We start from the raw sequence: 288,358 nt of genomic DNA on the forward strand, positions 1-288,358 counted from the left end.
ATTTATTTATTTTTCCCCCAAAGCCCCAGGAGATAGTTGTATGTCACAGTTGCACATCCTTCTAGTTGCTGTATGTGCGACGCGGCCTCACCATGGCCGGAGAAGCGGTGAGTCGGTGCGCGCCCGGGATCCGAACCTGGGCCGCCAGCAGCGGAGCGCGAGTACTTAACCGCTAAGCCACGGGGCCGGCCCCCTCTGTCTAAATTTAAAATAACATCCACCATCATTCTCTATCTCCTTCCTCTGCCTTTTTTTCCCTTCGTAACAGTTATCACTAGATTTGTCATATTTGCTTCAGATCTTTCTAAAATAAAGAATCGAGTTGAAGGCTCCCATTTCCATCTTCCGCAATATCATGCGCCTTTTCTTCCTTTACCAGAGAAAACTACTGTCATGGTTTTCATCTCTCTGACTTTATGCATTCTACTCATGTTTTTATACTTCTACTACCTATATGTAGGTGTAAACAATATGCAACAATTGCTTTTCTGTTTTAAATATTTTTACATAGTTATCTATTATACTCTCTACAACACATGTATCTCTCTACAACACACACACACACACACACACACACACATGCTTATACATATCCAGTTTGTTCACTTTAATGGCTACGCTGTATTCTAATAAATGAATATAACGCAATTTATGCAGTCTCTTATTGATGAACCTTCAGGTTTACCCCCAATTTATGGCTACTATGAACAAGGCTAGAAGACAATATTTGTACACGTCCTTTTGCACACATGTGGAAGAGTTTCTATAGGGTGTAAACCTGGAAGTAGAATCGTGGGTCACGTGGTATGCCACATGTTTTCCATTTGCCCCTCAGATCCACTCTTTCTACTCTGCTCTGTGCTGCAGGAAGCTGAACTCTGTGGACCGCATCAATGAATTCCCTTTCCCTCTGGCTTCTTGTTGGATTTGGCCAGTGGGAGGTGCCAGCGGGAAAGCGGGGGCTAGGGGAGCAGAGTGAGATCAGGGCATTTATTCTCCTGGCTCCCATCCTGCTGGGTCTCTCTCTACCCTACTGCATTCCTCTCCCTAAGCCTACTGCTCCTTGGGCTCTGGGGATCTGGTGACCACTCCCTCTCTTTACTCCTTCAGCCCTAGGGGAGCAGCGAAGTTCCCCAAGCTCCCCTGCTTTCGTGACCTTTGTTGCTTTTTAAAGTTTTCATTAACGCTACCTGTGTTTTTGTAAATAGTCTGTTTATTAAACTGTCCTCAATGACCCCATGTGACAGTGCATTCTGTTTCCTTCAAGATGCTGACCAGTACATATATGTGCATTTTCAACTTTACTGGACACTGATCAATCAAACTAACCTTCCAAACTTATTTCTTCCAGGGAACTTGTTGATGAAATCTTACATATTTCTAACTCTGCTCAAATATGGCTTCCTCACTTTTCACCATCTGAAATCTCTGCTTCAGTCAGCATGGCCTATTCACTGGTACCTGAACATGCTTTTGCTCTTAGGTCTTCCCTGAATAGAATATTCTCCTCCCTTCTATTTTCCTCCTTTTTCATACTGTGATCATTAGAGCCCTTCCACTTCTCTTTCTCTCCAAAGTTCCTAGGAGGGAATCTTACGTGCTTCATGAAATCAAACTGCTGAGAGAGCTAATGCCTCTGAATTCCTAGCACTTATTGTCCCCCAACTCAGTTGGCATTCTGCTCCTCAAAATCTCTTGTGTGGTTGTTTCCCATTATTAATTAGCTTTTCATATGCATATGTCTCATGTCTTCAACTGCACTACACTTCTATTAAATGTAACTGACTCTGAGCTGTTTTTTTTAGTATTTACCCATATTACCTAGGTGCTGTGTACAGACACGTACTCAGTTACAATTTTAATGAATTTATTTGTGCTAAAATCAGTAATCAAGAATTGGTAATAATATGCAATCTGATGACCTGAAATCCTCTCTGCAGTTCTAGATAGATATAATTTTCATTTTTTGTGACGATTTAATTTATTCTTACATCAAATGTGTCCTGTTAAATGGCCTGTGTGTCTGAGTTCTGAGAAGCATTCACTTTGGTAGTGAATGAATTAATGCCTATGAGTTTACTGTAGATATAAAACTGCATTAAAATAAAAATATTCATATTCTCATTAGCAAAAAATTTCTTAACAGTGAAAACAATGATGATGATACCCAACCAAGTTAGTTCATAGTGATCAAGGGCCTTTCATTCTCCACCCACTCCAATGTGAAAATCTGAGAGTCCTTTATTGACTTTGAAGTATCTGTTAACATCTGCCGACATCCTAAGGGAAATTGGCACAAAATAAATAGATCCATGCTATTTTTAACTCCCCTGGGGAAAAAAAAAGTGAGAAGAAATTAGGTTTCTCTATGTGAAAACAGAAGGAGAAATGTTTTTCAGGAGTCTACCAAAGGAAAAAGAAAAAAAATTAGTCCCCCAACCACCTTCATGGCCACCCCAAATGCAACAATAACAACAATCACCTATCTCTATCTAACATACACCCAGTACAAAATATCCTGGGTATTATGGTTTTCAAAATAATTTTTTCTCTCCTTTTACATTGGTTTTAAGCTTTTGTTTTTTTTAATGATTCTGTGAGAAGCACTTCAATTGCATTTGTAAGCAGATACTCAGAGTAGTATGTAGATGCTAGAGGTGTGTTATCAGTCAGGATGCATTAGGCTGCAAGTAACAGAATGCCTGACTAAAATAGCTTAGATCCTTGCTACTCAAACTGTGGTCCTTGGATCAACAACATGAGCATCACTTGGGAGTTTGATAGAAATGCAGAATCTAGGCCCCACCCCAGGCCTACTAAATCAGAATGTGCATTTTAACAAGATGCCCAGGTATCTTAAAGTTTGAGAAGCACTAGCTCAGACTAAATAGGGGTTTATCATTTCACATAGCGATGTCAGGAGATAGATTATTCTGGAGTTAGTTAATTCAGTTGCAAAACGATGTGGTTGATAACCCAGGTGCTTTCCAGCTTTCTGCTTTGGCATCTTTAATGTGTTGGCTTTTGTCCTCAGACGTAACCTCTCTTTGCAATAAAATGATTGTTGCAGCTCCAAGTATCACATCCTCATGCAAACTATATTCAAAGGCAGGGGAAGCAGTCTCTCCTTGTGCTTCCTCTTTTCTAAAGGAGAAAAAATATTTCCCAGGAGTTCCCCCATCATCCTTATGTCTCATTGGCCAGAACAGAGTCATAGACTTGTCTTCGAATTGATCACTGGTAGCAGGCAAAAGGATTACTATGTTGGCTTAAAATAGAAATCATAAATCATAGTTCATCCCCCGGAGGAAGGGGCCTAGCTATCTACCCTGGACACCTGAGCCAAATTGGGGTTCTGTTGGCAAGGGGCATTTACCTCTGTTGGGTAAGTACTAACCGAGTATATTACAGGGAGAAAGTAGCAGCAGTAAGGAGAAGCGAAAAAGAGTTCATGAAGGGATGGAGACATGGAATATGTTCTAAACATAGAGCTTTTTCTTATAAATACTGAGAATGGGTGGTCAACAATATCAAATCTGTATAACACAATAAGTTTGACAAACAACCACTGGATCTGGTGGTCACATAGTTACAAATAATCTTTACGAACAGTAAAGTGGTGGACAGGGGGTAGAAGAAAGATTACAGGACGACAAAGAGAGAATGAATGGTGAGGGAATGAAAGTAGTCAATACAAACAATTTAAAAAGTTTGCAAGAAAAAGAGAGAAATAGTGATGGCTATGGAGTACTCTATCAAGGGCAGAGGTTTTTGTCCTCCTCTTGACAATTTCTCTGCCCCCTCCCCCACCACAGCACAGATCTCAGAATGTCAAGGGGAGAATGAGTCACTGAAAAGAGAAGGAGGGATATTGTTAGCAAGGAAAGAGGTAAATCTTGGATCACGGGGGGCCTTGCTTGCCTCGGTAAAAGGACAGGCAGGATTATCTACTAAGGAGAGAGATGTGGAGTGGGTGCTAAGGTGGTGGTCCTCAAAGTGTTATCCCCAGACCAGCAGACCACCTGGGAACTTGTCAGAAATGCAAATTCTCAGGCCACACCTCAGACCTACAATCATCAGGATCTCTGGGGATGGGACTCAGCAATCTGCATGTTAACAAGCCCTGCAGGGGATTCTGATGCACCCTCAAGCTTGAGAACCACGGGGCCAGGGAATTGTGTATACAGTATCTATCTGTGTGCGTGCCTCTGCAGTTCAACTCTTTGAATTTTTTCTGTCAGGAAATGTTTCCCACTTTGTTCTTCATTGCTGGCTCCGGCCTTCATTGCTCGCTCCGGCCACGTATCCCTGTGGGCTCAGGTAGACTCACCCCTAGGCACTTCTGGCCTTGAGGAGGGTGGATAGAACTCTCAGTAGACTAGGAGATCTTTCGTGTAGCATCTTTGTTTCTATTCTGGCTGGGCTGGTTACCTGCATTTCTTTTTTTCCTGCCCAGACTCTTTTTGAGTTCATAGAAAAAGGGCCACTGATAATGTTATTTTTCTGTTTCTGTTGTATTAATGACTCTCCATTGCTAAACCAGGAAAGTCTGTACCCTTTAGCATGGAAGCCCCCTATGACCTTACCTCTGCCTACTCCTTGAGCCTTCTACCTGTTGTCCCAAAGGGAAACCTCTTCTCTTTAGCAAGAAGCCTGTGGAAGGGAATTGAGAAAACTTCTTACAGATTGTTAGCACCATTTGATCTGTTCACAGATCTTTATTACTGGCCTACTATATGCCAGGAACTCTACCAGGGACTGGGCTAAAAAGGTGCTTTACAAAGGAGCAGAACATATTCTGGAAGAGACAAGCAAAGAAACAAATGGTTTAAATACAGTGAAGTTCAATGCTGTGACAAAGGTCTATGTGGGGTGACATGGAAGCACAAAGAAAGGACATTTAAGTCAGGAGAAATCAGTACCTGCACTTCAGAACATAGTCTTGAAGAAAAACTGGGAAGCAGCTGAGAGAAAAAGGTAGGGGTACATGTTTGCAACAAAAGGAACAGCAAAATCAAAGACAGGGAGTTGAAACAGCAAACACTAGGACATAGATTCTCAGAAGTCGGCATTGGAGAGCAGCGGATTAGGCAGCTGGAGAGGGAGATATAGGGTGACCGTCCGGCTTTCCCCAGAACTGTCCCATTTTTAGCACTGCAAGTCCCCTGTCCCTCAGTTCTGGGAAAACCGGGAAGGTTGGTCACACTAGGATAGAAGCCAGAATGCAGAAGGTCATATGGGCCATAAAAAGAAGCACTCACATGATCCATTGGGAGGTAAGAGTCACTAGGGGTGACAGGATATATGGATATATTTGGGAAAATCTTACAGGGCTGCGTTAACAAGCATGGGGGCCCAAGTGGGCTAACCCTCCGCAAGAGAAGGGAAGCAAACTCAAACCTCCCGGCTTTAGCTGTCCCACACAAGTGGGAAGATTAATACACATATAAAGAGACATTGTTACAGAGGGAGGAAGGAAAGGCAGGCAGGCAGGCAGGCAAGGAGGGAGGATAAGACCTGAAGTCTGGAGTTCTGCGATCATTGTTTCCACTCACACACGCTCTGAACTTCAGCTTCCACATCTGTGAAATGGGTTAATACCTACCTCCTTGGTTTGTTTTGATGATCAAACAACAGAGTGCCTGTGAAAAAGCTTGGTACACTATAAAGCACTATATGAGTATTACTAAGAGGACTACTATCATACTTACAACGTATCCGACCACATCAGTCTGGGGAAGTGTTGTTTTGGCTGTAATTGCATCACATTGCTTGCTGCTTTTCCCCAGCACCATCAGCATTAACGACTCCTGCCTGTCAGCTGGCTTAAGTGGGGTTGAGAGCTGCTGGGGAGAATTGCTAGGGGAGAGGCAGTCCAGATCTTTCCTCTTCTTCTCCCACACCATAAACATTCAAACCGAGTGAAGTGGGATTAAAAAGAACAAGAGGAGGGCATGGGGACAGAAAAGAATGGAAGAGATTTGTTCTAGATCCCCAAATACCGTTCTAAGGGTTGCTATCAAGTCAGACAATGCCCTGCTTATGGCCCTGTCATAATTCCCTTTTGCCTGTAGGACAAAGCTCACACTTCTTGATCTGGCCCCTATTTTCCTCTCCAGGTTGTCTTTAGTCCTCTGCCACACACCCCCAATACATTCCAGCGACAACAAACTGCTGACCATGGTGGAATCTGTCCTGGTCTCTTCTTGCCTGTGCTATCTGTCTGTTTCCCTGACTTTCCTCCTTGGACTTCAAATAAGGGCTCAGGGGCTACCTCCTATGTGAAGCCTACTTTGGCTTCTCCAGGCAAAGTCAGGCGTCAGTGAGCCTGCTGCACTGTGGGTACTTCTCTAGTATAGGGGAGAGTATATAAAGCTGTGTGGCGGTCAAGAGCATTGGGTTTTCAGTCACTCGGGCTTTTACGCCCAGATGGGCCATTACTCCTTTGGGCAAGGCAAAAGAGAAACACTGGAGTGGATTATGAAGAGCACACATTCTGGAGCCAGAGGACCTGGCTCTGGGACCTTGGACCAAACTCTTGATCCCTCAGTATCCACATATGTAAAATGAGGATGATGATATTAGTACCCACCTCACAGGGTAGTAGTGAGGATAAGATGAGTTAATACATAAAAAACACTGAGAACAGTGCCTGACGCATACTTGTTATCTCTTGTTATCAATCTCCCAGTTTCTTCTTTCGTGAAATGGGAATAGTACTTGCTGGAGAGAACCAATGTGAGAATTACTTGAGCTAAGTAGACGTGCTTGGCTTAGAGAAGGTCCACGATATCTTCTATTTGCCCTTGTAGCTCTTGCCCTCTGTATTATAATTCTTTATTTGAAGATATTTCCAACACTAAAAACTCTTCACTCCTCCAGGGAAGAGAGATTCATCCATCTTGGTGTCCTCAGCATCTGACACACACTAGGTGCTCAAGAAACGCTTGGCGAATTATTTGATAAAAATATTGTCATGGGAAACCTCAAAATGGCCTTCATTGCCTCTCAGCAATATCCTAAAAGGCCACAAAATAGGAATTTAATTCCTAAAAATCTGTATCTTTATAAATCTGTGTGAAATTCATAGTTTGATTATTAGTTTTTTTTTTTTTTTTCACTTTTGTGTTTTGTGTTCATGTTTCTTGGTATCTTTTTTCCTCCCTAGTCTTCTTTTCTCTGTATTCACCTTGGGCAGGGTTTCTCAATCCTGGCACTAACAATTCTTTGTTGTGAGGACTGTCCTGTGATTGTAGGATGTTAGCACCATCCCTGGCCTCTACCCACGAGATGCCAGGAGCATCTTCCACCCTTAGTTTTGACAACCTAAAATGTCTCTCGGCATTGCCAAAAGTTTGGGGGAGGGGGCAAAATCTACCCCTTTTCCCCCCATTGAGAACCACTAGTCTGGGGAACCTGCTTAAACATTTTCAGATAAAGTAAATTTTGGTAGGACTGATTGTTTTTCTTTTTATCTCCAAGGGGAAAATTGAGTTCATATGCCTCCACATTGAATAGATTCTGACAACGGTGAAGGAAAAAGAATTTCTCCTTCCCTGACAGGCAGTATTCCTCTCCTTTCTCACTCTCGGAAATGGCAGGGGAGGGGCGAGGAGGTTAGGACCATGTTTTATTTATCTAGACATATGCCCCCAAAATAGCAATTGCATATTTCTTTCATTTCATTTTGTGGGAAAACTGAAAGAATGCAGTGTTTTCCAATTCAGATTAAAGCTAAAAACACATCAAGCCGTCTGATTTTCTGGGAGTGAGAAGGGGGGCGGGGGGCTTTATTATGGCAGAGCTGCATAAAAAACTTTTCAACATCAGAAAAACTTTACAGCATGAAAGAAAAATGTATACGTTGAGAAAGAACACGAATGCTAAAAACACATTGTTACTATAAATCCTTGAATCTAAGATACAGTTCACAATGCTGCTCTACTAATAGTACAATTTTAAACCTATTTAAGCTGGGAAATTTGTTATCGGGTGACTCACACATGTGGGGAAATCCAGTTCATCTGTGCCAAAGATGAAAGAAGGCGATTAGGTATTTAAATGTTGCGATTCCATTCAGTCTTGTGAATGAACTGCAGTAATTGCAGGATGGGGAGAAAAGAAAGAGGGCAGTTACTCATCAAGTGAAAAAATATTAAAGGGCTCTCTGTATTTAAATAAAACTTGATATTTATAATACATTTATCTTTCAAATAGCATAAGTACTTTAATTTCTTTTTTATTTTGAAACATTCAGAAAGTCAAAAAAAAAAAAAAAGGGTTGAGTACAGTACAAAGAACCTTTTGTCCTTAACCATTTGAGAGTAGGTACAGAGCTGATGCTCCATCACCCTCAAATACTTTTTAGTGTTATTTCCCCAAATAAGGACTCTCTCCTACGTGATCACAATGCCACCATTAAAATCAGAAAATTAACATTGATTCATGACTACTGTCTAAAACTCAGACTCCACTCAAGTTTTGCCGATGGTCTCAATAAAATGTTTTCTAGCAATAGGATCTAGCTCAGAATCACACATCACATTGAGTTGTCAAGTCTCTCTCGTCTCCCTCAGCTGGAACGATTCCTTGGTCTTTCCTTGACTTTCATGACCTTGATGGTTTTGAAGAAGACAGGCCAGTTATTTTGTAACTTGTTCCTTAATTTGGGGTTTACTGGTGTTTCCTTATGATTAGATTCAGTTTATACAACTTTGGCAGGAATATCACAGAAGTGATGTTACTTTCCTTTCATTATACCCTGTCAGGTGGCTCATGATTTCAATCTGTCCCATTGCTAATGACGTTCCCTGTGATTCCTTGATTAAGGTGGTCTTTGCCAGGCATACTCTCCGTGAGCATACTCTTTTTCCTCTTGAAACCGTGTAAACATCTCATTCCTCATCAAACATTGATGTACTCATTTAGTTATTTGTGTCTGTTTATACCCATAATTTTCTATTTTATTCAATGGGTGATAATATTTTACTGTCATTTTTAATTGACATTTTAAAATTAAAATTAAAATTTTGATGCTCAAATTGTTCCTGATTTGGCCAGTGGAAGTCCTTTCAAGCCAGCTTCTATGTCCTTTTGACATGTTCACATCATTCCTCGGGCCCTTCCTTGCTCTCTGTCACAACAAGGTGTTCCAGACTCACCTTTTACTTTCCCTGCTCCAGATGTGGGGTCAGCTATTTTTCTTGAGAGCCCTGGTTCCTTTCAAAGTAAAATGTTATTTTGAAGCCAAGATCTCGACACTAGCTGTGCTCATTGCTAGTAGGCTGTCATTGCTCCTAGGCCTGCTGTGGTGGCTATAAAAATGTGTCACTGGGATCTCCTGCTACAGGGAGCATAATCAACTGACAGGCCCAACTGCCCCCTGGATCTACCATCCTGTTTGGAAATAACCTGTATTTCCCAAGGGTTACTCCAGTCAATGCCTGAGCACAGCGGGGATACTAAAGTAGGCCCATTTGGCAAGACACAGGAATTCTTCAATGGGCAACTTTGGCCTGGGAGCTTCCCATCCACCTAGTAAATCCATTCTTGGAACTGTGTCCAAGACTTTTCCAACTCCAATCCTCCCTTCCTTGTCTCCTTCCACAAATGGCAGACTTACATCTCAGTCTGAAAGAGCGCTCCCCCTCCCCTTGTTTCCTACTTGTATTAGTTACCTATCACTGTGTAGCAGTTACCCCCAAAATGTAGTGGCTTAAAGCAAAATATTTATTATCTCAGTTTCTGTGGGTCAGGAATTCAGGAGCAGATTAGCCAGTCTGGAATCTCTCATGATGCTGCTGTCAAGATGGCAGCCACAGGACAGTCATCTGATGGCTTGACTTGATCCTGGAGGATCTACTACCCAGATGGCTCAGTTGGCTGTTGGCAGGATGTCTCAGTTCTTACTACATGGGCCACTCCATAGGGCCACTTGAGTGTCCTTGTGACATGGCAGCTGATTATCCCCCTACAGCAAGTACTCCAAGAGAAGAGGCAGACGCCATTATGTCTTTTATTGTCTAACCTTAAAGTCACACTCTGCCATTGCAACAATAGGTCAACCCTACTGAGTGTGGGAGGGGATTTCACAGGGGTGTTACTACCAAGAGGTGAGAATCATTGGGGACTACCTTGGAGGCTATCATACTCCCCCAGTAAATCTCTTGCACATCTAATCCTATCTTGGTGACTGTTTCTCAGTAGACATGGACTAACACATCTGCTTGGTGGACAGTGCTAGGGAATACACACACAAACACACACACACACACACACTCACATACTCACATACACATTTACAGCTATGTTTATTTCTATATCTATCCACATATATTGAAAACCATGAGTTCACATCAATGCATCCGATGCTAATACAGTATCAGAGGGTCCATTCTAGTTTTCTCTGTTTCTGTATTTGTAACTCCTTTGTATCTATTGAGCTTCTTGAATGTGTGGATTCATGTATTTTACCAAATATGGGAAGTTTTCGACTATTATCTCTTTAAATATTCTTTCTGCCCTTTTCTCTCCCTTTCCTCTCCTCCTGGGACTACTATTACGTATATGTTAGTACACTTGATGGTGTTTCACAGATCTCTTAGTCTCTGTTCATTTTTCTTCATTTTATTTTCTTTCTGCTCCTCAGACTGGATAATTTCAATTGTTCTATCTTCAAATTTGGTGATTCTTCTGCCTGCTTGTATCTGCTGTGGAACTCTTCTAGGGAATTTTTCATTTCAGTTATTGCACTTTTTAGCTCCAGAATTACTATTTGGTTCCTTTTTTATAATTTCTATCTCTTTATTGATATTCTCGGTTGAGACATTGTTCTCCTGGATTCCTCTAGCTTTTTGAGCATGTTTAAGACAGTTTATTTAAAGTCTTTGTCAAGGCCAGCCCCATGGTGTAGCGGTTAAGTGTATGCACTCCACTGCTTGCAGACCAGGTTCGTATCCCGTGCATGCACTGAGGCACCGCTTGTCAAGCCATGGTGTGGCAGCGTCCTATATAAAGTGGAGAAAGATGGGCAGGATGTTAGCCCAGGGCCAGTCTTCCTCAGCAAAAAGAGGAGGATTGGCATGGATGTTAGCTCAGGGCTAATCTTCCTCACACAAAAAGAAATAAATAAAAAATAAAGTCTTTGTCTAGTAAGTCTGATGTCTACGCTTCCTCAGGGATAGTTTCTGTTAATTTATACCACCCCCACCCCCTGCCCGTGAATAAACCATACTTTCTTGTTTCTTTACATGCCTCATAATTTTTTGCTGTAAACCAGACATTACACATATGTGGTAATTCTGGAAATCGAATTCTCCTCCTTCTCAGGATTTGTTGTTGTTGCTTGCTGTGGGTTGTAGTTGTTTGTTTATATTTAGTGATTATTTCTAAACCATTTTTGTAAAGATTGTATTCTTTGTCTTGTGTGACCTCTGAAGTCTCTGCTCCTTTTTTTTTTTTTTTTTTTGTGAGGAAGATCACCCCTGAGCTAACATCCATGCTAATCCTCCTCTTTTTGCTGAGGAAGACTGGCTCTGACCTAACATCTATTGTCAATCCTCCTCCTTTTTTTCCCCAAAGCCCCAGTAGATAGTTGTATGTCATAGTTGCACATCCTTCTAGTCGCTGTATGTGGGACGCCGCCTCAGCATGGCCAGACAAGCGGTGTGTCGGTGCACGCCCGGGATCTGAACCTGGGCCGCCAGTAGCGGAGTGTGCACACTTAACCGCTAAGCTATGGGACCGGCCCCTGAAGTCTCTGTTCCTTTAGCTTAGTGGTCAGCTAACGTTTTAACAGAGATTTTCTTAAACTCCTGGAGCAAAAATAAATATATAAATACTCTCCAGGTCTTTGCAAATTGGCTGTATGTTGCAGCCAATGCTTCAAGGCCTTGTCAGACCATTTACAACACTGCTTTAGCCTTCACTCTTACTTGTGCTAAGCCCAAAGATCAGCCAGAGGTGAAAGCTTATGGTCTTTTTAGGTCTTTTCTGAGGATGTGTCCTGCCCTGGACATGTGCACAGCTTTCTTGATTCCCCTGTATACACAGGAGCTTTCCAAAGCCCTTATTCCCAAGTGTATGAATCCCCAGCTTTTCTTCCCAGGCTTTCTACACATCCATTGTTTGTCCCAACTGTTATCTTTCACCTTATGCCGCAGCAGTTTATTCGTCTGCCTTTCGATGTTTTTGAGGGGTCTCCTCCACATTGCCACTTCTCCGCTCTGGGATAGTCCTGAGTTAGGTGAAACAAAAGGGAGCCCCTGGTATCAGTCCTTCAGGGAGCCCCCAAACAGGTCACAACACACACACACATACACAGTCCTTGGGAACACGATCTACTCAGCTCCCTCCAGAACAATGAACCCGCGCTGGGAACTCTGGCTGCCCCAGGGAAGGAGGGCCGGGCAAGGGTAAGTTAAAACATGACAAACCTCTCCTCTCATGTTTCAGTGACCATCCTCCTGAATAAGCATTTTCTTGGTTGCTGTAAACCTTTGACTATCTTCTAGGGTTCTGATAAAGTTGATTCTGACAGTTTTTGCATTTTTTTCAGTGTTTCTGAGAAAAGACAGGCCTCTAGATTAACCTACCCCACCATTTTTACTGACATTGGCACCAATGTATCTCCCTTGTATTTATAACTCCCTTCTCCAACAGCTAGAATCCCAGCTTCCATTACCCTTAATGTGTTTACTTATTTGGTTAATTCCTCTGTATGTAACCAATATTCTAACTCCCCCATCACCCACTCCCCTGCATGGACACCCTCCTCTCTGCTCTGGCTCTGATTCCCTGTGACAGGGTACCCTCTACCTTAGGTGTCCTCTCATCCTGCTGGGGCTAACCTAAGTACTTCAATGTGCAGTGTTTTTATTCATTGTTCATGTTTTAATTTCATTAGGTTTTACTTGGGGTTTATATAGCTAATGTTGAAATAGTAAAAAAATATTATCAGAAACAAAATATACTTCTTTTCAAATTATAATGAATTTCTCTTAGGCATCCCCTGCAATATTCTCATGCTGTAGCTGGAAACAAATATTATTTCCATTCAAGGATGGAAAAATAGAGGCAAGAAGACCACTCTTCACGGGATCCACCAAATTTGTGGTAACCAGTTGCAGGAGCACCCTCTCTGATGTTAGGGAATCCCATAACATGTCCTTCGTTAGCTCTCTCTTCCATTTCCATCAGCAGCTCTTCCAAATCTTCATCACTTTCCTCAAGCCCCTATAGGATTCTTTTTTACTTCACTCTGAACACATTAACTTTGCTTTTTGTTTATAAAGAAAATAAATGCAATCGAATGTGAACTCTGTTCAATTTTTCTCTCCACTTTCTCCTCCCCCCAAAACCTATTTATAGCTACCAGGGGCAGATTCAGGTTTGTGGTGCCTGAGCATGTACAACTGGTGAATTTTAAAGAAAATGAATACAAAAAATGCCTTACTTCTGGAAATGTTATAAAAACGTATGACCATGTTAACTCATTGCCAGGGTCCCTCCTAGGGCCTCTGGGACAAGCCTGAGATACTGGAGCAGGAGGAAGGGAGCTGAAACGTCAGCAGCCTTGGATGGGCACACTCATTCTCCTCTCATCCACAAGCGGTGGTCCTCCTCCCCCTCCCACCCAAGGCCGACCCATCCTGCTGGGCTCCAGATCCTCCGGGAAGCCTTCGACTCACTTTTCTCTCCTTGGGTCAGTCACTTCAGGTTATAAATATGATTGTGTTCCTCTCAAACTTAAAAACAAAGTAACCAATCAACCCTAACCAAGTCAACCCCCAAGTTCCTCCACCTCCAAGTTCCTTTCCAGCCATCCAATTGCTCCCTTGCCTTTAACAACAAAATTCTGGAAAAACCACTGTCCTCCCTTCCCATTTCCCATTCATTTCTCAATTCCCTGCACTCTTGCTTTGGCTCTCACAACTCTGCTGAAATTGCTTCGGCTAAAGTCACAATGACTATTTTGTTCACTTTAAGTTTATTAGTGATTTAAAAAAACCCAAACCAGCCATTTGAATTAAAAAAGTAATAATGGTCCTCATAGCATCTCAAATAATAAAGTCTCTGAAGTAGATTTAAGTCTCCCTCTACCTCCTGTAAGTATACTCCGCTGAGTGTCCACTCAATTACATGTTTACCATTCACACTTTTTGCTTTGTCCATCGAAATCCAAAACAGACAGGTATGCAAGTACATATGATTTCTCCCTTTTCTTATCTCCCTTTCTCCTTCCCTTCATTCCTTCTTTTCTTGTAAACAAAAATTCCATCACATTGTACATATTATTCTCTAACTTGCTTATCAATTAACAACATATCATGGTTACACTTCCAGATCAATATATATAATTCTTTTTAACAGCTGTACAGTATGCCACATAAGGGTATACCATTATTTATTTAACAATTGAAATGCATTCAGGTTCTTTTGATTAGGTCGAACCATATAAAACTGCCATTTTTATAGGCTTCCTTTTTGTTTTGTTTGTTTTCTATTACTATGTTATAATAAATATCTATGTATGCATATCTCTATAAACTTTTGTTTCTGTGGATAAATTCCAAGAAGTGGGATTCTAGTGTAAAAAGTGTGTATATTTTACTCCTAGATTGCTTTCCTAAAATGTTGGCATAACGTATGGTCCCCTCAATGACGTTTTGGGAAGTTATAGGTCACAACGGCCTCTTTTCAGTGCTTCTATTAGCAGACTTCTCTGCTGTCTACTGTATTTGCCATTATTGACACACCTTCTCTCAAGGCAACACTTTCAACCAGTTTTACACTTGCCTCTTTTGGTCTCTTTCTGTAGCTTCTCTTCTTCTATTTATTCCTAGATACTTGTATATCACATGGTTCTGCCCTGGCTCACTTTTCTAGTCACGCTAAATGCTCTATTCTCTCCTTAGGTAAGTTTATGGTTTCAACTATAATCTCTACCCTCCAGCCACCAATGAGGTGGCTCAAGGGTGAATTCACCTGAATTAGAAAAGAGTTTCCCTTCCTGAAGACGTCTGACTGTCATTGTCCACAAAACTGTGGTAATAACTATTCAATCACGATTTAATATTGTACAGTATGTCCCGTGGATTGGGTGGTATACAAGCTCCACCATCAGCGCTGAGAGCTGTGTTTTCCTTTCCTCTCCTGAGTCCAAACTTCTATATCAAAACTGTCTACTGGACATCTCCAGCTGGATATTTTACAGACACTGCCAATATAAAAGACCCATTGTTCAACTTATCAACACCCCATCTTGAAATACTCCTTATGCATTTCTTTTCTTAGAAAATGAGACTCTCATTCACTGCCGCGCATAACTTGGAAACCTGGAAATTCATCCTAGACTATTCTCTCTCTCAATTCACTGATAGGTTACCAAGTCCTGCTGTTTTCATCTCATAGTCCTGAAATCCATCATCTCTTTTCAACGCCCAGTGCTGCTGTCCTGACCCTCGCTTTCATACTAAAAATAACTTCCTCACTGGTCTTCCTACTTTTTGCCTTCCTCCCTTCTATTATCTACACTGTTACCAGAGAAATTATTTAACATGCAAATCAATTCTCCACCGTAAGAAAAATCCTTCAGTGTCTACATCATCAACAGGCTAAAATCTAAACTTCTTAGCATGAATTAAAAAGCTCTTTATTATCCAATACCTACTTACGGTCTTGCCTCATTTCCTGACACTGTCTAAAAGCACCCTATGCTTCAGCTACATGGATCTCCTTTCAAATCCCCAACATGCCAAGCTCTCTAATAATTCAGTGCCTTTGCACCTGCTATCCTTCTGCTTGGAATTCCTTGTCAGTCTTCTTGGCCTGATGAACTCCGATTTATATTTCAAGACTCAGCTCCAAGTTTATTTTCTCTTCTTTAAATTGTTCAGGCAGACTTAAGTGCTTCTGCACTTGAGTTTGTTGTTGATATGGTACAAACTTGCACTATAGCAATTTTAACATTTTAATTATTTGTTGTAATAATTAGCGTTTCCAAAACAGGTTGTAAGTTTCTTGAGGGTAGGGACTATGATTAATCTCATCTCTGCATCCCCAGCACTTAACATAGTGACAGGCACTGAGTATTTTTAATAGGCTCTTGAATGAATACGAAAACAAATTAGGTAGTAAGAACAGCATCTTCGCTAGGGCTTAAGCTTAAGCTATAGATTTTCACTTAAGTACCTTAAAAATTGTAAAAAATACACTAAAGGAAATTTAAGAACAGAAAAATAAAGTAAATCTCATATTATTTCACCATCTTAATCCCTGTTTTAGCACATTTACTTTTGGTCTTTGCTCAAATATGTGATTATATATGTGTTTATGTTACACATGTATATGCATTCATATTTTACATAGCTGAAGTTAAAATGTACATGCACGTTCATCTTTTTAAGCTTAACTAATTGTAAACATTTTCCAACATTGTTGGAATATAATACTTCATTACCCTACTTAGGTTGACAGCCTAAAGAGACTTAAGTTGTAAACGAGTTTTCTACGATAAATAGGAACAGATCCAGGTTTCGTGGGACTTGAAATTTACATAATTTTGAGGAATGTTTTCAGAAAAAGCACACAAAATTATCTTACTTTTGCAAATAGGACCATGTGAACACATTGTTGGGGCTCCTCCCTGGGCTTTGGAAGAGAACTGTGAAAGTGAGGGGTCCTGAGGGTTAATTTTCATTAGCTTCACAGTTCTCTACCTCCAATTATAAATAATCCTGGAATAAACATCTCGAGCATGGAATTGTCCTCTCTCTTCCATTATTTCCCAAGGATTCCAAGTTACTATGATACCATTCCCCTTGAAGGAGCTGAGAAAGGGAATGATCATTTATCGAGCACCTATTATATATTGAGCAGTTTATAGATATTTAATTTAATATCTACCACAAGCCTGAAGGAGGTATTATCCCCATTATATAGAGGAGAAAACTGAGGTGCAGTGTATGTAAATATGTCTGAATGACACATCTAGTAACTGGGAGGGTCTGGATACTAACCCTCATTCCAAAGCTCATGCCTTCCCTGCCGCATCATGGTGTCTCCGCAGCCTCACTAGCTTCACCATAATACATTCCCTAGGCTACTGTTGAAAAACCTGGCTCTCAGTTATTGGTTCTGAGGAGACTAGAATACAAAACTTGCAGAGTCCTGACGCGACTCTTGGAAGAAGATAATTTAAATCAGTGGCGGTTAGCCTTTCGCTGGTGAATTTAGGGGAAAGTGATTTGGCTGTCTGATGACACACAGGCATCCCCTTGGTTCAGGGTGCCTTTGTTGGAAGGAGCAGAGTGTCCGTAATGGGAAGACCTGGGTTGGGTTCGAGTCCTGCTATTCACTCCTTGAGTGGCCTTGGGTAAGTCACTGAACGCCTCAGGTTCTCATTTTCCTTCTCTGTGCAGTGAGAATGATAAATAACAAAATCCGCCTTACTCCAGGGGAGTTTTGAGTTCAAATCTTATAACGTGTGTGCAAGCACTTGGTGAACTCCAATGTCTCTGAGATTTTGGTAACATTGCGGGAGTAGCTCCACCTCCTCGCCCATCTGCCCCCAGGTAAGGGCGTGTGACAGCTGGGCAGAATGCACCTGATGGCTCCATTACGGTCAACTGGCGGTGGAGTGCCCTCCTAGACTGAAGCTGCCACGTGATTGCAGGGGCCGTCTGGGCCGTTACTCCTGAACGCCCTGTGCACGGAGAATAGCAGAGGCTGTGCAAAATCAGAGTCTGACATTCTGGGGAATCCTTTCCTTCTCAAGCTGGGAACTGATCATCAAAACATGCCAAACAGTCATCATTCAAAGCAACTTGTAAAATCCCAAATACAGTCCTGATCAATTGTCCCTTTGCTCTGTCTTAGGTGTTGACGCATTTATTTTGGAATTTTATCCACCGGTTTAGAAATCGTTAGTTCTTGTCGGACTTAATTCTGGGGGCACTCTGCAGTTCTGGGAAGCCAGGAGAAAATACAAATCTCAGTTTGAGTTGGCGTTTGAACACCGTTCACTAGATCCACGTTTAAAGCTGGTGCAAGCAGCATTAGTTTTTATTTTCCTTGCAAAAAGAAAAAAGATGCTTACACCAATTTCCAACCCTGAAGATCGAGCTCTTCACCCCGTGTCGGGATCCGCGGGGCTCCGGGAGCGTGGACCTGCAGCTCCGCGGCCCCGGGCCCGCCACCCCTTCCTCCGGCCCAGGTGGCAGCCGGCGTGGACCAAGAGCTGCACCTGGCTCTGCAGGCGCCGGCCGCACAAAGAACAGAACAGGCGGCGGCCCGGCCGAGCCGCAGAAAGAAGTCCCGACCACGCCGTCTCCAGTGTTGCTCGACGTCGCTTCACGCCCTCCGCGGGGAGGGCCGAAGCGGCCGGCTCGGGAAAGAATCCCATTGGAATGCGCCGCCTGGCAGTCTTGCGCCTCCAGCTCGCTTCTGCTCGCCCGGCAGATCTCCCGGGGTCGCCAAGCAGAGGCCGTGCGCGCGGCCCCCACTTCTTTTCATAACCGCACGGGAGGCGGCGCCGAGGGAGGGGGCTCGTCCGCGCGCAGGGAGACTTTGGCGGCGGCGGCGGCCGGCCGTATCCCTGCGCCGCTGCGTGAGAGGAAGAGGCTGAATGAGGAGCTGCGCGGGGGAAGCGGGGCGCCAGGGGAGGAGGCGGCGGGATGGGAGCAGACGCTGGCGTCGCGCGAGCCCCGGGCAGAGCGGCGCGCTAGAGAGGGCGGCGGCGGCGGCGGCGCGCGCGGAGCCTTGACGTGCCCCTTTCTTTCTTCTCTCTCTGGAAAGCTGGGAAGCATGAGCATGCAGACCTGCCGCTGCGGCGGCCGCCCCGGCTCCTTGCCTCCCCCTGGTCTGGCCGCCCCTCGCCGGTGAGAGGAGAGAACGCGAGAAGGGAAGATGGGGGCCGTCCTGAGGAGCCTCCTGGCCTGCAGTTTCTGTGTGCTCCTGAGAGGTGGGAAGAACGGGGAGGGGGACGGGAAAGTTGGTGGGATTTGGGGGGGAGGTGGCCTGGTGTGTGTCTGGGGGGAGGGGAGGGACGGAGGAAGGAGAAGGGGAAGAGGAGAGAGGAGAGGCCTGGTGGTGGGGAAGGAGCGAGAAGGGGGCCCGGGAGAAGGGGCTGTGCGCCCCGCCGGGCCACCATGCAGACCCCCGCCTAGGTTTCCCGACCTTATCTGGACAGATCGGAGCCTCGATCCGGGCTGCCTGGCTTGGTGACCCCCTGGAGCCCCTTTCTCTCGGAATGACTGAGGGTCTGCGTGTCCCCTTCTGCCTGGAGTCCGCAAGGAGAAGGGTCTTTGTATGTATTTTGGCTTTTAACATGTTCGAGCCCAAGATGCTTTAACGTTGGCCTTCCCTCTCGAAGCCCCCACCTTTCCCGTGTCTCTTATGTGAACTTTGAGAGCCCTCTTCCTATTTTTCCAGGCCGTGTAACAACTAATAATTGGCTTCCGTGGGGGATATAATGATCCTGGGTGAGGGCACAGTTGGAAAGTGACTCCGAGGTTATATAGGTCGAGCGTTTCAGCCTTGGGACTCTTGGGAGCCTCAGCCCATAATAAAATAGAAACGTTGCCCTTGTTACCCCTGATGTGCAGGACCTGCCCCTATTTTCGGAGCGTGCAAGTGTACAGTTGGCACTAAGTAGGAAAGTTATCCATGTGTGAAGAGGAGCCTGTCCTGGGACCTAAGTTATCATTTGCTGCGCTCCCCTGGGGACTGCTTGGCACTTTGGTAAATAACACAGGCTATTCTGGATAATTTGCTCCGAGAATCGCATAAATTCGATGGTCTGGTGGTTTTTGGAATTGGCCTGCAAAGCTGTCACATACGTTCTGACTTTTATTTTGTGACAGTTCACCAAGGTTTTTGACTGGTCTGCAAGATTTCGGCAGCTCTCAAACTTATCAGTGTTGAAGTGGTGATGAGTCTGATGCTGTTGAGCGTTTACCAGCAGAGGAATTTAAGTACTGATGGATGCAGTGGCTTGTAGCTTTGGTTTTGTTACAGTTCTCACTTGTCCTCATGGTCAGTTCTTTTCAGGTATGGGACCCCTTGAGTCTATGAAGATTTTAGCTATTAATTTAACAAGCTAAACGTTTGTTAAGCCTCCAAAACTTACTGAAGTTTGCAGAACACGATAGTAACCAATGATCCTGTGCAATAAATGACACATGCCGTTTCTGTGTGTATATATTTATTTTGGATGGGAGAGATTGACTTTTTTTTTTTTTGGAGGAACTTTTTTCTGTACTCTTCTGCGGAATTATTACGTTTGCATGTTATATCTACTTAATAATTAGGACTCACGGTAAGCCTATTATGAACTATTTACATATGTAAATCCCAGAAATATAGTGATCATTTAATTGTCTTGACAGAGAATTTAATGCAGTGTTATGAACTTAGAGGTTTAATAAGTATATGTTTATTATAGTATACTCCCTGTTGAGAGGGAATTTTGCTATAGCTGTGAGAAACAATTATATTTGACATAAGAATAAGTATATATTTTAAGACAGAAGGTTAGTAGAGTTAAGAAATATGAGAGTCAGCTGATTGGTTAGAATCTTGGAGAACTCTAAACCCATAACCCGGGATGTTTCTGGTTACCCAGTTGTATTTCTTGGAGAGGAAGGGAGTGATGTAAATGCTATTTATTTATTTTAACACCAAGTCTGAGCCTAGAGTCGGGTTTTTTTCATTGCTGGAGTTGAGAGAAGTTGCACTTGAAGTAACGTGTTGAAGTGTGGTTTTATGTAACAAGACCTAAAAGAGCTAATAGTTTAAATTGCCTCATTTACACTAGCAAACAAAGTTTCCAAAAGTGGAGCTCTCATTTTAAATGTAGCGTAATAATGGTATCAGGTGGTCTTTGAATTTAGCAGTACTTAACTGTGTGTACATGTTATTTGAACTTCAACTATCTTGATGTGAAAGCTTTTTATTCATAATTTAGATTCTTTTCACTCCTTGATAATGTCACCATCCTCTGTTATAATAATTATATTAGTTAACTTTGGATTCCAAGGAGAAATAGGTGATTAATTTGTTGCATTAAGATTTTTCCTCACTGGGCCGGCCCCGTGGCTTAGCGGTTAAGTGCACGCACTCCGCTGCTGGTGGCCTGGGTTGGGATCCCGGGCGAGCACCGACGCACCGCTTGTCAGGCCATGCTGTGGCGGTGTCCCACATAAAGTGGAGGAAGATGGGCACGGATGTTAGCCCAGGGCCAGTCTTCCTCAGCAAAAAGAGGAGGATTGGCAGATGTTAGCTCAGGGCTGATCTTCCTCACAAAAAAAAAAAAAAAAGATTTTTCCTCACAGAAGAGTTGGAGCTTTAACATTGGGAAGATGGGGTGATGAGAATTTGGGAGACGTTTTGTCCTATACCCCTGTTAAATCAATAGCTGAAAGCCGGGGAATAATGCTGTCATCATCTGGGCTGCCTCCCTGTCCCTGTCATCGGAGGACAAGTTGCATTGGAAAGATTTGGGGATTTCAAAACTAAAATCTTGGGTATAAAGTCCAAGCTTCATTACTCAATAATTTTGTGTTTCTGGTCTTGTCAGTTAATTTCTCTGGGCCTCAATTTGTTTTCCTGTAAAATGTGGGTAATACCTATCTGACTAATTTGCCGGTTTATTTGGCATATTAAATGAAGTAATGAATGTAAAGTGCTTTGCAGATGTTATTTTCTGTTATAATTTTTGACTGTGGGCATATTCTCAAATGCTGGGAATTTGAAACTAATTTGTATAAGATTCACAAATTCTTAAGGTAGAAGAGATCTTGATCATTCTGGTCTAACCGCTTCATTTGCAAGTAGGGAAACTCAGGTTTAGAGATTATTACTTGATCAAGATCCTACAGCTAATTAATGGTAGAGCAGGGACTTATTGTTCATTCTTTTAGCAAATATGTATGGAATACCTACTAATATATCAGGCTCTGATGATATAGTGGTGAGCAAAATAGACAGGATCCCTGCTCTAATGGACCTCACAAGCTGGTTTGCCCTTCTTACCATTCTCTTAGTTCCATCCAGGTACTGATTAGAAATGATTATATCTCTGGCTTTTTAGAGGAAATATTTTTATAAGATTATAAGTTTTGGAATACTGTTGGTGTGTATGATCTGTAAATACTGTATCCCAGCTTACTTTGAGGAGGCTTTTGTTGTTTTATAAAAATTCTTTGCTACTTTCCTTTTTGTTGTTGTTATTTGTTTTGGTGGGGTGTTGGTAAATACTGTCAGCACAAGACACTAGTGTTTCTCTCTTTTTTTTTTAAATTTTATTTATTTATTTCCCCCCAAAGCCCCAGCAGATAGTTGTAGGTCATAGCTGCACATCCTTCTAGTTCCTGGACGTGGGGCGTGGCCTCAGCATGGCTGGAGAAGTGATGCGTTGGTGCGCGCCCAGGATCGAACCCGGGCCGCCAGCAGCGGAGTGCACGCACTTAACTGCTAAGCCACGGGGCCGGTCCAGACACTAGTGTTTCTCATTTGATAGTTTTATAGAAGCAGTCCTTGGAAAAGTTTTTGCTTTTCTTTCGGATATAACAGTGTCTTGGGGAGGTAGAATGAATTTTGGAGTGGAATTGGGAGAACTAGATTCTGGTTCTAAGTTTGCCATTAGTGACCTTGGATAAGTGACTTAATCTCTGTGTACTTTATTATCTTCATTAGGATAATGAATCCTTCTTTTGGAGATTCATAACTCATGTTAACACATTAAAGGCTCTGAGAGATGCTGAGGTAAAGAGACCAATTTTAACTTTGTTTAACCCACTATTTCCCAAACTCGACAGTGAATTTTTTCATAAATCCTTTTAACCATTCTATGGAATCTTTGTTCCAAGCAACACGCTTGGATAGAAGCTGGGCTAGATAACCCTTTAAGTATTAGGTTGATTCGTGTGAATTGATATTTGATGACACTTTCATATAGTTGAATCTGATACTTTAATCCCTACTTACTTAGCTTTATGTTTGCTCATTTGGCTAGGGAACAAGTTGACCAGTTATGAAACTTGAAAGTTCCGGCTCATTGTTATCATCAGGCCTAACAGTGAGTTCCCGTGGTTCAGTTTTTCAGAGAATTTGTTTTTTTCTTTTATTGTGAGGAAGATTGGCCCTGAGCTAACATCTGTTGTCAATCCTCCTCTTTTTGCTGAGGAAGATTGGCCCTGAGCTAACATCTGTTGTCAATCCTCCTCTTTTTGCTGAGGAAGATTGTCCCTGGGCTAACATCAGTGCCCATCTTCCTCCACTTTATGTGTGGGACACCTGCCACAGCGTGGCTTGATAAGTGGTGCATAGGTGTGCACCCAGGATTGGAACCTGTGAACCCCAGGCCGCTGAAGCGGAGCGTGTGAACTTAACCAGTACGCCACCGGGCCGGCCCCCTGCCCCCTTTTGTTTTTGGTGAGGGAGATTGGCCATGAGGTAACATCTGTTGCCAATCTTCCTCTTTTTGCTGAGGAAGATTGGCCCTAAGCTAACATCTGTGCCCACCTTCCTCTATTTTGTATATGGGACGCTGTCACAGCGTGGCTTCATGAACAGTGTGTAGGTCCGAGCACGGGATCCGAACCTGCGAACCCTGGGCCATCGAAGTGGAGTGCATGAACTTAACTACTATGCCACTGGGCTGGCCCTTTTTTTTTTTTTTTTTTTGCTTTAACTGGAGATTTTTCCGTTTGCTGAACTGAAATACTGTTTCCTTATAGTTATACATGCTTTGGCTATCAGAAAAAACTATCTTTTTAGAATATCAAAGAAGATTCTGTGAAGGGGTATATGAATGGAAAATGTTTTATGTGAGCTTATAATTTGAATATATTGGAAAAACAACACCGGTTATAGTTCTTTTTAGGCCATGGGTAAGTAACTACTCTGAGAAAATCCATTTTCATCGTGGAAATTTTATTGCAAGTTTATATTCAGAGAAGATTGTAAAGAGGGGCACAGTAGCAGAAAGGTATGGGCTTTGTTGACAGACAAACTGAGTTCAAAGCTTCTACCATTTTACATAACCTTGGTCGAGTTACTTAGCTTTAGTTTTCTCTCCTGTTAGATGAGGATAAAACCTTACAAGAATTCCGTGAGAACTGATGAGGTAAGGTTTATGAAGGGATAGTGCAGTACACGGTCAATAGTAGAATTCAAATAAATGGTCGCTTTTATTAAGATGGCTAAATTAAAAGAAACATTAATGCTCAAGAAAGACCAGTAAAACATTTAAGTCCTGAGCACTGTTTTAGGCAGTCAATAGTTTTAGGCCAGTGGTTTTTAGACTTTTTTTTGACTGTTCTGCAACTGAAACAAAAGCTGCATGAAATCTTTTACTTCCAATATTTTCTATTTTGTTTTATATAAACAAGCCACTATCTACTAAATTTATTTTACGTTGTAAAGGATTGCAACTTGAACATTGTTTTAGGTGATTATTGTAAATAAGCTAGAGGATAAATAGGTCAGTTGATTGTGATACTTATTTACTTAAGAGTTAAGTATGGGCAATATAATTTTATTAAAACATTGGCTAGTTGAGAAATTTTATTATTGTGTTATTTATTTACAATAATTAAAATTATTCAATTGATAGACTTCGCCCTGTAGGATGAGTAAATGCTATACTGATTCCTTTATTGCGTGTTTCACTCTTTGTGTAACAGTCTTTATGTATCTTCTATAAAATAAGCCTTATCTTAATGAACAGAACACTGCTTCATGTGAATAATTGTGAAATTCAGTCAAATACATGGATTAGGCAACCTAAGAATAGGATATTTGTCCTTGAAATGATTCATTTAAAATATATTTTGTCTTAAATGTAAGGAAAACAGTGTTATTTGATATCATTGGCACATGCTTTTGTTTCTCAAGGTGTTCGTGTTATTTGTGGCAGTGACTACCCTCACAAAAGGTTCAAGACATTCAGATGTCAGACTGGAAAATATTAAAATGTGCCTGGGCTCTATTTGATGAAAATTACTGGTACTTTGATGCTCTGATCCTATTAGCTGTTATATAACTTGCTAGTTTTTGTTTCTGTGATACCTTGCTTGGAAGGACCAGGAGATTGGGGATGCAAATGAAATCATATTTTTAGGCAAAAAAAACATTAATTAAGTGAATTTTTAAGTTATTGACGCCAGGCCTAAAGTTGTTAATTAGATTCTCAATAAAAATAAAAATGCAGTGGTGAACGTGATCATCAGAAGTCATGTTTTTTAAGAAAATAGTCACCCAGATATTGGAAAACTGTACGTTTATCAAATTATGTACGTTTGACCAGGAGGCCATTTTCTGTAACAGACTTGGTTGTCATCACTTTATCACTCTTAGACCAAAGCCGCATCTAGTAAAGGATATAGGGATAGGAGTCTTCCTCATTATTGGTCAGCTTTATTGGGAGGTGTAATTTAAATATATCCATAAATGTATCCAATTTAAAGATACTATATTTTGCAAGTCTGAAAAAGCTAACAGCTGAACTTCATTAGCATGAACTCTTAGCTACACATTATATGGTCTTTATTTGTAACAGTTTCTTGATTTATGCCAATGAAGACAATAGCTCTTAGGTAAAGTGTTTCAAGAACAGAACATTTTCCTTAATATACCACCAGGTACCTGAGCTTTGCTCATATTAGGTATTCTAAATTTCACATTTAAAGCAATATAAAAAGATGTAAATTTTAGTGACATTCCTACAGTCTAATTTGGATCTTCATTTTGTGTTTTGTCTCAAATCATTTATTAGACATTAAGTTATAAATTTGTAACTACTATAAAGTTTTTTTTTAGCACAGATGAGATATGGAAAATTAATCATACTAATCAGAAAAAAATCAGCATGTTTATATCTGAGGTTGAATTTGAAGTGTGGATTATGTAATGTGTTTTCTGGTTTTAGGATATAACTATTGCATTGATAATATAATTAGTGTGCCTAAGTACTTTTTTAGTCTAGTTTTTTTAAAAGACGTAATGCACATACCATAAAGTTCTCCATTGTAAAGTGTCCAATTCAGTGGTTTTTATATATTTATAAAATATATATTTTGTATATATTTATAAGGTTGTACAACCATTACCATTATCTAATTCCAGAACATTTTCATCACCCTCAAAAGAAACCCCATTCCCCTTACCAGTCACTTCCCATTTCTCCTTCCCCTCAGCCTATAGTAACCACTGATCTACTTTCTGTCTCTATGGATTTGCCTGTTCTGAACGTTTCATATAAATGGAATCATATAATATGTGGCCTTTTGCATCTGGCTTCTTTCACTTAGCATTATGTTTTTAAGGTTCATGCGTGTTGTAGCATGTATCAGTACTCTATTCGTTTTTTTATGGGTGAATAGTATTCCATTGTATGGTTATATGAAGTACTTTCAAATGAGTGTGGGTTTGATCATTGGAATCTTTATCTTCAGAAATTATTTCTGAAATCTCCACTTTTGAAGTTATAGAAATAGACAAAAAAATCTAAGTTTCTGTTTTTCTGTTGGAGAAGCACTCAGTGGTTTACCAGTGTCTCATTTCTGTGTGTTAACTGAAGAATAATTGTCTGAGTTAAACTTTTTTACCAAATTCATATCTAGATTAATAGCATAGAAGGGAAAATAGAAATTACCTGGCCCAACTTCTTCGTTTTATAAATGAGAAAGATGAATGACTAACCTAAGGTCAGATTGCTGGTACTCTGGACAGTAATTTTACATGCAGTGCTTTCTGTGTGTACCTAATTTTCCCTGGGCCTTTTTATGGTTTTGAAAAATGATACCGATCACTTTTGATAGAGGAAAATAAATATTAATGTAATTTTGGAATTTGCAAATAGGTGGTTTGTCATAGTACTGTTAAATAAGACATCTGGATTTAGGTAAGGAGAGACTTTATTTGAAAGGATTATTGCAGCAGGGAGAATGCTCTGAACGCAAGGTCTGCAGGCATCTCAAAATCAAACAGAAAAATGTTTCTTTTTTAGAGAGGGTAAGTAGGGCTAGCTGAAACTTTGGAGGGGTGTGGGCCAAGTGGATGGGGGTGAGCAGATTGCACAATCAAGATAGTTTAACTGGAAATTTTTTTTCTTTGTGGTCAGCTGAAGCTTGGAATGAGTTGTTAAGAGTGGAAGTTCTGCATCTACTTCCTTAAGCTTTGGGCAAGCCAAAGTTTAGGGGCTTGTGGGAGAGGAGAAAAGCCTGACTAAAGTTTGGTCAAGCTAAGTCGGTAGATAGGTAATAGGCAGTTGTGAGCACTTGGTCTATCCCCCTGTAGATTGGGTGGCTTATAAACAACAGAAATTTATTTCTCACAGTTCTGGAGGCTGAAAGTCCAAGATCAGGGTGCCAGCATGGTCAGGTTCTGGTGAGTACCCTCTTCCAGAAGAGTTTGCAGAAGAGAAGAGATTGCAGACTGCCAACCTCTGTTTGTATCCTCACAGAGCAGAGAGGAAGCAAGCTGTCTCTTGACTCTTGTAAGTGTACTAATCCCATTCATGAGGACTCCACCCTCGTGACCTCATCTGATTACCTCCCGAAGGCCCCACCTCCTAATATCATCACATGATGGGGGAGGGTTTCAACATATGAATTCGGGAGGACACAGACATTCAGTACATAACAGGATATAGAATGAGAGTCATTGTGAAGTTGATCTCGTTAGATTTGGCCTGATTATTTATGTAGTTGTAGGCCTTTTAAGTTTCCTTTGCTGGAAGTTTTTGTGAGGAATCTGAGGTTGGACTTTTAAAAGCCTCTTGAGGCCAGGGAGCCATGTCAAGAACTCACCACCAGATTTGGGTGAACCCCTGAGGTTTCCAAAATATCGTAGGATTCCTGCTTGGAAGTGACCTTCCTTACTTCACCTGTAAGGCCGTGAACTCTGTAAGCCAGGTACCAGTCTGGTTTTCCCAAGAGGACTGTGGGCATTGGCTCCATAAAGTCAACCATAGCTCCTTAAAAGTGTCTGGTTATGTCTGATTAAATGAGCACCATTTTCAAATATGGCGTTCCAGTCAAAACCTTGGTTGCTAACCGATATTTCCAACTAGTTGGACAGACTTTTTTGTTGAATCTGTGCACACATAACTATATTGCCATGAAAATAAGAATAGTCAGTAAGAGATTTTTGAATTATGGGAGATGCAGGGAGGGAGAAAAAGATAAATGTTTTATTTCTGTTTACCAAAGCATAGTCTGCTTAAATTGTTAATGAGTTATAGATGGCTTAAGAGAAGAGAGTTCCTTATATCTAGAAAATAGGACATTAAAGCATCAGCAGTGTTTTAAACAAAACCTATAATCATCCTTCATCAGTTTATTCAGTCGTATGTAATTAATTCTTGTTCTGCTAGATCTTGGGTTAGCAGTGTCGTGAAGCCACCTGCTTCTCCATTAACTTTTTGGAAATCCTGACTCAATGTACTGATATGTCTCAAAGTTATTTAAGTGATGCCATCAGAAGCTTGTGCCCAAGAGTACCTGGTATAGTCCTTTTTCAACAGTCTTTTTCTTGTTGAACACAAGCACTCTGGCTTGTAGCTGATCTCTAAGCACTTTCAGGGAAGTATCAGAGTAAAACAAAAAAACTATCTGTAGGTGACAAAAGACTTAAAATGGTGGTGATTAACTTTTTACTAATAATTTTAAAAGTGAAAGATCTGATAAGAGTTTGTTATAAAAAATAATGCAGTTGACAAGAAAGTTTGGTTGTTTTTATGGCATGCAAACCAAAATCTAGTCAATCCAAAAAAGTTAGGAAAATATCTATCAGTATAATTAACCTTATTTTAAAAAGAGTAGATATTAATCTAATTTATGAATTTAATCTTTGTGGAGAAGAAAACCTCAAAATATGTAATAATACTGAGACATAATGTGCCATCAAGCATATAGTTAGAATATATCAAGATTATCAAGTAAAAAGATTTAGGAAATCTGGGGTAAGTCCTAAACATCTGTATAATAAAATTCCATGAGTAAGTGATCTGAATCCTCAGTCGAGAACCACTGGCCTACCTAGAATATAGTGTATTCAAATTAAAAAAGTCAAATTGTGACCAAGTTAACAAAAAAATCATAAAAAAGTAAAAAGAATAACTGAAATTATGACTGACACTACACTGTTGTCTAATATCAGGCATAGCAGCACTAGGACTCTTGTTGAGTATAGATATAGACAATGAGAGTATTGATAAATTTCTAGAAACTTCATACAATTTCTGAAGTAGTCATATTAGTAATATTTTACCCATACAGATTTAACCTAGGGGAGAGTAACATCTCTTCTGATTTGACCATACTTCCTATGCAAATCATAACATTGATCAAATAAAACTAATTATTTTTAACACCTCTGTTTTTATAAGGTGAAAGAATGAATTCTTTGTGAACTTCCAGGGGCCCTTTGGGAAATTTCAAAGACAGTTGTAGGTGCAGAAGATGTTTAGGATTTGATTTTGAAAAGGCAGCATGTTAAAAGTTGTCAAGAGGTTTGAACATTTGATGAAATAGGATCATGGGTCAGTGAGAAAAAATACTTGACTATCTATTTAACCAAAGTGTCAAAAAAAAATTTTCTTTTAACTAAAAATAGGAAGGACCATGATGGTAAAGTACCTTAGTTCTTTCAAAAGTGAGAAGACTTTGGGCTGGCCCAGGGGCGCAGCGGTTAAGTGTGCGCACTCTGCTTTGGCCGCCTGGGGTTCGCAGGTTCAGATCCTGGGTGCGCACCGACGCACTGCTTGTCAGGCCGTGCTGTGGTGGTCTCCCATGTAAAGTACAGGAAGGTGGGCACGGATGTTAGCCCAGGGCCAATCTTCCTCGACAAAAAAGAGGATTGGCATCGGATGTTAGCTCAGGGCTGATCTTCCTCACCAAAAAAAAAAAAAAAGTGAGAAGACTTTGTTTTTTAATATAATCGAGGACGTGATAAAGTCACTATCAAGCAAAGGAAGTTCTGATAAGACACAGAACTTTGCCTTCTAGGGAGGTTACTCAGAAGGCAAAGAAAAACCTTTTATAACCTCTTTATTAAGAGCAGACTAATAACCCAAGAAAATTTTGTCATTTTAATGAAAACCAAATTCTAGTTTTGCAAAAACATAATATTTGATGCTAAAGCACTTTCTAAAAATCTTACAAGTAAACCAGTCAAATCTTAGCTAGCTTAACTGTGACAAATAAAATTCTTTTTTCATGAATTTTTTATAACTTTCTATGTACATTCAGGATTTGTCCTACATATTCCTCTTTCTTATTCTGGAACAATTAGTCATTTTACTTCAGGATTGTTTTCTTTTTCCTTAATAAAAACACATCCTGCATACCTTGTATACAAAGTTGTTCCTTTTTGTCACTGTGTCTCCTAGTAGAGTCTCATTTACATATAAGATTATAACTTATAATTACAGTAACTGCTATTTTAGAGAGAAAACTATGAAGTGAATAATTGTGAACTGTCTGTCATACGCCAGCATTTTGTAGTAGACTGGCAGAGCTTATGAATATACATCTTAAAAATTTTTATAGCCGTATACTTCCTGATAGTACAACTTCTCAACGTGGCAAAAATGAATGTGTTCCTTAATAGACTCAAATATATGTAGTTTCTTGGTACCATAAAAGAAAGAGGCAAAACAGTATAGAAACTTGAAATGATTATGCTTCAGTGTTCTATCTTACTTAGAAATGTCCTAGATACTTAGAAATGTCCTAGATAGTTAATGAATATCCATGCATTAACTTAGCATAAGTCTAGGGTTTTAAGTTACTAAAAGATTTTGGAAACTATCTTAAAGTTGGCTTATTACAAAACATAATTACTGTTGAAATAAAGTTTGTTGGAATAATGACTCAATTTGGTTAAATACAAATGTAGATGTAATGCTAGTTTATTCTATCAGTAAACCTGTAAAAGTTCAGGAAGAACATAGGTAAGTAGAATAAAAATGTATGCTTGTGTTATGCTTAATGCTCATAACTCAGAAGACATAGCTGCTTTTATTAAACCAACAATATTGAACTAGTCTTATTTACCGAAGATTTACATAAATGTACGTTAACTTGGACTCCTAAAACGTTTGGGTTAGTCTATAAAAATACTTTGGAAAGTATAAGAAATTTAGTTTCCTTAATTTCTGGAAATCTTAGGGATATTTAATTTATATGAGCACTTGTTTATCTTCAAGCCAATGAATAGAGCTCCTTTAAGGGATTTGATAATCTCAAATTATAATTGCTAATACTATCTGAAGGTAGGAAAATATACATATATAACATACATGTATATATATTCATGTAAAAACATATAAATAGACACAAATAGATAGCTTCTAGCTTCAGTTTGAAAGTTTCAACTCACTGGTGGTTTATATAAAAGAACTAGCTCTTGTTATTCCTTTACCTTTACATTTTTGCCATGATTGTGTTTTTAGCAGATGGGGCAAGTTGAGGTTACCTGCTCAATCAATAGGAGGGCTGAAGTGTCCCCATCAGTATCTGTGGCGGAGATCTTTAAGATTTTCTTTGCCCTGCTGTGTAATCTTATGGAAGCTATGGATTAGCTTTTGGGTGAGGGACCAAAGAGGACCAAGTGTCTGTCTAGGTGTCTCCCAAACTCATCTGAGTGGATAAAAGATCCAGCTGGTTTGCAATTCTGTTTTTTTTGGTGAGGAAGGTTAGCCCTGAGCTAACATCTGTTGCCAATCCTCCTCTTTTTGCTGAGGAAGATTGGCCCTGGGCTAACATCTGTGCCCATCTTCCTCTACTTTTTTTTTTTTGTATGTGGGATGCCTGCCACAACATGGCTCGATAAGTGATGCATAGGTCCGTGCCTGGGATCTGAACCCATGAACCCCGGGCCGCCGAAGCAGAGCATGCGAACCCAACTACCACGCCACTGGGCTGGCCCCCTGAAATTCAATTTTTAACTTCAAGTCCCTGAGCCCCTCATGAGTGTCTAGTGGGGAAAAGGGAGCCTTAAAGCCTGAGTGACTGCAGGGAGTTGAGTGGTTGGAGTGGGAAGGGAAATGTCTGATGGGTGGATAGAAGGATGGAGGAGGTTGAGGTATTAAAGGAAGATAGATAAAGGATTCAAGGGAGCTGAAAGGAAGGTCAGGATTGGTAAAAAGAAAGAAGAAAGAGCAGAAAAGGAAGAGGTCAGAAAGGGAGAGGTTTTAGGTGAGGCAGTTTGGGGAGATCCCAGAGAGGACATTGAAGTTCTAAATTGTCTTTAGTAAAATTTTGCCATTTTTGAAGATACTGAACTGAATTAGTGCTGTAATGGTGAAGAGTACAGTCCATGGGAGAAGAAGAGAGAGGGCACCCAATAGAGTGAGAGTTACCTATGGGATTAGATAATTAAATCAGACATAAGAATTTGAAGGAGCTGGGAAAGAGTGTTCCCTTGTGAGGAGCCAAGGAAATTCCTGCTTAGAGGAGTCAAGGGACAATGGAAGAGGCCTCGCAGAAGAGCTGGGAATATTCTCACTCAAGAATTAGGGTGTGATTCTCCACTCAAAGAGTCAAAGAAAAAATTTCTTTGCTCAAAAATATCAAAGTAACTCCTTACCATGTTGCAACAGGTAAGATATCTGGATCACTGGTTTAAGAGTTGAGCTCAAGGAAAGATCCCTGAATCTCTGAATAGGAGAGGAGTTTAAATGACTCACAGTGTGTCATTAACGAGGTGGGGATGGCACAGGTCTATAGGTGAAGTCCAATCCCCATCCAAGTGATGTCACTATACAAATGTCAAATAAAAATAAATCCCTAATTAGGCAGGGAGACACTTTATTTGAAAAGACTATTACAATAGGGAGATTGCTCCGACTACAAGATCTGCATTTGTTTGTCTCAAACAAAAAGGCTTTTTTCTTATAGGTAGAAGTGAATAGGGCCAGCAGGATCTTTGTAGGAGAGAGGGACAAGCAGATACGGGGTTAGCAGATGATATGACCAGGACAGTTTAACAGGGGATGTTTTTTCCTGCGGTCAGCTGATGCTCTAATTAAGTCCTGAAGAGATGTTCTGCATTGGCTTGCTTAAACTTAGAGCTAGCCAAAGTTTAGAGGTCTGTTGGGAGGAGAGAACCCTGACTAAACTTTGATCAAGCGAAGTCAACGGGTAAGTAATGAGCATTTGTGAGCATTTGACCAGTACTTAATGTAAAGTCATTTTAGGTTTATGACAAATATATTTTTAGATGAGCTTCTGAAAAATTCCTTTTAAATATTAGTATGTGCGAAGGGTTCCTGGACCCAATTCCAATATGTGTGTGGAGGCTTCCCCACACCAACAAGCAGTTCTCGGTCGCCAGGAGGGTGTCTGAGAATTTTACTCAATTCTAACACTACCTACCTGGAGATAGAAGCAGATTCCACAGGTAAAGGGCTCAGTCCCACAAGACCGCCCTCTACTTCAGATGCCAATCACAAGCCCAGGTTGTGCTTCTGACCAACTGCTATAAATCAGAGGTTCCCATAATCCTCCTCCTTGGGTTCGATTAATTTGGTAGAACAGCTCACAGAACTCAAGAAAACTTGATTACTCATTAGATTACCGATTTATTACAAGGATACTAAAGGATGCGAATCAACAGCCAGATGAAGAGATATATGGAGCTTCTGTCCTTGTGGAGGTTGGGGCCTGGCATGGTGGCATGTGGAAGCATACTGGTTTCCCAACGGGGAAGCTCTGAAAAAGGGTGATGAGCTGTTCTTTTGAGTATTTATGGAGGCTTCATTAAGTAGTCATGATTGACTAAGTCATTGGCTATTGGCAACTGATTCAACCTCAAGCCCTTCTCCCCTCCCTGGAGGTGTGGGGTTGGGACTGAGTGTTCCAACATTCTAATCATATGGTTGGGTCTCCTGGTCACCAGCTTCCATCCTTAGGTGCTTCCCAAAAGTCACTTGATTAACGTAACAAAAGACCTTTATCACTCTCCACACTTAGGAATTCCTAGAGTTTTGGAAGCTGTGAGCCAGGAACTGTGGATGAAGACCAAATATATACGAGAAATGTATTTTGGTTATCTGAATGACCAAATATATATTTTTTATAAATCACAATATCACAATATGTTTGCCATATTACTGTGTGCAGTGAACTGAGCTAGGGATTGGGGATAAAATTAGTTATAAGATATGGCTCCTGTTTTCAAGGGTGGATATCTTAGTTGAAGTAGGAAATATACTTTTAAAAATGCTAATGTCAAATGGTAAAGACTATAAGGGCCCAAAGAAGGAAAGCTGAGGCAATTGGAAAGATTTATGGAGTAGATAAGATTTGCATCTGGCCTTGAAGGACTTAGCTGTGCTTACTGGGATAATGAGAGAAGTATGGAGTGAAGAGGAAAATGAATACATTGTGATGATGGAGTATAATGTGCTCACTGTTCCTATGTTAAAAACCAATTTGTATGATGCAGAGACTGTAAAAGGTAAGTTTAAAGTCATAGGTAGAAGTCCCACGGTGGATGCCTGAGATATTGAGGCTTTATATTTTAGGCAAAGGAAATCAAAAAGCTTTTTGAGGGCTGGCCTGGTGGCGTAGCGGTTAAGTGCGCTCCGCCGCTGGCGCCCGGGTTTGGATCCCTGGTGCGCACGGACGCACTGCTTGTCAGGCCGTGCTGTGGCGGCGTCCCACATAAAGTGGAGGAAGATCAGCACGGATGTTAGCTCAGGGCCGGTCTTCCTCAGCAAAAAGAGGAGGATTGCCTTGGATGTTAGCTCAGGGCTGATCTTCCTTACAAAAAAAAAAAAAAGCTTTTTGAGTTGGATGAAGTAGAAGTATTAGAAGTAGAAAAGGGAAGGGAGTGTTGAGATCACTTAGTATTAGAGTAGTTTAGGTGTGAGATCATGAAGGTCTAGAGTAGGGTAGTGGTTCTCAAAATGGAAAAGAAGAGGCAGATTTAAGGACATGTTAAAGAAGAATCAACAGTACAGTAATTGGCAGACTGGGGGAAAAGGAAGGCATCAAAGATGGCTCCAGAGTGCACCAGTAAGATTAGGAGAATTGTGGTACCATTGACTTTTTTTTTTTTTTTAAACTTTATTTATTTATTTATCCCCCCAAAAGCCCCAGTACATAGTCGCATGTCATAGTTGCACATCCTTCTAGTTGCTGTATGTGGGACTCGGCCTCAGCATGGCCGGAGAAGCGGTGTGTCAGCGCACACCCGGGATCCGAACCCGGGCCGCCAGCATCGGAGCGCGCACACTTAACTGCTAAGCCACGGGGCTGGCCCTACCATTGACTCTTGAGGGTTTTTTTGGGGGGGAGGAAAGGTGATGAACTTAATTTAATGGCAGGAAGAGATGGCCAACAAGAAGTTATAGGTTCAGAACTGAAGATTAGGCTAGAGATGATGGTTTGAAAATTACCTGCATTGTTGCTTGCTGGCCAGGTGAACTTGGATAATTTTCTCTTCTACACTCTCTTATTTGGCAAATAACGGAGAATCTTAGGAATACCTATATTTGGGAAGTGGGAGGAAGAGTAGAAACTAAAAAGCAGACAAAGCATGACCAGAAAAACAAGAGCAATAGGTAGTAGAGTATAGAGAGAACAGTCTACATAGGTAGGGAAATGGTTGACATTGTTGAGTGCTGCAGAGAGGTCAAGAATAAGGACTGAGAAAAGGCTGTTGGTTTTGGTTATGAAGACTTGGAGAAAGCAGTTTCAGTTGAGTGATGGGTGGAGTTAATAGCTGATGGATGGTGGTATGAAGTGTATACCAATGTTGTAAGATTTTGTGGTTAGCAGAAATACAATTATTCTCTTGGTGGTAATAAGGTTAGGGTTATTAAAAGGTTTTTTGATAGCAGGGACCTGGTAGGAGCCACTGAAGATACAAGAAGTAGGGAGAAATTGATAGAGCGAAGTTGCAGAGAGGAGGTAGGGAGACTGAGCCAAAAGTATGGCGTAAGTGTTAGAAAGGAGGAAGGGCAACTTATCTTTTGAGACTGAGGACAGGATAAAAGAGGATGGATGGGAAATAGATTTTTGAGAAATTGAGAATGTTGGGAATGTGTGACATTTACCTTGCTTCCTGCTTCACTGAGATTATTTTATGAGATGATCTGAGAATGAAGGCTTCAAAGCATGAAATTTGTCTTGAGGAAAGCAGAAAAAGTTTAGAAGGACTACTAGAGAACGTTTGGTAGGAAGTTAATAAAGGGAAACAAGGATTCCTCAGCACCCATGATGGTTCCACTAAAGAGAAATCATGGTTATTTGAGTTGTCTGGGTATTAGAAATCAGAAGGAAAGCTGTTTGGAATGGAAGATATTGAGTGCATAGCATATATGCTACAACTAGGGGCAAGGGTGTGTGGATCTAGTCTATTTCTTTAGTAGATTAAAACAATATTACAGATCAAATTATACCTTTCAGGTATCTCATTTAATATATTGCTGAACAGCTATTGGTGACAATATTGTAGAAAGTATTTAAGCATCAGAAGGATGGTTGAACAGGTTGAACTCTGGGATTTCCTTTTAATAGTGTGTATGTGTACATACAGTTCTTTAAAGTCCTCAATTATAACCAATAATGCTAACTTAAAAGAAATTAACTTGTTCTTTCCCTGATTTTTTTTTCCCTCAGAAGTCTTGTGAGGCCTTAAATAACCAGAAAGTTTCTTTGGATTTTGTAGACCAGATATTCAGTACAAATGTTAATGTTTGACTTGAAAGTCATAAAAGACATTTGGCTGCTATCTAATGCCATATACAGATTTGGTATACAAACAGTTTTCCAAGGATAGTGCCATAAAGAAAGGTGCCTAATATATATTAGACTGTTATCACTCTTGGATTTTAAATTTTAAGTGCTCTGGAGCTATTTCTTAGCCTTATGCAGCAGTTAGCTTTGTACCCTTAACTTATAAGGACCTTTTTTCTGATTTTTATAATTGGCCCCTAGTATAAGGGGCTCAGTATAAGATAATGCGGTGAACACTGAGGGGACTGATAAATCAGTGTGATGTGTGAAGGCCTGATAAGAGGTGAAAGTGAATTTGTGAGGGAAATTTATTAATTTGCCAATAGCAGCAGCAGATACACAGAATAAGCAGAAAGGGCTCTAAGTCGCTATCTGCCCATTCATTTTTGACTAAGAAAGTTGGAATTTAAGCTTAGAAGAGAAATTCCTATTGTACTTACAGATGAAAATAGCGGACTTCATAACTCCATTTGGCAGACATAATCCATAAACTGGCTTAAACATCACTTTTCTTTCTTTACACTTTTTTGACCACCTTAATTTTTAGAAATTAATTTCTTAAAGAGGGAGTAGTTACTTTTAAACGGTACTTGGTCTTGGCTTTGGATGACACAGTTTTAGACCTTTAGGAAGTAATTATGAGAGAAGATCATGTAGATGATTGCATCATAACCCTGGTCTTATTTTTGCTCCCTCCTTTATGTTCTTCATCTCAGTCTCTAGATCTGTGCTATCCAATACGACCACTTGTTTACTTAAATTTAAATTAATTAAGATTAAATAAAATTAAAAATTTAATTGTTTAGTCACACTAGCCACATTTTAAGTGCTCTGTAGCCACATGTGGCCAGTGGCTACTGTGTTGCGCAGTGGAGAGACATTTCTATCATTACGGCAAGTTCTGTTGGATAGTGGTGTTCTAGATCTTTAATTATTATTAAAACCAGGAAAGTAAATGTCAGAAGCTTGGAATAGATACTTAAAAAAACCCCTAAAACCGTAGAATTTATACTAATTCATTCCTAAGCTTTAGCTTTCTCAAAGCTCAAATATTTCTTAAATATTATTTCTTTAGGACAGGCTTTGTATTTAGTTTTGGTATTAGTCTTGTTCAAAGATCATTCTAATAATGATATAAAATGATAAAATAATTAAGAGTGCTCTCTCCAGACTATTTAAGTTTTATTAAAAATTATACCTATTAAGGTATAATTGATATACAATAAATTGCACATATGTAAAGTGTAAAATTTAATGTTTTGACATGTGTATACCTCTAGAACCATCATCATAATCAATATAACATAGCCATCATCCACAAAAGTTTCCTCATGCCCCATTTTAATCTCTCCTTCAGTTCTTTTCCACCCTTTCTGCCCACCTCCAGGCAACCACTGATCTACTTTCTGTCACAATAGATTAATTTGAACTTTCGAAAATTTTATGAAATGGAGTCATGCAGTATATACTCTTTTTTGTCTGACTTCTTCACTCTATGTAATTATTTTGAGATTCACCTCTGTAACATGTACAAGTAATTCATTACTTTTTATTGTATGGATCTGTCGTTCATCTGTTAGTCTGTTGATGACATTTAGGTTGCTTCCAGTTTGGGTTATTACAGAAAGGTGCTACAGATGTTTATGTTCAAGTCTTTGTATTGACATATGCTTTTATTTCTCTTGAGTAAATACCTAGGTGTGGAATGGCTGGATCATTTGGTAGGTTGTATCTTTAAACTTTTAAGAAACTGCCAAACTTTTCCCAAGTGGCTGCACTATTTTGCATTCCCACCAGTAGAGTCTGAGCTTTCCAGTGGCTCTATATCCTTGCCAATTCTTGGAATGGCCAAGCTTTTAAATTTTATCTGAGAGACTACTTTAACAAGAAAAGACTGTCCTGATGGAATTAATTCCCTCTCTTGGAACTTTTTGTTTTCAAAATGCTGCAACAATAATACTTTGTGAAAAGATTTTAGATAGTCTTCTACAGATTTATTTACTTTTATTTTTGATAGTATTTGCTCACTAATGCTGATTTGAAACTCAGTTTATAAGAACCAATACATTTTCTTCCTTTTTACTTAAATATTTTTCTTTTTTTTTCTAGCGGCCCCTTTGTTGCTTTATGCGAACAGACGGGACTTACGATTGGTTGATGCTACAAATGGCAAAGAGAATGCTACGATTGTAGTTGGAGGCTTGGAGGATGCAGCTGCGGTGGACTTTGTGTTTGGTCATGGCTTGATATACTGGAGTGATGTCAGTGAAGAAGCCATTAAACGAACAGAGTTTAACAAAACTGAGAGTGTACAGAATGTTGTTGTTTCTGGATTATTGTCCCCCGATGGGCTGGCATGTGATTGGCTTGGAGAAAAATTATACTGGACAGATTCTGAAACTAATCGGATTGAAGTTTCTAATTTAGATGGATCTTTACGAAAAGTTTTATTTTGGCAAGAGTTGGATCAACCCAGAGCTATTGCCTTAGATCCTTCAAGTGGGTAAGTTTTTGTGTAATGTACAAAGGTCATTGCATCTTCTGGTTTCTCTCCATTGGCATACACCCCTTCACCCCCAAGAGAAGAGAAAGATCAAAAACTGAATTTTAGATTCTTTGGGCTTCTTTGTCAAGTAGACTTGAATGTGGGAAGTTATATTGTGTTCTTATAGTGAGGTGTTTCTGTAAATAGTTTTGTGTATTTTTTGTGTGTGTGTGTGAGGAAGATCAGCCCTGAGCTAACATCCGATGCTGATCCTCCTCTTTTTTGCCGAGGAACATTGGCCCTGAGCTAACATCTATGCCCATCTTCTTCTACTTTTATGGGATGCCGCCACGGCATGGCGTGACGAGCAGTGCATTGGTGTGTGCCCAAAATCCGAACCCGCGAACGAAGTGGAGCGTGCGTACTTAACCACTTGTGCCACCGGGCCAGCCCCGAGTTTTGTGTTTCTGATAGCACTTACGGGATAGCCATATTTATAGTTCTTTGTTTTTCTTCTGCATTTATTTTTCATAATTATGAGAGAATAATTAGAAGGCAGAGAAGAAGCAATGAAGACTTAACAAGAGTACTATTTGGTAGCTTGAAACAATATAAAAAAATCTTCTGGATCTTATAACTTTTATTATATATACAATCGTTTTGTAATACTAGTATCTTTTAAGGTAAACTCTGAAGTAGTATTTAATGTGTCATCATTGAATGGGAAATAAAAGTTAAGTTGTTAACTCATTTCTAGTTAGCTAAACATATATTTGCCATAAAGGTTTAGTTTTTAATGAGAAGGGAAACTTAAAGCTATGGGTAAATTCCATTAGAACATGTGAACTGTGTACCCCACATTGCTTCTCTGTTACTGTGCCTCAATCTTACCGTATACCATTCCTTGATATTTCTCTATTGAAGTACATTGTCATGCCAGAGTCTGTCATGGCTAGGTATAGATAACTTATCTAAAAATGAACCTGAAAAGAGTTACTAATAGCTGGTCAAAATCTAAAGATAAATAACCTGCGAATAACTGTTTTAATACTTTGTTTTCTTTGACTTTAAAGTATGTGGGAATGCTTTAAAACTCATTTCATTTATAGAAGGGAGTGGATTAATATTATGTAATAAAGTAAAACTTAGGGAAAATGAAAGAAAGGTTTATATGTGCTTCTTTCTTTTGATATCTGCCCTAATTTGGTGATAAAGGTTAAAGAAGATGCCATGTTGTAGGAAAATGAAAAGATTTGTCTGACCATAAAAAATAACAATGGGCAAAAGTGGAGTGGAATTTGGGGGTAAGAAGTTCTAGAAAGAACAAATATATATTATATATATATTTTTAGAAGGGCATTAGGAAGTATCTGCTACAGTCAGGTGGTGCTCTTAATAAAGCGTCAGAAAATGTAGTCGAAGGGTTGAGTGTCCTGGGGAGGAGGTCTCGGGTGTTGGGTGTGCAGTAAACATACTGATTGAAGAACTTGGTTGTCGGCAACTTGCAGGATATTTTTGAGAAGCGGAGTCTGTGTTTTGCCAACAAAATATGTAAGTCTCAGAGAATGTTGAAATGTTTCTGAGGTTACTGCTTTGTAGAACACTCAGAATCTTGGTGCTTTCAGTGGTCATTAGGGAGTAATAGTTTGGTGAAAGGTTAGTTTTTTTTTTCTTCTTGACGAATTCAATCTTATAACTGTAAAGGTGGTGATGGAAATTCACCCAAATATTAATTAAATGGTTAGTATGTTCAGAGCTCTGCTTTTTGTGCTCTTGTTGGGGAGAGAGGGGGAATATCTTTAAGGATTTACTATCTATCTATTTAAGGATAGAAAACTTGGGAGAGACAACTTTTCCTTCTTTAAAGCATGTTTATTTACATTTGTATGTATGTGGAGAGGAAAAGAGTGTTAAAGGAATTAGAAGGGCCACAAGAGCTCCTGAGGAGGATGGGTGGATAAAATAGATTGATGATCACAATTCTGGAGCAGCGTCTTGATCATTTCTATAAGGGATAGTGATTATGTGATAGCACATATTCAAGGGAGCTGAATTTATAGGCAACTCTTGACTATTCAGGATCTAATAATTTAATAAGTAAGTGAATCATTGTAATTTTTTGCCCCTAAAACACCCCTTACTTCTGGGAGGCAGATCTGATAAGTGTCTTAGAAAATAAGTTTACCATATGATTAAAAAGAACATTAGAGTTTCTGTGGTTTTAATTTATCCATGATACTTCCCAATATTGAAGGTGAGAATTTGCCAAAGATTCAGCTGATAAAGGATATTAGGATATCAATAGTGTGCTTTGAAGGTAGGAAGGTAGTGTTATGTAAGCTTCTAAGGGACATTGGTAAAGGATAACTATTTTTCCTGAGGCCTAAGGGTTTGGTCAAACACCTGCTGAAATCTCTTTCATTATTTTTGATGTCTGTGGTTAGTGTTGAGTGTGTGTGTGTGTGTGTTTGTGTGTGTAAATTCACATTTTTTCTCCTTTAGCTGTTCTTCTCTTAAAATTCTCTTTTAATTTTTGAGTGGTTACTTTGTATCATATGGCTGTTTTAAAAATTATGCACCTGGAAGCAAATAGAATGCAGTCAGATGGTATACATTTGATAATTAGCATGATGGAATGCATTTAAAATTGTATTTTAAATGCATGCGTTTAAAAATATAGTGTATCAAACAGTCTTTCAGTATTGATCTTAGATATGTGTTAAGGATTGTGGTTTTAATGGAAAAGTAATTTTAGATTTAGTATGTCACTTATCAAACATGAGATGATTTCCAGATTGATTTTTTTGGGGAAAAATGGTTTGCTTTCCAGAGAAAGTATTTGAAAACAGTGCTGAGGAAAAATGTATGCTTGATGAGAGTTCCAGGATCCTGGGTTATGAGGTTCAGAGGAGCTGACTGAGCTCTCTCACATAAGCTTATGTAAAAGGAAAGCTTTTGAATGACTCGTATTGTTTGAGCCCTGGGAACTAGTGCAGACATCTGTGGGCTTTTCGATGTATGGAGTTCTTTGTGTAATCAGTCCATTTAGCCTAAACTGAAGGAAGATTTTTATTTCCCTCCCTAAATTTGGCCTCTATTAGTCTGAGATTTTTTTTTCTTTTGAGTGACTGGCAGTGTAGAATTTAGCATAAGGAACAGGAGAACTTGTGCATGGAAATTGTTCCAGAAAGGAACAACCATAGTTACAGAAAGCAGTATCATTACTTTATAGTGAAAGGTAGTTCCAGACTATGTGACTGCTCCTAATGATGGAGTTCCTTTATCTGTTCCACAGTGACTATACTAATCTTAGTGGTATTGAGGACCTGCTGTTTCAGGTACAAATAAAGCAGTTCTAAGGATTTTTTGTTTGTTTAAGGATCTGTTCAGATTCAAATATTGTGGATATTTTTTAAAGAGGTAAGCTTTAGTGATTCAGTCTGAAGTGAATTCATACTGAACAGCTTTGAATGATATATATTTTAAAAATACATTTTTATCATTGTTAAATGTAATGTTAACAACACTAAAAGTTCTGCTTTAAAAATGCTTGCAGACCAGCTCAGTTGAAAAAGAATGATTTGTAATTTCCCTATCAATTATATACATATAATTGTCATATCTCGAGTATATTTAAAAGTATTTTCTACACTGGTGTATCCCAAATGACTAAAATAGTTCTTACCACATAGTAGGTATTCAGTAAATATTTTTTGAGTGACTGAACCTTGTATTTTCTTTCATAATCCTGTTAGTTTTCCTGTTAGGGGAGAAAGCATTTTCTAAGCAAATGTAAATTTTAGCATGGTCTCTTGTGAATTCCAAATCAGTATGGCTTTGATTACAATTGCTTATTTAAAGCTTATTTAAGATTTTTGGTCGTTTCAACAAAAATTATCAAGATCCTATTTTATAAAAATAAATTCCCTGGAGCTTGTTTTTTGTCACATCTAGCTCTATTTACCAGCAAGTTACTTCATTTTCTTGGATCTCAGTTTCCTCATCTCTAAAGTGATAGGTTCCTTTCGGTTTTGACATTAGGTTTAAAAAGCGAGACATTTGAAGAAAGTACTCTATGTATCATTTTTAAAAATTTTGTTTTACAGTTACACTTTCAAGTCAGTAATTTAGGTGTGTTACACTTAGAATTGTGTTTCTGCAGAACAGATTCTTCATAAAATTCTGTTTCTGCTGCCCTTATCGCATGTGTCATCACACTCGACCTCCTTTTTTAGGGCTATTCCACCCCTAAAACCAGTTTCAGCCTTTTTTCCAATTCCACTTGATGTAAACTGAAAAACACTTTAAAATGCCAAATGATTCTTTTTGTATGAAGAGTGGGAAAATGTAGCCAGTTACTTTTGGGCAGATTATATAGATTCATATATGTTTTGAGGTAGGGTGTTTTGAGATTATTATCTAAAAATTAAGACAAATGTGTTAGAAAAGCCACTAATCCAGGAAATCTGGATTATAGGTTAGCTTTACCAGCCTCTGGGATATGAATCAAGGTCCTTGGAAATGGAAAAAAAATTAAGAATAAATAAATGTGTGTGTATGTATATATTCTCAAATGTTAGTGTAGGGCTTTTTTCTTAAAAGCATCTTAACTTTCATCCAGTTTTGATTCTTTATATCTACTGCTATCCATCAACCTGTCTCAAACTGAGTTTTAATTATGTAGTCTAATTTTTTTATGTCCCATCTTTCCAGGTCTACTTTTACTGAAGGAATATTCAGAGGGAGTATTTGCAGTATAACTAGACGGCTTTAGTTAGCCCAGTCTTTTAATAGGTTTGCTTTTTTAATACAAGCTTTCCTTGCTTGCAGCATTGACCTTTTAATTCATTCTTAGGATGTAGAAGAATGAAATTTGTGATATTAAAGAATAGATATCTTTAACTGAGTATTAATTATTCTGTGCATTTTGAGGATCTTATGTATTCTTGCTGTATTCCAGTATGGTTGGCTCTTCAGAAATTATAAATCAGTTTTTTTTTTTTTTTTTGTTAGGAAGGTCAGCCCTGAGCTAACATCCATGCTAATCCTCCTCTTTTTGCTGAGGAAGACCGGCTCTGAGCTAACATCTATTGCCAATCCTCCTCCTTTTTTTCCCCAAAGCCTCAGTAGATAGTTGTACGTCATAGCTGCACATCCTTCTAGTTGCTGTATGTGGGACGTGGCCTCAGCATGGCCGGACAAGCGGTGTGTCGGTGCGCGCCCGGGATCCGAACCTGGGCCACCAGTAGCGGAGCGCGCACATGTAAACGCTAAGCCACGGGGCCAGCCCTATAAATCAGTTTTGATCTTACCCAGCTTTTGTGTCATTGAGCCTTTAAGATTTTGGAAGGAGGAGTTTGTGAAATAGCTAATTTGTGAAGTAGGAATAAAACTATTGTCTTTAGTTTTTTTCGCAGCGTTTGATATTGAAGCTGTATTCCTTTAAAAAATTTTTCTCTTAAGACTTCCTGATTTTTATCCTGTTTTGGTGTTCCTACCACTTGGACCATCCTTTTCTTTCCTTCATCGGCTCTTGAAATATGGAACAGTTTAAAAGTATGTTTTCTTTATTCTTTCCCTGGGATCGTATCTATTTCCATAGCTCTTGCATAGAAGCAGATAGCCAATTATCCTAAAACCTAAAGCTCCATACTGGACTTTGCTTTTAAAGCACTGGGTCAGTGTGTGAAGGATCTTGCTGTGAACTTGCAACAACTTACAGTTCTAAAAGATGTCCTGAGGGAGCCTATTTTCTACCCATTAAATCCTAGAACTGATAGGGAATCTTAAGGATCTTCTAGCTAAATGCCTTCACTTTTTGGCTGAACAAACCAAGGCCTTTGGCCAAGATAAGATAAGAGACAGCCAGATTCTTAGTTGAGATTTTCCGATTCCACATTTGGTGCTTTTTTTCTTTATGAAAAATATCTTGCTGAAGCCTCGTAGTTTTGCAAATTGAATTACTTAAAAAAATGCGATGTGGTAGCTTTATTTAAAAGAGAGTTTTATAAATTCTATGTTTTTGGATTTATTCACCATACCAGTTTCTTATTTTACTATTGCTTTTTTCATCCCACTTAATCCATTTGGGTTCAGCTTCCTTCTGCCTGACGTTATGTTCTTTAATATTTCCTCAGTAAAGGTATGTTAATGGTAAACTCTTTGGTCTTTGTTTGAAAATGTATTTATTTTGCCCTCTTTCTTGAAATAATAATTAGTTGATTATAGAATTCTAGGTGATAGTCATTTTCACTCAGTCCTTTGATCCTTCAAGGATATTATGACTTTAGTTGTTGCTGTGAGAAGTCTGCTATTTTCTAATTACTGTTGCCTTGTAAGTGTTTAAGCTTTGTTTTTTTTTTTCTGGTTGCTTAAAAGCACCCTTAAGCATTCCTTAATTTTTGATATTTTGCAGCTTTACCTTCCTTGGTTTTAGGTATGGATGTATTTTTATTTATTCTGCCTAAAACTCATGTTTCTAATCATTTTTATTTGTTAATTCTAGAAAATCATTACCCATCATTTCTTACTTTTCCTTCATTCTCTTTAGTCTCCTTTGGAATGCCTATTTGATGTGTGAGAGATCTTCTAATTTTCTGCTTCATGCCTCTTAATCTTCTGCATATCTTCTTATCTTTTTATCTCTCTTGGCTACGTTCTGGTTAATTTTTGTACCTGCTTTCCAAGTAACTAATTCTTTCTTCAGCTGCACCTAATTTTGCAGTTTAATGAATCAATTGAGTTTTTTAATATCAGTGACTATTTTACTTTTCTAGAAGTTTTTTGTGCCCCTAATTTAAAAAACTTATTATGAGAAAATTTCAACCTATATAAAAGTAGAGAGAATAATGTATCAATAATTTTAGACTTAGAACAAAGTTACAAAAAATATACACAGTTCTTGTATAACCTTCATCCAGCTTCCCTAATATTAACATTTTATATAACCATAGAACTGTCATTTAGACCAGGAAATTAATGTTGATACAATACTATTAACTAATATATGTACTGCAGTTGAATTTCTTCACTTTTCCCACTTGTGTCCTTTTTCTGGTCTAGGATCCCATTTTTCATTTAGTTGTTATCTCCTTAGTCTTTTCTGATCTGGGACGTTTTAGCAGTCTTTGTCTTTTATAACTTTGACCTTTTGAGGATTATTGACCAGTCACTTTGTAGAATGTCCCTCAATTTGTATTTGTCTGATGTTTTCTTATGATTAGATTAAGGTTCTGTGGCAAGAATACCACAGAAGTGATGTTGTGCTCTTCTCAGGGAATTATATCAGCAGGTTCATAATGTGGATGCTGGTCATGTTACATTCGATCACTTGCTTTTGGTGTTGTCTGCCAGTTTTTTTTTTTTTTTTAACTGTGTTTACTATTTTTTTCATTGTAATAAGTATTTGAAGCTATGCACTTATCCTGTTTCTCATCATACTTTGCTGATTTTAACATTCTTGATGGTTTTGCCTGCAACAGTTATTACTGTGGTGTTTGCCAAATAGTGATTTTTCTAGTTCTATTGCTCCTCTTACGTGCATTATTAGTTAAAATTCTATCTTAAGGAAGAGCTGTCCTATCTCTCCCACTTATTTATTCAATTATTTATATTAGTATGGACTCTTGGGCATTTATTTTATTCTATAGGTTGTAATCCATTACTGTCAATATTTCTTGCTCAGATTGTCCCAGATTTGGCCTTTGGGAGCTCCTTCAAGTTTGTTTCTGTCCTTTTGATAGGCCCTCATCATTTTTTAAGCACTGTTTTACCTTGGCAGCATAAGATATTCCAGACTCATCTTATTTTTTTTCTGCCTCACCCTTGGAATCAGCTATTTCTCCAAGGAGTTCTGTCTTCTTTTATTGGAAAATGGTGTTTAGAAACCAACATCTGGAAGCTACGTGTGTTTATTGCTACTGGGTTTTAATTGCTTTTAGGCCCTCTCAGTGGGCACCGTTAGGAAATACGTGTATTCGTAGAACACCTAGTTCTGTGTGTTTCTATTTGTATCTATATATTAAAAACATATGAGTTCATGTTGATACCTCCAATTCCAATCCACCACCACAGAATTACATTATATCCTACTCCCTTCCTTTGTTATTCTGTTCTATGATAGTGAGAAACCTGATTCTCATTATCCATAATATATTTTCTTATTTGCTTAATCCTAGTGTATAAGGGTTTCAGAATTGCTAACCTATACCCTTGTGAGATATAAATTTGTTATCTAGAATACAGTACTGTGAAGATACTGTCAGTTGAGTCAAAATACTGTCTTCCAAATTTATTTAGGTAATTTCTTTTCCACATGTTGTAGTGTGGCTATGTTATTCATTTGTAATACATTTATTACTGTTTATATTACATTTTGAATACCCCCCCCCCAATATCCTGGTTGATTTAAATTATCAATTTAGGGGCCGGCCCCATGGCGTAGCGGTTAAGTGTGCGTGCTCCACTGCTGGCGGCCCGGGTTCGGATCTTGGGTGCGCACCGACGCACCGCTTGTCAGGCCATGCTGTGGCGGCGTCCCATATAAAGTCGAGGAAAATGGGCATGGATGTTCGCCCAGGGCCAGTCTTCCTCAGCAAAAGGAGGAAGATTGGCATGGATGTTAGCTCAGGGCTGATCTTCCTCACGCACACACACTAAATCAATAAATAAATAAAACTTAACCCCAAAATAAATTGATAATTTTTTTTTTATGTGCAACAATTGCCGTGTTTCTAAGAATTAGAAATAACACAAAAAGTTATACTCAGAGTAGCGCCCTTCCTCCCTATCCTTTCTATCCTGGTCTCATTTCCCCTTTCTTTCCAGTCTGTTCCCACCTATCCTCTATAGATATTTCAATCTCATTAATTTCAGATTTTGTCATCTTGAATTTCTTTTTGCACAAATGAGCTGATATATGTATATTTTTTTATATTCCCTTTTTTTCTTACATGAAAGAATAACATAGATGCTCTTTTGTACTTTTTTTACTTAATAGTATGTCCTGAATATCATTCCATATCAGTTCATAGAGATCTACCTCATTTTTTTTTGCTATTGCATAGTTATTCCATTGTGTAAATGTGCCATAGTTTATTCAACTGCTCTCCTGTGTATAAACATTTAGGCTGTTTTGTTAGCTATTTTAAAGCAAATCCACAGAGTGACATCTCACTTGTGAATACTTCATTTTGCATCTCTAAAAGATAAAGACATTTTCTTTCATAACTGCAGTACTATTATCTTCCACACACCCCATAGTGAACAATTCTGTAAATTACTCAGTCCACATTCAGATTTCTGTAGTAGTCTCAGAAATGTCCTTTTATAGTTGGTGTATTTGAATCAGGATCCAAAACAAGGTTCACAAATTGCATTTGGTTATGCCTCTTAGGTTTCTCTAGAACAGTCCTCCTCACTCCCCCTTTGTCTTATCCTGTTGACTTATTGAAGAGATTCTACAGTTGTCCTGTAGAATGTTCTAGATTTTGGATTTTCTAGGAGAGTCTTGTGATGTTTGACTTATTTTTATCCCTTTATGTTTCTTGTAAAATGAAATTTAGATTTGAAGATTAGCATCGAATTAAACATTTTGGCGGGAATGCTTCATACGTAGTACTGAGTATTTTCATCACATTAGAAATTACGTAATGTCTTGTTCTACTTGTAATGATGCTATGTTTGGTAGGTTCAGATGGTGAAAGTTAATATTTTTATTATAAAGTTCAGCTTTTCCTCTTATATCCTTCAAGTAATGTGTGGGCCGATCCTTTTGTACCTTGCCAATATCCAGTTCCTCATCTATTGATTGTTGTAACATCCACTGAGGATCATTTATGAGGATCACATCTTCATTAGGGATGTCTGTTACTGTTTTATGATGTCTTATTCTTGTCTCATGTATTTTATTCCATCTTCTATGTGTTTTAATCATTTTAAATATTTATAACCTCTACCAGATTGTTCAGTTGTCTGAAGTTCTTAGAAATTCGCTTCTATTCTTTGTTGTATTTGCTGATTCTTGCTCATGGTGAACTGTTTCCTTGGGTGTCTTATAATTTTCGATTGTGAGCTGATCTTCAGAGGGGTTGTCTGTGAGAACCCTGAGTGGCTTCCTGGGGGGGCATATACCTCCAGAGAGGTTTTGGTTTGCTTTTGTCAAGCACGCGAGAGGTATTTCCAGAGATCACTTTATTTTTTATTTTTAAATTGAAGTATAATTTATACACAGTAAAATGTGCCACCTTTAAGTGTGCAGTTTTGACAAATGTTTACACATATGTTGTCACCCTGTACAAGCAGAGATCACTTTCTGTGTTTCATTTTTGGAGTTAGGAGTTCGTACTATGTAGATAGAATAAATTCAAACTCTAAACCTATGTGAGGGCAATCTTGTGGTTACAGAGTGTTTGGAGATTCCGCCCCCCCCCCCCCCCCCCCGCCCCGTCCCCCCAGCCTAGGCCAAGACAGAAAAGCTTCTTGGCCTCCCTCTGCCAGTGGCAAATTTTTCTACTTCATCATTCCCTGGGGGGCTGTGCTCTGTGCAAGAATCTTACTTCTAACGTAGTGTTTCTTGTGTGTCAAGGCCTTATTTTCTTTGTTGTTTTGCCATTGAAACAAGTCCCTCAGTTTCTGAGATGAGAAAATCCTTCAGGATTGCTGTAGCAACAAGCGTGTACTAATTTTTACTTTTCTGTTTGTTTTTGAATCTCTAGAGGTTTCCTCTACTTTCATGATACCTCAGCTCTACATTTAAAGGAGTGTTTATATATTTTTATTTTCTGTGTATGTATGTCTTAAGTCCATTTAGGCTGCTATAACATAATACCACAGACTGAGTAGCTTATGACAACAGAAATTTATTGCTCACAGTTCTGGAGGCTGGGAAGTCCAAGATCAGGACTCCAGCATGGTCCCCTTTTGCTGAGGGCCCTTTTCCTGATTTATAGCTGGTGCCTTCTTGCTGTGTCCTCACATGCTGTGGAATTGCCTAGGAGTCTTTCTGGAGCCCTGTTTTTAAGGCACTAATCTCATTCATGAGGGCTGCCATCATGATTAAGCACCTCCCAAAGGCCCCACATCCTAATACTATCATCTTTTTTTCTTTTTGCTCAGGAAGATTTGCCCTGAACTAACATCTGTTGCCAATCTTCCTCTTTTTTTGCTTGAGATGGATTAGCCCTGAGCTAACATCTGTGCCATTCTTTCTCTATTTTGTATGTGGGTCGGTGCCACAGTATGGCTGACGAGCGGTGTAGGTCTGCACTCGGGATCCGAACCTGTGAACCCGGGCCACTGAAGTGGAGCACGCTGAACTTAACCACTATGCCATGGGGCCGGCCCCTAATATTATCATCTTTGAGGGTTAGGATTTCAACATATGAATTTTGAGGGGACACAAACGTTCAGACCCTAGCAATGTATAAATCCATAAGACTAACCAGTGGTTCTAGGTGTTTTGTAAAAGGAGGGTTTTCTGATGATCTTGTTACCAAATTACCAGAAATAGAAATTCTACCTTTTATATTTTTAAATATTGCCTTTTCTTATTGGGGATATATGTGTCTGATAGTTGGGCATTATTCATACTTACTAATATGTTATTAATGACTTCTTTTAATTATAGGTAGGATTATATAAGTAACTTCAAGGATCATGAAGTGATTTATGATCTAGTGTAGATCTGGTTCACTTAGTTTTCATGATTCAGTTCTAAATATTGTCTTAATTAGCCACCTTTGTGTGTAATTACATCTTGTAAAGGGTGAAAATTTGTCCCTTCAGTTTACATTTATTGAAACTGAACTTTTATGAATATTTTTGTTAGGAGAAACTGGATTCAGATTGAGTGTACATACTAAATTTAGGGGTTTGTGAATATTTTGGAAAATTTATGATTTTATCCTATCTAATTGTAAAAATTACATGCTTTGGATTCTAATAAATTTATATAAAATAAATTTGTATAAAATGGCTGGTATCTAGTCTGATTGTCAGTTGAGATATTTTAACTTTACTGGCATAAAAAATTTTGATGTCTTGAACACTTAATGTTTTCTTTAATTACTTCCTAATTAAAATGAAGCCTATCTTCTCGTTACTCTATTTAAAAATTATTTTCCAGAAAGCATTGCAAATGGATATCAGGCCAGATACAGCAATAAAATTACATTTATATGGGAACTAGTGAATAGCATATGACACCCTGGTACTGGTTTTCATGATTTTTGATGAATAGCAGATGTGCGTACTAATGCAAAGTGGAGCTGTAACCACATATGTTTAATTCTTTTATTATCAAGTAAATATGTTTATCATCTCTTAATTCAAAGCCAAAATAGAACTCATTGAAGCCAAAATAAATTATGGGCCAAATAGACTACGTAATTGGAGAGTTAGTAATAATTGTTGTTGAAGAGAGATTTCTCCTATATGAGCCTGTAGCCTGGCTTTTGAGAAGCCACAGGAGGTACTTATCAAACACTCTTGCATTTCCTAAAGGATACTAAAATTGGCCTTTAAGTATGATGCTGATAAAGCCTTTGCAGGATATATTACACAACTAGTTGTATTTAGCAACTTTATTGTTAAGTACTTTTAGGTAACCATAGGTTTCTAAGCTAGGTTAACTGCCCAAACAAAAACAAAACAACTAAACTAAACCAAACCTACACCTTAATATGTGCACCCCAGTTATTTTTGGAAAGAGTCCAAAATAAAATGATGTGGTCAAGGAGTTTTTACCTCATAGTCTAATTTTTAGATAGTTGAGTTAAGGGGGAGGTTTTCAAGCCTCAGTGTCAAATATTCTTCATTTTAATAATAGAAAATGTTTCTATCATATCCAAGGAGAGAATCTGGAGAATGTTTTTTTCCTCAGGAATTTTCTTTTTTCCCTGCATCCTGAAGTCTCTATTCTGCTAGCAGTCTGATGTTTTCCATTCTACTAGCTGATCTTTAAATAAAAAGTTTACATCTTTCCCTTATTTGCTGGTGCTCCCTGACCACCACCACCCCCGCCATTTTTAAAGGTTAACTCTGTCTTAAAAGTAGCAGCCCCTAGACATTGCTCCTTATTAAATCTAATACCTTAGTATGTCATTCAAGATTTTTAGCAGGTACCCTTTACCGTATGTACCTGATTTCTTCATATTCTCTTATGCAGTTTAACAGTTATAGCCAGAGTCTGTATATCTGTTATATGTTTTAGCACTGCAAGTGGCCTTCCCTCACTTCTCCAATGCAGGTATAACTCTTGATGACTTCTTTGACATTCATTGCCCCCATGATGCTTTGTGTTGGCAGCTCTACTCTAGCTATGTAAAAGTTTCTGGAAATTTTGAAATCATAGAATTATTTTGAAAAATGATGGACAAAAACCAAAGGATCCAATTTTGTTTTTAAATTATCTGTATAATAGATTGGTGTGAAAAATCGAGAAGTTAAAAAAGTTTACTGGGAATTTTTAAAGCTCTTTTGTAAGCTTTACTTGAGATTTTACACATAATCTCTTTCTGATATGTAGAATGAACCTTTAATTTCTTTCAGTACCTGAAGTAGTAGAGTCTGTTACATTTATAGAGATAATTGTGTATTTGTGCCATGTCTGGATTACACATATTTGAGGGCAGAGCACGCTAGTCTTGTCTTGCATTGCACTTGTACTAAGGGATATAGTAAATTGGTATTCATTTGACAGGTTAAAATATTGTAACTCAACTTGGTCCCCTCACCTGGCCCAAATAAAGACCTCAGATACTCATAACTCAACGATACAGAGTAGATCCCCTATATCTGCTTTGGATACAGAGGGTCCTTTGTCTGATCCTGGAGGACAAATCCCAGTGGATGTTTTCTTTCCTGTTTCCAGGATTTTTCTCCTCCCTTTATGCTGAATGGTGAGTTTGGGTTTGCAAAATAGAATTCCCAATGAGATCAGCCGCCATAGTTCTCCAGCATCACATCCTTGTACCGTGTCTTCTGAGCAGGGCTCAGTAGCTTCCACTCCTTTTGGATCAGCTTCAGTGCTGCATCTCTGAATGCCATAAATTGCTTCTCTCCTGGATCTCTAGGACCCATTACTATTTTTCTGTGCTCCTTGGAGAAGGATAAAGCAGATTCTGTGTCTGAAGCCTAGGGAAAAATAAAGTCTGACTGCTGCAGAGAAGACCCAAGCAAAGAACCCCCATTTGCTGTCAGGTCATTTCATTAACTGCATACACCCACTTGTTACATTTTAGGAATAATATTTCTCTTTTAAGCTTTGTTTCTATTCCTTCCTTTGGATGCATCATTTAGCTGCCTTTGGGGAATGTGCTGAATGAGGATTTGGTACCAATTTTACTGACCACTGAAAATGAGCACCAAGCTTTATAAAACAGCAAAGTAAAGCAAAAAGGGCTTTGCCTTGCCTTTTTTTTTTAATACATTTTATTTTTTAGAGCAGTTTTAGGTTCACAGCAGAATTGAGTGGGACAAAAGAGTATTCCTGCTTCCTCCCTTCTGTCCCTTGTATCATTGCTATCATTCATTTCACTTATACATAAACTATAATCATCGAATACGTTGTTGCTATTGTTATTTTGAACAAACTGTTATCTGTTGGATCAGTTGAAAATGAGAAAAATAGAAGTTTTTATTTTACATTCACTATTTTTTCTCTGCGGCTCTTCCCTTCTTTATGTAGATCTTAGTTTCTTACCTGTATCATTTTCCTTCTCTCTGAGGTACTTATTTTGTTGCAAGGCAGATCTAGAGGCAATAAATTCCCTCAATTTTTGATTGTCTGAAAGTCTTTATTTCTCCTTTACTTTTGAAGGATAATTTTGCAGGGTATAGAATTGTAGGTTGGTAGGTTTTTTCCTCTCAACTCTTTAAATATTTCACTCCAGTTTCATGTTTGCATGGTTTCTGAGAAGAATTCAGATGTAATTCTTATCTTTTCTCCTCTGTACATAAAGTGTTTTTTCTCTGGATATTTTTCAAGATTTTTTTGGTTTGACTTTTCTAGAGTTTGAATCTGATATACCTAGATCTAAGTTATTTTTTTATTTTTGCTCCTTGGTGTTTTCTGAGCTTCTTGGATCTGTGGTTTTGTATCTTGACTTTAATTTGGGGAAATTCTGAGTCATTATTGCTTCAAATATTCCTTTCTCTCTTTTCCTTCTGATAGTCCCAGTACACATATGTTATACCTTTTGTAGTTTACCCACAGTTCTTTGATATTCTGTTCGTTTTTTTTTCCCCCTGGTCTCTTTTCCCTTTGTTTTTCAGTTTGGAAGTTTTTATGGACATATCTCTAAGCTCAGAGATTCTTTCCTCAGCTGTGTCCAGTCTACTGATGAGCCCATTAAAGACATTCATTTCTGTTACAATGCTTTTGATCTCCAGCATTTCTTTTTGGTTCTTTCTTTGAATTTTCATCTCTCTGGTTATATTACCCATCTGTTCTTGCATGTTGTCTATCTTTTCCATTAGAGTTCTTAGCATATTAATCATAGTTGTTTTAAATTCCTGGTCTGATAATTCCAACATCCTCCCATATCTGAGTCTTTTTCTGATGCTTGCTCTGTCTCTTCAAACTGTTTTTTTCCCTTTACTATGCCTTGTAATTTTTTGTTGAAAGCTGGACATGAAATACTAGGTAAAAAGAACTGCAGTGAATAGGCCTTTAGTGATGTGCTGAGGTGTTGGGAGAGGGGAAGCCTTCTATAGTTCTGTGATTAGGTCTCAGTCTTTTAGTGAGCCTGTGCTCCTGGGCTGTGAGCTTCACAAATGCTTCTCAGTTTTTTTCACCCCCTTATAAGGATGGCGCAGGATGGTTAGAGGGGGCCAGAGTTGGGCATTTCCCTTCTCTCAGGTGCGTTAGGCTCTGATAAAACCCCAATATGTTAGGCTCTGGCAAAATGGTTTCTCTTGAGGGCAGGCCTTGTTAAGAAGAATAGAATGCTCTGATTTATTTCAAAATGGTTACTTTTTTCCCTCCCTCTGCTGGAAGCATGAGAAGATTTTTCTTTTTTTTTTTTTTAATTTCTTGTTTATTGCAGTAACATTGGTTTATAACATTGTATAAATTTCAGGTGTATATCATTATACTTCTATTTCTACATAGATTACATCATGTTCACCACCCAAATACTAATTACAACCCATCACCACACACATGTGCCGAATTATCCCTTTTGCCCTCCTCCCTCCCCCCTTCCCCTCTGGTAACCGCCAATCCAATCTTTTGTCTCTATGTGTTTGTTTATTGTTGTTATTATCTACTACTTAATGAAGGAAATCATATGGTATTTGACCTTCTCCCTCTGACTTATTTCACTTTGCATAATACCCTCAGTGTCCATCCATGTTGTCACAAATGGCTGGATTTCATCGTTTCTTATGGCTGAGTAGTATTCCATTGTGTATATATACCACATCTTCTTTATCCATTCATCCCTTGATGGGCAATTAGGTTGCTTCCAAGTCTTGGCTATTGTGAATAACGCTGCAATGAACACAGGGGTGCATGTATCTTCATGCATTGGTGTTTTCAAGTTCTTTGGATAAATACCCAACAGTGGAATAGCTGGATCATATGGTCGTTCTATCCTTGATTTTTTGAGTAATCTCCATACTGTTTTCCATAGTGGCTGCACCAGTTTGCACTCCCACCAGCAGTGTATGAGAGTTCCCTTCTCTCCACATCCTCTCCAACACATGTTGTTTCCTGTCTTGTTAATTATAGCCATTCTGACAGGCGTGAGGTGATATCTCATTGTAGTTTTGATTTGCATTTCCCTGATAGTTAATGATTTTGAACATCTTTTCATGTGTCTGTTGGCTATCTGTATATCTTCTTTGGAGAAATGTCTGTTCAGGTCTTTTGCCCATTTTTTAATTGGGTTGGTAGTTTTTTTGTTGTTGAGATGCATGAGTTCTTTATATATTTTGATTAAGCCCTGAGAAAATTTTTCTTTGATCTTCACTCTGAGGACCTGGTAGAGCTCCTGGGGATAAAATCACAAAAGTGGGAGGGCCCCTTCATGACTGGTTCCCTGTGGAGTTTTTAACTTTCAGATTTGTCCACACTAAGCCTCCAGCAATTTGTCAATTACAGTTTAGGTTTTCCTGCCCTGGCACTGGTTCTCACAGAGGTTTCTGCTTATGCGTTTCTGTTCTGATAAGTTCGGATTCTCTCTATCTTCCTGGCTGTCTCTCCAATTTTGGGAGGAGCAATTTGTTCTGTGATGCTACTTCTCTGATGAATCTAAGAAGAGTTGTTGATTTTTCAGCTTGTTCAGGTTTTTCCTTGTTGATAGGACAGGACGATGACTTCTAAGCTTCATACATGCTGGACTGGAAACCAGAAGTCGGGGCTTTGCTTTTTTTTGTGTTAAAAATCTGAATTCATGCAGCGTGGGTAAAGAATAATACAGTATTTATTAATTAGAAGGATCTTACATAGTATAGTCTGGAATCTTAATTTCGATAGATGATTTCCAGGCATATTCAGAGGTTTTAATTTGGATTGGGACAGGCATCCAGAGAATAGAACCTGTATGCTCTTATATTGGATCTAGTAATACTGTTATTTGTTACAATAAATTGTTTATCTACAGTAAACAAATACTGTTGAGATTAGACTGACTTTGTTTAAAAATCTTTGCAGTGATGGGCCAGCCCCTTGGCTTAGTGGTTAAGGGCGCACGCTCTGCTACTGGTGGCCTGGGTTCGGATCCCGGGCGCGCACCGATGCACCGCTTCTCTGGCCATGCTGAGGCCGCGTCCCACATACAGCAACTAGAAGATGTGCACTTCTGACATACAACTATCTACTGGGGCTTTGGGGGAAAAAAGGAGGAGGATTGGCAATAGATGTTAGCTCAGAGCCGGTCTTCCTCAGCAAAAAAAAAAAAAAAAAAGAGGAGGATTAGCATGGATGTTAGCTCAGGGCTGATCTTCCTCACAAAAAAAAAAAATCTTTACAGTGAGACTGAGCTAAGTGAATTCACATCATCTCAGTTTATGTATAGAAAGACTGAAGTGGAAGTGAAAGCAGTAAAATGAATGCACAATTGTCTTTTAAAGCTGTATTAATTTATTAAAGCTAGAAGCATAAATGAAACTCTCAGAACTTGGTTGTAAAATAAGATATGAAATCTGTTGCTTATATAACTCTAAAATTTTTTTCTTTGAAGCTTAATCATGAGCGGACAATTGTTAATAATCTGAAAGCAAAATTTTCTGAAACGAGCCTCCTCAGAGATTGTGAAAAAAGTAGTATGTGTATGGAGATAAGCATGCAAACACGTGGACTCTGTACTCTGTTTAGTAGAATTGAAGATGACTTTGGAAATGTGTATGTTTGCTTGAAGAATGAGTGGTAAAATTGTTTGTAAGATGTTATGTAAGTGGAAGATGAGAAGCATCATAAAAAAGTACACTGTACCTTATGGGTCAAAACCCATAGAACTTTACAGTAGAAAGTGAACCTTAATTATGCAAATTTAAAAAAATCATTTAGGAGGTTGGAGGATCCCAGGATGGAATGCAGATTGATACAGAAAAATTTAATTCTAGAAATGTATGAAAAAAATCTCACTGAAGAGAGTGGGAGAGGAAAGGTGCTGACCTAAGTAACTTTGGAAATGCATTGAATCTGTAAGACTAAAGGCAAAAGGAACTGCATGTAAGCAGTATACTCTAGTTGATAATGTTGCTTCCCATAGAGATACGGTTAGCAATTTGGATTCTATACTGGAATTAAACAGTTAAGTAAAATAGATGAGGTGGTGGGAGCCACAGTTCTCGCTGTTGGAGTGGGAGGTTACAGACAAACAAGGGGAGGAGGCTGGCATGATCCATGTGGTAGTGGATTAGAATTGGAGACATCAGTGTGAGCTCATGTTTAACTTAATATAGATATACAGTATATATTTTAAAGATTTTATTTATTTATTTGTTTATTTCCCCCAAAGCCCCAGTAGATAGTTATATGTCATAGCTGCACAACCTTCTAGTTGCTGTATGTGGGACGCGGCCTCAGCATGGCCGGAGAAGCGGTGCGTCGGTGTGCGCCCGGGATCCGAACCCCGGCCGCCAACAGCGGAGCGCACGCACTTAACCGCTAAGCCATGGGGCCGGCTCTACAGTATACATTTTAAATGAGTTTAGTTCATTAACCTAAAAGCAATCAAAAGTAAAAATTTTAGCTCTGCAATATGCAGGTTTTTATAGTTCAGGTAGGAGTAGTAGAAAAGTATATTATAGTTTATCTTTTCTGCATTTGCTTTAACAGATATTAAAGAATTTAATCTCACAGAATGGGAGAGTGTTAAGTCCAAACCCATGTATTACCAATCATATTGTTGAATGATGTCTGATATGAGGGAGATTTGTATTGATATAAATACAAATCCCATGATCATAGAGTAATGCTTGTGTTTTGCAGTATTTGTAATTTTATTTAAATTATTCTTAAATATATGTGGTATGCTCCTTCCTCCTCCCTCATTCCCAAGGGGAAACACAGCAACAGAGTTTCAGTGTAGCTAATACTTGTTCCCAATTTTCACTTAAACCGTTGGTTTGTGGCAAGACTTATAGAATGGCCATTTCCAAGTCATTCTGGGAGGCTGAGATAAATGACTATAACGTGCATATAAAGGTTTGGGAAAATTTAGGTCCTATTTTTTGAAATGAAGGTTTGAATGAAATGATTAGGGAAATATTTCTTAAAAACTTTGGAGCATCTTTTTACTTTTTATTATGCTTAGCTAATGTCATGCATGTTTACCACATTTTCTGGGAGAATGACTTAAAGTATTTTATCTTGGTGTTGAACTGTGTTGTCTGTGTTTTTGGGTTCAAAAAATATAGTCACAGTATGATTGAGATTTAATTGATAGTTTTTCCGAATTAATCTAGTTTGCCAGTGCTTTATAGATTCATGCTAGAAATATTGCTTAGTGTTTTCTAGAGTTATGTATACTACTTCTATTACTATGTATTTTCTGATGTAACAAAGACACATCTATAAGGAAAGATAATACTTCGGTTTTATTCTCTTGTTACCATGCAGATTCTAGTTTAGTAGTTTTAGGGTGGAGCTTGAGATTTTGTTGAGGCTGTTGGTCCGTGGACCACATTTTGAGTAGAAAGACTTTAGAGCAAGGGGTGGGCAAATGTTTTCTATAAAGGCCCAGATAGTAAATATGTTTGTTTTTGTAGCCACATATGGTCTCTGCAGCATGTTGTTCTTTTTTCTTTTTCTTTTTCTTTTTATAACACCTCTTAAGAATGTAAAAACCATTCCTAGCTCATTGGGGCGTACAAAAATAAGCATGGGTTAGATTTGACCCCCTGGCTGTAGTTTGCCTATTTCTGCTTTAGAGAAAGTGTATGCATTTAGTTGTTGAAACAAAAATTCTAGAATTGGTGTTTGTCATGACTTGTCAGCATTTCAGATGATCATATGATTTTTCTTTGACCTATTAATGAGTTGAATTATTGCTGATGGTTCAGAAGCTTTTTGTTGTTATTTACACAAATTTTTTTTCTTACTTTAATTGAGGTATAATTTTATGTACAGTAAAATTCACCCTTTTTAGTATATGGTATTATGAATTTTGACAAATGCACACGGTTGCGTACTGTCAAAGATAAACAAAGTTGGACCCTAGTTAAAGTGCTTAGGGCAGATTTTAATCAGTAATATACTATTGCAATAGAGAGAAGAGTCCAGTATGAGTGGAACTGGACTTTGATTTGTACAGGGGTGACTTGGTGATTTAAAGGGAGAATGATGGATTAGGGGAGGGGGTAAGCAGGGGTTCAGTAGAGTCAGGGGAGTAATACATTACAAAAAGCTATAAGGAGAGATTAGTCCATGGGAAACCACCTGGGTTGGTTAACTGGCGCTTATCGAAAGCTCCTGTCCTCCCACAGACTGGCAGACGGGTTCTGTGTTCAAGTGTTGGCTGGAACAAACAGTAGATCCTTTTGGCAGCTTTGAGTTTTCTCAGGCAGGCACTTTAAGAGAGGGTCATCCTAGGGATGTGGCCATGAGCTGTTAGAAACTATGTTAGTGTTTTATTCAAGTCTTTTTAGGCCAAGGTTGAGTCCTAATCGAGAAAGGACTCAGAAGAGCCTGGCTAGAGTGTAGTCAAAGGGAGAATCTTTGTCAATATCACCGCCACAGTTGAGATAACTGTTCCATCACTCCCCAACATTTCCTTGTGTTCCTTTGTACTTACCTACTTGCCTCACCCTCAGCTCCTGACAATTACTGATTTGTTTTCTGTTCCTGTAGTTTTGCCTTTTCCAGAATGTCATATAAATGGCATCATACAGTATGTAGCCTTTTGAGACTTCCTTGACTCAGCATAATGCATTTGAGATTCATCTATGTTGTGTGTATCACTAGTTTTTTTTCTTTTTTTTCTCGTCGTCGTGGCTGAGTGGTATTCCCTTGTATAGATATATTACAGTTTGTTTATCCATTAATCAGTTCAAGGATATTGTGTTGTTTCTAATTTTGATGATTACAAATAAAGCTACTATATAAACATTTGTGTACAGGTTTTTGTGTGAACATAAGTTTTCATTTCTCTTTCATTACTCTTGGGTAAATACCCAGGAGTCAGATTGCTGGGTTCTGTGGTAACTATAATTAACGTTATAAGAAACCGAAATATTTGCAAAGTGGCTATACCATTTTTCATTCCCATGAGCAGTGTGTGAGAGTTCCAGTTGCTTTGCATCCTCATCAGTATTTGATATTGTTAGTTTTCTTTAAGCCATTCTTTTATAGATGTAGTGATATCTCATTGTGCTTTTGATTAGGGTTTCTCTAATGCCTAATGAGGGTGAGCATCTCTATATGTGTTTAATGTTATTTGTGTATCTTCTTTGGTGAGATATCGGTCAAATCTTTTGCCAAGTTTTATATTGTTTTTCTTAATTGTTGAGTTTTGAAAGTTGTTGATACAGTCTGGATACAAGGCCTTTATCAAATATTTATTTGATAAATCTGTTCTGCTAGTCTGAGACTTGTTTTTTTACTTTCAATAACATCTTTCAAAGAGCAGACATTCTATGTTTTTGATTATCAGTTTTTTTCTCTTAGGAATTGTGCCTTTGGCTTTCAGTGTCAAATCTTAGAAATCTTTGCCTAATCTAAGGTTACAAAGATATTCTCCTAATTTTCTTCTAGAAATTTGAGATTTTACTTTTAATTCTATGACCCATTTTGAGTTAATTTTTGTATACAGTATGTGGTATGATTGAGGTTCATCTTTTGGCATATGGATGTCCAGTTGTTCCAACATCATTTATTGAAATGACTGTCCTCTGTTGAATTGTCTTTGTATCTTTGTTGAAAACCAATTGGCTATATATATGTAGGTCTGTTCCTGGACGCTGGTCTGTTCATTTGAACTTTGTGTCTGTTGTTTTGTCAATAACATGCTGTCCTTTTTTTTTTTTTTTTGTGAGGAAGATTAGCCCTGAGCTAACATCCACCAATCCTCCCCGTTTTTCTTGAGGAAGACTGGCCCTGAGCTAACATCTGTGCCCATCTTCCTCCACTTTATGTGGGTTGCCACCACAGCATGGCCTGACAAGCGGTGCGTCATTGCGCACCCGGGATCTGAACCCAGGCTGCCAGCAGCAGAGCGCGTGCACTTAACTGCTGGCCCCAATGACATGCTGTCTTGATTACTGTAGTAAAGATAGTAAGTCTTGAAATCAGTTAGTATGAGTTCTCAAAGATTGTTTTTCATTTTCACAATTGTTTTGGCAACTCTAGTCTTTGAGTTTTCAAATAAATATTAGTATCAGCTTGTCAATTTCTAATTACATGTTGCTGGGATTTTGATTAGGACTGTAAATCCTAATCAGTTTTGGGAGAATTGGCATATTAACCGTACTGACTCTTCCAGTCCATGAACATGGGTCTCTTCATTTACTTAGGTCTTTGATTTCTTTCATCACTGTTTTGGAGTTTTCAGCCTACAGACTCTGCACGTGTTGTTACATTTATTCCTAAGTATTTCATGGTTTATGATTCTATTGTAAATAAAATTTTAATTTCCAATTGTTCATTGCTTTTGTATAGAATATAATTGATTTTTATATCAACTATGTATCCTGAGATCTTGCTCAACTTACTTATTGGTTCTAGTAACTTTTTGTAGATTTCTCTTGATTTGATACGTAGATAATCATGTCTGCTAAAAGAGAGAGTTTTATTTTTCTTCTCAGTCTATGTGCTTTTTTTCCTTGCTTTCTCTTTTTTTTCTTTCTTTCTCTCTTTCTCTCTCTCCCCTCTCCCTCTCTCCCTCTCTCCCTCTCTCCCTCTCTCCCTCTCTCCCTCTCTCCCTCTCTCCCTCTCTCCCTCTCTCCCTCCCTCTCCCTCTCCCTCTCTCCCTCCCCCTCCCCCTCCCCCCTCCCCCTCCCCCTCCCCCCTCCCCCCTCCCCCTCCCCTCCCCCTCCCCTCCCCCTCCCTCCCTTCCTTTCCTCCCTTCCCTTCCTCCCTTTCTTTCCTTGCCTTATTCTGCTGGCTCAGACATTCAGTAGGATGTTAAATTGGAATGGTGGAGCAGACATCCTTACCTTATACTCCAAGTAGCATTCAGTCATTCAGCATTATTTATGGTGTTAGCAGGTGTTAGCAGCAAGTGTTTTTGTACATGTCCGTTATCAAGGTAAGGAAGTTCCCTTCTATTCTAGTTTGCTGAGAGTTCTTTTTGTGAATCGATGGTGAAGTTTTTCAAATGCCTTTCCTGTATCTATTGAGGTTATATATGATTTTTTTTCTTTAGTGTGTTGCTATGGTGAATTTCATTGATTTTTTTTTTTTTAAATATTGAATCGGCCTAGCGTTCCTGAGATTAACCCCACTAGGTCATGATATATTATCCTTTTTGCATATTGTTGGGTTTGTTTTGCTAAAATTTTGTTGAGGGTTTTTGCATTTGTATTTTTGAAAGATACTGGTTTGTAGTTTTTTTTTCTCTTGTAATGTCATTTTCAGATTTGGAATTAGAATAGTGCTGCCTTCATAAAATGCATTGGGGAGTATTTATTGCTTCCTCCTATTCTACTTTTGGCAAGAATTTGGGTAGAATGGTATTATTTAGTCTTGAAATATTTTGTGGCATTCACCAATTCAGCCATCTAGACCTTAAGTTTTCTTTATTGTAAGGTTTTAAATTACAAATTTACTTTCTTTAACAGGTATAGGATTGTTTATATTATCCCTTCATGTGAGAGCTTTCATAGTTTATGTCTTTAAGTTGTCAAGTTTTGGGAAATAAAGTTGTTTGTAACTGTTGGATTATACTTTTAATGTTTGTATGGTTTGTAGTATAGTCCCTCATTCATTTCTGATATTAGTAGCTTGTGGCTTTTTTTCTCAGTCAATCTAGCTAAATTTTTATCAATTTTATTGACATTTTCAAAGAACTTGCTTTTGAATTTATCGATTTTTTTCTCTATTTTTCTATTTTCAATATCATTGCTTTCTGCTGTTATCTTTATTTCCTTCTTCTTGCTTTGGTTTTAATTTATTATTCTTTTTCTAGGTACTTAAGGCGGAAGCCTAGATCATTGGTTGAGAAACTTTCTTCCTTTTTTTTTATTGTGAAATTTTTGTTGTACATTATTGTTTGTCAGTCACCGTATAAATGCATCTCTCCACCCCTTGTGCCCACCCTGCACCCGCCTTGCCCCTGGTAACCACCAAACAGTTCTATCTGTCCGTGTGTTGGTTTATCTTCCACATATGAGTGAAATCACACAGTGTTTGTCTTTCTCTTTCTGGCTTATTTCACTTAACATAATACTCTCCAGGTCCATCTATGTTGTTGCAATGGGACGATTTTGTCTTTTTTTATGGCTGTGTAGTATTCCATGGTATATATATATCACATCTTCTTTATCCAATCATCAGTTAAGGGACACTTGGGTTGCTTCCATGTCTTGGCTATAATGAATAATGCTGCGATGAATGTAGGGGTGCATAAGCCTCTTTGGATTGTTGATTTCAGGTTCAGTGGGTAGATGCCCAGTAGTGGGATAGCTGGATCACAAGGTATTTCTATTTTTAATTTTTTAAGGAATCTCCATACTGTTTTCCATAGAGGCTGTGCCATTTTGCATTCGTTCCCATTTCTCCATAACCTCTCCAGCATTTATTGTTTTCTTGTCTTGGGATGATAGCCATTCTAATGGGTGTGAGATGATATCTTAGTGTGGTTTTGATTTGCATTTCCCTGATGGTTAGTGATGTTGAGCATCTTTTCATGTGCATATTGACCATCTGTATATCTTCTTTGGAGAAGTGTCTGTTCATTTCCTCTGCCCGTTTTTTGATTGGGTTATCTTTTCCTTGTTCAGTTATGTGAGTTCTTTATATATTATGGAGATTAATCCCTTGTCGGATATATGGTTTGCAAATGTTTTTTCCCAGCTGGTGGGTTGCCTATTCATTTTGATCCTGGTCTCGTTTGCCTTGTAGAAGCTCTTTAATCTGATGAAGTCCCACTTGTTTATTTTTTCTTTTGTTTCCCTTGTCTGAGTAGGCGTGGAGTTCGAAAAGATCCCTTTATGGCGGATGACGAATAGTGTAGTACCTGTATTTTCCTCCAGGAGTTTTATAGTTTCAGGTCTCGCCTTCAGGTCTTTGATCCATTTTGAGTTAATTTTTGTGTATGGTGAAAGAAGATGGTCTACTTTCATTCTTTTCCTAGTGGCTGTCCAGTTTTCCCAGCACCATTTATTGAAGAGACTTTCCTTTCTCCTTGTATGGAGAAACTTTATTCTTTTTTAATTTAAGCATGTAATGTTCTTATTTTCCTTTAAAACACTTTTAGCTGGACCCCATAAAATTTGATATGTTGTGTTTCCAGTTTCATTAAATTCAAAATGTTTTCTGATTTCCTTTGTTACTTTTTCTTTGACTCATGTTGTAAAGTTGGGAGTCCACAAAACCATTCTCACTTTTGACACCAGTTGCAAATTTGGGGTCCTCAAGACTACCCTTAGGTTCAATAATTCACTAGAAGGGCTCACAGAATTCACTGGAAGTTGTTATATGCCGGCTATAGTTTATTTCAGTGAAAGGGTACAAGTAAAATCAGCTAAAGGAAGCAATGATTAGGGCAGGGTCCAGGACAGTTCTGAGCACTGAGCTTCATGTTGTCTTCTCCCAGTGGAGTTAGTTGTGTGGACAACCCTTACTTCTCCCAGCAGTGATGTGTGACAGTATGCACAGAGTATTGCCAACTAAGGAAGCTCACCTGAGCCTTGACGTGCAGAGTCTTTTATTAAAGGGACCTGGTCATGTAGATGTGTTGACTGCCTGCTTGGCTAACCTTAGTCTCTAGCCGCCCCCAGAGGTCGAGCTGATACTGAGTGTCCCAAAGCCTCCACCATAAATCGCATGGTTAGCATAGGTTATCTGAAGTGGCCCAAGGCCCTGGATAAACAAAGACACTCTTGTCAGTCAGGACAGTCCAAGGGTTTAAAGATTACTTCCCACTAGCTGAGGGCAGAGGCCAGACCTCTCTTAGGGCAAGGTTAGTCATTTACTGCATACATGTGTTCAGAAGTGTATTGGTTAATTTCCAAGTTTTTAGGATTTTCTAGATATGTTACTCTTATAGAGATCTAGTCTAATTCTTTTGTGGCCAGAGAACATACTTTGTATGATTTCAGTTTCTTCTTTGTTGTTTGGCCCATATCTTTGTGAATATTCCATGTGTACTTGATAAGACTGTTTTTTCCTTCTGTTTTGGATTGTTTTCTTCTTTTCCTGTACACTGGAATGTTTTTGTCTAGGATTAGAATTATTTGGTCCCTGAAAATTTTATAGAATTTATGAGCAAATATCTGGGATATGTCCTCCCTATCTTTCCTACGTGGGAAAGATGAATTATGCTTTTGATTTTATTAATGGTTGTAGCTCTATTCAGGTTTTTAAAAACTTTATCTCAACACAATTTTCTTAGCTCATTTTTTCCTACACTTTTCTCTGTGGTCCAGGAATGTATCGGAGATACTGCAGGTTTGGTTCCAGACTACCACGATAAAGAGAATATTGCAAAAAAGCGAGTCACGTGAAATTTTTGGTTTCCTAGTGCATATAAAAGTTATGTTTACATTATACTGTAGTCTTTTAAGTGTGCGATAGCATTATGTCTAAAAAAACAATATACATACCTTAATTACAAAATACTTAATTGCTAAAAATTGCTAACCATCATCTGAGCCTTCAGTGGAGTCGTAATCTTTTTCCTGGTGGAGGATCTTGCCTTGATGTTGATGGCTGCTCACTGATCAGGATGGTGGTTGCTGAAGGTTGGGGTGGCTGTGGCATTTTTTAAAATAAGACAACGATGAAGTTTGCCACATCAATTGACTCTTCCTTTCATGAATGATTTCTCTGTAGCGTGTGTTGCAGTTTGATAGCATTTTACCCACAGTAGAACTTCTTTCAAAATTGGAGTCAGTCCTCGTAACCCTGCTGCTGCTGTATGAACTAAGTTTATATATTCTAAATCTTTTGTTGCCATTTCGACAGTCTTCATAGCATCTTCACCAGGAGTAGATTCCATCTCAAGAAACCACTTTCTTTGAAATCCATAAGAAGCAATTCCTCATTTGTTAAAGTTTTATTGTGAGATTGCAGCAATTCAGTCACATCTTCAGGCTCCACTTCTAATTCTAGTTCTCTTGCTATTTCCATCACATCTGCAGTTACTTCCTACGCTGAAGTCTTGATCCTCGCCCTCCAGAGTCATCCATGAGGGTTGGAATTAACTTCTTCCCAAGTCCTGTTAGTGTTGATATTTTGATCTCTTTCCATGAATCATGAATGTTCTTACTGGCATCTAGAATGGTGAATCCTTTCCGGAAGGTTTTCAGTTTACTTTGCTTAGATCCCTCAGAGGAATACCTATGGCAACTATAGCCTTACGAAATGTATTTCTTAAATAGTAAAACTTGAAATTACTCCTTGATCCATAGGCTGCAGAATGGATGTTGTGTTAGCAGGCATGAAAACAACATTAATCTCATTGTCCGTCTCCATCAGAGCACCTGGGTAACCAGATGCATTGTCAGTAAGCAGTCATATTTTGAAAGGAATCTTTTTTTCTGAGCAGTAGGTCTCAACAGTGGGCTTAATATATTCACTAAACCATGTTGTAAGCAGATATACTATCATCCAGGTTTTGTTCCATTTGTAGAGCCTAGGCAGAGTAGATTTAGCATAATTCCTAAGGGTCCTAGGATTTTTAGAATGGTGAATGAGCATTGGCTTCAACTTAAGGTCACCAGCTACATTAGCCCCTAACAAGAGAGTCAGCCCGTCCTTTGAAGCGTTAAAGCCAGGCATTGACTTCTCCTCTCTAGCTATGAAAGTCCTAGATGACATCTTCTTCAAATATAAGGCTTTTAGGTGTAGATTGAAATTCTGTTGTTTAGTGTAGCCACCTTCGTTAATTATCTTACCTAGATCTTCTGGATAATTTGCTGCTTCACCTTGCACTTTTATGTTATGGAGATGGCTTCTTTCCTTAGACCTCATGAACCAGCCTCTGCTAGCTTCAAGCTTTTCTTCTGCAGCTTCCTCACCTCTCTCACCCTTCAAAGAATTGAAGAGAGCTAGGGCCTTGCTCTGGGTTGGGCTTTGGCTTAGGAGAATGTCATGGCTGATTTGATCTTCTATCCAAACCACTAAAACTTTCTCCATATCAATAATAAGACTGTTTTGATTTCTTACTATTTATGTGTTTGCTGGAGTAGGGCTTTTAATTTCCTTCAAGAACTTTTCTTTTGCAACTCGTTAGTGCAAGAGGCCTAGCTTTCGGCCTCTCTTGGCTTTCCATGTGCCTTCCTCACTAAGGTTAATCATTTCTTGCTTTTGATTTAAAGTGAGAGCCTTGCAGCTGTTCCTTTCAGTTGAATACTTAGAGGCCATTGTAGGGTTATTAATTGGGCTAATTTCAATATTGTTGTGTCTCAGGGAATAGGGAGGCCTGAGGAGAGGGAGAGAGATGGGGGAATGGCGGGTCAGTGGAGCAGTCAGAATACATACAACATTTATCGATTAAGTTGGCTGTCTTTTGTGGACATGGTTTGTGGCACCCCAAAACAATTACAATAGTAACATCAAAGATCACTGATAACAGATCGCCATAACAAATATAATAATAATGAAAAAGTTTGAAATACTCCGAGAATTACCAAAATGTGACCCAGAGACACAACGTGAGCAAATGCTGTTGGAAAAATGGTGCTGATAGACTTGCTCGATGCAAGGTTGCCACAAACCTTCAATTTCTAAAAACGCGATATCTACAAAGCACAGTAAAGTGAAGCGCAGTAAAACGAGTTATGCCTGTATTTTTCTTTTTTTTAAACTTTAGGAATTTCTTCTCCCCTCTTTATTTTTGTTGTATTTTCTTTGGGTTAACTCTTTTCCTCCTTCCAGGTTTTCTAATTTATACATCTTTAGTACTATTTTACCTGTATCTTACAGTTTCATTATTTGCATGTAATAATTTAGTATCTTGCTATAATTTACATTGATTTATTTTTTTGATCTGTGTGTTATTTTAGAAATGTGATTATATTCCAGACAAATAGGGATTTTTTTCCCCTAGTTATTATTTCTAGCTTAATTACTTTGCAGTCATCCTATGTGGCATGTATTATCAGTCCTCTGATACTTAAAATTTGCGTTATGGTCCAGTGTGTGGTTAGATTTTTAAAAATATTCCATGTGTGCTTGAAAAGATTGTGGATTCTGCAGTTTTTGAGTGCAGTGTTCTAGAAGTCTCCATTAAATCAAGCATGTTTGTTCTGTTGTTGAAATCTTCTGATTCTGAACTGATTTTTAAGTCTGTTTGATCTATCTGTTGGTGAAAGAAGTTAAAAATCTTTCACTTGGTAGTTGATTTGACAATTTCTTTTTATAGATCTGCTTATTTTTCTCCATGTGCTTTGAGGCTGTGTTTTGAAGTACAAGTAGATAGGGAATTATCTTCCTGATGAACCTCATGCCATTATTTAGTGACTTACTCTATTGTTACTAATATGTTTTTACCCTAGATTCTGTTTTGTTGTTTATTGCTAGCTACACCCACTTTCTTTCGCTTAGTTTTTGCCCAATGTGCCTGATAGTTTTCCATTTTTTGTGTTTTTATGTTTTCTAGGTGTTTCTTTTTTAAGTATCATATAGTTAGATTTTTTTGGTTTGATTTTAAATCCATTGTGACGGTTTGTCTTCTACTGAAGCTTTTAGTCCATTTGTGCGTATTGTGATTACTAATATATTTGGATTCATTTCTGACATCTTATTTTGTGCTTTCTGTTTGTCCTGACCTTTTTGTTTCTTTTTCTTTTCTTTCTTCGCTTCTTTATGTTTATTATATGTTTCGTTCAGTTTTTTTCCCTCTACTAGTTTGCAAATTGTACACATTCTGTTCTTTTTGAGGTTACCCTAGAAGTTTTTAACATGTATACTTTTGAAATTCTTAGTACACTTTACCTCTGCTTACTACGGTCCTGGCTTATATATTATTATTATCATGAGTTTAAATTCTACTTTATTGTTTGTAACCCACAAGGCATTATTTTTTTAATTTAGGTTTTTACTTTTTCAATTTAGATTTATCATTCCATCTTACATGTTAGACTTTCCATTTGAGATAATTTTTCTGAATCTTTAGAATTTCCTTTAGTGAAGGCCAGTTGGTGGCAGACTCTCTTAGGCTATTTGTCTGAATACGCCTTCATTTTGCTTTTGTTTTTTATTTTTTTATAGTGTACAATTCCAGGTCAATGGATGTTTTGTCTTACCATGCTGATGGTATCATTCTACTGTCTATTGGCTTTCTTTGTTGTTGTGGAAATAATCTGTTATTCTTATTGTCATTCATCTCTGACTACAGTTTTAATATGATTTGTCTAGATTTTTATTTATTATGCTACTTGGGATTTGTTGGGTTTCTTTATTCTGTGGGCTGATGTCTTTCATCAGTTCTAAGGAAGTCTTTTCAAATATTGCCTTTACCATATTTTTCTATTCATATCTTCCATGTCTTTTAATTTCCCTTTTATGAATCCATTTTTTTCTCTCTTTGTATTTAGCAATAAAGTTATCCAGAATTATCTTCATGTTCATTAATTATCTCTTCATATAGTCAAATATTCCTGTCATTTCCTTTGTATGTGTGTTTTCCTTTTAGCTTACCCACTGAGAATGCTCAAGTTGGAGTTTCTGGCATTATGGGTATTCTCTCATGTAAGTGTGCTACCTTGTGTGGGTTACAGAGACCATCTCTCCTTCAGTGCTAGATTACTTCTCTTGATTTTTCCTTTCTGTGCTCAAAATATTTCCTTTAATTTTCTGTGGGTGCAGACATGCACTTAAAATATTATTTTTATAGTTAATAGGAAGGCTTCTCTGGGCTTCTGCTCTGGCATATTGCCAGAAACAGACTTTATAAGTTTTCTTGCCCACTCCAAATATTTAATTTGCTATATCTTTCCTTTATGATTTATGATGTTGCACTGTTTCTAATACCAAGAAGAGTTAAGTATGTTCAACTTGTTTTCTCTTGCTTATTTTTTTTATGGTTTAGTTTTTTTGTGCATTTTAAAGCACTCATAAACTTATATTTCATACATACAAAAAGATAAAAGGAATAACATAGGGCCGGCCCTGTGGCTTTGCGGTTAAGTGCATGTGCTCCGCTACTGGCGGCCTGGGTTCGGATCACAGGTGCGCACCGACACACCACCTCCAGCCATGCTGAGGCCGCGTCGCACATACAGCAACTAGAAGGATGTGCAACTATGACATACAACTATCTACTGGGGCTTTGGGGGAAAAAAAGGAGGTGGATTGGCAATAGATGTTAGCTCAGAGCCAGTCTTCCTCAGCAAAAAGAGGAGGATTAGCACGGATGTTAGCTCAGGGCTGATCTTCCTTACAAAAAAAAAAAAAAGAATAACATAATGAACAGTCTATGCCTACTATACAGGCTAAGCAATAGAACATTACCAGTACAGTTTGCTCCCCGTACTGATTGCCTCCTCTCTTGCACCATATATTGTATTTAATTCTTTAATTGTTTTTGGAGATGTGAAGTAGGGTGAGACTCTAAATAGGTCCCCCCGCACCTATATACAGTCTATTCTGTAGCTTTCGGATGATTTTGTCCTTTTTCTCTTCTACCTGCTTTCCACCTCTGGTAGATTAGTACATGCCTACTCAAACATATTGTTCAGCTTTTTAAGTAATATTTCTATAGAACTTATTAACAAATTAATATCTCACCCATTGCTTTAAATTCTTTTACAAACTAAATCTTTGTGAAACAGGCATATTTAAAATAATAATCCTTTTACTTAGCTCCTTTCCTAATTGGAGAATTAATTTAAAATACATATTTCTGATGCTAGTTTTTTTTTTTAGTTTTAAATAACGTTTCTGTTTTGTTTTTTCTGTGGTTACTTTGAAGTTTATTCTTTTGACCTTTTTGACCCCAAGGTGAAATTGGAGGTAACTTATTCTTGCCTTTTGTCCCTAGATAGTATATAGGTAGCTCTAAAATTAGCACCATTATCAGAGGAATAGAGATCTTCTAGATGCTATTTCACTCTGATTCTTGGGGTCTCAGGCAGAAACTGAGTCACTAATTTTGTCAAAGAATCTTAATTGCCACGGCTCCCCCACCCCCCAAAAAGAGGGGGTTGTCTTTGGGGTATGTCTGTCTACTGTGGGTATCTGAGCAAAATTGCAGATTTTTCTCTGCTGATTTATGTGGATTTGAAAAAGAGGGCAATAAGTGACAGCTTTTATTTTCAGGAGTGTTTTAAACATTTAGAGGTATACCAATTCTGGTGAAAACTCAGAATTATCAATTGCTTTTTGAGTAAATGCAGTTTTGTTTAAGGCATGATGGGTTTTAAAATATTGACCACTTACTTGACTGGACCTACTTGAAGAAAAAAACCAAAAAATTCATAATTATTTTTAAAAAACATTAGTTTTGTGATCTTTTTCACACTTTATTTAGCCTAGCTAAGGGTAAATACAAGTGAACCAGTGTCAGAGTAATGCAGTGTCAAAGTGACTATACTATTTGTATTGTATATATATTTTGATGAAAATTCTAGGTAACCTAACATAATCCCTCTTTTACCATTTTGGAAACATCTTCTAAACTGAAGACAAAAGCTTTTTAAGGATATTTATTATAACACTCTATTTGTTCATATCTTGTAAGTAAATGAGACTGTTGAATAAATTAGTAAATTAAAACCTCCAGTTGAGGGTTGCCACTATATATAAAGAATTAGATACCCAAAGCTTGAAAAGTTGTAGAAGAAATTTAAAAATCCATTTTTATCCTCACAGATCTTTGTATATTTATACTTAGTAAAATTTAAGCAGTAATTGTGAACTTTTAAAGTCCCATTTCTCAAATTATAAAACTTTTGAAGGAAATATGGAAGGCTATTGTGTAGGAAGGAATTTATTTGATGCTTTGCTCCCTTATATGGTCTTGCACAGCTTAAGGATTGAATGCCACTTGGAGTTTATTAGCTAATATTTAGGATCAAAAACAGAATGCTAGGGATAAACAGGTATTTGAGAAAGATTCTTCTTTACTGGTTCTAAATGCTGCCTGAGTGCGTTAGAATTCCTTGGGAGCTTTTAGACAATATTGTTGCCTGGGTCCCAATGCAGACCAATTTAATCAGAATCACTGATGGAAGAACTCAAGTTATTGATATTTTAATTAGTTTCTCAGCTCATTCTCAAATGCTGCCAGGGTTGAAAATTTATGCTTTAGGTATTTCATGCTGCTGCTGTTGGTGGAGGTGCTATTATTATTATTATTATTATTATTATTATTGGTGTGTTTGTGTGGGGAGGGTAGTGCACAATGTAAGAAACATTGTGCTAAAGATAACTTGTATTAGTCCCTTCAGGCTGCTATAACAAGATACCATAACGGGTGGCTTATAAACAGAAATTTCTCATGGTTCTGGAGATGGGGAAGTCCAGGATCAAGGCACTGGCAGATTTGGTGTCTGGTGAGGGCCTGCTTCCTAGATGGCTGTTTTTTTCACTCTAACCTCACATGGTAGAAGGGGCAAGGGAGCTTTCTTGGGCCTTTTTTATAAGGGCACTAATCCCATTCATGAGGGTGGAGCCCTCATGACCTAATCACTTCCCAGAGGCCCCACCTTTTAATACCTATCACCTTGGGAGTTCACATTTCAACATATGAGTTTTGAGGGGGACAGACATTCAGACCATAGCATAACTGTTGATTATATGTACAATTTTAGTTTTTGAATATTCAAGAACTTGTTATCTCATGGTCATTATGTATTGATGATTATTGGATTTTAAAGTCATGAAGATGTCGATAAAGCAGACAGCTCAGTTGGGTTTTCTTTTACACCTCATTGTTTCGTTGTTGATGGTGACATAAGTATCAGATTTTAATGTTAAATTTGCTTTTCCATCTGTCACAAATTGTTCTCTGTGTATCAGTTTTTAGTTAAGTGTACTTTTAACTAAGATACTGTTTTAGTTAAGTGTACAGATAGAACGGTCAAGATATGATTTGCCTGTTTTCTGCCAGTCATTCTCATGAATGTTGACATTGGCCCTTAATGAGAGGAGTCACAGATTTAGGGAAGAGCTGTGAAACTTTTGAAACATGCCATGTGTAAGGTGGTGGGGGTGGGGGCAGTTCTAAGAAATGAGGCTTTGTTGGGACAAGAGTTGAAATAACTTTGTCTAAAGTGATGCTTTGAGATGGTGTTTGGATCTAAAAATATGTGTTAGTGTTCATGGTTTTCAGCGATAGAAATCCCTCTAATTTAAACAGAAAAAGTATTTCTAAAGAGGATGTTGGGTTACTCATAGAATTTCCTAAATGTTAGAGGAACCGGGTTTGGAATCTGCAGCCAGGAACAATGCTACGAATCACACTACAGACCTGGTCCACTGAAGGCACTACTGTTAGGTGCATATTCACCACTGTCTGTACTCTCTCACTGACATGAGGCAATAGATACACTTAAAACTGCTGCCACTGCTCCCTTATAAAACTGGGTTAAGAAGGATGAATTAGTTCAGACTGGATGGAATTAGCCATTGCTATTGCCCCCAACCTCACGAGAATGGGTTGCTTGTGGTCTTCGCTGCTGCTGCCTGTTGTTGCTTTCTCCTCTTCTGCCTCCATCTCCTCCTTTTCTTGGTTTGTCTGACTGATAAACCCAGATCTTATGCGCCTGTCCCAATTGCAAGGGAGGTTTGGAAAGCAAATACCTGGTGTTTTCAGTTTCTTTAGTTTCTGGAAGTGGTTCTGCCTCACAAGGTGAAGGATTCTTCAAATATAGGAAGGTAGTTTAGATACTGGATAGCCCCCTAAAATGCCAGGTATCCATGAGAGAACATTTTGTGAGTGAATGGTTGTGGGATTTCTGGATATCTTTGCCACAAATCTTGTTTGTGATTTTTTCCCCTTTCTAATGTTGAAAGAATAAATGAGATGTGATGGTGGATATAAAAGAAGACGACCATTGATAGAATATAAATTTTGTAACTGAATGGGCCCTAGGAATAATTTAAGCCAATCTAAAGAAGAAAATAGCAGTTGTAAGAGTTAATGTCCTTTAGGTAAATGCCATTCGCTGAGAAATCATCTTTTAGTCTTGCTAATGAAACCAATTTCTATCCCCATTAGTCCTCATAAAGAAGTTGCTATATAATGTAATGAACGACAGCCTTATAATATCCACAGTGACAGATTTCTTTGGCATTTGTCTCCGCAGCGTCAGGGCAAAGTGCAGTTCAGTAAAAGCATATCAGGTGAGCTGGAGAGGTGAACTGAGAGAATACTCAGGTCAAGGGCAGGATTCTCCTCAGAAACTAATTTTAGGATTCCTGTAATATATCAGACAGGTAATTGAAGTCCTCATAAAGCATGTCTGAAATAATTTTACGTTGAAAAAATAAATTCTCTCCACCAGGCCATTAAAAAAAAAAAGTGAAGCTGTATATGTACAGCTTCTAGGTTTGAGCAATGGAATATTCTAGTATACCCTCTGAGGTAACCTCATTGCAAATGTGTATAGAATAGACACTAATTATATGGATTTATTAGGTCTAAACCAGTTTTAAATTTAGGGAAATATTGTTGTGCAGTAAATCTTTATAGTTATTGCTATGGAAATTTGTATGGTGGGGGCACAAAAGAGAGAGTATTCAATTTTACTTGGGGCCCTATTTCAGGTTGGTGCTGTCTAGCTGAGCAGTTGTTCGCCAGTGGGATAAGGTGTGGAAATGGGTAGTAGCTTTTAGTCGGTAGGAACGCTGTGTGCCAGACTCGCTCATACTGTTGTACATTCAAGGAGTAGCAAATAGCTTGTTGTAACTGGAGCATAGTAGAATAATGGTATTCATTAAAATGAAATTCTACCTGTATTTTTCAAGGATATGGTCTCTGTAATAAGACACACGTACAAAGGTAGCCCAAGAGCAGGTGACTGCAGACCATTATCAAACGTTTGAGCACTGACTATAAATACACTTGCCATTATATTAGATTGTTTTAGGATAGGGGATAACAATGAATAAAAGAAGGACCTGGGATCTAGAGGGGTGGGAAACATGTGTAAACAGTCCTAATATGGTGTGTGTTTGAAGTATACAGAGTACTCCAGGAGCACAGAGGAGAATGTGCTTGAGGGAGTCGTGAAATGCTTTACCAAGGTGGGGTGGCATTTGAACTCTGCTGAAGAATCAATATGTTTGTGAGAATCAGTATGTTTGTGAGAGTTTAAAGGAGGAGTGGGCATTCCAGACAGTTAATATATCATCTTTATTGTATTTAGAGGACCTCACGTTGCCTCACCTATGATTTTTTGGAAAGAAGGATGTGGATAACAACAATTTGGGAAAATTACTATAGTTAACATTTTCTTTGATAATAGTAGAGAATTAAATTGATTTACTCTGTTACTTATTTTCAGATTTATAAGCTTTATTTGCCAGTAGTGGTACACCAGTGTTATTTCTGAATTAAATATATTCTTTGTATTATGTCCACTAACTCTTTTAAATTAGTTGACTAGGATCATTGTTAGTCTAATTTTCTCCAGAACAACCAGTTTATACATGCAGAATTCTCTTATGATACATATTGTCACAACAAGGATGCTTTTTAATATAGCCATCCCCGTGTTCTTTCCTGTCCCACAGTAGTAGAATCTTTTTCATCTGGTTACTGTACATTCTCTGTAAAAACAAATCCTCTAAAATGAATGCTTTCACCATCTTCCGTTAATCACTACTTACTAAAATACAATAGCAACACAAATAATCAAGTAGAGGGGAAGCACGGAAGTATAGCGGATTTCTTCACAGTTCTTTTTTTCTTTGCAGTTCTATCAGGAAACAGATATCCTTGAATTCTCCAACCTCCTCTTCACTTAAAAACCTAATCTACTAGCCGGAGTAAGACAGAATTGACTCAGGGATCAGGGAAAGGAAAGATGTGTGAATTTTGCATGACACTTATTCTTTTCACGCTCATTAGAGTCAGAATTTTTTCCACTGGCTGTAGTTCCAGTTTGATTAATGATGGATGTGATTTTAGAAATTTTCCGATAATAAGTTACGTGGCAAGAAAATATGTTTGAGGACTTATGGCTTTTTATAGTAAGGTTTTACCTATGTCTGTCACATCATGTTCTTAGAAGGTGGCATGATTCTTACACTTTGGGGTTGGCTTGGTTTCATATGCAACTCCTAATTGTAGTTTCTTTTGCCCTAAAAGAAATTGTAGTTTCTTTGCCCAAATATAGTTCAACTTATTTGATTATTAACATCCTTTGTATTTTATATACCTTTTCTATCCATCTCTCCCATAAATTTTACACTAATTTTTTTTTTGTGTGTGTGTGAGGAAGATCAGCCCTGAGCTAACATCCATGCTAATCCTCCTCTTTTTGCTGAGGAAGACCGGCTCTGAGCTAACATCTATTGCCAATCCTCCTCCTTTTTTTCCCCCAAAGCCCCAGTAGATAGTTGTATGTCATAGTTGCACATCCTTCTAGTTGGTGTATGTGGGACGTGGCCTCAGCATGGCCGGAGAAGCAGTGCATCGGTGCGCACCCGAGATACGAACCCTGGGCCGCCAGTAGCGGAGTGCGCACACTTAACTGCTAAGCCATGGGGTCGGCCCCTACACTCACTTTTTTGTTACTCTTTTGTCTGGTTTTTTGGATATAGAAGGAAAAACAATGAGGTGAGAATGCTCATTTCATCCTTACCTGAACTCAGCTATGTTGCCCCCTAAACTCTGTCTATATTCCATATTTTGTTGAATGACACCAGTATGGACTCATTCACATTTGCCAAATCTTGGGAGCCATCCTAGTCTGTCTTTTGACTTTCTTCTTCCACATTGATCCATCCTCAACTTTCGTCTTCATCAGTTCTCATTTGGAATATTTCAGAAGTTTTGTGCCTTATTTTTCATTCTCTAATTTCTTCCTCCTCTAGTCAGTCGCTCAGTGTTATCACCTGTGATTAGTAAAAGGATAATATTATTGGTTTACTTTTCTGCTTCCAGTCTTAAGTAACTTCTCATCACCTATAGGCTATGAAGTCCAAGCTTCTTAGCACAGCAAAATAGGTCCCATCTGTGGGACTTCTTTTGTTGCCAGGTGTCCCCCACAATACACTAAATGTGGCAGCTCTGCTGATCTTGCTCTTTCTTGAATATGTCATGACTTCTAATGTCCTTTGCATATGCTCTGTCTTCTTTCTGGAGTGCTGTTTCCCATTTTGGCAACTGTCTAAATAAAAGTATTACTTTCTCTGGTAAGTTTTTATTGGAAACTCTTACATTTACTGGCGTGATTGGATATCACTTCCCTGTACTCTCATAGCACCCCGTTCATACTTCTCTTGATACACTTATCACTTCTTGCCTAGGTTGCAAGTTTCATAGGGGCGATAGTTTGCCTTGCTTATTTTTGTATTCCTTATGTCAAGCATGGTGCTTAGCTCCTAATAGGTGCTCAGTACATTTTAAAAAATTGAATAATAGCCTGGTAACTTATAAAATACTCTGTCTTTTTCTACTTCCTGTGCTTCTTTTCTTTCTATATTAAATTTGTAATGAGCTTTTAACTAAAAGTTAATCAAATAACAAATGGAACTAGTTAGTATTTATTGATGAAATTTATTACTTTAAATTTTAAATATTTGAACAAGAAAATGTCAATAAGCTTCATTTAAAAATTGTAAATTTTCTTCAGATTCTCATCTCATTCTCAGTTTCATTTGTTGTAGTTGAAGCCTTTATCTGACTCTCATCTTTGAAATAACAGAACTTGAAATTTTTTTTAGGGTTGAGTAATGGAAGGGTTATTTATTAGCTTTGCTTAAACAGTGGCATGCAGATAGTTTTATTTATTACTAAAATTCTTGTTCAGCTGACCAATTCATTTGTAACAACTTTTTATTTCACCATAAACTAGATACTGAGTTCTTATTTGTAAGTTTTTGCTTGCTTAGACAAAGTTAGTGACAATTGGGAGACTTACCTAAATTATATTACAAAGAAGACAATAGCACTTATTGCTATATCCATCTTGATAATGTGGAAATTGCTTATGGTCAGTCCATGTGAGTTCTTTGTAATTTATCTACAAACTGTGATAAGTACTGTAGCACAGTGAAATCTGCTACAGGAGCACATAGGAGGCAGTAATTCTACTTTATCTGGGCAAGCTGGTAAACGCTTTTACAGAAAAGTTACCTTTGAATTGACTTTTAAAAATAGTCTCTTGGGCCTCCCTGGTGGTGTAGCGGTTAAGTGTGCGCTTCGGTGGCCTAGGGTTCGGATCCCGGGCGCGCACCAACGCACTGCTTGTCAAGCCATACTGTGGCGGCCTCCCATATAAAGTGGAGGAAGATGGGCACAGATGTTAGCCCAGGGCCAGTCTTCCTCAGCAAAAAGAGGAGGATTGGCGACAGATGTTAGGTCAGGGCTGATCTCCCTCACAAAAAAGAAAAGAAAAGAAAAAAAAATAGTCTCTTGTTTCTTATTTGTGTTTCAGGCAACTTTATTGAGATATAATTTATATGCAGAAATATGCATATTTTTACGTTTATAGCTTGATGGGTTTTGATAAATGTATTTCCCAAGAAAACATTTTCATCACCTCACTCCAGAGAGTTGCCGTAGCGTCTTTCAAGTCAACCCCTACTCCCACCTCAGTAACTACTGATCTGATTTCTATCACTGTAGGTTAGTTTTGCTGAATCTAGAACTTCATATAATGAAGTCATGTAGTAGGTACTCTTTTGAGTCTGGCTTCTTTTGTTCAACATAATTTTAAAAATTCATCCTTGTTGTTGAATGTATGTATAGTTGGTTCTCTTATATTGCTGAGTAGTATTCCATTGTATGAATATACTGGAGTTTGTTTATCATCCTGTTGATGGACATTTGTGTTGTTTCCGGTGTTTGGCTATTATGAGTAAAGTGTCTGTGAACTTGCATGTACAAGTTGTTGTACGGATATATATTTTTATTTCTTTTGAGTAAATACCTAAAAATGGAATTGCTGGTTCGTATGGTTAAGTGTATGTTTAACTTTATAAGAAACTGCCAAACTGTTTTCCAAAGTGCTTATACTAACAGTGCGTGAGAGTTCCAGTTGCTCCATCCTCAGCAACACCTAGTGTTGTTGGTCTTTTTAATGTTGGCCGTTCTAGTAGTGAGTGTGAAATGGTGTCTTATTACCGTTTTTAATTTGAATTTCCCTCATGATTAATGAGATTAAACATCTTCTTATGTGCCAATTTGGCCATTCATGTATCTTCTTTTGTGAAGTATCTAGTGAAGTCTTTTACCCATTTTAAAAAATTAAAGTAAAATATCCGTACATTAAATTTACACTTTTTGGTGGGCAGTTCTGAATTTAGACAAATGCAAACATTTGGGTAGTCACCACCACAATTAAAATATGGGATAATTCCACAACTCTGCCCACCCCCCCCCCCCGGCTGCCAATTCACTCTTGTCTTTTTGTCATCAACCCTTTCTCCCACCTGCAGCCCTAGGCAACCACTGAACTGTTTTCTGACTCTATATAGTTTTGTCTTTTCCAGAATGTCATATAAATGGAATCGTATGTCATGTAGTGTTTTGAATCCAGCTTCTTTCTCTTACCATAAAGCATTTGAAATTTATACATATTCTTGTGTCAGTAGTTCTTTTTATTGCTGAGAGTATTCTATTGTATGAATGTACCACAGTTTGTCCATTTATCATTTGAAGGACGTTCACTAGTTTTGGGTGATTATGAGTACATCTGCTATAAAAATTTGCATATAGATTTTTGAGTGAATGTATATTTAATTTCTCTTGAGTAAATACCTAGGAGCAGGGTTACTGGAGCTCATGGAAATGTTTGTTTACCGTAAGAAACTGCCAAACCATTTTCCAAAGTGGATGTGCCGTTTTGCATTAGTACTAGCAGTGTACAAGAGTTTCAGTTGCTCTGCATCTTTGCTAGCACTTTGTATTGTCAATTTTTTAAAGTTTAGACATCCTAGTAGGTATGTAGTGATGTCTCATTATAGTTTTAATTTGCATTTCTCTGGTGAATAATTATGTTGAATATCCTCTTGTGTGCCTTTTGCCATTTGTATGTCTTTTGTTGATGTGTCCATTCAGATCTTTTGACCAGTTTTTAATTGGATTGGCTGTCTTCCTTTTATTGAGTTTTAGGAGTTTTTCATATACTGAAGATATAAGTCTTTTGTCAAATATATATATGTACTATAACAGATTGAATGCAGAAAGCTCCAGTTTTATTATTGGCAACAAATTGAAGTGACAAGTTCATTTCCTTTATTTCCAAGACTATTAACCATAGTTTGTTAGTCATTTTTTTTTTTTTTAAAGTAAAGGTGATGTTCCATGAAGAAAAGCAGCTAGCTCAGCTCACAACTTAGAGTTGGCCAAGTGCTTTTCCTCAAGACAGCCATTATACTTCCGTATGCAGCAGAAGTACTTTATCTATAATTCCCGTTTTGTCACATAGAATATTAAATGTATAATCAAAGGTTGAGATCTAATGAAATTAATAAATTTTTTGCCTTACCAAAAACAGTGTTCATTGAGACTTTGTTTTGGTGTATGGTGAAGAATGAATACAGTGACTACTAGTACAGTTGGTTGCCATTGCCTTGATTTGTATTACTGATTTGTATTAAAGTGCCAGCAGTTTTACCCATCATTGCTTTTGGACCATCAGTGCAAATATCAACACAGTTGTTCAGGATAATCTGTGCAGTTCACAAAATTGGTACCCCGCTTTGAATATTTTGGCACCACTTATGTTCATTGTTCTGAGCATTCGCATAAAAGATTTTATTTGACGATTAGTTGGTACTGACACCTGATGAACAAGTGAAATAGTAAATCAAGCCATATCTTTAGATTCATTCATGTGTAAGGCAACAGCACAATTCTTCAGATGACATATTAACATTTCTTTTCAAGTTTGCAGCTAAATTTTTAATTTGGTGTGTTACTGGATCATTGGAAATTGGCAGTGCTATAATTTTTTAATTGACTTTTCATCTAGGAAGAATTCAGCAGTGTTAACTGGAGAAGGCTTTAATAACCTCTCAGTTGTTGTATGCTTCTTCAGCTGGAAGGCTGTAATAAACATTCTTTGGCTTTTAACGAGGTCATTTTTACATTTAAACTCTGAATGATTAGTCTCAAAATAATGCCTCAACTTAACTGGAATAATACTATTCACAATAAGATAACATGTATAAGCAGTGGAAAGATTGCGTTTGTAATATTTCATTTCTCATTTACAATTTCTGTTTCGCTTAGGATCTTGGAGTAGATTTCTTCCCTTCCGCAAGTCAGAGAACTGTCTCTGATAGACCAGTTTCATCTTTTTTGGTGTCTTTGAAAGTAGACAGTACAGTTATGAATTGAGGAAGTGAGTCTTCTAATTTCCCTTTTTTAAGCCATGATCCATTCTTTTTTTTTTTTTTAATTTTTATTTATTTATTTTTTTCCCCCAAAGCCCCAGTAGATAGTTGTATGTCATAGTTGCACAGCCTTCTAGTTGCTGTATGTGGGACGCGGCCCCAGCATGGCCGGAGAAGCGGTGCGTCGGTGCGCGCCCGGGATCTGAACCCCGGGCCTGCAGCAGCAGAGCGCCCGCACTTAACCGCTAAGCCACGGGGCCAGCCCTGATCTATTCTTAAATACAAGACAAATGTAAGTAAATTTTCTGTTATTTTAGAATAGAATGCTAGTAAATTCCAAAATACTTTAAAATGAAATTTAAAAATTAAGAAATATTCCAAAATGAAACAGTGTATGTACTTCTTGGTGTGTTTCTACCTAGGCACAAGGAAAATTTTGGGATTTCAAAAATAATGATATTTTAGGTGGTAATGAGGTACAGAGATTATAGCAGGTATAATCAAAGCTAGTTACTAAGAACAGAAAAGTACTGAACACAAACTGAGTTAATCTCTGAACATGTATATATTTATATCCAAAACCTGTTTTCTGTAAGCCACCAGGGTGAAGTCATTATTATACCTTATATCGTCTCTGGAAACTCCAGATTGAGAGTGAAAAAGGCTAAATAAATACAGACATAAAACTTATCAATACTATGAAAACAGTTTTGACCCTGCAGACCCCCTGAAAGGATTCCTGGGATCTCCAGGTGTTCTTGACCCACACTTTGAGAACCATAGCTCTAGAGTGTAGTTCATATTTTTTGTAGTCTCTCAGCTGAATGCCCAGCGTGTTGTTGAGGCTCTTTACTCTGGCTTGGCAGAACATTTAAGCCCACTCGCACTGCTTGACCTCTGGTACTTTGGTCCTGTTCTCAACCTGATAGCAGAGTACTCTGATAATCCTTGAGCAACTTGTATATGCACAGCTTGGTTCTTGGCCAAGGACTCATGGGGATCCCTGATACCACCCCCACTCAGTGTAACTCCCTCCTCTTTGGGGCCCTGCAGATTCTAGTTTTTTCTACTGCCTCAAACTCTCTGCCTCCTTAAGCTCATTGGGACCACCATTCCTAACTTTGACTCCAGCTTTCTGCCCTTTGGTTGAAAAATGGTCACCAGGTTGAGTTGGGGTGATTGTGGAGATCGCCTAGTGAATTTCTCTTGCCTCACAGTTTCCAGTTTTCTGGTGCCTATTTTCAGTTCCTGGAACAGCTGCCTCATATATTTTGTTTAATTTTATGATTATTTGTTGTGGAATAGCTAGCTCATAGAAGTTACTTTGTAATAGCTGCAACTTCCTGAATTAATTATTGATGGTAGTTATTAGCATTTTAAATTAGGATGGAGTAAAATAGTATGCAAAAACCAAGGGACGAGAAACTTCTGGTGTCTTTTGGGAAGAGCATGCAGTCACTGTGTTTAGAATAGGATCAACAAAGGCAGGTCTGATACTCTCCTCTCCTGGGTTGTTGGCAGAAGTCAGTAACTAATCATTGAGTTCCCCCTATAGCTCTGAGGAGGCTTCACAGTCTTTGTGAACAGAGTACTGCAATAAATCACTAATGGTTGGTAGTTAGTGGGAAGGAAACCTGTTTGTCAACTTAGGGCTATAACCATAGGATTCAAGATAGGGAATAATAGGAGATGAAACTGGAAAGGTAGGTTAGACCTCAAGAAAGGCCCTAACCTTTTATATAAATGAATATTTCTGTTATTTTGTTCTACTACCATTGCTTTAATTGTCTCCTCATCCTTTTTCCCTGAAAAATTGAAATAACTAGTATCTGTGTTTTTCTTCATTTAAATCCAATAGCTGCCACTATAGAAAATGTAAATATTTGACCAGGTCATCTCTCCCCCCCAAAATAATCCAACTTATCAATGATTTCCTGGTGCCTAAAAAGTCGAGTCCAAGCTCCTGAGTATGTATATAAAGCTCTGTGTGAGATTTGATCTCTTTCTTCTCCAGCCTGATCTCAAACCTTCCATTTCATGCTGTAATATTATTGGAATGCATGTAGTTCCTTCTACACACAATTTGTGCCTGAGTGTAATGTTTTCTCCTCCTGATTTCCTATGAAACCACCTGCTCCTCCTTCAAGGCTCAACTCAGGTGTCATTGTCTCTGGTGGGACTCACAGCCCCTCTTCTGTTGCTTTCAGAGCAACCTCTCTTTAGCCCTTGCTATATTATCTGAAAACTGTCTATTCTGAAAAATCCTTGAATGCCAGGACCACACCTCAAGGGATGTTTGTCACATACTAGGTGCTTAGTGTTAGTTAGCTGTATTGAACTGAACTGACAAATATGAAATAATGATTAACCAAAAAATGTTTTTCCTGTGGAGGAAAATTTGACAAATACTAAAATGTGCAAGGCTATACAAAACCAAAACTGTACAAAGCAATCTTAATAATCAATGGATAAATTGTAGTTCTTTGGTGACCTTTAAAAATTTTTTGCCAAAACACTAAGGATTATTACTATCTGATACAAATATATAGGGAAATGAAAAAAATAAACTAATATTTATTTAGTATACTATAATTTAAAATATTAGAAATATTGAGAATTTAAGTGTTTCATTTCTTGTACAAAGTTGTCAAGTAGTTTGAACAGAGTGTGCCATTGCTTTCTGATTGTATAACTTACCATATGGAGCAAACATCTTATGTATGCCTTGGTGAATTGTCATATTACTTTTTATGTTTGGATCACACTTTCAAAACATTTCATCCTTTGTGTTTTCAATGTTGTGAAATATCTTAGAGAGTTTCTTCAATGTGAAATTTTTTTACTGACATCACTCTGGGACGTGTTCATCCTTTTTGTTGTAACCACTTTTTGCATTTATGGTGATAAGCTGGCCTTGACTAAGTTCTCCTGGTGCGTATTTATCCAGAGTCTCTTGAATGGCAGCAGTGTCAACATTCCCACAGTCAGCTATTTCTTGTATAACTCTATGTTCAATTCAGATTTACTTCCTGTATTATCACTTTTCATTTCTTTGCTGCCTCTTCATCTTTCTGTGCCAATTTCCTTTTGATAATCCATTGTTATAAAATGTTACATTGGTTTATCAGTACAAGGAGGCAACACAGCTGCATGCTTTGCTGTCTGTGTGTGAGGTGAATAACAGATGAGCAGGGACCAATCAGACTTTGAAAGAAGAATGTGATTGGTCACTGATCTTCATGCACATCTGTCATTTACATAGTGATTTGTGGAGCTGGCAGTGAAATTTGTACTTTGTGCACTCCCGGTAAATATACTGTGATAACTGAAATTTGACCAGGTTAAGGGGAGACTAATGTTATTTAACAAACTGTGGTAACTGAAGTTCACACATATTGGAGCTGTGCAGAGTGATGATTACCTGTACAAAATTAAGAACAAGGTATTATAAGGGGCCTGGAGAAGTGAGGGACCCTGAAGTTTGCTTAAGCTTTATTTTTGGTAAATCTGCTTCTGAGTTGTTATATAGTATATTTATTTAACAACAAAAGAAGCTTGGGGAAATTGTGTATTTTGGTACAGATAGAAAGAGTTTAAATTTTAATTTTAGCTTTTGAAGAAAGCTTCTACATGATTTTATTTGCCATTTTTAGGTTGTTCTTTGACCATATGCATAAGATTACTTCTCAACTGAGTACTTAATTTATGGGAATTATAGCTGATTGGGAAAGGATATGTACAGATATTCAGTTTATCCCCCTTCCCCCTTCTGCTCCTTGTAGAGATCCAAAACAGTGAAATGACTTTCAGGCAAAAATGAAAAAATCTAGGCTAGCACAGGCAACAAAAGCAAAAATCAATAAGCGGGACTATATCAAACTGAAAAGCTTCTGCACAGCAAAAGAAAATCGAAAAAATGAAAGGTAACCTACAGAATGGGAGAAAATACTTTAAACCATGTATCAAATAAAGGTTAATATCTAAAATATATGAAGAACTCATATAACTCAATAACAACAACAAAAAACAATCTGATAAAAAATAGGCAAAGGAACTAAAAGACAGTTTTCAAAAGAAGACATCCAGATGGCCAACAGGTACATGAAAAGATGCTTCACATCACTAATCATTAGGGAAATGCAAATCAAAACCACTGGTGATGAGATATGACCTTACACCTGTTAGAATGGCTGTCATCAAGAAGATAAGAGGTAAGCGTTGGTGAGGATCTAGAGATAAGGGAACCTTTGTACACTGTTGGTAGGTGTGTAAATTGGTTCAGTCACTAAAACTAGTATGGAGGTTTCTCAGAAAATTAAAAATAGAACTACTATATATATGGAGAGGATGTGGAGAGAAGGGAACTCTCATACACTGCTGGTGGGAGTGCAAACTGGTGCAGCCACTATGGAAAACAGTATGGAGATTCCTCAAAAAATCAAGGATAGAACCATATGATCCAGCTATTCCACTGTTGGGTATTTATCCAAAGAACTTGAAAACACCAATTTGCAAAGGTACATGCACCCCTGTGTTCATTGCAGCGTTATTCACAATAGCCAAGACTTGGAAGCAACCTAAGTGCCCATCAAGGGACGAATGGATAAAGAAGATGTGGTATATATACACAATGGAATACTACTCAGCCATAAGAAACGATGAAATCCAGGCATTTGTGACAACATGGATGGACATTGAGGGTATAATGCAAAGTGAAATAAGTCAGAGGGAGAAGGTCAAATACCATATGATTTCCTTCATTAAGTAGTAGATAATAACAACAATAAACAAACACATGGGGACAGAGATTGGATTGGTGGTTACCAGAGGGGAAGGGGGGAGGGAGGAGGGTGAAAGGGATAATTCGGTACATGTGTGTGGTGATGGGTTGTAATTAGTATTTTGGTGGTGAACATGATGTAGTCCATGCAGAAATAGAAGTACAATGATGTACACCTGAAATTTTTACAATGTTATAAACCAATGTTACTGCAATAAACAAAAAGTTAAAAAAAAAAAGAACTGCTATATATGACCCATTAATCCCACTTCTGGGTATATATTCAAAGAAAATGAAAACAGGATTTCGAAGAGATTATATGCACTCCCATGTTCACTGCAGCATTATTCACAATAGCTAAGATACGGACACAGCCTGAGTGTCCTTTAATGGAAAGAAGGTGTGGTATATATAATGAAATATTATTCAGCCATGAGAAAGCAGGAAGTCCTGCCATTTGTGACAACATGGATGGATCTTGAGGGCATTATGCTAAGTGAGATGTCAGACAGAGAAGGACAAATACTGTATAATATCACTTAGATGTGGAACCTAAAAAAGCTGAACTCATAAAAATCAGAGAGTACAATGGTAGTTCCCAGAGGCTGGAGGGTGGGATGTGTTGTTTAAGGGTACAAACTAGGAGCTGGTAGATAAATACGTCCTGGAGAGCTAATGTACAACATAGTGATTATAGTTAACAATACTGGATTATAAACCTCAAAGTTGCTAAGAGACTAGACCTTAATTGTTCCCACCACCAAAAAGAAATGATAATTATGTGACGTCATAGAGGTGTTAGCTAATGCTGTGATGGAAATCATATTGCAATATATAAATGTAGCAAACAAATGTGTGTACACCTTAAACTTACAGGATGTTATATGTCAATTATATTTCAATAAAAAAGAAAAAAATTTAGGCTAGGAATGCCTTGAACTCAGATTACATGATAATAAAAGAACGGATGGTACATGGGTTGATTATCAAGCTAGGAACTGTTATATTATGTCATTGAATAGTTGTTGCCTTTCTTTTAAAAACTCTTATGGTGAGAGATCTAATTTTCTTATTATAAATTCATTCTCTAAAATCCAACCTTTTTTTTAAATAATTTTATTTATTTATTTATTTATTTCCCCCCCAAAGCCCCAGTAGATAGTTGTATGTCATAGTTGCACATCCTTCTAGTTGCTGTCTGTGGGACACAGCCTCAGCATGGCCGGAGAAGCGGTGCGTCAGTGCGTGCCCGGGATCCGAACCCGGGCCACCCAGCATCGGAGCGTGTGCACTTAACTGCTAAGCCATGGGGCTGGCCCCAACTTTTTTATTTTTAGCTTTCTGTAATATATAAATCAGAAATGAGCTATTAGTTAGAACATTATTAAAATATTTACGGATAGAATGACCTTTGAACAGTCGGCACTCAGATTTTATAAATTAGTGTATCAAACTACATAATGAAATGCTACCTCCAAATTCAGTCTGTGATCATTGGAAATCTCTAGTCACTTTCTCTACCAACTTATCCTTCAAATGTATTATTTCTTTTCTGTTAGCTGTTGTAGACAAGAGCACTTTCATATAATCAGTAGCGTTATTAACAATGAGGCATTTATATGCCTCAAGCAAAAGGAATACTGTATCTAATACAAATCAGAAAGTAGAAAATTTATCCTTCATTTACTTTTTCTTTTAAACCTGCTTTAATCCAGAAAATACATAAAACATAAATGTGTAAGTTAGAGGTAATAAACTAAGCATTAAGCAAATAATCAATTATAGTTGTAAATGCTATGAATATAAAGTACTCTGAGAGCTTATAAGGGAGCATATAATCTAATTTGGGATTTAAGGGAAGGCTTCTCAGAGGAAGTACTATTTAAGATGAACTCTGAAAGAGGAAGATAATACGTAGAGGGAAAGCCCTATAGTGCCGGGGAGTGTGGCCCCTATGAGGGACTGGCATGTAATGAATAAGGTGAAGAGTGGCATAAATTGAATCTGAAGAGATGGATAGGAGCCAGATAGTACAGAGTTAAAGATTATGTTAATGATTTTTCCCTTTATTCTAAAAGTGAGAACCCATAAACGGGGGATTTATGACATAATCAGACAACAACAGTAACTAAAGCGTATGTAGGGCTTGTAAGTGGCTTACATATATTAACTGCTTTAATTTTCACAACAACCCCATGAGGTAGTTCTCTTTGTAATCCTCATGTTATAGATGAGGAACATGAGAGACAGAGAGGTGAAGTAACTTGCTCAAGATCACACATCTAGGAAGTGGCTGAGCTGAGCAGCCCAGCTCTAGAATCTGTACTCTAGATCACTGTGCTATGGTATATTTTATAGTCTAAATTTTCCACACTTTAAGTACTTGTAACCATAAATTATACAACTTAAAGTTGAACAGTTACAACGAAAGAGCAGTTCTCTGTACCAGTGATTCCCCAAATATAATATCCATACCACCAGACGGTGTATATGGTTGAACACTATTTTAATAGCTGTGTATTTATTTTGATATATATTCTATTTATCTTCTTTTAAGGCATCATTTTCTGTCCAGAGACCTAGAAATCATTCTCAATTGCTACTCTTCCTTCACCCCTCATAGCCAAGTCCTGTCAGTTTTTCCTTCCCAAATATCTGTTGACTCTGTCCTCTGACAATCTCTTTTTTGATTGAAATCTTTAATCCATTTATATTTTAATGTTATTTACTTGAGTGTAGTTACGTCTTTCATTTTGCTGTTTGTTTTCCTTATGTCTTGTCTTTTTGTTGCTCTGCTTCAACTTAACTGCCTCCTTTTTTAAACAGGTGTTTTCTAGTGTACCATTTTAATTCTTTTGTTGAATTTTTTTTTTTTTTTTTTTCGGTGAGGAGATCAGCCCTGAGCTAACATCCGCCAATCCTCCTCTTTTTTTTTTTTTTTTTTTTGCTGAGGAAGACGGCCCTGGGCTAACATCGGTGCCCATCTTCCTCCACTTTATATGGGACGGCGCCACAGCATGACTTACCAAGCAGTGCGTCGGTGCGCGCCTGGGATCCGAACCAGCGAACCCCGGGCTGCCGCAGCGGAGCGCGCGCACTTAACCGCTTGCGCCACCGGGCCGGCCCTTTTGTTGAATTTTTAACTGTAATTTTTGAGATATTTTCTTAGTATTCGTTGTAGGGATTATAATATCTATCTTAATCACAGTGGACTTCAGATTAATGCTAATTTAATTCCAATAAAATAGAGAAACTTTCCTCCAGTATTGATCTATTTCCTTCCTTCTCTGTTTTGCTACTGTCATATATTATTGTCTGTATGTTATAAAACCACTAATACTGTGTCATAATAATTGCTTTAAGCAGTCTTATAGGTTTTTTTGTTTTGTTTTGGTATTTAGTAAGAGTTTATTGTGCATGTAAGAATAGTGCAGGAACTGGAAAGTCTTAACATTTTTTAAAGAAGATAAGGAACATGGGGCCGGCCCCATGGCTTAGCGGTTAAGTGCGCGCGCTCCGCTACTGGGGGCCCGGGTACGGACCCTGGCTGCGCACTGACGCACCGCTTGTCCCGCCATGCTGGGGCCGCGTCCCACATACACCAACTAGAAGGATGTGCAACTGTGACATACAGCTATCTGCTTGGGCTTTGGGGAGAAAAAGGAGGACGATTGGCAATAGATGTTAGCTCAGGGCCGGTCTTCCTCAGCAAAAAGAGGAGGATTGGCATGGATGTTAGCTCAGGGCTGATCTCCTCACAAAAAAAAAAAAAAAAGGTAGATAAGGAACAACTGAGAAAAAAATCTGTAAGTTTTTTATGTTAACCTACGTATTTACCACTTCTGGTACTCTTTATTTTGTCTTGTGGCTTTGAGTTAATTTCTGCTATGATTTCCTTGCCTCATTGTTGCTTCCCCTTTCCCTACCTTAGTGCTGTTATTTTCGTGTATATTGCATCTTTATATGTTATAAGCCCAATAATACAATTTTATAATTACTTTTTTGTGCAATTGTCTTTTTGATCCATTAAGAGAAGAAAAAGGAAAAATATATATTTATACTGTCTTTGATGATTACCTACATAATTATCTGTATGAGTACTGTTTGCTGCTTCATGTGGATTTGAGTTAACATCTAATGTTGCTGCTTCTCAGCCTGAAGAACTTCCTTTGGTATCTTTTGTAAGGCAGGACTGCAAGCCACAAATTCTCTCGCTTTGTTTATGTGGAGATGTCTTTATTTCACCTTCATTTTTGAAGGATAGTTTTGCTATATGTGGAGTTCTTGGTTGAATTTTTTTTTTCTTTCAGCACTTTGTGTATGTCATCCCACTGCTTTCTGCCCTTCATTGTTCTGATGAGAAATCGGCTATTAGTCAAATTGTGGTTTCTTTGCATGTGATGAGTTGTTTTTCTCTTACTGGTTTCAAGATTTCTCTTTGTCTTTCAGCAGTTCGACTAATATGTATAGTTATGTATCTCTGTGTTTATCTTACTTGGAGTTTGTTAGGCTTCTTGGATGTATGGGTTCATATTTTTTATCAAATTTGGGAAGTTTTTGTTCATTATTTATTTGAGATTTTTTCCTTCCCAATTTTTTATCCTCTGGTGCTCCATTATGTGTGTGTCAGTGTCCCACATATTCCTCATGTTTCTTCCTTCCTTTTTCTTTCAGCTCTTCATATTGGATAATCCCTCTTGCTCTGTGTTCAAGTTTGCTGATTCTTCAGCCAGCTCAGATCTGCTCTTGAAAGCCCATTCATTTTATTCTTCATTTAGGTTTTTGTATTTTTCAACTCCAGAATTTCTTCCTTTTTTTTTTTTTTTTACACTTTCTGTCTTTGATGAGTCATCGTCATCCATTCCTTTAATTCTTAAACATTCTTTCCTTTAGTTCTTTGAACATATTTATAATAGCAACTTTGAAGTTCTTGTCTGCTAAGTTCATACTTGGGTCAAACTTTCTGTGTCTTTGGATGTCTCATAATTTTTTGTTGAAAACTAGAAATGTTAGGTAATGTCTTATAGCAAATGTGTATTCTGACCTTTCCCTGGCTTGTTGCTGTTGTTTTTGTTTGTTTAATGACTTGCCTGGACTAATTCTTTGGCGTATTTTCCCTCTCAGTGTGCTGCTTCTGAAGTCACTGCTCAAAATTTTTTTTCTTGTTAGAAGTTTTAAGCCTGGCTTTCTAGGGGTTGCCCCTAGGTCACTATATCTTATTGGTCTGCTAATCATTGATTAGAGGTTGTTCTGAAATACCTTGAACCAGTAAGTGCTTCACCATTTTTCTTTGAATCTGTTTGTAGTTTGCGGAATGTTTTCAAATTTTAGGAAGTTTAAAGTTTTCCCACATTCGGCCAGAGACTGGTCTTCAAAGAATTCTCTCTGATATCTCTTGAGCAGGAGCAGCCTTGTGCATGCACACAGCCTTTCTGACCACCAAGGATAAATATGCACATAAGGCCCTCTTTGGCTGTCTCTTTCCCAGGGTCTCCCTCTTAAATTTCTGTCTGGCCTGCCATTTGTTGCCTGTCCCAACCAATATTGCTGGGATAATAGCCCTCTCTGATTGTTTGCTATTGAGAACACTCTTATTTTTGACAACATTCTTGGGCATAGATTTTTCCATTACCTGCTCCAAATAAAGTCACCCCCCTCTTTTGTGGGTGGGGTGCCAATCTTTATGGCCTGCCATGTCTGCTCAGGGCAGAGTGTCTGTGCCACAAACCCAGCAGTGTGGATAGTAATGCAAATAACCTTTAGGTGAAATACCACAATTCTTACTGAGATTTAATAGATTTTCTTGAATAAATGCTTCTCATCTTTTTGTGTGCCCTTTGATCAATTTTCAGAGACTTCAGTTATTTTTTGACAATCTTTTCTTGTTTTTTTATTGGTTTTAGGGGAGAGAATTTGCTGAGTTCTTCACAGAGCCATTTTGGGAGCTGTGGCCTCTCTGTTTTCGTTTTAGCCTTCTTCTAGTCCATCTCGACACTTCAGCCACTGCCCCCCTAATCCCCTCAAAAAACCCCCCACAAAGCCAGTCATTTCACCTTCAATCTTAAACGTCTTCAGGTGCCTTTATGTTGCTTTCAGAATAAAAAACAAAAATTTTAACATGGTCTAAAATTGTCTGGTTTGCCTTCCTATATAGTTTTATCTGGTGTGACTCTGGTCATTCCCTTGCCCCTCATTCTGGACAGTATCTAATCACTATCATCAATCTCTGGTGCGCTTTGCCTTTTATTCCTTACAAATCAAGGCTTTGACTTGTGGCATAAGCATTGACTTTGGAATCTAAGTGATATAAGTTCAAATTTCTCTTCTGCATTTATTAGCTATATGACTTTGAGTAATGCACTAACTTTTCTGAGTTTTTTCTGAAGTATTATGATGGACAAATAATGTTTCATAATGTTTCTATTAGGCTTGAGATAATAAAAGCACAGTGATTTGTATCTAGGAAGTAGAGTCATGCATTGCTTAACGACGGGGATACTTACTAAGAAATGCGTCCTTAGGCGATTTTGTTGTTGCATGAACATCATAGAGTGTACTTACACAAATCTAGATGTGTAACGTACTAGACAGATAGGCTGTATGGTACTGATCTTATAGGACCACTGTTGTGTATGTGGTCCATCATTGACTGAAATGTCATTATGCAGCGCGTGACTGTCTCTTCATTCCTCACCTGATATTCTCTTCCCATCATTTTTTTGAGTAAGCAGTTAATGTGAAATATCAGTATGCACAAGTAGAATCATTCCAGTTACACCATTCCGTTAATTTTCTGAGTAAAATTTATACCTGAATTTCAGTTGTGTTTCAACATGTTTATTGAGTACCTCATATCTAGTTCATAGCACCCTCATTAACTTTTTAAAAATATGCTTTTAATTGAAATATAACACATTAAGAGTTTTACCTTTAAATCAAGGAAAATTTTCTTTTTCCCTCTGGAATGAAACTATTCAGACTTTCTATCCTTTTTATTTTGAAAAAATTTCAAACTTGTAGAATAGAAACAAAAATAGTACAATGAAATCCTGTATGCTTTAACCACGGGACAATGATCATATAGAAAATTTAACATTAGTACATTTCTATTATATAATTGACAGTCCAGCAAATTTTGGCAGGTTTCCCAATAATGTCTTTATAGCATTTTTCCCAACTGATCATTCTAGAATCATGCACTTTATGTAGTTATCGTGTCTGTTTATTCTCATCTAATCTAGATCAATTCCTTAGCCTTTCTTTGACTCTTATGACATTGATATTTTCAAAGGCCAGTTGTTTTCTAGAATGTTCCTCAATTTGGTTCTGTTTCCTCATAATTTGGTTCAGGTTATGCATCTTTTGGCAGGCATACTATATAGCAGAATCTACCTAAAAGATGGTGTGTCCTTTCCAGTACATCACATATATGATGCCAGTTTGTTCCCTTATTGATGATGTGGTTAAGGTGGTGTCCACCAAGTTTACTTCTTCTAATGTTATCATTTTCCCCTCTGTCATTAATAAGTAATCTGTAGGGAAATAAATTCAGACAATGTAAATATCCTTTTTCCCAGTAAACTTTGATCAAATGGCTTTTGCATCTGTGATAATGCTTGCCTGAATCAGTTATTATCATGGTGGTGACCAAAAAGGTAGATTATTAAAATTTAGATAATAATTTCTAAGGGTTCCAGTTTTAGTGTTCTGAGAGAGCTTTCTTTATTTAATAGTGATAGTTATAGAATACGTGGCTGTTAACCTGCTTATGTCATGGTTTTATTGTTTATATGATTTTTAGATTCATGTACTGGACAGACTGGGGAGAAGTACCAAAGATAGAACGTGCTGGAATGGATGGTTCAAGTCGCTTCATTATAATAAACACTGAAATTTACTGGCCAAATGGACTGACTTTGGATTATGAGGAACGGAAGCTTTATTGGGCCGATGCAAAACTTAATTTCATCCACAAATCAAATCTGGATGGAACAAATAGGTAAGATTGCTTTATAAATTTATAAACTCCATGATGTCTTGAAATAGTAATCAAATTATAAATCCTAATTTTATTAAGAATAAATTACTCTGTTTTTGGCTAAGTATCAAAGGGGAAGAAGAATAGACTTTCAGTTTGCTCTTAAATAAGAAGCATAGTTACCTCTTTTATCTTGGTAGCATTTAGAATTTATGGATTATATTTTCTCCTTCTTTACTCTGAGCTAATTTATTTCTTCACTGGTTCTCAACCAGAGACAGTACTTCTGCTCTCTCCCAGAGTGTTTGGAAATGTGTGGAGAATTTTGGTTAACACAAGGACTGGGAGTGCTACTGGCATTTTAGTTCCTGGGGGCTAGGAATGCTAAAGATTCTACGATGTGCTGGACACCCAATACAACAAAGTCATTCTACTCAGAATTACTTATAGAGCCGCCCGGAGCTGCTCGTGGAGGCTTGTTTGATAAATCTCTAGACTAGGGCAGGATCGGCCAACTTTTCTGTTAAGGACCAGATAGTAAATATTTTAGGCTTTGTGGGCCATATGATCCTTGTTGCAACTACTTAACCTCTGCTATTGTGGTGTGAAAGCAGCTACAGATAACATGTAAGGGAATGGCATGGCTGTGTTCCAGTAAAACTTTATTTATAAAACATACAGTGAGCCAATGAGCTGTAATTTGCTGGCCACTAGAGTAGAAGAAAGCCTACTGCATGTATGCTACACCCCAGTATTCAAGGAAGACAAAGTTATAATACATAAAAATGGACTTTCTGCTCAGATCATATTCGTATATATTTTTTCTTTAGTTATTTGATTGTTTTTTAAATGGGCAAGTTGGTTGTTCTGTCAGATACATGAAAACGGGCCCCAAATTATGTATTTTTAAATTGAGGTGTCACCATTATTTTCTACAAATCAGTTGGCCTCGAGTAGTTATAGAAAGGAAGTAAGTCCATAGCTCTGGGTATTTGAGGGATCGATTCCAAGGCATCACTTCAGGGAAAGGGATCCTGGTGCTGTGGCTTGAGTGGCCCCTGGGTGAAACGTTCCTCCCCACCTCCAACTCCATGGCATGCAGGTCCTGTGGAGCAGGTGCCACCTGTGCCTCTGGGCCCAACTTCTGGGTCCTGTGCCCACCTCTCATGCCTCCCAGTTGCCCCGAGCAGTAGACTGAGTCTTCAGCTGATGCCTGCAAACCCATCACGCTCCCATGTTCATGTTTTAAAGACAGTTTATATTTATGTTCTTGTGTTTGAATGATTATTTGGGTTGCTGGAGGTCTCATTCTAAGACCCTACTAGAAACAGTGAGCCTTAGGTAGTTGAAGGAATTTCTCGAAGTATAAACATTTGTAAGTTATCTGAACTATGAATAAGGAAGCGTTTAGAAGTATTGAAGACCAGGAAAGATTTAAAGAACTTACTAAAATAAACTTTTTGTAATCATGGAGTTGGAGTATTTTTTGCCTTGTTTTAAAAAAGAATGAAATGACTTAACAACAAGATGGTTTAAAAACAGTTAGAAATAAATGTCAAAAAAAGTAAGAAGTGAGGGGCTGGCCCTGTGGCTTAGCGGTTGAGTGTGCGCGCTGCGCTGCTGGTGGCCCGGGTTGGGATCCCGGGCACGCACCGACACACCGCATCTCCGGCCATGCTGAGGCCGCGTCCCACATGCAGCAACTAGAAGGATGTGCGGCTATGACATACAACTATCTACTGGGGCTTTGGGGGGGAAAAATAAATAAAATCTTTAAAAAAAAAAAAAAAGGTAATAAGTGTATGATGAGTATAAAGACATAATTGTTGTGTTTGAACTTCAGATTTGGCCTTGAGAGGGATGCTAGAAAGTAAACATGCCCAAGTCATAGTTTTATTTTATTTTTTTAAAAAAAACTCCCTCAGAATACCCACACAAAAACCAGTGAAACTAGATAGCATATCCAAAAACATATCATAAAACTAACTTCAGGCATCTAGAAATGAAAGCAGGTCAGGGCAGACCACTAATAGCCAGAAGACATCCATAGTGTTACTGTCTATGTAAAAGTAAGCAGAGAGAATGAATGGGGTATCTCATAGAACTTCAAGCAGGAGACCTTCAAAATAGCCTCAACTATTTACTAGATAATGTGGTGGCCTGTATTAAGAGTAGCAGCTGGAATGAGAGGTTGAGCGGTTGCCCACTCCCATATCAGGCAAGTCCACTGTGTCCATGGTAAAGACAGAAGAGGTTACAGCAGTCTAGCTCCACAGGTTCTTGGAAAGGACCTGCTAAAGTGCTCTACCAGGACAGGGTACCACACTGAGTAGAGACAAAACTGAATAGAATAGTAGTAACATCAAAATTGAGCAATATCGGTAAAATTGAGATAAACGCAAGGGGAAGGAAAGAGAAGGTCCAGATAAGGATGGGGAGAGGAACAGTTGAGTGATCTCAGAAAGCAAGCTACCATATTTTTTAACATTACATGAAAACAACAGAAGAGTGAATTCTGTAATGTTAGAAAAACTACATTGAATACCACCTTCTAGAAGTTCAGGAAAACTAATTTCACATAAACATGAGAAACATAAAAGTATCAAGGTAAAATCTCATATAAGTTTTTTATAAAGAACATCTTACGTTTCTCACAGTATTTTAAGCTAACTTTGAACACATACTTAAGCTCTACATTTGTACTCTCTCCCCACACACATTTAATGTTTCTGATTTCACCATGTACATCTTTTTACCTTGTGTATCCATTAGCACACTATTATAGTTATTTTTATTATTATTACTTTTGTCCTTTAACCTTCATGCTAGATTTATAAGTGATTTACCCACTACCTTTACAACATGAGAGTTTTCTGAATTTAACCATGTATTTACCTTTACCAGTGAGATTTATATTTTCATATGTTTTCCTATTACTAGTTAGCACCCTTTTGTTTCAGCTTGAAGACATTCTTTTAACATTTCTCATAGGGCTGGTCTAGTGATGATGAGCTCCTTATGCTTTTACTTCTCTGGAAAACCCTTTATCTCTCCTTCCATTTTGAAGGACAACTTTGTTGGGTAGAGTATTCTTAGTTGGCAGTTTTTTCTTTCAGCACTTTGAATATATTGTGCCACTCTGTTCTGGCCTGCAGAGTTTCTGCTGATAGTCTTATGGGGGTTCCCTGTGTGAAACAAGTTGTTTTTCTCTCGCCACTTTTAAGATTCTGTTCTTGTCTTTAACTTTTGACAATTTAATTATAATATGTCTTGGTGTGGGTCCTTTTGGATTAATTTTATTTGGAACCTTCTGGGCTTCCTGGATCTGTATGTTGATTTTTTTCCCCCCAGGTTAGGGAAATTTTTAGCCATTTTCTTTGAGTAAGCTTTCTGCCCCTTTCTGTCTTCTCCTTCTGAGACCCCATCATGTGAGTAGTGGTCCAGTTGATGGTGTCCTTTAAGCCATCTTCACTTTGTTTCATTCTTTCTTGTTTTTACTTCTCTGACTGGATGAACTTCACTGCTCTGTCTTCGAGTTTGCTGATCTTTCGCCTGCTTGATCTAGTGTTCTGTTTTACCCCTCTATTGAATTTTTGACTTCAGTTATTGTATTTTTCAGCTCTGTGATTTCTGTTTGATATTTTCTATCTCTTTGTTGAAATTCTCACTTTGTTATTGTATTATTCTGCTGACTTTGGTGAGCATCTTTATGACCATTATTTTGAACTCTTTTATCAGGTAAATCCATTTCATAAAGTCTGTTTCTGGAGTTTTACCTTGTTCTTGTGTTTGGAACATATTCCCTTGTTTCTTCATTTTCCTTGTCTCTTTGTGTTGGTTTCTGCACATTAGATGAAACAGCTATCTCTAACAGTCCTGACAAAGTGGTCTCATGTAGGAGATGAACCTTATCAATCAGCCTGGCCTATGCTCTTGGTTGTCTCTCAACCCTTTTTGATTGTCCAAGCTGGTTTCTTTGTTCTTACTGGCTCCCGGTAGTTGAGGGTCTGCCAAGATTTGTCAAGTGTTCCAAAGGGGAGGATCACACTCAGCACCTAGATGCAGGCTGTTTGGAAGCCAACCCCCCAGGCAGCAGCTGGGAAACAATATAGTTAGGGCCCTTCCAGGGAGAAATTTGGAGACGGGCTTTTTTTCTCCTGCTTCCTCTGCATTGGACCTGGGTATATAGCCATGGAAGAGGTTGTTCCTGTACGCATTAAGAACTGCTTCATTGTTTGCTACAGTGCTGTGGGGCTTGTGGCTACAAGCCCCGTTGGCTTTCAGAGCCAGGCAATCCGGGGGCCCATCCATTGGGTGGCATCCACAAAGGCTGGGGGCCCAGATGTATGTACAAGCTCCTTCCATGGAGATGCTGGTGATTTGGAGAGGGCTCGAGGGAGAAGGCAGAGGTGGTGTCTGCTGGCATCCCCACTCTCCCAGGATGAGTGCAGTCAACCTCTGGAAGTCTGCTAAATTAGAAGCCTGACCATTAGACAGCAGCTTTTAAAGTATGAAAATAGACCTTTTTCAGGGAAAGACTGTGAGATGGACAATTCTGACTGCTCCCTCTGCACTCACCCCTGCTGGGATAGATATCTTATATAAGCCTCATGGTAACCAAAAGGAAAAATCTATAATAGATACACAAAAGATTAGTAGAAAGGAATCTAAACATACCACTACAGAAAATCATTATATCACAAAGGAAGAGAGCAAGAGAAGAAGAAAGGAACAAATGAAATACAAAACAGCCAGAAAACAATGAATAAAATGGCGATAGTATGTCCATACCCATCAGTAATTATTTTATATGGAAATGGCCTTAAATTCTCCAGTGAGAACACATAGAGTGGCTCGCTGAATGGATAAAAACAGAAGACCCAACTCTGTGCTGCCTACAGGAGACACACTTCAGATTTAAGGAAACACATACTCTGAAAGTGAAGGAATGGAAAATATATGCCACGTGAATGGAAACCAAAAGAAAACAGTGATAGCTATACTTACATCAGACAAAATAGGCCTCATGCCAAAGACTGTAACAAGAGACAAAGAAGGTCATTATGTAATAATAATGGGATCAGTCCAACAAGAGGATATAACTTTGTAAATATTTATACACCCAACATAGGAGCACCTAAATATATAACACAATAGTGAATAAGCAGAATAGTCTTTACATAGAAGTTGAAAAGAAGGAAAAATTTAAAGACGAAAAAGAAATGTAAAAAGATAAAAGAGAAAGTGACAAATATTGAAGATAGGCAAAGAGGAAACAACACACAGATAATAAGACTCTTTTAGGAAGATAACCAAAGCAAGGGAACAGAACAAATATGAAAAACTATAATTCAGGAAAAGTTTCTTAAGATTTGAAACTACAGAGAGCACAATGTATCTGAGAATATAGACCAGAGTAAACAACACCAAGACATATTCTAGTAAAAGTACTCTATAGAAAAAGAAAAAAAATTCTCTGGGTTTTTAAGAAGGAAGAATAAATGACTTAAAAGAGAAATAAAATTGGATTAGCGTCAGACTTTCTCACAGGACACTCTCTCAGACTTTCTCACAGGACACTCCCTGTCAGAATAAAATGAGGTAGTGTTTTCAAGATACTCAAATTAAGAAAATGTGAACCAATGATTTTTTTATCCAGCAAAACTGACTGTCTCGTATAAGCCATAGACAAACTATTATCAACATGCAAGAAGTGAAGAAATATGTTTCTCTGAGTCATTCCTGAAAAATGTGCTCGTGATTGGGCTTTAGACAACCAAACTGATGAGTGAGATATTAAAATAAGCCTTGGTGATGAGCATTATACATGTAATTACTTGTAGAAAACTAAAGGATTAAAATTGAGAGAGTATCATGTCTAATGGCTATATTTTTAGATAAGGTAAATCAAGTACTACTGTAAAAAATTGGAGCAGGAATAGAGGTACGATATGCAAAAATTTTGTTAAACTCTATATGGTAACTACAGTGGTGTATTGATTGATACAGTCCTGTTGTATAATGATCTTTCGGTCAGCAACAGACTGCATATACAGTGGTGGTCCTGTAAGATGAGTACCATATATCCTAGGCGTGTAGTAGGCTATGCCATCTAGGTTTGCATAAGTACACTATCTGGTCTTCACACAATGATGAAATCACCTAAGGGCACATTTCTCAGAACATATCCCCATTGTTAAGAGACACATGACCGTATTAATATTCATTCTGAGTTTTTTTGAGACTATTTATAATGTTGGATCAAGTAAGTGAGTAATTATGAGATATATTAATTCTGTTGCCCTTGTATCTGCAGGATACTTGGTGTGGAAGAAAGGAAATGTAAATGTAATACTGTAGAGGTTAAGTAAGAGAAACTGATAATTCTGAGTGTTAACTGAAAGTACTGGCATGAGCTCATTAGATATTTTATGTTATGAAAATACCTACACACAAATATGAATATGTATTTTTATTTTCAAACTATGACCACTGAAGAGGTCTAGAAACAAAAAGCACCCAGATTGTAATCTTAGAAAACTATTTTGCCTTAAAAGAAGTCATACCTTTCAGGTGAAATGGTTGATTCTAAGTCTGTACAAGAAATGTACAAGATGAGCTGGAACACTGTCATACCAGAGAGCAAGGAAACTATTACAGACTACTAGGGTTATTTTATTTATTTATTTATTTATTTATTTTATTTATTTATTTTTCCCCCAAAGCCCCAGTAGATAGTTGTATGTCATAGTTGCACATCCTTCTAGTTGCTGTACGTGGGACACCACCTCAGCGTGGCTGGAGAAGCGGTGCGTGGGTGCGCGCCAGGGATCCGAACCCAGGCTGCCAGCAGTGGAGCATGTGCATTTAACCGCTAAGCCACGGGGCCGACCCTACTAGGGTTATTTTAGAAAGTCTGGAGAAGTAACTTTAAAAGCCTCTACTGGTCAAAGATTGATAGAAACCCATGAAGTATGTTTAAATTCTTCAGATCATAATAATGTTTTAAAAAGGAAGAGGTCACTTTCAGAGGATCATGGGGAACCAATTCATTACCTTCAATGTTGGTAATAAAGAGAAAGAATCAAGCAGTTTACCTTCCCTTTCCTATATGAATATACCAGTAGCTAACAAAGTAGTAGATAAAAGAAAGCTATTCCAGCTAATAAATGAAAAAGAAATGATATGAAAAAGAAATGATATAATGAGAATTGAGCATTTTATAACTTCCAGTGAACTATTGGATCTAGGCAGTGAACATCAATGGCTGCTAACATCACAATGTGAAAAAGAACAGACATTATTTGCCTCTTGATGGAAGAAAAGAAAACCACCTTTCATTTTGCCAAAGGGATCAGTTCAGCATGAATCTGATGAAACTTGAAATTTGCAAGGAAGTCAGAGGACAGAGAAACATATTGAACTGCACCATGAGTATGCATCAGCAGATCTGGACATATAGGTCAAATAGGCCAAGTCCTTCAATAGATAAACTGTAATGAATGATGAGGGAATCTGTAGATTAAAAGAAACTGAGAAGGGGATTGGGGGAGGGACAATGAATAGGCTGAGCAAAGATTTTTAGGGCAGTGAAAATACTCTCTGATACTATAATGATGGATACATATCATTATGCATTTGTGCAAAAAAAAAGTGTACATAGAATGTACAATACCAAGAGTGACCCCTAAGGTACTGTGAACTTTGGGTGATTATGATGTGTCAATGTAGGTTCATAAATTGTAACAAATGTACCACTCTAGTGGGGGATGTTGGTAATGGGGGAAGCTATGCATTGTAGGGATATATGGGAAATTTCTGTACCTTCCCCTCAATTTTGCTGTGAACCTAAAACTGCTCTAAAAAAATAAAGGCTAAAAAAAGAGAGAGACTTAAAAGACATAGCAAATCAAAAAAATAGGTAATCAAGATTAAACTGTTTTTCTTTGAATACACAGCCAGGTAATAAGAGTATAAAGAAATGTAGGGAAGTGACTACTATGAAGTCAGAATAATGGTTAGTTTTGTGGAGAGGAAGGGATTTGGACAGGCTCCATGAAGGGCCTTCTGAGATGGTTGGCAAAGTTCTTTCTTGATCTGGGTGAAGGTTACAGAGTGTTTGCCATTTAGTAATTCATCAAGTTTTACCTTTGTCTTGTGAAGTTTTCTCTGTATCTGCTTTATTTTATAATTAAAGGTTTAAAAACAAATTATCTGTAAGCTTCCCAAGAGCTAGAGTAAAATGAGTTACCAGCACACATTATTGGAAAGGTGGAAACTTATGAGTTCTTTGCAAGAGAAGGTTTTCATCATATTAATTTGAGAAGAAATTTTTCATATGGAGTCAGTAAGGAATGTAATGGGTACATTGTAATGGGTAGCAATGTAATTGTTAGCAATTTCTTTGTGTGTTAATTTCATATTACTTTCTCATGGTGGTCTTTGTTTAAAGTTGGGGGCATAATTCAGTAAAGGTAACTCTACAAGTGATTAAGCTAATGTTATTCAAGGTGGTAATCTTCTGGAACTTAAAGTAAGCATAAACCTTAGAGTACCCAGGGAAGGGATAAACTCTGTATCCCTTAAATGGTCTTCCTTTTTTTTTTTTAACTTTCTTTTTTTTTTTTTTGAGGAAGATGGGCCCTGACCTAACATCTGCCAATCCTCCTCTTTTTGCTGAGGAAGACCAGCCCTGAGCTAACATCCATGCCCATCTTCCTCCACTGTATATGGGATGCCGCCACAGCATGGCTTGCCAAGCGGTGGGTCGGTGCGCGCCCGGGGTCCCAACCGGCGAACCCCAGGCCGCTGCAGCGGAGCGAGTGCGCTTAACCGCTTGCGCGACCGTGCTGGCCCCTTAAATGGTCTTCCTTTAACATCGCTATTCTAATTTTTGCTTTTGATAAGAGCATGTAGCAGAGTATAGTACCTAGCATTTATTAGGTGTTCAGTAAAAGTGTCTCAGATGGTGCTATTTATTATAGAATAAGAATTGTGTGCTATTCCTTATGAAAATGGTGCTTTCAAGGGGCCGGCCCAGCGGCGCAGGCGGTTAAGTGCTCGCGCTCCGCTGCCTTGGCCCGGGGTTCGCTGGTTCGGATCCCGGGTGCGCACTGACGCACCGCTTGGTAAGCCATGCTGTGGCGGCATCCCATAAAGTAGAGGAAGACGGGCATGGATGTTAGCCCAGGGCCGGTCTTCCTCAGCAAAAAAAGAGGAGGATTGGCGGATGTTAGCACAGGGCTGCTCTCCTCACACACACACACACAAAAAACTAAAGAAAAAAAGAAAATGGTGCTTTTGATCAGTCATCAGCAAGGCATGAGCTTTTAGCCACTTTTCCAGTGATAATGGATTTGTCCTAAAACTTATACACTTTTTGAATTCCTTTTGAGATGAACACCAATGCATTTGCCAAAAAGTCATCCAGACAGTTTAAGGATGCGAGCAGGTCTTGGAAAGTTAAGCTGATCGATCACCAGTTGGCCCTTGGGAACGCTGTCTGTAACCTTAGATCTGTTAAACTCTCCAAAGAAATGTCATATAAAAGTAAAAAAGAGTCTTACTGTTCAGTTCTGGGAAAAGCTATGTAGTAGCTGATTCCAAGTCTTTTTTTCTTATCTGAAAAACGCACACAAGCTGTGCAATTTCCATGATGAACTTCAAAGATTCATTGCTGCCCTTATTCCTTAACAGAAAAGAAACAACAGGAATTTATAGTATATGCTTAATTATTCTATATTTGTATATCTCATTTCAAACACTCTTCATATAAGCTGTATAGGATAGTTTATCAGTTGTTTATTTTTGGACACAGATTACTCAAGCCTGTCATATGCGTTTCCTAACACACATTAATAATGCCTTCTAAACACTATCCCTGAAGAAAGCACATTACTTTTAAGACTCTTATGTGCTTTGTGAGATATAAAATGCAGAGTTCTTTCCTCTTTAGTTGCAACGGGGGCAAGACGGCAATATTTATCTTTTAAGAAAATAAAAATGATCACTATATTGTTAAGATGACAGTTCTCCCTAAACTGGTCTATAGAGTCAACACAATCTGAATGAAAATTTCAAAAGGCTTATATTGTGTGTGTGCTTTTTTAAAAATTCAGTTTATTTAAACTAATAAACAAAGCAAAAACAGTTTACTCAAAGGAGGATAGTTTTTTTTTCAGAAAATGACAAATTGAATCTAAAATTTATATGGGAATGCCTAGGACCTGTTAAAATAGCTCAGTTGATTTTGTAAGACTAAAAAAAAGTATGATGACTTTCCACTTAATTTCAAGTACTTACCGTAAAACTGGAGTAATTAAAACAGTGAGGTGCTAAATCTAAGGATAGAGATCAATGAATAGAAGAGTTCAGAAATAGGTGCACATATCTATGATTAATTGACTTTAATGTAGGTATCAAGGATGTAAATATGTTCTTTTAACCTGCCTTGATAGACACTGAAGAAAAATAATAAGCTTTAAAAACTGGGAGGAATATAAAAGCCCTCTCTGTGGAAAATTTTAATTCCTAATTACTAGAGTCAGGTTTTCAAATTAAGGTTATTAAAGAATACTTTGTTTTGTCGGTGTAATTCAGCAGCAGAAAGAAATGGGGGGGAATGGTTGGAGACAAGTCTAGAGAGATAGATAGAAGCTAGATCAAGCAGGGTCTAGTATTCTAAGATAAAGCGTTTGAATTTTATCCTGAAAAGTATTAGGAGTCATTGGAGATTTTCAAGTAGTAAATTGACATGGCTGAATTTCTTTTAGAAATATCATTTTGATAGTTGTGTAGAAAATGGTTTGAAGACTAATTATTTCACTTTCTTAAATCTTCCAATGAATCATCATTGTTCTCAGGATAAAGTACATACTCTTCTTTGTGACTTATATGATCTAATTCCTTTACCTTGTTTTAGACTAATGTTTTCATCACTTACTCCCTTACACACTATGCTCCAATCCTAATAAACTTCTTGTGGCTCCCTGAAGGTGGCTGTGATAACTCCTAGGCTTCTGCTCTGAATGGCTGGTTAGATGGAAGTGCCATTTGTTGAGACAGGAAATTCAGGAAAGGAGGATAGATTCTTTTTCCTTTCTTTGCTTTTTTTTTTTCTTTCTTTTTTTAACGTAGGAAGAGAATGGGGTTGAGTTCACCCTTGGACATGTTTGTGTTTGAGTCACTTATGGAAAATATGGTGATAAATGCTGGAGAGCTTTGGATATTATGAGCCTGCAGCTCAGCAGAGCAGTCTCGGAGGGGGATATAGATTTATGATCATTATCAAGTTATTAGTTATTAAAGCCGTGGACTATAAACATAGGGGAATTTTACATCAGTGCTAGGGACTTGGGCAAAGATAACAACCACATACCAGAAACCTTGAAGAATTTCTGCAGGTTTCAACATTGAAGGATGTCCCACTCTGACTGAGCTGTTGTGTGATCAACCATCTATGTTTGCCTGGGTTCCAGGAAGCCCCTCAGCCCCAGGCAAACTGCCATGGTTGGTCACCTCCTGAGCTTGTGACTCTGCTTCCCAAAGAAGCAAGTTGGAGATTTACCCAAATAAGCAATAATAACCACAACCCCAGGGATGATGGCTGGAGGTGAGGGTCGTGAGGAGGTGGGATGGGGTGGAAGGTAAGTCTCATCTGGATTCTGTTAAAACCTCTGGGAAATATACCAGGCACTGAATGACACACAGGTTATGGCAACCATGCTTGACGTGATTGAGCATGTTAGGCAAAGGTCAGAGGTGTAGTCAAATTGGCTATGAGTGAGCACTGCAGTGCCAGAGAGTAACCAGAGTGACTATATCAGCAGACTTCTTGGTGTTACCAGAAACATGCAAAAGAGACACATGAATATGCTGCTATTATTGCTAGCTTCAGCTCCACCTTCCCACCTAGAGTGATTTAATTTCGAAATTAAAGTGAAACTGTAATAAATCAAAAATTTATTTGCCTTCTCCCTTCTTCTGGATCTGATAGCTTGGACCAGGAGTTTACAGGCTGTAACAGAATTGATCTCAACTTCCAATAAAGTATGGATCTCCCTCTGAAACACTAGCAAATAGAAAAAAATAACAGGGCACATGAGAAGATATGACAGTTCAAATGAATGACCCACATTAAGGAATCAGAACAGATGTCTCCCTATAATTTCCTGTAAGATGCAGAAGAGTAAAAATCACCAAAGATCAAGAGGACATAATGGGTATGAAAACAGAGTACGTAGTATGAAAGAATACATCCAAGATCAGTAAAAACAGAATGGTAATAAAGAGCCTGATTTTCTTTATTTAAAACTGGATAGATGACTAAAAAAATCAAAACAGTGAAATGGAAGATAACCTTGAGAAATTTTCCCACAACTTGGAGAAGCACAGATGAAAACAATAGAAGAAAAAATTCCAGACGTGGAGATTGATTCAGGAGTTGTGTGTTACTGCAACAGGAAGACATTATTATTGAATAAAATATACGATTTACACTGGTCTTTCTGAAAAAGTTACTTGGTGTACTTCAGACAACTGATAGAGGTGAATCAAAATGTAGAGCTCAAGAGTGAGAAAGTCAGATAATTAAATATTTGTGAAGAATGAGACCAGTTCAACATGGAGTTAAATCTGTTAATGACTGTTAATGTGCTTTTATTTTTTTTTATTTTTTATGATTTTATTTATTTATTTATTTTCCCCCCAAAGCCCCAGTAGATAGTTGTATGTCATAGTTGCACATCCTTCTAGTTGCTGTATGTGGGACGTGGCCTCAGCATGGCTGGAGAAGCAGTACATCGTTGCGCGCCTGGGATCCGAACCTGGGCCGCCAGCAGCAGAACGTGTGCACTTAACCGCTAAGCCACGGGGCTGGCCCCTAATGTGCTTTTAAAACTTAATGCAATTGTGAGATATTTTGAAGTAGATAAAAATGAAAGCACAGAATATCGAAAATTCCAGGTTTTATCAATAAAAAATGAGAAATGGTAGTGGGATGGTTAGATGAGGAAGAAGGGCAGGCAAGAGTAGAACCATGTTAACTCTGTACGTTACACATGGGGGTGTCAGTAGATACTGTCTTATTCCTGAAGCTGATAATTATCTAAAATAGGATCAGATATGGCTTAAAAACTTAAATATAATTAAAATTGAATAAAGCAGTTTCTATATCCTCCAAATCTCTAGATACATGAAGAGAGCATATAAATTCAGTCTAGTAGGAAAAATCCAAGAAAAAGGGGAGAGGTGGAGTGTAAGGAAGAATAAAAATTGGTGAGCTTAAGAAAAGAATAAGATCAAACAGTTATGCTATTAAATGTAAATGGAAGAAATAATGTGTTGAACAATATGCGTATTTAAATTATAGCACAACCATTCAATGCAGTATTATGTAGTCATTAAAAATAATGTTAAAGCAATGTTTAGTAACATGGTGAAAATCTTTACAATACATTATTAAATAAAAACATGGCATTATGATGCAGTAAATGCCTTGAATTTACAAAAATTCACTTTTGTAAAAAAATAGAATCACACGTACTGATTAATCAAGATTAGAGGATGAACTAGAGTCTTTCAAAATAAATTAACCATTTTTCTTGGGGCAAGTTAACCATTATTAAGGTACAAGGACCTTGGGGCCTGCTGCATATATTCCCAGTGAAGAAGCTCAGTAATTAAGGTTGGTAAATGCTCTTTATTCTTGCTTTAGTGCAGGTGTCTCCATCATTTTTTGTTTTGGCTCAGGTCTTTTCCTTCTGTCCTGTTGACGGCTATGATTTAGTGCTAATGAATTTTTACCAAGTTGCCAATTCTAAACCCAGTGGTTAGTTGGTTTCCTGTTTGTGCCTTAGGTGTTTTAAAAACAGAAACTAGTTTTCCATTCATTAATGATTTGAAATTGCTTGTATTTGTATATATACATGTACGTGTTGTACACATGCCCATAAGAAAGGACTAGAAAGATATACTTTATATTTCTGTTTCCAAAGTTTTATAGTGAACCTACATACGTTTCTTTTGTAATCAGGAGAAAATAATTACTTTGGGAAAAAGTAAATACCAGCTTTTGCTGAAATGGTTTAGGTCCCTTTATGCTTCCTTCTTGCTTCTACTTCATATACGTTATAAACTTCACTTCTGTCTAGTCTGCCTGTAATCTTGAACACAGCCTTCCCTCACATCGGGTTCAGTTAGATGTTTAAGACACCGTTCAAGTCATTTGCCCATTTTTAAGTTGGGTTATTGTCTTATTATTGAGTTGTAAGAGTTCTGTGTATTCTGCATACAAGTTCTTCATTGGATATACAATTTAGAAATATTTACTGTCAATCTATAGCTTGTGTTTTCATTTTCTTGTTGGTGTCATTTAAATCACAAGTTTTTGATTTTGATAAAGTTCAATCTGTCAGTTTTTTCTTTTGATAAAAGTGCTTTTGGTGTCCTAAGAAATCTTTGCCTAACCTAAAGTCACGAGGATTTACGCTTATGTTCTCTTCTAAGAGTTTTATTGTTTTAACTCCTACATTTAGGTCTATGATCCATTTTGTTTATGGTGTCTTACACTTTTTTGTTAAATTTATTCCCAAGTATTTGGTTATTTTCTATGATGTTGTGAATGAATTGTTGAATTAATTTCAATTTTTGTATTTTTTTTAAGATTCTACATGTAAGTGAGATATGATATTTGTCTTTCTCTGTCTTACTTATTTCACTTAGCATAGTGCCCTCAAGGTCTATCCAAGTTGTTCCAAATGACAGGATTTCCTTCTTTTTTTTTATGGCTGAATAGTATTCCATTGTGTGTGTGTGTCTATCACATTTTCTTTATCCGTTCATCTGTCTGTGGACACTTAGGTTGTTTCCATATATTGGTTGTTGTAAATAATGCTGCATTGAACAAGGATGGGGATGCAGATACCTTGTTGACATAGTGCTTTCGTTTCTTTCAGATACGTCTATAAGTGGAATTGCTTGATCATGTGGTTCTATTTTTAATTTTTTGAGGACCCTCCATACTGTTTTCAGTATTGGGTGTATCAATTTACATTCTTGCCAACAGTGCACAAGTATTCCCTTTTCTCCATATTCTCACCAGCGTTTGTTATCTTGTGTCTTTTTGATGATAGCCGCTCTAACAGCCATGAGGTGATATCTCATTGTGGTTTTGATTTGCATTTCCCTGATGATTAGTGATGTTGAGCACCTTTTCATGTACCTGTTGGGACATTTTTATGTTTTTTTTTTGAACAATGTCTGTTCAGGTCCTCTGCCCATTTTTTAATTGGATTATTTGTTGTTTTGCTGTTGAGTTGTAAGAGTTTCTTATATTTTTTGGATATTGACCCCTTATCAGATATATGATTCGCAAATATTTTTTCCCACTCCATTTTGTGGACCATTTCTTTTGCTGTGCAGAAGCTTTTTTGTTTGATGTAGCCCCACTTGTTTATTTTTCATTTTGTTGCTTGTGCTGTAGGTCTCATATCCAGAAAATCATTGCCAAGACCCATGTCAAGGAGCCTTTTCTTTTTATTTTCTTCTAGGAGTTGTATGGTTTCAGGTCTTACATTTAAGTCTTTAATCGATTTTGAGTTAATTTTTGTGAATGGTGTAAGATGGGGATCTAGTATGATTCTTTTACATGTGAATATCTAATTTTACCAGAACTATGTATTGAAGAGACTGTCTTCTCCATTGAGTATTCTTGACTCCCTTGTCAAGTATTAGTTAACCATATCCATTTTTGTATTTTTCTTTGCTAGTATATAGAAATTCAATTTATTTGTGTATAGTGATCTTATATCCTGTAAGCTTGCTGAATAAATTAGGTCTGGGAGTCTTTTTTTTTTTTTCTTTTAAATTCTTTAGTATTTTCTGTATGCAGAATCTTGTCATATGTGAATAATGATAGTTTTACTTCTTCCTTTCTGATCTAGATGCCTTCTATTCTTGCCTAATAGTACTGACTAGACCCTCTGGTACAATGTTGAATAGAAGATATCCTTGCCTCATTCCTGATCTTTGGGGGAAAGCATTACATTTTTTTTTGCCATTGACCACATTTGTAGCTGTAGGTTTTTTATAGAGACCTTTTATTAGGTTGAGGAAGTTCTCTTCTATTCCTAGTTTCTTTGCAGTTTTTACCCTGATTGGGTATTGGATTTTGTTCAATACTTTTTCTGCATCTATTGAGATGATCATGTGGCTTTGTTTATTTTATGAGCATGATGAATTACATTAATTGGTTTTCAGTTGCTAAACCAATCTTGCATTCTTGGGATAAATCCCACTTGGTCATGGTTTAGAATCGTTTTTAAATGATACTAGATTGAGTTTGTTAACATTCTGTTGAGGATTTTTTTTTTTGTCTTTATTTATGAGAGATGTTGGTCTGTAGTTTGTTTTTCTCATGCTGTCTTTATCTGACTTTGGTTATCAGTGTAATACTAGCCTCATAAAATGAGTTGGGAAGAGTTCCCTCTTCCTCTGTTTTCTGGAAGAGTGTGTGATGGGTCGATATTATTTCTCCTGTAAATATTTGGTAGAAGTCATCAGTGAAGCCATCGGGGTCTGGGGCTGGATTTCTTTAAGGGAAGATTTTAAGTTAAGTCAATTTCTTGAATTGTTCTAGGTCTTTAGATTTTTTTATTTCTTCTTGAGTCAGTTTTGGTAATTTGTTTCTTTCTAGGAATGTTTCCATTTCAGCTAGATTGTCTATTTTGTTGGCATAAAGTTGTTCATGGTAGTTCCTTGTAATCTTTTTAACTTATGTAAGGTCAATAGTGATGCCTCTCTTTTATTTATAATTTTATTCACAAATTTCCCAGTTTGTGTCTTTTCTCTCTTTTTGTTGGTCAGTCTAGCTAAAGGTTTGTCAATTTTGTGGATCTTTTCATAGAACCCACATTTGGTTTTATTGATTTTTCTTCTCTATTTTTCTATTTTGTATTTCATTGATTTCCACCCTCATACTTTTCTTTCTTATGCTTGCTTTGCATTTAGTTTGCTCTTCTTTTTCTAGTTTCTTAGGGTTGAAACTTAGATTATTGATTTAAGACCTGTCGTCTTTACTAATACGGGTATTTAGTGATAAATTTAATTTGTGATTTCTTCTTTGACCCATTGCCTATTTAGATGACATTGAGGAAGAATTTAGAAAATTCTCATTTGTGGATTTCTTGAGCTTTTTCTGTTGTTGATTTCTTAATGAATTCCGTTGTGCTCAGAGAAGACACTCCGTATGATTTCAGTCTTTTAAAACTAAATGATACTTGTTCTGTGACCTAGCATGTGATCTATCCTGGAGAAAGTTCCATGTGTACTTGGAAAAATGTGTATTCTGTTGTTGGAGGGAGTGTTCCATAGATGCTAGGTTAAGTTGGTTGATAATGTTCAAATTTCCACATCCTTGATGAGCTTCCGGCTAGTTGTTCTGTCCTTTAATGAGAATAGAATGTTGAGATCTTGGACTGTTATTGTTGAGTTGTCAGTTTCTCTCTTTAATTCTGTCAGGTTTTGTTTCATTTGTTTGGGCTCTGTTTTTACATGTGTATATGTTTATAATTGTATCTTCTTGATGATGTGACTCTTTGTCATTATAAAATGCCCTTCTTTACTGTCAGCAATATTTTTTGTCTTAAAGTATATTTTGTCTGATAGAGCCACTCCAGCTCTCTTATGCTTACTGTTTGCTGTAACTTTTTACTTTCAACCAATTTGTATCTTTATAAAGTATGTCTCTTGTAGTCAGCATATAGTTGAATCTTGTTTTGTTTTACCCAGTCTAATAATCTTTGCCTTCTATATGTGTATATATATAATTTAAATTCATTTTTGACAAAGAAAAAGTGTATATATTAAGGTGTACAACCTTTTGCCTTTTGATTGGAGTGTTTAGTCTATTCACATTTAGTGTTATTAATGTGGTTGGGTGTACATCTGACATTTTGATGTTTGTTTTTTTATATATCTTGTGCCTTTTTTGTTCCTTTTGGTTCTTCTTTTCTGTCTTCTTTTGTATTAAGTAGATATTTTCTTGTGTTCCATTTTAATTCCTTTGTTGATTTTTTTTTTTTTTGTGAGGAAGATTGGCCTTGAGCTAACATCTGCCAATACTCCTCTTTTTTTGCTGATGAAGACTGGCCCTGGGCTAACATCCATTCCCATCTTCCTCCACTTTACATGGGACGCCGCCACAGTATGGCTTGACAAGTGGTGCGTCGGTGCGCGGCCGGGATCCAAACCGGCGAGCCCTGGGCCGCCGCAGCAGAGTGCGTGCATTTAACTGCTTGTGCCACCGGGCCGGCCCCTCCTTTCTTTTTTTAAACTATATTTTGGGAATTAAAAAATTTTGGTGATTATTCTAGGGATTGCAATATGCATTTTGTCAAATCTACTTTATGGTACTACTCAGTTAATTCCTGTAAAGTATAGAAATTTTACTCTAGTATGTCTCCATTCCCTCTCCCCTCCTTTGTGCTATTGTTGTCATTTATATTACAATTCTATTATAACCGATAAAATGTTATATTTGTTGCTTTGTATGATCTTATGTATTTTAAAAAGTTTAAGAAAAAAAGAGAGAAAACATTATTTATAGGTTCTTTTGTATTAAACTGCATATTTACTGTTTCTAGTACTCTTTAATTCTTCCTGAGGGTTTGAGTTACCATTTGGTGTCATTTCCTGGCTCCAGTATTGTTCTATTCTCTCTCCCTTGTCCTTTGTGCTTCAAATCTTTTATTTTTTAAAAATCTTTTTTCCTATTTCTTTCTTTTTTTTTAATAGATGTTTGATTTTTTTTTTTTGCTGAGGAAGATTGGCCCTGAGCTAACATCTGTTGCCAATCTTCCTCCTTTTTTGCTTTTCTTCTCCCCAAAGCCCCAGTAGATAGTTGTATTGTACATCCTTGTAGTTGCTCTATGTGGGACACCGCCTCAGCATGGCTTGCTGAGCGGTGCGAACGTCTGCGCCCAGGATCCGAACCCGCAAATCCCGGGCCGCCGAAGCGGAGAGCGCGAGCTTAGCTGCTACGCCATGGGGCGCCCCCTCCCGCATTTCTTTTTAGTCTTTAAAAAGTCCTCCTTGTCACCTTCTGTTTATTTTCTTATCTGTTGTGTTTATTCACTCTGGTATTATTTCTGGTTTATACTTCATTTCTGGAATGATTTATTCTTATACTTCTAATTCTTTCGTCAGTTCTGTCACCTCAATTTTGAGGTTTTAAATTTTAATATGTGTTATTCTTTTATGGCTAGTATATTATTTTAAAGTATTTTGGGTTATTTTGAAATAGGTTGTAAATTTGATTGTTCTAGGACCATATCTTTCTGGCATACTTTTATTGTCTATAGGAATGTTATTCTTCTCTTTATTCTTTTTTTGTTTTTAATATTAACCTTTTAAATGGGATTTGACCTTAATACTTTGATTTTCTTATTTTCATGTGAAATTGTTTTTCTTGAACTTGTAGAAGAAGACAGGGTTCATCATAACTTTTCTAATTTCGCAGAACTCACGTGCGTGTGTGTGTGTGACACCTTGCTTTCTGAGATTTCTTGGTTCTGTTTCCTTCTCCCACTTTTTTCTGTACCTTATTTTTCCATTATCTCTCTTTATACCTATCATACTCGCTTTTCATTCTGCTTCCAGTAATTTATCTTCATGTGGGGGTTTTGTCTGGAAGGGAGCCTTGGAGGGTCAGTCTTGAGAGTGCACAGTGGGTTAAAGTGCGCTAGCCTCTTCAGTGCTAACCATGGATTCATTGTATTCACTTACTCTTGGGGGTCGGAGTGGCTAGAACCCCTCCTAATCAGCTGCTGTTCTCTGATTGGTTTGCCATGCTTTCCATTGTTATCTATCTTGTGTGTTCTCCTGTTCTTAGATCTGCCAAATGTCCTATTTTTTCTGATTCCTCCTGCAGAAGTGCTGATGCCAGTCAGGTCTTATGGCAGTTTTGCACACCTTTTTGTATCTTGGGTTTTGTGGTGATACTTTTTCACCTGGCTTTGTTGTGAATGTTGTCCATGGGGTTTTGGTTTTGCTACCTAGTTGTTCTCTCTGCTTTCATGTGTAGGACTTGTGGAGATTTTTCGGAAACTGTGCCATTACCACTGCTGTCATCTTCTTAGGTGTTATAACAACCTCACTGTGATGTGGGAAGTTCCCTTCCAAGGTTAGGTTCAGATGTCAAAATTTGTGACAGTAATGCTTTGGTATAATTAAACAAAGATTTATTACCCACACAGGTGGGGAGTTCTGAGACAGAGGCAGAAGACAGCTTTCTGGGAAGAGGTCCAGAAACAGGAAGAGAATGCAAGTGCACAGGTGTTTCATAAAGAATAAGTCCAGTTGGTGCAGAATTTGAAAGAGGCATCTGCCAGGCATGGAATCTGAAAGAGGTAGCAAGCACGCTTATGTACGTGGGGATGTTGGTGGTGGTGACCTCTATCAGTAAGGTGCAGAAAATGGCAAACACATGGAGGAGATGACCTCAGAGGTTGCCAGCACTAAATCAAAACATCAGTAGGGGTCACACTTTCTTTCCTTTGGTCTCCCTAATAGAGATCTTTTTTTTTTTTTTTTTTTAACTCCTGTTATTGTTGTGGCATACTATTGAAGAACTGGGCTTTGATCTTGACTGCCATGTTTGTTTTCAGTACCTATGATCAACTCCTCCTTGAAGTAACTCATGTTTCTAGGGGGAAACCATGAGATAGGCCTACTTGGTAATCCCAAGCAGAGAGAAGAAAGGTGAAGACTATGTACAGTTATCTCCACTTTCAGAAACAAGTCACCATTGGCTGTACAAATCAGTAAATGACCAAAGAATATGACGAGAACTAGTGATAGGCTTCTTAGCTCTGCTTTTTGTTCAGCTCTGTTAATTATATATTTCATTGAAGACATTTAATTTTATCAAGCATTCACTGAGTGTCTAGTAAGTCCACCTAATTTATGCACGTAGTGTTGTGTGAGATCCTGGGAATATAAATAAGCCAGAGTCTAGTATTTACTTGATTCTAATAAGTTATTGATTTTAAGAACTTTTTATTAATTTGTAAACTACCACAGGAAATGTTCACTTCAGTTGTAAAGTGTTACTTCCATATCAAAAATATTAAAATAATTGAAAACATATATCCTACAGTTGAGGGATTGTTTATAAAATGTTTATTAAGTACGAAGCATAGTGCTAAATGCTTTTGCTTACATTATCATTTAATCTTTAACTCAGTGAGGTTAGATTATTATCTTCCATTTACAGATGAGGAAAACCAAGCTTGCAGAAATGATATAAGTAATAAGTGTGTGGGGGGGCATTTGAACTCAGCTCTGTCTGATTTCTTATCAATATATAAATGCTTTCAGTCAATATATAAAATGAGTATATCTTTTAGGGAGGGACTTTGTTTTTCTTATCTGTTTATTCTCCTGTGTTTAGTTCATTAGAGTGAATTTTAACTTTTTATTTAATAATATACAGTGGACTTAGAAAGCTTTTTTCCCCCCAAAATTTTTCAATGATTTGGTTATGTAATTTGCAGTTCTTTAAGATGGTTAATGGAGTGCTAGGTAGCTTAGTTTTTACTGTTATTTATTTTTCAGTTGCATTACTTGTCTTTCTTGGCAGCTTCTCAGAACTTTCTCTTTATGTCTTAACATAATGAATTTTGGAAGACTTTAGTGTAAAATATGCAGACCTATTTAAATTCAGACTTAAACTATGATATCACTTCTATAAATAACATAATCACTTTAGTAAACTTAATAAAGTTCTTCATTTAAAAAGTGGAAGAAACATTTCAGAAGTAGACATTGTGAGTTCTTTTGGAGAAGGAAAAGTAATCTGCTAGGCAAAAGACAATAAGAAAAACGAGAGGATAAAATTGTGGTGATGTGGGTTGGCAGCATAGGTATGAGGTTCTAAAATAGAAAGAAAAGTTTGTTTGGTAAACTGGTCATGCTAGTCTTGTATTCAATTAAAGAAAATCTGGCCCAAATTTAAAGCACTTTAAGCTAGGACTGTTCCATGTGCAATAACAGATGCTAATTCTGCTTAGATAAAAATTATCCTGTTTCTCTTGAATTTGATGTAGTTGGCTGCTAGTCTCTTAGATATTAGAGATAATCAAATAACCTTAAGGACCTAAAAATTGGATTATCTTCCCTATAATATATGATATTCTTTATTTCTCTTCAGTTGCTGACATTTTTGAATATTATTTTCACTGAAAACATAATTTGTTTCTTATTCAAGAGTATTTACTGATTATATAACTTGCCATGACACTGCAAAGTTGTGTGCCTTCAGTACTGATCAGGCTCTCTGCCTTTCCTCTCATATAGTACGGATTGCTTGTGAAATATGTGTGTCTGCTTTGTCTCTTGAACACATTCTGCCAGTGGCAGGGCTTCCTTTTTGCTACCTGACTTGTGGAGGTTAAGTAACCATATAACAAAAAGCCAGCTGAGATGATCTGGGAAGGGAGCCTTGGAGGGTCAGTCTTGAGAGTGCACAGTGGGTTAAAGTGCGCTAGCCCCTTCAGTGCTAACCATGGATTCATTGTATTCATTACTGGAGCTGGACTGGGCTTTGCAGAGAGAGCTCTACTAGAATGCCATTTTAGCCTCATGTCTGGGTTTTTACTCTCAGTTATCAAAACCGTAAGAAATGATAGAAGAAGCGGGCTCAGATTCTTTGTTCTTCTGCATCAAGAAGGGAAAAACCTATTGCTGATTTAAATCTGCTTCCCAGTGCCTATGGTAAAACCCTAGGATTTTTCTTTTTACCCACCTTTCTTTTTCTAACGACGTGAATTATGTGGAAGGATGGAAGATGTGAGTCCAGAGATGGGAATTGACAGCAGTGCTAATACTTGGGTCTTCTCTCTCTGCTAACTTGTGGTGAACCTGGGGCCTGCTTCCAAGTTAGGGACCGTTCTAAAGTACTTGGTTGGTGTTTTTGGACACTGTGAAAATAGATTTGAATTTACTGACTTATTTTTCATAGGTGTTTTTGACCTTAAAATCGGTGTTATTCAGGATTTGTGTTAATGTGGACTACACAAGACCATTTTAATGGGAGAGATGAAACTTTGATAAAAGAAGAAAATTTAGAAATGTTTGAGTTTTTCTCTTTGTGTTAATAGGCAGGCAGTGGTTAAAGGTTCCCTTCCACATCCTTTTGCCTTGACGTTATTTGAGGATACGTTGTACTGGACTGACTGGAATACACACTCCATTTTGGCTTGCAACAAGTATACTGGCGAGGGTCTGCGTGAAATCCATTCTAACATCTTCTCTCCCATGGATATACATGCCTTCAGCCAACAGAGGCAGCCAAATGGTAAGTGAACTTGATTTTTAAATTGCAAGTTGGAATAGCTTTGTAGCACTCTGATGTCTGGCTTTAGTGAGGAGCAGGAGGAGGGAGGACATACCCAAAGGTAGTGGGAAGGAGTTAAAAACAGGGAAAACGTCAAAATATAGTTTAGGTTAAACAATTTTTTAGCTTGATTATCTATCACTACAGACCACCTCAGCCCTTTGTTTGGAACTGTGGTTATGGAGGTGGAGAAGAGAGAAATAAGAAATTGAGTTAGCTCATATGCTAAGCTTATACACAAATGTATTTCTTGTTCATATTATTTCTCTCCAATGTGTGTTTGATTGTGTTCATGGGAGTGTGTTTAAAAAAACAAACATACACTTGTCTTGAATGGAAACCTCTGTTAATCTAGCTGGTGAGTTTAAGTACTTCAGCTTGCTGAATAAAATACCTGTTTAAACTGCCTGTGCACAACCCCACCCCTCTTTTTTTCTTAGTTTTGCTGCTATTTTTGGTCAACTTTTACAATGATTTGGGCTGTGACTGTTGACAATAATTTCTTGTAAGAGAGGACTACAATTAAGTTTAAAAAGGAACATGAGAATGTTAAGTGTTTGGCACCTGTGTGTAAATAAATGTCTGGCATGTGTCTGAGTGTATTTCAGATTGTATTCCATAGCCAAAAATGAAGAATTTTTGGATTATGCATTGCTTTGTATTAGCTTCTTCCATTTAGGGGGAGATAGTCAAATATTGAATGTTAAATTGGAATCTGGTGATCATGAGTCCATAAAAACGTTTTTTTTTTTTTTAATTTTTAATTTTTTGTGAGGAAGAGCAGCCCTGTGCTAACATCTGCCAATCCTCCTCTTTTTTTGCTGAGGAAGACTGGCCCTGGGCTAACATCCATGCCCATCTTCCTCCACTTTATATGGGATGCTGCCACAGCATGGCTTCCTAAGCGGTGTGTCAGTGTGCACCTGGGATCCAAACTGGGGAACCCCAGGCCACTGCAGCGGAGTGTGTGCACTTAACCGCTTGCGCCACTGGGCCGGCCCCCATAAAAATGTTTTTAAATGTATGTGTTAACTCTTTTGTAAAAAAGAAAATGTGTAGTCACTTGTATGAATTTTTTATTCTCATGGTTAGCCCTCAGGAGAGAATTTCTGTGTTTTTTGTTTTTTTTTTTGTGAGGAAGGTCGGCCCTGAGCTAACATCTGCCAGTCCTCCTCTTTTTTTGCTGAGGAAGACTGGCCCTGGGCTAACATCCATGCCTGTCTTCCTCTACTTTATATGGGACGCCGCCACAGCATGGCTTGATAAGCGCTGCCTCGGTGCGCGCCCGAGATCAGAACCTGCGAACTCCGGGCCGCCGCCGAAGTGGAGCGCTCGCACTTAACTGCTTGCGCCACCGGGCCGGCCCCCGCGTTGTTTTTTTTTTTAATGGCATTGTTGATCTTTTATGTTTTACTCGTTTAAGAATTTGCAGTTATCTGTGATATTGTTCTCCTTTATGTTTCATATTTTCTTGGTCTCCATCTTACGTTATTTTCTGTGAATATTATTTTAAATCTATCCCTTTTCCATAGTTTCTACAAATTTGCTAATTAATCTCTGCGTCTTCTCAGTTTTCCCTCTTTTAATCCATTATACTTATCTTTTCCATGGTAATCTTTCTGAAGTGTGATTTTTCAACATTCTGATTACTTTTCTTGGTTTTTAGGTGCCCCCTACCACTGTCTGTTCCTATTCCCTGGGCTTATTCAGCTTCGGTTCTTATTAGTCAACAGAAACCTTAACTTCCAGTTAGACTCTTTGCCTTACTATCTTACCCAGTGTACAGCCTCCAAGCTTTTATTTATGTGTTTTTTTGTTGTTAGTGCCATCAAGTTGATTTTGACTCTTAGGGACCCTGTGTACAGCAGAGCAGAACACTGCCTCATCTTTTTGCACCATCCTCTCACCTTCTGGAGCTATGTCAGACAATGCTCAGCTGTTGTTTGTAGGGTTTTCATGGCCAGTTTTTTCAGAAGTGCGAGGCCAGGTCCTTTTTCCTAGTCTGTCTTAGTCTGGAAGCTCTGTTGAAAGCTGTCCACCAGGGGTGACCCTGCCGATATTTGAAATACTGGTGGCATAGCTTTCAGCATCACAGCAAAACATAGGTGCCACAGTATGACAATCCACAGGTGGATGGTATGGTTCCCTAACTGGGAAATGAACCTGGGTCAGGGTGCTGAGAGCACTGAATCTTAAGCACTAGACCACCAGGGCTGGCCCATATGGTTTTACCACACTTGACATGTCCTCCTATCTATCCTTCCAGGCTCCTGTCATGTCTTCTATGAAGGTTTTCTTCAATTCTTGAATCCTTAGTGATTTATTTCCTATGTGAGTCTATGCTTATTTGCAGTCCGTGATGCGCACAATAGCCTTTAGTTTCATTGTTTTGTATTCTAGTTTTATTGGTTTGTTAATTTTGGCATACTTACTAGATTGTAAGCTCTTTTAGGGCAGAGACCACCTGCTTTATTTCTTTATTTGGATACAAAATAGTAAGTAAATTCTCTCTGATTAATTCCCTTTCTTGCAGATGGTCTGGTAGTTAAGCACCTGGAAGACATTTGGTAATAATTTGGTTTATCGCAGTTGCTTGTGTTATGATTGTTAACCTTTGTGTACCTAGAGTGAAGGAGGTCATGCATAATCATTGGTGTTAATCAGTGTGATTTATGTTTGACAGCTACAAATCCATGTGGAATTGATAATGGTGGTTGTTCCCACTTGTGTTTGATGTCTCCAGTCAAGCCTTTTTATCAGTGTGCTTGCCCAACTGGGGTCAAACTCCTGGAAAATGGAAAAACCTGCAAAGATGGTAAGAAGATGGTCTCTAAGATGGAAAATTTTTAGATAGCAATTGGGATTCTTTATGATTTATTTTATTTCTCTATAATAAGCTCTATAGGTTACAGTGCTTTGGGAGATTAGTCACTGTAATCCCACAGTCTTCACAGATGGTTATATAACAGGAGTGTTTTGTGTTTATAGCATTTCTTGAATACTTTTTTAAAAATTATTTTGGTATTTAGACTAAATTTTTAACATGCTGTTTTTGAAAACAATTCTCTACCACATCTCATAGTCATTGATATCACAGTTGATTCCTGTGGAAATGAGTATTATTTCTGATAAAGAATACATTTTTAACAGTAGGTAGCACTTGTAAATAAAGAACTTCTGTGCTAGAAAAAGATGTTTATTAAATTTTTAACTATAAAGACTATCATGAGCTAGATATATTTTCTAAAAAGTGATTGAATGATATTTTTGATTGCCTTTTAACAACAGAGAAGTGCTTTCAGAAGAAGAAAAAAATTCCATACTGTACTGTTTAAAGCAACTTCTTTCTATACTTAACAACCACGCTGCCTCTTCTCCTTACTCTCTTAATTCCTTGTAGAGAGAGGGCATGTTGGAGAAGTATGCTGATTTAGGACATTTCAAGGGACTTCTGGTTTGGGAGAACACCAGTTCTCTTTTTCTTCTTAATGAGAATGTTATTCTTTATTCTTATCCCTATGGATCACCATCTGGTTCTCTAGCCACCAGCAAGACCTGGTAAGAAAATTGTTATATTTAGCAGTGGCTTCTTTATCTAACTCTGAAAAGCCGAAGCCTTTGTTTTGGAGTGGGTTAGAGAGTTCCTGGCAAGGGGGTCAGAGAGTCAGAGAGATGGAATTGAGTGCGTATACAGGATATTTGTCATGACTTGGCATTGATAAATTATCCTCGTAGTCAAAGGTGAAGCTGCTGACTCTTGTCAGACAGTTTCCATGGCAAACAATAATTTGGTTTCAATTTAAAACAAAAGGTTTTTGTAATGTTGCTTTTTTGTTTAAAAATGTAGCCTGACTTTAAAACAGAGGATTTATTTTAGCAATAGTGGTCTCTGTACTCCCTCACAGCAATGCAAATGTACATGTTTAACTAGTATTTTGAATTTCGGATATACATTTGGCATATAATGGCCTTAAGTTAACTATTCGGTTTTGATCACCTTGTTGAAATTAACAGCTTCACTTTCTATGGCTTCTTTGTTTTCAGAGTTTTGGGCTGGCTCCTTTTGGTAGTTAGCAGGGGCAGTGAATTGTACAAAGTTATTCCCACTTGGTGCCTGCTATGACATTTAGGGTTGTATTTTGTCCAAGACAGAGTTCACTTATAATTAGTCCGAGAGTCAGAAAGCTGATGTTGCGAGTTTCACTCCTCTTCTCAGTTTTTTCAATTATAATTCCAGATCGATGCTTGAAGTTTACTGCCAGTGTTTTCTTTTGAACTCATTTCTTTGGTTGGGAATCTTTTTTCACTTTCTGAGTTGTCAATTTCTGTACTGTCTTTTATTAGCTTTTATAATTAGATGACTTTTTGCTAGTGGTTTACTTGAACATTCAAAATCAAAACAAAAAAATTAGAAAAATCAAAATCAAAACAAAGATTGAACTTAATATCCTCATTCTCCGCTATGTTTTTAATAAATACTAACAGGTTAAAAACATTTCATAAATAAATCTGATTTAAAACTCAATGAAATAAAAATTTGAAAGTCTTTATTTTTTATGATAATAATAATATATTAGTTAATATTTATTGTGTACTTATATATTCAGTACATCCCTGAGTTTTACATTTATCTCCTTTAATCCTCACAGCAACCCTGTGAGATACAGATGAAGAAAGTAGGTTTAGAGAGATGAGCTGTTTTGCCTGTTTGTGCAGCTGCTTGAATCCAGTTCTATCAGAGCCTCAACTTTTACTTTTTTTTTGCCCATACTTTATCCTTTTTTTTTTTTGTGAGGAAGATCAGCCCTGAGCTAACATCCATGCTAATCCTCCTCCTCTTGTTTTTTTTCCCCTGAGGAAGACGGGCTCTGAGCTAACATCTATTGCCAATCCTCCTCCTTCCCCCCGCCCCCACAAAGCCCCAGTAGATAGCTGTATGTCATAGCTGCACATCCTTCTAGTTGCTGTATGTGGGACGCGGCCTCAGCATGGCCGGAGAAGCAGTGCGTCGGTGCGCGCCCGGGATCCGAACCCGGGCTGCCAGTAGTGGAGCGTGTGCACTTAACTGCTAAGCCACGGGGCCGGCCCTCAACTTTTACTCTTAAACACTGTGTTAGCGTTTATCTAATTCTCCCTCTCTGCTGCTGCTGTTTCCTTCTCCACGGCCTCCTTTGTCCTTAATACCGTCAGGCATTGCTCTATAGTTCTCTTTGTTAGAACAGCTTTACTGAGATATAAGTTACACATCATAAAATTCAGCCATTTCAAGTGTATAATTCAATGATTCTTAGTAAATTTACAGAGTTGTGCAACCATCACAATCCATTTTTGGAACATTCTCATCAATCACAAAAGATCCTTGTCCCAGATTTCTTTATCTTTTAAACATTCTTCTTGAACAAAGGACCTATATTCTGTGTCTTCTTCCTTCTTTAATATTCAGCTACTTAGCTTCTTCTTCATTACTTAGTTGTTATTCATTATACCTTTAAGTATCTGTCATTAATTCCAGGGGCAATAGAATGAATGAAACCAGAGAGGGAATCAAAACTTGATTTGGAAAGCTCAGCCGTTATGGAGCTTGACCCCATAGCAGACTCTTCCTATTTCACTGCGTTACTTTCCGTTTTCACCCTAAATAGACTGTAGTATCCTTTTATACTCATTTACTTTTCAATTCCTGAATAAATTCTGCATTTTTCATTTAGAGTAGCTAAATTTTGCCTGTGGGTTTCACTTTTTTCTTTCATTTATTTCACTTTGTTGTTCTAGGTGCCACTGAATTATTGCTTTTAGCCCGAAGGACAGATTTGAGACGTATTTCTTTGGATACACCAGATTTCACAGATATTGTTCTACAGTTAGAAGACATCCGTCATGCCATTGCCATAGATTATGATCCTTTGGAAGGCTATATCTACTGGACTGATGATGAAGTGAGGGCCATACGCCGCTCATTCATAGATGGATCTGGTAGTCAGTTTGTGGTCACTGCTCAAATTGCGCATCCTGATGGTATTGCTGTGGACTGGGTTGCCCGAAATCTTTATTGGACAGACACTGGCACTGATCGGATAGAAGTGACAAGGCTCAATGGGACCATGAGGAAGATCTTGATTTCAGAGGACTTAGAGGAACCCCGGGCTATTGTGTTAGATCCCATGGTTGGGTAAGAAGCTCTGCTGATAGAGAATTTTGAGTGGTGTTTTTGTTTTCTGCAGGTCCCTAAAGACATTGACAAAACAGTATGAAGTATGTGTTGGTTTCCAATAAACAGCTCTTTAATGGCTGTGCATTTTTAGAATATAGTGATTGGAGTAAAATCTCAAGTTAAAGAATTGCTAGTTCTTTTCCTTGAATATTTTGAGTACTTTTTCTTTGCAAATTAAGTCCATGCTTGCTAACTTTGGGTGTTGGCTGCAGATTTTGCCGAAGTTGCATCATGACCGTGAAAAAAGTGGAAAGAAATTGTTTTCAGAACTCTTTCTCTTCCCATAGAAGATTTAATTTCATCCCACTTTCACTACTTCTAGAATGATTTGTTAAACAATATATCTTACTTTATATATCCCCAAATATATGAATGACTCGATTTCTAAAACTTTGTCAGACCCTGCGGCTTCACTCCTAGTCTTTGTTTTGTTTTGTTTGGCCATGCCAGCCTTACCACAGTCCAGGGAAACACAGCCTTCTATGTACCCACCAATGTTATTTGTTACTGTAAGATTTATTCTGAGGGCAAACATAGTGACAAATTATTACACTTCAGTGTATGCCAATGCCTTAGAGCCAGTTAAACTCCCAGGAGCCACAAGAATCCCTTAGCACTACAGGAAGACTTAGTCATTTTAGGAATTCAGTTTGTCATCTGAATATTACTACTGGGATAACCTTTTTTGTATCAGAGATGACAAGGCAGCCAGAAAAAGAGAGGACTGTTTACAGGAAGGAGCACAAAATGTTTTGAAAAAACATAACTAAAAATGGAATCTCAATATAGGAAGACATTTTCATTATCAGTTCTAGAAAACACTGATCTGAAAATTTCCTACAAGCTTATATACTGCTATTATGTCTTAAACATACTCTTGATATATTTAGGTTCTATGTTTTTTTTTCCTTCTATGGTGTTAACTGATGATACCAGTGTAATAGGAGGGAGGGATCTCACCTTTAGGATATCTGAAAGTTACAGTTTATTATCTATTTTTAGCTCATTTTCTGTTTACTTCTATAGGTACATGTATTGGACCGACTGGGGAGAAATCCCGAAAATTGAGCGAGCAGCTCTGGATGGTTCTGACCGAGTAGTGCTAGTTAACACTTCTCTTGGTTGGCCGAATGGTTTAGCCTTGGATTATGATGAAGGCAAAATATACTGGGGAGATGCCAAAACAGACAAAATTGAGGTTTGTTTATTGCTTTTTTGTTTTAAAACCGTTTTATGATGGTTTTTGAGTTAATGGTAATTTGATGCAGATATTCTTGCCTCTTGTCTGGGATGCCAGAGATATCTTTTATGGAAATTCTACTCAACCTTCAGGATTCTAGGGCTTGTGTATTTTCTTCCACCTAATCGAAGAATTTCTCAGTTATACAGGCGTGAAAAATGGGTGTTCACCTATTTCTAAAAAGCTTATGTGAATTATTTGCCTCATCGTATGTAAAGCCACTACTTGAATTTCCTAGGGGCAGTTTCTGCACAAACCAAATACTATATAAGATCTGTACTAGAAGAGCTGGTAGTCATGTGAGGAAAACAGCCCATACCTCTCTATATAGCTTTTTTTTTTTTTCTCCTGAGGAAGATTTGCCCTGAGCTAACATCTGTTACCAGTCTTCTTCTGTTTTATATGTGGGCTGCCACTGCAGCATGGCCACTGACAGATGAGTGGTGTAGGTCTGTGCCCAGGAACTGAACCTGGGCTGCTGAAGCAGAGCACACTGAACTTAACCACTAGGCCACTGGGTCCAGCCCTCTATAGCTTTTTTTGTTGTTAGTGGTGTTGGGGGTAGGTGGTTGCATATATTAAGTATTAATATGCAGACAACTTTTAAATTGGTTTTTGAGCTGCGTGTGAGAAAGATTAAGTAACCAAAGCTTGGGAAAAAATATTTACCAAATGATAGAAGTAAGGTGTGGCAATCAGAATACAATTATGGTGGAAACAACCAGTGGTGAATATTTTATCACAGTGTTTTGTAAAAGGCATATATCCTTGATATTGACTATGAAGTCTAAAATTTCACAACTTTGAGTTGGGCTGTGCTAGAGGTCTTATGGATCACGTACTTAAAACAGAGTTTTGATTATAATTTTCTTTTGGAGGATGCATGTCTTATATAAGGAATGGCTTTGAATGGCTCTTCATAGGCACAGCACATATCTCTTAGGAGATAATTTGGGCTCTAGAGCAGTTATTTTAAAAGGTAATTCTTAGGAGTGCCCAGGATCTGAGGAAATAATGAATTAAAGGGTCTGTCTTTCAGAACAAAAACTTGGAATAGAAGAAACCCATTAGTGTTCCACCAGGCTCAAATATTGAAAACTGCATCTCTTATTCTTGCAGCTGGTTTCCATTAATAGAAAATTTTGCATAGACTTAACTATATAAATTTTCTCCCTGTTGTTAGTATTTCACGGCTTCCCCCCCTTAAATCCAAGTTAGTGTTTGAATCTTTAACAGCTGGAGTGTAGTGCTGAGACAAAGGGTGTGGGTTCACTTTTCAGACAGACTGTTAGCTCACTTGGGTTGGCTTGAGTACAAATTGTATGCTCATTCCCAACCAGGTCACAAATGTGTATTGTTGATCAGCTGTGGACTGTTATTTTGTAGGGACTTTTAAAATTTCATATTTGGTCTTGCCTTTTTAGTTTATTATGACCGATTGATTAGATTGTAAATAAAACATTTGTTTCTTACTGGGAACTTTTCAAGTCTTATTTTGCCCAGTTCAGGTCACTTTTAGCACTTTAGATATGGAAATTTGTTCAAAATCACAAATTGTTGAGGAGGGATTCAGGTATAGAAATGAGAATTTATGGAGGTTCTGAGTGACAGTGTTTAAGAATAAAAATGAATACACATTATATAATAATATGTAATATTGATTAAAAGGGTTTATTTTCTTATCTTGCAGTGAGTGCAGATCTTAAAATTAGTATTCATTCTTGCTCTTTGTTCTGCCGTCTTGAGCTATACATGTGTATACAGTGGTATTATTTGCTCCTTCACTTTTCTTTCTTCCCTGAGTGGTACCAGCATCCTTAAACCTGCCTGTCTATTTCTCTTCTTCTGGGTTTGCTTGAACACAGCTGCTATTTGTTCTTTGTCCTCTTTCTGACAAATTGCTTGGGGTTAGTAGTGAAATCTACTTTCACCAAGTTATACTCACAAAAGACCTCCCCTTATTCTTTCCTCTGGAGATTCTGATGAAGTTTCCCAAACTGAACATCAATACTTCTGTCATTTTCACAGACACATCTTGGAAATAAAAAGAGCAGGTAGTGTTTTTTTTTCTGTTCTTATGATGATGTGTAAAATTACTGATACATGGCAAACTAGGGAAAGAGCACAGCTCTTCATCTAAATTAATCTTGCTTAATTGGGTGAGAAAAACTATTAGTTTCCCTTTCTGAAACTAGTAGTGATTATAGGAGCAACTGCCACCACCAGCTTTTCATCTTGCTTTACTTGATAGTAGGTGGATTATAGTGAACTTGAAAACCTTTAGGAAGATACATACTTTTAAAAATGCTTCTTTTTCTAAGATTATTTGCTAGCCTCTTTTTAGGTAGCAGCTGATTCTACGTACTGATAACCCTAGGTCACATGCTCCCTTCTAGTCCTTTCCTTTTAAGAAAGTTTTCCAGTTTTTGTCATGCTCGAAAACGAAAGCTGCTTTTTCCTGGGACTATAAGAAAATATCAAATTATGATTGTAATAGACCTGTTCTCTTCTGAAAGACTTACAGTTTACTTGGGATCAAAGTGCCCTATATGTGTTTATAGCACATTTGGGAGGAAAAGATAGCTATTTGGTAAATTATTATGTAGCAATGTAAGGCATAGTAAGCTCTTGTATTTTGAGTGGAACTCATGGAAAGAGCTCAGAATGTTCATTCGCTCATGTTCTCTGCTCCCTCCAGGGAGATTCCTTAGATCAGATTCTCATTCCCTTTTTTTGTAAGTGGTGATATAACCAGATACTTTGTCTAAGGATTAGGGAAACCAGAGAAAAGTAATGGGGAGCTCTGGGTTTCAGACTCAATTTTTGTTTTTTCGGTGAGGACACTTGGCCGTGAGCTAACATCTGTTGCCGCTCTTCCTTTTTTTGCTTGAGGAAGATTGTCACTGAACTAACATCTGTGCCACTCTTCCTCTATTTTGTATGTGGGACGCTGCCACAGCATGGCTTGATGAGCGGTGTATAGGTCCACCCCCGGGATCTGAACCTGTGAATCTTGGGCCGCCCATGCAGAGCGTGTGAACTTAACCACTACGCTGCCCGACCGGCCCTCAGACTCGATTTTTATTGTACGGAGTTGCAGAAAGAAGGAATAAGTTTACCTGAGGTTTATAACCAGCTTCTGCAAAGAGGGACATAGGGAATTGGCTAATGACGTCACATTTTTAAGACATAGTGTTGGCTAGTGCTTTAATATAAGGATGCATCTGTGAGGTTGCATTGGGTTTCACTTGTCAGCTAATAGTACAGCTTATCTGAAGGTGTTATTTAAAAGATACATGCTGGCGCTTGTTTACGTTTCTTCTTCATTATGCTGAAATTATTTCGTTGCTTTTTACGAGCAAGCTTCTAGTTTACTTGTCTGCACCGGGCTCCCCCGACCCTCCTTCCCAAGTGTTCTGAGGCTTCCAGATAATAAATACCAAAGTATTAGCAGAAAGGATGATTTCTGTTTTTCTAATAGAGGAAGCATCAAACAAGCCTTTATTTCTATTTTATATAAGACCCTGCATTAAGCAGAAGCACATTGTGTTGTAACAACATTCTCATTTTTCTTGGTCAGGTTTCACTGCCAAAACGTCTCTTGCACTGAGGGCCTACAATATTGCTTACCAATAGCAAATACATATCATTGATAATTTATAAGTTTAAAGCATTTTCTTGCCATTATATAAAGTTAAGAATGTACTGTTAGCTTGTATTTTCTTGAGGATGCTTTTCTCATTACAGACCAATTTAACTGATTGACAAAGTTAATGTGTTTTGAATCACTTGTTTTATTGAAAATAATAATATTGTCATACCTGAATTTTTCTCACAATTTATTTTCTCATTCTATACTTATTTCATTTTTCCCTCATTCATTTCTGAGCTTCTGCTGACAAATGCCAGCAACACTTGGTAGTTATAGGTAAAAAGAGAGATTTTCTTGTCTACTTTAAGGGCACGTAGATTTGTTTTGAATCTTATTGTAAATTTCCCTACTTTGAAGAATACAATGTCCATAGGTAGTCTAGTCCACATTTAATTATACCTGGCACAACTTTGTTGGGAAACAGAAACGGAAATTATTAGAACCTTGAGTACCAAGAAATTTTGAATAAAGAGGGCATTATTGTGTGGGATGTGTGCCGAAAACTTGGCATTTGGTGAACGTTCTGTTTCATGTTCTAAGCCTGAAATTGCAGGGCTACATTTTCCTCTGATGACAACTTTCTCTATTTTATCAATACCCTAATAAGGAAATTTGTTTCCTAAGTATTCAGATTTCTTTTTAAAGTAACTTCTTTGTTTGGCATCTTTAGCCTGTGTATTGTGAAAGTCTGTTAAAACATACAAAGACCCATTTATGATGATTTTTATTATTGTTTGTTTCTAAGGTTCTTCCTTTACAAATTATAATAATATAATCATTCGTTGTTGAGATAAAGCTCTTCTGGTTATATGACAAGTACCAACAAGTACTTCTTGAATCTTTGCCAGTTTATAACATTCAGTGTTCCTTGAAATTGTTTATACTTTCAGTTTTAGAAAAATATTCAAGATAATAAACTTAAATACCTGAATCTTGGCCCATTTCTACTACTTTACCACACTGTATGTATGTATGAGAATATATATTTTTTCCCCAACATCTTTTTGACATGTAACAGAAGAATGATATTGATATCAACTGGATTTGGGGCCTATATTCATTGAGTTGTAAACATGGTGCTGTCCTGTTATATCCTCTTACATCTGTTTGAGGTGTATCTTATGTAATAAATTTATGAACGCCTATTTGAAAGTTACCTGTTGATGTACATTCTAGCCACATTATTTAACTTATTTTGATCTACAGCAGCTGAAGTCATACATCATCCAGTTATATGCTGTGTTGTCTCATTATCCACTCTACTTTGGCTGGCTCTAAAAAAATTATTGCACACATATAATGAGAGAAATTTGCTTGGTGATAGGTGTAATCATGCTTTGCTGAACTACCACAACAAACCCTAGAGCCTCACCAAACAAGATGCTTTGCCTCACTTAGGAGTTAGTATAGTTTTGTCAATGTAAATTATAAAAATCTGATGCGTATTGGTACTTAGAAGGCATTTTAGTGACCAAATTTGAACTTGCTCTTCGATCATTTTTTAAATGTTCTGCTGTTACACTTTTTCTTCTCATGTTTTAGTATAAAATCGTTTAATATGTGTGGAGGTATTTTTACTTTCAATCTGATTATTTTAAAAGTACTTTTTTTATTCCTTTGGTTTTGGTACTCCTAAGTAAAAGAGTATTGATTTTAATGGCCTACTTTCTTGAGTAGAGAGGTCACTTCTTGACAATTTATAACAATGTTTAATTGTTATGAGTGGTAATCTCTGTATCTTTATTGAAACATTTTATAATGTTGGACCTTGACCTTAATTCTTGTTGCATTTGCCATTTACATGGGCAACCTTAGATAATTAACATAATTTCCGGTCTTTGTATTTTGGCCAGTAAGTTCGCTTGAACCAAGTGATCTTTAGGTCCCTTCTGGTTATAACATTTTCTGTTGTATTTTGTACTAACTGTGCATCTTAGGTTGAGAACAGATAATACATTATGCTTTGGGCGAGTTGCTAAAAGGAAATTTATATTGCAGATGATGTGGAATATTTTCTTTTTTTCTTTCAACTCTTCCTTATTTACTGTACATCCCTATTAGCTAAAGAAAACTTGCCTGTTGGGGGTTCAAAATCTTTAATAACTCAGTTTTACTGAAAGCAACTTCTCCTGCTAAGGTATTCATTTAGATTTTATGTTGACCTGTATACAAGCTACTCCATTATTAACTTGCTTGGTAGGTTTAAATAAATATTTAAAGCTGTCATTTGAAGCCTGCCAAACATGTAAATATTTTTTTAATAATGGAGTCCATGTAAGACATTATTTTTCAGGAGGTTATTTCTCTGTAGATGGGAAACTATTATACTTTTAAAGGAGTCATAGAGATTTTATTGTTTTTAGGAGGTTTGGAAAGGATAGGCGGTCAGATAATGGCAAGGACCACAGTTTGGGGACTTCTTAGGAGAGAATTTGCAAAACATTGGGCTTTTAACAGTGACGGGTATTTTAATTTTTTGTTCCAATTTGAAGTTATCACCAGCTATTAAAAGATTCTGTGTAATGGTCATTCCTGACGTTATCCATAATGAACAAAGGATTCTCCTTCAGTTTTTTTCCACATTAAGTGTACTCTACAATTTAAAAATTTAGACCTGCTAAGAATTTTATAATGCAGGCACTGTAATTTTTTTGTTGAACTCTAATATATTTCCCAAACTCTTCATTCATTGTACTATAATTTGGTTTTTTGTTAGATGTGATGTGAAATAACTAAATCTCGGAGAAGGATTAGAATTCCTTTTATTGTACTGAGATTTTCAATAGACTCGTCTTTGTTTAGTGTTTCATTTGTAGTTTTGAGCTTCTGAAATCTGCCATACTTCTGGAGTTTAAGTAGGAATGAAATTAGAGGCTTTATGCAATTAATATAGCCCCTATTCAGAGTTTTCTGTTTTCGTTGTTTATTTATTTTTAATTTTGGATTGATTAACGGCTTGGCTTTTATATTTGGTTGAGATCTGTAATAGTTCCTTCTGTGCCACAATAATTTCATTAGTCCACAGATAGCAAATAAACATGTTTAATGAGTTTTCAGAGTGTTGCTATCTTTGAATAAAAGAAAGCTGTTTTCATATTTCTTAAAATTAGCTATGGTTTCTAGATAGTGCCATATACTCACACAAACATTTGTTCTTTCTATCCTGGGTTTCTCTTCCTAAAACTCAGCAGTGCGTGGTGCTTTTTGCTTAGTTAGTTTCTTTTGTTTGCCCAAGGTCACATAGCTTTCTCTTTAGAAAGAAAAGAATGGAATTCAAGTTTCCTGGTTCCTAATACAGTACTTTTTGTGTTCTGCTCTGCTGCCTCTTTTTTAGGCTATTCATTTTGAAATAATTTTAGATTTACAAAAAATTTTGCAAGAATAATATATCTTTCACCCAGCTTCGTTTTACATATTCATAGAACAATTATCAACACCAGGAAATTAACATTGATACCATTTCCATTATCCCTATTATATTTATTAATTAAAATTCTCCCCTAAGAAAGAGCTGTTCCGTCTCCTCTGTCTGTTCGGTTATTCATATATATCAGTATGGATTCATGGGTATTACTTTATTCTGTAGATTATATTCCATTATTATCATTATATTTTTGCAAAAATTGTCCCAGAATTGGCATTTGGAGCACCATCCAGTTAATTCCTGTGTCCTTTTCACATGCTTCCATCTTTTTTTTTAATTGCGGTAAAAAACACATAACATAAAATTTATCATCTTAACTATTTTTAAGTGTACGGTAATGTTAACTATATGCAGATTGTGCAGTAAGATCTCTAGAACTTTTTCGTTTTGCAAAACTGAAATCTATACCTACTGAACAACTCCCTTTTTCCCCTTCCCCAGCCCTTGGCAACCACTATTTTACTTTCTGTTTCTAAGAGTGACTACTTTAAATACCGCATGTAAGTAGAATCGTGCAATTTTGTCTTTTTGTGTCTGGCTTATACCAGTTAGCAGAATGTCCTCACGGTTCATCCATGTTGTAGCATATAACAAGATTCTCTTCTTTTTTAAGACTGAATAATATTCCATTTTATGTATATACCACATTTTCTTTATCCATTCATCTGTTGATAGACATTTAGGTTGCTTCGACCTCTTGGCTGTTGTGAAGAATGCTACAATGAACATGGTTGTGCAGATATCTCTTCAAGATCTTGTTTTCAGTTCTTTTGGCTATATACCTAGAAGTGGGATTGCTAGATCATATGGTAATTCTATTTTTAATTTTTTGAGGAGCCCCCATCATTTTTTTTTTTTTTTTTTTTTTTGTGAGGAGATCAGCCCTGTGCTAACATCTGCCAATCCTCCTCTTTTTTTGCTGAGGAAGATGGCCCTGGGCTAACATCTGTGCCCATCTTCCTCCACTTTACATGGGACGCCGCCACAGCATGGCTTGCCAAGCAGTGCGTCGGTGCGCGCCCGGGATCCGAACCAGCGAACCCCGGGCCGCCGCAGCGGAGCGCGCGCACTCAACCGCTTGCGCCACCGGGCCGGCCCCTGCCCCCATCATTTTTAAAGCACTTTCTGGAACAACAATATATTATTCTAGCCTTATTTTATATTTTCCTTGCCTCAGCCCTGGAATCAGCTCTTGCTCCAAGAAGCCGTGGTTCAACACCCCCCCACACACACCGTGAGGAAGATTAGCCACTGAGCTAACATCTGTTGCCAATCCTCCTCTTTTTGTTGAGGAAGATTGGCCTGGGCTAACATCTGTGCCCATCTTCCTCTACTTTATATGGGACGCTGCCACAGCGTGGCTTGATAGTTGGTGCATATCTCCACACCCAGGAGCCAAACCTGCGAACCCTGGGCTGCCAAAGTGGAGGGTGCAAACTTAAGCACTATGCCACCAGGCCGGCCCCCATGCTTCTTTTTAATAAAGAATAGTGTTTAAAAACTAATATCTGGGCATAAGCCTTGCTTATTGGTACTGGAGTAATTTGCCTTTGAATACCAAATTCTTATAGTTGATTTTTTTTTTCTACTCAGACTCCAAATAGAATTTATTTTAGCTGTACTTGTAAAGAATGAGAAGAAAGGGAGCAGTTTTCCTTCGTTAACATGCTAGTTTTCCCTTTTAGGGTTTATTGGAGGCTCCAGGACAATGGACTCTCAGAAGTGTCTCTGGGAGCAGTTGAGTATCATTGATCAAGGTGTTATTGGTGTTCATCATAGTGATGCCTTCTGGAAATCTGTTCTCAATTTTATAGTTTTCCTGAGTAATTCAGGTTTTAGAAAGCTTTGGTCACAATAGCAATTCTTAGCTTCATCTGTAAAAGAGCATAGGTAACCGCAAATGTTTAATATTCTAAGCAAGACTCCTTACAAAAATGTTGTAAAACTGCCTAGTGCAACTATGATACTGTAATTCTCTTTTCATATTAAAAATCACTTGTATTTATTCAAACATAATATATCTTGAACTAGGTTAAAAGGCTTTGAATGCAGCACTGTAACTGCCTTTACTGCTTTCTTAAACAGGTGCATGGCATCCCTTTACTTCCACTACTGAGTCTAAAGCATTTCTCTTTACTTGTCAGCCCAGTGAGATTCTGCCTGACTTGAAATGTTACTTCCATGGGTATATATTCCATTTTTAAAAATGTCATTTTTGTGAAATTATATTTTGTACCCTATGAAGTGTGTCAGTCAGCCCCCAATGATATCTGTTTGTTTTTCTTATACGTAAACTTTTAATTCACTAATTATTTTGCATATTGGCTGGAACGTTAAAAGAGGAATGGTTCATTGGGAACATAATTTGAGTTTCTCTTTTGGGACTTTATAGCATTCCCACTTCAGCTTATTTTATGGTAGGTGCCTGATTGTCCTGTTGTCATCTATTTCTTGAACGTGTCTAGTCAAGTGAAGTTACATAGCAGCAACTTTGGTAGTAGACTGGCTGCATTCCAAGATTTCATGGGTAGTCCTGTCTTGACATTTAATGAGCTAAAGAAACTGCTCGGAAAACCGGATGTGATGTCTATAGAAGGTTTGCCATTACCTCCTCTCTGTGGAGATAATGTTCTGAATGTTCTGGTTAAGCCACATCTATTTCCTGTTGTGGCCTATATTCTCAGTGTGGTTTGCAGTATTTGAGAATGCCTCAGAATGTTAAATACATACCACAATGTGATTGAAGCAGCTGAAACCACTGGAGACTCTGGTTCAGATTTGGAGGTAGATTCTAGAAGTGACAGAAGCCTAATTTCAGTTTAACTAATTAAACCACTCTGAGGTAATACAGTGAAGCACACCCTCAAGAGTTGCGAGAAGATTTAATTAGTGTTGGCTCAACTTTTAAAGGGTAAGGGTAATCTTTTGAAATTGCCTAAAATGGTTCATTTGTTCTGGGTTCAGAATGTACAAGCGGGCTTTTACCAGGATTTGTGTTATTTTAAACGTAGAGGGCTTAGAACCATGTTTATAAACCTGGTAACCTGTCCAAACTGTTACTTGTTTGGTATGAGAAATGTAATAGTGATTTTCTTTGAGACAAAGCAATGTGTTCTTGTTTCACTGTGTTGCTTTTCAGAACAGAAAGAGCAGAAAGAGATTGTGTGGCTGGTAGAAGAGAAATATTTAGGGGAGAAGCCAATTTGCTAATAGAAGTGTCAACTCTGCAAAAGTAACTGAAGGAAACAAGTTTCAGAAAATAATCATTGGGCTCTGTGTATAAAGGGAAATGCATAGTTCTTAGATGTAAAGTCTCACTATCAGATTTTATTTAAGCTGTTGATCTCTTAATATCTTCAGAGGATTTTTTTTTTTTTTTTTGGTGAGGAAGATCAGCCCTGAGCTAACATCCATGCCAATCCTCTCTTTTTTTTGCTGAGGAAGACTGGTTCTGGGCTAACATCCGTGCCCATCTTCCCCCACTTTGTGTGGGATGCCGCCACAGCATGGCCTGACAAGCGGTGCATCAGTGCGCACCCGGGATCCGAACCGGCGTCGCCAGCAGCGGAGCAAGTGCACTTAACCACTATGCCACGTGGCCGGCCCCAGAGGATTCTTATAATTGCTTTCGACATCATCTCAACAACGAAAATAACAGTATTTATTTTTTTTAAAATTATTATTTATTTATTTTTGGTGAGGAAGAATCGCCTTGAGCTAACATCTGTGCTAATCTTCCTCTGTTTTATATGTGGGATGTTGCCATGGCTTGATGAGCAGTGTGTGGGTCCGCGCCCAGGGTCGGAACCTGCCAACCCTGGGCCACCGAAGCAGAGTGCACGAACTTAACCATTACGCCATGGGGCTGGCCTCAATAACAGCTCATAATTACTATTATTATTATTATTCAAGTGTCTTTGGACTTTCTCCTTATCTTTCCTCTCTCCATTTTTTTTTTTTTAATTAGGAAAATTTCAAACATATAGTAAAGCAGAGTTAAGATTCTTACGAGCCGCCCAGCTTCATCCGTTACCAGTACATGGTCAATCTAGAGTGCTCTTAAAGAGGAGAGCCAAGGAGATGGCAGCTCTGGATTCTCCTATTAACATAACTGGTTTTAATACTTTTATTTTGAGATAACCTAGAAGAAATGAATCAGGCTTTTGTCCTTGCTCTTAGAAATGTCAGCTAATGCTTTGAAGTGTAAACTTACAAATGTGATGTAACATGAAAAAAAGTAGAGTTTCATTAATTTTTTTCATCAGAAATTGTTTTTGAGGTAATTTTAACCCATATTAGAATTAAGTATAATATAGCTGAGGAGGAAGGAAAGACCAAATGGAAGATATTTGTTTGTGGCTTTACTGAGCCTGATGGGTCTAGGGCAACCCTGAAGGTGGCAGATAGGAGAGGGGACGGAGATCTGATCTTTAGGAGTAAATTAATTTTGTTGTAGGCTGTATAATCACCACTGAAACTCTAATCCTGCACAGTCCGTTATGGTAGCCAGTAGCCACGTATGGCTGTGGAGCACTTAAAATGTGGCTACTCTGAATTGAGATGCTTGAGGTGTAAAATACATCCTAAGAAGACAAGTAAGAAAAAACCCATAAAATTTCATTAATAAAATTTTTAGTATAGATTACACATTGAAATAAAAATATTTTGGATATATTGGATTAAATATAATATTAAAATTAAATTTACCTGTTTCTTTTTACTTTTTAAAATCTAGCTACTAGAAAATTTAAAATTATATGCTAGACTCACATTGTGGCTTGTAGTTGATCTCTCTTGGAGAGCACTGTTCTAGACCCAACCCCATTGTAAAAACTACCACACACAAGAACAGGAAGATAGGGAATTAAGGGAAACAGTGTCTTACAAAATTACATTTAAAACATCTTTAGCACATCTTAAGTACATTGTTTAATTTGAAATAGATGTGGTATATCCAGCTTTAGTGTGCATTTATTAACCCCCCCCCCCCCCCCGAGAACAAGGAATAGCTGGAAGGGACTAATGCTCTAGTGGGTAAAGCTACAAAATCTTTAGTCGTGGCTTTTCAGGAACTGTATTTGAATTCCTGGCCACTGTGCTAGTCTAAGATCATCTTAAGACCTTCATTACTATTTGTTGTTGTTGTTGTTCTACCAGATGTTGCTAAAAACCCTTTCTTTTTAAAGTGTCCTTTACTCTTTTTTTTTTCTTCCTGAGACCCTTGCTTGCACTTAGAGGGGCATTAACACTGATCCAAACCCCAGTTTGGTCAAGGGACTAGAGCGGAGATCAGCAAAGCATTTCCCATCCACAATCCTTTACGTGAATTCTGAAATCCAGAAAGCTCTCCAAACCGAAAGTTGTTTTTGTTGATTCAGTTGGTGGGAAACTTGACCTGAAGCAATATAAGACTATTTGTAGTCTTTATGTATCCCACTTTGTGGGACTATTTGTATGTTTTGCTGCAAAAATATTAATATGTTTGGCAATGAAGTGCTGCCCTAGACCCGGGTAGGGGTGATATGCTATGTGCATTGTGTTATCTTTTCTAAATATCAAGAAAAAGTCTGAATTCTGAAAATACAGGTGGCCCCAAGACTTTCAGATTAGGGATTTTGGACTTCTATTACCATCCCACAGGAATTGAAAATATTTTATTAACCATGATTCTGTATTTAAGATATTTATCTTTAGCACAAACAGTCCGAACACAGTGACAGCAATAAATGAAGTCTTCCTGAAATACAGCTTTGTTGTGTCACTCTCCTTAAAGTGCTTTCAGAAGTTTCTTGTTTTCTACAGTTCTCCTTATCCTGGAATTTCATACCTGCCACAGGGTGGTGTCTGCCTGATGCTGTCTCCTTTGAGTCCCTTTTGTATTCTTTCTGCCTCAAAGCATTTCTTTCAAAGTCAGTCAAACAAGGCATCCTTGACTCTGTGTCTAACGGATATTATTTCTTTCATTCTGGAAAATCCTTTTTTCTTTCTCTTTGTCAGAATTCTCCTAATTCTTCTAGATAGATTTGTATGTGTACTGTTAATATAAATACAGTTTACCTCCCCAACTAGATTGTAATCCCTTAGCTAGAAGAGGCCTTGTTATAAACTTCTTAGCATTCATCATAATTTCTTTCATGGTGATTTGCATTCATTAAATATGTTTATTAGTGTTTGATTTTTTTGAGGGTGTGTGGAATGAGGGTCTGGTAGAGCTGAACAGATTGTCAGACTGCTCCTTTTTGCTTACTGTTTTACTACTGTACATCTAAGTAGCAAAAGCAAACAGTAAAAATGGGGGTTTGAAATAGGAATAAGGCTGCAGCACTGTAGTCTTCCACTAGTTCCCAGGATACAGAAAGGTTTATATTGGTTTTATTCTTCAGCCTAACAGTATGTGGTTGTTTTGGTCTTTCATTTCCACATACTCTTTTTATATATGTGTATTTTTATTTTGAAGCACTGCATTTTAATTAAATAAGTATAGCCATTTAAATATAGCTGTTTACTTTTAGGAACCTAAAGCATTTTACTCAAATAATTTTGAAGAGCAAGAACCAGCATTTACTGAGCTGCTACTACACATCTAATACTGTGCTATATATTTAACATTATTTTATCTAATCCTTAAATAATTCATAGATGTAAGTGCTCTTTCTGTATTTTACGTGTGAGAAATTGCCAAGGGTAACCAGTCAGTGATAGAGCTTATATTTGAAATCCAAATCTACCTAATTCTGTCACAATATTGTTTGCTAGTCATGAGAGATTTTTAGAGAGCAGAAGAATGAAGGGTAAGTGCCAGATAGAATATGCTGAGTTGTGTAAATTAAAAGGATCTTTTGGAATTGTGCTTTTGTTATTTTTCTCATCGTGATTGTCAGTTTCATTCTTTGCCCATTATGCAAATTCATTCTTAATCAGCTGTGTTTTGTTTAAGTTGTTCATGTATCAAAATGAACAAACAAAAGTATTGCAGGATGACATAGCTGAAAGAGGGAATGGTTGGTTGATGCTGTATTTTTTCTTTTCTTTTTTTAATTTTTTTGCTGAGGAAGATTCGCCATGAGCTAATATCTGTGGCCAGTCTTCCTCTATTTTCTATGTGGGCCATGACCACATGGCCGCTTAGGAGTGGTGTAGGTCTGTGCCTGGGAACTGAACCCAGGCCACCGAAGCAGAGCACGCTGAACTAGGCCACCAGAGCTGGCCCGATCCTGTAATATTTTTGAAGTAGAAATTTAAATTTTATTTTTAAAAACAAGTTCAATAGTAGGCATCTAGTATGTGTTTTTATTTTATTTATTTTTATATATTTTATTGACGTCATATTGGCTTATAACATTGTATAAATTTAAGGTGTACATTATTATATTTCAGTTTCCGTATAGACTGCATCATGTTCACCACCAGTAGTCTGATTTTTATCTATCACCATACACATGTGCCCCTTTACCCCTTTCACCCTCCTTGCGTCACCTTCCCCTCTGATAACCACTTATCTGTTCTCCTTATCCATGTGTTTTGTTTATTTTCCACATATGAGTGAAATCATATGGTGTTTGTCTTTCTCTGTCTGACTTATTTCACTTAGCATAATACCCTCAAGGTCCATCCATGTTGTCACAAATGGCACGATTTTGTCTTTTTTTATGGCTGAGTAGTATTCCGTTGTGTATATACACCACATCTTCTTTATCCATTGATCGTTGATGGGCACTTGGGTTGCTTCCACATCTTTTCTATTGTGAATAATGCTGCAGTGAACATATGGATACATAAAATCTCTTTGAATCATTGATTTCATGTTCTTTGGATAAATGCCTAGCAGTGGCAAAGCTGGATCGTAAGGTATTTCTAATTTTTTGAGCAATCTGCGTGCTATTTTCCATAGTGGCTGCACCAGTTTGCATTCCTACCAGCAGTGTATGCGGGTTCCCTTTTCTCCACATCCTCTTCAAGACTTGTTATTTATTATCTTGTTAATTATAGACATTCTGATGGGTGTGAGGTAATATCCCATTGTAGTTTTGATTTGCATTTCCTTAATAATTATGATGTTGAATATCTTTTCCTGTGCCTGTTGGCCATCTGTATGTCTTGTTTGGAAAAATGTCTGTTCATATCCTCTGCCCATTTTTTGATTGGGTTCTTGATTTTTGTTGTTGTTGAGTTGTATGGGTTCTTTATATATTTTGGAAATTATATGATTTGCAAATATTTTATCCCAGTTGGAGGGTTCTCTTCGTTTTGTTAATGGTTTCTTTTGCTTTGCAGAAGCTTCTTAGTCTGATGTAGTCCCATTTATTTATTTTTTCTTTTGTCTCCCTTCCCTGAGTAGACATGGTATTCAAAAAGATACTGGTAAGACCCATGTCAGAGTGTACTGCCTATATTTTCTTCTAGGTGTCTTATAGTTTCAGGTCTTACATTCAAATCTTTTGTCCATTTTGAGTTCATTTTTGTGTATAGTATAAGATAATGGTCTGGTTTCCTTCTTTTGCACCTGACTGTCCAATTTTCCCAACACCATTTATTGAAGAGACTTTCCGTTCTCCATTGCTTGTTCCTGGTTTCTTTTTTGTTTTTTTTTATAATTTTATTTATTTGGTTTTTTCCCCCAAAGCCCCAGCAGATAGTTGCATGTCATAGCTGCACATCCCTCTAGTTGCTGTATGTGGGACACGGCCCCAGCATGGCCGGAGAAGCAGTGCGTCGGTGCGCGCCCGGGATCCGAACCCGGGCCGCCAGCAGCGGAGCGCGCGCACCCAACCGCCAAGCCACGGGGCCGGCCCTCCTGGTTTCTTTTTTGAAGATTAGTTGTCCATAGATGGGTGGTTTTATTTCTGGGCTTTCAATTCTGTTCCATTGATCTGTGTCTCTCTTTTTGTGCCAGTACCATGCTGTTTTGATTACTATAGCTTTGTAGTATATTTTGAAGTCAAGGAATGTAATACTTCCAGCTTTGTTCTTTTTTCTCAGGATTGCTTTAGCTGTTTGGGGTCTTTTGTTGTTCCATATAAATTTTAGGATTCTTTGTTCTGTTTCCGTGAAGAATGTCATTGGGATTCTGATTGGGATTGCATTGAATCTGTAGATTGCTTTAGCTAATATGCACATTTTAACTATGTTTATTTTTCCAGTGCATGAGCATGGAATATCTTTCCATTTCTTTGTGTTGTCTTTGATTTCATTCAATAATGTCTTATAGTTTTCAGTGTATAGGTCTTTCACCTCCTTGGTTAAATTTCTAAGTATTTTATTCTTTTTGTTGTGATTGTAAATGGCATTGTATTCTTGACTTCTCTTTCTGCTAGTTCGTTATTAGTGTATAGAAATGCAACTGATTTTTGGATGTTGATTTCGTAACCTGCAACTTTGCTGTAGTTACTGATTATTTCTAATAGTTTTCTGGTGGATTCTTTAGGGTTTTCTATTTATAAGATCATGTCGTCCACAAACAGCAAGAGTTTCACTTCTTCCTTTCCACTTTGGATCCCTTTTATTTCTTTTTCTTGCCTAATTGTTCTGGCCAACACCTCCAGTACTTTGTTGAATAGGAGTGGCAAGAGTGGGCACCCTTATCTTGGTCCTGTTCTCAGAGGGATGGCTTTCAGTTTTTACCCGTTGGGTATGATCATGGCTGTGGGTTTGTCATATACGGCCTTTATTATGTTGAGGTACTTTCCTTCTGTACTCATTTTATTCAGAGTTTTTATCATAAATGGATGCAGAGAAAGCATTTGACAAGACTCAACATCTATTGAGATGATCATGTGATTTTGATTCTTCGTTTTGTTAATGTGGTGTATCACATTGATTGATTTGCAAATATCTAACCATCTTTGCATCCTTGGAATAAATCCCACTTGATCATGGTGTATGAGCCTTTTAATGTATTGCTGTATTCTATTTGCCAATATTTTGTTGAGGATTTTTGCATCTATGTTCATCAGCCATATTGGCCTGTAATTTTCCTGTTTTGTGTTGTCCTTATCTGGTTTTGATATCAGGGTAATATTGGCCTCATAAAATGAGTTAGGTTTTGCCCCATCCTCTTCAATTTTTTGGAATAATTTGAGAAGGATAGGAATTACATCTTCTTTGAGTGTTTGGTAGAATTCACCAGAGAAGCCATCTGGTCCTAGACTTCTGTTTTTTGTGAGGTTCTTGATTACCATTTCAATCTCTTTGCTTGTGGTCTATTCCGATTCTCTATTTCTTCTTGTTTCAGTTTTGGGATGTTGTGTGATTCTAAGAATTTATCCATTTCTTGTAGGTTATCAAGCTTGTTGGCGTATAGCTTTTCATAGTAGTCTCTTATAATCCTTTGTATTTCTGTGGTGTCTATTGTAATTTCTCGCCTTTCATTTCTGATTTTATTTATTTGAGTCTTTTTTCTTTTTTTCTTAGTGAGTCTGGCTAACGGTTTGCCAATTTTGTATATCTTCTCAAAGAACCAGCTCTTTGTTTCATTGATTCTGTTGTTTTCTTAGTCTCTAATTTGTTTATTACTGCTCTCATTTTTATCATTTCCTTCTGTCTATTGAATTTGGGTTTTGTTCTTCTTTTTCTAGTTCTTTTAGGTATAGCGTAAGTTTGTTTATTTGAGATTTTTCTTGTTTCTTGAGGTAGGCCTGTATTGCTATGAATTTCCCTCTTAGTACTGCTTTTGCTGCATCTCATAGGTTTTGGTATATGGTGTTTGCATTTTTCTTCAGGTATTTTTTGATTTCTTCTTTGTTTTCTTCACTGATATAATAGTTGTTCACTAGCATGTTGTTTAGTATCCATATATTTGTCACTTTCCCAGCTTTTTTCTTGTAGTTGATTTGTAGTTTCATAGCATGTGGTCAGAAAAGATGCTTGATATGATTTCAGTCTTCTTAAATTTATTGAAGCTTGCCTCGTTTCTCAACATACTTTCTGTCTTTGAGAATGTTCCCTGTGCACTTGAGAAGAATGTGTATTCTGTTGTTTTTGGATGGAATGTTCTGTATATATCTGTTAAGTCCATCTGGTCTAGTGTTTCATTTAAGGCCCCTGTTTCCTTGTTGACTTTCTGTCTGGGTGATCTATCCATTGACGTAAGTGGGGTGTTGAGGTCCCCTACTATTATTGTGTTGCTGTTAAGTTCTCCCTTTAGGTCTGTTAGTAGTTGCTTTATGTACTTTGGTGATCCTGTGTTAGGTACATATATATTCATAAGTGTTATGTCTTCTTGTTGGAATGTCCTGTTTATTGTTATATAATGCCCATCTTTTTTTTTTGTGAGGGAGATCAGCCCTGAGCTAACATCCGTGCTAATCCTCCTCTTTTTGCTGAGGAAGACCGGCTCTGAGCTAACATCTATTGCCAATCTCCTTCCTTTTTTTCCCCCAAAGCCCCAGTAGATACCTCCTTTTTTCCCCCTAAAGCCCCAGTAGATAGGTGTATGTCATAGTTGCACATCCTTCTGGTTGCTGTATGTGGGACGCGGCCTCAGCATGGCCGGAAAAGTGGTGCATCAGTGTGTGCCCTGGATCTGAAGCCGGGCCGCCAGTAGCGGAGCGTGCACACTTAACCACTAAGCCCTGGGGCCGGCCCCTGTAATGCCCATCTTTGTCTCTTATTTTCTTTTTTATCTTGAATTCTGCTTTGTCTGATAAAAGTATGGCTACACTTGCTTTCTTTTGCTTGCTATTTGCCTGGAGTATCATCTTCCATATCCCTTTACTCTAAGCCTGTTTGTCTTTAGAGCTGAGATGTGTTTCCTGGAGGCAGCATATTGTTGGGTCTTGTTTTTTAATCCATCCAGGCACTCTCTGTCTTTTGATTGGTGAATTCAATCCATTTACATTTAGACTGATTATTGCTATGTTAGGGCTTAATACTGCCATTTTATTTTTTGTTTTCCAATTGTTCTGTATTTCCATTGTTTCTTTTTCCTTGTGTTTCTGTCTCCTATTTCAGTTTGGTGGTTTTCTTTTATGGTTTTCTCAGTTTTCTCTTTATTTATGACTCTGCTCTGATTTTTTGTTTTGTGGTTACCATGAGGTTTGTATAAAAGAGCTCATGGATGAGATAGTCCATTTTCTGATTGCCTCTTATCTCCATTAGCCTAAGCAGGTTCCATCCCTTCCTTTTCCCTTTCAATGTCTTTGTTGTCACAAATTATTCTTTTTTGTGTTGTGAGTTTGTGACCAAGTTGAATTTTTTATAGTTGTTTTTGATGCTTTCTTTGCCTCTGTCCTTTATGTTATAATTAAGTGTTTGCTAACCTATTCTGATAGAGAGCTGCAATTTTCTGATCTTGTCTATTTATTTCCTAGCTCAAAGCTTTGTAAACTTTGCCTTTTTTGTTTCAGGTAGGAGGGTTCCCTTCAACATTTCTTGTAGGCCAGGTCTGGTGGCAGTGAACTCCCTCAGCTTCTGTTCTTCTAGAAAAGCTTTTATTTCTCTGTCATTTCTGAAGGATAATTTCACTGGATAGAGTATTCTTGGCTGATAGTTTTTGTCTTTCAGTATTTTGAATATATCATTCTGCTTTCTTCTAGCTTGTGAAATTTCTGCTGAGAAATCTACTGAAAGCCTGATGGAGTTTCCTGTGTAGGTTATTTTCTTCTCTCTTGTTTCCCTTAATATTTTTTCTTTGTCATTGATTTTTCTTTCTTTCTTTTTTTTTTTTTTTGGTGAGGAAGAGTGGCCCTGGGCTAACAGCCATGCCCTTCTTCCTCTACTTTATGTGTGCGACAGCTGTCACAGCATGGCTCAATAAGCGATGCACAGGTCTGCACCCAGGATCTGAACCCATGAACCCTGGCCCGCCAGAGTGGAGCATGCAAACTTAACCACTATGCCACTGGGCCGGCCTCATCTTTGTCGTTGATTCTTGTCAGTTTTAATATATGCCTTGGAGGAGGTCTTTTTGCTTTGATTGATGTAATTAGGAATTCTTTTAGCTTCATATACTTGCATGTCCAGTTCCTTCTCTGGGTTTGGGGTGTTCTCAACTATTATTTCTTTGAATATGCTCAGTCTTCTTTTTCCCTCATTTCTACCTATGGGATACCTATAAACTTTATGTTACTTTTCCTAATTGAGTAGGATATTTCTTGAATAATTTCTTCATTCTTTAAAAATCTTAGTTCTCTCTCTTCCTGTATCTGAATCATTTCTGTGTTTGTATTTTCCAGCTCACTAATTCCCTCCGGCATAAGGTCTACTCTATTTTTAATGCTTTCTACTTTATTTTTTATCTTATTTATTGTGTTCTTCATATCCAAAATTTGTTTTTTTTTTTTTAGAGCTTCAATCTCTTTGGTGAAGTAATCCTTCTGTTCATTAATTTTAGTCCTGAGCTCATTGAACTGTCTTTCTGAATTTTCTCATAATTCGAGTTTCTTTATGACAGCTGTTTTGAATTCTTTGTCACTTAGGTTGTAATCTTCTATGACTTCAAGTTTGGTTTCTGGAGAGTTGTCATTTTCTTCTGTACTGCAGTGTTACTGTAGTTCTTCATTCTGTTTGATGAAGTGATTCTCTATAGGTGCATTTGTGGTAGTAATCACCTTTTCTTATTTGGGTACAGCTTTGGTTACTTTGGTTCTGGTCTCCTGGGTCTCATGTTCCTCCTTCTCTCTGCAGGCTTAGGTGCTGTTGTCCTGTGCACCACCTACATTGCTGTTTCTGAGTTGTCTGGGGGTGCTGGTTGGACTGCTGCTAGGGGTGCTGGGTTCACAGGTGTCACTGTTGCTGGCTGGGGCCTGGGGACCCGGGGACTTCTATGCAGCCCTCGCTGCTGGTGGAGTTGGTGTCAGGGGTGCCAACACTGGGGGCTGGGCGCTCCTACCCCGTCTACTCACAGCTGTGCTGGTCGGGCCTGCTGCCACTCCCCTGACCATTGTGGGACGGGGCTGCTGCGTCACTGCCACTCTGGGCGTTCATGCACGTGGTGCCGGGCCACCCTCACCTCCACTCACAGGTGCACAGTCCACTATATGAGGATCTGTGCCCTGGATCTCTGCCGCCAGGGGAGTAGGGGGGGTTTCTCCCCTAGTTTCATTGCTTCCTGGAAGTCCAGTCCACCCACCTTCAGATGAATAGCTGCCAGGATCTCTTAGGCATCCTCTTGTGCTGTGTAGGGAAACCTCTGTTGGTCAGTGGGTGTCTATTTGGTTGTAATTTAGAGCGGAGAGACAAAGGGAACAACTCACTCCACTGTGATGCTGACATTGCTCCTAGGATATGCGTTTAGATCAGCAAGTAAATTTGTAATTGGAAGGCAGAATTTAGGTGTACTAATCAGGAAAATTAGTGTTAATTTATTAAATGTAAGTTAATGCAGTATAATTGATTTAAGGTAGTTCTGAAACTAGGAATATGATCAAGTCAGACATATTTTAATATACCATAAGCTTGTAAGAAAGTAGTATTTTAGAGTCTTATAACACAGAATATTTAGCGCTGTGTGTTAGGTGCTCTCTGATAGGATGATGAACTCCCCGCAATGGAGAACATGGGTTCATTGTTAAGTATATGACATTTTAGATGAGGTAGCAGTACATTTTCCGGGAAACGCAGGTGGAAATAGTGCAGTAGCAACTGATGAGACCTTAGGCTAGAACTTTACATGTTTGTAATTTTTCTACATAGATTAATAGAAGCCATAGAAATTGATGGGCTTTTGAAGGGTGTTTTATAGAGAGAGAAGAACCCAGGAAACTTTGGAAAATATCCTATCAGCTTTCAAAAAGGAAGGAGGAACCAGTGAAATGAAGAGATGAAAAGCAGTCCTGGCTATAGAAAAAGAAATAAGATCATATTGTGTCATGAAAACCCCATATCGAGTTTCAGTGGGTGGTTAAGAGTATCAGATGTTAAAAAGAGGGAAAAGAACACAAGAACTGAGAAAAGCAAGAAAAGTAGTCATTGATCATTTCAGTATAGTTATTTCATCTGAGTCATAGATTGTAAGCCAGTTGTAGGGAGTTGAAGGGAATGAATGCTAAGAGTTGGAGGCAAATGTTAGAGATTACATTCAAAGAATATGGCAGTAAAATAAGAAGGATGGAATAGATTCAGAATCTTTCAGCTTTTAAACAGTATCTTTCTAAGATCAGGGAAATTGTGTTGTGCTAAAGGCAGAAAGGAAGGACCCTATGGAGAGGGAGAAATTGAAGGTCCCAGAAAGGAAGGAAAATAGTGTTGGGAGGAAGTTCTTGTAAAAGGGGGTTATAGGAAGATACTGGAGTCAAGAGATAGTCTCCTTATTAGGATAGAGGCAAAAGCAGAGAGTTTTAAAAATAAGATTCCCCCACCTAAAATAAAGACTTTCTAAGTTATACGTCTAATAAAGGAAAGATATTTCACCCTGATCTAAGTTTCCAAGCAGTAACAGAATGGAACCAGAAATTTTTTTCTCAGACTCTGCTTTTAGGAGAGATAGGAATGTATTCGTTCTCCAGATGTAGGCAGTAGTATGCCTTTTTACATCAATTTAAAATTTGGGCAAGAATACCTTTCATTCATTCAAATGGCTAAGCTGTAGGATCTGAGGATAAGAACTGTCATATAAATTTTTGTTTGCATTTTTGGGAAGGTTTCTTGAGTGTCTTAGGAAACCTATCTCCTTTAAAAATTCTTTAACAAATATTTATTGAGTTCTTTGCCAGGTTCTTTAATAGTAGCTGTGGAAGACACATAAATGGATGAATTAAGGTTCTTGCTATTCTAGAGCTCACATTGTGGTTAGATATGTAAACAAATAATCAACCCTTTTTCTGTGCTTAGTCCTCATAGTCTTAAACACCAAAGTAATTTTAAGGTACTACATAAACATCATAACATATATCCAGGAGTGGTCTATTGCAAGAAAATATGAGTGTAAAAAATCTAAACTCATGTCTCAAATTAAGGAGAAATTATTATCTTTAAAAAGTGTTTAACGTAGGAATTGGAGTAGTTTTAAATTCTTTTTAACTAAATGTTTTTTACTTTTAAAGACATTCTAGTTTAATACATTAAATGCATATTTAACAGAAGTCCTATTGTATCTGATGTAAACAAATAAACATTCAACTAGTATGATTTCTCTTCCATCCCATATAAGTCAAATATTTATTGATATTTACAAGTTAAAATACAAGGATATAGCTCAGTCTCGCTTGCTCAACTTTTAAGTACTTGGTTATTTCCAGGGTTTGGCTGTTCTTGAAAGATCAGCAAGTGTTTTAAAGGTTTTAGAGGAGAGAGATAAAGGTAACATCTGGTTGTCATTCCATCTAAGCAATCATGGTATTGACTTACATGGAATATTTCTTACTAATTTTATGGATAAAAAGTTAACACTTGCATATAAGATTACTTCTGATACTTGTTTTTAGATAGGGGGCAGATATTGTTTGCATGTACATGTTTTTAGTACCAGAATAACATTTCCGAAGGCTGATTTGCCTGGCACACAGGCCACTTTAAATGGTAGAAATGGTCTTAGTACGGACATGTAAGTTGGTGCTTTCGAAGACTTATGCCATCTTTTAGAACAGAATATTAGTACATGTTGCTACAATGTCAGAGACAGAAAAGATGTCTTTGCCACTTCTGGGGAAATTGCTGATGTTTATAATGAGAGTGTCAGAACGAATTTAATAATGTCACTATAGGGGAGTTGAAAAAAGTAGGTACATTCTAGTTGCTTGAAACTCAGTTGTGGAGAGAGTGTCATAAATTCCATATAGTTTTGTGATTATAACCTTAGGGGGGTGAGTGATTTATTGAGAGCCCTCTTATCTGTGTGTTTTATTTTTTTAAAAAACAATGAAATATAAAATATACTAAGTGGAAAGAGTCTTTAAAAAGGCATCAGGGCCGGCCCTGTGGCTTGGTGGTTAAGTGCACGCGCTGCGATGCTGGTGGCCCGGGTTCGGATCCCGGGTGCGCATCGAGGCACCACTTCTCCGTCCATCCTGAGGCTGAGTCCCACATACAGCAACTAGAAGGATGTGCAGCTATGACATACAACTATCTACTGGGGCTTTGGGGGGAAAAATAAAAATAAATAAAATCTTTAAAGAAGAGCATACTGCCTATGTTTAAAAAAAAAAAAAAGGCATCAACTCTGTTTATAAGCTGTGTGACCTTATATGAATCTCAATTTCCCAAGATGTAAAAACGGAAGAATTCTCAGGATAAAATAAAATGTTATATAATAAAATATGTAATAAAATAATGTGTGTGAAGGTACATTGTAATTTGAAAACAAATGTACGAGCAAATTTAAGGTAATGATATTGTATTTTTAATTTTTACATAGTCATTTAATGGAAGAGATGCATACTAAATCTAGTATTGACAGGATTTTTAGAAGGAAGGTTAATAAGACATTGGAGAAATAGAGGTAAAATATGAGCTTATATTAATCAGCGTGTTGTCATTTTGTGAAAGCTTTGTAATAGGAATAACTAAGATGACCCCTTAGGATTTTGATGCAACACGCAGTTGGATTTGTCATTTCTACATAGATTTGAAGAATAAGTACCCATCTTTTCCTCTTCCTTCTCTTTATACTTAAACATGAAGGTTATGAATACCGATGGCACTGGGAGACGGGTACTAGTGGAAGACAAAATTCCTCACATATTTGGATTTACTTTGTTGGGTGACTATGTTTACTGGACTGACTGGCAGAGGCGTAGCATCGAAAGAGTACACAAACGAAGTGCAGAGAGGGAAATCATCATAGATCAGCTCCCTGACCTCATGGGCCTAAAGGCCACAAATGTTCATCGAATTATTGGTAAGTAATTCCAAAATTCTCTTAGAGATGGAAGCCAAGAATGAGGAAAGGTGGAGATAGTCAGCAGTTTGTAAAACAGCGAGATGAATTGTTGATGTTTTGAGGGGCTATAGAAATCATCTGTGAACTCTTTTATAACCTGGAATGGGCCTTTTATGTTGGCTTAGTACTCTAGCTACATAGTTTGAATCGAAAGGCTGAACACACACACACACACCCACACCCACACACCCCTTCATCAAAAGAATTCAGTCCTGTTGTATGAATAATGTAACTTATTCTAAAGCTAAGTATGGGTACAAAGCAAAGTATTTCACTGTACTTTTATTCCCAGTTGATCAGCAAGGGAGTTTTTACTTGCTGCATTTCCAACCTGGGCCAGTTCACCCCTCCTTAGGCAACCTGGTGCTCCCCCTGCTTGTGGGAGATCACCATGTTGATGCCAGCTTAGTGCGTCACCCTATTGGCATAGCACACTACAACTCAGAACTCTTGGGCTCAAGCGATCCTCCCACCTCAGCCTCCGGAGTAGCTGGGACTATAGGCCTGCACCACTGTACCTGGCCTTTTATTCCCTATTAATCCTCATAGTGCTTGTTTATGAGATTGGACTTGAAACTCTAGATTGGGGAGCAAATATAATTATAGGTCTTTGTGAACCAAATGCTTAGTCATTTTAAAGTGAAAATGTATTGATCATGTCAATGTGTGTATCCCTTTGTAGCCTTTTATAATTAATTTGTCTTTTAGGTTCTAACCCCTGCGCTGAGGAAAATGGGGGATGTAGCCATCTTTGCCTCTATAGACCTCAGGGCCTTCGCTGTGCCTGCCCTATAGGCTTTGAACTCATCAGTGACATGAAGACCTGCATTGTCCCAGAGGCCTTCCTTTTGTTTTCACGGAGAGCAGATATTCGGCGAATTTCTTTGGAAACTAACAATAATAATGTGGCCATTCCGCTCACTGGTGTCAAAGAAGCTTCTGCTTTGGATTTTGATGTGACAGACAACCGAATTTACTGGACTGATATATCACTCAAGGTTAGTGAAAGAATTGAGATTTTAAAACTGGGAACTAAAAGGGTCTGAGTCTTCTTGCTATGATCAACCTCCTTCCTTGTTTAATAGGCAAAGTTCAACAAAAACCCTTAACTTTCTAAAGGAAGTCAAGGGAAAGGCCCATTCAGTGTTTTATTAAGTACCTTTTAATACAAGATAGTTTGCTTGAGTGTTGTAAATCTGCAAGACATAATCTTCCTGTACTTTGTTCCATTTGAGGATAATAAGTAACATTTTCTGCAAGTAGAGAGTAAGTAACTGTATGATTCACATAAATGGCTTATAGAGACTTGACTTATTTTAAACAAAATTTTGGAGCCTGAAGTAGAAAATGCCAATTATGAGTTATAGCATACCTTTATTTTCTTTTTTCTAGAATAAATATTGAAAAATATACTGAGTCAATAAGAAGGAGGAGCTCCTGACCAGAAAATCTGGAGAATAATCTTTCCTTCTTCCAGATTGTTTTGGGCTTGTTTCAGATAACTTGTGTAAAATTTTGTCTAATATGCAAAAATCATGGGATGTTGGAGCCAGAGGTGGATTCTGATGTTGTTCAGTAAAATCTATTAAATGAGAGAATAAATGAAGTAAATAAATAAATCTTGGCTTTTATTGTGTGGCCTTCTAAGTTTCTTAATCTTGAAAATAGAGATAATGCCTATCTTGCAGGGCTGATATGAGGATTAAATGAGAAAATATATGTACACAAAGTACTTAGGATAGTGCTTGACAAGAAGTAACAGCCATTATTAATAGCTTGAATTATGATTGTTTAAATTATAGGGGATTCAAAGCTACAGTGGTGATAATATAATAGTTGTATGCAAGGTATATAAGGTATAAGGTTGTTGAGATTTTCTCAAATTGACACAATGACAAGGCATACTGTCAAGCACCTTCAGAAAGCTGACTGCCAGTTAAGAGTCTGGTGACAACTTTTTCACTTGATTTCTAATAGACTTTAAAAGAAAAATCATTCCACTGTCTTACCAGAATAAATTTTTGGTATTAAAGAATTTCAAAAATTTCTCCTTGAATCGGCAGTAAAACTTGAGGTCACTGTTGCATTTATTAGAGATTGACATCACACAGTTTTTTTCTGTGCTCATAAAATATGTGAATTGTATTAAGAAACTATATGCCTCTGACTCTTCTGCATCCTCCCACCCCATAAAAACCAAACCAAACATTTTTTCCATATAGTGTTTTGTACTTAAAGCCATGTGACTTTATTGTTAATTTTATTTTTGCAGACCATCAGCAGAGCCTTTATGAATGGCAGTGCACTGGAACACGTGGTAGAATTTGGCTTAGATTATCCAGAAGGCATGGCAGTAGACTGGCTTGGGAAGAACTTGTACTGGGCAGACACAGGAACGAATCGAATTGAGGTGTCAAAGTTGGATGGGCAGCACCGACAAGTTTTGGTGTGGAAAGACCTAGATAGTCCCAGAGCTCTTGCGTTGGACCCTGCTGAAGGGTAAACAACTTTATGTATGCATTCTTTGCAACTACATTGCACATGGCCTAGTTATGGATAATATTCTTGATGTCTTAATGCTTATTAGGAATCTGACAACTAAACCATAGATAGACTTTATTTTAAAACCATTAGTTGAGATTTCACTGATTTAGAATTAATAATTATTAGCTAAATTTTACTTTTGTCATTATTAACATTGGGTGAAAAAAGATTAGTGAAGTGGATTAATAATTAAATATTACTGATCATATTTATATACTAAGTATATAATTATGGTATAAGTAATAACTATGTAATATAATTAACATTTATATACTAAGTAAATAATTAAATATTACTGATCATATTTATATACTAAGTAAACAGCCTTTTAAACATCATAAACTTGATGATAAACAGTATCATCAAGTCTTTTTGCTTGTACCCTCTCCCAAGTTGTGCCAGATTCCAAACCTATTAAAGTAAACCCACTGAAATAATGTAATATGTTAAGAAATAACTGCATTTAAAAGACTCCATTTTAGAATATTCATTAATTCAAAATGGACAATTAGTTTGATCATTATTATAAGCTTGGAGAAACTGTGATGTTAAATAGTAAACTGGTTTTACTGTTTAAAAAACTGTTTTACTGTTTAAAAAAACAGTTTACTGTTTATTTACAACATGACATGTTTTTCAAGGGTAGATGATCCTTCTTACATGATTTAGAAGTTTTAAAAAGCCAGCAGCTAAGATATCTGAAATTTGAAGGATAATTCCACTTTTAAAAGCAGAAGTTAACAATGTAAACATATAAGCGTATTTACTATATCTGTAATTAAAAATAGTTTCCCTGAAATCACATTAATTCCATGATTAGCTAGTTAGCCATCTAATTGGAAGGCCCTATCAAAGACAGCTTCTCTGTGCTGACATGTTGTGGTTGGATTATGGTGATCTTTAAGCGTTAGTTATCAGACAGATAAATTTAGTAGTTGGGACTAAGGACTCTAGTTTATGTGGCTGCTGGCAACTCTGAAATTTCTCTCACAGTTGTTCCTCTTTGGCTCTTGTGGTGTGCATGTGCCTGTCAACTGACAAGTGCAAAGGCAAACAAAGCCTGAGACCAACTTTAATTTTCAGAAAAGCATGTTCATACGTTGCTGCCAAGTCAGCCGTCAGCTGACGGGCTGATGCGTGAATGTCTGTGCTCAGGTATTTGATGAGAGCTGGCATGTGGAGTGCTTTCCTACTGCAAGTATTCTTTTAGTGCTTTGGCCTCATCTGTAAAAAGCTTATACTGTAGGTCTGCTCTAAGGTTAATGTGAAAAACTCGAAAAAGTAAAGTAAAAGCAAAAGAGTATTCTACAATTTCATGGTAGTAGTGTTCACTGCCCAGTTGACACATTAAGGGATGATTCATTGCTCTTAGACATGCAGTATGTTCCCTTGCACCGTGTGATCAAATACATTTTCAAACTTTGCTTTTTAACTTCAGTTAAAGGCTATTAACTTTTACCTTTCATATATTCCTGTAACTTGTTTTGGGGGAGGGTTGATTACACAAGTTGAAAAGTAAGTTTAAAAATTTGAAAACTCGAATTACTTGTATTCAGGAATACGTAAAGATATTTTATTCAGATGTAAACCGGATTCTGAGACCAGAGCTTTAATCCTTTGCTATCTTCTTGAATATTAGTTTTATAAATGCAAGTGCTTCAATAAGGAAATCATTGGTTTGTTTCCAATTCCTAGGTTTTGGATGGAACAAATTCATTGGAAAGACTAAGGAAAGCTGACTCACTTCCTTTTTAGGATATGAGAAAAAATATTTAGTTGAGGGTGCCAAAATAATTGAAAAAATTATAGCCATGATTTTGTTTTACCAATTTTCTTGATTTAATGGATATTTTCTTTAAATTTATTTAGTTACTATGCATGAATATGACGCTTTCCCCCAAATGATCAAAAATGAAATGTTAAATATTCATTGTTCTGAATTTAGATTTATGTATTGGACTGAGTGGGGTGGAAAACCTAAGATAGACAGAGCTGCCATGGATGGAAGTGAACGTACTACATTAGTTCCAAATGTGGGCCGGGCAAACGGCCTGACTATTGATTATGCTAAAAGGAGACTTTATTGGACAGACCTGGACACCAACTTAATAGAATCTTCAAATATGCTTGGTAAGCTGGGCTTCTTTTTATTCAGATAGACAGTATGTTATTCTTTTAATGCAAAAATCAATTGGCTGCTATTCACCATTGGTTAGATACTATTAATCAAACTTGATATGAATGTCTGGATGCTTCCTCTGGCGTTGTATCCTGTTTATTATTATTAAAAGTGGGCCAGGTACTTGGATTCACATGTGTCTCTCTCTCTTTTTTTTTTTTTGTGAGGAAGATCAGCCCTGAGCTAACATCCATGCCAATCCTCCTCTTTTTTTTCTTTTTTTTTGCTGAAAAAGACTGACCCTGGGCTAACATCCGCGCCCAGCTTCCTCCACTTTATGTGGGACGCCACCACAGTACAGCCTGACAAGTGGTGCGTTGGTGTGCACCTAGGATCCGAACCCGGACCGCCAGCAGCGAAGCACACGCACTTAACCACTACTCCACAGGACTGGCCCCTCACATCTCTTTTTTATGTGGAAATTTCATTATTTTTGGGCTTGTAATGGAATTTATAACTCCCTAGATATTCCTGAAGTGACTTTTTTGTACCAGTAAAATACAATACATGCATTTTCATGTTTTTATGGAAGGAAGAAGAAAAGTTAAACGATAGACCCTTATGGAGAGAAAATAAGACACAAAGTATACCATTTGCAGCAGTTTAGACAAACTCAGTGATTTATAGCAAGAATATAAGTTTTAAGGCATGGGGTCAGACTGCAGATGGATTGATTTCAGAGAATTGGTCTGGGTTTAGAATTGCTTTTAAATGAATCGTTCTATTTTAAATTGCTTACAAGTGTAATGTTTTGTGTGTTACTTTTTTTGTTTGTTTGCCAACAAGACTCGTATCTTCTCACCTGTTTCATCCTTCTGCTTCTCCCCTGTCTACTGCCTTTCCGAAAATAGGACTCAACCGTGAAGTTATAGCAGATGACTTGCCTCATCCTTTTGGCTTAACTCAGTACCAAGATTACATCTACTGGACAGACTGGAGCCGACGCAGCATTGAGCGTGCCAACAAAACCAGTGGCCAAAACCGCACCATCATTCAGGGCCACTTGGATTATGTGATGGACATCCTCGTCTTTCACTCCTCCCGGCAGGCAGGGTGGAATGAGTGTGCTTCCAGCAACGGGCACTGCTCCCACCTCTGCTTGGCTGTGCCAGTTGGAGGTTTTGTTTGTGGATGCCCTGCCCACTACTCTCTTAATGCTGACAACAGGACTTGTAGTGGTAAGCTGCATTTCCCTCCAAAGCAAACTAGAATTAGAGGAGAAAGCAGAGTTTTGAAAACACTGTAGTTTATGTTCTTTCTAGAGTAAAAAGTTGTGGAAGTCCAGGATTGATCATTTGTTTAATAAAAGGAAAGGACTAAAGATGGAGAAATGCAAGTTTTTGTTACTTATTATTTGTTTGATGATAGCTAGTTGATGTTATGGAAAAAGTGATGTTAGGAAAATTAAGTCTTTTACCCTTGGGCATTAAATATTTAGTGCAAAATTTGCATAGCTTCTTGAGAGACAGAGTCATGCATGTGTGCTATACATAATTCATATTTATTCATTGTAAGGAAAAGGAAGAGAAATGCAATCAGTATAACAAAGGGAATCTCCAAAATACAACCTCTTTTTCCTTTGAAGTTCATAGAATAGTCTAAAGATAAAAAATTTAAATGTGTAAGAGGCCAGGCAGAAAAGGTGTATGAGTAAATTTAGCCCAGTATGAAACAAGAGCAAATAGGTGAGGAATCAGAGAGCACATCCTCTGAACGTAGTGGGTGGTTGCTACTTAATTCCAGCTGATGTTACCAGATTTTCTCATCCAGTCATGAATCCAGATTTTTTTTTGGCTGTAGCATCTCCTGATTTTTAAATGTTTGCAAGTATTACATACTAAATACACACATGCATATACACACACACTGTACTAACAACAACAAAACACAGTTTGTAAGAAACATTGTTGGCTTGGGGAAACCTGGTTTATGACTCAAGTATATATGAAGGCCCATGTCGTGGTGGATAGATAAGATTAAATTGGTAGATATGATAAAGAAATAGAGAATTATTCATGAGAGAAAAGTAGGGTATGGTTCACTAGGATAGAAGGTAACAAGACTGCTGTAAGATACTGGATATAATTAACTATTGAAATTACTTTATTCTGTGCCTGAAAGTATAAGAAATCACCTAGGAAAGGATTTAGTCGGTCCTGATACAGGGCTTCAGTTGTGAAAGAGAAAGAACGTAAGTTTATAGTTTAATGATTTGGAATCTCTGCCACACGTTAGTTTTGTGTTTTACTAAAGCAACTCACATTAACTTTTTAAGCCTTAAATTTTCCCAGTTATAAGATGAGAATGATAATAGTAACTACCTTATAGGGTTATTGTGAAAATTAAATAAGATATAACATGATTTGATTGCTGTGGAGAATGGATTTGAGGAGGAAAAGAAGTGGTAGCAGGGAAGTCAGTTAGACTAGTGTGGTAAGGTAGGTAGACTTGGACTGGGGTGGTGGCAGTGGTGATGGAGAGAAGCTGATGGATTCAAGGTATATTTTGAAGCCAGAATGAACAGAACTTGTTAACAGGTTGTGTGTGGGGAAGGAGAAGAGGGAAGAAGCAAGTGAATTCGAAATGTCTTCTAGAAGTGACATCTAGATTTTTGGTTTGAGCAGTTAAGATGATGATGAGGAAGATGAGAGAAGATTAGTTTTCAGGAAGAAATAAAAAATTTAATTTTAGGTAGGTTTATATTGATTTTCCTATGGGACATTGAAATAGGTATATTAAATTAGTAGTTGGATAGAAGATTCCAGAGCTCAGAGGAGAGACATAAGGTTGGAGATATAAATTTTGGAATTGCCAGCATGTATTTAAAATGAGTGAGATTACTTAGGAAGAAGGTGTAGAGCTGGGGTCAGCAAACTTTTTCTGTAAAGGGCCAAAGAATAAATATTTAGGCTTTTTGAGCCCTATAATCTCTCACACCTATTCAGCTCCGTCCGCTGTAGCATGAAAGCAGCCATATTTTAAAATATATGAGGATTTTAATGTGGCTGAATTCTGATAAACTTTATTACAAAAAAAAAAAAAACAGGCCAGATTTAGCTTGTAGGCCATAGCTTGCCAACTCCTGGTGTGGAGAAAGGAAGGGATCTGGTAACTGAAGGAACTCTGGTTGAGGAGGGAAAGCTTGCAGTGGATACTGAAAAGTAGCAGCCAGAGAGGTAAGAGGAAAGCCAGGAGAGAATAGTGGCACAGAAGACAAAAGATAAGATTGTTTCAAAAAAGAACTGTTTTGAATGCTGCTGAAAGGTTGAGTAAGGTGAAGCCTAAGATAGTATCCATTGGATTTTTGGATAAAGAGGTTATTAGTCACCCTGAAGAGATTAATTTCAGAGAAATAATGGTGAAAGATTGGAGTAGATCAAAAAGTGAATGGAGAAAAGGAAGGGGAGGTAGTATGTATAGATGTCTTTTTCAAGAATTTTGACTTTGAAGGGAAGGAAGAAATAGGGGTAATAACTGAGGGAAGATGGAGACAAGAAGAATGTGGAAAGACCTTTTGAGATCAGTATTGTTTTAGCTGCTTATACTCGTGTGTGTTGGTTTGTGAGTAAGGCCATGAGAAATCAGTGCTGAGTGTCCCTTATATCTGTCTTTGGCTACCTTTCTGAATAGATCAGTAGTGCTTCAAGAGGCTTCCTGGTGTGTGCTCTTTTTATAAGAGTACCATTTAATATTTGTGTAGACATGTATTAGATTTCAAGGCAAAATGCAAGAGAAGTGTAATGCAAAGTAATTGCCCTCAAAAACTTTTCTACCTTTGTGTAATTTACTCCTTAACATGTATTTCAAAAGCTAAATCAATGATGATCATGTTGTTTCTCTGCTTACTACCTTACAATGGCTCACCATTTCACACATAGTAAAAACCTAGTTCTTATAATGGCCTACAAGTTTCTACACGATTTGCTTCTCTAACCTCAGCTTTTACTATTCTCTCCCTTGCTTTCTCCATGACGGCCATACTTGCCTCATTGCTGTTTTCAAATGTGCCAATTACTCCCACCTCAGGACCGTTGTACTGCTTAGTTCCTCTGCTTGGAATGTTTTTCCTACAAATATTTGCATGGATATACTTCACCTCCAAGTCTTTGCTTAATTGTGACCTTCACAGTGAGATCTGGGCTACCCTATTTAAACTTGCAAATCATCCTTCCACCCTGTCTGGCATTGCCAGTGCCCCTTACCTATACTTTTTCTTTTTCCCATAACACTTATCACTCTTTGATATACTATATAATTTATATACTCTACTATTTATATACTACAACTTTTTATTATTGCTTATTGTCTATGGGAATAAAAAGTGCTGCTTCATGGGGTCTAGTTTGTTTTTTCACTGATATATCTTAGGGGCCTATGATAGCACTTGGTAAATAGTAGTCATTCAAGAAATTATTGTTAAGTAAAAGAATGAAGAAGCGGGACAGGATTTGGAAAAACATGTGCTCTTCCATTCAACAGGTTTGTGACCTTGGAAAAATTACTTAACCTTTCTTTAACAATTACTTTTCCTTTCTGAGTTTGCTCACCTGTGAAATGAAGATGATAATTTTGGGGATTAAATAATATCTAGTATGATGTATGACATGTTGGAGGTCCTAAATAAGTGTTTGTTTCTTTTCCTTCCTAATTCTCTGAAATAATTTTATTTTCTTACTTTCAAAATCAGGGCTATAGGGTTCTCCTTAGTTATCATCATCTGATGCTTGTTTCTTCATTTGTTTATTTGTTCTGTCAATGTATACTTACTGAACACTTACTACATACTGGGCATTATTTGAACCAGTGGGGAGTGTAGCGGGTGAATGAAATAGACATCAGTCCTTGTGCTCATGGAGCTTACACTCCAGTGGAACAGATAACGAACCAACTAAGTAAATGATATCATGAGTTTGATGAAGATAAGTGTTATGGAGAAATATTAAGAGCAAGAAAGGGTGGAGAGGAGGATTGCAATGTTAAATAGGGTGAAGTCCTTACTGAAAAAGTGACGTTATATCAAGAACTGAAGGAGACGAGGACATGAGCTATGTAGATACCTGGGAGAAGACCTATCAAGCAAAAGGGGGCAGCAAATGCAAAGTCCCTAGGGAGGAATGTTCCGGCATGTTAGAGGAACACCTGGGAGGCCAGTGTTGCTGGAACAGAGTGAATAAAGAGATTGTCAGAGAGGAAACAGGAAGCCAAACTGTGTAATCCCTTGTTTAGTACTGAAGTGGCTGGACTCTGTGGCACCTTTGTGCAGATTGGGAAAAGATGTAACTCTGGGCAGATGCAGTCACACAAGTGCATGGCTTGGCTAATGAAGTGTGGGCTGGACTTGAGTCCCTGCTCAAGGCCTTTGGCACAGTGCATGAATGGCACAGTCAGATGTGGTGGGCTTGGCCTTGTAGTTTATGCTGTTCTACCCATGAGCAACGCTTTCCTTTAAGCTACAGGTGAACACTTGTGCCTTCAAAAGAGAGCTGAAAAGCTTCCTCCTACTTATACCTCATCCTTCAACTTCTGCATGTGGCTGTCTTCACTGTGGGAATGCAAAACTCAGACAACTTGATAGGATAGTTTTTAAGGCACCATTCTGTAGGAGATGAGGGAGTGGTGGTTAGAGGTTACATAAATTAGGATGGATTTAGGTTTACAAAATTGCACAGTCTTTGTCAATTTAAGTACCAAATGACTTGTAAATAAGTCAAAACATAAGCTTCCTCTTAGAAATATTGAACCAGTTAATTGTAATTGTTTTTGTTTTTGTTTTGTGAGGAGGACCAGCCCTGAGCTAACATCCAAAGCCAATCCTCCTCTTTCTTGCTGAGGAAGACTGGCCCTGGGCTAACATCTGTGCCCATCTTCCTCTACTTTATGTGGGACGCTGCCACATCATGGCTTAACAAGCAGTGCGTCATTGCGCGCCCAGGATCCGAACTGGCGAACCCTGGGAGGCTTGCAGCAGAGCGCGTGCACTTAACGGCTTGCGCCACTGGGCCAGCCCCCTTTTTTTTTTTTTGAAGTTTATTCAGGGAGGCTGAGTCATTAACAAATCTTCATCTTCTTTCCTGAGATTTTTTTTTTTTTTTTCTTTTTTGGTTGTTGTTCCACAGAACCCTTTGTTCTTTTTTTTTTTTATTATTTTTTTTGAGGAAGATCAGTCCTGAGCTAACATCTATTGCCAGTCCTCCTCCTTTTTTTCCCCTTTTTCTCCCCAAAGCCCCAGTAGATAGTTGTATGTCATAGTTGCACATTCTTCTAGTTGCTGTGTGTGGGACGCCGCCTCAGCATGGCCAGACAAGCGGTGCATCGGTGCGGGCCCAGGATCTGAACCCGGGCCACCAGTACCAGAGCGCGTGCACTTAACCGCTAAGCCACAGGGCTGGCCCCTAATTGTAATTGTTAATGTCACCTGAAGACTTTTTGAAATGAGCATTTATTTTGAGCCATATTTATTTGGCTTTTTCTTAATCCACGTTTCTAGAACACTTAATTGTGGAATCTTACTGAAGGTTAAAACTTGACTCAAAAAAAGTACCCAGTAAAACATACTAAGAGCCAAATATGTATTTGAATAACTGTTTCTCGGGCAGGAAAAGTTGGCAACTAAAGCTCTGGGATCTTTCTTCTAAGTCTCATTGTATGGTGCTTATTCAGTTGGAAACTTACAATTTAGAGGCTTTTTTTTCCCTTTTTTCTTGATTTATGAGGAGGTAGTATACTGCCAAAAAATAATTCTTTTGGAAAAAAGATGGGAGACTTGTTAGCTACTCTGTTTTGACATGTGTTCTTACTGCTTAAGGCGTGGGTTCCACTAAAATTGCTAAAAGTTGTTAAATCAGTATGTGATAGACTCCATATAATAGTTCCAGTGGGATCATTGGAATACTTGCTAAATCTTCCAAGCTGGGTGTGGGCTTTTTGCCAGTGAAGAACTTAAATAAAGCAAAATTTCAGTGTTATGCATACATAAAGCAGAATTTCAGTGTTGTGAATACCAAGTTTTTTTGTGAGTGCCAATGAGTTTCTTTGGGATTTAAGCCAATATATGTTTGGGTGTAAATGTAAAGTAAACCAGGGAACCACAAATAATGGAGCTGTGAAGAATGGGGTTTGAGAGAAATAAAACAAGGAGTTCTGGCTTGGCCATTTATGTTTATATCCCTGAGAATGAAAAAATTTTACTGCATTTAGGTGATGACTGAGCACCAAGAGAATAGAGTATAATTGTGGAATTTTTATATATATTTTAATGAAGATTTTAAAAATGCTATTAGACTTTGAATTTGTTGGTAACTCTGTCAAATGCTGTTCTTTTCTAGATGTTTTCCTGCATTAAAGATGATTACATAATGATCAGAGGCCTAGTCCCTAGGAAAGGGAAATGTCTCTGTTACATTTCCTCTTTTCGTAAATTTAGGGCTTCAACTTAGCATCAGAGCAGAATATTTTTTAGTGAAACTACAAATACAAGGTTTATTATGAGGATTAGAGATAATGAGTAGAAAGCATTTGTTTTTATTAGTTGTGTGTGTGTGATTCTTACCAGCTCCCTCTCCCTGCAGCCATCATTTACACACAATGCAAAATAAAGCCTATCTCTGCAGTCCATGCAAATTTCTTTAATTCCCATTAATACCAGGTTTATTACTGCTACTACTTTATAATAATAAACAATAGTTATTTACTTTACATTTGTATAATACCTTGCAATTTTTGTATTGAACTATAATTGACATAATGCCTTATAGTTTTTAAAGTGTTTTCACATGTGTGGTAAAATTCTTATAGCAGCTCAGTGAGCAGGACAAGATAACTATACCTTATTTTAGAGTTGACTTTGACTCAAAGAAATTCAAAATCAAGGGACTAGATAGTGAAAGAGCTGAGACTAAAACCAGTCTTGAAATTTCTGCTTTGACCTATGGAGGCCCAGGCTTCCTGCCACCCACAAGAATAGGTTATGGAGGAGTAGGGTTATTCACTTGGTAGACAAGGAGGATTTTTGTATATCTTTATCAAATGCTTCATTGAAATCAAGTCTCCTGTGATACCACTATGGACAAGATGGAGGAAAATAAGCTTGGTGGCTGTGTCGTTGGGGAGATTCTTAACTGGTTTGGTAACCAGAGTGCTGATAAGTGTCACCTTGAAGAGAGTTTCTAGGGCATACCACAGGGTTTTGTCCTCAACCTTACCTCTTCAACATCTGTGTCTCTTGTATGAGATATAGGTAACAGGCTGATCACAAATCTTTGAGGGATACAGGATTTAAATTAACTGTGTTTCAGATTTACTCTTTTCTTTCTTGAAGCTCCAACTACTTTCCTGCTCTTCAGTCAAAAGAGCGCCATCAACCGCATGGTGATTGATGAACAGCAAAGCCCTGACATCATCCTTCCTATCCACAGCCTTCGGAATGTCCGGGCCATTGACTATGACCCACTGGACAAGCAACTCTATTGGATTGACTCACGGCAAAACATGATCCGAAAAGCACAAGAAGATGGCAGTCAGGTAATTTAGGGCTCAGTTCAAAATCCATTTCTTCTGCCTAGTAATTGGACTAACCAACCATTCTGTTTTACTTAAGTCTTGACTCTGCTTAAGTCTGTGTGTGTGTGTTTAACTGAAATTCTGGATCTAACAGCTTTGTTTCCTCCTAACGATCTTTGAGTAAACAACTGTTTGATAAATGCTATTGGAATGAAAATTGTATCAGGATAACATATGCTCATATGTTGGTAATGACTTTTTTATTGCCACGCATATCATTATGGTTCCATTTACATGGAGGGTTGGAAGCTTTGAAATCAAATAGATCTTGGTTCTGATCTCAGTTCTATCACTCGCTAGGATTCTTAAGAACTTTTTAGGTGAAAGGAATGTAAAGCACCATAGCACATTACCTGTTACATAGTAGGGACTCAATAACTAGTTATTACTAGTTAACTATTATTTAAAAGGTTCAGAGGATAGGAAACATACAACACAATCTCAATAAAATTAAAAACATCTAGGATATTTTATCATTAATCCAATGATTTTTTTTTTTTTTGGCAAACATTATTTGGTGACTATGGGATGGGAATGAAAATATTATCAACAAAACTTATCTATGCTTACATACCAGTCATGGTTTACATACCACTATCCATACTTCTTTGGCTTCTTTCTATGGCCAAGCAATGTTAGACTAGGATTACTATAAATAATTACTTGTCATCTTCCTTATAGCAGTGATATTAAGTTGGATTTTGAATGTATTAAAATTTAGGGACATTATATTACTGATTTTTGATATGTCTTATCTCACAAAAAAGAGCAAAGAGATAATGTATTTAGGTTGCTGAGGAATCATCTAAGGGTATAGCTATAGAGGTATGTTGCAGATGCACCTTATACTATGTAGCCCAGGACTAATTGGCTGATAACTAGTAGATAGAAGTTATAGCTGTTATTATACAGCCAAGGACACAACACATAAATGACAATAGCCTCATTAAGGAATATGTTACCTCACAGATGCTGAGTAAATAATATGTACTTTATTCAGGTAGAACAGATGAACAAAGCCTCTCTTTTTGCTTGGCTTTGTAAAAATAAATTTTTTTGGTGGATTTGGGGATTAGAGAAAGACATGATTGATCCATGTGGTTTGTAGCCCTGACTAATTGCTATTGTCTCTAGAGCAAAGTTTCTCAACTTCAGCACTGTTGACATTTTTGGGCTGGATAATTCTTTGTTGTAGCGGGCTGACCTGTACATTGTAGGGTGCTTAGCAGCATCCCTGCTTCTACCCACTAGATGCCAGTTATACCCCCATAGGCGTGTCAATCAAAAATGTCTCCAAACATTGCCAGATGCCCCTGGTTGAGGCATTTGCAAATGCAAAATCGCCCCTGGTTGAGAACCACTGCTTTAGAGGTATTTCTAGGGTGTGGTTCTAGCCACAGTTGTCTCCAGTTTGCAGAAGACAGCTGCCACCTTCTCACTTTCATCTCTAATCAATGCACTGTCAGGTTCTTAGAGCAACTAATGTGGTCTCAGCTCTCTCTTCTGCCCCATGTCATAATAACCAAAGGGAACATTTGAAATGCATGTTAACAGAGAAGCACATTACCCATTAAAAAATGTATCAGTAAGAAATGTCCCTTGAGACTTGAGAGTTCCTACTCTGGTGTGTGACCACATAAGTGTAAGCATTGTGAGTGATCACTTCAGGGCTCTCTGGCTTGGAGTCTAATTTTCTGTGTGTGTGTGTGTGTGTGTGTGTGTGTGTGTGTGTGTGTGTATCTTTTTCTTTCCCCAGGGCTTTACTGTGGTTGTGAGCTCAGTTCCGAATCAGAACCTAGAAATACAACCATATGACCTCAGCATTGATATTTATAGCCGCTACATCTATTGGACTTGTGAGGCCACCAATGTCATTAATGTAACAAGATTAGATGGGAGATCAATTGGAGTGGTGCTAAAAGGCGAGCAAGACAGACCTCGAGCCATTGTGGTAAACCCAGAGAAGGGGTATGTTACTAAAATGCCATTCAGATGTCTTGGCATCTGAGACCCTCATCACCCTTCCTTTTTAGCCCCTAGTTACTTATCTTTAAGTTTTGTGTGCTCCTGTGAAAAACTCGATATTCTCCATCCAGCTGCCCCTGCATTTTCTTATATCCTTGCATTCTGTAATTTTACTGCCTAAAATTTCCTTCTTTAGTACTATTGCTTTAGTTCTAATTTCGACCCATACCTCCAGGACCATTTGAACTGCAACATCCTCTCTGCAGTTTTCCTTAATCTACCCCACCCCCAGCCAGGTGTGATTTTTCACCTCTCTCAAATACCCAGCACTCCATATCTGTGCCTCTCTAGTTATACTTAGTCGTTTCCAATTTACCTTATACTGAGTTGTTTTTATCTTATATTTCCTACCAGACTTTATGTTCCTGTATGACAAGAACTAAAATGTCTTTTTTGATTTAATACAGTGCTTTTCATGTAATAAATAGTACTTATTTGCATCTGAATGAATGATAAGGAATTCAGCAGGGAAAATAGCTTACTTCAGAAAAGTTATAGAAAAGAGATGAACTCAAAATTAAATATAAGAAATGATTCGTATGTGACATTTTTAGTTGTGAAATGGACTACTTAGAGAAGGAATTTAAAATTTTGTGTCCAGATCTCTCTGGGTACTGCTTTTTTATCTTTTATTTATTTTATTTAATTGTATTATTCCACAAGCATAGATGTGCCTGTGTCTAACGCTTTGTTTTTGTTAATCTGTGAAAGTTAGCTTTCTAAGAATTTCTGTGTACCTTTTATTACTATTATTGAAAGTGATGAAAGTATCCCATGGTCTTCTAAAAAATATATTCTGAAATTAAAAATAAGATTTTAAAATATTATTCTGCCTCCTTTTATCTTAATCAACAAGAATATTCTCATTTTGTATGGTTTCTTCCTTTGGTAAACTTGTTTCTTCCTTTCTCTTCAGCTATCTGTATTTTACCAATCTTCAGGAAAGGTCTCCGAAAATTGAACGGGCTGCTTTGGATGGAACAGAACGGGAGGTCCTCTTTTTCAGTGGCTTAAGTAAACCAATTGCTTTAGCCCTCGATAGCAGATTGGGGAAGCTCTTTTGGGCTGATTCAGATCTCCGGCGAATTGAAAGCAGTGATCTCTCAGGTACCCGAGAAATGTGTTTCCTTATTTTTATTTGAGTTATTGAGATATTCATCATTAGCATTTGTATTTTTCTTCCATTGTATTTTTTTTGTACACATTTCTTTACAGTTTTATTCACTAAAAGTAGTCAACATCAAGTTGGTTGGGCAGCACTCTTTCTTCAACCATTAGCATGGTTACTCCCTTTGTTATCTAATGACTTGCCAATTTTCTTGATTTGGGCTCTGTAAATAATATATTTCTAATGCATCTCTTCTCCTTTCCTAATTCTTCTGCTCTAGTTTATGTTCTCATCATCTCTGGGCTGAATTCTAGCCTGTGATTAGTCTCCTCCCTACTGATTTTCCCCCCTGAAAGTTTATACACTGTTTCTAAATTAATTTTCTGAGGCATGATTTCTAATTATGTCATTATTGTAGTAAAAAAAATCTTCAGAGTAGTCTCATAACCTGAAGAAAAAAGTCTAGTTGTACACTTAAGTTGGCATTTGCCTTTCACAAACTCATCATCAAACTCAAATGATCTTAACATTCCTGGTGTTTTAACCAAATTACATCATTTCTTGGTCTTCAGATGTACTTTTACTTTCTCATTGTCTACAATCATAGTTACTTCCCCTCCCCTCAGTTTCTGATGTCCAAATACTCTGTATGGCCTCACTAGTGATCAGGGAAATGAAATTAAAATAATACACTGTTTATATCTATCAGAATGGCACCATTTTTTGAGAGGACCATCCTTTTGCCATTTATTGTCTAATATCACCTTGGTTATAAATCAAGTGACTATATTTGTATGAGTTTGTTTCTGAACTGTAATGTTCCCTTGGTCACTTTGTCTTACGTGACATTATATTGTCTTAATTATTATAACTTTATAACAGATTTATCTGGCAATGTGCGTCGTTAATATTTTTTCAAGTTTACTTTGACTATTCTTGACCCTTTGCATTTCCATATATATTTTAGAATCAGCCTCTGAGTTTCCACCAAAAAGAAAATACCTACTAGAATTCTGACTGGGTTTCCTTTGAATTTATAGATCAATTTAGGACGAATTATTATCTTTATATTAGTCTTCCAAACCATGAACATGGTATATCCCTCTATCTATTTACGACTTTAATTTCCCTCAGTGTTTTATAGTTTTCTGTGTAGAGGTCATGCCCATCTTTCATTAGTTATTCCTTGGTATTTGATGCTTTTGAATGCTAGTAGTAAAGAGTATTCTGAATTTTTAATATTGTATTTTCTGATTGTGACTGGAATATAGAAATACAGTTTATTTTTTTCCTCCCCTCTGGTATATTGAGCTTGTTCCCAGGGACCTTGCTAAATTCACTTATCTGTAGTTTATTTAGGATTTTCTGCATTACAGAATCATTTGTCTACAAGTAATGAGAGTTTTATTTCTTGTTTTCCTGTCCTTTTTCCATGTTGCCTTATAATACTGGCTGGGACCCCTAATCCAGCGTTGAATAGAATAATAGAATTCTTGGATTTTTTTGTTTTGTTTTTCTTGATTTGGGGGAAAGCATTCAATACTTAATGATTAGGTATTATGTTTGCTGAAGTTTTTCTGTAGATAACTTTTTTATCAGATTAAGGAAGTTCCTTTCTGTTCCTGGTTTGCTAGAATAAACTTGGCATGATACATTATCCTTTTTATATATTACTGGACTTGATTTGCTAAAGTTTTGTTTAAGGTGTTTGCATCTGTGTTCATGAAAAAGATTACCTTATAATTTTCCTTTCTTATAATGTACTTGTTGGAGTTTTGCCATCAAGGTTACATTGACCTCATAAAAAGAAATGTTTTCCCTTTTTCTGTTTTCTGAAAAAGGTTAGTATAATGTTGGTAGGGTTTTTTTTTCTTTCCTTCCTTATATATTCACGGATAAGCATGCACTTTTCTCATGGGATCTTTTTCTACTTCATATTTTTAGCCTCCCGTAGAGCCTTTTATCCTGGATTGCATTTAGGGCATGCTTAGTTTGTTGAACCCATAAACGTCTCACTTCGTTATTGGTTCCAGTGTTTTACTTATACTCCTTTTATCTCATCAGAGTTGATGAGATCCTCATCATGTCTGGGGTCTTGCAGTGACACTGTTGACATCTCTTTTTCCCTGGTTGTCCACTTGAGGCCATCCTTCCATTACCACCAACTAATCTTTTTTAATCACTCCTATTATTACTGTTTTAAATTTAACTTTAATTTTCATCAACGTAATACATGTAAATATTTATGAAAATCAAATGGTTCTACTTGGCTTATAAAAAATAAATCTGCTCTTCTCCTTCCTACTCTCAGTTCCCACTCTCACAGGCATCCACTTTCAGTTATTTTAAAATAACTTGCTTAAAACTGTTGTTTCTTGATTTTTCAATTTTAGACATTGCGAGTTGACTTCCTTTGTTGGAAGAGAAAGATTTTGCTATCTGAAACTGTATATCCCCAAAATACCACTGTGAACTCTCCTTCCATCCTCCCAGCATAGTTATATCATAATTTTCAAGTGCATACTTAATTATTTAATGTTATTTATGGCAATGCAGATATTACCATCAGCTACATTTCCTTCTATAGATTTTTTTCTCCCTGAAGTTAATCTTGTCTAATGTAAATATTATAAATATTGTTTCAATACATAGAGATGTATCAAGCAATCCATCTTTTTTTCTTTTTAATTGAAAGCATGCCTCCTGAATTTCTTTATCATCTTGCTCCAATCTGGATTTCCTTGCTTTCTAGGCCAACTTCCTTTTACCATTACCCTAGGGATGCACCTGCTAGTCTCCTTGGTGCTGAACCTGCTGTTTCCTGGATTCCATTACTCTGGTTAATTCCTTTTTCTTGATAGAACACATCCTCTATTAGCTTCTTGAAAAGCGTTTCATAGGAAGTTAAAATTCTTGATCTTACTTGTCTGAATGTTTCTTTTCCTCACACTTGTTTGATAATTTGGATGTGTTTAGAATTCATGTTTCATAACTATTTTCTCTCAAAATTTTGAAGACAGAACTCCATTGTCTTCAAGCATCTCATGTCACTGGGATGTTTGATGTCATTGTGATTCCTGACTTTTTATATGTGATCCTTTATTTTCTCCTCTAGAAGTTTTTAACATCTTCTCTTTTTCCCCACTGTTCTAGAATTTGGTGATAATATGCCTTTGTGTGATCCCCTCCCCCTTATCTCTTTGATTCTTTATTTCATTGACCTGAAATTTACTAGGTGAGTCTTTTCTATCTGGACACTTACACCTTGAGTTCTGGAAAGTTTTTCTGTGTTATTTCTTTGACGATTTATTTTCTATTTCTCATTCTGTAACTTTTATTCAGATGTTGGACCTTCTTGATTATAACTGTATTTTTCTCTCCTTTTATCTCTTTGTCTTTTTGTTCTGCTTTCTGAGAGGATTTTTCACATCCTGTTCTTTAGGTTTTTTTTTGCTTTTGGTTTGTTTTCTTCTGCTTTTAACAGTGTCTTTTTCTCGAAGTTCCTTTGTTCTGTTTGTCTTGGCCTTTGAATTTAAAAGTAGAAATTTTCTTTAAATATCTGGTGATCCTTAGTTGTCTGTTTATATTTAACAGTGAGGCACTAAAAGTGCTGATTTCCACATTGCTGCTGCTTGTGAAGCGGTAGGATTCTTGTGTACACCTGGCTATTTTCTAATGGGACTCCCAGGTGATGCTATCTGAAGTTCTTTTCTCTGTATACCTCAGGTTTTTTGTTTGATTATAGTTGGTGGTGGTGGTTTGTTTTTCCTGTAGGGAAATCTTCCAGTCTTCTGTAGGAGGATAAAAGCTGGCTGCCAGTGCTCTTGGAGTCTAGTGGGAGAAGGGTGTTGGGGAGAGTCTCACCAATCAGAAAGTAGAATTTTAAGTAATTCCCTTGTAAAATCCCATGTTATGGTGCTGCCTCTTGGGTCTTTGCCTGGTGTTTTAAAGTCTGATTCAACCTCTTTAGAAAGTGAATCTTCAGTCTTCTGCTAGAGGAAGGGAGGAGATCCAGGAGCTGCATAACTTCTTGTACTGATTTTCAATCAGTACTCTTCTTTCAGCCCCAGCCACATGACTCCTCTCTTTGCTCCATCCCAAAATACCTGGTGCTTCCACTTCCTGAGCTAATTGATTTTGTTGTTGGCTTCACAGACTGCAGGCATTTAGCTTTCTCTGGGCTACTGTTTCATTATCCCTGGTCTGTCTGTTCTCCAACTTCCAAATTTTATATCACTTTTCTACTCTTATGTCCTATTTATCCTTATGGGTTTATACCTTAATTTTTTTTTTTTTTTTTGGTGAGGAAGATTAGCCCTGAGCTAACATCGTTGCCAATCCTTCTCTTTCCTGAGGAAGATTGGGCCTGGGCTAACATCCGTGCCCATCTTCCTCTACTTTATGTGTGGGATGCCTGCCACAGCATGGCTTGATGAATAGTGTGTAGGTTGCGTAGGTCCACGCCCGGGATCCGAGCCTGCGAGCCCCGGGCCACCAAAGCGGAGCACGCGAACTTAACCTTTACATCACTGGGCTGACCCCTATACCTTATTTTTTTTACTACCATTTTAGTAGATTTTTAGGAGAGAGCATAGGTAAACTTGTGTTTAAGCCACCATGGATCTGAATGTTGACTTAGGCACTGCCTTCTCATCTGGAATATCTCCCTACTCTTCTCCAGATATTTAAACCTTAGCTTTATGCTAGCCTCTTTCTTGGAACTTTCCCTGATAGTTCCAGAGTATAAGCTAATATTTTTCTTTGCTTGAACTCATCACTTAGGAATCATGAAAATGTTCTATAGATATTTGAAGGACTATTATGAGGAAGAGGGAAGAAATGAATATGTTTTTTCTTTTTGAGTGAGGGAGAAGCTTTGGGGGTGGGGAGTGGAGCACAGATTTCAGCCCACTATGTGAAAGAACTTTCTCACAGTTCAACAATAGAATAGGTTGCCTCTTCAGAGTCTGGATGGCTCTATGTCTGGGATGTTGTGGAAAGAGTTCTTTGAGCTGAGGCTCGAACCAGGAAACCTCTGAGTCAGTTATTGTTTCTGTGTTCTAGGTGGCCAGGTAGGGTTAGGGTGGAGTTGTCCTTCACGGGTGCCTTAAGTGTACTAAGTGAGTTGAGAGGCCAAGAACACAGAGCTCTGGGCTCACCATCACTGCTTCACCTAGAGAAGTACCATTTTTATCTGTTTTATATGTTAGAGCTTTTCATAAAATTTAATTTGAAAAATGGACTCTGTTTTTAAAAAAAAAAAAACTTGTGAAAACTGCTCTGAGTTCTTTTCTATGTTTCTATGAACTAGAATATTTACTATGCATTGGGCATTTATTTGCTCTTGATCACTCTTGAATATCTAGTCTATTACCTATTTTCTAGTATGTGTATATCTTTTCTTCTCAGAATGATTTTTAAGTTTTGTGGTAGAGAGCTTATCATATTTTCCTTTGCAGTACCTTTAAAATCTAACTGGTATTCAGTAGATAGTTGTTGAATGTATGTCTTGACCCACATGAATCATTTCTGTTTAATGTTCTCCTTTCCAAGGTGCCAACCGGATAGTATTAGAAGACTCCAATATCTTGCAGCCTGTGGGACTGACTGTGTTTGAAAACTGGTTATATTGGATTGATAAGCAGCAACAAATGATTGAAAAAATTGACATGACAGGTCGAGAGGGTAGAACCAAAGTCCAAGCTCGAATTGCCCAGCTTAGTGACATTCATGCAGTAAAGGAGCTGAACCTTCAGGAATATAGTAAGTTTTGACAGTGTACTGCTCACTGCAGGATTCATGTTTGTTCTCAGAAATTACGATAAAATTAAAGTGTTCTTTAATGTCGTCTTAGCTCCTCAAGATTTTCACGCACTTTTAGTATTTCCTTTTTTTTTTTTTTAACTCTTCATGTTTTTAAAGCCTTGTATCAAACTCACCTAGGAGCTTTATCAAATTAAACGTCTTTTCCCCATAAAACAGGAGTGGTAGAAAGGAATGGTCTTTTTCATTTTCAAAAATTTCCCCAGGTACAGCAAAGACTCTGCTTGTCATGCTTTCTCTTGTTCTCCTTCAGACTCTTTAAGAATACTGATATAAAGCATATATTTCTTCTGTTCCTTATATACCCCCATAGTTTGAACAAAAGCAAAATTATATAATGGTAAATATGTTATTATGGAATAATCTTATTCTTAGGCAAAAGCAAAACAAACTAAAAATTAGTGTGTAAACTTAGATAAGACTGGGCCGGCCCCGTGGCTTAGCGGTTGAGTGCATGCGCTCCGCTGCTGGCGGCCTGGGTTTGGATCCTGGGCGCACACCGATACACCGCTTCTCTGGCCATGCTGAGGCCGCGTCCCACATACAGCAACTAGAAAGATGTGCAGCTGTCAAATACAACTATCAACTGGGGCTTTGGGGGAAAAAAATAAATAAATAAAATTAAAAAAAAAAAAAAACTTAGATAAGACTGTGCTTAATAAGTGCTGTTTTTTCCCCTCTTAGATAACTTTTTCAATTCTCAGCTTAGAAAACTAGCCATAAATATTTTTTTAATATTATTGAAAACTTTTGAAATGGCTAATTATGTTAGCCTAGTTTCTTGTTAATATGTGTCTGTAATCAAAAGTACCCTCATAGCGGCCGGCCCTGTGGCTTAGTGGTTAAGTGCATGGGCTCCGCTGCTGGCGGCCCGGGTTCGGATCCCGGGCGTGCACCGACACACCTCTTCTCCTGCCATGCTGAGGCCGCATCCCACATACAGCAACTAGAAGGATGTGCAACTATGACATACAACTATCTACTGGGACTTTGGGGGAAAAAAATAAATAAATAAATAAAATTATTTAAAAAAAAAAAAAAAGTACCCTCATAGCAATCACTACTGTGTCTTACATGATTATACCAGGAATGCTAGTGTTAAATGGAGGCCTGGAGAGAGAACTGTTGGGATTCCTTAACTTCTCAACACAATGCTTTCAAGTCAAATTGGAGTATAAAAGGAGAATTGAGGAATGAGAGCACCATTGCTTGTTCAAGTCTTCCTCATGTAGTAACTGTTCATGAACTTAGAAGTTAAGTTAGAGGTATTTGAGAATCAGAAAGTTAGAATTGTTGTCATTCTATGTTATGACATGTAACTCATGCTGAACATTTAATAGAAATAAGGTAATAATAACACAATATAAGTTACTTATTTGCTTGCTATATGAATATTTTATTGCAGAAAACCTCAATGGAGAATTTCAGGGGGGATATCTTTTTTTATAATTCAACATTTAAATATGTCTTTATATTTGTAAATGTATTTTTTCAAATTTCTAATAACATTAAAGAGAATGAGATTTTTGTTTATCAAAAGTGTCATGGAATTAAAAGATTGAGAAACACTGCTATATAGGTTGTGTATTTTAATATGACTGATGTCTGTTTTGGGATATCTATGTAGTATAACATATCTGCTCATTTGTAGATAGCTGACTCCCTCAATCTCATTAACACATGCTGAAGCAGTTCTGATGTGTTTTTGAGAAGAGAGTCAGATGAGAAATGGATGGCTACATTAGATATTGGTATTCAGTGATGACAAATGTCAAGTTTCTTTTTTAACACAAGCTAAGTAGAAAATTCAAAGCAATGATTTCATTAAATACAACTTGTGAGACAGACTTTGAAAAGTTGCCTGACAGTGTATTTGTTTAATTTATCGCCGATATAGGGAAATTAAACGTTTGTAACATTCCAAGTTATATTTTGCAAATGACCAAGCAAATAATTTTCATTGTATCTGAGTGGTTGAGTTCCATGTGAACTTAAACTTTTTTCTTCTAATAACTCTTTAATTTTCAGTGGATTCCTCATTAAAATGTACTTTTTGAGTAAAATCATGTTATCTTTAAGAAAGATAGAATTTCTGAGTTAAACTCTTTACTTTAGAAGAGTTTTTGTATTTTAAATAGAATAATATCCAGGTCTCAGCATTCTACGAAGCAGTTGTTTTGGTTTCAATAATCAGCTTTTCTTATTTACAAAAATTAACGTGAGCTGTACCATTACCTTCTTAAAATACTTAAAATATATTTTAGATATAAATATGTAAAGACAGTGGTTAGATATAAGTATTTTGTGTTTTTAAATTGTTGTCCTCATTTTCTTATAGATTGTGTAGGGATGGATTGAGGAGTTATTTTATGTAGAAATACAGTCCGAGGTGATTTTACATTTGATTTTCTTGATAACTCATAAATAATTGATTTCGACTGGGCTGTTCCTCCCTGCCCCTCCCTCCTTTTCTTTATCTTTTTTTTTTTTTTTTGGCAGGACAGCACCCTTGTGCTCAGGATAATGGTGGCTGTTCACATATTTGTCTTGTAAAAGGAGATGGTACTACAAGGTGCTCTTGCCCCATGCACCTAGTTCTGCTTCAAGATGAGCTATCATGTGGAGGTAAATATTTTACCATTTTCTTGTGTAGGTCTAAATGCCAATTAACGTGTTCCATAACTTAGTCTAGCATTCTATGATTTGGCAATGAAATTGCTCTTTTTCCTAACTTGATTGGTCACTTGTATTCTATTCATCTGCACTATACTAGGCTTTTGGGTTATTCTAAGAGTACATCCATCAAGACAAGTGATAGGTATAACTTAATCCTGGGACTAAGGAGAAAGTGCTCTTACTGGGGGAAACTCATCCTGTGATGAGTATTTCCTAATAATAATTAAAGTTGCTTTTTCCACCCCAGACGGTAACAAGATGAATTAATTCTACCTCCTATAATCTCCATCCACTGAATTCTAGATTCTGTTGGGAATGTATCCAGTGAAAAAAATATTCTTCTGTTCATATCCATCAGCAGTTCCCTGTTGTTTTTCTTACTTACCTTGGGGGAAAAAATTGTTTTTAAGATGTCACTGGGTGGTAACAATGTTGTAGTGAAATTAGTTCAGTCACTCATGGGAGCATAACAGATTGGTACATTCCTTTGTTAAAGCATAGTATGGTAGCATCAAACACCATAATATTCATTCCCTCAGTTCAGAAATCCTCCTCTTGGGGATAATTCTAAGTTAATTCAACTGAAGGAGAAAGACTGTTCTCTATAGTGGCAGAAATTTAAAAAACAATGTAATTTCTAATGATAGGGAAATTATTAAGTAAAATAACTGATTTTATATAGCTATGAAACATTATGATCATAAGCTGATGTAAAAATGTAGCCAAAATTTGGCTCAAGTGGAAAAACAATTATTAAAATGGTGTTTTCTACTATGATGACACCTGCATAAAATGCATATTTCTGTGAACAAAGATTAAAAGAACATATGCACTCAAAATATAAAAATTGTTGATAAGATGGTTTTATAAGAATGTTTTATTCTTCTAACTTACCTTTAAGTTTTTAAAAATAAATGACATGTATTGAGTAGCAGCTGTGAGGCACTGTGCTTAGACTGCAGGAGATTTGAAGATCTTTGAGATAGAGCATACAGTTTAGTTAGGGAGATCACATGTGTGCAAAGTAGAAGTTAAGCTCTGGTACTTGAAGTATCCCCCCAAAAACGGCAAGTACACAATGTGGATGTACTTAATGACACTGAACTTATACTTTAAAATGGTAAACTTTGTTAAGTATATTTTACCACTAAAAAAATAGCAAGTAGTTCCATATCAGGGTACTGTATTATTACTCTAAAAAAGGCAAATCCTAGAAAAATTTACCTTTATGTAATGCTAACATAGATAAAACTGAAGCAAAGATATGGCCTTCCATACTGCAATAAACAAAAAATTAAAAAAATAAAATAAATAAAATAAAATAAAGAAAATGTCCTTTAAAAGACCTTTGATTATTTTATAATGTGTGCATTAAATGAATAGAATGTTTTAACAAGTGAATACAACTACGTTACCAACACACAAATCAAGATACACAGTGTCGTCATTAAGAAAAGTACCTTCGTGTCCATTAGCAGCCAATTCTCCTCTTCCAGAAGTAACCACTATTAATTGATTTTTATCCCCATAGTTTAGCTTTGCCTGTTCTTGAACTTTATATAAGGAATTGTAACATATATACTCTTTTTAGATTCTCTTGCTTAATATAGTATTTTTGAGATTCAAATGTATAGTGGAGTGTATCAGTAGTTTTTTTCTTTTTATTGCTGAGTAGTGTTTCATTGTATAACTATGTCACAATTTATTATTTTATTAGGGACATTTTAATTGTTTTCAATTTTTTTGTTATTAAGAATAAAACGGCAGTGAATGTTTGTGTAGAAGATTGTTTTGTGATTTAACATTGATTTTACAGTGGAGACAAATGAAATACAAAGTCTAAATTCCTCTGCCTGACCTTCAAGATGTGTTTTCAGTTTGAGCCTGTCTTACTTCAACTCATTTTGTATTTCTTCCCAGCTTGCTCACTTTATTTTTGTTTAGTTGTTTAGAATTTGATGATCACTGTGGCATATTCTGTTTTGTTTTTGTCTCTGTGGGTATACTTGTGGAATTTTAGGGATGTATTTCTCTTCTTGCATGCCCATCCTAAATCTTACTCATTTTCAAGGTGCAGCTCGTCTCCTCATGATGTCTGAAACCTTCACTAGCTGTTATTTTCTCCTCTTCCTCTGAGCTGTAGCACTTGTTACCACAGTTGCCTGACATGCAGTTCAGACTAATGTAATCATTTGTTTTGTATTCATTACTGTCTTCCTGTCTCCAACCAAATTAAAAGCTCCTTAAAGACGTTGACCATACTTTATCTGTTTTTATTCTCCACATGTTCTAGTATAGTGCTGAATACATAATAGGCTCAAATTTCCTCTATAAATAATCCTCAGATTCCCATGTGAACTGTTCACCTGTAATCTGCAATATTCTCTATTTTAAAGATAAAGGTTTTCTGATCCATAATCAAATAATAAAGTTATTGAGTTCTTCATAGAATTTACTAACAGATAAGTTTTTAAAAGAGGTCGGTGAACCTGTGGTGTAGTGGTAAAAATGCAAAGGGCTAAAAGTAAGGAGACTGCCCTTCTAGTCCTATCCTTTTTTTATCATCCTTTGTTTATAGGAAGCTCTGTAACCTTGGGCAGTCACTTAGCCTTCTGAGCCGCAATTTCCTCGTTTACAAAACAAAGAAATTGGGATCAATGGAAATTCCCAAACTGTTTGGTCTCAGCATATTTTTATATTTTAAAAAATTATTGAGAACCCTAAAGAGCTTTCGTTTGCATAGGTTATATTTATACATACTGTAGTAAAATTTAAAGCCAAGAACATTAAAAAATATTTATTAACAATAGTAAACCCTTACATGTTCTCAAATCTGTTAAGAAAATGAACTGTATTTTCTAAAGCAAAATAATTTTAGTGAGAAATGACATTATTTTTACATTTTTGCAAACCTCTTTAATGTTGAGTTGGATTCTCATGTCTACTTTTGCATTCAATCTGTTGTAGTATGTAGTTTTGGTTGAAATATATGAAGAAATTTGGCCTCATACAGATATGTAGTTGGAAAACAGAGGACTATAATAATAATCTTTTCAAATAACTGTGGGTATTCATCTTGAATTCTACACCAAATCTTGACAAGTGGTAGTTTTCTATAGGTTTAGTTGCAGTGTGGAATTTGAAACCATCATAGTCTCTTATATTAAAATCCGTTGATCTGTTTTGTGCTCTGAATGGATATTTTATTCATGCATGATTTTGTATCCTTAGACTTTAGTTATTTGGAAATATTAGAATTCCATTCAGAAATTCCCAGATCTTCAGATTTTGACGCATTTCATTATACAATATCAAAAAATCACGTGTTAATATCACCACCAATCTCATTAGAAAAATCTTTTAGTACTGGGAATCTGTCAAGCTTACAGTATTAGATATAAGTTTTCCAAAATTATAATTTCTCATTGAAAACTCCAGTGCTATAATTTGCCGCAAAAGTACAGTGTTATGGTTTGTCATTGTTTTCTTTGAAGTAACAGGCTCACTGTTTTTTGGTTTTTTTTTTAATTAAACTTTCTGCCAGATATCCAAGTGTAAATAACTAAAGTTTATTTGTCAGTTGTTCTTTCAAATACAAATAGTATTCCATTTTGGGATGAGTTTAAAACTCAAAATGCTTTTCCTTGAGAAACCATCATACTTAGGTATGCAATATGAGCTTTCTGCATACTTCTCATTTTGTCAAACAGAATGTTGAAGAGACATGTACTCAGAGTTGGTTTTAATATAATTAATATTTTTACTGATTCATCAAGAACATTCTTTAATGAAACTGGCACTTTTTTTTTTTACTGTGAGTGCGTGGCTCTGTAGAATGCAATGGCTACTAGTACAATTTGGTGCCATTGCCTTGAGTTTTGTGCCAAGAGTTTTACCTACCATTCCTTTTGTAGCATTAGTGCGAATGTAGTGAGAAAGGCAAGTGACATCTTAGTATTATTATAAAATAGTTTTGACCTTGTAGATCCCTCTGAAAGAAGTCTCAGGGACCCCCAGGGGTTTGAGGACCACTCTTTGAGAACTTCAGAGATAGAAAATTTATGAATTCTAGGCTAACTTTAAAATATTTGGAGGTTGATGATTATAGTGATTATTCCTAGGTTATGTGTGAGAGTCTAATGGATTGCAAATATAGTAATCCTACTTGAAAACTTCTGCTATTATAATGTTTTGCAAGTTAGTGAATCTAAATGAAGTAGTATAAAAATTTTACTTTTTCTCTGATTAGATGAGATAGTTTACAAATTTTGTCTATTCTAAAGTGTTTTGTATATGATAATTATTAAATGAGCTTCACTCAGGTGTAAATGTTTGTACCTGTGTGTGACTATTATTGTGTTTTTGTTACTCCCCTCCTCTTGTTCATTTGAAGAACCCCCAACGTGTTCTCCTCAGCAGTTTACTTGTTTCACGGGAGAAATTGACTGTATCCCTGTGGCTTGGCGGTGCGATGGGTTTACTGAATGTGAAGACCACAGTGATGAACTCAATTGTCCTGTATGCTCAGAGTCCCAGTTTCAGTGTGCCAGCGGGCAGTGTATTGATGGTGCCCTCCGATGCAATGGAGATGCAAACTGTCAAGATAAATCAGATGAGAAGAACTGTGAAGGTATCCAAATTCCTAGGGCCTGGATATGTAGTCCTTTTTCCATTAAGTTGTTTGAAATTCAGAGTATTGCTTTGGCTTAGTGGTAGATTTGGAGTTTTTCAAATCCATTTGACTTTATTATATCTAAACAGTAGCATGTTCCAAATTGTTGTTTTAATTCACTTAACATGCATGTGGTTTATATACGTTAATAATCTTTGCAAATTGAGAAATGAGGCCAAAAGATTAGACCTTCAGTATGTAGATAGTCCTTGCTTCCAGTGAACTCTGAATAGTGGATTTATTTATTACAATGTAAAATAATTCCATATTTTCCTCTTCCTTCTACTAACCTTTAACACAGTAAAAAAAACAACAGCAACAAAACCAAACAAACCAACAAATTCTCTAGAAGTTTTTAGTGTCTAGAAATGCATGTAGAATTCTCGAATTCTTAACAGAATTATTAGTGAAAGATGAAATTTAACGTAAAGAACAAAATAGGAAATTTCCTGCTGGATTCCTTTCTCTACTCTTTTCTCTCTACCAGTGGAAATCCCCTGAGAATAATTTTTTAAATTATATCTAAAAGTCTAATTTGTTTTTCATTTGCACTCAGAAAGCACTTTTTGACTCTTGCCCGAGTTTGGCTTTACATGATAGTAAAAATAAGAGAACTGTTTGCATTTTCTCCCCAGTGCTTTGTTTAATTGATCAGTTCCGCTGTGCCAATGGTCAGTGCATTGGAAAACACAAGAAATGTGATCATAATGTGGATTGCAGTGACAAATCAGATGAACTGGATTGTTGTAAGTAGGACTAAAACTTGTGTATTACTGTTAAGGGAGAATTTTAAAAATACTTTTTCCTTTTCTTTCTGTGTGAGTTTCACTTATAATCAATATTTCCTTATTAAGAAATAAGTATTAATGTTAAACTATTTATTCCAAAGATTTTTTTATATTTTGCTTTTAATAATTCCTTAAAGATAGCAGTTTTCTTTTGCACAAAAATCTTCACAGAAACGTTTAGTAAAGCATCAGAAAAGAATAAACATTGTTTTGCCACAACTAAAGTTAGGACATTCTCAAACAGTTGAGATACATGGAAATTAATCAGTGTTCTAAACTTAAGAACTTCTGAACATTACTCTGTTTCAAGTCTCCCATTTTTTTCTTGACATGTTTCTACCAGTCTCTCAGTGAGTTGAAGAGCTTCCTTAAAATGTACCTGAGGATACTTTGGCCACCATGTAGCCCTAGGCCTAGAGACCCTAAGCTGAATAGCCTATAGTTTCTTCAAAGTTCATAACTGTTGACCAATGCCCTAACATAAAATATATCCCAAATTGATAAACTTATTTCTGAATGGAATTCAGCATAAGCCAGGTCTACCCTGTCAAAACTGGTTTAATGAATTTAGATAGAACTCATTTAAAAACTCTTGAATCTTAATGAAGACTTTAACTTGGTATTTTTACAAAATTCAAATGGGATACACACTACGACTTGTAGAATCTATTTTTTATTCAACAAATGTTTACTGAATACCTGCTGTGTGCTAATGATACATGGTTCCTGTACCAAGTTTCTCGGAGTCCTCTGTGGTTGAGGTAATAGTAAGAATTGGGTCTATGCAGAAATAGAAGTACAATGATGTACACCTGAAATTTTTACAATGTTATAAACCAGTGTTACTGCAATAAACAAAAAATTAAAAAAATAAAAAAAATAATAAAAAAAAAAATTGGGATTTTTTTTGTGAGCAAGATCAGCCCTGAGCTAACATCTGTGCTAATCCTCCTCTTTTTGCTGAGGAAGACCGGCTCTGAGCTAACATCTGTTGCCAATACTCCTCCTTTTTTTTTCCCCGTAGCCCCAGTAGATAGTTGTATGTCATAGTTGCACATCCTTCTAGTTGCTGTATGTGGGACGCGGCCTCAGCATGGCAGGAGAAGTGGTGCGTCGGTGCATGCCCAGGATCCGAACCCCGGGCTGCCAGTAGCGGAGCGCACACACTTAACCGCTAAGCCACGGGGCCGGCCCAGAATTGGGATTTTAAAGCCAGGCAGAGATGGATTTGAATTCTAGCTCCACTTCTTACCAACAAATGATTTGTTATTGTTAAACCTTAGTTTCTTCGTCTTTAAAATGAAGATAATAATATTTAGCCTGCTGGTTGTGAGAAAATTAAATGGTTTAATGTATAGTATATAAAACATATAGCGTGACTCATAGTAGGTACTTTTGATAAAGGAGTGCAATAAGTGTTACCCAATGTGCTATAATAGAGATCTGTACAAGTAGCGCAAAGGAGAGAGGGGTCACATCTTTAGAAATGAAGATGGGGTTCAATCAAGGAAGACTTCTTAGAAAAATGGTGCTTAAGGTTTGGTGTTGATCAGCGAATAGTATTAGTTATGCAGATAAATAGAGAGATTGCATTCCATGCAGAGGGAAGATCTTGTTCAAAAGCAGAGTGAAACAGGCACCTTTGGGAAACTACATGTAAGTGGGACTGCCAAAATATAGGCTACGTCTTGAGGGATGTCAGCAAGAGATAACATACGTAAAGGTAAGATACTGGAGGACTTTGCTTTTCTTCCTAAGAGCCTAGCCAGTATTACAGAATAATGGAAAGTCATTGAAAAACTTAAGGAAAGGACTGTCATGGATACATAATTGTGAAAGCTGTAAAGCAGATAGATTGGAGGTGATAAGATTATAGGCAAGGAAATCAGTTATGTTGGTTCCTTTCAAACTTTTGTGACCACATCAAGAGAAATACAAAGATGTGGGTGCAGACATAAAAGAGACAAAAGTGCCATACAACAGTATTTACCTATATTATGTAGAATGCATTCTGAAGTTTTCTGTTTTAAAATGCTGGTTGCAACCCACTGAATTGTTTTCCTCACCTAATGACTTGCAGTGTGTAGTTTAAAAATGCTTAGGAGGCTATTGTAATTCAGACAGAAGATGATGAAGCTCTAAATCAAGAAGAGCAGTGGTAGTGGAGAGGAAGGGATAAATTTCATAAATAAAATAAAAAGTGGTTACCAAACCCTTAGATACAGTTAATAGGTTTAGATTGACTCACAGGTACCTCATTGAGTGACTGGAGTCAGTAACTAGAATATGTAACAGGGATGGAAAACTGAAGTACCATTCCACATCTTGGCTGGAGATGTAATGTTTGGCTGACGTAGGCTTTTTATTAATTTATTTTTGTTTTTAATTTAATTTAAATGCCTTTAATTTACCAAAGGCACCATCATTTATTTGTGATCTACTTTACCCCTGGAATCTAGGAAACATGGCAGAGATGGTGACGATGAGTTCAGTTTAGATATGTTGCATTAAAATTGCCCGTGATATCCCATTGAAGCTGTTCAGGAAGTAGTTGACTATATGAGTCTGTAGCTTAAGAGAGAGGTTTGGGCTCTTCAGTTTATTAGTGATAATTAAAGCTGAGACAATGGATGAAACCTCCCAGGGAGAGTAAGTAGAAGAGGAAGATAGCAGATGGTAGATAGAACTCTAGGAAGCACCTGCGCTTAAGAGGCAGACAAAAGAGAATGAAGCTGACAAAAGGAAACGGAGAAAGAATAATCAGAGATAGTAAAACTAAGAGACCGGTATTTTGGAAAGATATTGATCAGACATTTTTGAGAAGAAAACAAGAGCCAGCAGTATTGAATGTATAGAGAGGTCAATGAGATGAAGAGTTTATTGAATATGGGAAATAGGAGAACTTTGACCTTTGCCAGGCTAGTTTCAGTGTGTTGATGAGGATAGAAGCCTGATTTCAGTGAGTTAAGATGTGACCCCGAGACTAAGAATTGGAGATAGTGAGTGTAAACTAGTCTTTCTTGAAGCTTGGCGTTAGAAAGGAATGCCAGGGCACTGAAAAGGAGTGAGCAAGATGGGATGGTTGCTTACAAAGGCTAAGGAGCAAGGAGAGTCTATGTCTCAGAGGCCACAGACGAAATATGTAACTGGCAGCCCCTACATATTATACGATGTCATTTTCTCTCATTTCTTTCGTTTAATCTATCAGAGGATGAGTTTAGCTATGTGGGTGGGAGATTGGAGGTAATATAAGGCAGAAGGAAGGTTTTTAGAGGATCTGCAATTGTAACATAGTCTGACTATTCAGAATGGAAGAATTTTCCTTCTAAATAGAGGAGTGATGCTCTAAATTTGATGAGCCCCTTTTCCTATTTCCCTCCACTTCTGATATTGATACCATCATCTTCTAAAGCCTCAGATAGCTCAGGGATCCCGTGAAGGTGGATGCCATGGGCAGGGTCTTCCTCTGATGCTCTCATGCTCTGGCCTTTCTTTCTGTGTACTCAGTTATCAGAGACCTTATGTTCCTTGCCCTCAGGCAGCTAGACTCATCCTGGAGGCAGCAGCAAATTGGGCCTGAGAGCTAATGCTCATCTTTAGCTTCTAATTTCCCTTCACCAGGCCTAAGTGTCACTTTTCAAACCTAAAATCAAGCTCAGAACTGCTTTTGGCTTCTTCACTAGTCCAGGTAAAACATTTGATGACTTTTCCAGGTCCATCCCTTCTGGTGCTAAAATTTCCTCTGAAATTCCAAAATAATCTTGATTTTTATGATATGCAGAATGAAGTAGGATAGATTTTATTTATATATATATATTTAAAGCTTCTTAATGGTGTTTAAATCTGTAGTTCACTTAATATCTTTGTTTTTATCAATTTGTAATTATACTTCTCAGTGTATTGTTTTATTTCTGCCTTCACTTAGGATAGTTCGTTTTGATTCCTAATGACGACATGTATCCATATATCCATGGGGCATGGTGTATATGTATTCATGAGAAAAATGTTTATAAGTTGTCTTCATTACGTTCACGTTCTGCTCACTAGCCGTCTTTTCAATTACTATTTTGAATCTACAGTTGGTTTTCCATTATATAACTGTACTGCATCCGCATTTTAGATCCAACTGAGGAGCCAGCACCACAGGCTACCAATACAGTTGGTTCAGTTATTGGAGTAATTGTCACCATTTTTGTATCTGGAACCATATACTTTATCTGCCAGAGGATGTTGTGTCCACGTATGAAGGGAGATGGAGAAACCATGACTAATGACTATGTAGTTCATGGACCAGCTTCTGTGCCCCTTGGTTATGTGCCACACCCAAGTTCTTTGTCAGGATCTCTTCCAGGTGAGTTAAGACTGATCCCTTGAGAATCAAGTCTTGGGTCCTGGCAAGACTGCCAAGTTTCCATTATGGGAACAGGATACTGCCTAGAGTCTATTTCAAATTAGACTACTTAGGGTTTAAAAAATTATAAGAACAAATGTTTTCTTTTACTTTTAGCACTTTCTCTATACACAAGAGACCTTAAATGTGTTTTGGTAGAAATTTCCAAAAGATGTAAAGCAAATACATATGTAAGCATTTATATATACTGCATTTCTGGGTGTGCTCCACTGAAAGTAAATCAGCTAGTTATTTGGTGAAAAGAGTCATAAACCACATGTTCTTTAGGTTCACTACCAGGGACCTCAGTACGGCTGAGCCCAGGAATTAAAGGAGGCCAAAAAATAAAGATTCCTTTTCAGCAAGAAAGATTTGGAAATATCTGAGTAATAGCAGGGAGGGATATATTCTTATGTTTTCTCCTAACTGTAGGTGATGACAGTGGGCCTAGGGTTTGTTTAGGCATAGCCAAGTAGCCAGAAGTTCTGTACTTGGTTAGACCGTATTGCTCTAAGGAAGTACAGCTTTCTTTTCAATGCTTTTTGGTGCCTTTAGAGAAAAGAAGCCTTTCTTTTAATGAATATGGAAAAGGAGTACCAGGCAAAAGCCCTCTGAAAATAAGAACTTATTTTGGGTTTAACTCTAAGTAAACAGACATGGCTTTTAAACTGTTAATGATAATGATTCCTTGTTGCCATTCCTATTTTCAATTAGTGGAATTTGGGGAGTCACTGGAAAAAACAGAATTTCTTCTTTAGCCTTGGTGGTTATGAGTCCAACAACATTTGCATCCAGGAGTTGAAGAAATAATTTTCCATACATTGTGTTTATGCCCTTAAAAATGGGTTTAGTTTCCTTAGGAGCAAATCTATTGTTTAGTCTACCCTGCTTCACAGCCTCCACTCTCCACAGTCCTTTCTTCCTCAAATCCTCTGTGAGTTTGAAAACCTCTCATTTTGCAGAACTCTGCTTCCGTCCTGGGGAGAAAAGGGATAGGAGCTATTCTTGGCCTTGTTTTAGGCCAGTTCTCAATAGAAGTATTCGCTTCTAGAGAACATGCATTTCCTTTCTCCATTAAGTGTTTTCAATTATTATTCGGAAAAGACGGCATAATTGTTTTAAAATCAAACTATTTGACTATTGGTATTTATAATCCTAGTTTTGAATAAAATTATTTCATGCATTTTTATGGATCTTATTCATCTTAAGTGTTTATCCTCTTTCATTTTAGGAATGTCTCGAGGTAAATCAATGATTAGCTCCCTCAGTATCATGGGAGGAAGCAGTGGACCGCCTTATGACCGAGCTCATGTCACGGGAGCATCATCAAGTAGTTCTTCAAGTACCAAAGGCACTTACTTTCCTGCAGTAAGAGTCTGTTTTCCTTTGAATGCTAAGATAAATAGGATCTTATATTTGTAACTCATTTTCATTTAAATGTAAATATGCAGTGATGGTAGTGTAAAAAGTTTTTTAGTATGGAATTTAGGCATGTAAGGCTCAAAGAAGGATTTACCACCATCATGTGAGAACTTATAAATCTTTCTTTAAGTTTACTTTGTAGTGACCAGCATATCTAGAAGAACTGGACATTAATTTCATATTTCAGGTAAAAGTAGAACTACTAAATAGTACCTCCTGAGAGGCTTAGGACCTTCATTCCATGACCTCCCCAAACAGTAAGCATACCTGGTACTTCTCCTAAGACAGTAATTTTTCTCTGAATTTTCATAATTTTGAAAAATCAGAACCCAGCTGTGCTGAACTTAAACCAGTGACTTGTAGATTATAGATTTCCTTCTCATCACCTTGTGCTGTTTAGCTGTGATGAAATTGTGTCTTGGGTTGTAGAGAGCCACAATCCTAAAGTACTATTTGAAGTCAATTCTTTGGAAAAGAAAGATTGTGCTAATAGTGTAATGGAGAGGAGTATGAACAGAGATGAAGGAGGAGAAGTTCAAAGAAAGTCTAATAGTCTCTGTCTGGGATAGACTATTGTTATTTTAATAATTTAATTATTTTTCCTTTTAGATTTTGAACCCTCCGCCATCCCCAGCCACAGAGCGATCACATTACACTATGGAATTTGGTTATTCTTCAAACAGTCCTTCCACTCATAGGTCCTACAGGTAACACAAATCCTCCTCTAATATGTCGGTGGTCCCATAAGAGTCGTACCATATAGCCTAGGTGTGTAGTAGGCTATACCATCTAGGTTTATGTAAGTACATTCCATGATGTTTGCACAATAATGAAATCGCCTAAAGATTCATTTCTCAGAACGTATCCCCGTCGTTAAGCGACACATGGTTGTAAGTCGAAGTATTTATTAGACGGAAGAAGTATTCTAGTTGTGGGCTTGATGTAGCCCCGAATGAGTAGATGATGGTCACCAAGATGGAATAGGCATCTTGTCTTGGTAATGCTGACATGACCCCTACAACAAATCCTTTTCTTTCAGGGCATTATACATTTGTTTAAAGAGAGTCGCAAATGCTGGCTTTTAGAGTAATAAAGTAGAACCCCCAAAGCTTTGACAGTATTCTAAGGAAAAGTTACCCACCAAAGTGACTGATTTCAAAATAGGTTACTCTCGGGTTAGGTTTGATTGATAGTCTAAGAATGGAATATTGGAATAAGACTATGGTTCAGAGAGTTGTGAGAGCTCTAAAACAGCAGGGGCATTAAGAGCACAGAATTTGAGAGAAGTTGAGAGAAGCTGAAGTTCAGCCCTTGCTTACATATGTTATTACAATCTGGAATGTAAGATTTCTCATATAGTTGCATGGAATAAATCGTGACTCACTAAAATAAATGAAATGTGTTTGTAAGCCAAAAAGAGGGAAATTATGCCTTTGTGCTGATTTGTGATTCTGTAGAGCATATTGAGCAGGTTAAGTGTGTCATCCTTACTTTTCTAGCTTATTTGAAAGGCCAGCAGAAAGTCAACAGCTTGATATTCTCTATCTAAACACTTAGTGTCCGGTGTTTATTGGCATCCCTCAAGTGCCTTTTGTCTTCTAGATAAGGTGCTTCCTAGCATTCCAGTCAAATTGCCCTGATATAACCTTACAGATCTATAGAAATCAAGGGGAAAATGTTTATAGTATCTCATTCAGATCTCTCATTTCAGTTTATAGATAAGACTATGTGAGATAGGCTTCACTCTGAACTGATTGTTTTTATGTTTTACTGTAAATGTTGCTTTCCCTGTCACAAGTTGTTCTAAAAAGCCAAAATAGAACGTCAGAAACCTGAAAATTGAAAAAGTAAAAGGAAAGACCTAAAATTTTATTTAAAAAGATTTTCTTTAAATTAAATAAAACACTGATTAAACATAATTGCATCAAAAACAATTGTCATTTTACCATTTCCCACATCTCAAAGTAAGCCCAGTTTGTTTATTCTGAGTAAACTTTTTATCATTTCTCGAGATTTTTGTCTAAACTGAAACTTAAAAGAATTTTGTTAATTCTATTTCCTTTTGTTCCCCTTTCCTGTTTTTTTCCTCCATGAAAATGGAAGTGTTGGGCCTTTTAAATGTTGAGCCAAGAAGTTTCACTAAGGCTTAGCACCTGATTAGACAGAAAGATAAGACCTAAAAAAATACTATGACATCATGTCAATATTGGTAGTAAGAACACTTGAGAACCTGCTCAGCAGGTCATGTAACGTTTGATCTTTTGGCAGCCATTTCTTTTGAGGCCAGCCCTAAGTGACATCAAATGGTTTTTGTATCCTGGGATATTATCTTGTGGCGCTCCATATCACTGGGTATTTCATGAATTGCTACTTCAGTTTTACGCTTGCTGTTACCTCTCTCTTGCAGTCACTTTGATGAGAAATCATATGAATAAATCTTGATTGGGATAATATGAAATAAGCTCAACTTTACCATATTTAAAATATAAATGATATATGACGTTACAAATAGAAGTAGAAATGATAGAAAAGGCAGCACTTTGTTAGCTCTTATTTTTACTAGTACTTTCCTCTCTTTCTAATGAATGCCTTTTTCGTTAGTTAGCCATGCTACAAACTTAACAGCTACAGATTATTTGAAAAGGTAGATAAACATGTGTAAGAAATAAATTAGGTCTCTGAAATACTTATTAGAAAATGCCCCGGTCCTATATAAATATTTAGAATTTATCGTTTTGATTTTCAGTTAAAGCTGCTCTTATGACAATATGCTTGTCTGTACACAGGGAATCAAAACTCCTTCCCCCAAACCACAGCAGTTTCCCCTTGCTGATAGTAACAGGAATGGGATAGATATGCCCTTTAGGCTGTCTACCACAGTTCAGCCTGGCTTGTGCAATATTTGAGTTTTAAAGAGAATGAAGTCTTTGGACATCATTAAATTATTCATCAGGTAAATTATGGAGCAGTTAAAGAATGTTGAGGGAATGCTAACATGTTTGAGTAGTGTAAAATATGTGAAGACCTATTCTTCTCACAGACCATGGAACGGCAAAAATTGGTGAGGTCCACTCTATAGACTAAATGCAAAGTGTATAACTGAGAGATTTTCCAAAGATGACCATGAAGTACAACTTTGAGTATTTTTTTATTCCGTGATACAATTTAACTTAAAGATATAAGAGCACATCCAGAGGCTAGATTGAGTTTGCCTCTGCATTCCCATCCTAGCCATTTTTAATTACCTCTCATCGCATTTTATTTGCAAATATAAAATATCTTCCTCCTCCAATCTGCCATTGAAAATTGCCTCTTGGTCTGTGCAAATTTAGATTGTGGTAGCTTATCTTGAAGGTGAAGTTTACATGTAATACCTTTGTATTCTGATAGGGAAAACCACTTTTCTATAAAACTAACTTTGCTTCTCTTGATTTTTTTCCTATACCAGCTACAGACCCTACAGTTACCGGCACTTTGCACCCCCCACCACACCCTGCAGCACAGATGTTTGTGACAGTGACTATGCTCCCAGCCGGAGAATGACCTCAGTGGCAACAGCCAAGGGCTACACTAGTGACTTGAACTATGACTCAGAGCCTGTGCCCCCACCTCCCACGCCCCGAAGCCAATACTTGTCGGCGGAAGAGAACTATGAAAGCTGCCCACCTTCTCCATACACAGAGAGGAGCTACTCTCATCACCTCTACCCACCGCCCCCCTCTCCTTGTACAGACTCCTCCTGAGGAGGGGCCCTCCTCCTCTGACTGCCTCCAACGCAAACATGTAAATACCAATTTGGTTGAGATCTGGAGGGGGGGGGGGAGCTGCTAGAGAAGGATGAGGCAGACCATGTACAGTTAAAAATTATAAATGGGGTAGGGAATACTGGAGATATTTGTACAGAAGAAAAGGATATTTATATATTTTCTTAAAACAGCACATTTGCTGCTTGTGCCATAAAAATTTGTATAAAAAAATAAATTTGTACTAAAAGTTTTATTTTTGCAAACTAAATACACAAAGCATGCCTTAAACCCAGTGAAGTGACTGAGTACAAAGGAAACAGGAATAATAAAGGCATCACTGACCAGGAATGTCTGGGCTTTATTGATACCAAAAAAAAAGAAGAAGAAATTAAGTTCATCTTAGAGCAGCAAACCATAGACACTTGGAAGTAGCCAAATAGCCTTGATGTTAACTAACATTTGAGGGCCAATGAGTTAAAGAAACCATTAAAGAAAAAAAAAAGGAATTAATGCTAACTTTGGACAAAGGGCTTTGTTTTCTCTAGTAATCCAACAATTTTAGCAAGGAAAATTGATATTTATAAAAATCCATTCTGGGTGTTGCTGTTGTAGGAGAGATCAGCTGTCTGGTAAGATGCTGTGGGGCTGTTTGTGTGTGCAAGTCTTCTGTCCCTACCTTAGGACACGCATCTCTGTCAAAAATTAATTTTTCTTCTGGGTGTTTTCACCTTGTTTCCTCCCCCAGCAGCTTTGTAGGCCATTTTGCCAAGATATCATGATTTATTCAAAGCTTTTTAGCTGAGGATTGATTAAATGGAATTTTCTAAATTAAAGTTTCATTTTAGTATTTCTACTAGCTCCAATCCCCAGTAGGCTTAGCTCTTCAATTTGACTGCTGTTTTTGCATAATGATCAGAGGTTAGACATATTATTGCTCCTCTTTACTTCCATGATTGTTTTAATGCTCATTAAAACGTTACAGCATTTTACAACACATATAGACAATGTTTAAAAATTACAAATTTAACCATTATGTTTTTGTTGTAAATTGATCATATATCCTTGCAGTACTTTCAGCATATAATATCACAGTATGAAATCATTTTTATATATATTTTTCCTAATAAAACATTTAAATATGTTCCGGTTAGAGACAATCTATTTAAAAAGAGAATTTTTTTTGTTATCATTAGGTTTTCCCTTTATTAACTGTTTGTGACATTTTCATGTTCTTTAGGCCAATTTTTCTCTGAATGATATCTACATACATACCTCTTCTAATGTGTGACGTGAGTTTAATATCTTCCTGTTACCTAATGTGAATGTTAGATTGTTTTCAAATTATCCACAAATTATTCTTATAATCGCCTCTTATATACTTTTATGTGTGTTCTCTCTTATCCTATTATGGATTAAGATTATTTAACAAATTTGACAATATGGATTAAATGAGAAGGCTAACTATTAGCTTCTCAGTTGTCAGGACTTGGGTGGAGGGGAGTAATGGAAGGCTCTTACGTGTCTGCCTGACTGCACAGTACTGGGGCTGCTACATCTTCAGCGATTAGGGCTGACCTGTGGAATGATTCTAGCACTGCTCTGCCGCCTCGCTGGAAGTTACTTTCCTACTTTTTACATGTTTCCAGCACTTCTCTGCTGAAATTGAATGTGTTTTTAAACTATTTTTACCTTAACAGATGTTGGTCAGTTATTAAACGATTTTTTTTATTATTCTGTCTTTTTGAGGCCTCTCTAGATTTCAGGGCCCAAGAGAAAACAACAAAAGAAAGGATTCAGAATTTTGGCAGGGTTGAAGTAACTTTTTAAGCAATTAAAAAATACCTAAGTAAACTTTTTAAAGAGAAAAAATGTAGTTTAAGAATAATGCCTAGATTGTTGGGGACACCTTATATGAATCAGGTGCACTTGATTTTGCATATAAATAAATGATATTCCATCAGTGTCTTGCATTTCAGTCAGATAAGTGTTAATTCTTCCTGTTGATGAAACAAAGTGCTCACAGTCTAACAGAATGGACATTGAAGTTGCATTCTGTGACACACAGGGGCACTTGATGCTTAAATGAAGATGGAAAGGTTAGAATAACTGGGTATCACTTAGAATTTGAGAATTCTATATGTTTACATTTTTTAATGTGCATCTTTATCTGGTGGGCTTCCCATGTGGAAACTTGCACTATAATAAACTAAGAAGAATATTGCCTTGTTATATCTCAGTCCAAGTGCTTGTACTGCGATGGCAATGGCCTCTTCTTGCAAAATACTAATTTGTGTGCCAATTTGTTTGAAATTATTTGAAGGCAGTTCAGCTTAATCTCAAAATCCTCTTTCTGGGGTCATTGAGATGGATTCTTAACATGTTTGGAAGTACCTTTAAATGAGAGAATTGTCAAAATTGGGAAAAGATTTATTGGTTACATGGACAGTTAAGCTTAAGTAAACTACCTTCATTATTAAACACAAGAGCTTTAATTGGAACCACTGAGGATAAAAAATAAATATATAAGAGGACAAATCAAGGGAAAAGTGAAAAAGGTTCAAGGGGAAAAGTGAAAAGATTCATTATGCGTGTGGGCAAAAATGAATAAAATTTCATTAGATACCTTAAATACAAAAGTATTTATTTTGAACATATGTCTTAAAGTATTCCCACTTACTGATGTGATTAAAACTATCTGAGAAATGAACTTTAGCATAGCATACTTCCAGTGCACTGTAATAAGCTATTCTGCGTTGAAGTGGTCTTTCATAACTCTGAACTTTTATAACTTTGAAATTGGCTCTTGCAGAGCCCTGGTCTTCCGAACAGTGGCCCAAGGGGTTTTGCTTTGTAAATCAGATAATAGCATATTCACAAGAAAAACGAACTAAGGGATAGAATTTTCTCAGTATTAATTTTTCTTTCATGAATTTTTATTATGCCTTTGACACTTGCTTGCCACTCTTCTATACTAGCATATCATGAGATGTCTATCTGTTTAGCAGAAATTATAGTTATTTTAATTTAAATATAAAAACACTTTGTGGTATACCACCAAGAAATAGCTGACCCTTTAATAAGTTTGAGAACAGCTTTTCTAAAGGGATGATATCTATTTAGAAATGAAGACTTTACAGTACATTTTCATCTAATATAGGACAATGGGGGGGGGCTTGGAGCAGTAAAATTTTAAGGTGATCTAGGATTGTATTTGTTCATTGTTTAAAAATACTCTAAAGTCAATAATTTGTGTAAGGCCAACTCATTCGATATTAAGATATAAAAATAGCCACCATTTGCATTAGGTATCAATTTGTTTTGGGGGGAAATCTTTTTGTTTTGCCATAAGGCCCGTTAATGAAGAATACTTCAAGCAGAGTTAGTAGGTGCAGCTTACCCAGCCTCTTAATGAGCTGTGTATGTGACCTGATACCAACAGTTATAGTAAAGTCTATTTCCTTCTGATACCAGAAAGGCTCGCCTTAAGCAGGCCTGCTTCTCTGTGATAGATGTGCTGCTGCTGTTTCTCTATCTAGTCTGTGGTGCCAAGATTAGATTCTTAGAAATGCAGCTTTTTAAATTGCTTTCTCTCTTGCAGGGGAAAACTTGCCACTTCATTGATTTGCATGCATATCATATTGGTTACCATTACACATCTAACAAGATTCAGAAACAAAAATCTTGGGCTTTTCACACTCCAAATATGTCACACTTTTAATAAGTACAGTGCTAAAGTCTGTATAATGACATACATAGTATGTCTAGAGTGTGGGTATGAGTATGTGAATATCAGTTGGCCGACAAATGTTTGGGCATCCACAAATAAGACTATAAGTGCAGACATGAACTGAGTCATAAAAAGTTTATAATCAAGTGTTGTTTAAAACATGTTCTCGAAATTCTTAAACTCAAGAAATTTAATTTTATTTGATATTCCTTTCATTATCCCAAGCCTAAAGTGAACCAAGAGAAGTAACAGATGATTTTAGAAAGTACTGGTAGCATATGTGTGGTTTCTGACTTCTGGGATGGCAGGATTTCATAATAGTCTGAAAATTTAGCTTTTGATATTCTCAAAGTTTTAGAGGATTTGGGACCCAAAGCATAACATTTTACATTTATAATTCTTAAAAATTTTTAAATTATGAGCATTGTGAATCCATATACTCAGGATATTTCTGTTTGACTTGATTCTGCATCTCATTAAGCTAAGCCTGTACCTGAGTGAGGGGGGAGGTAGATTCTTAGGTTAATCTAGATGACTTAGAATGAAATTACTGACTATCCTCACCCTCCGTCAGTCCGGGTAAACTTTACTCTTTCTTTTTCATAAGGCATCCTTAAACCATTCTTAAGTTTATTGCTGAAAAAAATCCTCGGGCCGGCCCCGTGGCATAGCGGTTAAGTGCGCACGCTCTGCTGCTGGTGGCCCGGGTTCGGATCCTGGGTGCACACCGAGGCACCGCTTGTCAAGCCGTGCTGTGGCAGCGTCCCATATAAAGTGGAGGAAGATGGGCACAGATGTTAGCCCAGGGCCAATCTTCCTCAGCAAAAAAAGAGGATTGGCATGGATGTTAGCTCAGGGCTGATCTTCCTCACCAAAAAAAAAATTCTTCATGGCTTTACAAATAGAATTATAAACTAAGTGATTTCTTGTACTCAGAAGTGGAGTATATAGACCTAACAAAAACGAACTTTTAGATTTCCCACCATTACTTGGGGTTTGCCCAAAAGTTAACACCAAAGAATTATATAGACAACGTGCTTTTGCTTAACTGTCCATTTTTTAAAAAATCAATATAAGCAGGGCAGGGATATATATATGTATATATATAGCAATGCCTAAATATGAATACTAAAAGGAAAATAAAGCAAAGAGAGTCTGGTTAAATCTAATCTTACATGAAATTAAGTACTGGGGTTAGTGAGGAAAATTTAAAAAGAATAAAGAGGATACTAAGAAGTTTAAGCTGGACTAGCCTTATTTGCAAGTGAAGGATCTGGTGCTGCTTTCAGATGTTTATCCTTTGTGTTTTTAAATTTTTTCTTAAGCTTTAATCTTCGTCATTGTCTTAAAGTCAGCTGGTGTTTCTTGTTCATGGACTTTGGTACGATGGTGCTTTGCAAGGATGTATTTATATTTTAATGGCCAACATTTGGTCAGCCCTTGTCCACTATTCACTTCCCCCTTTTTGTAAAATAAGTGCTTTAATTGTAAACTGTATAAAAATACTTTGTATAAATCCCCTTTTTGATTATTACAATAAGCTGAGTTGTAACAAATGAAATGTTGATTTTTATAATAAAAGTGGAAAAATACAAGTGTCATCTTTTTAGCAAGAAATTAAAACAGCTGAATTGTGCTTTGCTGTGATATACGGCTGTTGTGTTTCAGACACAACAAAACTCACCTTTATTGTTTGCATTTCAAATAAAGTACAGCCTTGGGAGAGAGGTTTGAGAAGGGCTGTTGCTTAGTTGTCAGTTGTCGATGCTGACAGTGCCTGTGGTTGGGAACAGAGAATAAGGAAAAGAGTTTGTGCTCTTGTTTTTAGTAAACTCCTGGAAGGAGTCCTGATGAAGACCCTGAGTACTGCTCCTTCCTCCAAATTAGCCTCAAAAATGAACATTGAGGGCAAAATGAACCACAGCCCTGTGGCCTAGTGGTTAAGTTCAGCACACTCCACTTGGGCTGCCCGGGTTCGGTTCCTGGGCGTTGGCCTACACCACTTGTCGGTGGCCATGCTGTGGCAGCAACCCACACACAAAATAAAGGAAGACTGGCACAGATGTTAGCTCAGGGCAAATCTTCCTCAGCAAAAAAAGAAAAAAACAACATTGCTTTTCCTGGTGGAGAGCCCAATACGATATGATGATACTGAAGGGTGGCAGAATATACCACTTCAAATATGCTCCCTTAGCATGTTGATAATTTTGAGCTGTAGGCACTTAGAGCAAATGCAGACATTGGCTTTCTCTGGACTCTCTTTATCTTCCTAAAGACAGATCCTCCGAAAGGAACACAATTGTCATAAATCATAAATCCCCTCTCCAGGAGTTTCATCAACCAGGGAAAATTGACTCATCACAAGAGAGGAGACTAGAAGTGGACACCACATCCAGACAAACTTTGTCACAAACTATCCTGCCTCCTATCTTTTCTTCTGAGGGCCCATTCATCTTTCCTAAAAATCATTTATTTTCCCATACGAGGCCTACATCCTCCCTCCCCTTTTCCTGTTAAGATTGTAACTGTGGGCCCTCCAGGACCAGTTCAACTGACCCCATCTTGTCAACAGAGTAATTAAGAAATTGTCTTTCAGAAGATTTGCAGTCACGTAGCCAGAGCATGCAGAGAAGTCTTGACCTGAAATGACTGCTTTCTCCTCCCCATGGAACCAAAGGACCAGGACATGCCAGAATTTAAAAGTCAGACTTTTATCAGAAGTGAGGGATCCATCATTGAGGAAGATCCAGTGTTAAAATTCCTTCCCCACCTCATCATAAATGTTTAGAACCTTACTGTAAATGCTTGAAGCCCACCAATCAAAACCTGTTCCACCAGCATTTGTCAGTGCCAGCCTGTTTTCCCTAACTTCTTTAATTTTGCCCCAAATCCTGAATCTGTCAGGGAGACAGATCTGAGGGCATGTGGCCCTTGTCTCCCTGCAGATCAATTTCGCAGAATAAAGCTGATTTCCCAAAAGCCGATGCCGTAATTAATTTTTTTATGTACGTCGGGCAAGAGCACCCCAATTTTGTGCGGTAACAAAATGGTATTTAAGCCTGAATTCTAAGCCACCTTGGGGAGTTACTCATTTTTTCCCGGGTATCTCCCATGTATACATAAGGTATACATGTTAATAAACCTGTTTGTTTTTCTTTTGTTAATCTGTCTTTTATTACAGGGGTCTCAGCTAAGAACTCAGAAGGGTAGAGGTAAAATTATTTTGTTCCCCTACGATACTTTTTCCATAAGGGTGGATGGAAAAACCAATGAGAACTCAAAACTACCAGATCCTGCTAGAGTCTAAGTTTACTCATTTGATAGGAAGAGAGGAAAGCTGCTTTTTTATTCGGCAGTAGTTGAGCCCAAACATTAGGTTGTTAAATGGAAACCAAGTTTTAATATAAAAGTTTGTCTTTAGCAGATGCTCTTGAATAAGTGAGCTTCTCGTGGCTTCTTTGCTGACACCTCCCGTTCTTTCCCCTGGGGGGAAAAACAAAAATCACATATGTTTTGCCGTTCCCAGTGAGTCAAAGAAAGGAACGGCAGAACTGTGGTTGGTTTGCTTGATTTAAAGGCAGGCTCAAGGATGGGGACAACATTGCAAGTTGTTTTGGGTTCTTTCCAGATAGATTTTTGGCTAAGTTTATACAGTCTTTTCCATTTTAATTCTTTGCCTTGCATATAGTTGCATTATTTCTGTAAATTTAAATCAAAGGATGAATTACTTTTGGTGGGGTTCAGGACATGCTACCCTGAAATATGGCAACTTGGCATATTGAATATTTTAACCTGAAGAAATTTGAGAAATGGCATGTGCAAGAAAGACACTCTGACCTTCCCCTGAAGCAGATCATAAACCCTCATGTGAGAGGTGCCCTTGTTGTACCCAGAGGAAAGGAGCATCCTTAACTCACGAGAGGAAGGGACACAGAGAGGAATCTGAACAAACAGGCCTTGGTAAGCTTCCCCCAGTTTGCTACACTTAGCTCCTACTCTTTGTCCTGTCATAGCTTTGCATGACTTCCCAGTCTTCATCAAACCTAGCATAAAACACTCAGGTTTAACCATTCTTTGGGTCTTCATTTCCTTATGAGGGCTCCTGTGTCCCATAAAACTTGAATACATTTGTATGCTTTTCTCTTGTTAATCTCTTATTACAGTGGTCCCAGTCAAGAACTCAGATATTTTTCCTCCCCTACCCTATGCTCAGATCTCTGGTTCCATCCATTTATACCATCATGCAGTATGCACAATCTCCCGCCCTCCCCTGGGAAATTTTCCACCTGAGATTTGCATTTGTAAATTCAGATTTAATCCCCATATAAAGCCAATCTTCCCCAATAAAGAGGCTAAAAATAAAGGATGACTTTGCTAACATTTGACCCGCATTTACTGTGCACCAGGTACTGTGCTAAGTATCCTATTTTTTTCCTCAAAGTAATCAATTGATTAGTGACCAAGCTTGACAGAAAATGCCCGATTTGAGTATGAAAATCTCCACTGCAAAATTTGATCAGAGACAGTTGGCAGTGAGTAGAAGAAAAAGGACACTGAGTTGAGATTTAGATTCTTATCTCTGTTCCATTTTAATGGCACTAACTAGTCTGTTCTGATTTAATTAATCAGTCAAGGCATGTCCGAACCCGTTTATTCCCTCCGTATTTGTTGTGTTAGTCTCAAATAGAGTTTTCTGAACCTTGACTCTTCAATCTGCCGGTTCCACTACCTGTTCCAGAGAGCTACTTGTACATAAAGCATTCTAGGCGCTGAATGGTGTTACAAGATAGAGCCTCTTGGAGGCCAAAGACCTATATGGTATCCTATTCTGCGCAGATGCCTTTTCAATGCCTGCTTTCCTCTGGCCTCTTCTCTGGCCTTGCTGTGCATTACAAAGAAATTCTTACCTCTCGAAAAAGAGACAGCCCAAGGCCCATCATATGGCACATGCTGTATGGCAAGCAAAAGTGATTATCTTGAGAGCTTTTTGACTTCTGATCATCCTATCAAAAGCTCCCCCACTACCATTACCCAACTGTGTGGCCTTGAAGACTCTTGTATTTTGTCCAGTAATTAGAGTTCTTTTTGCTTGGGGGTTCCATGGGAAGGAAACGGTTAGGACCTCCAGATCTACGCGGTGCTGTGATTCTTAGGAGCAGATGTATATATATCACAGGAAAGTTTTTAAGTAAGAACTCAATTTAGATCTAGGGCTATTTATATTTTCTATTTCTGTGTCAATTTTCATCATTTTTGTCTCAAGAAATTTGTTCGTTTCATCTAAGTTGTCAATTTATTGGCATAAAGTTTGTCCCTTATCTTTTTAATGCCTGTTTTCATTTTTGACATTGATAATTTATGTCTTATCTTGGTCAGTCAAAGTGAAGGTGTATCAATATTATTGATTTTTTCAAAAAATCAGCTCTTGTTCTAATTTATTTTTCTCTATCATATGTCCATTTTCTATTTCATTGTTTTCTACTCATTATTTCCTTCCTTTTACTTATTTGGGTTAAATTTGCCAGCTGCTTAAGATGAAAGCTTAAATCACTGATTTTAGACCGTTGTTTCCTGATACAAGCATTTAAAGCCATACATTTTTCCTCTAAACATGCTTCAGCTGCATCCCACAAATTTTGATGTTTTCTTTATTTTTCAGTTCAAAACATTTTCCAGTCACTTGTGATTTCTTCTTTGAACCATGGATTATATAAAAATGTGTTTAATTTCTAAATATTCAGGGATTTTCCAGATATCATTTTGTTATTTTTAGATTTAATTCCATGATGATCATAGATTTTAATGATCATGATTTTAATCCTTTTAAATTTATTGAGACTTGTTTGATGGGCCAGACTATGGTCCATAATAGTGACTATTTTATGGCTACCTGAGTATGCTGCAGTTATTAAATGCAGTTTCCTATAAAGGTCAATTAGGCCAGTTTGGTTAATATTGTTGTTCAAGTCTTCTACATCCTTATTGATTTTCTATGTGCTTCCATCAATTACTGAGAGAAGAGTGTTGAAATCTCCAACTATCATTGTGGATTTGCCCATTCACCTTTTAGTTTTGTCAGTTATTGCTTTATTTTGAACTCTGCATAATTTAGGATTATGTCTTAATAATTCACCCTTTTATCATTATGTAATGTCCATCTTTGTCCTCATATTCCTTGACCTGAATCTACTTTGACTGGTATTAATACACCTGTTTCAGCTTTCTTATAAGTTTTGCATGTATTTTTCTTTCTTTTTTTTTTTTTTTGTGAGGAAGATCAGCCCTGAGCTAACACCCATGCCAATCCTCCTCTTTTTTTTTCTTTTTTGTGCTGAGGAAGACTGGCCCTGGGCTAACATCCGTGCCCATCTTCCTCCACTTTATATGGGACGCTGCCACAGCATGGCTTGACAAGCGGTGCATTGGTGCGTGCCCAGGATCCAAACCCAGGCCGCCAGCAGTGGAGAGCGCGCACTTAACCACTATGCTACAGGCTGGCCCTGCGTGTATTTTTCTATTCTTTTACTTTTAACCTATTATTATTTATTTTTTTTGTGAGGAAGATTGGCCCTGAGCTAACATCTGCCAATCCTCTTCTTTTTGCTGAGGAAGACTGGCCCTGGGCTAACATCCATGCCCATCTTCCTCCACCTTATATGGGACGCTGCCACAGCATGGCCTGACAAGCGGTGCGTCGGTGTGCACCCGCCATCCGAACTGGCGAACCCCGGGCCGCTGCAGCGGAGCGTGTGCACTTAACTGTTTGCGCCACTGGGCCAGCCCCTAACCTATTCTATTTCTGCCTTTTAATTGGAGTGTTTAGCCATTTCCATTTAATGCAATTATTGCTATGATTGGGTTTGTCTACCATCTTTGTAATTACATCTCTCTCCCTAGCCTCTGTACTATTATTGTTATACATTTTATTCTACATGTTATGAACTCTACAATACCTTGTTATTATTTCTCTTTTAAATGGTCCATTATCTTTCAAAGAGATTTAAATAGGAAAAAGAGCCTTTTATATTTACTCACATATTTATCTTTTCCAGTGCTTTTTTTTCCTGCAGATACAGACTTCTATTTGTTATTATTTTCCTTCTACCTAAAGGACTTCCTTTAACACTTTTTGTAGCTCAGTTCTGCTGGTGAGGAATTCTTTTGGCTTTTGTACATCTCAAAAAGTCTTTATTTCACCTTCCTTTTTAAACATCTTTTTGTTGGTTATAGAATTCTATGTCGACAGCTTCTTTTTCTTTTGATACTTTAAAGATGTTACTCCATTTTCCTCTGTCTTGTATTGTTTCCCAAGAAAAGTTTTTTTTCATTTTTTTGTTTCTCTGTATGTAATGTGCCTTTTTCTCTGGATACTTTTAAGATTTTTTTCTTTATCACTGGCTTTGAGCAATTTATGATGTGCCTTAGTGTAGTTTTCTACATGTTTTTTGTGCTTGGCATTCATTGAGTTTCTTTGTTCTGTGGGTTTATAGTTTTCATCAAATTTGGAAAATCTTCACTCCAATTATACATATATTAAGTGAATAGAAGTCATCCTACAATTCACTGTTGCCCTGTTGTTGTTTTCTCCCCAGTCTTATTTCTCTGTGTTTTGTTTTGGATCTGTTGCTCTGTCTTCAAGTTTACTTATCTATTCTTCTACAATGTCTAGTGTGCTGTTAATTCAATCCAGTGTATTTTTCATCTCAGAGTTATAGATTTCTTCTCTAGAAGTTTGATTTGAGTTATATTTATAATTTCTATGTGTACTTGACATGTGCAGTCTTTCCTCTGGCTTATTGAGCATATGGAATACAATTATAATAGTTTTAATGTCCTTGTCTAATAATTCTATCAGCTCTATCGTTTCTGGGGTGGTTTTTCTTGATTTTTCCCCTCATTGTGGGTCTCATTTTCCTGCTTCTTTACATGCCTTGTAATTTTTGATTGGATGCCAGACATTGTGAATGTTACCTTGTTGGGTGTTGGATATTTTTGTGATCCTATAAAGATTCTTGAGCTTTGTTTTGGAACATACCTAAGTTACTTGATAACAGTTTAATCCTGTTGGTTCTTGCTCTTTTTTTTTTTGTTGGGCAGAACCAGAAATAGGTTTAGTCTAGAGCTAATTTTTTCCCACTGCTGAGGCAAAATTCTGTAGAGTATTCTACCTATTGCCATGCAAATTTTGAGATTTTTCCATTCTGACTAGTGGAAATAGGCACTACTGTCAGCCCTGTGTGAACTTTGGAGAGTGTTTCCCTTAATACTTTCAGGTTGTTCTTTCCCAATCTTTGGGTAGTGTCTTCACATGCATGTGTTGATCAGTATTCATCTGAAAACTTGAGGGGGCCTGTCTTCTGAGCTTTGAGTGCCATTCTGTTCTCTCCATTATTTTCTTGCAAACTTTAGCTGCCTTGGCCTTCCTGGACTCCTGGGCTCTATCTCCTCTCTTCAAGGAGACTGCTGAGACCTGTGTGGGTTTTCATCCTTCCTACATGGCCTGGAAACTCTACCTGCACTACTCTAGGGCAGTCATAGGGCTCACTTGGTTTCTCATCTCTCAGAGACCAGTCTTTCGTTACCTGATGCACAATGGCTTGAAAACTGTTCTTTGCATATTTTGTCTATTTTTTTCAGTTATTTTAAGCAGGAGATTAAATTTAGTTACTATTACTTCATCTTGGCTGGAAGCTGCAGATGATATTGGAACACCTGGAGAGCTTGTTAAAACTACACATACCTTGAGCCATACTCCAATCTTACTGATTTACAGGTTGTAGCAGTGAGGCTAGGGTATGATTCTGCAACTGTGCACTAAAAATATGCCAGGCAGTAGGTATACAAGTTAAATTAGACATAATACTTGTTTACAAAAGAGTTTACAGTCCAGTGGGAAACACTGGTTCTTACGGTATTCTTACGTATTAAGCATAATATCTATTACAGGGTGTTATGGAGCATCCCTATGAGGAAAGGCATCCAAATGTAGCCCCATGGTGGCCAAGGGAGGGTTAGCAAATGCTTCCTGGAGAAAATGAAGGAGTAAACTTGTAAAGATGGGTTGGAGTTAGTTGCATTAGTGGAAATAGGGGGAAAGAAGACCAGCAAGAGCACTCCAAGGGGAGAAAATATTGTTACAAAGGCTCAGAGGTACAAGGTTGCATAATACATTCGGGGGATGCAAATAGTTTGGAATGGTTGGGTGAAAGTGGGAGAAGAGGTGGTCACTAGTGTCTCCACCTGTAAAAGGAGACTCCTTTATCCCCAACATTTATGACTTTCAGTGTGGGGGAAGAAAGTAAAAGAGAAAAACTCATTTTAATTAAGATGGGTGGGGTAGTAAAGCATGTGATAATAGATGGGTCCAATTTCCCCTTGAAGCTGAAAGTATGTCTGATTAACTCATTCATTTATTCATTTATCAAAGGTTTATTAAACTTCTGTTTTACATCAGGCTACATGCTGGGTGCTAGGGATCCAGAAATTTGTAAGACGCTATAATTTGATAGTATTTTAAAAAATTGTTGTGTGTCTTAAACGCTTACTATGGAACATATTTCACTTACTAGAAAACCTCATTCTGAACAGTATCAATTTCAGAAAAAAAACAATCAATGACTGCTTTGAGAGGAGAGGAAATTTTCAGCTGAGCTGAGGGCAGCACATAATAATAAACATAAGTGAACACTTAGCGCTAAACACCAAGAGCTGTTCTAAGCACTTTCTATAAATTAACTTATTTGATTCTCATAAGAATCTTAATATTATTACTTATTTTAACAATACTCTTTTGACTAGTCTTTCCACATCATAAGTGGTCTTTCCACATATTTATTTTTCCAGCTAGTAATTATTACACTACCACGAGATATAACAAAGAAAGTCCCAGAGACCTTGAGAAATAGAGGTGGGGTCACTGAGAGAGTTGTGGGTGGTAGGAGTAATTGTTTTTTGCCAAATGGAAGTTTTTCAAACTGCCAAAGAATTTTTCCAGAGAAGTGAGTCAAAAAGGCAAATATGTAGTATCCCCCCAAACTAGCAGATATAGCAGTAAACTCAAGAGTCTCTTCAGCTATGTCTACCAACATGAACAGCAACATCTTTATGAGGTAAGCTTGAAACAATGTCATTATTAGGCCATCCCAAGTGTAGTTTAAAAAATAAACAGTCCCGGAAACCAAAGAGTCAGCACATGCACAATTTATCATTTCGCCCTCATGAGCTCAGCTTATATCTGTAACACACTTTCCCTAAAGTGGCCAACAGAGGCAGGATGATGGTTTCTGTTCTGAACATCTGAAAGGAGAATTGCCACTTGTTTTCTAGACCTCCTCATACACTCAATGGAGGGCCTGAAAAATGCAGATGTCAAGGACCATGCTACTACACTCTATGAGCTGGAGACGAACAAGGCCTCTCCTGATGCCTCTTGATTCACAGGAATAATAGGTTTGAACACTTCAATGCTCCATCTGCCTTGTACATTTTTATTTTCTCCTGTAATCTATGCTGAGACCGATGTACACAGGACCACAGTTGGACAGTGAGTATTCCAGATTCCAAATCTTCTGATGTTTCAGTCTACCTCTTCATGTGATATCCCAAGCACTTTTGCCTAGAGGGGAAAAAGAGAAATAGATTCTTAAAATTCCAAGTTTGATTCACTGTTGAATCACATGAAAACATATGCCTGTTAACTCTGCTCTCTTATCCCAGGCATGGCCTGAGGCTCTGAGACTGTGTTGGGGTTGGGGGAGGGTTTGGAAAGGTGACTGGCATCCTTGGTATGCCTGAAAGGAAAACATCAGCTAAGGACTTAGGTTGTACATCCAGGGTTAACAGCCTAGATGGAAAAAGGCTTTAATGCTGTATTTAAAATTCAAAAAAGTAGATACTGAAAGGTTAATGACTATGGAGGTTGCAAATCTCTCCTTTCAAAGTGCTGTAGAATGGGTGAGGTTGCAAGATCAGAGGGTAACTATGTGAATGGTGCTCCACAGTGAGGAAAAAGGGCCAAGGAGTCAATTAAAAATCTCATAGTAGCTTGTTCAGCATGCTTGGTAGATAAAGTTGCTATTCATTCATTTGACTGATTCATTCACTATTCTACAAGTTTTGGCTGAACATCTGTGATGTATATAAAAGTAATGGCAGCTATGAGAGATACAAAGAGGCATAAAATAAATGCATAATCCTGCCCTCACAGATTTGCAGTTTAGTTGGGAAGATTAGATGCACTCATATGAAACGTGGAATACTGAGATAGTTAGGAACCCTAGCTCCTGGAAAGCTTGTGCCAAAGGAATAGTTTTCTTCCTTCCATACTGCTGCAAGGACACCCCAGAGAACCACCAAAATACCTGGGGCCAATGGAAGTTCCTGGAGGTTTGTCTTTCAGTGTCATCTTTCCTGTTCAGGGAGACTGAGCACAGGTCTCAAATCACATCTCCTTCACACTTTCCTAGTCATATCAACTCATAAATATTCTTTTATGAACATCCTCCTTTATTTTTTGCAACTCTTTCTCTGTCACTTTGGAAAAATTAGTCCTTTCTCTCTCATTCTTTTTCCTCCCTCTCCTAATTTTCAGCTACATACTCCAAATTAAACCTAACTACGGCCAAGACTTAAGATTAGGATTTATGATAACCTGGAAAAGTAAACTAATAAATTTTGAATTGAAACTACAAATGATAGGGGCCGGCCCGGTGGCGCAGTGGTTAAGTGCGTGCGCTCCGCTGCTGGTGGCCCGGGTTCGGAACCCCAGGCACGCTCCGACACACCGCTTGTCAAGCCATGCTGTGGCGGTGTCCCATATAAAGTGGAGGAAGATGGGCACGGATGTTAGCTCAGGGCCAATCTTCCTCAGCAAAAATCAGGAAGATCGGCAACAGATGTTAGCTCAGGGCTGATCTTCCTCACCAAAAAAAAAAAAAGAAACTACAAATGATAAAGAACTGGTGCCAACAACTTCTAAAGCCTTTGAAAATTCCCTTTCTTATTTCTACCAAACAATTCATCTATTTTCTCTCATTGGAACTCTTTTTCTGTCTAGCACCAGCAGCCAAATTAAAAAATAAGGAGATAAAAACATTTGTATTCTTTTTTCTTTCCTCTTTTTATTTGCTTACTAGAATTAGAACCACTATTTTTCATAACAGATTTATTGAAATATACCATAAAATTTATCCTTTTAAATCATATAATTCAGTGGCTTTTAGTATATTCACAGAATTGTGCAACCATCACCTTTATCTGATTTTAGAACATTTTCATCACCACAAAAGGAAACTCCTTATCCATTGGCTGTCATTCCTCATTCCCTCTCCCCAAAGACCAGGAAACCACTAATCTAACTATGAATTTGCCTATTCTGGACATTTCCTGTAAATGGAATCATACAATATATGGTCCTTTTGTCTGACTTCTTTTGCTTGGCCTAATGTTTTCAAGGTTCATCCTTCTGTCAGTACTTCATTCCCTTTTATGACTGAATAATATTCCATTGTATGGATATACCACATTTGGTTTTTCCATTTATCATTCATCATTGATGAACATTTGGGTTGTTTCTACTCTTTGGATATTATGAATAATGAATGTTGCTGTCAACATCATATACAAGTTTTTATGTGAACATTTGTTTTCAGTTTTCTTGGGTATATATCTAAGAGTGGAATTGGTAACTCTATGTTTGACATTTTGGGGAACTGCCAAGTTGTTTTCCAAAGGGGCTGGACCATTTTAGAATCCAACCAGCAATGTGTGATGGTTCAAATTTCTCCACATCCTCACCAACACTTGTCTTTTTTATTTTAGTCATGCTAGTAGATGTGAAATTATATCTCATTGTGAACCCAATTGATACTTATAATCTCTCTGGAAAAATATATTAACAAGCCCAACAATGATGGTGTTTTCCTGTATATAATTATAGTGCAAACGTGAAGTTTTGTAAGAAGTCAGAGGCTGGTGAGGACCTTGAGCTGGAGTGGTCAGGAAAGGCTCTGGGGTAGAGGAGGGACTTGAGGGGGTCCTGGAAGGAAGAACAATTAAAGCTGAAATAATGTCGAGGAATCTATCCTCAGCATGAGGTATGGCCACTTGAACTTAGAATACTTAAGAGCCTTAGTTGTTCAGATCAGCCAGTTATGGGCCATCATATCTGGTGCAAAAGTGGAAAATAGGAAAGAACAGAAGACTGGGTAAGCTCAATGGGCACCACTAAAGACCACGGTGGGCACTTCACCACTTTGGCAAGATCAGCTGTACTTTCCTTCTGGGAGCCAAGAAACTAAGCCTGTTTGGAGGCCCCAGGGTCATGCTGGCCGTGCCTAGAGCAGACTCAAACCTGCTGCTGGCCCCTGGACCATTCTAGTGGAAAGAGAACCAAGGATAATGAGGGGCAAAGGCCTGTCCTCTGAGGAAGGGCTTGAACAGACAAAAATGCCCCATGCCTATTGAGATTAAAGCTCTGGAGTAAAGCATTTTGACAAGGTTGACGCCATGAAGTCATTTGAACACAACAATTTTAAGGAAATCTCAAAGAATGAGGAAAAAGGATGGGGGAGGGGTTGAGGCTGAGGCACAGGGGTGAAGATGTCTGTTTTGCCTGATATCAGGTGATTGAAAACAGATGAAAATTTAGCTGTTGGCTTTTTAGTTTGTATCAAAATGTCCCTGTCAAAATGGCTGGGTTCATGCAGCAATGACAAAACGTCATGAACCCTGAATCTCTGCATGAGCATTAGCCCCACACCCTGTCAGCATCTGAGAGTACGAGGAACTGCCTCTTCTTGTCTCACTGCCAGACTTCCAGTGCCTGAAAATTTGTGAAAACAGAAATTATATCTATCTAAACATTTTATATCTCAACATCTCTCATTTCCTGTTACATCTGACCAATCTCTCTCTCCCCACACACATACCCTACATACCCTTTGGGAGTTCAGTAAATATTTATTGATGATGAAGATAATCACTAAAAATATGTTCCCATCAATGGGATATATCTCTTGCCACTCAAGTGTCCTAAACCCATGAGAACTGCTTCACAGATGTGTTCCCTTCACTTAAAAAAAACAACCCCCCTGCCCCCCTCAAAAAAACTTTCCATCTCATCTCATCTGAGTTCTGGGAAGATTCATTTTTTTTTTTTTTTTGTGAGATCAGCCCTGTGCTAACATCCGCCAATCCTCCTCTTTTTGCTGAGGAAGACTGGCCCTGGGCTAACATCTGTGCCCATCTTCCTCCACTTTATATGGGACGCCGCCACAGCATGGCCTGACAAGCAGTGCGTCGGTGCTGCAGCGGAGCGTGCGCACTTAACCGCTTGCACCACCGCGCCGGCCCCAAGGGAAGATTCATTTTTAAATAGGATGCACTTACCCATCCACCGTGCTGCTGGACCCAGGGCGAGAAGCGCTCTTTCAGGTACCTGGTTCCGAAGCCCAGCATCCTGTTCATGGGGTGGTTGTAGACGGCAGTGAGCTTGGCCATGACGTCTATTGCAAGAGCAGCCTTAAAGCCCTGAGCTTTGACCTCTGATTCTCCCCTCGTGTCCACACCCATTAGGAACTGGTCTGTGATGGTCTCGATAACAGAGTAGGACAGCCTGTTCTGGAAGCTCTTCAAAGCCTTGTCCTTCTTCAGCTGTGTACAAGAGAATAAGCATTCAGTAGAGCAGGTTGGCCCAGTGAGCAGACTCCCTAGCTCAACAGTGGGCCACTAAAACACCCAATGGAGAAACCCTGGACTCTAGTCTCACTATGCCACAGGGTCCTGCAGAACCCTGGATCGAGCGTGTACCTGCTCTGTGAATTCATTTCATCGGGACAAACAAGTGATAAAACTGAACAGCCCATTCATTCGACATTCAGTGAATGTTTCCTGAGCACTTAACAGTGGGCACGTACTGTGGGTGATTAAGACCCAGGCCTCACTCAAAGGGTTCATAGTCTAGTGACAATTGCAAGATGCTGCCAAGGGCTTTGCTAGAGGTCTCGTCATGGACAGAATCCGAAGTCTGGAAATCACTGTCTTGGCTCAAACCTCTGCTCCACCTCTTACTAGCTGTGAAATCTCAGGGAGATCACTTAACCTCTCAGCCTCAGTTCTGTCTTCTCTAAACTGGGATGATGACAGTACTTGTACCAGAAGGTAATTGAGGAAAACACCTGGCACAGTGCCCGACACAGAGAAGTGCTCTTGAAATGTTAGTAATTTTTCAGGATGCTACGAGAGCAAAGGAAGACTCCTGAGGTGCATATATCCACTTAAAAAACAAACAAACAAATCCACTGATTTCTTTCCATTGTTCTATCTATTTTACCTCACACCCCTCTCTTGAACCTTGCTTCTCTCTGCTTTACCTCCTTTGGACTACCATACCATTAAAAAAAATCAATACTGCTTCTACTTCTTTTGAAAAATCAGACCTTCTGTCATAAATCCTCTTCATTTAAAACCATCCTCCCCATGTCCGTTAATATGATGGTTGTCATGCAAAAAAAGAAATTTTTTCGTGAGCGGGGACTAAATGTTTATTTGAAAATCCTCTAGTTCTGTCCTTCAGGAATGATAAGCTCAGCAGGTTTTCCACAAATATTGTTTCTAAAAGGGATGCTCTGGAGATGAGTTAGATGCTATGTAACGATTTCGGTGGAGCGGTGTTCTTTATCTGAGCCCAGCCCACCCCTCAACTTCCGGGAGACACAGGGGCCTTTGGGAATTATAAATCTGAAGCAGGAACGACCAGCGGCCTCCACACCAAGAATGGACTCCTCTTAATCAGTGACCACTTGAAGAAGCTGGACTCGAAACTTCAGTGGTGGCTGGAAGCCTGCACTCTGCCAGAACAGTACAAGAATCAAATGCCAGGACCTCCCACAGAGTAGCCCCGCCTCTTTCGGTTGCACCTGCTCTTTGACCTCTCAGGGAGGTGTAGGACGAGCCTGCATGTGTTCTGGTGGATGGGCGGCTTTGCAGACACTGCAGCCGTGGCGGGGCCTCTCCTCATGTCGCTGTCCCATTCTGGTGGGAACGCACACCACACAGCACAAGTCAGACCTTCCGTGTTGCTACCACACTCCTTTACTGGGGAACCACATAAAGGGAACAAAAACCACGCTTCCTACATAAATAATGTAAAGTATCGCCCCAAATCATCAAGAGAGTGCCTCAGGCAAAGTGAGGGTTTTTAAAGTGGTAATTTGTGGGGTGAAAAGGAAAGCATCTCTCTTCATAACCAGAGGGGTCGCCTTCATGCCACCTCCTGTCCCCGGTCTCCCTGACCTGCTGCAAGTCACTGCTTAGGGAGGCCGGGGAGGAGGTTGTCCCAAGAGCCACAGAACTTTGAAGCTGTAAAAACTCCTCGAGGACATCTAATGGATCCTTCCCAGTGCACGTACTGAACTGCTGGCTGGTTATTGGCCTCTACTCGAAATTCTTCTGGTGACAGGAAGATCATTCTTTCACGAGGCAGCCCTTGGCTTTGATAGGCAGCCCCCAGTGCTAGAAAGTTCATTCTTAAAATGGGGAGAAAGTAATTGCCCCATAACTCCTATCCATTGATGTTAGTTCTGGAGAAACACAGGGGTGTCCTTAAGTCATGCATCGTGTTCTATTTTCTGCTTCCTCTGCACGCCTATCCATCCTTTACTTATGGCCCCAAAGCTCACACACTCCCTTCTTTTGTCTTTAGTCTGATATCCCCAGTTTTCTCATTGTTTCTCATTCTGCACCATCTCCCATGACCTTCACCCTCCTGGTCACCGTCCTCTGGGCACACCTCTGACAAAGGCATTGGCAGCGGAGCCGCTGAGCGTGCTGTGACTAGGGGATGGTGGCTGGCCAGTTAGTGCTGTTTCCCCTTCCTGCTGAAGCCCCACAGGGCCTGACTTCTTCCCCACGGATCCTGGCAAAACAAGGAAATAGGTCCATAGGCCAGCCCCTGATTGACAGGCCCTAGAAACTACTCAGCAGTCAGTAGGTGATGGACACAGAAGAGATTGCTCTTCTGACTCCAGTGGGAGCCTGCTCACCAACTCTTTATCTGAAGGCAGCTCGCACAAGTTCCTTAGTGGAATGGTGGGTCTCAACTTCTAAATGGCAGGGAATCCAGAGCTCTCCAAGTAACGCTAACCCGCCTCCCTGGCTGAATTGCTAAGACAGACCTTGAGCAGAGAACAGTCCAACCACTCTAGGGGGGAGATTCAGAAAGGCCTCGAGCCTTAGAGCAGCTGTGGGACACAGATATCCAGGCTGCAGGGCAAATGCAAGAGTCTAAACTTCCCTAGGATCAGTTACATGGGGAACTAGATTAATAATTCCATTCAGCTAATTTTAATTTATATTGGTGTCTTTTTTTGCAATAACAAAGTTACTTTTTTCGTTTCCAAAAATTCCAAGGAGGCTCCAGAAGGTTTACTTATGTTTTCCAAAGTGATTCATTTTTGAGATGCTGCCAGCATGAAGAATTTTGACTCCAAGGGAAATAAAATTTAGGACTAAGTGGAAACCAGAACTTTGAAAAGAAATACAACCTGGAGTACAATTCTGTTCTCGTGTACCAGTGCGTGGGCACAGAAAGAAATCACATTAGTTCAAGAAGCTCCATACCTCTCTTTCCATCTGATCCCCTGAATATTTCAGCAGCTCAACGATTTTGGCTATTATTTGGTCTTCTTCATCTGTCAGGGGAAAATTCCAGTTATTCCATTTAAGTAAAAAAATCTTAAATTTTTCCAGTGACAATGCTGGTGGCCTGGTTAGGGATTAATGAAGAAGTGTCCTTGCTTTGCAATTCTTAGCAAATTAAATTTTACCTCACCTCTTTGATCAGGCACAAACCCTTCCAGACGCCCTCTCCTCAGTCCCCTCCTTCCTTTTTTTCTTCTTTTTTTCCCTCAGCCCCTCAATTCTCACCATGAAATTCATCATTATATTTACTGTAAGAATGTTGTTGAAGATGGTTCCACTATACATGATCCCATCTCTAAAGATATTTGGGAGAAATTTCCCTCGGGTCTTTAGGCTTCTCCTGAGCAGACGGTGCTGCTTCCATATGGACACCATAAATCTCCTGTTTGATCATTTTTCCCTTGTGTTAGCGGCTAGAAAGTGTAGAGACAAATTTGTAGTCCCATCTAAGAGGCGGCATAGTCTTCCTGGCCTGTAGTTTGGGAATTCACCTCATTCCATTTTCCTGCTCTTTTCTTTTTACATTATCTTTCCAACTTATTTTATCTTAACTTCATCTTAAAATTTATACATTGTATGCCATGTCTTTACAACAAGGTGGGGTAAAAGTAAACAAAATTAATAAGTTCTCGCGCTTCAAAGGCGAAACTGGCAGACAGAAAGTTGGTGTGTGGTGTGTGTGGTGGAACAGGGGAGGTGGCGTATGATTGTCCTTATCTCAAGATATGCTAACAACTAAATGTGATGAAAATGGTCATTGCTATGGAACAGAATCCAAACAGAAAATCCAGTTACTGAGAGAACAGCATATTTTGCTTATGGCACAATCTCTGAAGTCACAGAGTCCTCATGTTTGTCCCAGATAAGAGGAAAGAGGTGCCAGAAAATTAATCCAGCATGTCACGTCCCAAGAAGGTCTGGTGAAGGGCAAGGTAAGAGGTAAGTGGGAAGTCTGAGACTCAAGTCACCTGGGGGAAGAAAGAAAGCGGGCCTCCATCGCCCACGTGTAGTTTTTATCTGGTGCTGCCTCTCTCAGGGAACGTTGCTGTAAGAGTGGCCCGAATTTCTCACGTGCACAGAGGACAAGAGCCTTAGCTTTAGCTTGGTTTGGGGTATTGCTTTACATCGCCCAGACACACATGAGACAGTAATAAAGTGGAGACACTTTGTTTTTCACAGACTCAGAGGGCCCCTCCTCTCCTCCAGCTCCTCACTCTAAGCCCCTGTGATAGTTTGTGGTCCCAGCAGCACAGCACTGGGTGGACAAACGCACCACTCTGCTTCCGGGGTTGGGAGACACCAATACCTTTGGAGGGAGAACTTTTGCCTTGTGCTTGGGTGTGCCGCAAACCCAGAGCCACCACAGCTCCTCATCCTCCACTGGAGTTTGGGGAAAGAGCCCCGAGCGAGGACCATCGTTAGTGAGAGATGCAGGCCTGAACTTCTCTTCCTGTGGTACTTGGTCCTGCTCCCCTCGACTCCAGAATTCCTGCAACTCTGATGGGATCTACAGTCCTAGCTATTGCTACAGTTTTGGTGACAACCGACCCAGTCTGGTCACTCCTTCTCAGTTCTGCTTCATGTTCTGCACCAGAAGGTCTGACAACCCTCTGCTTTTTCATGGGAGCCCAAGGCAATATTATAAATCCCCGGGTGGATGCTCCATCCACACCCTATGCACTCCCATGAGCAAACTGGTCCTTGGCCGTTGCTACCATGGTTAAATCCAACACTGCATTTCCCCCTGTGGACAAGGTTGAGTGCACGCTCTGTACTTCCTCCTCTCCCTCAGTAGGAGACTTTTCTTTGGACTTAGCAGGGACCCTGGCATGTTGCTTCAATCTGCTGGCGCACTCCCCTGGGCTTGGGCTGGTCTCTCAAGCTAGAGGCCACTGCCTCCAGCATGTTGCTGTCACACCCTTGGTCCAGGTCAGCAGAGATTCCCAAGATGCAGAGCCCCGAGCTGCATAAATACATAAATGCTCATATACCTCTGCCTGGAAAACATCCAACCCAACGCAGACGCTCGGAAGGGAAGTTTACCTTTCTTGGCACTTGCAGGTCTAGACTGGGAGCTCTGGGGCTGGGGGTGGAGAACCCGTTGTTCAACAAGCCCCTCAAACCTGTAGCGCCCTGCCAGGTTCTGGGGCTCTTCTGGCGGCGGCCAGGAATAGACGATTTCAGCAACTCGGTTGGCAATGGAAACAACTTTGGGGTCCACAGCTGAAAACAAGACAAAATGGTGCTGAGAGGCCCTTTCCAGAAGAACTTTGTCTAGCTCATTGGTATGCACAGTTGCCCGAAATGAAAAGACCAGCCCAGAGTGAGAGGAAGCGGCCTGGGAGCGTGTGCGCGGGCGAGGCCCATTCTTCAGAAGGCACTGGCAGTTGCCTGGCAGAGGCTGGGATGGCGGGCGGAGTACACAGAATAATGATTGCCACCTTGAAACAATTGCCCTTCTGCACCCTCTTTTTGAAGTCTTGCAAAATTAGGGTCCCCTTTCCCCTTTGCAAGGGAGGAAACACAAAAGGGAGTGCTTAATTCTTTGCTTGAGGGAATGCTCATTATGCTTTTATTTTTATTCTTTTTTATCCTTGGACATCCTTTATATCTTGGAGAGCTGGCGCCTGTGTGCATAGGAGGACATTCAGTCGTTTGACAAGCCTTTGGGGGTTGGTCACCGAGGAGAGAGAAATATCCCTGCTCTCAGGCCATGTTCATTACTCACTCTCATTGTCAAGTAAACTCGGAACTTCCCCCGGCTTGTATAGTCACGTGTCTTTTCTCTCCTCCATGTCTACTGGGAAACACTCAATTAATGCTGATAGGTCAACAAGGATGCACAAAGTGCAACCCATGGCCTTCAAGAATTCATAATTCAGGAAGAGTTACATCATGTATTTGCTCACATAACTATAGAATAAAGCATTTTGGGACATGAAGGTTTAAATGGATTGACCCAAGGATTGTCATAGCCTGTGAAAGATGTCAGCTTTGCCCCTCGTCAGGGATGAGCAGGGAGGGCAGCCAGTGTTGCTGAGTTGTTTGGGAGTAAAATTTTCATTGTCGTTTTGTCATTAAGCGCTTAAATTTTAGAAGCTTACACAAACTCTATCTTTGATGCCATACAGAGCAGTTCTGTAATGTAATGTTTGAAAAACAACACTATTTAATTCACAAGACTTGAAGAAAGTTAACAAAGTGGGGTTTTGGCTGGAAGGTGGGTGTGCCGGGGGAAGTCCTGGGCTTAGTAAATTAGGATCGATGAGAGGCAAGGCCTGGGTCCCAGGAGGGATTGCGTCACTTGACAAGCAGGTTTTGACATCCTACTGAGCTGCCAAGGTGGTTTCTGGTCCTCTTTCCCGGATTCCTCCATAGCGTGAAAGCTTTGGTGCTCGCCCTTTGTCCCTCTGGGCATTCACTGAAAGGCCACGGGAACTACTGCTCTGTCCGTATCCCTTCCTTTAACAAAAGGCACTATGGCTTCCTTAAGAAGCTGTATTTTTTATGCTCCATCCATAGGGTTCAAAAACACATGAGTGAATTACAGAGAGAAGAATTGGAGAGGTCAAGGAGAGAGAGATCAATGCTTTTTCTTCCCATTTTAACAACCAAACCAAATATACTTTCCACTCTTAAATCACCTTATTGCAGCCCAACCAGCTTCCTCTCAAACGCTGGCTGTCCATGGCCCCTGGCAAAGAAACGGCAAGAGACTGGATCCCGGAGCCAGAGGAAGCCGTCCCTTGTGTCAGCAGGAGATGGGAAAGAAACGCTTACATTTTCTCCCTCTATAACCTTGTGCAGCCTGTCTAGGGTGATCAGCGCATGGTTCTTCCACCAGAAGTCACACTGTGCCCATCTTGCGCTCAAAGGAGGCAGATGACGGCCCCAAAGGCTCCCTCCTCAGCCCCCAGGCCCCGCCACGTGGCAGGGCCATCACGAGACCACCAGCGGGCGCAAAAGTACCCAATCTGACGAAACTGTGTACACTGTGTCAATTTCCATGAATTGGTACGCATGGAGGGAGGGATGCAGATGAAATATGTGCAGGAAAAGCTATAAGCAAACACATTTTGACTCAGATGAGCTAGCTTCTTAGTTAAGATTTCCATCTTGAATACCTGAATTTTAAAAACTGAAAAAAGAAAAGATTCCCCTCTTGTCACAGTTGGTCCCATCTGATAGGCAAGGGAAGATTGGATGGGGGTAGGGAGAGAACAGAAAGGCTGCCCATTCTTTGGGGTCTATTTTGGGGGGTCACTGTGGGGCCAAGAAGAGCCAGAGAGCAGGGTTGGGAAGGTGCCAGTCAGCCTTTGGCCTGAGGCATTCGTTTTAAAGAGAAGGGGCAGGGAGTTGGGGAGAGATTTCTATATGGTTGAGACTGCTATTTCCCACCCAGTTTCCATTTTCTTCTTTCTTAGTAAAAGACCACTGAAATGTAAGAGGTAGCAATGGACCCAGCTGAAAAAACTACATTTCCCAGCCTCCCTTGCAGTAGGGCATGACCAATGAGATGTAAAAAGTTGGGTGCAGTTTTAAGAATGCTCTCTGAAAGAGAGCTGAATTATCTAGAAAGAAGCCACCCTTTTGTCCTTCCCTTGTTTCCTGTTTCTTCCTGCTTGAAATGTAGACAAGATGGCTGGTGTCCCAGCAGCCACTTTGGAACATAAGGAATATAAGGTTGGAAGCCACTAGCTGAGGGATGGCAGAATAAAAATCTCTAACGACTGTGAAGCTGCCATATCAGGCCTGGGCTGCCAAACTTTGTCTTCTTTTATGGGAGAGAAAAATAACCTCTATATTATTTAAGCCACAGTTATTTGAGTTTTCTGCTATATGTTGCTGAACCTAATCTTAACTGTAACATTCCACTTGTAGCGAATCATAGCTGTGGAGAAGGAAAAATTCACAAGTAAAAGAACCTGGGTTGGTCGTTTCTAAAATTGGTGTTGACGTTCATTTTTCTACTTCACATGGCCTCTCGCTACTAAACTTTGGTCTTGGCACATAACCTCATAGTTCTCACTTAGCCTGGTGTCTGAGTCCTGGAAATGGCAGCTCAGGCTAAATTGTGACCTTTAGTTAAAAGAACCCAGGTGAAGCCAACTGCTGAGCTCTGATTTGTATGCGGCAAAACAGAAATAGAATGCGAGGCTCTCTTGGGTCACATCCAACATAAAACCTACTAACCATCCAGACAATTAGCTAAACAAGAAAGCAAGGAAAGAGAAAGGTGAGAAGAGAGGATACTCTGTACATAAATGTTTAAAGCTAAGCCTCCTTAGGACGTAATCGTTTCTACTTTTTTAGAGATCTCTGTATACCTATATAGAGCTCTTGAAGTTTTGGAAAATAAAAAAGGTCAAATGACACTTCAGTAATATTGAAATGTAGAATGCCATTTATCTCACGAAAGCCAGAAGATGAAAGTTTGTAAAATCTTCCTCTGTCTCCTGGCAAAGTCCAGAGACCAGGCCAAGCAGAAAAGCCTATTTCGGTGCCTCTAAACTGTTCTGTTTGCTCTAGAGCTCAGCTACCAGCCCCAGCAGAAGGGGATTGCTATACCACTGGGGGGAGGCGGAGTGCCCCAGATAATCTGACCATAACTTCTCCTGTCTCCAATTCTGTGTCCAATGGGAAATGGAAGTTTCCTTGATCATAGTGAATGATCTAAAGCTGTCCACGTCAGTCACAACATTTTAAAACTGAGACATTACTGCCACCTGTTGACTAATTATTGACAAACTACCCAGTCCAATCAGCTCAGCAGGAGGGGGGTTTTCTGTTAAAATCTGGGCATTGGGCACTGGGCAATGGGCACTAGGCATTGCTGAAGGGGAAGAAGATGCTTATGCCCAGGTTTGTGGATGAAGGGCAACTCTCTATGATAAGGCCTTTTGTGAAAATGTCTCACTGAGGGAAGGTTTTGTCAAAATGCTTCTTAGTTCTTTTTTAAGAATGGTTTATACTTTGAAAAGTATATTTATATATAGCTACCTGATCTTTCCATCCACCCTGAGCAGTAGAGAGGGTGGGATGTACAGACAGAAACAGAGGCCCAGAGAGGTGGGTTGACTTACCTCGGTAAGAGTGGCAGCCTGAGCCCCTGTTTAGAGGATTAGGAATTTGGACAGCAAGCTTATTTATAGACAGTGGACCCAGAAACGCAGTCCCGTCACCCTTCACTGCCATCCTCTTCCTTTCTGCTCAGGCTTGAGAAAAGTAGGGCAATTATTACTGCATATTAATAAGTTGGGAGACTGAGGCATATGAGGCCACGTTGTTAGCTGGGAGGAGATGAACATGCACACAAAGAAGAGAAAGATTTGGTTCCAGGAGAGAAGAATTTCCAAAAGCCTACCTTCATCCTCTGAGTGCTGTTCCACGTTAGAAAGGTCCCTAGATGACTGGTGACTGCGACAACCCTGAGGTTTCAGTAGTCTAAGATCCTGAGCATGGTACACTGTAGGCGAACTCTGTGCATCTTCCTCCTTCTCTACTACTCCAAAGAGCGTTCTCCAAGAAGACTTCTTCTTGGCAAGGTTTATGGTCTTCTCACTGGATTGGGAATTTCTGCAAGGCCACGACACCTGTGTCCATGACTCGTTTGCTGAACAAGCCACCACCCCTTTCTGGGACAAACTTCTTGTCCTCAGCAGCTTTGGTGAGAAGACAGCAGAAGTGTTCTTGAAGACGTGGTGTTTGACGTAGAATTCCAGGATTTTGAATTCTAAGCTGTTTGGGTCATCATCATCCAGAGGGACCTCCTCCAGGTCACACGCACTGGTGGTGCACATAGTGGGCCTGCAACGACAAAGTCCACATGCCATCCTTCCACCTGTGGGCAGTCTACTCTTTGCAGGTCAGGAGAGACGGAGGTGAAATTCAATAAGCATTTACTGAACACCTATTTTCATTTGTGCTGAGAGGCACGGGGTAATCAGAAATGGAAAGCCAGGGTTCTTTCTGAAAGTTCGATCTTAAAGGGATGAGGAAGAGAGGCATGTACATAGAAAACTCCAAACAGAGAGTGAGCTAGGTGCTGGAACAGAGTTGCAGACAGCCAGTGTGGGAGATGGGGGAGGAATAGACAGCTGCCATAGAGGGCAAAGGAAGAGTCCTTGAAAGATAGGAAGGGTTTAGATGGGTGGATGGATATTGGGGCTAAGAACAGGATTGGCAGCGGGTAGACTATGGGTGAATTTAGGATGTGTTTGAAGAGGGGTGAGAGAACTATATAGAATAAGCATGTGCTTTGTGGGGAGCTGGGGCTCAGGGATGTGGAGGGACAATGAGTGAAATGGCAGTTGGGGCCATGTTAGGGGGGCCTTTGAATGTCGGGCTGAAAGTTTTGCATTTTCTCATGTCAGATCCATCAGTACATTTCAAAAGGCACCCTAGACTGTGGAGGGCAGTTAAAAGCCTTCTTGGGAGAGGGTAAGTGGGCAAAAGGGGAGGCTACATCGGGGCGTCTGAGGTCCCTGGTTCTTCCCATACTCTCTCCCTTCTTTACCCTCTGCTTTAGCTTGTCCAGGTTCGCATCTATTTCTTGCCATATTTGGCATTCCATGTAAGATTTCATCTGAAAAAAATCCTGCTATTTTTTACAAATTTGAAGAGCACTGATGGAGGCGATGGAGAGCTTTTCAAAGTTTTGAGCAGGAGCGTGATGTGATGACAGGCATGTTTTAGAAAGATAGATACAGGCACTAAAATGACAAGGATGGAGGGGTTTTATCTTTATTTCCCAATGAATAACCGGATAGATATAATAAACTGATTTTGTTCAATTTGAGTTTTCATGATATAACTCCTTTTCTGGTTTCCTGCTAGGAAATCACTTCTTTTTATTAATAATCTACTTTGCTTTCTTCTGTTGTATGGTAAGGACTACATTTTCCTTTTTGTCCCAGATGCCAGAAAGCCCGGATTACCAACTCTGAATGGATTAAAATTTCACAGGCAGTGGGTGTACTGGAAAACAGCTTGGGCTTCTCAGTCTGACAGTCCTGAGTCCAAATTCTGGCCATATCACTGACTAGAGTGTGTGACCTGGGGCAGGTTACTTCACCTCTCTGAATTTAAGCTTCCTAGAGGAAAATTGAAAATAATAATAGTCGTCTTGCGTGGATATTTGAAGGCACCAGATCATGCATGAGAAGTCCCAACCCAGAACCTAGCTCAAAAAATGGTAGCTATTATTTTTTTTTCTAGTACTACTGTCATCCCAGGCCCTCTGAGTCTCTCCTTCACGTGGCTCTTAATCATGTTCCCTTCCCTTAAGGGTCCTACTTTAAGACCGTCTCCTGGCACGTGAGCTGGTGTGGTAATAAATAAGCTACAGTGATATTAATGGGACCGACTGGCATATTCCTCCTTTTCTTTCCACTGTATCCTCTCATGCCAAAAATGAGACAGTGACTGCAGATAGGGTTTGAGGCAGTGTGACAGGGTACAGATAAATTGGACGGGGTGTCTGGAGGCCAAAGGTCAGGGCTGGCTCAGCTTCTACCTTGCAATGTCCTTGGGCAGTCACTCAATCTCCTTGGTCCTCAGCTTTCACAATGGATATTCTCTAACTTTTCCCTCTGATTCTACTATTTGCAAGAGGTGTAGGGGCTGAAATAGCTCTCCTGCTGACCTGCCAGGCGCTTCCCGTTTCCATCCTTGTTTCCGCTCCTTTATTCGAAAGAGACTCACACTGGCTGAAACAGAAGCTGTTCCTCAGAGGACCAACTCCTCCGCCAGGGCCCGAGAAAGCAACGGCCCCTGGCTGGGTGAGTTCTGATGGAAGCCAGGCCAGGAGGTGGCTGCAGGGGGCTATGCCATGACATCAGGTGCAGAGGGAGGGGACAGAAATGGATTTCCCAGTGTGGCCAAGGGCAGAGCTGCAAAACCTGAGATGCTGACTACACACACAGACACATTCACACGATGCCTAAGCCCCAACACCTGGCTCAGGTAACCGAACACAAGCAAATGCTCAAGGGGTGTGGCGTGAGGCGGGGCATGGCCACTAGGCTGCCTCCTCCATTCTGACTCTCCACATTCCTGTCCTATTCCAGGGCTTTGGCTTTGACAGTCTTTCTTCCCTCAGCTTCTCCCAGTTTCACACTCACTATGCACCACAGAGAGCCTTTTGCTGTCAGGACTCACAACATCTGCACAGAGCACGCGCTCCTCCCAGATTTCTGCCCTCGCCCCTCCCCCTCCCCACCCCGCCCCTCCCTTCCCCCCTCCCCTCCCCCCGCCCCCCACAGCATTCTCTCGTCAACAATTCTCCCCTCTCTTGGTGCCGGGTTAAGTCACACCCATCAGGATCCTTTCCCAGGTCTTCCAGTTTATCTAGATATAAGGACCACGAGGACAGGCATGTTGGTGTGCTGTGATATCTGTGCCGCGTGCCCAATGCCTACAACAATGCCCGACACAAAAAGGCACTGGACGACGACTTGTGGAACTTTTTCTTGTTCTGAGATTGTCTGGGTTCAAATCCTGGCTCTGCCACTAGCGGTTATGTGACTTACTCTCTATGGTTCACTTTCCTCATGTTTAAAATGGGGATGAGGGGCCGGCTCTGTGGCTTAGCCACAGAGTTAAGTGCGCACTTAGTTAAGTGTGCGTGCTCCGCTACTGGCGGCCCGGGTTCGGATCAGGGGCGTGCACTGACGGACCGCTTGTCCAGCCATGCTGAGGCTACGTCCCACACACAGCAACTAGAAGGATGTGCAACTATGACGTATAAGTGTCTACTGGGGCTTTGGGGCAAAAAAGGGGGAAAAAAAAAAGGAGGAGGATTGGCAATAGATGTTAGCTCAGAGCTGGTCTTCCTCAGCAAAGAGGAGGATTAGCATGGATGTTAGCTCAGGGCTGATCTTCCTCACACACAAAAAAAAAATGGGGATGAAGACGGTACCTGTTTCATACCGTTATGAAGAAGAAATGAGTTAATATTTGTAAAGCATTTAGAATAGAGCTTGATTTAGGTGTTGGAACAAGTATTTGATTTAAAAAAATATTTATGAAACCCACTGAGGGCAATACTGTTCTAGAAGAGCTCCAAGGGGTTTTCGGATGGTCTAGCAGGGAGAGTGCAGCATTTGGAATGAAAAGACAGGTTGAAGAGTTGCTTTTCATACTTTCTGGCAAAGGGACTCAGGCAAATCACTTAACCTCTCTGAGGTGTAGTTTTTCCATTTACAAAATGCGATTCATATTATCTAACTCGCTGACCATATAGGAGGATTAAGTTATAAACTGTGAAAATCCTTTATAAACTATAAAGCAATAATACCAGAGTTGGTCTGTACAGAGTAATGGTTAAAATGCTGGTCTCTTGATTCAGACAACCTAGTTCAAATCCTGGGTCATCCGCTTACTAGCTGTGTGCCTGGGTACATTTCTTAATTTATTTGTGCCTCCACTTTCCTATCTATAAAATGGGGATGAAAACCTCCCCCTGCTTCACCAAGTTGGTATGTGGATAAAAAGAATTAGTACATGTAAAGCACTTAAAATAGTACACGGTAGGTGATAAATGCTCAAGAAATATTGGCGTCATTATTCATTAAAATTATATTATTTTTGTAGGGTGCCTTTTTTGTAAGTAAATTTTAATATGTTTATAAAAGCAAGCTCATCAAATGCAGCAATCAAGAAAACTAACTAGTGACATGCAAATATTAGGTTTAGCACAAAATCCACACTCTTCCTATAGTTTCTTATAGTCCTATATATATATATAGTGTGTGTGTATGTGTGTGCATGAAGTATTTACACTGTAAGATATGAAGACTGGGGCTTGGCTGGCTTTCCCTGCACCTAGCATAATGCCGGATACATGGTAAGTCCTCCATAAATACCTGATGAATGAATGAAAAATGACTATAGAGTTGCCAGATCAAATGCAGCGTGTCCAGTCAAATTTGAATTTCAGATAAACAAGGAATTTTTTAGCATAAGTATGTCCCAAATATTGTATGGGACATGCTTATATCCAAAAAAAAAAGATTCGTTTTTTATCTGAAATTCAAACTTAACTGGGTGTCTTGTGTTTTTATGCAAATCAGGCAACCCTATGAATGAAAGATATTGCTGAGAAATATTGAGACCTGAGGTACGTGTAAGCGAGTCAAGTGGCCCAAGGTCGGGACTGAGCAAGAGACAAGCAAGAGAATGAGCCTGAAAGAGTGAGGAGAGGGCCAGGATATGTGTTCCAAACTCCGGGCAGCGGACTTAGTGTGGAAGGGGCTGAGCCCAGACAGGACACCGGAGCTGGAATGTGTCAGGAGAGGATTTAATTTCGAAGCTTCCATTTGAATTGGGCAGCTCAGGACGCTGTAGGCAGGAAGTGCACCGGGGCCCTACAGGAAGTATGTCCTTGGGTAGGAGAGTGAGCCCTCTCCTCAAGCCATAATACTATGCTTCTGGAGAAACCTCTGTGTAAGTCAAAAAAAACCCACAAAACCTTTCTAATGTAGTGGGAGGACTTGAACATTGTGCATGAGTGTGTGCACGTGTGTTTGTGCATGCCTGCATGTGTGGCATTGCTGGAGAGAGGAAGGGTCTGACTTCTGTAAGAAACAAGTTTGCTAAATGCCGATTCAGGAGCAACATCAGAAAAGGGGGAAAACCACTGAGGTCAAGATGGGGCACACAGGCCTTCCATTTTGTGAAAGAGGAGATTTTTGTCGGGTTACGGGCTAGAAAGGAACTGGGTACTTGGCCCAACCAACAGGCAAGGCCAAGGAGGGGAGAGCAGCAGAAAGCACTGCAGTGCTCAGGCGATAGGCCTGCCTGAGGCCACGCCACTGAGGGGGTGGATGGGGGTGTGACCAGGCCCTGGAAAGCCTTGGCTGAAAGAGAATACATGGAGACACAAAAGTATTAGTTAAGACGCTTAAACGCATTTAACTAGTGTAGCGTTTTTCCCTACTAATCCTCATTGTGAATTGAGGAAGAGCTATTGTTACATTTATAGCTAAGCCTCATTTTAAAGCAGCCGTGAGTTAGTTTATCACACGTTGGATCCCTTCTGCTCTCAGCTATTCCCGTTGAAAGTAAAAGCCCAACTTCTGGGTTTATGGGCACTTACAGGTAAATTTTACGCTTATGTTTACAGAGACGAAGGCCTGGGTGGGGCCCGCTGGTGCCAGTTCAGGGCCTGGATGGGGGGATCTGGCTCCAGAATAGGACCTGTGAGCCTTGTTCTAATTCAGTGACTCAGTGGACACAACCCTACTCTTACTCCCGTGTATTTACATACTCCCTCCTTATCTAGAACAAACGACAGCAAACCTACTCTCAAAAGCAAGATTACAAGGCTTCTTTCATTGGCCTCTTTTCCTTCCCCCAGAGTCCTTTCCCTCCAACCCTCTAAATGGCCAAAGTCCTTCTGGTCTCCCAGGGCTCGTCCTTTAGGAGCACAGGCGGAGAAGGCGCCGCTTGCCAGGGAGCTGCGTGTTGAGCTGGGAAGCACCTAGACTCCTGTTATCGCCAGCCACCCTTTTGGGATTTTTCTAGCTCTGGATTCATTTGTTGAGGTTAGATTTCACTTCCCTTCCTGAGGCAGGTAATGGATAAGCACACGAAGGAAACAACAGTGGTGTGTGCTTCACGGGTCCACGCACAGAGGATGCCACAACGGGTGCCAGAGGTAAGCGGGACAGAGGTCACAGTTGGTTTACCTTGCGTCAGTCTGTCCGGGATGTCGGGGCCTGGAGGACCCCTTGGCAACAGGCTCAGCAAAAGAGCTGACTTCCATTGCCCTGCGCATACAGACGAGACCCAAGTATAACTCATAGGTGTAGACACGCATCCCCAAGTGGGGTCCCCAGACCTCCCCAGACCACATTATGAGCTCAATTTTATCTGGTTGCCTTGAGCCTCTCTCAGCACCCTGTGCCCCCTTATGCCCTTCAGAGGCTGCCTCATCCCTTCCTTTCCCGAACTTCAGAACTTTTACTGTCTTCATTCCTTCTCCCCTCTTTGTCATCTCTGAGTATGACAGATTCTTTAATCCTAAGGGTGAAATGAGGAATGAGGTAAAACGTCTTAACTTCCTACGGTAGAAGCTAAACTGCGAGACAGAGCCTTCGGTCATGTTAAGTAACAAACAAAGGACTAAGGACTAAGAACAGAGGGGCAGGGAACTCAAGAGAGGAGGGATCGTTCTAGAAAGGAGGGAGAGGGTTTTCCCATTTTACCTGGGCCTTGTACTCAAGGACCTTGACTTTGTGCCTGAGTTCCCACAAGGTGCTTAAGACTCTGGGCTCAAACCCAGGGATTCCCGTCCTCAGGCCCATACTGCTCTAGGGGAGGGAGCCAGCATCTCCGTGAACTCCTGCCACTGACTGGCTATCATGTCATCACAGGTCTTGTCAGATACTCACTGAAGAGGACTACATAATGTTAAAAATGATTCATCCACTTATATATTCTTAACTGAACTATCCCAAACCTTCTGTAGCAAAAGAGAAACCTAAATAGCTTTCTTTCCCTTTCCTTGAAACCCAATAAACTAGCTTCTCAGCTGTCGCTTTACTTCCTGAGACTTAGACAATAAGAACTTTTTAATAAACTCAGGAAACGTCTCCCCCAGTTAGATTTCCTCATTAGCAAAACCAGGACTAAAGACCCACTCTGTCCTCCTGGGCAGGCTGAGAATGAAGACTGGTGCCTCCTGGTGTTACCTGGTCTCAAAGCTGTCAGTGGTTTCTCCTGCTGCAGCTCAGGTGAGGATCAGGTCAGTAAGGATATTTCTATACCTGGGTCTCTCCACGAAAACTGAAGAGGAAACTTTCACCAAGTCTTCTTGGCTTCTCATTTAGGAAGGCTCCTGTGATCTAAGACTCCATCCAGATGTAGCCTTGTCAGATTCAGGACTAAGGTTTAGGGAAGGATTGCCACTTCCTTGTTAAGCCCTGCCCCCCGGCTTTTTAACTGAAGGAGGGGCTGACCTTTGCCCAAGTAATTTAACTCTAAAAGGAGTTCTGTGTCATTTATCTCATGGCCTTGGGGACATGAGAGTCTCACTGCTCTTGGGGACAATTATGTGTGTGTTTTCCTGATAGTTCTTTACTTTCTCTCCATTTCATCAGTTTATCAAATGTTTACTGACCACCTAATATGTGACAGGTATTGTACACATATTTAATCTTAACAACATGGAGAGGCAGGTGTTAGGATTCCCATTTTACAGGTGAGAAAACTGAGGCTCAGAGAGGTAAAGTATCTTGCTAGTGGTCCCTATCAATTGACCCGAGATCCAAACCCTGGTCTTTCTTCCTTTACACTGTACCATGTTACCTCTCCTGTGAGATTCAAAGACTGTATTCAAATAGAATCACTAGAAAAGCTTTAAAAAGAGAATCTGACCCTAGCCATAGAAGAAGCCACAAAAACTCATTTAAAGACCATATGTCACAATTTTAGGGATAGACTTGCCGATGTATCTGAAAGAAGAAACAGTGAAATATGATTTTCCACTCTAGCCAGATTCTTAACTGAAATAGACATTAATGGCCGTATTTGTGATATTGAAACCATGAGCGCTGGCTGGTCGAAATGTGAAGATGAAGGAAGTGTGAATGGTGAAAGAGGAATTGAGGCTAATTTCACAAAAGTGAGGGAAGAACTGGGCATTTAAATACTAGGCAAACAGATCCGTGGGAGACAAACAGAGAGTGGTTACAGGAAAATAATTCCTTGGTGACTCAAAGTGAGTTTTAACCAGCAAACTAATATTTATTGCACATAACGTGCACCAGTCTAGTCAACTGAAGGAGTATTAAGGAAACACTGAGAATGGTTTTTCTTTTTGAAAAAACTTACAGTCTTTTTTTGGAAGGCGAGATATATTCATTTGAAACAATTCAAGAATCAACAAATACGTATAATCAATAACTGAATCACGTAGTATGGACTACAGTTGTTATTGGAGTTCAAGGTTACATAATGACACTGGTTGTGGAAACCATTCAGAATCCCACAAGGTCTTGGCAAGATAAGTAGGAACACAAGGAAGGGACAGTTGACACAAGGACGCAGGCTCATTGAGGACAGAGAATGTCCATTAATCATTCAACTTGGCACCTCCCCCAGCCAACAAGCTGATACATAATAGGGACAGGACCCAATACATGTCATATATTTAAAAACAAAACTAAACCTACTTTTCTCCTGATTCTAAAAATACAGTGTTGTAGAAAATCTGTAAAACATAAAATAGCATACGTAAAATAAAGACCACCACGATCCAGTCATTCAGGGATAAACATTGTTAAAAATGTGGTGTATTTCCTTCCTTCTATGATAATAACAGCTGGCTACCTTTCAGGTGTCTGCCTGGTCCACTGCCCTTTCCCTTCACACTGCCCCCAATAATGTACCTACCGAGATGTGCCCCTGTAGCCAGCGGGACGAAACGTGCCCTGCCCCTTTATAACTGTATCCAACTGGATGAGAAGTGGTCTTGCCCACCCAAGCTGGGCCAATTCAGTTCTATGTGCCAGAAATTTGGAATTGTGTTACAGAGATTCTAGCCAGCCTCTGCTGTCTCAATTGGGAGGACCTGTTTGGGTCTCATGCAGCAGAAGACAAAAAGCTAGGGGGCAGAGAAAGTGATGAAGGAACTAATCAAGAGAGAATTGGAGAGCTTGGGGTCCCAGGGAGCGGGCTAGATACAGCCCTGGTTCCTAAGAGCTCTGCACTTGCCACCGGGGGTCCAGAGACTCCTTGTGCCTCTGCATTTTTGCTTAGGCTGATTTGAGTGTTTCTGTCAACCAGACGGATCCCTCAAAAAACATAACGTACATGGTTTTACACAGTTAAGATGTTATTTTAGTTTTGTGACTTGTTTTTCCATTTAACATCTATCATAAATATATCTTCATACCAACAAACATATTTTGTAAATAGAAGTTTTAGTGGCTGCATAAGTCCAATGAATGAAAGCACTAAAGTTATTCGACCAGGCAACTATTTTTAAATGTTTTGTTTGTTTTCAAGTTCTCACTATTATGAGTAATGTTGCAGAGTATAGTTTTGTCATCTTTGCCCATATTTCGTATTGTTTCCTGAGGAATGATTCCCAGGAGTCGAATTATTGGGTTTGGATATATATATATTTTTTGAGATTCCTCAAAAAGATTGGCCCTGCTCTAACATCTGTTGCCAATCTTCCTCTTTTTCTTTTTTTCTCCCCAAAGCCCCAGTACATAGTTGTGTATCATAGTTGTAGAGTTGTAGCTTTTCTATGTGGGACGCTGCCTCAGCATGGCTTGATGAGTGGTGAGTAGGTCTGCACCCAGGATCTGAACCGGTGAACCCCAGGCCTCTGAAGTGGAATGCACGATCTTAACTGCTACGCCACTGGGCCAGCCCTGGGTATGGCCATTTTTGAAGTTGTTATGTTTATTTTCCATTTGCCTTAATCTTGGATTCTGGAATTTATTTAAATTATTACTGGGAATACGTCTCAGGGGAAAATCCCTAAGTGTTTGAATATATGGGTAAAAAGCTCATCTTCAGGAAAATTTGGGGGTTTTTACCCATATTTATGAATGAGTAACCAAATAAGACCTGAAAGGCCAGATGAGCAGATTTTAGAACGGATTCCACATTACTTTGGGGTTGTGACTCACCCTTATTTTAATCTCAATGACAAAACTTGAAATGGGATCATAGAGGAAGTGAAGCAACAAAAGAATCTGACTGGTTCAAATGGAACATTTGAAAAAAGGAGCAGAGGAGAAGCACCATTTGTTAAGAAGTGTACTTGTGAAGGGGTTTGGAGTGTGCTACCCCAAACATGCCACTTTGGCATAGGAATATTTTGAGCTGAAGGCGATTAAGAGGAAGCATACACAAGAAAAACTCTCTGTATTCTGCCTCTCTGCCAGGAAGTGACGGAGGATTCTTAATCACCAGAGACAACCCTAGACTTTCATTAGCTAGAGCTAGCACCAGAGGAATCTATACAACAAACCTCACTAAAACAACTCCCATATTCCATTACTTTCCCCCCATATATTTACCTTTCCACAGTCTGCCACCCCGAAAGCCTAAAGTCCTTTTCCTTTGTCTCGTCACTTCTCAAAATTTATTTTTCTTCCCCCCAGCTTTATTGAGGTGTAATTGACAAATAGAATTGTAATATATTTAAAGCGTACAACATGCTGATTTGATATACATATATACTATGACAGGATTTCCACCATTGAGTTCCACCATCACCTCACATATTCTGCTCTCGAACCTTTTTTTTTTTTTTTTGGTGAGAACACTTAGGTTCTACTCTCTTTGCAAATTTTGATTATACAATTCAGTATTATGAACTATAGTCGCCATGTTATACGTTACATCCTCAGACCTTATTCATCTTATAACTGAAAGTTTGTACCCTTTTACCAGCCTCTTCTTGCTTCCGCCACCCTCTAGCCCTTGGCAACCACCATTATAATTTCTGTTTCTATGAGTTTGACTTTTTAAATTTTTTTTTTATTTTTTAGATTCCACATAAAAGTGATACCATGCATTATTTATCTTTCTCTACCTGGCTTATTTTAGTTAGCATAATGCCCTCCAAGTTCATCCATGTCGTCACAAATGGCAAGATTTCCTTTTTTTTAAGGCTGAAAATATTCTATTTGATATATATACATATGATCAAGCCTTTCTTATTTGGATGCCTTTTATTTCTTTTTCTTGCCTAATTGCTCTGGCTAGGACTTCCAGTATTATGTTGGGTAAAAGTGGTAAGAGTGGGCATTCTTGTCTTGTTCCTGATCTTTCAGCTTTTTACTGTTGAGTATCATGTTAGCTGTGGGCTTGTCATGTATGGCTTTTACCATGTTGAGGTACCTTCCTTCTGTACCCAATTTGTTGAAAGTTTTTATCAAAAAAGAATGTTAAATTTTGTCAAATGCTTCAGATGCATTCATTGAGATGATCGTATGATTTTTCTCCTTTATTTTGTTAATGTGGTATATCACATTGATTGATTTGTATATGTTGAAACATCCTTGCACTCCAGAGATAAATTTCACCTGATCCTGGTGTGTGATCCTTTTAAAGTTTGTTTAATTCAGTTTGCTAATGTTTTGTTGAGAATTTTTACATCTATGTTCATCAGGGATATTGACCTATAATTTTCTTTTCTTATAGGTTCCTTGTCTTGCTTTGGTATCTGGGTAATGCTGGCCTTGTAAAATGAGTTTGAAAGTGTTCCCTCCTCTTCAATTTTTTGGAAGAGTTTGAGAAGGGTTGGTATTAATTCTTCTTTAAATATTTGGTAGAATTAATCAGTAAAGCCATCTAGTCCTGGACTTTTATTTATTGGGAGGTTTTTGAGTGCTGATTAAATCTCTTTACTAGTAATTGATCTATTCAGATTTTCTATTTCTTCATGATTTGGTGTTGGTAGATTGTATGTTTCTAGGAATTTATCCATTTCTTCCAGGTTATCTCATTTGTTGGCATATAATTATTCTAAGTAGTTTCTTATGATTCTTAATATTTCTGTATTTTTAGTTGTAATGTCTTCTCTTTCATTTCTGATTTTATTTGAGTTGTCTCTCTTTTTTCTTAGTTATTCTAGCTAAAGGTTTGTTAATTTTGTTTATCTTTTCAAAAAACCAGCTCTTAGTCTCTATGATCTTTTTTAATCATCTTCTAGTCTCTATTTCATTTATTTGTGATGTGATCTTTGTTATTTCCTTCCTTCTACTAAATTTGGGCTTAGTTTATTCTTCTTTTTCTAGTTCCTTGAGGTGTAAAGTTAGGTTGTTAATTTGAGGTATTTCTTATTTCTTAATGTAGGTATTTATCACTACAAACTTCTCTCTAAGAACTGCTTTTGCTGCAACCCATAAGTTTTGGTATGTGGTGTTTCCATTTTCATTTATCTCAAGATATTTTTTGATTTCCTTTTTGATTTTTCCTTTTAAGATTCTGTCTTTGTCTTTAACTTTTGAAAATTTAATTATAATGTGTCTTGGTGTGGGTCTCTTTGGATTCATCTTATTTGGAACTTTATAGGCTTCTTGGATCTGGATGTCTATTACTTAACCCAGGTTAGAGAAGTTTTCAGTCATTATTTCTTTGAATAAGTTTTTTTCCCCTTTCTCTCCCTCTTCTCCTTCTGGGACCCCTGTAATGCATATATTGGTCCACTTGATGTGACCATATACACAAAAGCATCATCCTTTCTCTGGGTGGGCCAGTTATAGCAACTCCATGGGACTTATATCCCAAGATTTCCTTAAGCTATTTTCACTAGTTTTTCCTTTTGTTTCTGTGATTGGATGAATTCCACTGCCCTGTCTTTGAGTTCACTGATCTTTTCTTCTGCTGATATAGTTTGCTGTTGAAACGCTCTTGAATTTCAGTTCAGCTATTGTATTCTTCAGCTCTATGATTTGTCTTTGGTATTTTTTAATATTTTTGACCTCTTTCTTGAAATTCTCAGTTTGTTCATGCATTGCTCTCCTGATCTCTGTGAGTGCTTCTATGACCATTATTTTGAACTCTCTATCAGGTAAATTACTAATCTCCATTTCATGAAGATCAATTTCTGGAGATTTATCTTGTTCTTTTGTTTGCAACATATTCCTTTGTTTCTTCATTTTCCTTGACTTCCTATGTTGGTTTCTATGCATTAGAAAAAACAGCCACCTCTTGTAGGCTTGACAGACTGGTCTTGTGTAGGAGATGGACCTTATCAATAAACCTGGCGTGAGCTCCTGGTTGCCTCTTAAACCTTTGTGACTGTCCACGCTTTTGTCTTTGTTCTTAGTCACTCCCAGTAGTTGTAGGTTGTGCCAAGACCTATCAGTGTCCCAAAAGGGAGGATTACAGTCAACATTGAGATGAAGGCTGATTAGAAGCTGGACCTTCAGACAGCAGCTTGGAAAGTAAACAGTCAAACCACTTCTAGGGAGAAACTGGGAGGTGGGTGTTTTTGTCTGCTCCCTCTGAGCTAAGTCTAGGTGTATAGCCACAGGGGGTGCTCCTGTGCCCACTTAAAACTGCTTCTTTGTTTGTTGTAGTCCTGTGGGACTCATGAATGCAAGACCTCTTGGCTATCAGAGCTAGATGATTTGGTAGCCTCTCAGGTGGCAGCATAAAATTTGGGGTGCTAGATGTGGACAGGCTCCTTCCAGGGAGATATTGATGACTTGGGTTTATTGTTGGAATGAGCAGGAGGGAGAAGGCAAGGCAAGTGCCTACTGGCTCTTTCAGGCTCTGGTAAGGATGGCAGTTAGCACCTAGATGTATGCTAATTAGAAGCCAGACCCTCAGGCAGCAGCTTGTAAAGTATGCAGTCAAAACCCGTCCTGAGAAAGACTGAAAGATGGGCATTTTTGCCTGCTCCCTCTGTTCTGAACCCCTGGGGGATAGCCATAGGTAGTGCTCATGTGCCCATTAACAACTGCTTCTTTGTTTCCCATAGTTGTGTAAATATATTGTTCTTTTCTTAAGATGCTACATAAGTCCCCAGTTCTAAGCACTCCTATGAGTTACTCATCACCAAGTTTCTCCCACATTTATGCCAGCTGTATGTGTTAATAAGCTTCTGTTTGTTTTTCTCTTGTTAATCTGTCTTTTCTCTGTCTAATTTGCAGGGTCCCAACCAGAGAATCTAGGAGGGTTGAGGAAAAAGTCTTTTTCCTTCCCTACACCTGTAAGGAAATCCTGTAACTTGTGCTTAGAGTGTTTGAGTGAACACAAAATAATAGAAGGAATTGAAGTGATGGTGTTGGAGGTTGCTATAATTGGCCCAGCTAGAGGGAAGATGGATGATGCTTTTGGTTCAGCGATCACACTGGCACAGAGGCAGGATACAATTGTGATAGGAGGTTTAAGGTACTGAAGGGGAGGAAGACTATTCTCTACTCACTCTGGGTCCTTCTGGCTGGGGTATGAATTAAATTGACATGAGACAGAGTAACAAGGGAAAATCAAACAAAGCTTTATAACATGTATACATGAGAGAGATGAGGGAAACTGAGTAACTGGACAAAATGGCAGAGGTCCTCTTCTTAAATAGATTCAGGTAAAGACAAAGGAGGATGTTGGGGGTGGGGGAAGTCAGCTATGGGAGATTACCAGAGAAGCACAGTAAACAAGAGTAGGTTATTATACAGATTTAAGGCCTCACCTTCCACATTGACAAGTTTCTAGAGATGAGGTCATCTCTCCCTCTTCCCAATACAGAGAAGAAGATACCTTTACAAATGGAGATTTCCCTTACAAATGTAAATGTTTAGTAACCAGAACTTTGATAAGAATGGGCTTAGCAAGGACCCTCCCAGTCTATCGATACCCGGAGTTATCTATGGTGATGGCCTGTCCTGGGGATAGGCCTCTTATCTTAAATTCTTTTAGGCAGTTTGGGGGAAGGTCAAATGTCCTTCATGATTCTTCTGAGCCTTTATTGTCTTCAGCTCAAAATAATCCACATACCAGAGTGGCATATTTTGGGGCGGCCTGCCCTGAACCCCATCAGCACCTTGACTTCCTTTAAACACTCCTGATAAACAAAGAGAATCTCATACTTGGGGCTAATGTCATCTCTTAAGTAAAAGGAAGCAATGTTGATAAATTTTTTTTACACTTGAGTCTTAACACTTGGCAAAGAAGAACTGGTTAGTTTACTAGAAGCAATGGAAACCTTGAGAGAAAGAATTAATGTTCATCTTATTGTAGAATTTGTGATCACTAAGATAGAATTCTGGGGCTAGTCAGGCATTACCTTTTAGAATAAAGATAGGCATGCTTTCATGGCCACAGGCTCCAAAGAGACATAATAATAATAGCTATCATTTTAGTGAGATGTTACCAATTATTAGCTCAGTTATATAGTAGGTACTTATTGTTATGCCCATCTTACAGATGAGGAAATTGAGGCACAAGTGAGTTAAGTAACATTGCCTGGATAACATGACCACTTGTGGCAAAACTGGGATTTAAGGGAGCCCAAGCAGTCTTCAGAATTTGGGAACCTAACCAGTAAACCTGACCATCTTCCTAATACTTTATAGATGTATCCCTGATTATTGATGCTCTTCACCTTTTTGATTTTTCTGGACTCACCTCTACTGCTGTTTGACCTTGGTGTAGGGAAAAACTGGAAGATTTTGAAATGGCAAGAGAGGTTGCTGAATATCCTTTCAATGGAATGCTGGAAACTTTGGGGATTATTTGATTTTATAGACATGCACCTTTGCTAACTTTTGACTGGGCTATTTTACCGATCTGTAGAGACAGAAGTTGACTTATATCAAACTGATAGTAATGCAAATAATTCTTTCCATTAAAATGTAAATTGTCTCTTGTGGAATGCAATACCTTTGGATACAAACCAGTTTTTCCAGTTTTGCCTCTATTTATAAATTCATTTCAGCATTTCTCACCTGAATATAAGTGTGCAGTAGTTTGAGTTCTCCTTTGAACTGGCTGTAATATTTTACTGGTTCCACCATTAACTAATAAGTTAAATAAAATATTGACACATATTATTTTATATTATGTGAGAGTTGGCAAAGATTCTCTCCTTGACCAAACTCTGACCAGGCTCCTCTGAGCCCTTTCTTGACCAGGCTCAACCTTGTCCTATAAACGCTTGAACAAAACACTAACGTAATTTCTAACAGCACATGGCCACATCCCTAAGATGACCCTCTTAAAGTGCCTGCCTGAGAAAACTCAAGGCTGCCAAAACAATTTACTGTTTGTTCCAGCCAACACGTGAATGTAGAGTCCCTGTCTCCCAGTCTCTGTGGGAGGTAGGAGCCTAACAAACCCAGATGGTTTCACACAGACCAACCTCCCCTTTCTACTTTTTGTAATGTGTCACTCCCCTGACTCTACTGAACCTCTGCTCACCCCCTCCCTAATCCCTCATTCTCCCTGTAAAATGCCAAGTCATCCCCGTACAAATCCAAGTTCAGTTCAGTTCACGCTGGACTCTTTTCTCTATTGTAATAGTATTAAACTAACTGATTAAAACCTGTCCTTACCACTTTAACTAGAGTCTGGCTTTGTTTATCTTTGACAGAGTTATGATTTTACCTTTGAAAAAACTATCTCCTAACATTGGTTAAATTACTTAAATTCTCTGGACCTCATGTCCCCTTCAGGCTCTTCTTTGACTGTCTGCTTAATTGATCGAGAGGCCGGTGGATAGAGACCTCTAGGTTCTGTTATTGGTTGTATTTTAATCAATGGCTTAGTTATTGACACATTTGCAGAGAATACAAGGATAACATAGCACAGTAGTTAAAGGCTCAGGCTCCACAGGCATTTTGGAGTTGAATCCTGATTCTGCCTCTTACGAGTTGAGGGGTAGGGGAGAGTGATCTGCAGAAGGAAAAAGGGAAGACACTGATTTTCCGGCTAATAGGAAGTTCTTGGGTGAGCTTTCACTTTAAAAGTACATATACAAAAGATGTAAAAAATTATTCTGTCACTTGTTGAAACACTAAGGCAGACTATATTCAGGACTGTTGCAATAGGTATGGGGCCTAGTGCAGTGGGGTTTTGCACTAGGAGAGAGAGACTTGGCTTAGCTCTGAAAGCAACAAGGAACAGTGGAAATTCACAGCCAAGGAGCAGGGTGGGGGTCAGTCGATGGAAAATTACTGAGAGGAATCACCAGAGGTGAGAGGAGATTCTGGCTAAACTGACCTCATAGGATTCTTGCTGAGGGCAAGCCAGGGTAACCAGACATTACTTAGGGAATGGTCGGGGATGAAGAATTTGATCAGCCATCAAGGATGATCAGATACTAAGGATGGGAGATTCCGGCTAAACTGACTTAGCAGGATTCTTGCTAAAACTGGGCTCTTGGAGAACATGCCCAAGGATGGGGCCTAGTCAGGCCCAGAGGAGCCTGATTAACGTTTGGTCAAGGAGAGAGTCTTTGTCAGTGGCTATGACCAAAAGCAAATACAAAAGGATGGAATAGGCCTGGAGTAAGTGTCAGACTGAGCTGGGCTTCTTGAAAATGTTAACGACAAAAGAAGGAACTTTTCAGATCCATTTACAACAACAGAAGGCAGAAAGAAAACAGAACCAGTCTGATTCGATTTGACTTCTCTTCTCTACCAAGGAAAACAGTCTCAGTTGGAAACGACTGAGAGAAGTTGAAGCTTAGATAAACAGTAGATGGCAGAGGTGTGTTTAGCAGCTCTGAGTGAATCTCGGGCCCACTGTAGGGAGACCCAGGGCCACTGTTGAGTGGGGCCTGATGACTGGAGATGACTCACACAGTTTTCAGGGAGTTGGCGGGTCTCAAAAGACCTCATACTGATGCTATCCCTTCAAAAACCTACACTGGATTATTAAATGGATGACTTATGAGCTGTTGGAATGAAGAATTCCACGTGTTCGCTGAGAGTTGGTCAGGACAAACTAATCCCATCTCCCCCAGATCAAGGGCGTCTGATGAAGTGCACGTTCACTCCAATGGGGTTTTTGATAAAGATCTCATGAGATGCATGGGAACAAGTTGGAGAATTGCAATCTAGATGACAGCGTGCTTGAAAACTTTTTGGATGGTTTCTCATTTGTACTTGAAGTGTGTGCTGATGGAATGAGTGAAGGGCTTGAACTCTCTGGCTTGTTTAGTCTTCCATCTCCTTTCTTCCCTAGGTGTATGAGCTTGGGCAAATTGCTCAACTTCTCTGGCAGTCAATATGTGAAAAATACCTCAATCTCTAGCTGTTTATGACGACATGAGTAATTGGTTCAAGTATGCGTGGAAGGATATAATTTACCTTTGAGTTCTGCCCTTGGTTCTGTTTGATATTTTTTGTGATTGACTTAGATAATGACAAGTTTATAGATGATGCAAAGAAGTGGAAGAACACATGGATAAGAGTTCAAGATCCAGAGTCAGACAATCCTGGATATGAATCTTGAGTCTGTTGCTTCCTATTTTGATCTTAGCAAGTTTCTTCCTTCCTTCCTTCCTTCTTTCCTTCCTTCCTTCCTTCCCTCCCTCCCTCCCTCCCTCCCTCCCTCCCTCCCTCCCTCCCTCCTTCCTTCCTTCCTTCCTTCCTTCCTTCCTTCCTTCCTTCCTTCCTTTCTTTTTGAGGAAGATTAGCCCTGAGCTAACATCTGTTGCCAATTCTCCTCTTTTTGCTGAGGAAGATTGGCCCTGGGCTAACATCCATGCCCATCTTCCTCCACTTTATATGGGATGCCGCCACAGCATGGCTTGATAAGTGATGCATATGTCCGTGCCCGGGATCCAAACCCGCAAACCCCAGGCCTCCGAAGCGGAGCACACGAACTTAACTGCTACACCACCAGGCCAGCCCCTTAAGCAAGTTTCTTAACTTCATTAGTTTTGATTTCCTATTCTTTTAAATGCAGATTATGAAAATAGTAATAATTGACTTCATGTAAAGACTAAACTACTGTATAAGATACTACATGAAAAACATTTAGCAGGGTGCCTTGTACAAAGTTAATGCTCTAATAACTGTTAGTGGTTATTGTTATATTATTACTAAGCTGGGAGATAGAACATTGGATAACATACTATGTTTCAAAATTATTGTAGAGTAAAACTTTGAGCTAAAACCTAGAATGTAGTAGGACTCAATGAAAAGCCCAACATTTAGGATTAACTAATCAACTGCATGTGAACAGAATCGTACTGACGTGGCTTAAGAGTGGCTCATGTCAAAAGCATTTTAGGGGTTTTAGGTGACTGCCAGCTCAATTTGAATCATCCGTGTGGTGTGGCTTCCAAGAAAGCTGATATTGTCTTAGGCTGAGTTAATGGGAATGCAAAAGAAGCTATAGTGCCACTGTACTCTCGTCCTGGTGAGGCAGAACATGCCCACAGACCTGTATTCAGTTCTGCCCTTGTGTTTTTTCCTGAAGAAGTAAAGCAGGAAGCCAGACTGCCTGAGTTCAAATTCCAGCTCTGCCGTTAGACTAGCTCTATGAGCTTGAGCAAGTTATTCAATCTCTCTGTTTTGAATGCCTCTGCTTTCTCATCTGGAGAATGGGAATAATAGAACTTGTATCTATCTCATAGGGCTGTTATAAGGATTCCATGAGATGTAAGTGTAAATACATAAAGTGCTTCCAAAGATGTCTGGCTCATAATAATTGCTAAAGAAATGTGGTTGCTGCTGGTGGTGCTGGTGGTACCATCATTGGTAGCGTGGACATTGTCAGTGTCCCAAAAGGACATGATCAGAATGGTGATGGGTGCCGTATCAGTACGACAGGCAGAATATTGAATAAATTATCCTCCTCCTATGCCCCCATCCCTGCTCCAAACACTCACACACCAATCCCTTGATATGGGTAGAGCTTCACACTTTTGGACTCATTCCTATGTTGGAATGCTCAAACTTATACTCTTTGTGGTCCCCATCACTAGACTCTAGAGATCATCTAGTTCAGGGCCCTCATTTTAAATATGCTCCAGGTCAAACAGGAAGTTAAGAACCAAAGTCCTCAAGCCCATGTCCTGTGATCTTTCCACACACCACCTGCCCCCTTCCCCACATCTTTCAAACTCTGACTCAAATCCCAGCTCTTCTTAGAAGCCTTTCCAGATCCCCCAAGTTGACTTGGTGTAGTCTTTCCCCATAGCCACAACATAGCAAGTTTTGAACATTTACTATATAGCACTTATCAGTCTTCTTTGTGTTAGAGTCCATCGTCCATGCCTCTGTCTTCACGCTGTTTACCTGAAGAGTAAGGAGATAATTTATTCACTTTAGGATCCCACTTAGCGTGTGCATAGTGCTTTGCATACATTTGGCCACCACGAAGTGATTGTTGACTTGGTTATTAAAGCTGTGTAATGTGGACTATTTATCCTAGAAGAGAGAAGATTTAGGGAGAATGGAACCTACGCTCAAGGGGAGGAAGGATTAGATTTGGCTACTTAGCTCCAGAGAGCAGAAGGAGGACCAGGGCCTAGAAGTCACCAGGAGGCAGGTTTGAGCTGGCTGTATGGAGAGAATTTTTCACAATGATAGTCATTTAATAAGGAGATGGGTGCCTCATGAGGACTGAGGTTCCATCAGTAAAGGTGTTCAAGCAGAGGCTTGATGACCACTGTGGGATACATCCTTGAGATTCCCTGTTTGCTAGCTGCATTTCAAAATCACTAAGATCTTGGTGTCATTTTGGGGTCCACATGTAGTCACGACACAACAGATGTGCGGGTTACCTGGTGCACTAACAGGGTTGAGACAGGGCCCGGCACTGCCCAGGTGGACCTGGGTATTACTCAGCTTCATTCTTGGCTCTCACTAGTCCAGTGTGCAGAAGAGAGTGTACCTCCACCAAAAGCCAGCTCCTTTCCCCACTTTCTCTGTTTCTTGCAATATCCCTTCCCTCACCTTTTTCCACCCTGCTCATTGCTGTCCTGTGCACCCAGAAGGCCAACTTCATGCCGAACTTTGTTACAGTGAGAAGTCCTGAGCGTCTCCCAGATGTATCCTGAAACTCTCAGCTTAGCTTCAGTGTTCTTCAAACACTATCAGGCCCTTCCACATAGAGGCCCCGAATCCATCTCTTCTAGGCGCTTAGCCATGGAGCTATAGTCTTTGTATTTTTCTGGCCACTCCATTTCATTTTTAAATTATGGATCTAACTATTGCTTTTTTGTTTGGGTCCCAGATATACTTTTATAAGCTTCTGGTTAAAACCTTTCTGTTTTCACAGCCTCCTCATCAACCCCTCTGGCATTGCTCTGTTTTCTCAGCTCCTTTCCAAGACTTCTCCCCAGCCTCTGCATACCAAGGTGTTGATTGTAACCTCCCATTGAACCTGCCACCCCAGGTCTACCTAGTTTTCTTTTCAACACAATTTTTCTTCCCACTCTTGACCCTGAGCACCTCTGTCATCCAGCCTTGTTCCTAAGGTTCTTGCTCAGAAAGGTCAGGTCAGGAGAGTATCTACCATTCACCAGCCTGATAATTTTACAGTTTCCAAAGCATCTTCCCTCACAACTTTAAATTCTAGGCAATACCAAACTTAAGAGTGGGTTCTGTTTCAAAAGTTCATTTGTAAGGGACTTGTTTAGAACTCACATTTTTCCTTTGAAATACTGTTTTTCATGGTGGTTAGTTTTGCCAGTCTGGTCTAGGAGGGCCCATTTAACTTGTAGGATTAAGCTGAAGCATGGGAACCATAAAATCTTTAAGGGTAATAATAGTCGTATAGAATACAATCACAGGGTAGAACAATGTTGTCATGGGAAAACATTTCCAGAGTTCCAACTTGGAATCCTGGGTTTCCTTGAACTCTCTGCAGTTAGACTGAGCACGCCTCTGACCTCCATATTAACAGAAAAAAAAGCTACAATTAATTGAGGGATTTCTATGCACCAGGCAGTGTAAACTTATTATGGAGCAATGTAGGTACTGCTATCACACACCTTTTACAGATGAGAAAATGGAGACCAAAAGAACTGATCTCAGTGACTTTGGACAGGGATTCTAAAAAAATAAAGTCTGATGAGTGCTAGGAAAGGAACAGGAATTCTAGAAGATTGAAGGGGTGAGAAGAGAATCAGAGATGGGGCAGCAGATGGAATAAAGATTGGGTCAGGGCTGGGGAAGGTGGAGACAAGGGCAGTGGGACAGTCTAGAGGCAGCTGGGCTCAGTGTAGGAAGTTTACAGACATCATTTATTCTCTTTCCTTGTGGCCTGTCTTTGGCAAAGGGACACTCAGATCTTGTTGTATGATCCTTGAAACCATGGAGAACAGCCACAGTCTGCCTATGAGAAGGAAGAATGGCAGTAGGTGTTTTTAATCCTGGAGGTGATCAAGGTTGGTGTGGTAGAGTCCATCACAGCCCCAACTTTTCACTGCCTGCTGTGTCCATGCCTATAACTTTGCAGTGCCCTCCCATCATGGGTAGAATGATTTGCCCTCTCTCCCGATTCTGGGCTCAGTCATGTGTCTCGCATCAGCCATCATGATGTAGAAGCCATGATTGAAGCTCAGGATTGAAAGAGGTTTGTCCCTTACAGCTCGCTTTCTTGTGTGCCTCTGCTGGAGCCATGAGAACATGTCCAGGCCTGCCTGCTGAGGATGAGAGACACATGGAGTAGAGTCAAGTTCCCCAGGTGACCCAGAGGAACCCAGCCTAGGTCAGCTGAACCCCACGCACGAGTGAAGCCAGCCAAGATCAACAGAGCCACCTGGTCTATATCAGCTGAGCCTTGCAGACTTATGAAAAAGAAGTTTATTGTTGTATGCCCTGAGTTTTTTAAAAAACTAACCTTTCTATTTTGAGATAATTGTAGATTCACATGCGCTTGTAAGAAATAATAAAGAAAGATCCCATGTACCATTTATCCAGTTTTCCTCAATGGTAACATCATGTAAAACTATAATACAGTATCATAACCAGGATACTGACATTGATACAGTCAAGATACAGAATATTTTCATCACTGTAAGGATCAATCATGTTAACATTACAGCCACAACTCCTTCCGTCCTGCTCCCACCCCTTCTATAACCCCTGGCAATGACTAATCTGTTTTCTATTTCTATCATTTTGTCATTTCAAGAATGCTATATAAATGAAATCATACAGTATGTAACATTTTGGGATTGGCTTTTTTTTCACTCATTTTAATTCTCTGGAGATTCATCTAGGTAATGATGTCTATCAGTAGATTGTTTCTTTTTATTGTTGACTACTATTCCATGGTATGGATGTAATACAGTTTGTTTAACCATTCACCTCTTGAAGGACATTGGGATTATTTCCAGTTTTGGGCTATTATGAATAAAGCTGCTACAAACATTTGTGTACAGATTTTTGTGCAAATACAAGTCTTCGTGTCTCTGATATAAACGCCCAGCAGCTCAATTACTGGGTTGTATGGCAGTAGCATCTTTAGTTTTTAAAGAAACTACCAAACTCTACCACTTTACATTCCCGCCAGCAATATACGAGTGATCCGGTTTCTCTGAATCCTTGTCAGATTTTGATATTGTCACTGTTTTTTTATTTTAGCCATTCTGGTAAGTGTGTAGTGCTTTCTCATAGTGGTTTTAATTTGCATTTCACTAATGGCTAATGATGTTGAACAGCTTTTCATGTCCTTATCTGTTATCTGTATATCTTCTTTGGTGAAATGTCTCTTTAGGTGATTTGTCCATGTTCTAATGGAATTGTTTGTTTTTTTACCCTTGAATTTTGAGAGTTCCTTGTATATTCTAGACACTAGTCCTTTGTCAGATATGTGGTTTGTAAATATTTTTCTCCCCCTCTGCAGCTTGTCTTTTTATCCTCTTAACAGGGTCTTTCACAGAACAAAATGTTTAAATTTTGATGAAGTCCAATTCATAAATATTTCCTTTTATGGATTGCACTTTTTGGTGTCTTTACCAGGCTCTAGAGCCTGAATTTTTTCTCTTATGTTTTTTCCTAAATGTTTTATGGTTTTACATTTTACATTTAACTCCGTGATCCATTTTGAATTAATTTTTGTATGAGGTGTGAGACTCAGGTCGAGGTTCATTTTCTGTCATAGACGTGCAATTGCTCCAGCATGGTTTGTTGAAAAGGCTGTCTTTCCTCTATTGAGTTGCTTTTGTACCTTGTCAAAAATTAGATAGGCATATTTGTGTGTATCTGTCTTTGTGTTCTCTATTCTGTTCCATTGATCTATGTGTCTTTCCCTCCACCAATACCATACAGTCTTGATTAATGTAAACTAATTCCTTCCACATTTTCACTTCTTTTTTAAAAAAATTGTTTTCAGCTATTCTAGTTCTTTTGCCTTTCCACTTAAATTTTGGAATAACTTTGTCTATATCTACAAAAAACCTTACTGGGATTTTGATAGGAATTTTGTTAAACCTGTATATTTTGGGAACATTGACATCTATGTTGAATCTTTATCTATAGTCTATATTTCACCTATGTTTATTTATCTATATTTCATCTATGTATATTTATGTTCATCTATCTTGAATCTTCTAATCCATGAACACACAATGTCTCTCCATTTATTTATATCTTTTTTGATTTCTTTCATCAGCATTGGGTAGTTTTCAGCACAGAAGTTCTATGCATGTTTTGTTAGATTTACACCTAAGTATTCCATTCTTTTATGAGTGATTATAAATGGTATTATATTTTTAATATTGGTGTCCACAGGTCTATTGTTATACAGAAATACAACTGATTTTTGTATCCTTATCTTATATTCTGCAACTTTGCTGAACTTACTTACTAGTACTAGTAGTTTTTTCTTTTTTTTGTATACTCCTTGGGATTTTCCGTGTATAGACAATTATGTCTTCCTTTTTATTTATTTGTTTATTCCTTATTGCTCCAGCTAAATCTTCTAGAACTATGGTGAATAAGAGTCGTGAGAGTGAAAACCTTGCCTTATTCCTGACCTTAGGGAGAAAGCATTCAGTCCTTCACCATTAAGTATAATGTTGCTGTAGGTTTTTTGTAGATGCTCTTTACCAAATTGAGGAATTTCCCATTTATTCATATTTTTCTGAGAATTTTTATGGTGAATCGATGTTGAATTTTGTCAAATACCTTTTCTGTATCAGTTGATATGATCATGTGATTTTTCTTTTGTAGCCTGTTAATATGGTTGATTACATTGATTGATTTTTGAATATTGAAACAGCCTTGCATCCCTGGAATAAACCCTACTGGGTCATAGTGTATAATTATTTTTATGTATTGCTGAATTCTATTTGCTGATATTTTGTTAAGGATTTTTGTATTTATACTCAAGAGGGATATTGGTTTGTAGTTTTCTGCCTTTGTCTGGTTTTGGTATAAGTCAAATGAGCTGGGAAATGTTCCCTCCTCTTCTATGTTCTGAAAGAGATTGTGTAGAATTGGTGTTAATTCTTTAAACATTTGGTAGATTGTCTAGTAAAACCATTTGGGCCTGGAGATTTCTCCTTTGGGAGTTTTAAAATTATGAATCAGTTTCCTTATAGTTATATGATCTATTTCATATTGGGTGAGTTGTGGTAGTTTGTGTGTGTGTGTGTGTGTGTGTGTGTGTGTTTTAGGAATTGGCCCATTTCATCAAAGTTGTCAAATTTATGTGTGTAGAGGTGTTGTAAAATTCTCTTATTATCCTTTTGATATCTGCAGGGTCTGTAGTGACATCCCCTATTTCATTCCCGATATTGGTAATTGTGTCTTCTCTCCCTTTTCCTTTGTTCATCTTGCTAGAAGTTTGTCAACTTTATTCATCTTTTCAAAGAACCAGCTCTTTTGATTTTCTCTATTGTTTTCAATTTCATTTATTTTTGCTCTTACTTTATTATTTCCTTCCTGCTTGCTTTGGGTTTATTATGTCTTTCTTTTTCTAATTTCTTGAGGGGTGAGCTTAGATTATTGATTTGAGAATTTTCCTCTTTTTTTTTTTAGTTTTATTTATTTATTTATTTTTCCCCGGAACCCCAGTAGATAGTTGTATGTCATAGCTGCACATCCTTCTAGTTGCCGTACGTGGGATGTGGCCTCAGCATGGCCGGAGAAGTGGTGCGTCGGTGCGCTCCCGGGATCCGAACCCGGGCCGCCAGCAGCGGAGCGCACGCACTTAACCACTAAGCCATGGGGCCGGCCCTCCTCTTTTTTAATGTATGCATTTAGTGCTATACATTTTCCTCTTAGCACTGCTTTAGCTGTATCTCACAAATTTTAATGTGTTCTATTTATATTTTCAACCAGTTAAATGTACTTTTTGATTTCTATTGAGACTTCTTTTTTTTTTTTTTTAATTTTTTGTTTATTGCAGTAACATTGGTTTATAACATTGTAAAAATTTCAGGTTATTGAGACTTCTTTGACCTATGAATTATTTAAAAGTGTGTTATTTAGTTTCCAAGTATTTGGATATTTTGCTGATATCCTTCTGTTATTGATTTCTAGTTTCATTCCATTTCATGTCAGTTCTTTTAAATTTGTTGAAGTTTGTTTTATGTCCCAATATGTAGTCTATCTTGGTATATGTTCAATGGGCACTTGAAAAGAATGTGTATTAGAATGTATATTCTGCTTTTGTTGGGTCAATTGTTCTATAAACATCAATTAGGTCCTGTTGGTTGATGGTGTTGGACAGTTCTACATTCTTGCTGATTTTTGATCTAGTTGTTATATCAATTGTTCAGAGATGTTGGAGTTTCTAACTATAATTGTGGATTTGTTTATTTCTCCTATCAGTTTTTTCTTTACATATTTTGCAGCTCTGTTGTTTGGTACATACACAAGATTGCCATGACTTCTTAGTGGATTGACCTCTTTATCATTATATAATGTACCTCTCTGTCCCTGGTAATTTTCTTTGCTCTGAAGTCTACTTTATCTGATATTAAGATAGCCACTCTTGTTTTCCTTTTATTAATGTTTGCATAATATATCTTTTTCCAGCCTTTTACTTTTAATCTGCCTATATCATTATATTTGGAGAGAATTTGTGTAGCTAGCATATATAGTTGGGCCATCTTTTTAAATCCAATCTGCCAATCTCTGTCTTTTAATTGATTTATTTAGACCATTTGCATTTAATGTAATTATTGATATGTTACAGCTTAAGTCTGACATTTTGTTTTATTTTGTTTTCTGTTTGTTCTCTGTTTTTTGTTTCTCTGTTACTTTTTCCTGCCTTCCTTTGGTTAGTTGAACATTTTTCCATTTTGATTCATCTATAGTGTTTTCGAATGTATCTTTTTGTATAGCTTTTTTAGTGGTTGCTCCAGGTATTACACTATATGTACATAACTTATCATAATCAACTGGTATCACTATTTTACCAGTTTGAATGAAAGTATAGAAATTTTGCCTCCCTTTACATATCTTTACCTTCCCTGTTTCTAGTATAATTGTCTTAAATATTTTCTCTATGCACATTGAGAACTACATCAGACGATGTTATAAATTTTGCTTCAACCATCAAGCATAATTTTGAAAACTCAAAAGGAGAAGAAAGCCTATTATATTTACTCATAATTTTGCTTACTGTGTATTCTCTTCCTTGCTATATGATATTCCAAGGTTCCTTCTCTTTTCATTTCCTTTCTGTTTAGAGAACTTCCTTTAGCCATTCTTCTTTTTTTTTTTTTTGTGAGGATGATTGGCCCTGAGCTAACATCTGCCAATCCTCCTCTTTTTGCTGAGGAAGACTGGCCCTGGGCTAACATCCATGCCCATCTTCCTCCACTTTATATGGGACGCCGCCACAGCATGGCCTGACAAGTGGTGAGTCGATGCACACCCGGGATCTGAACCAGTGAACCACGGGCTGCCTCAGCGGAGCGCATGCACCCAACTGATTGTGCCACCAGGCTGGCCCCCCTTTAGCCATTCTTTTAGGGTAGTTCTACTGATAGCGAATTCTTTTAGTTTTCCTTCATCTGAAAATGTCTTGATTTCCCCTTAGTTCTGGAAGGATATTTTTTCTAGGTATAAGATTCTGGGTTGACAGTTCTTTTCTTTCAGCACTTAAAAAATATTTTGCCACTTCCTTTTGGCATCCATGGTTTCTGATGAGAAATGTACTGCCATTCTAATGGTTTTGTCCCTGTTTTTCTCTGACTAATTTCAAGAGTTTTTCTTTGTCTTCATTTTTGGAAATTTGGAAATTTCCTATATTTTTGGAAATTTGACTATGATATGTGTTGCTGTGGATTTCTTTGGGTTTATCTTATATGGGGTTCACTCAACTTTTTGAAACTGTAAGTTCATGTCTCTTGGCAAATTTGGGAAGTTTTCAACCATTATTTCTGTGATAATACTTTTTTTTTTTTTAGCTCTGCCTTCTTTCTTCTGTCCTTCTGGGGCTCTGACGACATGAATATTAGATCTTTTGTTATCGTCATCGGTCCTTGAGGTCCTATGTAGTCTCCACTGACACCACAGTGGGGGTGGCCTTGTAACCTTGGACGATGGTGAAAATTCTGACTCTCTGCTAGGCCTCCTCTGATACCACCCCAGTAGGGAAGGGAGAGGCTCCTCTTTACTGCCAGGCAGAGGAGGATGTCCAGGCTCCTCATGCGGTCTGCACGAAGGATTTATTCAGCCTAAAGAGGTCAGTCTGGTTTCCAAATGCCAGGCAGAGAACTGGAGAGACTGAGAGCACCAGCAGCCCCAAACCATCACTGTTTAATCGGTCCTGCACAGTCCAATGAGTCCTCGCTCACCGATGCACCGAAGACCCTGCTGGTGCTGAACTCTGGCTCTCCTTTGGATGCCCAGGGTTATAGTCTGTGGCTTACATTCACAGCTCAGGTATCGTTCCTGTGGCCACTGGATCCCTGGATCTGATGGGCCTTATTGAAGGATCTATAGGATGTTTCCATTTGTGTTATTATTAAAAATGCTCCAAAATAAACATCTTTTAATATATATAATGGAACACTTGGGCAACTGTATCTGTAGAACAAATCCCTAGAATTAGATTTGTTCAACAAAAAGTATATTTACCAGCCATTCTTAGGGGGTAAGCCCTAAGTGCATTAATTTTTTCCATATGGTTAGGCTAGCTCTTTATCCCCTGTGACTCTTAGCTTCTGAAAATGCATTTTATTTTGTAGTCATTATCTTGAATTATTATCTTGAAGTCATTTGCACAATTTCAGTTTGATTTTCCCTGGAAATCACATTTCTTTTGTAGGTGTTCAGCTACTTCTTTAATGTACAAGCCTAGCTCGCTTTTATCCTGTCCTTCCAGATCTTGTAATTTGGAAGATCTGAGTTTCTTCTCAAAATCTTCTCTATCTGTGACTTACAGAACACAAACACAATTTGGATTTGCTTCATCTTCTTCCTCTTTAACAAATTATTTACTTTGGGGATTACAACCAAATGTGGGTTTCCAGAATAAAGTTTGTCAAACTTTTTCAATCTGGTATATGCCTATAAACTTGCTAAGACATATTATGACTGGAGGCAGGTGCCACATTCATAATATAATAGTTATATGGTTTTTTTGGAAATATGTTATGAAATTGGAGAAATTAAAAAATACATATTTAGACTTCCAGTTAAGCATGGCAGATTAAATACGTGCATATATCTGAGCTCCGTCTTCACCGTCTCTTCTGTATCCAAAATTACAGTGAAGGGATAAAAGGCATAAACCCATAAGTACAAAGAGATTGGAGGGAAGACAAGAGTGGAGAAGAGATGTGGTCAACCTGGGAGATGAAAAGTGATTTGCAGGATGTAATTAACTTTTCAGAGCAGAGGTGGCTGAAACTCAAGTCCCTGTGGAGAGGGAGACTGATGAGCAGCAAGAGATTTGTTCACTAGAGCTCCTTGAAGGCTTCTGGAGTTTAAGACTCTGGGACAGCAGCAAGGGTAAGTCATGGGGCTGAGGATAGGGAGATGCTTTGAAAGCTTCTCTAAGGATCTATTATGCCTCTGACCCACGCCATTAAGGGATGACCTCTCCTTAATTCCTGTAGAACGTAGAGTTCCTTCTCTGGAGAAACTGACCAGTCTCTGGCTCGGGGGCATGCTAGCTGAGGAGTCCTCATCCTCCTCCCTGCTCTCACTATGGCACCTGCTTATTACTCAGATCCAGTTCCCCAACTCCATCATATTGGAGAAGACCAGAGTGAAAAGTCGATGGAAAAATTCAGTGACTTCAGAGAAAATACTCACACAAAATAACAATTGGAGGGGGGAGGGTGTCTCCCAATGACAGAGTGGCTTAACACCTGATCACTCTACAGGCCACCAGGTGACAATTCTGATCTAATCACACAACCTTTACAATCAACTTCTTGGTGTCGTTTTAAGCATAAATCAACAACCAAAGATCATCAGACTTTTGAGAAACACCGTCAAAATAAAAGACAGAGACGAAAGTGTGTTTGGGGGGAAACTATAAATTGAAGAAAAAGAAAATATTGTAAAGAAGAGGTAAAAAACTTAAAAATTATAAGTATCTTTAGAGAGATGAGAAAATATAGTAGCCATGAAAGGAAGAATGGATGCCATTAAAACAAAAACAAAAACAGCAAAAAAAGGAAATACCAGGAAACAAGAAAGAACTCTTAGAAATTAAAATGATTAGAGCAGAAATAAAAAGTTCAGCAGAAAGTTTGGAAGATGAAATTGAGGAATTCTTGCATAAAGTAGTTAAAAAAAAAAAAAAAGACTAGAAACTAGGGTTGGTTCATTTTTCCTTTACAACTCCCTCTTCTTGTGTCTCCCTCCACTGCTGGGGGTGGAATACCTAAACTTCCTTTCCTAGACTCTCCTGTAATTAGATTTGCCTTTTGACACATTTCTGGTCAATGAGTTGTAAGTTGAAGTCTGCAGAGGATTTCTGGAAAGCCTTTACTTTCCTGATACAGATGCAACCTTTTCTGCTTCCTTCCCCTTCCTTCTTATTCTTTCCTTGAGTGTAGACATGATGGTGGGAGCTGCAGCAGTTATCTTGTGGCCATGGGTTAGAGGCCAAGAGAGTCCCAGATATCTTTGCCCTGACATTCTTGAGCCTCTGAAATAATACCAGTCCATCTACCTCTTGGCTTCTTGTGTGAGGGAAAAAAATAAACCTGTAATTTTTTAAACTACTATTTAATTGGATATTCTTTTACTCCTAGCTGAATCATATTCCCTAATAACAGAGAGAAAGTTAAAAAACTAGAATACCTATTCAAGTGGTCCAATATTCAACTATTAGGAGTTTCAGGAAGAGAAAACAGATAATGGGTGGAAGAAAATTATCAAAGGAACAATAGAAGAAAATATCCCAGAACCAAACTTTCATATCTTGAAACAACACATTAGCCCAAGTCACTAAAAATTACCAGGATGTAGAATGGAAGTACTTCACAGTCTACTTCCAGATAAATGGACCAGAAGTCAGGAAATTGGCTTTACAATGATAAACGAACATATAGCAAAAAGAATTAACATTGCATAGATTTTCAAAAGGTTTGTCAATAAATACTAAACCAAAAATGTTACAAATTTTAATGTAACAAAAGAGTCACATTTTAAGAAGACGGGAACTTGTGAAAACATAGTAGTTCCTGGGTATCCATTCAACAAAGTGATTTAAGTTTGGGCTGTTGGTTCATACCTGGAAATTGCCATGTTTTATTTTAAAAGTTGGCTGTTTTGAAAAATTATGTACTTTGAAATCATACGGACTAGTTCTGATCCCAGTTGTACGGTATAGGCAATTTCCTTAACGTCTCTCATCTGTGTGGCTACTTTAGCGGTTATTGTGGAGCCTACTGGGGATTCTGTATCTAGAGCTCCTGGCACAGAGCTGGCATTTTTTAAATGTTAATTTCTTGTAATTATGTTTTTAAAATTGTGATTCTACCTGCACATACACATCACAGCCTTCCATTCTTCCCTTGTTTTAGTTCATAAGAGTTTGAGTTACCCTCAAGATTATAATGTCTATTGGTTCCCAAACTGGAATTCCCCAACCCTTAGGTCCTGGGAAAGTTATAACTAGGATCTGTGAATTAGTGTCAATATTCTAAAAGCCTAACAGAAATCATCCATGTACTGGGGATCAGGATAAAGAGAGATTGGTGTCTCTGCTTTTGTCTGGGATGTAAACTCATTGTGGTAACTCTGGTGGCTTGCATGATGATCAGAAGCCCTGGTTGACATTTATATATCTAATTACTAAAGATAGCAATGTCATTAGTGACTTTTTTAGAGATGCATTTTGGAAGGCAATATCTTTTTTTTTTTTTTGTGAGGAAGATCAGCCCTGAGCTAACATCCATGCTAATCCTCCTCTTTTTGCTGAGGAAGACCGGCTCTGAGCTAACATCTATTGCCAATCCTCCTCCTTTTTTTTCCCCCAAAGCCCCAGTAGATAGTTGTACGTCATAGCTGCACATCCTTCTAGTTGCTGTGTGTGGGACGTGGCCCCAGCATGGCCGGAGAAGCGGTGCCTCGGTGCGCGCCCGGGATCCAAATCGGGGCCGCCAGCAGCGGAGCGCATGCACTTAACCGCTAAGCCACAAGGCCGGCCCTGGAAGGCAATATCTTTTAAAACTATGGAATATATGGGGAAAATAGTGAAGAGGGTAACAGGTCTGGGGCATTAAGGTCCACAGAGATTAAGTACCTTGCCCAAGGCCACACAGTGACAGTTAGCAGCAGCGCTGAGAATGGATTTCTCCTGATGTCTGGTTGTCAGTCTGTCGCACTCCCCATAGCAGCTCACCAGACCATCTTTTCTTCATGCCTATCAAATTTTGCTTTGGAAACTTGAAACCCAGGATATTGTAGTTTCAGGGGTGCCTCAACTCTCCTATATGCTAGGACCCCAGGAATCATAGGGAGAAAGTATCCTTGATTTATAGGTACGGCCAGAAATTTCTCTCTTGCTTCCTTTTGTCAGAGAAATTTGTACCTGAGAAGATTTTAACTGCTTGGAGAGAAAGGGAAAACTCTGTTGCTTGTTTATATTGTGTTTTGTGCCTGGGAGAAGACATGAGATTTTCAGCCAAGGCTGAAATTCCCACGAGAAAGTAGACCAGGTAGGAGAACTGAATGCGTACCTGTCTGGGAGCTGCGGTCTTTGCTAAACAAGAGAACCAGGAAGAAAACTGTATTGATAAGGCTGTGGTCACCAGGTGGCGCTACACACACGCTGTCAAATCCAGCAGTTTTTCCAAACCTGGGGAATTTTTCCGGATTTACTGAAGCAGGGAAAAAAAAAAAAAAAAAAACAATCCAGGTAGGCCTAGGACTTCAGCTGGGAAGAGCGGAGCTGAAAGAAGGTGGTAAAAATCCCAAAGAACTTGCCCTCTTTACTTGTGTGGCAGAGAATCCACTGGTGTTCCTCCGACTCAGTGAGTAAATGAGGAGCTGGCTGGCCCCTCAGGTGAGTGGAGACTCGGGAAGTGCACGGCTCCGCAGTTATTCTTCGAGGGCAGATGAACTCCGGCATTAGGGCTCCAGCAGCGGCGGTCTCTGAGTCTACTCTTCCTTTACGTCTGACCGGCTGACCTTGAGGGAAAAGGCAATTTCCATTTCTATACCGGGAACTCATTTCCTTTGCTGCTTCCTTTATTTTATTTTCCTCCCAGGAACTGTGCATTCCCAACCGGGTTGGGGCCTGGGAGGGGGGGATGGTTGAAGACGTGAACCAGCAGTGCCCTTTCTTCCTTTCCGTCCCTCCCCGTGCCCCTAAGACCCTCCAGCACCTTAACCTACCTCTTTCCTCCAAAGAAAAATGCACATGGTATATCCACGCCCACCGACATCATGGATTTTCCTGCCAATCCTGATGTAAAACATCTTGAAAATTTGCTTTCAAGGGGCTACTTTGTATTAAAAGGAGAAAATAAACAAAACCCCATTCCTCCCTACCCTAAAGCCTGTTCCTGGTACCACAAGAAACAACCGGGCTGTCGGCCCTCTGGCATCTTTGACTTCCTGCCAATGTGGTGGCACCCAGGCCAGCTCCCAGTGTTTCTGCTGGTTAAGCAGGGACTCCACCAGGCTCTGCGTGCAGCCTCCACCCAGGCAGAGCCACACGTAGACGCTGCTTGGCTGCAGCTTTGGAGAAATCAGTGTTCCAGAACAGGGTTCTCACACCTTAGCATGCAGCAGAATCGCCTAGGGGACTTGTTAAGACAGATTGCTGGGCCCCACTTTCTGGTGTAGTAGGCCTGGGGTGCAGTTGGAAAATTTGCGTTTTTACCAAGTTCCCCTATGAGGCTGATGCTACGGGTCTGGGGACCACACTTCGGGAATCGCTTTTTCAGAACAAAAAGCTGGTGGGGGAAGATGAGCAGCAGGAAGAAGCCCCTGACTTGTGTTGTGGCTGGTCTTGTCCTAGGGGGCCGTGTGTGCCACGGTTGCAGGGGCGTGAAGAGAGCCTGACCTCTGGGCATGCTGCAAATCCTCGTCTCTTCTTTCTAGATTAGTGGTTCTGAAACTTGGCAGTACATTGGAATCAGTTTGGGAGCATTTAAAAAAATTCTGACGACGGGCTTCCAGCCCCAGAGATCTTGATTTAGTGGGTTTGGAAGGTGGTTTGGGCATTGGACGGTTTAAAAGCTCCCCAGGCGTTTCTGAGGTGCAGCCCAGGTTGAAAAACCACTGTTCTAGGCTCTCCTCTCATTGCATTCTGGTATCTAATCCCCAGTGACTGGAGGTACTAATCATCCATCCTGGGATACTTCCAGCCCTCTCACACCTCCCTATCTCTGCCCGTCCTCAGGCTGGAACACTCGTGCATCTGTCTCTGACTACCAAACTCCTATGTATCCTTAAAAACCCAGTTCAAATATTTCTTCCATGGCGGAGACTTTCCTGGCTTCCCCTGAAAATTGCTTCTTTCTCTCTCTCTCTCCTAAAGCACTTTGCACATACTTGAATTATAGCCTTTATTTCACTGTCTTGTAATTATTTTCATTCATATCTTCCCTCCCCACTTGATGGTATACCCCTCAGGGGACTTAATAAAACTGTGATTGAGTGAATCCCATAGTTGGAGATAAGGTTTAAAATGCAAAAGGTTCTGGATTAGGAAGTTTATTGATTTCAATTCTCTTCAGCCAACTGGGTGCCTACTTGGGTCAGAGTCCAGGGGTGGGGGTGGGGTGCTTGGGAAGCAAAGCCAAGTGCGCCGTGGACCCTGCCCTTGAGGAATTCCTCTTGCAGTTGGGCTCTCTGAGGCTAGTGGTGCTCTTATTAAATTCAGCTTGGGAACCACTTTCAGGGAGACCACTCGGAGCAGAGAGTGAACCCCGGGCCTCCCTTCCGCACCCTCCTTGCATTCACCACCCACAGGATTGATTGAGTTTCTTGGCCTGTCTTTCATGAACCTGCCTCCCTCTCCAGACATGCAGTTCCCTGACAGTTTCATGCTTGGATTGTAGTTCCCTGCACACCTCGTGCTATTGCCAGCTCATACTTCTCTGTTCCCCCGAGACGCCCTTTTCACACTAGATGCCTGGCTGACAGCCATGGCCTGTGGGTATTCTCTGACCCCCAGGCTGAGTGCCCCCTCTTTGTACTCTCTTAGCATTTTATACACATCTCTGTCATTATGTTGAAATAATCCTGACTAGTTGTTTATGAACCTGCCACACAGTAGGTTCTCTGTGTCAAATTGAATCTGATGCTCACATAGTGATTCTCAAACTTTATTCTGGGTATGCACCATTCACGTGGGTTTGGAATAGGCGGGCACGTTCTCCTGGGGGGATCAGGATGCTGAGGGGGAGGGAGGCAGAATATGGTCAGAAATACCCTCTACTTGCCATCTGGATTCTAATATGCGTCCTGCTCTCAGGTTAAGAGTTGTTGAATTTCTACAGGCCAGGCAGAGGGCTAGGTGCTTTTAAAATCACAGACTCAACAATCTTGACTGGCAGCTATTATTATCCCCATTTTGTGGATGAGAAAACTGAGGTTAAGTGATTTTTCCCACAGCCACAGAGCTGGTAAGTGGCAGAGGGATACAAGGACCAAAGCCACACCACTCTTTGTTTCTTCTTCTATTTCTCCCCCTAGAACTGGGTATTTCTTGAAGGCAGGGACCTGGCGTTAGTAATTTTTGTACCCCCAGCGCCTGCCACAGAGCCTGGTGTCAGAAGGTGCTCAGGAAATGAGGGGTGAGCCGAGCGGGATTACACTTGGTCTCTCTGCCATTCAGCTATGAATCCTGTTCGGATGACACATTCAGACAAGATGTTGCAGTGTCCCCATTCCTAGAGCCTTCACTGTGTTACACAACCAACAGTTTGTCTACAAATACTACACGAGAGCCCCGTTTTAATTGATCTTTTGCCCATTAAAAACCTGGTCAAATGCTAATTTTACAGTTACCTGCTCCCTATGTCCTGTGTTTGATGATTTTCCTTCTAGACCTGCTGCCTCTGTTCTCTTCTGCCATCTTTTTACACTGTCCTTTCAGTGGACAGAGCCCTCTGCTTTTCTGGTTCAGAGGGCATTCTCTTCCTACCAAGTGTTCACACTGAGCAGACAGATTTGGAAGCTTGTCTCCTGTCTTCCCTATATCTCAACCAACAGCACTGCAGACCCGCTCAGCGTCCCCTCCCGTGGGGGCAGATCCTGAGCCAGGTGCATGAGGTTGTTCCATAAAGCCATGAGCATGGTACCTATTAGCTGGCTCCATGCCCCATCATTGAGAGGGGTGCACAGCTGTGTGTGCCCAGAAAAATCAGTGGGGAGTAGCAGGGCCACCTGGGACCTACTCTGTGAGAGTTTTCATATCCCCTGCTTTACTTTCCCCCTTCTTTTAGTACCACCCTCCTCCCCTCCATCCTGAAACTCACTGTCAGAGCCTCGTCTCTAGTATGAGGACAGCTTTATAACAGAGTTCCACTTTCATTATTTCATTTTATTTTCACAACAGATCTGTAAGTTAGGTTGGGTCTAATTCTGCTATCTTGCCATTTGTTCTTGCTTTTATCCATCTATTCTTCGTTCCTTTTCCCCTCCCTCCTGTCTCCTTTTGGATTACAGAGTGTTTGTTAGTATCCCATTTTATCTCCTCTACTGACTTTTTAGCTACAACTTTGTTTTGTTTATTTAAGTGGTTGCTGAAAATATGCATCTTTAGCTTATCACAGTCTGACTTGAGTTAATATTATAAGACTTCATATGAGTGTAAGAACCATGGAACAAGATGCTTCCCTTTGTCCCTCTCCCATCCTCTGTGATGTTATCAGAGGGTTTACTCCTACATACATTATAAACTCAGAAACACATTGTCATTATTTTTGCTTTAAACAGTAAACATATTTTAAAGAAACCAAAAAAATGGAAAAAAAGCGCGTTTTCTATCTACTTCATATATTTACCATATTTGGCTCCCTTCTCTGTGTATTGTTGATCTATGTTTTTATCTGGCATAGTTTCCCTTTGGCCTGAAAAACTCCCTTTAACATTTTTTGCTGTGCAGTTCTGCTGGGGATCAATTCTTTCAGCTTTTGTTCATCTAAACATGCCTTTATTTTGCCTTCATTTTTGGAAGATATTTCTGCTGGATATAAAATTCTAGGTTAACAGCTTTTTCTCTCCCAGAGCTTCAAAGATGTCCTTCTACTACCTTCTGGATTGCACTGATTCTGATGAATTCTTATTATTATTCTTATTATTGTTCTTATTATTGTTCCCCTGCAGGAAGGTGTTTTTTTTTTTGGTCCCCAGGAGGCTTTTAAGATCTTCTCTTTGTCTTTGTTCTTCACCCGTTTGACTATGATGTGCTTAGATGTGCTTTTCTTTGTGTTTATTTTGCTTAAGATACATTGAGATTCTTGGATCTGTGGATTGGTGTTTTTCATTACATTTGGGAGTCATTATTTTTTGGCTTGATGAGTGGTGCATAGGTCCATGCCCGGGATCCGAACCCGCGAACCCTGGGCCACTAAAGCAGAGCACATGAACTTAACCACTACACCACCAGGCCAGCCCAGTCATTATTTTTTTGAAACCTTTCTTCTGCCCTAATTCATCTTAGCTTTCCTTCTGAGACTTCAGGTGTATGCACACTGGACTGGTTAACATTGTCCCACACGTGCCTGTAGCTCTGTTCTTTTTTCCATCCTTTTTTCGCTATGTGCTTCGATTTGGATACTGTCCATTATTCTGTCTTCAAGTTTACTGATCTTTTGCAGTGTCCAACCTGCTGTAAAGCCCATCCTGTGAATTATTTCAGTTATTGTATATATATAGATATATATATGTGTATATATATATGTTTTTTGCTGAGGAAGATTTGCCCTGAGCCAACATCTGTTGCCAGTCTTCCTCTGTTTTGTGTATGAGCTGCCACCACAGCATGGCCACTGATAGACAAGTAGTGTAGGTATGCGCCCAGGAACTGAATCCTGGCCCGCAAAGTGGAGCACGCTGAACTTAAACCACTAGGCCACTGGGGCTGGCCCCCTCAGTTATTATATACTTTTGAGTTCTATAATTCTCATTTGGTTCTTTTTCATAGCTTCTATTCTCTGATAAGACTATCCATCTACTCATTCCTTATGTCCATTTTTTCCCTTTAAACCTTTGAACATATTTGTCCTAGTCATTTTAAAGTCCTTGTCTGCTAATTCCATCTGTATCACCCCCAGGACGCTTCGTGTTGACTGCTTTGCTTCCTCTTTGTTGTGTGTCATAATTTTTTATTGGATTTATTGTCTTTCTTACAAGAGTGTTGGCTTTGTTTTAGCAGGTAGTTGGTTTATTGGTAGGTCAGCTTGATACTGCTGAGCGTCAGCCTCTGGCTTTGTTATGGTGGGTCCAGTGCAGCTCTTCTCTATGGCCAAGTGGCCCAACTCCTAGGCTGTGGCCTTTCCTGGGTCTCAGTTGAATGTCCAGAGTGTTCATCAAGCTCTGTCCACTATGGCCTCTGGGAACATCAGTGTCTCCCCACTGTGTGACCTCTGGAATCTCTGTTCAGGACACAGCTCCCCGGCACCTGTTCTCTCCTAGGCCTTGGTCTTTCACTCTGCACAGGTGCAGCTTTGTTTGCAGCCACAGACTCAGGTGCTCCCCGTGTGGGTTTCTGGGTTTCTTCTCTGTGTAGCTCCTTCCTCTCTAGCACCCTGCCCCACTAACTTCCACCCCTTCAGCAGCCCTAACTTTTGGTCTCCTATTCCTTCTGCCTTGGTTTGGGTTCTACTTCCCTGTGCTGTGGTTTGGAAAGCCCCCCGGCAGAAGGCCAGAGTAAATGTGGATTTCGCCTCTTCTGTTTTTCTTCTCTCAAGGTTCCCATCCCTGCACCATCTGTAGTCTAGATCTGAACACAGTCATTTCATATGTGTTGTCCAGTTTTATTGTTGTTTGTGGTGGGCGGGTAAGCCTGATCCCTTATTCTGTCATCACCACACCACAAGTTATTCTGTAGTTATACAGACATTGTTAGTCTATTTCTAGTCGAGGGACCTGAGGCCTAGCGTCCATAAGCACCTTGCTCAAGATCAGATCAGGACCAGCTGAGTCAGCGGTGGGACTCAGATTAGAGCCTCTTCTCGTCTGGTTCTGGAGCAGGGGCCTCGACATTACTTCCTCTTTTTGCTTCCCATTTTTCTTTTCCATCTTGTTCCTCTTTGAAGAGACTATAAAGCAATCTCTCGTGCACCTTCACATCTTCAGTTTCTCATATTTCACGTGGTCTCTCATTTTCATGCCTTTGAACTTTGCTCCTCTTATCTGGCACATTCCATATTTTAAATATTCACCCTTGCCTTTCTGCTTCTATTTATATCAGCGTATCTACTAACCAGGTTTCTTATTTATTCTCGTATTTTCTCAGTATCAAGCACTGTTTTTGGCACATAGACTTTTTTTTTATAAATATGTGTTGACTGAACCAAACAAGAAATGAGTTACATTTCATTCACCTTTTTACCCTTTTTCTCACATGCCATTGAAAACAGGTGCTCAAGGAAGCCTGGGTGAGGAGCTGAAGTCCGTGGGCATCAGAGGGAGGCCCCAGAGCCTGGCTGCTTCTCCATACACAGCTTGAACGTGCCTTTCTTTGGATATGGGCTGTTGGCTGATGATTCATGCATTTCTTTATTATCCTTGGCATACTAGAATTAGTCCACTGCCTTTTCTGTTTTTTTTAAACCTTTCTTCTCCTGGAAACAATTTCATAAAGATCCTTGTATTATCCATTTCAATAATGCCACTAAAATCTATCCACTTCATTTTACCATTACTCTTTTTTCTTTACATTTCTAGCACACTCTAGAATTTTGTATGCAATTTCTTTATTCTTGCTCTATCTTTCTCTTTTTCCTCATTTCCTTCTCTGTACAAACTCATCTAGAGAACTTTCTATGGTACTTTAAATTTCGTCATTTCTATTCCAATTTCTTCACCCTGGTCTCTCTGTTTATTGCTTCTACTTGAGGGACTCTGGTTTTCTCTTTAAAACCTTTGATTTCAGGGCCACTTTCCTTGAGCACTTCCTCATATCATTTTCTAACACGCCCACCACTGCCAGCCTGGGAAGATCAGAGGCCTGCCCTGCCCTTCATCTCTCCCCTTTTGTTTTTAATCTCTTCTTGTTCTATCAGGAATGTACCCCCTTCTTTATACCTCTGCCAAACTTCTTGTTTTTGAGAAGTGAATTTTGGCTATTACCTTCAAAAAATAAAAATGGGAGCATCATTCATGTTCCATGTCATAACCTCTATTCTCTTTTGCATATGAATAATGTCAACCCTCCTGGCTCCATTCCCATTTTGGTAACCATGTGGCCAACCATTGGAGAGTGTGTTTAAATAAACATCTTTCAATCCTGTACTCTTACAACCTGGGTTATTTTGTTGGGGCACTTTTCTTAGATCTCTCATCTCATTCTTTTGTCAAGAATCAGTAGAAATCTTCCTTTCTTCCCCCCACCCATATCCTTCTTATGGTGTTAAGGAAGTGAGTCATATTTTTATATATGGGTTTTCTTTTTAAAATTTTTTTTGGGGGTTTATAAGAATTTCTTCTGGGGGATATGCATATCCATGAAGCATTGCTTCTTCAATTCATGAGCATCATTATGTATCATCAGATCCAGATCCCATAAATCTTTGGAAAGTTCCCATTATAAACTATAAATAAAAATCTCACTCTTTTAAAATTGTCTGGTAAGAAAACCCACAGATCCAGTTCTTCTCCATGTTCCTGGTGAGTAATCTGCTCCAAACAGGTAACATCCAGACTGCTTCCTGCACAAACTGATATCCGCTGTATCCTCCCCTAGAGTCCTTTAGGGTAACTCTTGCCTTCTTTTTAGTGGTAATTTTGTGCTTCCACTTTGAATTATTCTTTATTCTCTTTTTGTGAATTTAATTAGTCTTTGAAGGCTTCTTTTAAATTTCTTTTCCTTTGTCTCCTTTTTTCTACCTATTCCTCCGGGACTTGGGATCCATCCACAGTGAGTTGGCCAAGCCTCTCTCTCTGTCACTTTCAATAGCTATTCCTCCTCTCTTTCCTCTTTCATGCACTTCACAGACCCTAGCTTCTTCCTTTCTTTTCCTTTTGCTTTTTTCCCACCACCAGCTGAAATCAATCTTCTTTATTTCCCCCATTTCTCCCTGACATTCTACTAACCCCCTTTCCCTTCCCTCTCAGCCCCAGGTAGCTTCCTTGAATCCATTAGAGCAAATGTTTCCAGCTCATCTTTCATTTTGCACCTTTGAAGCCAGCCCAGCTGGTCCAGCCTCCATGTATTTATGACCTGTTCCTGGGCAGGCTGCCTATCCTTTTTCCAACAAAGGCCACATGCTAGGTAGTTACGGTTTTATTCTCAACACCTGAACGTTTGACTTCACATTACACTCAAATGATTTCTTGAGCTTCATCTTTTGCACGTCTTTATCCTATACAAAGAGCATAGGAAAATATCTCAAGCTTTTCTGCTAACAGTTCAATTTCACATTTCCCCAGTCTAAACCCCAAAAGGATCAACCATTATCGGCTCCACCAAGATGGTTAATACCTCACCAAGTCTCATTAACTGAGTTGTAATGTATTTATAAACAAGATCTTTAGATTTGACCTGCCCAGGGGAATCACCAGAAGTTCCTATAGTATCGTGACCCCTTACCAATAAAGTCTCTAAAATAAATCAGATTTCTCTGGTGGTCTGAACTTACTTCACACTTCTTACTATTCATTTCTAGGAAGGTCTGCAAATCTCTACTTCGGGTTCATCCATAATGAATTGAAAATCAGGTTCTCTACCACGGGTCTCAGACCGCAGGGGCATTTAGAAGGCACTGCATGGTTGCTATTCTGGTGTCTGGGCAGTGTGGGAGGACCTTTTACTATGTCTAGTTCTCTATGTTATTTAGATGAAGGCCAAGACTTTGGCCTCTGGTTGTGTGCCCCAATTTCTGATTCAGAATTTCTCTAAGTTTGGGGGCTTCATCTCTTTTAGTATTCAGACCCATGGGATTGGGACTTTGTTTACATTTATGGTTGGTTTTATGGTCAGCAGAACTGGTGATGTCTAACTGGTATAGAAGGAGACTCCCACATATCAAACCCACTGGGTCCTCTGTATGATGGCCTCAGCAAATGTTGGTTATGGCCCCTTAGAGCTCTGTTTGCTAGGTTGTTAGGCTCTTGTTTTCAGACACTGCTATTAAAAAGCAAATATTCCTGGGGCCGGCCCTGTGGCGTAGTGGTTAAGTGCGTGCACTCCGCTGCTGGCAGCCTGGTTCGGATCCGGGTGCGCACCAATGCACTGCTTGTCAGGCCATGCTGTGGCGGCATCCCATGTAAAGTGGAGGAAGATGGGCACAGATGTTAGCCCAGGGCCATTCTTCCTCAGCAAAAAGAGGAGGATTGGCATGCTTAGGGCTGATCTTCCTCACACACACACACACAAAAAGCAAATATTCCTAAAGATTCTTATCAGATAATTTCTAAGGGCCCTTGGAGTCCAATGAACATGGATTCTCATTCTGGCTCTTTAACTTAATAGCTGAAAGATCTATAAAGGCTTTGAGCCTCAGTGTCCTCATCTGTAGAAATGAGTGTAACAATACCTACTTCATTAGATTGTTCTCCTAATTCAGTGAGGGCTTTGGGGTAATGTTGTTACAAAGTACTATGTAAATGGTAGTAATTTATGGTTTTTTTTCCTTCTTCTTGCCTTAACCTTGGTGGGGGGTGGAGAGCATGACTGGCATCCAGGACAAACAATAGACAATGATAAAGAATGACTATAAAAATAAAGGACTCAGGGCAGGTGGCAAGAGTGTACCCTGAGGTGGAGAGGGCAGCATAGGACAGAAGGGTGAGAACTATGAGTAAAGAAGTGAGAAATATATATGTCAAGTGAGAGGGGCCCCTCTTTCTTTGTCCTTTTGTGGAACGGTGGGTGTTGGCGCTCATTTTATGGCAAGAGGTGGGGAGGGGATATATTATACAGCTTTTTGATTGAAGTGTTTTCTTTTGAAGGGGCCAGAACAGTATTAAGACAATGAAGAGTGTTAGATTCCAAAAGAACAGACATGGAATTGTGGACAGGGGGTGGGAAGGCTCACTGAAGGGAAACTGTGCCCACTTATCAGCTTCGCCAATTCAGACCCTAGCTTTCTCTTTGATGTTGCCCATATTCACGTGGGGCACCCAGCTTGGGGATGGGAGTCAGTCTGAATGTGATTTGATGAGTTCAACTGGTGAGCCAAAGGGACATGAAAGTTAACCAAAGAGCTGTGTCATACCCAGAGGAAAATCTGGGGGGCTCTGATGTAGGATCCTGGTTATAGCCCCTTGTTCTCGGGGGTCTGCATGGAGTGTTGAGCATCAGATGAATGAGCTCGAGTCTGGTTGGGTTGCCTCTTATCTATGTGACCTTGGATATGTTTCCCAACCTCTCTCTGAGCCTCAGTTTCCTAATATTATCTAATATTACTAATACTACTTAGTAATAATAGTATTACTTAGTAATATTACTAAATAGTATTACTTAGTAATTACCAATACTACTTATGTCACTTATTACAATATTATGTCTAATGTTACTACTTATGTTTTTTTGTGATGATTATGTGAAAGGTATTTGGTTATTTTTAAAGTTCCATACAAATCTTATTTTTCTATAAAATTTGTATGGATCTTTATTATTTTAAAATCCAACCATTAAAGTTAGGAAACTACAGTTGAAAGAGGTTACATGAATGCTAAGGCAATCAGTGGAGTGGAACCCGGGGCTCCTGTACTCCAGGGAAGGGAGTAGAGGGTGCTTGGAGGATTGTGTGAGCATCTCTGGACAGGTGAGTGGGTTCTGAAAGCAAGGGACAGTAAAGCTGGCAGTAAGGGGTTCCTCATGTGTGTCACATGCTGGGTGGGGAGAGCAGCACACAGAATGAAGTCTTTCATGAGTGAGTTACTGCCTGGCCCTCTTCCTAGAATGCCTGCTAAGCCAAAAATGCCCAAGGGAAGGGGCCTTTGTTCATCCGCAAGTCCTTAGACACTCTTTTAACAAATGAGTTCTGTGGACTATAGGAAATCTAAGGAGTTGGAGGAGGTGAGGCTTTCCTCCCTCAACCAAGAAGGAGTGTGTTCAGTGGGACTTATAGAGAGGGAGGCTGGGGAGCAGGGCGAGGGGGTTGCAGCAGGGGGGGGGGGGCAGCACGATTCCATCCTTGGTGCCCCCTGGGTCTGGCCAGGTGGGCAGAGCAGCCCTCTGTGTTCAGGGGACAGACTCCTCAATGGCAGCCACCATCTCTTCTTCAGCAGTTCTAAAGGCAGGGCACCTCTTTTCAGGGCTCTGAGATTGCTGCTTCCTAGCATCGGAGAGGGATGGACTGAGACAGGGATGCCCTCAGGAAATAGGAAAGGAGGTGGCTAAATCCCGCACAGTTTTGTATCTTTTTCCTGGACCACACAGAGGTGTGGGCCTTCTGCAGTTTCTAGCATTTAGCCCCACTCCCTCATTCTCTCCTACCGGGATTGGCTGTGGGCATTTTAGGGCCATCACCACTGTGATGTGCTTCAGGCTCAGAAAGCCTGTGGCTTCCCCAGGGAGTCACAGTTCATTTTGATGCCTGGGCAGCCTACTCTGATTTCTGCTCTCTCCTTAGATTCCAAAGGGCTCGGGGCAGTGGTGTACTGGAGCTGGCTCATTCTGACTTGAAAGAGCCGAAAGTTAATTTTCAGGATTTTTGTGAGCCAGTGACATCACACTGGCAACTTGAAATTGGCCAAGATGGGAGTATTTACACCATGGAAATTGTCAAATGTTACAAATCAGGGCCTTTTTTCCTGGACAGTTGGTTGTTAAACGTTGACCAGCACACTGTTAGCTAAGGGGAATGTGGGATTCAGTGTAGTCCTTTGGAGTGGCTTCTATTCAAGTTCCCAGAGGCCCCTAGAGCTTCCTGAGGAGATCCAGTGACCTAACACCCTACTACCTAATTTAGTATTGGATACCTGGGAGAGAGTAGCAGAGAGAACCAAGATTGAGCCTCGCTATGGGCTGGAGAGTGATGAAGCTCCTGCTCTGGGCTCCTGGCCACCATTGCCCTTGCGTGACTAGAGGGACCTACTCTGGGCAGAGTGGCCACATTCTTGAATGTGATGGCAGGGACAGGTCCAGGGCTCCAAGCCTGCTTGGACTCCATGCCAGGACTCTCCCCTTTCCCTTCCTTATCTTTGGATGGCAATCACACAGGACCCAGATGTCAAACTGTCATGAATTTCCTAACCAAGGAATCTGGTGCTTGGCAGGTCCCCAGGCTTCTGACTGTATGACTTTGAACCACCTTGACCTTCTTTGTATACCTCTGGAGGCACTGTACATGGGCTCTGCTTTTTTTCCCCTCCAAAACTTTCTCTCCTGATCCTCCATCTCCAACTCCTCATTCAGACAAATCACAACAAAACAAAACAAAAATGAAAAAAAAACGGCAACCAAACAACATTGATGAAAACGAAATCACACCCCCCTTTAACAGAGGAAACCCCAAACATCAGTCTCACCCACCACCCTAGGGGGAAGCTAACTTCTTGCCTTCCAGAAAGTGATAGAAACATGCTATTCAGAAAGCACTCAACACATGAATCATGTATCCTCCCACGACTTCATCTGCACAAAAATAGACACTTCATCTGCTTCCATTTCTGGTTTTCCTGCCCAGAAGTCATTATCCTTTGGTGACATCAGAACTGGTTGCTCCAAGGGATGGTTGCTAGTGAGGGCAGCAGGCAGTGCCAACTGGTAGGGTGCCAGGGACAGAAATGTCCCCAGAGAGAGAAAGGCCGAGAGCTGAGCTGGGATGAGGAGAGGGAGGCCAACTGATAGAGGACACACTCTCAGAGATGACCAAGTCGAGTTCCCATGTTTGTACTTTCTCTTCAGGTCCAGAGAGAGCAATTGACCTGCCCCAGGTCATTCCGTGAATGGGTACAGAAATGGGACAGAGATGGAGCATGTCACATCCAAAAGTTCTACACCAGATGCGACAGTTGGCCGCATTTGGACCAGGTTGCCCTTGCAAAGATGCACACGGTGCCCAGGGGAATGGGGGACACTGAAACATCACTTTGCAGGGGAAAGAGCACAACTCGAGAATCAAATATGCGGGTTCTCATCCTAGGCTGCACTGCCAGTCACGTACCGGGAAGCACCAGGACCAGGATCGAGAAACTACAGCCCAAGGGCTAAATCCCACCTGTTTCCTATTTTTGTACAGCCAGTGAACTAAGAATGGCTTTTACATTTTTATTTTTATTTATTTTATTATTATTATTTTTTTTTTGTGAGGGAGATCAGCCCTGAGCTAACATCCATGCTAATCCTCCTCTTTTTGCTGAGGAAGACCAGCTCTGAGCTAACATCTATTGCCCATCCTCCTCCTTTTTTTTTTTTTCTTCCCCAAAGCCCCAGTAGATAGTTATACATCACAGTTGCACATCCTTCTAGTTGCTGTATGTGGGACGCGGCCTCAGCATGGCCGGAGAAGCGGTGCCTCCATGCGGCCCGGGATCCGAACCCAGCTGCCAGTAGCGGAGCGCGCGCACTTAATGGCTAAGCCACGGGGCCGGCCCCAGCTTTTACATTTTTAAATGATTGGAAAAAAGAATAACATTTTCGTGACATGTGAAAATTATATAAAATTCAAATTTTGGTGTCCATAAATAAAGTTTTATTAGAACAAAGCCATGCCCATTCTTTTATGCATTGTCTGTGGCTGCTTTTGTGCTACGCAGCAGAGTTGAGTAGTCTGAGGGAGACCACATGTAGCCTGCAAAGTCAAAAGTATTTACTATCTGGCCCTTTACAGAAAAAATTTGCCAGTCCCTGGACTAAATGGCACTGGAAGGTCCTCGCGGCTCTCACGCTCTAGACAGGATACTACCTTTACCTTTGGAGTCTTCCTGCCTCCCCCTTCTGCATCAGTTCTCCTTGTGAATTCTCCATTTGTTTCTCAGCACTTGTCGCTACCCCTTGCTGTCCTGCGTGGTTGGATTCAGCCAAAGGGAAGCGGCGTTCAGACGCACAAGGAGGGTGTGGCTTAAACCCTGAGCTCTCATAAGACGTGCCTCAGTGGGGGGCAGGGAAGAGCGGGAGGAAGGTGAACGGGATATCCAACGGAAAACATTCCTTAGTCGTCATGATTATATTTTGATCAACCAAAAGTTGAGCCAGCATGTTGTTGTAGTCGCCTTGGTGTCTCTGAAAGCTCAGACTCACAGCAGAATTTCCAGTGAGCTCGAGACAAGGACCAACCTCTGGGAAGGGTCTTTAACAGGGCGGACTTTAAGGAGAGGAAAGGCCATTTTCTCTTGAGTTCCATCTTCCTTTTTCTGCCTTCGTGCATTAGACCAGATCAGGAGACCTGAGTCCTGGAAGGTGATTCCACAGCCTGGAGAAGCTGGGTTAAGCGCTGCCCCTGCAGGGACAGGCATCTGTGGCTGAACTCCTCCCAGCCCTGGGGCATCAGGTCTCTGCCTGGGACCTGGCCTTGCACCTTGGTTCCCACTGGCCTGTGCCCAGTCACTGTGTCCTGTGCCTCATGCCTGTTTACTGCAGGAGAAGCCGCTCCACCTTGGGCTGTTTTTTTAACCATAGAAGCCATGCAGTTGTGAAAACGATTCCAACTACAACTTGGGGGCGGCTCTTACTACACTGCTGCTGCTCAGTACCCGTTGTCAAAGGAAAATAAACCAATCAATAGCTTTTGAGAGCCCACGGCATGTAAGAAATGGGGATAGAGGGATGGGGTGAGTGTGTAATGGGCACAGGGCACTGTCTCCATCCCCAAAGTAGCAACCAGTCCCAAATGCACAGATTTTAGAGCTGTTTGGACCAATTTTCTACCCACCCAGCAATCTCCTCTACACCTTACCTGACAGGTGACACTAAGTCTTAGCATTTACCCCCTCAAAAAGTACTCCTCTCTCTTTGATGACTGCTGTCATGTTCTCCTCACTCCTTACCCAGCTCGTCATGTATGCCTGGGCTTCTCCAGGCTGAACATCGCATTTGTCGTGATTTCTAGACCCTCCGCACTCTGCTTGCCCTTTTGGGGAACCTTCCAAGAGGCATGCTGGTGTAGCAGAAGGAACACAAGCTTTGCCAGGGGTTTAAGTCCTGGGCCTTTAGCTGTGTGACTTTGGAGAAATTACTTAAACTGTCTGAGTCTCGGTTTCCTCAGCTGTAAAAGGAGTATAAATAATTATCTTTATAGCATAATTGTGATGATTAAATGAGATAGATGTGTAGTATGTCTGGCACAAAGTTAGCCCTCAAAAATATTATTTATATCCCACCCCTGCCATATTTGCTTTCCTTTTTGTTTTTCTTTAATGTAGCTTCAGAACTTAAGACAATCTTCCAGATATGACTTGAACAATGAAGAGTACAGCGCAGCCATTTCATCCTTATTTAGGACAACCATCTTCTTCTAAGGCAGCCTGATGTGACCTTGCCTTGTGTTGTTGTTGTTTTTTGGAACAGTCACACTATTGGAAGAGCCATACTGGGTTGGGAGTCAAGACATCTGGGTTCTTTTCCAGCTCTTTCATTCATTTCCCTAACAAGTGTTTGTTGAGCTCTCACCATGTGCCACGCACTGGGGGTACACGGGTGAGCAAAACACACAACAGCACCCCAGTGAGGGAGCAGGCGCTGGTCAAACAGTCAAATGTGTAACACAATGCCAGGGAGGGACAAAAACAATAAATAAAAACAAAGCAAAACAAACAAAAATAAAGCTGGCTAAGGGGTTGATGGAGTTCGAACACGAACTAGCTGTGCAGACTCGGTAGAGCGAAGCGATTGAGTCAGATCTGTTGTTTTCAAACTGTGCTCAGAGGAGTCCTGGGAACTTGGAAAGGTGCCTGAGGGGTCTTCACAAGGTGGAGTGAGAGGCGAATGGCGGGGGATGTCTTGTCAGACCCTTTGCCTCTACCCTTATACAGAGCAACACCTTTTAAAAATTTCCTCACTTGGCCTCTATGTGAAATTCTAATTGACAAAAATGTTCTGTTGCTTAAAAAAAGCTTGAGATCCTCCAAATTGGATAGTCTCTGAGTTCTCTTCTAGCGCAAAGACTGAGAATTGCTAAGATTTTTTTGTATGAATTGCTACAAACCAGATCTCCCTTGTACTCGTGCATAGGGCTTCAATGAGTGTAGTGTTTACAATTATTAGTGTGAATTTTTGTCTTCTTAGTTTGGTCTATCGATCCGGCAGGCTAAGATAATTTTGCAATGTTAATTCTAATATCCTACATATTAGTGATACCTCCCTGCTTTAGTTTTTCTGCGAATCTGTTTTATGTGCATTATATATCTTCATCTAGGATTTTATAAAATGTTGGTTAGGATAGGGCCCAGGACAGAGACCTTCGGTTCTCTACTAGAGACTACCAGGTTGATCTAACCGTAATCAATAGCCTTTAAATTTTATATGTTCAAATGGCTATAGACCATCTAAGTATAACAGCACCCAGCTAATATTTTCCCTTCTTATCTCCATACCATCTCATTTTCTATACTTATTTAATAGGGGCTATCTATCAAGGCCTGGGATTGGCCCTGGGGAAACAAGATAAATAAGACACCAGGGGTTCATAGCTAGTGGGCAAGATGGAAACATAAACCAATAGTCATAGCAATGTGATGAAGGCTGAAGGGCGATATGAACCAGGACACTGGGAGGAAGGGCTCAGCTTTGCCTGGAAATGTCAGGGAGATTGTCTCAGCCAAGAAGACATGGCGATGATCTTTTTTTTTTTTTTTTTTGTGAGGAAGATCAGCCCTGAGCTGACATCCGTGCTAATCCTTCTCTTTTTGCTGAGGAAGACCGGCTCTGAGCTAACGTCTATTGCCACTCTTCTTCCTTTTTATTTTTCCCCCAAAGCCCCAGTAGATAGTTGTATGTCATAGTTGCACATCCTTCTAGTTGCTGTACGTGGGATGTGACCTCAGCATGGCCGGAGACGCGGTGCGTTGGTGCGCGCCCGGGATCTGAACCTGGGCTGCCAGTAGCAGAGCGCACGCACTTAACCGCCAAGCCACGGGGCCAGCCTCCTACATGGTGATGATCTTATTCAAAAAGGTACCTGTGAGAAATGTTATCCAAAGTGATACAAAATCTAGATAAGTGACATCGATGACATCCTTCTGATTTAGGTACTTAATAAATGTTTCTTTTTTTTTGGTAAGGAAGACTAGCCCTGAGCTAACATCTGATGCCAATCCTCCTCTTTTTTGCTGAGGAAGATTGGCCCTGGGCTAACATCCATGCCTATCTTCCTCCACTTTATATGGGACACTGCCACAGCATGGCTTGACAAGCGGTGTGTCGGTGCGCATCCAGGATCCGAACCTGCGAACCCCAGGCCACTGAAGCGGTGTGTGCGCACTTAACCACTGCGCCACTGGGCCAGCCCCCTATGTTTCTTAAATTTAATTTAAAAAAAGAGGAGTAAGCATCTAACAGGTCAGGAGTAGACAAAATCGAGGTGGGAGAGGATGGAGGAAAAGAGGTTTGAGTTTCATAGACCTATGAGAAATTTGGTGGGATATATTTCTTCCCCACAATCTTTTCCCTTCCAACTCTGACTTTGATTTCAGATTTCCACTAGTAGCTGCTGAGATAGGAGAGGGTGACTTCTAGGTCTCTGCCAGGAGCAGTGAGACAGCAGTGATGATTTCTATTCTCCCTGAGGAACTCTTTCACTGTGACACGTCTCCTTCTGTTTCACCTGGCTGCATTCTTTCTGAGTGTGTAGCTTCAGTTTTGAAGTACTATATTTGGCGGTCACACACTTGTCTGTTAAGTTTTGACCAACTCATTCCAGTTTTCCAGGGACTTTCCCAGTTTTCATAACAAAAGTCCCACCTCCTATGAATCCCTTTAGTCCCAGGCAAAGCTGGGCTGTTGGTCACCCTAGATGTACATGAGGTGTGAGGAGTGCCTGGTGTGTGCACAGAACATCCTAGGTGGCATTGGGTAGTGTGGACACAAATAATCCATAAGCAACCTATAAATCAAAATTGGGGTGAGTTTATTATGAGCCAACCCTAAGGACCGTATAGCCCAGGAGAGTACTTTCACGAAGGAAGGAAGCACTCCAAAGAAGTGGGGTGTACAGAGGGTTATATACCGTCCTGAAACAAAGAGCATACATCACATATGATAGGAATGTCCTTTTAACAACAGTCACTAGATTGCTTTTGCTGGCACAGCAGGTAGTGGTCACAAGGTGAATCATAGGTTGGTAATTAATCCTTAGTTTCTAGGAAGAGATGCTTATCCTTAAGGAAATTCTGATATTGGGGAAGATACATCCCTATCTTCAAGGACATCATTCTTCTCTTTGGGACACTGTAAATGTTTAAAGCAGATGTACAATGCATGCTCAACAGGCCGTGTCAGGCCTTTTAGAAAAACAAGGTCAGGCCAAATTAGTTTTAAACCAAATGGCTTCCTCATAGACTCCAATATATCCTATTGCTTGTTGTTTATTCATCAGTAGGAAATACAATTGCTGGAACAAAGTGTAGTTCTTAAGTCTTATCTGCCTAGACTGAGAGAGGTGCATAGGGCCTGGGAGGCAGCTGGGAGGAGCCCAGGGTGGCTTTGTGTATTGTTGTCCCCGTGGAGGTTATCCCTGGGCAGAAAGTGCACGGCAGAGTAGAGGGGCTTCGAGCACAGCTGGGCTGCAGTGGGTCTGGCACCTCTCTGTGGGGCTGGGCCAGGTCTTCCCCACTTTCCTTCCCTGAGCACTTAATTGAATGGAGAAATCCAAGAAGACACAACAAAGGATCACGCCAGGTTCTCCGTCCCCAGACCACAGCTGCTCACGTGCAAAGTTTCCTGGGAGTACTGCTTTTCCCCGTAGGCTCTTATCACCGGAGGACACTTATTGCTGCAGGAAGCTGGGAAAACAAAATAGCCAGAGCCACAGTCCTCTACGAAAACGTTGGGTCAATAAAACCAAACGACTGTGGATGTCCTGAGAGACAGCTGGACAAAGAAGCCGTGTGGAAGATTTTTACTTCTGCCTTCCCTGCCCACACGCTCACCCCCTGGGGACGGATGAAGGACGGTTAAATTATGCCTCCTTCACTTCCTGGATGAAGCAGAAGAAAGTCTCTGGCAAATCTAATCCTAAATTTATCGCTCAGGCCAAATCCAGCACCCCCTCCTGCCCCTCTTCCCCAAAAGAGGTTAACTAGTTCCCACAGGGTGCAGGAAAGGGTTATTGAAAACAGCAGGTTTTTTTTTCTTTCCTTAACTTCAGCACTTCTGGTAAATCTCTGATCCAGCATCTAGTGGTTAACCACTGATACAGGAAATGACATTTAACGTTTTTATCACTCAGCCAGAAATGGAAGAACAAGGCAAGTCTGTGTTTAGGGAAGATGGATGGTTGCCCACCACCTTCATCTTAAAGGCACACCATCTCTTTTCTGATTGCTTTGGGTGTTGGTGGTTCATTTCCCCCTCGGCCTGCTCACTTCACTGATGACACTGAAGCAGACATGGCAGCACATTCACGGCCTTGCTGCTCGGAATGGGAATCCAAATGTTGTCAGCTATCGAAAGGATACTGACCTGCACTTGGTTCCCTTTTTTCTGGAGCCGTTGCATGTGGGGACAGGCAGGCAGGAAATGAGTGTGGATGCCCGTGGTCCCAGCACTTTGAACCACACCATCAGCCTGAGGTGGCAGAGCCCGGGGCCACCTGGTTGGGGTGAGACTTTGAACAGGGCCCCTGTCCATTGCCAAGTGGAGGACAGTCCACAGAGAGTCATTAACCCCCTCCCAGACAATCAGTAAAGCGAGAGCGCTGAGCACCACAAACCACAGTGAGAAATTACACTCCGTCTCACTTGCAGTTTCCCTTGGTCACTGGGTTCGTCTCCACTTTTTTGTGCCCTTTTGGGATGAGGGGTTTTCAGTGCAGCTGCAAAGTGGATTCCTTGTAAGAACAATAATGGCGGCAACAGCAACAATAATAGGCACCAACATTATTGAGTGGTGAACAGTCTAGATTCATGATCTTTACTTGCTCAAGGTCTAATGCTGGCCAGGGCTATAGCCAGCCAGGATCTGAACCCAGTTCTGTCTGTTGCCAAAGCCATCCTGCCCTACAGACATCTAATAGTCAGCCCAGCCCTGGCCATACCTCCTTGTCCAGCCTCTGTCATACCCGCTGGGCAGGGAGTGAGAAGCCTGAGGATTCTAGCCATGGGCACCCTTGGGGGGTGGGCAGGCAAGCTGAGTCAACGCATTGTTGACAGAAAAGCCCGTCTTCCCATATGAATGAGGTCCACAGATTCTCTTATAAAATTCCCTGGGTCTCTCCCTTCTCTTAGTAGGAACTGACGAGTTCCAGTTTTTATGAAAAGAATCACTCACGGAAAATTCTCCTCCAGCTCTCTGCAGTCTTCCTGCACAGATGCCTCCCCTGTAAATGCATGTCCGTTGACACTAGGAGGCAGGCGGCACAGTGGGTGAGCTCTGCTCTAGGAGGCAGGAAAGTTAGAGTCCGGGTCTATGTCATGACTATGAAGCTGACTGCACGAGGCGAGTCACCTATTGATTTCTGCTCTGCCTTGTTCTAGAGAGGATTGAGGTGAGGGCCACTCATAGCCTCCTGGAGCCTCAGTTTATCCATTTGTGTACTTGCTCTGAAGAGGTAATGAAATCTAAAGAGCTCTGAAAAGTAAATTTGTCCTTCCAACTTTACACTCCCCTCCATGCAGAGAAATAAGTTGCTGTTTAAAATCAAAGCCTTCCTAATAAGAGAGAGGTGTGTATGGGTGTTACAATCCCAGGGGCCATACCCACAACTCCAGCTGTGTGATTTTGTACCAGAAGGAGCTGAAGAGGCTGATTTCTACCCATGCTCAACTCATGGATGAGATGCGGATCCTCCCCAGGGCAAGATTCTCTTCCAAGCCCCATCTCTTCTCCACACCCTCTCTGCAGAGCTTTCACCCTGCAGACCAAAGTGGAGTGATCAGAGATTCGTTCAGGCAACAAACACTGAGCGTTGTTTCCTGTGCAGGGTACTGGGGAGCAAAGATCAATCCAGCATGTTCTCTGAACTCAAGGAATTACAGTCTACTCAGTGGTGCCCATCTCTGGCCACCCACTAGAATTATTTCAGGGAACTTAGAAAACACCGATGTCCAGACCCACCTTAAGAGCTTCTTGTTTAATTGGCATTAGTATTTTTATAAGATCTCTAAGTGATTCTAATGTGCAGTCAGAGTAGAGAATCACTGATCTAGATGCAGACACAGAAAAGTTAAAAAAAACAACAACAAATCTACAACACAAAGTATTATATGCTTTGATTTTAGCAAATACAAGTTGCTATGGGAGCACATAGTTAGGGCCACTTACCCAGCCTAGAAAGACTTGGGGAGATTTTGTGAAGTAGGAAACGTCACAGCTGAGATTTCAAGAGTAGGAATTAACCCGGTGAATCAGGACTGAGGGGGCTGAGGGTGAGTAGAGGTGAGGTTAAGAGAATTTCCAGGGAAAGCAAGAAGCATTTTCCGAGTCCAGGAGTGAAAAAGAGTGAGGCATCCATGTGGGATTGCTCATAGTTCAGGATGGCTGGAAAAGGCCGGTGGGAAGCCCCACATCTGGCGATGTGACTAGAGGTCAGCTCATGAAGGGTAATAAAGGCAATGTTAGGAACTTTGGACTTTATCCTGAGGGTGAGGGGGTGCTAATGAAGAGTTATAATCAGAGGAGGGACTGTGATCAGTTTTGCTGTATGAGAAACAGGTAGGAAGGGAACCAGATGGAGGTGGAAAGGAAGTTAAAATATGCTCCAGTGATGGTTGGTGGTTATAGGGATAGCGGGAGCTGGGTGGATTTGCGAGATATTAGACCATAGAATCAATTCGACGTGGAAAGTAAAGTGAGAGCAAAGTCAAGGATAACTTCCAGGTTTTGTCATGGGCAGTGGGGTGGATGGTGGCTGCTCCTGAGCTGGCCATGCAGACGGCTGTCCATGCAAGTGAGTAGGATTGCCTACTGGCTGCTTACGTGGAGTCCTGCAAACTAGCCAGAACTGGGTGGGCCTCTGGCAGCTCTGGGCCTACTGAAGTCTCCCATGGGTGGCTCAGAGCTCCTGGGAGCCTCAGGAGAGGGTGCGTATCTCAATGAAATGATTAGGTCATTCACTGCATTCTCTGCAGCTTGCCAGCCCTTTCAGATTCCGGTGTATCCTCTCCCCCTCACCCCCCCACCCCCACACACACTTAAGATGCTCATTTCCCCAACTAGACCAACCCCAGATACTGATAGAATCTCCAAGACAAACAATAATAACTAATTTCCATTTTCTGTGACCTGTTACCTAATCTCCATTTTACTCCTCTAAGTAAAACCTTCCGCCCCCACATCTACACATATAAGAAAACTTTTAATGACACAGACACCTAAAAATACCCTTTCTGTTCCTTTAGTCTCCCTATAGACTCCAGGTCTTTCTTACCCCAGGGACTTGCCCCCTCTAAAGACTCCCACTCATTTCTTATCCCACGCAGTTGTGTCTCCTCTCCCTACAACCCATTGACCCCAACTTCAGAGATCACTGCCCTCTCTTCCCTGCTTTGTGGGCTGTCTTAGTTCAGGCTGCCATAACAAAGTACCACAGACTCGGGGGCTTAAACAATGAACATTTATTTCTCACAGTTCTGGAGGCTGGAAGTCCAAGACCAGGGTGCCAGCACAGTCAGGTTCTGGTGAGACCCTGTTCTGGTTTACAGATTGCCAACTTTTCTCTGTGTTCTCACAGGGCGGAAGGAGAGTGAGATTGCTCCCTGGGGTCCCTTTTATAAGGTCGCTAATCCCATTCATGAGGGCTCCACCCTCATGACCTAATTATCTCCCAAAGGCCCCACTTCCTAATACTATCACATTGGGAGTCAGGATTTCAGCATAAGAATTTTGGGGGACACAAACATTCAGTCCACTGCATGGGCCATCCCTGCATTACTGTGGGCTATACCCTGCCTCCTCTTCCCACTCCTTTGATTTTTTGTCTTCTCATCTTCCTCCCTGTGCCATCCACTTTTCTTGCCTTTTTTGGGCTTCTTTTCTGCCTTACCTGCCATTTTGTTACTCTGCAATATTTCAAAAATCTATTCTGCAAACTTGTCAAAGTTGGATCCTGTGACTTTAATCTTGATTATTAGGGTTGTTTAGTGTTAAATATAACAGCGTAAGGGAAAATGCTTTGTATATGGTAAATCATCAAATAAATGTTAGATAATGATAATAGTAACAGGCTTGGAAGGTCTTTCCTTGTTTAAAGAATTAGGTGTAAATTATACCTAGAGACAAAGGTTGAAAAATAATGAGGTTATATCAATAAGCTCTCCTGGAAACCCAGTGTCTACTGAGCTATCTTTCAGAATTCAGATTCTAAATCAAGATGAGACACTGGAAGATTTGTGTAAAATTTGGTTTACCACCCATGCTTTTCCTGTTATTCATAAAAAAATTTGTCTTGCAGACAATGTAAATTTTTGTGCTTTTTTTTTTTTTTCCTGTTGTCCCCTCTGCTTGGAATTCTTTAATCTAACACACATACACTGAGTATCCCATTATATTCATTCATTTGTTTATTCACTCACCCTATATTTATTGAGTTCTACTATGTGACAGACAATATACCAAGTGCTTGAGATCCAACGGCAGGCAAAAATAGGTAGGATCCATGCCCTTATGATCTTACATCTTAAGGTCGAGAGTGGGGAGAAACATAGTAATATAGTCATACAAATAACTGTAAAATGCTGAGTTGTGCTGAGTGCTCTGAAGGAGAAGTCCATGGTGCTATGAGACCATATGATGTGGGTGTTTGACCTAGGCTGGGAGTGGATGGTAGGAAGACCACCCTGAGGAAATGATGCTTCTGCTCAGATCTGAAGGATGAGGAGGAGTTAGTTAGGTGAGGCAGGGTGTGGGGAATGAGAGGGTTTCAGGTAGAGGCAAAGACGTCGGGCTTGAAGGCAGAGAGTAATAGGGAGCATGATACAAGCTGAGGCTGGAGATGGGATGGCCAGACCGTGTGGGCTTTGCCGGTATGTTAAAGATTTTGTTTTAGTTTTTAATCTTAAGGAGTAGAAATCCTCTGAACTATTTTAATCAAAATGGTGTTAGGTTTGCATAAAGGTAAATAAAAAATCGCGGGGCCCATGCTCTCTCCTCTCTCCTTGAGAGATCTGGGTTTATGGAAGGAATCAAATTCATGAACCAGGATGAAGCAGTGGGTTCATTACCTTGAGGAACTATGTAGAGTGCTATGGAAGCATAAGGAAGAAATATATTTTTCTGGGTGAGGAGTGGTTAGAGAAAGCCTCAAAAAAGCAGTAATATTTGAGCTGGGTGTTGAAAAATAATAGGAGATTTCCAGGTAATAAGAGGTATGAGAAGAGGTGAAGAAACACCCATTTGAGGAAGAAGGAATTGTGTATCCAAATACACAGGCATGAGAGAGCAGAGCAGGTTTGCATAAAGACCAGTCATCTGGTGTGATGGAGACCGGGGTGCTCTGGAGTCATTAGGTATATTTAGCAATATCCCAACTCTCTTTCCCTCTGGGCATGTAGTAGCTTTGCATTTTCCACCACGCTTGAGTGTAGGTGTGGCCAATGAAAGAAAGCGGAGGGGATGTCTGTTACTTCCCAGTGGAAGATTTAAAAGATGGTGCCTTCTTTGCCACATTCTTTTCCTTTGGCCACTAATAAGGTTGCAAAGAACGGATGCTTTGTCAGATTGTGTCCTCGAATGAGGTCAATGATGATGGAAGCAGATCCACCAGCTGACCTGCAAAGGACACAAGGATGGGCAAGTAACAAACCACTGTTGTAAGCCCCTGAGACTTGGGGGATGTTTGCCACTGCAGCGTGACTTGGTCATGTTTATCCTGACTGATACAGGGGCCTGTCAAGAACTGTGAAGGGTCTGAGGTTTTACATTGCATGTGAGCTAACAGGTTAGCCTGCCAGAGTTACACGGACACTGGCAGAAGACACCAGACTCCTGAGTCAGAGATAAAGGATTTTATTACTCACAGCACAGCAAAAATCATGAGCTTCATTATTGCATTGTTTTCCCTTGCCTTCCAAGTCCACTGTGGCAACGTAGAGTGGCCCAGAAGGATGCTGCACCCAGTGGTTCTGTGTCACAGTTGAGGAACCCCAAGCTTAGGAAACCCCAATCTTTTATAATGGCCTGCAAGCCAACCTGCCCAATCTTTGTCCTGGAGGGAGATATTATCTTTACTATACTGGAAAGCAAACAAATTTCTCCTCCACTCTAGAGGGAGTTTCTATCTCTGTTTTCCAAAGCTGCTCACTACACAAATATTCTTGAAAAGATACTTTGGAACAAAATTTGTCAGTGCCTGTGTTTGCAGAAGTGCAGAAATGTGAAAGACCCACGGAGAATTGTTTTCCAACAGTGTCTTTGGGTAATTGGAGGAAAATGAATGATGGAAGGCGTTTGGAAGCCAATTAGGAGGGATTTTGTAGGCCATGTCAGGGATATTGGACTTTATCTAGTAGGCAACGGGGAGCCATCAAAGTTTCTAAAATGTGGTATGGAGAATAGAGAATGGATTGAAGAAAGAGAATACTAGAGCTAGGAGAAAGTTTAGGGTTAAATACATAGGTTTGGGAATTTCAACATCTGAAGGGAGCTGAAGCCACTGGATTGATCTTTCCTTGGATAAATTCTATAACCTTCAAAGCTCAGATCAAAGGGCATCTTGTTTAGTAGTTTTAAAAAATTATTTTTCAAAAGCAGAAGGTTTTTGTCAAAGAAGTCTAATGCAGACTTCCAACCAATAAAACAGAGGGAAGGAGACACACTTTGGTTGAAGTAGTAAGAGGAGCCCTGGAGCCCTGGCCCGCAGCTCCCCGCTGCCCCAGCAGACACCACTCCTCTCTGAAGCTGCAAACCACACTTCGAATCCACTTTTCTTCTTCCTGTTGGCCCAGGCAGGATTAATTGCTCCTTCCTCTCTGTTCTCTCAGCAGTTTGATCTTATCGCCAGGGCAGCATTTATCCCCTTGACACATGTTTGTGGAAAGCATCCTTAATCTTCATCTCTGTGTTTCCCAGTGCCCAGCACAGTGCCTGTCCCATTGGAAGGCTCTCAACTAGTGTTTGCTGAATTGGATTGAACTGATGTGAAAAACACGTCAATATTTCTGAAATAACTATAGAATTACATTTCTTGGTAAAGCTTTGCAGTTTAAATTTAATGAAATATAATAGACAATGCCTGAGACCTAACCATGGGCAAAAAGAATCAAGGAAATGATGAACTAAAGAGATGCTTCTTTCTATAGTGAAACCGTTTTAGTTTGTTTTAATTCATCTATTTACCAACAAATGCTTATTCAAGACACAAAGAGCTTTTTCTTAGAAAGGAGACCACAGTCCAAATAAATAACATCCTCCAAATTAGAGCGAGACGATTGCCAGACCTTCCTTAAGTATGTAAATCCATTCAGTCACCTGCGTTTTCATCAGGCAGGGAAGGAAAGCCCTGTGTTTACTCTGCTAATTTATGCCAGCAGAATATTTACTTTTGAAAAAACTGAAAAATAAAAGAAAAAAAGAAGTGGATCTTCTTTGTTCATGTTCTATCTAACGGTTCTGTCCTGGCCACTGTCTGTGTGTCTGTTTGGAAGAGAATCAACCCTGAGTTAGGTTGAGGGGGATGGGAGGGACAAACCCAAGATCCCATCATGAAGATGGATCGAGGGTTTGTAGGGCTGAAACTTAGGCAATTTTTGGAGCCCTCTTTAAGTAAAAGAATGCAAAATTAGGTATGAAAAATGAATATTTATTTAGAATGAGAACAGAAATCATAACAATAATATTTTTATTAACTAACTACTTGACACACGTTTATAATATTATTTTAAAAGTTATTTTAGCTATATACTCTTTGTGTTTTAAATGACAGCAATTTTGTGATATTTTCCATAGAGAGAATAGAAAGATTATTCGGTCTTTTATCTAGCACAGTTGGTGAAAAAATTATTTATTTTTATTACTAATAGCTTAGAAAAATTTCTTCCAGCTTCACAACTTGTTATTGGTAGTGCTAAGGAAATGTTTAGAATTGTCCAATGTGGGCAAACCACTATCACGCTTTTTCATATAGAAGCTGTAAGAATTCAGGGCATTTGAGATTTTCTTGTGAGTTCCTATCTTAAATACTCTTTGAATTGATGATGTCCGTGTTCTCATTTTCCTAGTATATTGTGAATTTTATGTTATCTTCATCCATGCCAATATTTTGTGTCAAATCAGTAAGAAATTTAAATCTATTCTCAATGTACTTCTATGATTCACTTCTCCTTATTAATTGGACTATCAAATAATCCAAGAGCTTATGACTTATTATTACTTCTATTTGAAATGTATCCTTTCTCTTCCTCTTGATGAATTACTTATTGCCTTTGGTATGATCTTTTTTTTTTTTTTAAATTTTTTGTTAATTGCAGTAACATTGGTTTATAACATTGCAAAAATTTCAGGTGTACATCATTGTACTTCTATTTCTGCATGGACTACATCATGTTCACCACCAAAATACTAATTACAACCCATCACCACACACATGTACCGAATTATCCCTTTCACCCTCCTCCCTCCCCGCTTCCCCTCTGGTAACCACCAATCCAATCTCTGTCCCTATGTGTTTGTTTATTGTTGTTATTATCTACTACTTAATGAAGGAAATCATACGGTATTTGGCCTTCTCCCTCTGACTTATTTCACTTTGCATTATACCCTCAATGTCCATGCCTTTGGTATGATCTAATTTTATTTTTTTGTTACAAATTGCTTCTCAATGTTAGGATAATATCTATTGATTTTATTACTCATCTTTATAGTTTTTATTTTATATTTCATTATTTTTTTAATCTGAATGTTGCCATAGTTATTTAAAAAATAAATTTATTAAACTTTAATCAGAAGGCTGTAATTTCTCATTTGTTTTATTAAAACATTTCAAAACGCCTTTGAATCTTGGAGGGAGGGAGGAGACAAATCGGATTATGACCTTAACCTAGCACCCAGATTGAGCCAGCATGGGCCTTGAGAGGATTAGGTGAGGGCAGGTGGGGTTTGGTGAGTGTTGCTCAAGAATATAAAGACTTGATGGAGGTGGGGGCAGTTAATTTGGGTTGGAATTGCTACTACCTTGTCAAACCAACCCAAGGAAAGGGAACATCAGGATGGGAAACCCAAGATGAGGATGGTCCAGCCAGCACAGGAACAATGTGGATTCTCCTTAGAGAGTAACAAGGATGCTTTGGAGAAGAGGCATATATATATACCATGGAAATGGCCAACTGGACAGGAGTTCATGGAGGAAGACTAGAGGCCACAAGAGGATGGTTAGGCTGGAGTAATACAAGGTGGGGGCGGGACCAGGATTCCTCTAGCATTTGCAAGTGGGGCTGACACCACTGCAGTCAATGTGGTCTTGTTGATGGTTGGTGAGGTTCTTCTCAGGGAGCCTCAAATAGGAGAAAACTCCTTCCTTCTTCAAGAGACCATGAGTAATGGGGAATCCTAGATCCCCTCCTAACCCCTTCAGGCCCTAATGGACTGGGTTTTTCTCAAGTAGATTGAAATATTTTGAAAAGAGGCAACACTGTATAATTGACCATGAATTTTGGGGTCAGAAGGACCTGGGTTTGAATCCTGGCCATGCAACTTCTTATCAGCTGATTTCCCCCTCAGCAAAAATGGGGATAATAGTACATATCTTTTGGGTAGATATTATATAAATCTTATAAAATAATATGATGAAAAGCATAATAAATTCCATAGTTGTATCATCAAGAACATAGGTGATCGTTAAAAATGTTAACAGTGTTTTTTTTTGGTGAGGGAGATTGGCCCTGAACTAACATCTGTGCCAATCCTCCTCTATTTTGTATGTGGGATGCCATCACAGTATGGCTTGATGAGTGGTGTGTAAGTCTGAGCCCGGGACCTGAACATGGGAAACCTGGGCCACTGAAGCAAAGTGCATGAACTTAACCACTGCGCCACTGCGCTAAAAATGTTACAATTTTTTAAAAGAATCAGATATATTTTCATACTTTTGCTATATTTTTATTAATTTAATTATTTTCCAAATGAAAAAAATGACATAAGATTGACTTATCTCAGACAGATCTTAGAATTCTCAATTTCTACCCTGGCCCGTTTGCTTGTACTTCAATGCTGTATGTGTTACACACACACACACACACACACACACACACACACACACACACACACTTTAAGGAACATCATCAAGAAATAGAGCCAGAGTCCTTGAACTAATTCTAGAGTTTAAAGAAAATATCTGAGTTCTGACACCTTCAACTTTTTTTTTTGTTAAGTAGATATATTTTACTGATACAATGATTCCTGATTTTGGAAAGGAGTCTCTTCTAGCTCTCTGTGTATTGATGCTCACTGGCTATAATTTCTTGGAATGTCATGTTAATATATCTTTGAATATTTTCTTTATGACATTATTTGGATTTATTCTGTTGATATGCTCTCCTATAATGTAATCACAAGTTTATCTGCAAGACATCAGGCGCTCCATCCTCTCATGAGGACGACATGAGTTGGACTCATCCAGAGCATGTTCTCCTGGAGTTAAAGCTGGTAAGATGCACTGGCAGGAGGGGGCAAAGAACCTCAATCTCTTTCCTTTGTTCCATTGTGCATCCTCACTCTCCACCACAGTGTGTGTGAGATTTCTTTAGGCTCTGTTTGTGATTGTCTCACCTTGAGAAAGTAAGAAAAAGGACACAAATATCAGTTTGGGAGGATTTAGTTATGTTAGACCAGGAATTTCCCACAGAATACTGTTATTAGACTGTCCCTGGAGAAAGGTGAAGGAAAAGCCACCTTGATCATGTTTGGTGTTGCTAGGGAGTGTAATTTGGTTTTGAAATTAATGATGGCTCATTCAGCAGTTACTGAGACCCACGTCCTCCAAAAATTCTCTTCCTGAAGGTAGGGGAACCTCACTACAATCGACTAGTGCAGCCAATAACAATTAGTTCTCAATTCCTCTGACCGGATCTTAAGAAGAAACCAGCCAATGGAAGGCCAGACCAGGTTCTGACGTCGTGGTCATGGAGAGAGGGAACCTCCAAAAGCTGGCTGTCTCCTAACCGCCAGGGATGTATGGGAGCACCCTGACAGTTGTTTGCCCTGGTTAGGGTGAATGCTTTGGTGCACATCTTGCTTGGTTGGATGATGCTATTAGACTCAACCTGATAGTTATAACTTCCCCCATAAAAAGAAGGCAAGCAAAAAAACAAATAAAAATAGAGGCCTGTTAATAGCCAAGTCATAATTTGAGAGGGCTCATTGACATCTTCATGCCTCAGTTATCTTGGGCACGGAATATAATAGTCCTGCCTTATCCAGAGGGATACATTCCAAGACCCCCAGTGGATGCTTGAAACCGAGGATAGTACTGAACCCTATATATCCTGTTTTTTCCTATACATACATACCCATGGTAAAGTTAATTTATAAATTAGGCACAGTAAGAGATGAACAACAATAACGGATAATAAAATTGAGCAATTATAGCAATATACTGTAATAAAAATTACCTTAGATCTTAGCAACGTCAGCATATGATTTTTTTTCTTTCCTTATTAAGTTGAGAACTTTCACCTAAAGGAAGCAATTTAAAGCTTCTTTTTGGCATATCCGAATTGCCAGCATCCCTACTCTTGCACTTTGCTGCCATTATTAAGTGAAATAAAGGTTACTTGAACACAAGCACTGCGCTACTGCAACAGTAGATCTGATAATGGAGACAGCTGCTAAGTGACTAATGGGTGGGTAGCATGTACAGCGTGGATGGTTCACATGCTGGGTAGGACAGAGCAGGATGCTGGGAGATTTCATCATGCTACTCAGAATGGCACACAATTTAAAACTTGTAAATTGTTTGTTTCTGGAATTTTCCATTTAATATTTTCGGACTTCAGTTGACCGCAGGTAACTGAAACTGGGAAATCGAAACCACGGATGGAGGCGGAGACTATTGTACCCAATTGGAAGAATATTCTGTCTTGGGATCTGGAGTAGAATACAGTGATACCCTTTCTACATTTTCCTTTTTTGTTTACAACCCTCAATGCCCTATCTTTTTAAAGTGTAGAGCAGCCAATTTAATTAAACCACACACGAGGACTAGGGAGGATTTGGATAAGCCATTGTGCAACTATGTGCCGTTGTCACCATGGGGGCCATATGAGAATGTGGATGACTCATAGCAAAACTCTGTCTACAACTGGGGAGAGCAAACCTCCTGCCAGCAATGGATCAACTGAATAATCTCTGAATATTGAGAAATGCATTGTAATTACTATTAATAAAAATAAAATTAAAATGACAGTAAACAACACATTTGCCTTCTCTCCAGCATTTCTTGTTCAGGAAAGTAAACGTCTCCCACAGAAGGCCTAACTAGACTGGAAGCAGCCCCTCCCCAGGTGAGAGTATAACACCTTCCTCAGGCATGTGAATACTAAGCACAATATGTGGAAATTTTAAATGGAAAAGAGGGAACACGGGGCTGTCCTCACATTGACCCGTGGCTTTTTGCCATCTCATGTCTTATCAGCCAGGATGCTTCTATTGCAATGACAAAAACAATCCTACCTCAAATGGCTTAAGCAAAAAGGGAATTTATTACCTATGTGATAGTCCCAGGCTCCAGGGGCTACTTGTTGTCACAATGCTGTCATCATACTCTCTTTCTCTGTACACCCTGACTCAGCTCGCCTTCGTCATACCCCGTACTGAGAGGCTCTCCCTCTGGGGTCGTAATGGCTGCACAGCTCCAGACCTCACCTCTTCTTACCTTCACATGTCAGGGGAAAAGACATCAGGTCACTTTTCAAAAGTCCCATTTCCTCTCCTTGGTGCTATTGGATTATATGCCCATTGTGGCCAGAGAATGCAATGCTTTGATTGACTGAAAGTGAAGGGAGGTAGGTCCCCAAACAAAAATTGAGGGCTGTTGGCAGAAGAAGGGAGAATGAGTGTTAAGGTGGCAAATCACAATTGTCCACTCTATATGTGAACCAGTGGCCACCAGTTCTAAGCTTGTCGTTCTCTGGGATCCTCCAACTTTCTTGTCTGAGTAAATTCAGAACACAAGGGGCAGAAGAGGATGCATAGGGCTCCTTCCTGAAGGCTGGTTGGCAGCTGGGCTGACTCCGGCTCCTCTCTGTGGTAGACACAGCCTGGAGGAGAAAGTTGATATAAACAGCAATTTTTTACATGCTGCTGGAGCATGGGAAGAAGCGTGGGTGCACGTGTTTTCCTGAACTAGCAGGCATATAAGAAAAACGAGTGTTCAAATGATCTCTGCCTCCCAGCAGATGCTTGATGACCCATCAGACCCTCTCTTTTAGCATCTGACAATTCCCAGACCAGTAAAGGTCTATGCCTTTTCTTTCCTTCCCATCTCTATCCCCAGATGAATGGCATAGGAGCCACAATACGGTGTCTGGTGAATGATTTTATCAACGAGGAATCTGGCAATGGTTCTGCTTCCTGGTTGGTTACTAAGAAAGCCTCAGGCCATTTGATTTGGTAATTACTGAAAAGCAGAGGAAAGTGATTTTTGCTCCCTATTCCTGGGAAAGGAACAAATAGGACAATATCACTGCTTTCCCCCAGGATGCCATAGTTTTGAGAGAGGTTTGATCACTGTTAGGCCCACATATTTTTTTCACATAAAGACCAAGTGGACTTCAACTAGAGTTTCTATTGATTGATTATCTCTTAATTAGCTTCTTGATGCCAAGTTCTACTGGATGGTTATGGCAGCTGTACTGGCCTTTCTAACTAGTGGGCATATGGCAGCTCTTGGCATCTTCAGGAGAACTATAGGGAGGCACAGTAGGCAAACTCGGGTGACGCTTTACATCCTTATCAATTGTACAGCTGATGATCCAACTGAATTACAGTGGTGGCTAATGTAAACAGGGGGAACGGTGCTAGAATGGGAGGAACCCAAAAGACCTATTCGAATAGTTCTCAAATCTTCATCCCACGTTCACTTTTGGAAACATCCTTCCCTCTTGCCAAGTATTGACAGCTCCTCCTCATGGAACCATAATACACCCTTCCTGGCATTGTTGGGGTACATACGATGGCATGGTATGACTTAGAGACGTTGTGTCCAGTTAGCCTCATGACGGAATGACTACACTATAACTTTTTTCAGGAAATAAAAGTGTAAAAATATACATATGACAAAAGATCAGCCAGAGAATCAGACTACCTGAGGGAACTTATTGGCTGTAAATCATCACAGCAGAGGATGAAATGATTCTATCTCCTGGAGGGAGACCTAATCTTGAGTCTATGTCATTCCAGAGAGATAAGAATGCATGATGTGGGGCCGGTCTCGTGGCATAGCGGTTAAGTGCGTGCGTTCTGCTGCTGGCGGCCCGGGTTCGGGTCCCAGGCACGCACCGGCGCACCGCTTGTCAAGCCATGCTGTGCGGGCGTCCCACATAAAGTGGAGGAAGATGGGCACGGATGTAAGCTCAGGGCCAGTCTTCTTCAGCAAAAAGAGGAGGATTGGCAGATGTTAGCTCAGGGCTGATCTTCCTCAAACACAAAAAAAGAATGCATGATGTATTCTCTTCAGTTTTTAAAACCTTCTATTAAATTCCATTTTTAAAATTAGAATTCACATATGTTCTCTACAACTAGTAAAATAATATGAAGAAAGAAGGAAAAAATTTAAGCATCTTTCTCATCATTATGAACTAGTGCTTTTTTCCCCCATGGGATCTATTCCTAGAGGTGGAGTTCTGGGTCAAAGGTTACGTGTATTTGAATTTTTAGTAGCTATGGCCAGCTTGCTTTCCAAAAAAGTGTAGCAATTTCCATTCCAACAGCAATGTGTGAGTGCTTGCCAGCATAGAATGCTATAGATTTTTGATTAAAAAATATTTTTAAATTTTTATCAGTCTGAGGGGTGGGAAAAATGGCATCTCCTTACGACTTTGTTTTGCATTTCTTTACCTACCAGTGAGGATGAGCATTTTTCATACATTTATTGAAATTTGGATTTCCTCTTGTATGAATTGCCTGTTCTATTGTATTGAGTTGGATATGAGTCATTATGTGTTGCTGATATTTTTTCCCAGCTATCATTTGATCTTGACTTTGTTTACCTTTGTCTTCTGTCAAAAGATATTAAAAAAAAAATGTACTAGGTTTATCTCTTTTAAATATTTAAAAATTTCCCAAGTATTATTAGTTTTTTACAGAAAATTACTAAACATAATAAACCGAAAGAAGAAAAATCACCCGTTAACACATCACTCATAGATAACCACTCACAGATTGCTATTTATATTTTGGGGGATATACCTCCTGATTGTCTTCCACACACATTTCACTCCTTGTTTTACAATATTCACACTGATGGAGAGAACTCTGAATGGGTATGCTGGTCAGAAGAGAAAGGGAAATGCAACGTGGGATCCTTTTCATAGCTATATAAGGCGTTTGGAAAGACACATATAGCAGATGGGGGAGTGACGGCAGCACTGATCAGAAGGGAAATTTATTGTTCATATTGTAACAATTCTAAAAAGCACATTTTTTTGCTCATCTTAACCTCCCTGAAATCAGGAAGTGTCTTATAAGCAATGGTGTCTCACAAACATTGTCAGCCAGTTAGAAGTCAGAATGTAGTCATGGTTGTCTGCACGTGTGTGAACTTGTTCACAGCTTTTCACAAAGTCTACACTTCGCTTGGGTTATGCTCCTTGTTGGTGGTACAAATGTTGAATTTAATTGCTATTTGAAATGTCTTCAGAAAGATGACACTATGAGTATATCATCACATACTACACAATGTGACCTAAGGCAGGAGAAACAGGTAAATCTCAGATTTCAAGATAACAAGAGACTTGTGCAACTAATTCATGTATTGCACGTGACTATCCTTAATACATTATATATATGTTGTTGTGCTAAAATAATAGTGCATCTTATAATTGATGTTGTCTTACATTTGATGAAATATAATATTAAATTGTTTGGTTAAGTAATATATACACGAAATGTATTTTTTGAGTGGTTCTATAATGTGCTATGGCCATTTGGGAATATTTCACATATTATGTATTTGGTACAAATAAGATATGAATGAAATTAGACAAACATGACCTGATCAATAATAACATTCAACAAGATGCTTGGAGAGGCAGAGGTGATAAAAAAGGAATGGATTGCATAGTTTTGACATGCTAGTGACCCTAGAGAAAGGCAAGCACTGGATGGACATTGGGAGGAGTTTTGTGTTGAAGTCAATGAATAGATTGCATGGGAAAGTGTTCAAGCTATTGATAAAAGGATATGTTGCATTGATCTTGCAAACTCAAGAGCTTCTTGGATATGGGGTATGTGGTTATTTCTCCTGTTAGCATAGATGAAGCAGCATAAATAATTCATAAATCCATGTTGCCCCATCTGTCCTGATTGTCAGTATGGCAGCTTGGAAGTAATCCTGGACCAGGAGATGGTAGTAGTCATTCTTCTGGGGGTTTTGGTCATCAGTTTACATTTGTGGGTGGAAGCCTGTTGGTTTATTATTACTGCCCCTTAATTCAATCGGAGGATCAAACATGCCCAGATTGGATGGAGGTGGTTTGGTAGTGGGAAGATAGGTACAATAAGGAGTCAATGTGCACAACCATCTTTTGTAACCTAATCTAGCACCTAACAACATAGCTCCTGGCCATCTAATGGGACTTGAACCTTTCCTTAAGAAAGACAGGACATGAGCAGGAGGATCCTAATATGAAAACAGTTCCAGTCCGTTCTTATTTTCACCTCTGTCTCTAGTTACATATTAAGACTCTCGTTTGTTTCTGGCTTCATCAGGAACTTGCCAGGACATATTTTCCTCAAGTGGTTGGGTTAGGGCTACTCCTTAGCATTTTTCTCAGCTTCAATTTGCCAGAAAAAAAAAAAAATGGAGACAAAGCATTTGGAAATATTTCCTTTCTGGTAGATCCAAGTTGGTTTTATGCACTGCTGCCCTAGCAGCATATTTCCTCCATTCAAGCAATCCTAGGAATATTTTTAAGCCCCTGAATGACTTTTTAATTTCAGATATTATACATATATTTTATTTCCAGCTTTTAAATTT

At 39.0% G+C, this 288,358-nt stretch overlaps 2 protein-coding genes across 3 annotated transcripts; one reads left to right on the plus strand and one right to left on the minus strand.

Moving 5' to 3' along the window:
• Positions 1-18,737: 18,737 nt before the first annotated feature.
• LRP6 (LDL receptor related protein 6) lies at positions 18,738-194,797 on the plus strand. Its single transcript, XM_058558744.1, has 23 exons — positions 18,738-18,961; positions 38,862-39,255; positions 94,882-95,079; positions 118,215-118,411; positions 121,134-121,265; positions 124,223-124,619; positions 125,688-125,859; positions 150,534-150,750; positions 151,501-151,790; positions 153,065-153,291; positions 155,282-155,466; positions 156,367-156,693; positions 163,833-164,035; positions 165,831-166,042; positions 167,016-167,206; positions 172,761-172,970; positions 175,530-175,655; positions 180,100-180,336; positions 181,014-181,124; positions 185,287-185,517; positions 186,788-186,924; positions 187,588-187,685; positions 190,427-194,797. Exons 1-23 carry the CDS (start codon positions 18,907-18,909, stop codon positions 190,719-190,721), a joined length of 4,842 nt encoding a protein of 1,613 aa, XP_058414727.1. The 5' UTR covers positions 18,738-18,906; the 3' UTR covers positions 190,722-194,797.
• Positions 194,798-203,866: 9,069 nt separating this feature from the next.
• Positions 203,867-226,032, minus strand: BCL2L14 (BCL2 like 14). Of its 2 annotated transcripts, none has more exons than XM_058558745.1 (6): positions 225,921-226,032; positions 218,516-218,958; positions 214,195-214,374; positions 212,071-212,141; positions 208,840-209,103; positions 203,867-205,066 (listed from the first exon to the last, which is right to left on the minus strand). In XM_058558745.1, exons 1-6 carry the CDS (start codon positions 225,977-225,979, stop codon positions 205,028-205,030), a joined length of 1,056 nt encoding a protein of 351 aa, XP_058414728.1. In that variant the 5' UTR covers positions 225,980-226,032; the 3' UTR covers positions 203,867-205,027. The 2 variants fall into 2 exon arrangements, with proteins under 2 accessions (XP_058414728.1, XP_058414729.1); XM_058558746.1 differs by having other exon boundaries at positions 225,846-226,013.
• Positions 226,033-288,358: the final 62,326 nt, after the last annotated feature.

The sequence above is a fragment of the Diceros bicornis genome, chromosome 17, assembly GCF_020826845.1.
Source record: "Diceros bicornis minor isolate mBicDic1 chromosome 17, mDicBic1.mat.cur, whole genome shotgun sequence".
Lineage (NCBI taxonomy): Eukaryota > Metazoa > Chordata > Mammalia > Perissodactyla > Rhinocerotidae > Diceros > Diceros bicornis.

Excerpts from the sequence above, each read along its gene's own strand:
- BCL2L14 (XM_058558745.1), bottom strand. The coding sequence starts at position 225,979 with ATGAGAAGCCAAGAAGACTTGGTGAAAGTTTCCTCTTCAGTTTTCGTG. Across the intron at positions 214,375-218,515 it reads ACAGCACTCAGAGGATGAAG|CTGTGGACCCCAAAGTTGTT; the intron begins GTAGGCTTTTGG and ends TCTTGTTTTCAG. Across the intron at positions 212,142-214,194 it reads ACCTGCAAGTGCCAAGAAAG|ATGAAGAAGACCAAATAATA; the intron begins GTAAACTTCCCT and ends TTCCCCTGACAG.
- LRP6 (XM_058558744.1), top strand. The coding sequence starts at position 18,907 with ATGGGGGCCGTCCTGAGGAGCCTCCTGGCCTGCAGTTTCTGTGTGCTC. Across the intron at positions 155,467-156,366 it reads AGAATCTTCAAATATGCTTG|GACTCAACCGTGAAGTTATA; the intron begins GTAAGCTGGGCT and ends TTCCGAAAATAG. Across the intron at positions 164,036-165,830 it reads CACAAGAAGATGGCAGTCAG|GGCTTTACTGTGGTTGTGAG; the intron begins GTAATTTAGGGC and ends TTCTTTCCCCAG.